The sequence below is a fragment of the Hippopotamus amphibius genome, chromosome 2, assembly GCF_030028045.1.
Source record: "Hippopotamus amphibius kiboko isolate mHipAmp2 chromosome 2, mHipAmp2.hap2, whole genome shotgun sequence".
Taxonomy (NCBI): Eukaryota; Metazoa; Chordata; class Mammalia; order Artiodactyla; family Hippopotamidae; genus Hippopotamus; species Hippopotamus amphibius.
This window is the reverse complement of record NC_080187.1, coordinates 213,778,226-214,066,434: the sequence shown is the minus strand read 5'-3', so window position 1 is coordinate 214,066,434 and position 288,209 is coordinate 213,778,226. Positions and strand designations below refer to the sequence as shown.

Genomic DNA, 288,209 nt, shown 5'->3' with positions numbered 1-288,209 from the left:
GTAGACAGGGGTTTTCCTTCCACCCTGGGGAGGGGTGGGGGCGTGGGAAGGAGCATCTTTCCTCATCTGCCTGCACCAGGAGGAGGTTGGAAAAGGTGCAACCTAGCTGACACGAGAGGGCAACGCGGGGGTCTGTGCAAGAAGGAGGGCAGGTGGGGACTCCTTGGACTTTCAAAAGCCAGACAGAAAAATCTGGGTCCAGCTGCGGATCCCGAATGCCACCCCAACCTGTGTGCACAAGGTATTGCTATCATATCCTGTCTTCCCAGGGATGCTGCAGAGTAGCTGAGCTCAGCCACCAACTCTTCAGTGGTCAAGGCACCCAAGACCCCTCCCCACCAACCCATGGCATCCATGACTTCCTTCTAGAGCAGAGTGCTTCCTGTCAACAAAGTGAGGCATGGACCCGGAAGTTCTAGCTCCCAGCCCCTGAGCTTCTCACACCCCCAGGAGCAAAGCTTGGAGGTGCTGTCCATGGTTCCAGAGAAACTTCCAGTTTTCAGGCTCTTCCCCTATCAGGAGTTCTCCCAGAGCCTCAGCCCAGTCAACCCCTTCTTCCAGAGTCCAGTCCCTAGTCCTGTCAAACCATCCTACCTCACCACCTGCTGCCAGGCCTGGCCCCCCAAGAGAGGGAAGGGACCACCACTGCTTAGCTCATTCAGGGAAAGCCATGAGGGCCGACCCTGGAGCTTTACACTAATGGGTCTGCCCTTAGGAGCTGGGCAATCAGTGCTCATGCCAAAGCTACCTATTAGAAGAAGAAAATCATTTAAAGGTAATGTTGTGTTGCTTCATTGAAGTTGCCTTCATAAATATTTTAAAGGTGTTTATTAGGAAAACAACAGGAGCAGAGAAGAGGCTGCCGAGGCTGGGAGGAGAGATGCCTCGTGAGGTCTCAGCCGCCACTATCACCACCACCAATGAAACAGCGACTCCCTCGGAGGGGCTGGCCCTGTGGGGGCTGCAAAGAGGACAAGCCCACTTTGTTGGGCTGCCCTCCCCCACCATGTGCGGAGGTGGCTGCTCTGATGCCATGTTCCTCTCCTTAGATTGAACCCCAGAAGGCAACATAACAGAGTCCTGTGGGCCCCACACTGAGCTGGGAGAGGAGCCTCTTGGGCCCTCCTCTGAGTGCTGGTCCCAGTTGCTAGGCAATTGGTTGCCTTCTCTGACTCAATGGCACAGGGGTAAGAGCTGGGAGGTCCCTTCCTGGGCAGGCTGAGGTACCCAGGTTTGTGGATGCTGTCTTTCACTCTCTCCTCCCTACTCCATCTACTCACCTCTCCCCATGCACATACCTATCCAGGGCCACATCAGACCGAGAGCAGCAGAGTCAGAGCAGGTGCACAGGGCCAGACAACCATCCCCAGGAGCCCGTCAGCCCAGAGCATCTCAGCCTTGCCTTGCCCCACTCCAGTGGACAGGGAGAGCCCAGTTCAGGGACCCGGGGAAGGGCTAAGAATGGTGTCTCCTGCCCCATCATCCCTCTGCGGGGGTGAGGCAGGGATGGAGACACCACGGCTGCCTCTGACACAGCTCCTCTCCTTAGGAAAGAGCCTCTTTCTCTTCCCCAAGTCAAAGCCAACAAGCCAATTAAACCCTGAGAAAGCAGAATCGATCTGCAGGCCAAGGGATGACATTGATCTGCAGTGCTGGTACCCAGGGGGGCATGGCTGCCTCCCCCTCCCGCCTGGAGCTCCTTCCACTGCCATCTTCAGCTGAGCAATGAGCAATCCTCCCCACCCGCATCTCCATCCTCCCGCACCCCTCCACCCTGCCACACCCTGTGTGACCGCCATCCCCTCTCTGCTGGTCTCAGGTCAAATCTCTCTCATTTGTGTGGGCTGAGCCTGCGGCCATCTGTTCAGACCTATCCATTCACACCACAGAAGGGCAGGTGAGGTGACCCCACGAAGCCTCCGTCCTTTGGGCCATCTCTCCTCTCCGTCAACCAGGGAAAGGGGATACTGCTCTTGACCCCAGTTTGTAGGTGTGACCTTCAAGGACACAGAGTCCTCGGCAGCACTCCAAGGGTTAGCAGGTAGTGTTCCCCACACAGAGCACGGCGGTGGGTGAACACAGAGCTTGGGGAACCTTCTCCGGTAAATAAAAAAAGACAATGACTTGCAATTACCATATCAATTGTTTCTGGGTAAATAGGGGCTTCTAAGAGATTTTTTACATAGATTATTCCTTTAAATAGGTTAAGCACCCTTTGGCAGCCTCATTTACATTATTCATTTGCTGGGAAATCCTTTGTTTCAGGGATGGGGCAGAAGTAAACTTCAGCCTCAGTCTGAATTCCAGAGACTGGATTAATGTGGTTTGCGTACTTTCCCGCCGACAATGTACCAGAGGACAGGGGCTGCTCTGTGCCCTGGGCTGGGAGGAGGAAATCCAGACCTGCTCTGGGGAGAAGGAGATGAACTCCCAGAGAGCAGCATGGGAGCCAGTGCTTTATCATAGCTGTGAAACACCGAGATGCAGTCAGGGATCCAGGGGTTACACAGGAGGGAGTGCGTAGGACTTGCATAGGCAGAGAAGAGAGAGGGCAGGTCCAGTGGGCAAAGAGCTTGAGCAAAGGCATATAAACAAGATTGAATATGCCCCATACAACTCCTGCCGCTCCGTCAGTCATCTTTATCCCCTTCTCCCTCATCACCCATCCTCCAGACAGAGCAAAATGGACTCCTCTCCCGGCACTGCTGAGCCAGATCCACAAAGGCCCCAGGTCTGGAGTCTCTGGCCACCAGCACATTCTCTTGTAGGGCTGACCCAGATCCTTCTGGCTGCAGGCGGACACTCAGAAGGGCAGCCTGGGCAGAGATGCCAAGGAAATCAGCACCCTGGCCATGATTCCCAGGTCACCAAAGCCCTCTGCATGTTCACCCAAGGAGGCTGAGCTTACTCTGCAACCTGGCCAGTTTCAGGTTCTCATAGTGTTTGCTGAAGCTGCCACCAGTGAGCACATGGACTTCAAAGCAATTATGAAAGCTATAGGAACAAGAAGTAAAGCGTTCATTCATTAGTAACAAATTACACTAAATTATCTTAGCAAATAAGGCAAAATGTCAGTTCAGTGACTGGCAGAGAGCCATGTTGGTCCTTGTTCCCAGCGCCCTGAGAGTGGGGCTCACATTCTGCAGGAACTGTTTAGGACAGGATATTGAAACACAAGAGGCAGGAAGGGAATGGGATAGGGTGCAGACTAGGACCCCAGGAGCCTGACAGTCTGTGAATTATGGAACTAGACAGGTAGACTGCAGATAGGTAAGTTTTGAGACTGAGGAAGGACTGGAGGCCAGAGACCTTGCAGGAGGGCGTTGGAAGGCAGTGGCAAAGGAAAGATGCTATACTCTGGTCACTCTGGATACAGCAGTTCTGCGGAACAGTAGTGGCCACAGAATATCCTGGGGCAGAAGCAAGTTTGCAGCAGGGAGAAAAGAAAGCAGGAAGAATGTGAAGGGTGCTTCCTTGAGCCTGGCACACACGCACATACTGCTGGGTTGCAGCGAGCAGGACAGATGGTCCTTCCCTTCATGGTGCTGGAGGGAGGGAGGGAGCCAGAACCTGCCACGTGACTGTGCACATCTGGAGGCCTGGGGGAGACAAGGGAGAGAGACAGAGGGAGGAGGGAAGGCAGTAGGAGGAAAAGGAGGGAGCCCCCTAACTCCTGCTTTCAGGCTGAAGGGGGCTGAGCCATCATCCCTGACACCCCATCTTTTCTCACTTCCCCAGAGTCCGGGTGCCTGGTCTGACCAAGAGTAGGAACTCAGGGTTCCTGCTCTCCTCTGCGCCCCACAGTACAGGGAACATGGCCCCCCCCTCTTCTCCACACTAAAGAAGATCACTTCCCTTAACCTTCCTTGCACCTGTATTTTCTGTGATTCCTTCAGTGAGAAAACAAACACCCTGTGGTCTGATTCGGTCATCATTGAGAACAGCTGGTTTGTCTCATGTGCCTGGTCTCAAAAACCGCTGCTCAGGGCTGTCTCTCTGAATCCTATTTTGCATTAATTTGTAAGCTAGGCTGGAGCCCCTGGGGCATACACATCAAATATTTAGCAATGATCTCAACCAGCTGCTTCAGAACTTCTAGGGATGGCGGCCAGGCACTACTATTATTAAAACTTTCTTAAGTGATTCTAAGGTGCAGCCAGGGTTAAGAACCACTGGATGTGCAAATCAAAACTACAATGGGGTATCACCTCACACCGGTTAGAATGGGCATCATGAGAACCCTCTTGCACTGTTGGTGGGAATGGAAATTGATACAGCCACTATGGAGAACAGTATGGACGTTCCTTAAAAAACTAAAAATAGAACTACCATATGACCCAGCAATCCCGCTCCTGGGCATATACCCAGAGGAAACCGTAATTCAAAAAGACACGTGCACACCAGTGTTCATTGTAGCACTATTTACAATAGCCAGGACGTGGAAGCAACCTAAATGTCCATCAACAGATGAATGGATAAAGAAGATGTGGTACATATATACAGTGGAATATCAGCCATAAAAAGGAGTGAAATTGGGACATTTTTAGAGACATAGATGGACCTAGAGACTGTCCTACAGAGTGAAGTAAGTCAGAAAGAGAAGAACAAATATCGTATATTAATGCATATATGCGGACTATAGAAAAATGGTACAGATCAGCCAGTTTGCAAGACAGAAACAGAGACACAGAAGTAGAGAACAAACATCCAGACACCAAGGTGGGGGAAGAATGGCGGGGGTTGGGGTGGGATGAATTGGGAGATTGGGATTGCTATATATACATTACTAACAAGAAAAAATATATTAAATTGTACACTTTAAGTATATGCAGTGTATTGTGTGTCAACTATATTTCAATAAAAGTTCTTAAAAAAAAAGAAGCACTGGACAGAGGTGACCTGGGGCTGTATCACTAGGAGCATAGTGCTCAAGGATCAAGGAGGTGAGAGGCTGATCTATTATGAGCGAAAACACTGATCCATGGCAGGGCCTTCATCTGAAACGGACGACAATGAAATATGTCCAGAGGAGGGTGACCGGGGTGAAGGAATCATATCCGTGGAGGGAGGTCGAGGGGAGGGGGCTATTTTGCTGCTCAGGTGCTGGGGAAAGGCTGGGACAAAGGTCACAGACCCTCTGTCTCTAAGGGCTGGGATGTGCACGTTCCACGAGACCCAGTGTGCCCTGTGCTCTCACAAGCACCACCTCATTAGTGGGGAAAGAGTGTCACCGTAATTACCTGAAGCTGGTGCAGTCAAATAGCAGGTCACGAAGACCGTCAGACACAAGTGTAGGAAATTTAACTGGCCCCGAGGCACCTGCAGCCACTGAGATGCGGATGAACGTGGCCCCATTCACTGTGGTCAGGTGTGGTGGGCGCAGGAGGCAGGGCTCCGCCCAGGACCCCGCACACCCTCAGACAGCTGCTCCCACCCCACCCAGCAAGAGGCAGACACAGTCACCTCCAAGGCTGGGGTCCCAGAACCACGAAGACCGCTTGCTCTTGGGGACCTGAGGCGGGGCCACCACAGGGTAAACGCTGAAGGGGAAGGCGGTGCAGGGCTCGTGGGGGAGAAAGAGCGGCTCACTGACCCCGTCCGCTGCTGAGTCGGACCGGACGGCTGAGTCCCCAGGAGCCCGGCGGGGGCGGCACTTCCCAGCACCTCTGCTGCCCTGTCTAGCATCCATTTTGCTAGCGGCCCTAAGTGTTCTTTGCTTGCACGTTCTTGCTGCCACAAGGACTGGCTACAAAGGCAGCCCGAACAATCAGCGACGCTACCAACTTTTAAAATCCACAGGGCCCCACGATCCCACTTCTGAGGCTCCATACTGTAGAAACTGGAGCACAAGGCTGCATTATTTGTATCTAAACGATAGAAACTGGCAAAATATAACCTAGAACAGCAGTGCTGTGAGATACTATGTAGCCATTTTAAAAGAATGAGAGAAGTCTCTGCAAGAAGCTAGACAGAAAATAGTGTATACAGTAGGACTCCACTTACATGACGTTCAGGGGACAAGCAAAACCAATCCACGGTGAAGGCAACCAGGGCAGTATCTCTGGGTGGGGCCATTGACTGGGCAGGGGCACGAGGGAACTTTCTGGATTCTGAAAGTGTTCTACATATATATACTTTTAAAAGTCGTGACAACTTTTTTTTTTTAAGATTTATTTTATTTTATTATTTATTTTTGGCTGCGTTAGGGCTTCATTGCTGTGCACGGGCTTTCGCTAGCCGTGTTGAGCAGGAGCTACTCTTCCTTGCGGTGCGCTGGTTTCTCATCGTGGTTTCTCATCGCAGTGGCTTCTCTTGTTGCAGAGCACGTGCTCTAGGTGCGTAGGCTCAGTGCTTGGAGCTCACAGGCTCTAGAGTGCAGGCTCAGTAGTTGTGGCCCGTGAGTTTAGTTGCTCTGCAGCATGTGTGATCTTCCTGGCCCAGGGATCAAGCCCGTGTCCCCTGCATTGGCAGGCCGAGTCTTAACCACTGCACCCCCAGGGAAGCCCTGGAAGTGTTCTATATCTTGGCCTGGGTGATGTTTACATGGGTAAACACTTCCGTAAAAATTCACAGAGCCGTACTTTGAGGACTAGCATCTTTTAGCCACTAGATGTATGATACACATCAATATAAAAAGAGAACTGACTTGAGAAAATGGTAAAGACAACAGAAAAACGGTTGCAGAACAGTAGGTATGATTTCATTTTTACAAATGTGTAAGCCTGGGGTAAAGTCTGGAAGGAAGCAAACTGTGAGCAGTGCTTCCCTCTGGGTGAGGGGGCTGGAGGTGAAGACAACCTCTTTATGCATTTCCATACTGTTGGCGTTTGTGGTGTTTAAATCCGCTGCCCCCTATACCTTCCACGTTCCGGCCGCTCACCTCCCGGCAGCTCTGCTCCTACTCCTCTGTGAGTGCCCTGCGCTCGGAGGCCTGGGTTTTGGGCTACTCGGGGCAAACTTTGGTTTCATGTCTGTTTAAGACGGGCTTTGCATCAAGATCTCTGACCATTGCCCAGCTCAGTATGTGCCAGGGTCTCTGCCCGGTGGCCCACATGAACCAGCATCCTACTTGGCAACCGCCTCCCAGGGTGAGCAAGGTCCGGTGCCTCTCCCCTGAACAGACCTTGCGGAGGGCACTGTCCATGCCTATGAGCAGAAGCAGAGCGCTCTAAAGAGGAAGCGAGCAGGTAGCGGAAGGCAGGGTGACTCAGGCCCCCCAGCCATTCTGTTTATACCCCTCCCCACCAGCACACCTGGTGTCCTCCTCCTCCTGAGTAGTCAGAGCCACTAACTGGTCTTCACAGCCTTGATTACAAATGATCCTGGAGGTGAATTCCGGTCACACCTCAAGCCAGGAAAATGAACCCTTGCTCTGTCCCCTCTTTAATATGGATGTGACACCTGCAGGCTACAGCTTGTCACACTGTGAGAATTATTTCTCCATTAAGATGCAGGCGTTGGAGCTTTGCCCAAGAAGGGCAGCTAAAAATACTGCTCTCTGGGACACCAGTCACCGGGGGACTTGGTGGCCACCTTCCTCACCCTTGAGCCCCCAGGGAAGTCCCACACCTACCGGGTCCCTCCCTTGAGCATTTGATACAGTGTCGGTCGTGTCTGAGCTGTATCCCAGCCCTGTCAGAAAGGAAAAGCACTGGTTACTGTGCCTGTTTTACTGACGGGCAAACTGAGGTTCAGACAGCTTGCTCTGGGTCACTGTGCTCCATCTACAAAATCGCCGAGGGAGCAGGAGTGCAGGGAGGGAAAGATAAGCCGTCACGTGTGTCCAGCACTCTGCAGCGTCTTCTTCCTTCTTCTTCCTACCCTCACCACGATCCTGTGAAACGAGAACTACTACTGTCCCCACCTTACGGGTGGGATTGATGCCTGGTGATGTGAGAACACACTGAAGGGCACAGGAGGAGATAAGGGACAAAGGCAGGGCCTTGGCACAAGGCTTTGGATTCTAAAACCCACCCAGAGCACCAACGGTGGGACTTGTAGCAAGGTGACCTGTCTCACTCCTAGGGCCATCGACTTTACAAAAAGCACCCCAGTTTGTAAAGAATGCCACATACTTTTCAGAAGAGGGCTCATCACCCCTTCTTAATAGATAAGGAAATGAAGGTTTAGAGGGATGAAGGACTTGGTCACAAGTTAGTGGCAGAGCCAGGAACAAAAGTCAAGTGTCCTGATCCCCAGCCCAGGCTCCTCCAGCTGCCCCAGGGCCTGTGGAGCATTGGGACTGACCGGCTGCCCAGTTCCGAGACCCTGGCACCCAGGGGCAGGTGAGCACTGTGCGCTGTGCAGGCTTCTACATCCCTGAACCCGGTTCTCTGGAAACTGTTTACCTGCCACATTCACCCCTTCTTCTCAGTCTTTGGAGCTGGAAGGTAGTGAAAACCTCAGGCTCATTTTTCATATAAGAAAACTAAGGCCCAGGGAAGCTAAATACCCAGCTCAGGGTCACAGGGCAGAAGGAGGTCCTGGACCTGGTGCTCATTCCACTGGGTCTGCCAAGAACAGCATGCAGAGCTCCTCTTCTGTGTTAGCTTCTTACTGGGTCTCAGCTTCTCCATCCATGAAATGGGAGCATTAGGCCTTAAGCAGGCGTGGGGTCTGAGTCTAATGAGATAAAGCTATTAGGTGATGCTTCTAGGAGTGGGTGGAGCCCCTCATAAGTGACCAAAGGGCCTGGCTTTCTGGACAGCCAGCATGAATTTACCAAGGGGGAAACTCAGGCTAGAGAGGGGGCCATGGAGACCCAGTGACTTAAGGACAGTGAGAGTAAGAAGACCCAGGCATCTTTACTCTGGCCTCAAACGTCCAGGAGGGAATCCTTCCTGCTGAGTCCTGCTACCCTCCCTGCTGCCACACATTTTGCAGACAAAAAGCTTTTTACAAAGGCATTTATTTTTCCCCAAATACACCCCCCGTTAACAAAATCCCTCAGAGTTCCACATTTAAATTAGAAATCCCCACATCTTTCACTCCTGGTGAAGGGAGGGATGTCACCAGGAGGACATCAGATCATCAGAAGTTTACTCCACCGGAGGCTGGGGACTGGCCAGAGACCAGCCAGGAAGTATCTGCCCAGCCAGAATAGCACCATGGTGGGGGTGGGGGCCGTCCCTGCCCCCAGGTTCCAGCGAGCGAGGAGAGGCCCCAGGCTTCCCCTATTCTGCGGCTCTCAGCTCCCCAGGGTCCGTCGGGCCTGGGCTGGCTGCCTGCCCCCCTGCTCATGCCTGGAAAGACACTTTGGAAACCATCAGATTCTCCAGTTGTGGCGAGAGGCTCTGTCCCACTCTCCAGGTTTCTGCCCCCACCCTCTGTTTTGGGTAAGGCTTAGGGATGGGATGGGAGTGAGGTATCCAGGGAAATGTGGTACAGAAGAGGGGTACAGTAGAGAGCAGGGCAGGAACCCCCTCACGAACCACTCTTTCCTCATGGGTTTCCCAGCTGAAGGGCAAGCTCCCTGGGGGGGCTTGTCTTCTCACGCAGGGTCCCCAGCACCTAACACAGTGCTGACACCCCACAGATGCTCAGTGAATGTTAACTGAATGGATAAATGAAAGGCAGGAAGAGCAAAGGGACAGAAGCTGACCCCAAGGGGACCCCCCGCAGCCCCCCAGAGACCCAGCGTGACCAGCAGGTGCTTCCCGTGGGGAGGGCGGGCAGAGGGCGGAGCTCACAGGGCACAGCCCAGGGCGCCGCGGAAGAGACAGGGCCGGGGAGGTCCTCACGTGTTCCAGCACGTGCACCTGCGTATCTGCATGCCTGGGGGAGGGGCCCCGTCTTCACTCAGTCGGGGAGGGAAAAGGCCAACACTGGGGCCAGAGCAGGAGGGGATGCCGCTAGCCTCGAGGAAATGCTAGGGCTGCAGTGGCCCTGTCTGAGAAGACAGAATTACAGGCAGGCGGGAGAAGAGGCTGAGAAGTGATAACTGGTGGATCTGGGCCATCAGAGAAACCAGGCAAGGGGTGACTGTGTATCACATCTTTGGTGAAAAAAGGCAGCCAGATGATGGTCCGGGTAGCATATCCATTGGAGAAATAAGGTGGCGGGGAGGTCTGTGTATTGTGTCCATAAGACATAAGGCAGCAGGATGATTTATGTATCGTGTCACTGGAGAAATAAGGCAGCAGGATGACCTGGGAATCGTGTCATCGGAGAAGTAGGCTGCGGGGTGGTCTATGTATCGTGCCCTTTGCAGAATGAGTAGACCGGCCAGAGTGGAAGCCATCTGTTAGGGGCAGGGAAGCCCCCAGCCCAGGGCTCATACTGAGGCCCCAGTGCAGCCAGAAGTGGGAGCCCCAGGGCAGGGGCAGCAGCTCCCTTGTCCTTGCGGTCAGGCTATTTCTGGTCCATCATCTGCATTTCATGATGGGAAGGAACAAAAGGGGGGAAGCATTAAATGCAGGAGAACTAGTCTCGGGAGCGTGCCAGAGCCCCCGGGATGGGTCACATACTCGGGGGGAGAGTACCTGTGAGCGGGTCCAGCAGTCTGACGAGCCCCCTGCACCAAGTACCGCCCTCGAGGCTCAGACACACACACAGCAGCTGGGCATCAGACAGACCCCGAGGGTGCCTGGGAGACAGCGCCCAGTCCTCATCGGCCTCTCTCTCAATCCCCATGGGTTCACCCACCCTGCACACTTCCCTCCCCTCTGTCTGACACACTCTTCCCTTCCCAACCCTGCCCCTCACCCTGCCTGTCCCCTGATCCGTCTTCTCCATCCCATAGGTTCACACTCCTGGCCTCGCTCCACTGCCTGACTTGAATGGAGAGTTTAGAAGAAGGACCGGGGCATGTGTGACCCTGCCCCTTTCTCTCCCATCCTTTGGGCTCTGTCTGTCCCTAGGAAAGTAGCTCTCCCTTCTGGGGACTGTCTCTGTGCTTGTTCAGCCTGGCCAGAGACGAGGGGGCCAGGCTGCCACACTGCGGAGCAGATCAGGAGGCCCACTGCTCTGCACACCCAGGCCACACTCTCTAGCAAAACGTCAGCAACCAAGCTGATGTCTTGATCTCCGTCTGCTCAAGCCTTCTATGCCTCATTTGGTTCAGAACAATGGGGAGGCGGATTACTTATCTCCATCCCTCCAGACCCCAACGTAGGCCTCCACTCCTGCCACAGAAGGTCCTACCGCATTTTGAAGGAATTGCTTTACAGAGCACGTCTGCATTTGGCATCTTGGCATCTCGTAAGGGAGGTGTGACAGGATTTTGCTCTAGTCCACAGATGAGGAAACCCCCTGGAAGGTCATGGGCAGAGACTAAAAGCGAGATCTCCTGTCCCAACCTAGGGGGCTCTTTCTTCTGCTCGATGCTACCTTTCTGAAGACTTCTTACTGCCTTTCATGAAAGTCTGAGTCTATCCCCAGCTTTTACCATGAATTCTGCACACGTTCCTGAGGGCCCTGTTGCCCCCCACCTCTGGAAGTTTCCTGAGCACAGTTTCTATGTCCTTCCTTCCTTTCGCCCCAAAGAAAAGCTAAATGCAGGGATGAGCCTCCAGGAATTCGGCGAAAGTTAATTTCCTAACAGGGACAACAAGGCAGCCTGAAAAACATGTGAGGCTCCATAACCTTTGGGCAAAAATTAAGATCCCAAAACCTTTGATTTTTCTAGGTGGAAGCCATTCATATTTAGTGAGAAGTCTGCATGAAGGAATAGTTTGTTCAAAATGCACACACACACACATTTATACACAAACACACATATGTAGGTATGGCCCTTGGTACTTTCAATAAGGAAGAAGCTCAAACTAAACGAACCTCCAACCAACCACTTCCTAATGTCACTGTGGATGTTACAACAATCTGAGCAATAAGGACTGCTAACACTAACACTGACTATGTACCAGGAACGTGGCTGCCCAGCTGAAAACCACATTTCCCAGCCTCACTTGAGTTAGGAGTCATGTGACTAGGTTCTGACAAATGCATATGCACAGAAGTGACAGGAGCTATTTCTAGGCAAGCCCTAGAAGAAAACGTCCCCTCCCTCTCCTCTTTCCCCCTGACTCTGGAGGGGGTGTGGGAGCTGCAGCAGCCACCCTGGACCTGGGGATGGAAGCTTTGAGTAGAAGAAGGCAGAAACCAGGTCAATGTAAGCTGGTTCCGGGGCACCAGTGGCCTTAAGACAACCTCAACTCCTGTCCTGGTTAAGCCTCTATCATATTTGCATCCTGTTAGAGCAGTGGGGACCTTGGTTTCTCCACCTGGTAACCCTAACCCTAATCTTTGTGCCATTTCAACAGGGAGGAGTTGAGGCTGCTCTTCTGGGGAGGGAGTCCCAGGGCAGCAGTGAAGGTTTATAATCATCCCCCCCACCACCAACCCTCCCCAGCCTCCTACGCACAGGTGCACACACACGGATGCACAATCTCAAACACCACGTGTCTTTACCTTCTTTGCTTTCAGAGTGTTTCAGAGGCCGCAGAGCTGTAAAAAAGGAAGGAGCACACAGTGAGGGGGGAACCATGGAAAGTAGTGCGGTAGGGGTCAGGCAGAGGCATGGGAGCTAATAAAGAAGAAATAAAGGCTAGAAGAACCAGGAGGAGGAAGCAGGAGGGAGAAGTTGAGAGGGCGAGGACAACATCACAGCACCAGAAAAGGGGCCTTGGCTGCTGTCCCAAGTCCAAAGCCCAGTGGCTTGTCACTCCTCCCCCAGGCCTCAGTTTGCTGCATCTCTATAATGGGAACAACTCCCCGGCCCTCCTGTGAGCTACAGATGTAAGAGTACACTGAGCCCGTTCTACACATCGGGTGAAGTGAGGTGCTAAAGGAGGCCGCAGGTGTCCCCAGGTGGGCCGGAGATCGTGCAGAACTGAGACCGACAACATTTCTAAGCCACCCTCTTGTCCCCACACCCTCCCTCCAACTACACTGCCTCCAAGCATGAAAAATGAGGCCTGATCCCAGGGCTGTCTCTACACCCGCCACACCCGGACACCAAAGGCAGAGAATTAATTGACATAATTTACAGCAGTCCCCAGGGGTCAATCTCCTGCCCTTCCTTCTGTGGGGGTTGGGGGGAACCCGTGTCAACTGGCACCATCCCAAACAGCTCACTGGGAATCTGCCTTCCCCGGCCCAGGAGTCTGGGGAAGGCAAGGCAGCAAGGCCTCCGGTGGCTGTGGGGCACCAGTACCTTGGCACCCATCCCCCACCGGGCTCCAGGTTCGTGTCCCCACAGTGCCATGCCCTTTGCAAAGTCACCCAAGAGAGCTTCAAAACGGTCCTCTGGTGCCATCAGAGTAGGGCAGGATGACATTTTAGAGAGGGGAAACTGAAGCCCAGAGGAACAAAGCACTTTGACCAAAGTTACACAGCCTCTAACCAGAGTGGGACTGTGTCAGGCTGATAACACAGTCCAAATAACAGGACTGCAAAGTATGGAGCCCTTACAGGCACCAGGTATGATACTAGGACCTTTATATACATGATCTCAATTTAAGCCACACAACCTATGAAGGGAGCAGTTAGGAGGAAACTGAGGCTCAGAGAGGCAAAGTGACTTGCTCAAGGCCACTCAGCTTCTATGAGCTGGAGCTGGAACCAAACCCAGGCTGCCCTGTCTCCCGAGCCCTCACTCCTCCCCCTAGGAAGCCACCAGACTCCACGGTGCAGGTCCCTCAGGGTGGAGTGGCCCTGGTAGATGGGTCAAGGGAGGCAGGAGAAATGAAGTGGCACCTGGGAGAACTGCCTCCAGGTCTAACGCTGAGCAAAGACCAGATTCACTTAGGTTGGGAGGCCTCAGTCCACAGGACACACTTCATTCAAATCTTCAAGTACACGTGGCCCCTCCAGACCCTGGAGTCCTCTCCCCTGTCCCTGTGTCCGTCCCTCAGCCAACAGTGCGAGCTCTTAGCTCAGACTTACCCGTCTTGGATCCTTCTCCATCCCCATCCTGGTCCTCAGCTCCTGGAAGAGTGAATCAAAACTTCCTCAGCCCCACTTTTATCACTGAACTTCTGCTCCTGGGAGCACAGGAGGCAAGTAAATGGGGCTGAGCAGACCTGGCCTGTGGACCAAATGCTGGACACAGGGTCGGGGCCTGAGACCAGCACAGAGCAGAGCAGAGCCCTGTGGCAGGATGAAAGGGACCCCAGACTGGAGCCCACCACTCACCTGGCCAAGGACCATCTACTTGCCCCTCCACCCATCCACCAACCCCATCACCCCACCCACCCACTCACTCACCAACCCAGTCAACCACCACCTCCAACGTGCACACCCACCCACCTATCATTCCTCATCCTTCCGCCAGCCCGCCCAGCCATCCGCCGCACAGGCAGCCACCTATCTGTCAACTGACCCGTCTCTTTTCTGTTCACATACGCTCTCCTTCCTGACACCCAGTCATCTCCCACCTCTCACCATCTACTTTCATGTCCACCTAAGTACCACCCACCAGGGTCAACTCACCCACTCACCAATGTCCACTCACTCACCCACCATTCACCAGAGTCAACTTACCTACCAAGGTCAAACCACCTACCTACGGATGTCAACTCACCACCTACCAATCAGCAAAGTCAACTCATCCTGAGCCCCCAAGCCCAGCAAACAGCAGCTGCTTCTGACTCCGCCCACACTGAGGCAGACACACCCTCTCACGGTGACACACAAACCCACGAAGCATTCACTTGTGCTGCTCACACTCACAGGCACACTCGTGTGACTTGGGCTTTCACAGTCACGTTTGTTTGCACAGACACATTCATCCCCTTGTCACGCATCCACCACTCACTCCCAGTCACACTCATATCCACACTCACCCTGCCATGTCTGCACACACTCACGGGCAGGCTCACACGTGTTTACAACACAAGACATGCTCAGCCTCAAGATCACACACACACAATCTAGCTGCATTTGCACACCCACACTCATTCTGTCCCTGGATTTGACACTCGTGTTGATGTCACGGACACACTAACGTACCCAAGGGCACACGCACGCACGCACACACCCCCCCTCACTCACGTGCACTCTCCTCTTCACAGCTCTGTTTGATCTTTCTCCAGCACACGAAGGCCAAGGCCACCAGCAGCGCGACGAGACAGACGGAGAGCCCCACGGTCACCCACAGAGCCTCAGGGGGGAATGTCATGGCCTGCCCTGGGAGGGGAGGTGGAGAGAATGGGGAGAGACTGTCAGGCCTGGTCCCCAGTGGCCCTGAGGACAGCCGTCCTGGCTCCAAGGTGTGAACAGGGGGCTCCTACCCTCACTGGGCCCCGACACCGTGAAGAGAGCTTACTTAAGTTCCCACGCCTCTTCTCCACACATCCATACCCCCTCCAAACCCTGACAGCATGGCTGCGGCGTACATGCCTCCACCTGCGAGGGCGTAAGAGCCTGTGATTGATGATGCTCAAGAACCTTCCATGGCTCCCTACGGACATGAGGAGAGTGCTTCAAACTTCCTCTCTGTAATTCCACTGCTCCAGCCACACTGGCGTCCTAACCATTCTCGGCAGAGACAACTGGCTCCTTCCAGCCCCCGCACCGTTGCTGTCAGCTCCCTCTACCTAAAAAGTGCCCCCTAACTCTCCACCTAGCTTACAGTGCCTCCTCGGGGGGCCCTCCCTGACTACCCCAGCCCCACCTGGTGACATCCCCCATCTTCTAGATCAGGAATTGGCGAACTATAGCCCGTGGGCCAAATCTGGCCTGTGGCCTGTTTTTGTACAACCCTTGAGCTAATATTAGTTTTACAAAGGGTTACCAACAAAAGGAAAAGCAGCAGTAGCAGCAACAGAGACGGTAGGTGGCCCACAAAACTTAAAATATACATTATCCAGCACTTGACAGAGAGTGTTTGTAGGTTCCCGCGTAAAGATGAGGGCGGGCACTGAGGGCGCCAGAGTGGAGGTTCTGGGTTTACCCAAGAGGAGGAGACTTGCCAGGGGAACATTTTGGTGAAATACAGAGGGCCCTTCTGTTAGCTGTCTCAGGGCAGAGGGAAGGAGGTGAGCCGCCCGGGACTGGGTCAGGGCCAGCAGCTGTTCGGAGCACACCCCGCCCCACCACGCGGGGTCCTGGGCAGAGGCCTCAAGGAAAACAAATCTAACAAAAGCCAGGAGGAAGGCAGCTCCTGCAGAGGTGCCGTCAGAGCAGAGCGCAGTGCCGTGAACCCTTGGGCAGTGGAGGCCTTGGCACAGATGCGGGGATTTGCAGCCAGTGTCATTCACTGGGCATGGCCAGCAATGCTCCCACTCTGGATATTGGCAGCAAAGGGACTATCACCCTGGTGAGCAGGAGAGGACGGCAGCTGACACCAGGGGCCAGGAGGGCCAGTCCGTGACGCAGATAGAAGGGACCCCTGGGAATCCCAGGGTGGGGCTCCTGCAGGAAAGCAGAGCCACAGAAATACCCAAGAGGAGGGGCTCTTGTTATGTCCACCCCTAGGCTGGTGGTGTTGCCAGGAGCACAGGTCAGGCTTGCCCTCATCCCACCAGTCAAGGACAGAGCGGGGCTTAGACCTGCATCTTCAGGCTCTACGTCCAGTGTTTGCTCCATAAAGCCCCCTCTGCACGTGCAACTAACCTCCAGCAGGTGCGGGACAGACCAGGCTGGAGGACTGAAAGTCTGAATCCCAGAGTGTTTTACAAGGCACGAAGCTGCCCGAAGCGAAATACAGGCCAAGGGCTCCAAAGTAGGCCAGACCTGCTCTCACAAAAACACGAGGCTGGGTGGCGGGGAGGAGAGAAAATTAGGCTGAGAGGCTAAAAGTTGGATTCTGGTTCTGGTTCATCTGCTCACTACAGGCTATGGGAGTCAAGGTCCACAGACCCCCACGAATGAGTTTAGAGGGGCCACAAACCCTCAAAACTTAAATGCAAATGACTACATTTATCATGGATCCCATTTTCAAAGAGGTGTCTCATCACCAAACGCGTCAGAGCCATTGCGCTGCTCTGTGGCCTTGGGAACGTCCTCTCTTCTCTCTGGGCACAGTTTCCTCATCTGTGAAATGAAAGCACTTTACATGTCAGCTACTAAAATTTTAAATAAAGATTTTTCTCTTAGGTGGGGGAAATGTCCCCAGTGCGCAGGAAAGGTAGACAGCAGCTGACATGAGGGGCCAGTCCGTGAAGCACATGGAAGAAACCCCTGAGGATCTCAGGGTGAGGCTCCTGCAGGAAAGCACAGAGCAGAGCCACAGAAATACCCAGGCGGAGGGGCTCTTGCTACGTCCACCCCTAGGCTGGTGTTGGTGCTTGCCCTCAACCCGCCAGTCAAGGACAGAGTGGCGCTCGACCTGCATCTTGAGGTATGTGAGTATAATCACATTTACACTCACAAGCCCTTTCTACACAGCGTGGCAAATATCCAGTTCAGCTCAGTGTGCAAATTATCATGACCTTCACCGGTCCTTCAAGGTCCCCTCACCTCCCACCTGTCCCTAGAGACTGCTCCTGCCCTAGCCCATTCTGGCCACTTCCCCTTTCTCCGAAAGCTTCACATTCTCTGTCAATCCTGCTCTGATATTTCTGATTCTCTCCCATGGATACATCAGACCATATGCTGTTCTCTAAAAGATCAAGGAGACCCCTTGGGACATCTAACAGCCCAGGGCAGTGACTCCTCCACAGAAAGTACAGACCTGGGGCTCTCCAGAAGGAGAGTGGGGTCAGTCTTGGGGAGGGCATGGGCCGAGGGAACACAGCCTTGCCAGAAGGAAAACCCTAAAAGAGAGGGAGGAATGAGCCTGAATCCCTAGAAGGCACGTGCGATGGGCACTGCCTCCGAGCTCGCAGAAGTGAAGGCCACGTAAGATCCACGTAAATGGGGGGGAACAGGAAGACAGGAATAAGTCTGTGAATCCTGAGGCTTGTGCAGAAACTGGCCACCAGGGGGTTCGGGACTTATGCGGGCTCTGGGTTGGGTGGAAGTCATGGAAGAGAAAATATGAGCACCAGGGCTTCCCTGGTGGCGCAGCAGTTGGGAGTCCGCCTGCCAGTGCAGGGGACACGGGTTCAAGCCCTGGTCGGGGAAGACTCCACATGCCGCGGAGCAAATAAGCCCATGCGCCACTACTGAGCCTGTGCTCTGGAGCCTGCAAGCCACAACTGCTGAGCTCACGTGCCACAACTGAAGTCTGTGTGCCTAGAGCCCGTGCTCTGCAGCAAGAGGAGCCACCGCAATGAGAAGCCTGCATACCGCAACAAAGAATAGCCCCTGTTCTCCGCAACTAGAGAAAGCCCATGTGCAGCAAAGAAGACCCAATGCAGCCAATAAATAAATAAGTAAATAAATTTATAAAAAAGAAAATAGGAGAACCAGATGGACAGAATCTGCCGTCCTGACTCCAGGGAATGCAGGGAGGTCCCTGAGAAAGCTTAGTTGGCCCATGGGGAGGGACCGAGGAGCCAGAATGAGGTCCAAACAGGGATGAAGACTGCCGCCCCTGGCCTGAGGGTAAGCCTGAGCCCTCTTCACACCTCCAGGCACAAGGGGTGCCCACTGAGGTGGGCACTAAAAGAAGGGAAGTGTGTCTGGGCTAGGACCCCAAAACCAGAGATTGAGGGAATTGCCAAAGGGGCTGCGTTGATCCAATGTTTAACCACATGGGGGCAGCAGAGAGAGCCCGGCGGTTCCAAAGGCTGCCTGGGTCCTGCTCAACTCCATCAGGAGGGCTGACATTGATGGGGTGAGGGGTCTGACCACCTGCAGAGGCCCAGCTGTCTCGCAGGGCCTCACAGTCAGATGGTGCCCAACATCAGATGGTGACGTAACAACACCTTCCCTGCACTTGGAGAGGTTCCCGAAAGAAAGCACTCCAGATCCATGCCTTTTGGCTGTTCCAGAACTCCCGCCCACACCTCCAGATTCCAGGCAGATACTCAGTTGCCTATATAAGAAGCACACCTAAGGCACTCTTAGAAGGGCAAACACTACAAATGGTTCTTATCAGCTCGATAAAGCAAGTTCCTTAAAGACTTCTTGGAGGAGGGTTTGAAACACCTGAAATGTATGAAAAAAAAATTTTTTTTTAAGTCTTCTGACCACCCAAGCCTACCTAAATTCCAGCTCAGGGTCTAGATAAAAGGCAGTGGTCCCCTCTCTCCTCCCCCAGCTGTTCGTCTGCCCTACCTGTGATGGTGACGGAGCCATGAGCGTCCTGCTGCAGCACTGGGTTGCGTACCAGGCAGCTGTAGGTGCCATTAGCGCCCAGAACCACCCTCAGGACACTGCGCACGTCGAACAAGCCCTGCTCGTTCGCCATCTGCGACGTGGTCACGTTGCCGCTCAAGGGCGCTCCCTGCCCATCCTGCCACAGCACTTCGGCCTCGGGGTAGCCCCGGTAGCTGGAGCACGTGATGGTCACCGTGTCCCCCGGCCGCAGGTCCTTGTTGGGCTCCAGGGTCATGCTGGGCTTTGAGTAGGGGGCTGGAGGGGAGCAGAGGGTAGAAGGCAGACGTCAAGGTGAGACAAGGGCAAGGGGAAACAGGGGGGGAAAGGGCGCCTGGGGCTGTGAGGACACGGGTCAGCGCTGGGGCAGAGAGTAAAGGCGCTGCGGGAAGCACGAGGGGTGTGCCACGGGGAGCGCGCCGCCTCTCGCGGCTCTCACCTGCCACCTGCAGGTTGACCGCGGCGCTGCCGAAGTCCCGGATGCTCACGAAGCAGGTGAAGCTGCCCTCATCAGCCACGCGCACGCGCTGCAGCCTCAGCGACGCGTTGCCCTGAGCCAGCAGGTCTGGGAAGAGCGCGGTGCGGTTGGCATAGGCGCTGCCCTGGTCGCGGCCCTCGGCGAAGCTGTGCACCAGCTGTTTGGTGTTTGTCAGCTGCCAGATGAGGTTGAGCTGCGCCAGGCTGAAGCCGGGCTCCGTCGAGAAGGAGCAGCGCAGGGTGGCGTCGGTGCCCACGAGGGCCACCACAGGGTCTTCGGGAACCTGGACTTCCACAGCACCTGAGAGCGAGGGTGGAGCGGCAGGAAGTGAGAAGGGGCAGGGACACTCTGTGCTACCACCCCACAGCCTCCCATAGCTCATTCGCCATCAACCCCCAGGTCGCATTCCATCTTCCCATTTTCTCCCCAGACCTAAAAACAGATGGCGTCTCAGCACTTCCAGATGTGGAGTCTCCCTAATCTTCTGACAAGAATCACAGCAGTTTGGCCTTGGTCTGACAAGGTCCGTTCCCCGGGGACCCGGCCTGAAGCAGCCTCCAGCCCTAGCAAAACTCCCCTTTCCGCCAGGACCAATTTCCCTCTCTTATCCTCCCGCTCTCTTCTGAGATCTGAGCGCTTCGCTATTCTTTCCAGAGGTCTGCAGAGCCCTGGAGTCAGGAGACCCAGAGAGCTGGGAAGAGCTGTGATCACCTGCTCCTACGACGCACCCTGTTTATCTTCTCCGTTATTATGATTAGGCATCTCACTGTTCTGGGAGACTGAAGGTAAGGAACTAGATTCAGATACCGGGACCCCTGCAGATAGGACCAATCCCTCCCCTCCCCTCCCCCACCCCCGCCCCCGTCCGCCCCAGGGGGACATTTAAGAAAACAAACAAAAACCTGTGGGGCTTCTGTGCGGTGTGATGGTGACGGAGCCGTGCGCGTCCTGCTGCAGCACAGGGTTGCGTACCAGGCAGCTGTAGGTGCCATTAGCGCCCAGAACCACCCTCAGGACACTGCGCACGTCGAACAAGCCCTGCTCGTTCGCCATCTGCGACGTGGTCACGTTGCCGCTCAAGGGCGCTCCCTGCCCATCCTGCCACAGCACTTCGGCCTTGGGGTAGCCCCGGTAGCTGGAGCACGTGATGGTCACCGTGTCCCCCGGCCGCAGGTCCTTGTTGGGCTCCAGGGTCATGCTGGGCTTTGAGTAGGGGGCTGGAGGGGAGCAGAGGGTAGAGGGCAGACGTCAAGGTGAGACAAGGGCAAGGGGAAACACGGGGGGAAAGGGCGCCTGGGGCTGTGAGGACATGGGTCAGCGCTGGGGCAGAGGGTAAAGGGGCTGCGGGAAGCACGAGGGGTGTGCCACGGGGAGCGCGCCGCCTCTCGCGGCTCTCACCTGCCACCTGCAGGCGGACCGCGGCGCTGCCGCTGCCGAAGTCCCGGATGCTCACGAAGCAGGTGAAGCTGCCCTCATCAGCCACGCGCACGCGCTGCAGCCTCAGCGACGCGTTGCCCTGAGCCAGCAGGTCTGGGAAGAGCGCGGTGCGGTTGGTATAGGGGCTGCCCTGGTCGCGGCCCTCGGCGAAGCTGTGCACCAGCTGTTTGGTGTCTGTCAGCTGCCAGATGAGGTTGAGCTGCGCCAGGCTGAAGCCGGGCTCGGGCGAGAAGGAGCAGCGCAGGGTGGCGTCGGTGCCCACGAGTGCCACTACAGGGTCTTCAGGGACCCGGACTTCGATTGCAGCGCCTGGGGGTGGTGTTGGTGGGGTGGGATGGTGAGGAGGGGCCGTGACACTCAGGGCCTCCTTAGTCCCTCTCCCCTTACGGGTTAACTTCAGGGCCCTGTCCACCACCACCTCCCCCCCCCCCCTGCCTTTTTTTAAGGCCTGAGAGTTTATTACGTGTGGTTCTAGTTCAATCAACACGAATACAGTAAGCACCTACTATGCCAAGGGCAAGAGTTAGGAATGCCACGGAGAACAGCAAGAGCCTCACACCCCTACAGAGCTTAGATTTTAGTGGGAGAGAGGGACAAACTAGCACACAAATTCTTATTAGCATGTGATTAGGGGTATGAAGGAAGAAAGCAAGCCAATGGATAAAAAGTAAGGAGGTAGCTTTTCAAAAATCTGGCAGGTACTTTACACCTGTCTGTGCTGGTTGCATTTCCCAAGTATATAATATATTATCTTTATAAATTGTAAAAAGGAATTCTAAAAAAAAGTATGCACCAACATGTTATCAGTAGTTTTCTCTGGATGAGAGTCACAAGTGCTTTTCTTTTTTCTTTTCCCAAACATGATTAGTTTTTATGCAAGAAAGAAAGAATACCCGTGCATTTAAATATAGTGGTGAGCCATGTTCTCCACAAAGAGATATTAAGCTGAGATTGAAAGGGAATGAAAAAAAAAAAGAGTCTGACATAGCCAGAGAAAAGCCCCCCGGGGCAGGTTCCCCTGCTCCCAACCCTGCCCTCTATCCTGTGGGTTTACCCTGCAGCCTCCTACCCAGTCACCTCTGCCTCCAGTCCAGCTCTTCTTTTAGAGCCCTGGAAAGTTAGGGGTTCCTGATAGCTTTTCTTTTGGTGTGATGTGCCCCCTAGCCTGGCACTGCCATTCTTGGGTAATGGTTAGATTAAGTGTGTGTTTTGAGCATCAGCAAAGCAGGCACACTCCAAAAGTGTGAAGATCAAATAGTCTTGAAACAAAGCTAACTGAATACAACACCCATTAAAGGTTTCTCACACTTAGAAAAATAGCATTTTATAGTTAGTATTTTCATCGTAAATTACACACAGGGAGGTGATATCATCATCTTTGCAGTGTGTAGTGATCTTTAAAGGGCTTACACTGGCATTGGATCTCTTGTCACCATGCCAGGTGCCACGGTCCAGCTCTCCAACTGGAGACCAACCGGGTGCCCCTTGTATGGGGGCTCTTGGTGGGTGAAATCTGAGGAATCACCCAAAGCCCTTTCTTTAGTAGCTCTGGGTAAAGCAGTGCTTCCTCTTTGTGGCCACCAGATGGTACCAGACACTCAGCTTTGTCTCCCCCCTTGGAGGAAGAAGACATTCTCCCTCAGAGCAGAAACTGATTAGGATTTGAAATATGATGATGTTGTTATTAAAGTAGCTGCCATTATTAAATGCTAACTCTGTACCAAGAACTGTGTGGGAAGATTTACATCCTTTATTCAACATGGTTATTGAACACCTGCTATGTGGCTGGCATCAATCCTGGCCCTGGGGATACATCCTGCTCTTTGATCAGAGCAGGCAATAAGCAAGTAAACATATAATATGTCAGGTGGAGATAAATGTTGGGAAGAAGCATCAAGTAAGGTCAGGGAAAGGGAGAGAAGATGTGCTATTTTATACATGGTAGGCAGGAAAGCCTGGGCAAGGTGACATTTGAGCAAAGATTTGAATGAAATAAGGGATCAGTCATGCAGACATGCAGGAGCAGACAGTTTCAAGCAGAGGAACAGTACATGCAAAGGCCCTGGGGAGGAAGGACACATACAGTGTGTTCGAGAAACAGCATTATAACATTTAGTGATCACATTACCGTTTGATGGAAGAGAAAATAGAGGCTAATGACAAGCAAGTTGCCTGTTGGATCCCAGAGGTAAGAATGAGGGAGACGGGGCACAGGGGAAATTGGGAGGAGGTTAGCCAAATCCTCCCCAGCCCTGCTAGACAGAGAGACTTGGTGGGAGTGGATGCCTCCTCCCCCACCTCCAGGCCCCACTCTGCTCCCCTCACCTGCGAGGCAGAACCACAGCACTCCCAGGGCGGTGGCCCCACTCACACCCGTGCTGCCCGGTCCACGCAGCATCTTCCCGTAAGGCAGCGGACAGCTGGGCTCTCCGTGGTGGAAGGCTGCCCCTGCCTGAAAGGAAGAGGAAGTGAGGACCTTGTCTCAAAAGGTCTTCCCCAGGCCCTCTCACCTCATCTCCCCTGGACCAGCTTGGAGGAAGGCTGCACGTGCCCGCTGGGAGGTCCTCCCTCTCACACCCCACAACGCTCCCTTCTGAGGGATAGTTTGAGAGATGCTGGCAGGAGGGAATTGAGTCACAGGGGAGTCTAGATCAGGGGAGGCAGGGCAGGGGGCAACTGGGACCCATCCCTTCTAAGATGTATGCAACAAAAGGAAGGAGAGGCAAGGCTGGCCTGCTCAAGGCGAGGATGTACACAGATCAGTTTGGCTCACGACAACAGCTGGTAGGGGAGAATAAGGCTTAGCGATTGGCTAAGAGGTAGGAAGTTTATCCTGATGTCAGCTGGGAGCCACTGAAGGTTCTGGAATAGAGGAAAGGATATGGTCAGAGCTGTGGTTCATAAAGATTACTCTGACAGCATCTGCAGGATAAATAAGAGCTGGACAGAAGAGACAAAGCAGGCGTGGGGGAAAGCGACAGCACGGGAGGACAGGGGAGGGAGGGAGCCGTTGGAGTGTCCACGGTTTTGAGCCCAGTGACCAGGTGAGGCACTCACGGAGCCAGAGAACATGGAAGGGTTCAGTGTAGGGCATGTGCAGTGAGCAGTGTTTGTGCAGGAACTTCCAGGGGAGACTTCTAGAAGGCAGCCTGGTGTATGAGTATGGGGCCCAAGGGAAAGGACACTGGCTAGTTTAACATGTGTATATTGAGTGCCCAAGAGCGATGAGAAATGGGAGAGGCCTGCACTGGGGCTGACCCCCCAGGCTGGAGTCACAACTGCGTGAGGTATTTCTGCGACTACACATCAGACCTGAGCCAGGAAGGCCCAGACCTGCCTGGGTCCAGCCCTGCTCCCAGTCCCGCTCCCAGTCCCAGCTGCCCCTACCCTGCCCCACCCCCACCCCCACCAAGCTGTCCGCCTTCGCCCTGTGTCCCACAGCTGCTGCCTGATTATTCATGCCACATCCTGACCAAGCCACGTCAACAGGGTCGATTTATGCTATCCAACACAATTTGACAAAAATATAAAAGGTTTCTCATTCTCTGAACCACCCAGGGAGCCAGGCTGTCTGACTTGGTCCCATTTTGCAAGAGGAAAAACATTAAAGCCCAGAGAAGTGAGGGGACTTCCTTAATGTGATGTAATTTGCCAGGGGACACAGATGAGAGGGGTTTGAGCTCCCCACCTCCTGCCACACCTCTCTGCCGTTCCAAGGAGCAAATGGCATCAATAGCTATTAGCATCAATTCCAGTCACAGGCACCCAGGCTCAACCCTCCCAATCCCAGCCAAGCACCCCCGCCCCCAACACAAACCCAGCAGCTGAGCTGAGGGAGTCCCTTAGCCAAGCCGGGTGTATCCTGCCCAGCACACCCCCACCCCCAGCTGTCCGCAGCAGGGAAGCCCTGAGCAGCTACTTCCTTCCCAGACACTTCCGGTCCAAACCTGGCAGCCTCAAAGCCTTGCCGCCTGCTGAGTCAGCAGCCTGTGCGCTTCATTCATAAAGGCACCCTTGATGGGCACCACATCCTGCCTACAAGGGCCACCACAGCCCAGAGAAAATGCTGGCAGGCAGTGGCCTGCTATGCCTGCCCGCTGAAGGAATCACAGGCACTAAGGATTAAGAAGCTCCCAGATTCCAAGTCTCCCTTCCTTTCTTTCCCCCCCAGATAGAACCAAGGCCTGTCCTTCCCGGCATCCCTCACCCTTCCCACGGCTACTCATGCTCTGCATCTCCCACCCTGACCTGTGTGGCCAGCACTCCTATGGTCCTCCTGTGACCCTCCACTCTATCCCCGACAACCCCACACTTTACACGTCTCCTCTTAGGACATGAGGCAGGAATCTGCTCACATCCTTCCCCCTACAAGGGCTTCTCACAGTTGCCCATTTACCACTGGAGTAAATCCATGCTCCTCCACCTGGCACTCAGGACCTTTCTTATGTCTGTCTCCTCCATCCATCAAGCTAATTCCTGCCACTGGATTTTACTTGCCAGGGTTGCTTGGGACTGCCTGCCACCTCCATGAATGTGGGGAGCCAGGGAGCACCTCTCTTCCAATCAGATCTATCAGGTTCCCCAAGGGCTGAGCTGTCCCTCCCTCCAGAGGGAGGATGAGAGGTTCCCAGGGGTGGGCATTGGATTTGCTCCCTTCAACTCCTTTCCTAGACTCTGGACTCAAGGAAGTTCCCGCTCTCATGCTTTTCCTGGGGAGAAGCCTTGACAGCCCAGAATCGAGGACACCAAGAGACTCCCGCCCCAAAAGCTGGGCTCCCAGAGCTGAGGGCGAGAGGGAGAAACACATCTCAGAGACAAGATACTGCCAGGGAATGGGAGCATGGCCTGTGACCATTGAGATAGATGGGCTGCCCAGTACACAGAGCCTCGTGGAGACACACAGTCCTCACGCTGCATTCATACTGCCCTGCCCACCTTTTCTACAAAGGGGAATTCTCATCCCCAGGCAGGACCTGCCCTGGAGTCAGCATGTGCCGCCCCTCCCAGTGAGTCACCAGCTGCTCCTTCCTCCTCCTCCTCCTCCTCCTCCTCTTTCCTCCTCATCTACCCCAGTCCCAGCCAAATGTGGGAACTCCAAGGAACCCTGCCAGGAAAGACAACAGGGTGCCTTGTCTTTCTCAGAGGAGCAAGAATGAGAGGACACCCTTGACCTAAGGGTACAGTAACTGCATCCAACCCCAGCAGAGGTAGAGCCACAGGGAAGCTCCCAAGAGATGACCCAAGATGTACCCCCATAAAGCCAAAACCAAAAAATCAAGAGCTGAGGCCAGGCTCTATACCAAGATGCCCCTACCATAACCACCAGTAGCACCCCACATTCTCTTAATCCCCTGCCCCTTCCCAATCCCTGCAGGGGCTGCTTGGACAACACTTCCCACAAAGAGGGCAAGAAGGATCAAGCCACATAACCAGTGTCAATCTTTGTTAACCAGCATAGGATAGAAGCACAGCTTCTGAAAACAGCAATTAAGCCCCTGGATCCAGCTATGCCCGAAGCAAGCTGCACCCCTAGACTGCCCAGATACTTGAGCCGATCATTTTTTTTCCTCAAGGTAGTCTGAGCTACGTTTCTATTACCTGCAACTGAAGGAGTCCTTGAACAAACACTCATTCATGTATTTAGTAATTCACTTAACTATTCACTGAGTGCCTGTTAGGCAGGCATGGGGGACAGAGAGAGAACTAAGCTGTATCTGTCCTCAAGGAGCCCGGGCTCCAATAGGGAAGTGCACAGAAATCGCCACAGTGAGGGCTATTTGGAGGGACCTCAGGGATGTGATAACTCTAAAGGTGAGTCCTGACAAATGATGAGCAGCTCCCCAGGTAGACAGGCTGGAGAAGGTGGTCTCTCCCCAGCCCCAAGAGACCTGTCCTCCTGGCACTGCTCGTCTGCCTCCCAGCCAGATCTCTTTGAAAGTTAAAAAGTGAGCCCAAAATTTGGGTTCTAGTCCCGTTTCTGACACTTTGCTGTGCAATCTTAATAGATGACTTCCCCGCTCTGAGCTCAATGTTCCCATCTATAAAAGAAGTGCTTTACTGGATGCTAATGGAACTTCATTAGTACATTAAGGCTTCATGTACTATATCCTTAAGGTCTAGCCAGTTAACTGCCATGCAGGTCACATTGAAATGTACAAAATGACTGTGGCAGAAACCACTAGTGTTCCCCTTACATCTATTCTCCTCCTCTTCTGTAGACTATTTCATTAGGCACAGGGCCACTTGGCTAAAGACTACAGATCCCAGCCTGTCTTGCAGCAGGGTATGGCCATGTGATCATTTTCTGGCTAGTAGGATATGGGAGGAACTGTTGTGTACAACTTCTGGGTCAAGCCTTGAAAGAGAAGGAGCATACCCTCTCTCTTCTCCTCCCCTTTCCACTGGCTGAAACGCAGATGTGGTGAACCATCTAGGACCATGCTGCCAAAGGCAACACCCTGGAGACTACAGAACAGCCAGACAGAAGGGCCCTGAGAGGCTGTAATATCAGCCCTGCACATACCCGGCCTGTCACGTGGATGAGAATAAGCATCTCTTCTAACGTCACTGTTATTTTGGGTCTTTCTTACAGCAACTGAAGTGACTAATTTAGGGACCCATCCCTCCCTTCCTTTCCCGCCTTCTCTTCCCCCTCCTCCCACCCCATGAAAATTGCTACTGCTCACAGCAGCAAAAGGAAACCACATCTAAAATAGGTGTTTCAAAATATGAACTGAACACTATCTCATCAGAGTCGCTTAATGATACCTGGGCCCAGCTTAGGAGATATTTCAAGGGTAGATGTGACTGGTCTTGGGGATTGTTTGTATGGGAGGGAGGGGCTGAAAGAGCCGAAGATGTACTGAAGGCTTCAACCAATAGGCACGTGTGGGCACACACAGAAGACGGGGAGACCTGGAAGTGAGAGGGAAGAACAATTCCACTTGGGCTTGGAATGGATCACCCATGAAAAAATGTCTGACGGATTCCTGGACACACAGAGCTGGAGCTTGGAACAGGACGGGGAAGCTATTCATGGAAGCCAAAGTTGGCATCACTGAGGGAGATCATGGAATGAGAAGAGGCCCCCCCCCCCCAACAAATTCTGAAGAAGCGGCAGAAGTTAACGTTCAGGTCGCAGAACAGGGAAACTTTCTCCGGCCATTCCCACAACCTCTGTTTTCTCCCTCTTGTGTGGGCATCACTACCTCCCAAAGAAAGCCGCTGGCTTCCGAGCAGCTCTCATTGGTGGAAAGCTCTACCTTTTACTGAAGCCAAAATCTGTCCGCCCGTACCATTCCTCGTTCAACCCCTTGGACCACGCAGAACAAGTCTGCCCCCTCCCTTATAACAGCCCTGCAAGTATTGGCTCTTCCTCTCCCGGGTTGAGGTCATATTGGGCAGCCATGCCACATTTTTCACCATAACACTCCAAAATAATAGACTGTCAGATCTGTGGCCAATGACCAGCAGGCATTTGCTCACAAAGCTGCAGATCCACAGCTCTGTCATCCTCTGCTGAAAGGTTCAGGGAGGGGGTGGAACGTTATAGGATGTTTCATCTGTTACGATCACATGTCATCCAGTTGAGCTGAGTCCCTCGTGCCAACTGCCATGATATTTTTTTAATTATGGCAAAATACACATAATATGAAGTTTACCATTTTAACCTTTTTTTTTTTTTTTTTTTTTTTTTTGCCAAACCCCGCGGCTCGTGGGATCTTAGTTCCCTGACCGGGGATGGAATCTGGGCCCTCGCCAATGAAAGCGACTAGTCCTAACCACTGGACTGCCAGGGAATTCCCATTTTAATCATTTTTAAGTGTACGATTTGGTGGCATTAAGTGCAAGCACAGTTTTATGTAACCATGCCACGATCTTTTGAAGTGCTGTTGTGACAGTAGCTGGTGCACAGAAGGTGCTCGATAATTTTTTGGTGGATGAAGAAAAGAACGAATGGATGTTATTTTAAAAAGGTTCCCCTCCTCTCTCTAATTTGTTTCTTGTGTCAACAAGGTCCTCAGGGAGTGGACAGGAACAGGAAAGCCCTACAGCAGTAGGGTCTGCCCCAAGATCAACATCCATGCACTATTCGGGGCTTCAGGGTTACAAGTCTTCCTGCGTGTGCGGCCACTCAGCCGGCTGCCCATCTATCTCATCCCCAAAGTGTCACTGCTTCTGGTAAGGGACCAATCGAGTGGAGATGAACCAGAAAAAAGGCTCATTTGAAGAAGGTGGACTCTCCCTCAAGTGCTCAATGGACAATTAGTTCCAGGTTTTGTCAGGGATAAAGGTCACCAAGCTGTTCTTCCCATAATCTACCTTATTCCCCATGGAACTGGTTACGTGCCCATCTTAGTTCTTCTAGCATTCATTTATCCATTCATAGAACAAACATGATGCAGGTTTATAGCAGGTATTACGGGAATGGAGGGTCAAGCAGTTCATGGAGGAGTGGGGATGCTTAGGGGGACCTCACAGAGGAGGAGACATTTCAGCTGGGTGGCACAGGGGGCAGCACCAGCAAAGTCACGGGGAAGCAAGCACCCACAGCATACTCTGGGAAGACGGGGGACTCCGAGGAGAGGCAGTCACGAGGTGAGGCAAGCAAGGTGGTCAGGGCTTGGTTACGGACCCTGGATTGATTCTGTACGCAGCGGGAAATTGTGGAATGCTGCGACCCACATCTTCCCCTCCCCCCAACCCCACTGTCTACCCAGTTGTCTTGAAATATCCCTGATAGCTTCTCAGAGATCTTATCTCCAAATTCACTCAGCACCAGGACAGGCAATCCCAGAGGCCAGAAGAGAAATCCATTTAAAGCAGATTATCACCTCCCCTCCTGGCCTGAACTTCGGTTCCTTCTTAACAGCTTCTGTCCCTTCTTTCCTTGATACAGAAGCAAAATTGATGCTGGGCAGACCTTCTCTGCCTTCACTAGTCAGTCTTGCTACTCAGTTATTTTGCTCCACATCCTTTATTCTAGAGTGCCCCTCTCTTGTTCTAGGCTGGCTCCGTCTGATAACAGGACTCCACTTCCCTGCAGAGAACTCAGTCCATTTGGTGCTGGTGGGGCTGATCCCCAGCCTTAGGCCTCAGCGTGTGACCAGACCCAGCTCGGCTCTTCGGAGAACCCCTGCCCCGCCCCGCCCCCACTCGGTGATTTGCTGGGGAACTGAGCCTGTGAGCCAAGCCACACCCAATTGGAGACTTCCCAGGGCTTTGTGGCTGGTGCTCTCAGAAAACATTTTCTTGCTGAGGTTGCTAAGAAAGATGCAGTCTGGGGCTATTCGCAATGAATCTATCAGCTAGCAACCATCTAAAGAATTAATCCAAACAAATACAGAGGCAGAAGTGAAAGTGGGAGGGATACAGAACCCTGTAAACAACATTGAAGTCCCTATGCCTGAAGCAAACTGCACCCCTAGACTGCACAGATACATGAGTAATCTTTTCTTTTTTTCCCTTAAGCCAGTTTGAGCTAGGTTTCTGTTGTCTACAACTGAAGGAGTCCTTGAATATACATTCATTTGTGTATTCAGTTATTCACTTAACTATTCAATGAGTGCCTGGTAGGCAGGCAATGGGGACAGAGAGAGGACTAAGCTGTGTCTGTCCTCAAGGAGCCTGCGTTCCCATAGGGAAGTGCACAGAAATCACCGTATTTCAATACAGTGTAATATTTAAGACATAGTGAGGACCACTTGATATGATAAAGACATGATAATCCTAAAGGTGAACCCTGAGAAGTGACCTGAAGCTCCCCAGGTGGTCGGGCTGGGAAAGGCCATTCCAGGCAGTGGGAGAAACCCAGGCAAAGGCAGCGAGGTAGGAAGCAGGATGGGAGGCTGGAGCAATATAAGCACTTCCGTACAGGCTGCCATGGGGTACAAGATGGTGGTCCCAGGAGGAGCAGAAGCTAAGCGGCAAGCCAGGGCCAGAGCAGGAGGTCATGTTTGGATTTTGCGAGTAGGTGATGAGAAAAGAGGGTTTTAAGTAGAGGAGTAACCTTGTTGCCATAGGTAGGCCCAACCTTTGATTAACTGATCCATTAGGGACTTCCCTGGTGGTCCAGTGATAAAGCATCTGTCCTGCAATGCAGGGGAGGCAGGTACCACCCCGGGTCAGGGAACTAAGATCCCACATGCCACAGGGTAAATAAGCCTGTGCCGCAACTACGGAGCCCTCATGCCTCAGCTAGAGAGCCCACGTGCTGCAAACTACAGAGCCCATGTGCTCTGGAGCTCACGTGCCACAACTAGAGAAGAAAAAACCTGCATACCACAACTAGAGAGAAGCCCACGTGTCACAACGAAAGATCCCATATGCTGCAAATAAAGACCTGACGCAGCAAAATAAATATATTTTTTTAAAACTATCATTTAAAAAAAATTTATCCACATGTGATGTTAACCTTGCTGAGGAAGTCTGAATTTTAAAGGATGACATTTTAAAAGGGCAAAGGTTTACTCAAAATAAGAGCTGATGGCAGAATTTCAGGCATCAAAGAATTTTTTCTAGATTGTGTCCTCCTGGAGATGCTCAAAATACCCTGCTCCGCCTGTGTGTGGACCTAATGCTGGTTCTGGCTGTAGAATCGAGTCAGGCAGGGGTCAGCAAATTTCTTCCATGAAGGTCCAGATAGTAAATGTTTTAGGCTTTGCAGGCCCTCCTATATCTGTCACAACTGCTCGACTCTGCCCTTACAGCAGGAAAGCAGCCAGAGATAGTGTATAAATGAATGAGCAGAGCTGTGTCCCAATAGTACTTTATTTATGGACACTCAGAACTGAATTGCATATAATTTTCATGAATCACATGATTTTTTTTCAAGCATTAGAAATGTAAAAATCATTCTTAGCTTCTGGTCTATACAAAAACAAGCAGCAAAAGCTTTGGCCCAGGAGCCATAGCTGGTAGGGACTGGTTTACAGAAATACTAGCTCCATTCTCAAAGACACCCAGGCAGCAGCAAAAATGGAAAACAATAGGGAACTGGTACATTAATTATGGTGCATCTATATGATGGAATAGCAAACAGCCTTTCAAAAGAACATGTACTAACATGGAAATAAGCCCACGACATAGGTCATGTGAATAAAGTATATTGTGAGTTATATGACCTAATTTCTGTATTAATAAATGGTCCCATGGTCCCAGATCTAGTCACCTACCTCTCTCTCCATCTCCTATATATCAGTGCAGGCCCTTCCTTCTCTGGTACTGAATCCCCTGGGACTTGTTCCTAGGCTCTCTCCTTAATTCTCTCTACTATTTTTTCCTAGATGATTTCATCCATTCCCATGGCTTTAAATATCATTTATATGCTGGCAACTCCCAGATTTACTTCTCCAAGTCCACACCACTCATCTGAGCTCCAAACTTAAACCCAACTGTCTCCTAAACATCTCTGTTCCAATGACTCACTGGCATCTCCCTCTTACCATGTACCTCTTCAAATTCTTGATTTCTCCCCCAAACCTGTTCCTCCCCAGCCCTTCCCACGTGATAAACGCACCATCTCCACCCACTCTGATCAAGCCAGAACCCGGATTTCTCACACCCTCACAATCCATCACCAAGAACAGCCATCCCTGACCCCAAAATGTATCTCAGGGGTCTGCAAACTACAGCCCCAGCACCAAATCCAGCTCACCTCCTGCTTTTGTTCAATTCAGCAGTTAAGACAAGGTTTACCTTTTTAAATGGTTAGAAAATCAAAAGAAGAATATTTCATGACACATGGAAATCTCATGAAATTCAAATTTCAGTGTCTGTAAATAAAGTTTCATTGGCACACAGCCGCACCTCATTCATTTACACGTTGTCTGTGGCTGCTATTCCACTACGACAGTAGAACTGAGTAGTTGCAATAGTTACAAAGCCTAAACTATTTAATTTCTGGCCCTTTACAGAAAATGTGTGCCAACCCGATATATCTTTAGTCTCTCTATTCCCCTCCCCCTCTGTTTCTCTCTCCGGTCTGCCAAGTTGCCCTCATCTCTTGCCTGCATGACTACAAAAGCCTCCTCACCCGTCTCCCTACTTTCTCTCGTCCCCCAAACCAGTTCTATACCCCTACCTAGACTCTACACAGCAACCAGAAAAACTGCTATAAAAACAAAAGTGCATCATGTCATCACTTTCAATATCTAATCAGCTCCTCCATGGCTTACAGGGCTCTGCCTGATCCACCCCTGCCCACCTCTCCAGCCTCACCTCCTCCCATTCACCTCTCATCAGGGTCTCAAACAATGAGACCCTGTTCCCTACCTCACAGGGTTTTTGCAAACACCGTTTCTTCTTCCTGGATGACATCCTAAGGGTCCCCTTGGCAGAAAAGCTGGGTTGGAGGTCTGCCACTCTAAGGATGCCCCTGTTATGCATTGCAGTTTGTTTACCTTGTGTCATACTGGGACCTCCCTGAGCAGGAACCACGTCTGCTGTATTTACTATTGGATCCTTGATTCTAGCAAAGGCTTGGCACATAATGAGTGTTCATGGCACTGTTCAATGAATGAATGAATGAATGCCTGTGTGTTTAGATAGATGGAGAGATGGATGGATGAATGTTTGTATATAGAAAAAGGGTCTGAAAATGTGATAGTGAACCCAGCTCTGGGGCATGGGGATGAAGGTAAGGGTCTAGTTCCACCTTCTAGTCGATACACTTCTGTGACTTTGACAACAAGCATGTAATACTTTCGTATTAACAAATGGAAAAGGAAAAAAGCAACATCAAAGATTTATGTGGATTTTAGACCAGGTTCTATCACTCACTTGCTAGGCTCCCTAGAATAAGCCCCATTGGCTCTCGGGATCTTCATCTCCTTAATCCTCAAAGGAAGGTCCTGGCCCCCTTCCTGTGCTATGACCACGATCACATGCTGGGCTGGTGTAGTCACGAGAAGCTTCATGGAAGGAGGGAGCCCTGGCGTTTTAGAAAATTATTCTGGAGTCGGAGATACAGGTTCAAATCCAGACTCTGCCATCTCCAAGCCACGTGACCTTGGGGAAATATCCTCTATGAGCCTAAGCTTGCTCATCTGTGAAACAGGAATTTAAACTCTACCCTCATAGGATGATTATAGGACTCAACTGAGCAAAATTCTCTAAACTGACCTAGTTAGTATAGGTGCTATAAATGGGTGGGAGCCTGGGGAAAGAGTCAAGGGGGTCTCCAGAGTTCCCTGGGAATCGTGCTGGCCTTCCTTTTTCCTGATAATGAGTCAGTTTGGGCCCTTTGTGTTTAAGGCTGTCCACTGGGCCCTGCTCCCCAGCCCCGTGATCCCACCGAAGAGAAGAAATCAATTCTTCCTCTCAAAGTGATTTCTGTGTGAGTCAGAACAGCAGTGTGTCATCGGCGCCAGCCCAGCAGAGTGGGGCCAAGGTTTTCTGGCATCCACAGCCTGCTTCCCTTATGGCTTTAGGAAAAACAAGGAAGAGAGAGAGCAGGACAGACCTCCTGGCCTCCCCAAGCCAGACCATCCCCACCGAGGGTCTGAGAACATGGTGACTTTTGCCGCAGCAGCTGGCCTGCCTCTCACACCCTCTTCTGGCTAAGGGGCCATCATAAAAATGGATTTGCATCTTCCAGGGTTCAACAGCCACTTGACAAGGCAGCAAGACAGCATCTCAGAACTGGAAGTGTGTGCAGAGGCTATACACGCACATGGGCACACATGGTAGGTACACACACACACACACACACCCCCCCCATCAGAAACACAGAACCCTGAAAAAAGTGAAAGCTACACTTAGCTTAGAAGAGGTCTGGCCAGAAGAAAGGATTTGAAGGGGGAGGGGGGAGTGCAGAGAAGAAGGGAGGGCATGAGAGATCATAAGACCAAATCAGAGGGTGGATCCCAGGTCAAGCCCTGGCAGGCCCGCAGCACACACATCTGCATTCACTCAGCTTCTGCTGAGTCCCATTAAGTGCCCACCTAATATGTCTGGAAATCTCCCTTACAGAAGCCTTTCCAGACTTCACTCAAGGAAGGGCCCACTTACTCCAGATGTGTTCTACCTAAATCCCTCCCTGCCTTCACATTCTTTAAGTTTCTTCCCTGAAAGAGGTTCGCCCTGGCAGAACAATGCTGCAATGTTCGCCCTCTCCAACCTAAGCACCAGCCCCTCTGGATCTCCAGGGATTCCTCCTCAGGAGTCTAGCAGCCTCCACCAGTCCTCAGAGCTTGAAGGCCTCTTGAAGTTCACTTGTCCAGTGCCCACTTCCATGCCCATCGTACACATGGGAACGAGAGCCGAGAAGTGAGTGTAGGCTGCCGAGGGGCCCATGCTCCGTCATCAGTCACCATGAGAGATGACCAAGGGCCAGCTCACAAGTGCCCCTGGACCTCAATTCCTCACCTGTTAAACAGCATCATCGGGCTGGCTTGCCTGCCTCAGGGTACAGTTTGGGCTCAGCTACAGCAGGCAGCCTAGGTTCAGATTCTGACTCAGAAGCCTTGCTACACACACGATCAAGTTTAAATGACTTAACCTCTTTGAGATCTGAGTCCACATTCCTCAAAAGTGAATAACAATCCCTACCCCACAGAACTGCTGTAAGAATAAAATAAGACGACATACATAGAGGACTTGAAGCCCCTAGCACCCACACAGTGGTAATCATTACTACTACTGTTATTATTACTGCCGTGGGCATGGGGGAAAGGCCCCCTGGGATCCTCTACACTGAGCCTCCTCTGTCAGGGTACATATCTAGGTCCCTGAGAACATTACTCTTCCTCTGACCCCCTTTACACCTAGGACCCCACCAGCACCCCGGCTCCAAAGCAGCAAATCACAATTTGGCTCCATCTCTGTGTCTGGCTCATCCCTGGTGGTCCTCTGCCCGTTCCTCCTCCAGGACACAGCCCCCAAGTAGTGGGCTCAAGCCCCTACTGCCCCTGCTGCCACCACACCTCCCAGTACAGGGCCTCCCCCATAAGCACACAGTCCAGTGTCTCCCCCATGGGCGGGCCAGTTCCTGGGTGCCTACGTTGACTTTAAGGTGACCTGAGAGCCCTGCATCCCAGAGGTAGTATCTCTCCCTGCTCCAAGGCTCCCAACAAAAAGTGTTTCTCAGTCCCTACTCCCAGCAGATTTCCTCCAATATACCCTCCCTAAGCCTGGGGAAGGCCAAAGGCATTAGGGGTGTGGACGAGGCATCCATTCCTTGGACCACAAAGGGAATGAGGGAGAATGGGGGCAGCTGGCTGGGAGCACTGGTTAGAACTGGAGCGTGTGAGAGGGACTCCTGGAAGGCACAGGTGTGCTGAGGACCAGGCCTCTCGAAGAGTAAGAACTCTTAGCAATGGTCCCAAATGGGCTGCAAGGACAACTAGTCTGGGATACTCAGGTTAGGCCTGCTCTCTCCCCAGCTCCCCAGATGAATCCTCTCTGCCTTGCTATGGGGACACTTGGCACATCTTACCAGGCTCCAGATGAGAGGTAAAGCCTGTTCCTGCTTCCAGAGTGGCAAAAAGAGTCAGCTCTGGAGGCAGACAGCATCGCAGGCCCAGCATTTGCTAGCTGCATGTCTTTGGGCATGTGACTTCCCTTTTCTGGGCCTCAGTTTACCTATCTATACAATGGAGCTAATGATATGCTATCTCACAGGACTGCTATGATGATTAAATGAGATAATATCTATTAAGCATCCAGCACAGCCCCACCCCCAAAACCTGAAAACCCAACGCCCTTATCTGGAACCTCATACTGCAGGGGTGGCAGAACTGCAGGTGGCAGGCGAGGATTACATAAAGCACACGTGGCCCTCTCCCAGATGTTTGATCCCTTCTGAGCCAATGAAATCAAAGGAAATTTCTCAAAGACCACATGGGCTCGCTCCCACCCTCTTTGCCCTCCCCCAGGCCCTGACTATGCCTTCCCTCTTTTGCTGGTGGACCTCCCTGTCATTCTTGCCCTGAGGATGTGGGAAAAGGACAGCAATGGAAGTGGCCACCCACTCAGAGGATAAGCTCATGGGCAGTGACATCATCCTGCCTGCCCTTCTTCCTCCTCCCCTGACCCCATGACTCAGGGCCACAGGCTCAGGCCCTATGTGGTTTTTAATCTCAGAGGCTGCTTGGATTTGGGACATTTTTCTCACATAGCACAAACCCTGTATGTCCGACAAAGAAGCGGCCTGCAACAGGCCAGACACTTGTTCTACAACACTTTCTAGGAGTCTCTTTGGGTGCTATGGAATCCCACCTTACGGCTCTATGATCACACTCAGTCTCTGACCCTAAACAGTGTTGCTTAGTTCAGCATCAAACCCAAATCCTACTCTAAAGAATGAAGATTGATGACTCCAGAGAAGGTTACAGTTTAAGGGTAGAGGAATTCCCACCAGAACTTTCAGAAGTCAACCTCAGTAGAATAAGGAGAGAAGCTCCACAGAAGGCACAACACCTTTTTTTATTTTTTTTTGGATGTGGACCATTTTTAAAGTCTTTATTGAATTTGTTATAATATTTTTAGTTTTTTGGCCGTGAGGCTTGTGGGGTCTTAGCTCTCTGACCAGGGATCGAACCCACACCTCCTGCATTGGAAGGCGAAGTCTTAACCACTGGACTACCAGGGACGTCCCGGGACAACCCTTCTATAACTGTCCTTTCTACAAACATTCAAGCACCTGACCCAGCTATCAGGCATCTGAGTATATCTCAGACATTCAGCCAACCTGCTTCTATCGCGTGCCCGGGCAGAGGTGCAGAGGGCCAAGGACAGGAAGGAAAAGCGGTCCTCAAATCCCAGAACCCCTTCTTACTCTTGGGCTTGCTTTAATGTAGGCTTCCTGTCTCTAACAAGCTGGATTGTCTGCTTTCTTGGAACACAGGAGTCTGGAATGAATTGGAAAGCTCACTGAAAGCAGGCAGGAGAAACCACTGGTGATGTCAATGAAGAGAGAGAAGAACTCCAAAATCAGTCAGGGGACCAATTCAAGCATCACTGAAGCCACTTAGTGCAAAGCTCACTCCCTCAAGAGTCCTCTTGCTATACAAGTCCTTGGTGCAAAAGCTGATGTTCACAGTGCTGATCTGAAGTCATGAAGGAAAATTTCACTGACATCAGAAATGTCCTAATGTCAGACTCCGATGTGTGTAATACAGGGGAGAAAGGGTTCCATGCTTAACAGTTAACATCAGTGTTAACACTTAATCTCAGGGACTCCAGCTATCAGGGAATATACTCACCCAAAATATTCCCATTTCCAAAAGAGCTGGAAATATGAGCCACCACTCATACCCACAGCCTCAGAGCCCTGCCACCCACATCAGTCCAACCCACTGGGCATGTTTAGAGTTAAATTTCAAGTTTAGACTTCAATTTCCCTCAGCCTCCAAAAGCACCCACCTATGTGCAGGCTCCCAAACTACAAGGAAGGCTGCACAGCATCAGATTTCCTAGGGACTTCTGGGAACAAGAGGGAGTCAGAGAGGAGGCTGAACTAAATAAAGAACTCTCTTAAAAACAGAACAGTTTCGTTACTTTCTAATACAGAAGCTAGCTACTAAAAAGACAAGCATGTAAGAAAAGGACCTAGGGCCTTCATTTAATGATGAACTCAGACTCATTTACAATTATGCACATCCAATTTTGAAGGTAAATAGTTTTTCTCAATTAAGGCAAACAAACCCTCCCCATTCCCCAATGGTTTTTGCTTTCCTGTTTGCTTCATGTTTTTCTCAATGATAGATCCCATATCTGAGTCATCCATCACACATTTCTCATTATGGCAGGTTTGGCTTAGAAATAAATCCCTTTTCCTGGCAGTTCACTGCCTTAGGCCCCCAAACCTGCCAATTCGCTAGCAAAGCAGCAATAGAGGACTTGGGACACTGGGATTCAATCCCCTCCCCTCTAGTGTGCCCCCACCCTGGATCCCGACCTTCCCTCCACCACACTCTCCACCCCCTCTCCATCCTGCCCCACCCGCCACCTCCCTAAGATCTCCCAAGCCCAAATTGCCCTGCCTGTCCCCGCTCCCTCCTGCTCTGCCTCCCCACCCCCAACACCTATTCAGCCCTTCACCCAGGCCAGCTGTCCCTGCCCGTCCTTCGCGGAATCTGTCCCCCTCATGCCCACCGCTGCCCGCGGAAGCCCTCCAGCCGCCCACTCCTTCATCCTTCTGGGCCAAGCAGAATGATCCCCCTCCCCTAGCCAACCCCTCCCCCTCCTCTCCCTGGCAGCTCCCCCTCCTCAGAGCCGGTGGTGAGATCCGGGTGTTCTCCTCTGCAGGGACCCCGGGAGACGCCCCTTCCCTCCTAGCTCCAGCTAGCGGCTTCAAGAAGCTTTCCAGAGTCATCAACACAATGACAGATCTGCCTCTATTCCCCCTGCACGCCCAGGGCCTCCGCGACCACAACCACGCGCCCAGCCTCCTCCGGCGGCTTCCCGGGTGAGGGCAGGTCCCACAGTGCCCCAGGCCCCGCGGGCAGGGGGAGGGGAGGCAAGGTAGGGGGCGGGGGTGGGCGCCGGCGGCCCCAGGGCCCGGGTCCACCGTGCTCCCGGCGCGGAGGCGGGCTGGGGTGGGGGCGCCCTGCGAGCGAGGGGGCTCACCGCCCGCTCTAGCAGCCCCGCAGCAGGCACGCTGCCCGGCGGCCCGGGGCCGGGCTCGGCCGCAGACAAAGGCCGCCCCGAGCCACGCCGGGCCCGCCACGCAAGCACTCACCGCGCCGCGCCGCCTTCCCGGGACTCGGGGACGCGGCGGAGCGCTGCCGAGTCGCCGCCGCCGCCGCCGCCGCCGCCGCGAGGCCGGGCCCGAATGGGGGCCGGGGGCGGCCCCGGGAGTCCGAGGGGCGGGGCGGGCTGGAGGAAGCCGCGGGCCCGGAAAGGCGGCCGGGATGCGCCCCAGAGGCCGGATTGGCCCCGCGGCGGCGGTTTGGGGCAGAGGCCTGAGGCCGCCCGCTGGGCAGGGCACCCGGCCGGGACCGCCCCTGACCCGGGTCCAGACCCACGCGGGCGCCGGGGTAAAGGGGCGCTGGTCTGATCTCTGCCCACCCCCCACCCCCACCCCCGTCCCACCCTCCCAAGAACCGAAGTTTATTTTCTGCTAGAGGGACAGGTGAGTGGTCATTGACCACCCCGGCTCCCCCTCCAGGCCGCTGGCAGCAGAACCGGAGCTCGGATCCGGCTTTCTAACCCCTAGTCCGGGGTTCTCTTTCGGCACCAGGCTGGTACCGTGGCCTGGAAAGGGTTAATTCGACTGTGCTGCATTAAGGGCTGCAGGGAGCTCTCTATAAATACAGTGTGTCGTGGGCGCCTGAGCCAACCGCAGAGTAATTTCCACTGAGCTGGTTTTCCTCTTTTCCTTCCACCCACGGCCACCCGGCCAGCCCTGCCCCAGCCCCATGCCCAGGCTAGTGGCCATCCCAGGCTCCCAAAGGGGGAGCAGCTCTGACACACATCCTGACCTGGGGTTCTGTCTTTATAGGAACCAGCTCCAGCCTGGGAAGAGGGGGAGTCCAGGCTTGGACCTCCAGCCTGCGGAGAGATGGGGTTCAGGTCTTTGCCTTGGCACATCCAGCCCCTGCACCTGTTCTCTGACCTGTTCTCCATCAGTTACAGACAGTAAACGGCTAAAGTGTAGCTGGCTTCTGTGGGCCAGGGTTGAGGATAGGAGCTTTCCATGTTGGGCCTTGTTAGAGCCTCACAACAGCTGGACCAGGTAGATAATATTATCCCCATTTTACAGGTGAGAAAACTGAGGGTCGTAGAGATAAAGGGACTCCAACCTTGTATTACAACCAGGCCCACCACCAAGTGGCAGCAGCAATATGGGAGAGGGCTTAGGAAATGCATATGAATACACGTGCATCTCTGTGTGTCAGCCACTGTTTTAAGCTCTTTACCATTTTCTCTTAGTTCATCTTCAAAACAACTCAGTGAGGTAAATGCTATTCTAATCCTCATTTTCACACATAAGGAACTTAAGACACAAGGAGATAAGTAACTTACTTAAGGATATCCGACCATTAAGTGGAGGAACCAAGATTTGCCCCTTGAATTTAAGTGCTGAATTCAAACTTAATTGTGTGGGGGGGGGGGGGCGGGGGGGGCAGTGATGCATGGGTGTGTGTATTTATGAACACCTGTGAGGAGGTCTCTGCGTCTAAGTGCACATGTTTCTGAATGTAAGTTTGATAGCTGCTGTGTGTGTGTGACTGCTTCTAGGGATGGGGCAGAGACTGAGGGGATCAAGGCCAAGCCATCTGGTCCAGAGTCCTTAAAGGTCATCAGCCTCCCCTCCAATCCACACTGCTCCTTCCTGCCCTGTCCAGCCCTGTCCAGCCTGGGCTTGGCCTCACAGTTCTCAGGATGAGTAGCCCCTACTAGGCCCAGAAACCTGTGGGAGAAGCATCCCAGGGAGAGAAGTCCCTGAGCTGAGAGATCCAGGACTGCAGCAGGACTTAGAACTAATCTGGAGGAATTTACTTTCCTTCCCTCCACCAGGAGTCAGTCCTGTGCTTTGTGCCCCACAGTGGTGACACAGGTCCTGTCCTAGAGGACTTATAGTCTGGCAGGGAAGGCATGACTCAGCCATAATGGACAGTGAAGGAAGAGTGCAGGGCAGTTTATAGTTGGTATAGGGTGGGGGAAAACTTTTATCATAATTGCTTGAGAGAACAGGTCAGGAGGGTAGAAAACAAGTACTAGCTGTCACTCCTGGAAGCAGTGGCTTGAGAGGGTGCTGATCCCCCTAGAAAGGGCAAACTTCATGGGCAGGGGATAGGCAGAGTGTCCGTAGGACAGGCTCAGCTACGTTTCAGACACTTGGCCCTGGACACAAACAGCTAGACCATCCCAGCACACAGGAATCTCCTCAGGTCAGGGAATTGTTTGTTCTAAGCCTAGTTGAAAATACATCCTTCCTCAGACTCCCTTGCAGCTACAGGGGGTCACATGATCTAATGTGGCCAATGAGATGGAAGTGAAACTCACTGGGGCTTCAGGGAAAGCCCTTTATTAAAGGAGTTGATTGACACTATGGATAAGAACATGGCGGTTCCTCAAAAAACTGAAAATAGAATTACCATAGGATCCAACAATTCTACTCCTGGGTATATCCAAAAGAATTGAAATTAGGGTCTCAGAGATATTTGTACACCCATGTTCATAGCAGCATTCTTCACAGTAGCCAAAAGGTGGAAACAAAGCAAGTGTCCATCGATAGATGAATGGATAAATAAAATGTAGTAATGTGTATAATAAAATATTATTCTGCCTTAAAAAGGAAGGAAATTCTGACACATGATACAACATGGACGAACCTTGAGGACATTTATGCTAAGTGAAAAAAAGCCACAGAAAGATGAGTATTGAATGATTCTGCTTATATGAGGTACTAGTGTAATCAAATTAATAGAGACTTAAGGTACAATAGAATGGTGGTTGCCAGGAACTGGGAGAGGGAGAATAGGGAGTTATTGTTTAGTGGGTATAGAGTTTCAGTTTTGCAAGGTAAAAAGAGACTGGAGATTGACTGCACAACAATGTGAATGTACTTACTACTGAACTATACACTTAAAAGTGGCTAAGTTAAATATTATGTTACGTGTATTTTTCCACAATTAAAAAAGTGGAAAAGAGCAGGCTTAGCTGGCATGAGCCTTTGCCTTTTACTTTTCGCTCTCCTTTCTCTTTGTGCCTGAAGTGCAGACACAGAACCAGATAGTAAAGCAGCCATCTTGCAACCATGAGGACAAAAGCTAAGTAAGAGTGGCAGAGGGGAAAGTCAGAAGGAGCCTGGATCCTGAAGGTGTTGCGGAGCTGCCACCTGGCCCCCAGCTTGCTTCCAGCCATGGGTCTGGCCCTCGAGTTGCCGTTGCTCACTCAGGCTTGATGAGGGAGGAATGGTGACCCTTCATAGTCTTTTCCTCCCTGGGCTACCTGTAAGGAACATCAGACCCCCATTCTGGAAAGGGAGGCGATATTCTGACCCTCTTATTACTTTCTCCTGAATAGAAATTCTGAGTTCATGGTGAAATTCAAAGACAATTTCCTTTTTATGTTGAAAATACTGATTTTTTTTTCCCTAAAGAGAAAGTCTGTTTTATTTATTTATTTATTTTCTTTATGTTTTGGCTGTGTCAGGTCTTAGTTGAGGCATGTGGGATCTTTTTTGTTGCTGTTGTGGCGTGGGCTCTTTGTTGCCACGTGCCGGCTTCTCTCTAGTTGTGGTGCACAGGCTCCAGGGCACGTGGGCTCTGTAGTTTGTAGCATGCAGGCTCTCTAGTTGTGACGTGTGAGCTCAGTAGTTGTGGTGTGCGGGCTCAGTTGCCCTGCGGCATGTGGGATCTTAGTACCCCCGCCAGGCATTGAACCTGCATCCCCTGCATTGGAAGGTGGATTCTTTACCGCTGGACTACCAGGGAACTCCCAAAGACAATTTCCTTTTGCCTCCTTTGATGTATAAAAGTGCAAGTGTCTCCCTCGTCTGTTTGAATACTCTTCGATCCAGCAACTGGATTCTTTAACCTAGCTTTAAAGTGGGGGCTATACAGATGTTTTGGGCTCTTTAGAGCAGCTAAGCAGTCCATCTTTCAGAAAGCAGCTCAGAGACATTGACATGCCTCACCTAAAAATGATACTCAAAATCTTTCATTTCCGTAAGAAAGAAAAATCAATTCTTGGCAGCACTGGTGGTTTAAGGCCCCCCTTCGGCATTTTTTTTCGGGAGTCCCTGTGACACCAGTATCTTGGCATTGGCCTCTTTCCACTCAGGTTGGTCGCTGCACATCACCTGCTGAGTTGTCTGCATTTTCAGGCCTCAAGTCCTTGATACCTTGGCAAAGGCCACACCCCCCAACCCACCCCACCCACTCATTTAGGGCTCCCAGGGCTGCCATCTGGAGCCAGCCAGCCAGCCCAGACTGTCTAAGCCAGCTCCATTTCTCTGAATGAGCTGATCCAGTGTAGGGTTGAATATGGTGCACAGTGACCACTGCACGTTCCTGCTGGAAAGTTTCTAATTTCTGGCACTTGAGTGTTGGAGTAGACTTCAGGTGTCTAGGTCCAAATACTTCCATCTGGAAGCTTCTGGCCAGCAAAATAACAGGAGCAGCCTGAAAAAAGGAAGGAGCTGATCCTCCCAGGAGAACTATCCAGAACACTTCACCCTCACCCCCAACACACACACACACACACACACACACACACACTACACAATAACAAAACATCCCCAACCAGGCTTGTATAACAACTGCCTCTATCCGACCCACCATCCCTTCTTCATTGTTTGTCCAAGGTAGAGCCATTCAGCCCCCTCCCTCTTGCCTTCTCCACAGCCCAGGCTTACAACGCTCCCAGTCCTAGGAATCCATCCCAGAGTCTGTGACCTGTTGCTGGAGGGTCAGGGTCTTCCTCCCAATAGGAGGGTTGGGCCAGAATTAAAGAACAAAACAAGAGCATAAAAACGGCACTGTAATGCCGGGAGAAATCTGTCATCACATTGGGAGTTGTTTTTTTCTAATGATTTCTAATCATGTGAAAGTAGTTGAGGGATTAACTTGCACAACCCTGAGATCAAGCACCTCCTTAGGTTTGGCCTATGGCAGACTCAGAGAAGAGAGCACACAACAGGACAATGAAGAGTTCCAGCTAGAAGAACAAGGCACAGAGAACAAGGGGTCCAGCATCCGAAGTTGGCAATGGAGATCCTTGTAAGGAAGACGGTGGATAAGCCTCTTGAAATCCAGCAATCCCAATCTCAATCCAGGTGCTAAATCTTTTTTTTTTTTTTTTTAATTGGCTGCATTGGGTCTTCATTGCTGCACACAGGCTTTCTCTAGTTGTGGCCAGCGGGGGCAACTCTTTGTTGTGGTACGCAGGCTTCTCATTGTGGTGGCTTCTTTTGTTGCGGAGCATGGGCTCTAGGTGCACAGGCTTCGGTAGGTGTGGCATGCGGGCTCAATAGTTGTGAATCGCAGGCTCTAGAGCGCAGGCTCAGTAGTTGTGGTGCACGGGCTTAGTTGCTCTGTGGCACGTGGGATCTTCCCAGACCAGGGATGGAACCTGTGTCCCCTGCATTGGCAGGCAGATGCTTAACCACTGTGCCGCCAGGGAAGTCCCCGGGTGTTAAACCTTAAATACTAACCTTGCTGTTTTCAGTCACAGGTTCTCATTATGGTTATTTGGTTGAGACAGTGTGCCTGGGCATCTTCAGGACATCTTACCATAGGCCCAGTCCTGGTAGGGACACAAGGGAAAGCTTCACTGCCCCAGTGCTCAGTCCTCCCTGGTGGGTCATTCTTAACCTGCCAGTTGTTCGTGTCAATCTCTGATTTTCCCAGCAGGACCACCAATTGCCAATCCTGGCCCCTTTTCCCCCCGTCTTCCCTCAGCCTGCTATCCCTCTCTTTGGGAGAAATACAGTGTGTGATGGAAGTGACCTCTCTTGGACCATGTCTTGGCCACTGCTAGGTCTCCACTTGGGTCCCTGCTCCTGGGGAAAGCAACCCAAGACAAGCTGTGTGAGATGCAGCATCTCCAGTCAGTGACCAAGTCTCAGTCTTCTCACAGGACCCCTCCCTCCCTGTTCTTCCCAGTGACTGGAAACCAGACTTTCCTTACACTGGCCCACTTCACCCAAGGTTCCCGCATCAGATGTGGGGTATTATTCCTCATTGGTTTAACTGCTTTTTCCATGTTTGTGGCTGGCAGTTGCTAATGAATACAATCTTGCATTTGTTTTCTTAAAACACGAGTTTCAACACAATAACATATTTGGCACCTCTTCTCCTTTCCTCATTCCCTGTGATGAGATCATCACAAACATGACTTTTAAAGAAATCTCTACAACCAGACTACTTTCCAAGGAAACCTGACCCCTCCACAGACAAATGATGATGGGCCTCGGGTTTCTAATAGGGAACTTTAGCAGCAGCAATGACAGTCCACTCAGAGAGGTGTGTGACCACCTCTGAGGTATGACCCTAGCCACCAATTCTTCCCCTCACCCTAGAAATTCCCCCATCAGCTCTTTACCATTCTGTTGGGGTCAGCATTGCTGTCAAAATGTGGTTCCTCTCCATCACTCCACACCCTCCGCCCTCTGTAAATATTCCCACAGCTTCGTTCCCTCCCGTCAGAGAAAGGGAGTCTATCAGAAGTGGTTCTTTCAAACTGGACAAATCGGTCACTTCCTTCCTCAAGTCCCCCTCCAGGTGCAGGTGCCCACTTCAACCCTGATCTGATCTGATGTGTGCGGCCCACAGTGTTCTCTGCCTGTCTCATGCCTTATCTCCATAGGCATTTGAGTGCTCCCTCAGGGCAGGAACCCAGGCTCATTCTCCTCCAGGTTCCTCATCCATGTTCCCCCTGTACCCACACCCCTGCCTCCACATGTTGTAACTGAAAGAAAACTTGAACTCTGGAGCAAATACTTTAATCCTGGCTGGCAGGACTGGGGTGTAGACAGTACAGTAGGCTGAAAAGCAGGACACCACCCAGCCCTGCCAAGGACTGGCCATGTGGCAGGGGGAACTGGGTCAGCTCTTCAGGGTCACTGCCGCCTCTTTCTCCAAAAGAATCTCCGCCCCCACCCCCACCCCCAGTCTCCCCAGCAGCCGGCCATTTCTCACTGAGAGCACCAGGAGGACTTCCCCCTCAGCCCTGTACCAGGCAGGACTAATGAAGCCAGCTAGCGCCGTGAACTAGTGGTCTGCAAAGCCAGGGAGGAACTAAGTTTGCCTCCAAATTCCCTGCTTTTTTTCCCCAAGCTCTTCCCTCCCATTGGTTGACATAAGCACTTGCTACCCTGAGCCCCCTCCTGGTGATAAGTGGAAGTGCAGCTGAAGAGGGCTTCCATCCCCACCTCACCCTAGTCCACAAGGATGCTCCTCAATGCTTGGAGCCGGAGGAGGAAGTGGAGGAGAGAAGAAGGGAAAGCAGTGTGGACTGGGGCTGTGGAGGTCAGGGAGGCGTTCCCAGAGAAAGTGGGCTTATAGGTGACCTTGAGGGAGGGGAAGAATTTGACAAGTGAACAGCATTAGGGTTCTGCCCAGCTCTGGCACTTCTCTAAAACAACGCACAGGTTGGGAAGACCTTGATCTGATTACCTTGGCTGTGTGCCTCATGGGTCTGAGAGGAGGAAAGGGGTCAGATGATGCAGGCAGAAGGAGAAAAACCCTTGAGAAGAGCAGAGCTGGGAAGGGAGACAGAGCACCTGGGCCCACATACCCTGCCTGTCACATACCCCGACCCTGCCAATGCTCTGGGTGAAAGGTGGGTGTTGAGGCTGGCCCTTCTCTTGTGCACTCTCTCCTTCTCAAGGACATCATCTCTCCAGTCATTCTGCCTCTTTCCTGATCTTCAATCTGTTCACTCTCTCCCCTGATGCATTCCCTCTCTTTCTTGTAACACTTCCAGCTTCTAGCACACTCCCCTCTCTTGCTTTTCTTCTCACCTGACTGGTTGCTCCTTCTAGTCTCCTATGCTGGGTCCTTCTTTTCTCCCCAATCCCTCAATGCTGGGGAACCCCAGGAATTGGTACTCAACTCTTTTCTTCTGGGTCTAAACCCACACCCTTGGTCATCTCATCCCTTTAAATACTATCTGTGTGCCAAGAACTCTCCAATACAAATCTCCAGCTTGGATTGTGCTTTGAATTCTGTATTTTCAACTGCCTACTTGACATCTCCACTTGTCTCCAATCAGATTTCCATCCCCTTCACCACCACTGACAATGAAACAAAAGAAAACAAAACAAACTCAAACCATTTCTCCTGCAGCCTTCCCTATCTCAGGTGATGACAGCTCTTCCACTAGCTCAGGCTAAAACTCTTGCAGCCACCCTTGATTTTTCTCTTTCTTGCACACCCCATATCACCAATCCTACTGGATCTGCCTTCAAACCAGATGAACTCTCTCCATCTCCACTGCTACCACCCTTGTCCAAGCTACCTCCATCACTTGCTTGTATTGCAATAGCCTCCTAATTGGTCTCTTTGCCTCTATCTTTCTCTCTGTAGCTTATTTTCTATACAGCAGCTAGAGCAATCCTTTTAAGCACAGGCAAATTAAATCACTCCTCTGCTCAGAATTCTCCAGGGTAAAAGCTGAGTCTTTATGTTGGCCTACAAAGTCCTACATGACCTAGCTCCCTGCTATCCTTCTGATCTCATCTCCTACCATGCTCCCTGTTGCTTCCTTTACTCCATGCTCCCTTCCATGCTGTTCCTTGAACACACCAGGTATGTTTGCCTCAGGACCTTTGCACTTACTAGTCCCCCTGACTGGGACATTCTTCCCCCAGATGTCCATATAACTCATTCCCTTACTTTCTCCAGCTCTGTTCAAATGTTACCTTACCAGGGAGGCCTTCCCTGACCACCCTATGTAAAATGATACCCACCAACCCCCCATCCCCAGTCATTCTTTAATTCATTTACTCTGCTTGATTTTCTCCACTTAGCATTTATTTACCTTCTGACAATGTTATACATTACTTTTTTACACATTTATTTTCTATCTCCCCCCATAGACTATAGTTTGCATGAGAGTCAGGATTGTCTTTTGTTCATTGCTGTATTCCTACACCCAGAACATTGCCTGGCACATAGTAGGTGTTCAATTAAAATTTGTTGAGTGACTGGGTGGATAAATGGGAGGACCAGTAGTTAAAGAACACATGGATGAGAAAATGTTACAGTGCTTTTTTCAAGACATGAGAGACCTGAGTATATTTATGTGCCTGTGGGAAGGTACCAAGAATAAAGAAGATGAGTTCCATGAGGGAGAAAGGGTATGATATGTAGCACATAGCAATCTCTGAGAAGGTGGAAAGGGACAAGATTCAGAGCCTAGGGAGACCCACTCCTTCCTTGGGCTGGAGGGAAGGAGCTGATGATGGGGTAATAAGGATGAGAGATGGGAAATCAATGGAGGCCCCACCAAAGGCATTATTGTTTTTCCTGTGAAGTAAAAGACAGGATCGTCTGCTAAGAGCAAGGGAAGTGAGAGGATGGAGCCTGAGAAGAACCAAAGATTTGGGTTAGCAGCAATGAGAATGGGAGAGATCAATCCTCTGGGACACACAGCATGGTTTTTAAATAGTGATGAAAGACCACAGTTTGGAACAGCAATAATCGCACGTCCTCTTCCCCCCATCTGTTTTGGGGATTGCAGACAAGATCACAACAGGGCAGATAGCTACTCTGTGGAGGCAGGAATCCAGGTCTCCAGGTTCAGAGTCTGTGCCCTATCTCCTGACGCATCTCTTTTCAGCTGCTACCTCACCATGACTCCAGCTCCTTCCCAAGGTCGGGCTGCCTCATAACTGTAATTTAACCCAAGTGTGGCAGGACAGGTTCCTGGGAAGCAGACTCTAAGATGGAGATTAGCATGGAGGAAGTTTATTAGGGATGCTTTTGGGCTCAACACCTGAGAAAGAAAAGAACTGGGCAAAAAGAGACGTTGGGCCACAATACAGTCTCAAGAATGGCCTCAGCCAACCCCATGGGGCACTCTGAAGCTGGGATGACCTCTTTAGCATTGTCCTGTGTTGGAGCCAGGGCTGGCCTTTTGCACCCAAGCACTGTTCAACCATTGGATGTGGGTCTCCTGGGGAGGGGGAATGGCCCGATCCAGGTTACTTTCTTTGGCAGAAGTAATTCCCTAGAAGACTTACAGCTGAGAGCCATCTTCCTGTAGTACTGCTAGAAGCTGGGGAACAAGTTCTTCAGTCATGAAGGGGAAATCCCAGCAGCACACCACAGCATCCACCGAAGTAGTACTAGTAGTACATGTTTAATTAGCCCTTGCCCTATGCCTGACCCAGGGTCTCCCTCAAACTCAGTGGGGTCTTAGAAGCTCCAGGAACTTACCTGAGGCACCTGGGTACAGGTATCAGACTCCTGCCTGGGAGTAAGAGAACTTGGGTTTTAATTCTGAGCCAGCTATTGACTCACTATGTGACATCAGGCAAGTCCCTGACCTCTCTTAGCCTCAGTTTCCCCATATGTATATGAGGGTTGAGCAGAGGTCCTTGGTCAATAGTCTATGGCCTTATGATGCCTAAAATCATGGATGGCAAGGAGTGAAGGCTGCCTGTGCCTCATTCTTGGATCTCAAAGGCCACACCACCACCTCAGCCCTCTCACTTCTCAAGCTGTCAGACTCAGGTCTTTATGGGCAGGGACCACAAGCTGACAGTGAGCATCCTGGTACTCTTCTCAACTCCCCCAAGCCTTCTCAGAGTGGATTTTAGCTCTTCCCAGAAGTATTCATGGTTTCTGCCCCTATAAAGAGACACCACTGAGTATTTGATAGGTGAGATACTTGGAGGTCATTCAGGTTACCACGCTGTTTTCTGGCATCATAGGCCGCACAGAGACACCCCTATCTCCTAGGGAGTTACGATCTCACATTAGTCATTAGCATCTCCTGGGGGTGACAGGGCCTTTGAAAGACCAGAGGGCAAGATGAAAGTAATCTGGAAGTCTGCTTTTGCTTTGGGAATAAGAAATCCCTAAGTTATCCCCCACTCCATACACCCTACCCCCTGCCACCAGATTTACATTTCTCAGGACAGTCCTCTGTCACCTAGCTCAGCTGCTCATTTTTGGAATTGATTTTGTAGATGGTTTGTGTTTTTCTTCTAAGAGGAAACTGTCTTCATTTCTCAGCTCCTCATTTTGCTCTCTGACTACTCATGACCAGAGTGAGGTCAGGGAGAATGTGGTGACCCCACCCACATTTCTGAACTAATGTGGAGAGTAAAGAAGGAAACAGGCCAAACAATAGCTGGGCCCGATCCTTGGAGTCATAGCACATGAGAGGAGGAAGGCCCTCAAACACCATCTAGTCCATCTGCTCCCATGTTACAGATGGGAGAGCTAGAGAGAGGGAAGATGAGACCCCAGCTTCTTACCAAGTAGGAGATCCTTCAAAAGAAGAGGAGGAAGGCTTTCAGAACATGGTCTTGCATTTGAAATGACAACAAATATACCATCCATTTTTTAAATAACCAAAACATAACAGAAGTAGAAAATAAGATGAAGAACCATTGGCAGGCCAGAAATATTGGGAAATTTCTAGATAATGGGAAGCAGATGGAGATTTCAGATTCCTATCTTGATGCCGAATGAAGTAGACTGAAGAGTCCCTCCCCCAAACTCAACCCTGAAGACAATGCGTTAGTGAGAGAGGAGTGATGCATCCCAGAACCTAACTCTGGAGAAACAGAAGCCAGACAGGTCCCAGTCTGGGTGTATCCTGCAGATAAGAGGTGGAGAAAGTCAGATATCGTGGATGGATGGGAATCTGGGGGATGGCTTCCTAGTTGTGGATTTTCTCTCCTCCACAATTCTCCAGACATATGGTAGCCTACCCTTCCACTTCTGTGGGCAGAAAACGTCAGCATAGCACTAGCTGGAAATGGCAAGGTAACCTCAAGGCAGTTTCGGAGCCAGCTAGGGTGAGAAATAGATTCAACAAAGGTAGGCAGGCAACCACGGAGCAGTCTCCTTCTTCTTCCACACCTTCATTGGGATAAATGACTACACAGAGTGAGGCAGCTCTTAGAAAAGAGGAGTGACTAGGGCAAAGCTCAGAGATGATCTCTGGAAGGCAGGGTTCTCTGGCTTATCTGTGGTCATTGACAAACAGAGAACAGATGCTCAGAGGCTCTACACCCTGAGGCAATCCCCTCATAACTTCACCAGGAGGAGCCAAAGCCGGAACCGGTATTTAATTTCACTCCTCCTCCCAAAGTACACATTATTGGCCAAGGGAGCTGACACTTCCAAGGGGACACGAGCTCAGAGCCAAAAACAACCAACAAATGAACGACTATAGCAGAAGTGAAATGAATAGACTGGGCAGAAGAAGAATTTACATTAAGGACAATACATATCTCCCTTCAAGACATAAGGGAAGACATTGTAAATATAAAGCAAGAAGAGCAATTATAAAAAAAACAAAACTGGAAGTGTTAGGAATGACAAATATAGTCGTTGAAACAAGTAACTCAGTGCATGGGGGTAAATAGCAGAGTGTATGCAGCCGAAGAACAGATGAGGGAGTTGGAAGATTAAGCAGAGGACAAAAACCAATGTAAAAAACACCAGGAAAGATATAGAGATGGAAAAGATAAAGAAAAGTTAGGAGGTATGGACAACAAAATTGGAGTGGATGACATGCATTTAAATGGAGTCTCAGAAAAAGAAAAAGAAACAGAAGATAAAGTATTTTAGGATACAATATCCAGGGGCTTCCCTGGTGGCCCAGTGGTTAAGAATCCGCCTGGCAATGTAGAGGACACGGGTTCAAGCCCTGGGCCAGGAAGATCCCACATGCCATGGAGCAGCCAAGCCCGTGTGCCACAACTACTGAGCCCACACACCGCAACTACTGAAGCCCAAGCGCCTAGAGCCTGTGCTCCGCAACAAAAGAAGCCACCGCACTGAGAAGCTTGTGCACTGCAACGGAGTAGCCCCCACTTGCCACAACTAGAGAAAGCCTGTGTGCAGCATAAAAGACCCAACACAGCCAAAAATAAATAAATAAATAAATAATAAAATAAATCTTAAAAATAAGACATGATATCCAATTATTTTCCATAATTAAAGATATGGGGCCTTTGATTGAGGAGAATCCTTGAAGCATAGCCAGTCTTCTTTCACAGAGCATTTGCCGAGTGCTTGAGTGGCACAGGAGGCTAGGGGAGGTATGTGTAGTAGGGAGGGTGCAGAATAGCACAGTGAAATTTCCCACAGACTCGCAGTGCTTAGAAGACAAAGTCCTGCTAGAGGGAGGAGGGTTTGTGTCAAACACATATCTGGTCTCTCTCTCATTATACTTGCCAAATTTTGAAGATGTATTGGTTGGGAGGCTAAAGAGCTAAGCTCAAACCTCTGAAAGGCATAAATGAATTTCCCACAGTGTCTTATGGCTAAGGAAGTAAAGACTTGACTAGCTTTCAATCAAACCAGAGGGAGACTGAGTCAAAAAGAACTACAACCCAACCTCAATCTAGTTCATTTTCTAATCACATTGTTGTGATTGGCCCTGTATCTTATCTACCTAATATAGAAAGGATAAAACCTATCTAGCGAAAATTCTTCACTCTCAGTTTATGTACATACAATCTCCAGTGTACAATAAAGAATTATAAGCCATATGTAAAGGCAGGAAAATGTGATCATATATTCTCAGGAGAAAAAAATAGGAGAAGACCAACAGTTGACCCATATTTTCTAGTTAGCAGACAAGGTATTTTATTATCTTATTTTATTATTATTTTTTTTCCTTGAGAACATCCTTTATTCAGCACTAGTGATGCAATATGTACAGCACAAGGGTCTCCTGATTTTCACTCCATCACTGAAATGTTCTCATGCATCCCCCTAGTGTGGTGGTGCTGTCTGAGCTATAGGCCACAGTAGCCACATGTCACCATCTTTGTTTCTTTGTCCAGGTTTATGTACACTTTGGGGTGGCCTTGGACCCCCACCCCTGTTACATGATATCATTTGACTCCCAACTTCGCTCATAGGCTACTCTGCTATCAGATTGAGGGTGAAGTTTTCATTCACCTCTTTCTGATGAACTACAAATTGAACTTTCCTGTAGTCTTTACGGTCATAGGCCTGCCCCGTGTGCATGACATTCTCACCAGTTGGCAAGGACCGCACCCCAAAGCACCTGGCGCCCCTGGGTAGGCTCCATTCCACCAGGCCACCCTGGCCCAGCAGCTGGAGAAAGGTCACCACTGCCACCATCTTGCCAGACAAGGTTTTTAGTTTGTTTGTTTCTTTGTTGTTTTTTACATCTAAAAAAAGTTTATTTTATTAAAGTATAGTGGATTTACAATGTTGTGTTAATTTCTGCTATCCAGCAAAGTGGTTGAGTTATACATATGTGTAGTCTTTTTCATATTCTTTTCCATTATGGTTCATCACAGGATATTGAATATAGTTCCCTGTGCTGTATAGTAGGACCTTGTTGTTTATGCATTCTTTTGTTAAATAAATTTATTTATTTATTGGCTGTGTTGGGTCTTCATTTCTGTGCACGGGCTTTCTCTAGTTGCGGCGAGTGGGGGCTACTCTTTGTTGCGGTGCACGGGCGGTGTGCAGGCTTCTCATTACAGTGGCTTCTCTTGTTGCAGAGCACAGGCTCTAGGCACGTGGGCTTCAGTAGTTGTGGCACGTGGGCTCAGGAGTTGTGGCACACAGGCTTAGCTGCTCTGCGGCATGTGGGATCTTCCTGGACCAGGGATTGAACCCGTAACCCCTGCATTGGCAGACGTATTCTTAACCACTGCACCACCAGGGAAGTCCCTATCCATTCTATATATAACAGTTGCATCTGCTAATCTCAAACTCCCAATCCATCCCTCCCCCAATCCCTCTCTCCCTTGGCAACCACAAGGTTCTGTATGTCTGTGAGTCTGTTTTGTAGATCAGTTCATTTGTGTCACATTTTAGACTCCACATATAAGTGATATCACATGGTATTTGTCTTTCTCTTTCTGCCTTACTTCACTTAGTATGATAATCTCTAGTTGCATCCATGTTGCTGCAAATGGCATTATCACACTTTTTTAATGGCTGAGTAGTATTCTATATATATATATATATATATATATATATATATATACACCCCATCTTCTTTATCCATTCATCTGTTGTCTTGACTATTGTGAATAGTGCTGCTATGAACATAGGGGTGCATATATCTTTTTGAATTATAGTTTTGTCTGCATACATGCCCAGGAGTGGGGTTGTTGGATCATATGGCAACTCTATTTTTAGTTTTTGAGGAACCACCATACTGTTTTCCATAGTGGCTGTACCAATTTACATTCCCACCAATAGTGTAGGCGGGTTTCCTTTTCTCCACACCCTCTCCACATTTGTTATTTGTAAACTTTTTAATGATGACCATTCTGACCAGTGTGAGGTGGTACCTCACTGTAGTTTTGATCTGCATTTCTCTAATAACTAGCGATGTTGAGCATCTTTTCATGTGCCTGTTGGAGAAATGTCTGTTTAGGTCTTCTGCCCATTTTTCAGTTGGGTTGTTGGTTTTGTTGTTGTTGTTGTTACTGAGTTGTATGAGGTGTTTGTATATTTTGGAAATTAAGCCCTTGTGGGTCCCATCATTTGCAAATATCTTCTCCCAGTTCATAGGTTTTCTGGTTTTGTTTATGGTTTTCTTTGCTGTACAAAAGCTTGTAAGTTTGATTAGGTCCCATTTGTTTATTTTTGCTTCTATTTCTATTGCCTCTGTCAAGGCATTTTAAATACCTATTACAAGTATGTTAAAGAGGAAAATGGAAAATATGACAAAATTGTTAAAAAGAATAATTGAGCAGAGAACTGTAATCTATAAAAAGATCAAATGGATTTTCTGGAACTGCAAAGTACAATATCTGAAGTTACAAATTTGCTGGATGGATTTAAAAGCAATGTACAGAACTGGTAAACCCAAAGGTCAATATAAATTATCCAAATTGAAGCCCACAGAGAAAAAAGAATGGAAAGAAGAGAGCACAAAAGACATGTGAGACACAATTAAAGGTTTATGTGCAATTGGAGTCCAAGCAGAGAGTAGAGAGAGAATGATATAGAAGCAAAGTTGGAAGAGAGAAAGATCAAGAACTTTCCAAAACTGATCAAAGATATCAATGTACAAATTCAAGATGCTTGGTAAAAGCATACATACAAATAGGATAGATACAAAAAGAATGCCTAAACACTTAATAGTCAAATAGCTGAAAACCAAAGCTACATAGCAAAAAGCTGCCAGAGAATAAAGACACATATGTACTTTAAAAGCAGCAACAGGACAATTTGATAATTTTGCATCAAAATGTTGGGAGCTGTGGAAATGAATGACATTTTTAAGGTGTTGAAAGAAAAAAAAACTGCAAACGTAATTCTATCTCCAGCAAAAATACTTTTCAAGATATAAAAGCAAAATAATGACATTTTTTTCAGTCCAAAAAAACCAAAACACAAACCCCAAACCAAAACTGCAGCCAAGATAATGTGCTATTGGAGAAAGGATAGTCAAATAAATCCAGTGGAATGAAATAGAGTCCAGATATAGACCCACATATACAGAGTCAAATGATTTTTTGATTAAAATGTCAAAACAATTCAATGGGGAAAGAAAATATACTCAATAAATGGTGCTGGAAAAATCAAATATCCATATGAGAAATAAAGGACCTCAATCCCTACCTCACACTATACACAAAAACCAGTTTGAGGTGGGTCACAGGCTGAAACATAAGAGCTAAAATAATAAAGCTACTAGAAGTGCTAGGAGAATATTTTTGTGGCCTCTGAATAGGCAAAGATTTCTTAGGGAGGATTCAGAAAGTATAAGCCATAAAAGAAAAGACTGATTAATTGGACTCCATCAAAATTAAAAATTTCTATTCATCAGAAAGCACCATCAGGACTTCCCTGGTGGCTCAGTGGTTAAGAATCCACATGCCAGTGCAGGAGACATGGGTTCGATCCCTGGTCTGGGAAGATCCCACATGCTGTGGAGCAACTAAGCCCGTGCACCACAACTACTGAGCCCACGTGCCACAACTACTGAAGCCCACATGCCTAGAGCCCATGCTCTGCAACAAGAAAAGCCACTGCAATGAGAAGCCAGTGCACTGCAATGAAGAGTAGCACCTGCAGCAACTAGAGAAAGCCCGCATGCAGCAGCAAAGACTCAACGCATCCAAAAATAAATAAACAAATAAATAAACCATTAGAAAAAATAAGCACCATCAAGAAAATAGGCACACCAGATTGAGAGTAATATCCACAACACATCTATGTGATGAAGGCCTTGTATCCACAATATATAAAAACTCGTTATTTTAAACAGGCAAAAACCACAAACATTTCACAAAGGAAGATATACAAATGGTCAATACACAGATGAAAAAAGTGCTCAAAAGCGTTAGTCATCACGGAAATGCTAATTAAAACAGTTAAGCACCACTACCATAAGGACAATAAGAACGATACAGTCCTGATATAATGGGTAAAATGAAATAGATTTACAACAATTTACAATACTAAAGTTGTATAAGATGTGGAGCAACTAGAGCTCTCACATATTGCTGGTGGAAGTATAAAATGAAACAATCACATTGGAAAACTGGTGGTTTCTTAAAAAGCTATATATACAACTACCCTATGACTCAACAGTTCCACTCCTAGAGAAATAAAAACCTATGTCCACAAAAAGGCTTGTGTAAGAATGTTCATAGCAGTTTTTTTTTTAGATCTGTATTGGAGTATAATTGTTTTACACTGTTGTGCCAGTTTCCGCTGTGCAACAAAGTGAATCAGCTGTATTTATACATATATCCCCATATCCCCTCCCTCTTGAGCCTCCCTCCCACACTTTCATAGCAGTTTTTTTTTTGGGGGGGGGTACACCAAGTTCAATCATCTTTTTTTTTTTTAATTTTTTGGGGGGTACACCAAGTTCAATCATCTTTTTTTTTTTTTTTTACTGGATGTATTTATTTATTTATTTATTATTTTTTTGGGGGTACACCAAGTTCAATCATCTGTTTTTTTTTTTGTTTTTTTTTTTACTGGATGTATTTATTTATTTATTTATTTATTTATTTATTTATTTATTATTTTTTGGGGGTACACCAAGTTCAATCATCTGTTTTTATACACATATCCCCGTATTCCCTCCCTTCCTTGACTCCCCCCGCCTCAAGTCCCCCCCACCCTCCCCACCCCAGTCCTCTAAGGCATCTTCCATCCTCGAGTTGGACTCCCTTTGTTATACAACAACTTCCCACTGACTATCTATTTTACAGTTGGTAGTATGTATATGTCTGTGCTACTCTCTCGCTTCGTCTCAGCTTCCCCTTCACCCCCCGCCCCCTCCCAAACCTCGAGTTCTCCAGTCCATTCTCTGTATCTGCATCCTTGTTCTTGTCACTGAGTTCATCAGTACCATTTTTAGATTCCGTATATGTGAGTTAGCATACAATATTTGTCTTTCTCTTTCTGACTTACTTCACTCTGTATGACAGACTCTAGGTCTATCCTCCTCATGACATTTAGCTCCATCTCATCCCTTTTTATAGCTGAGTAATATTCCATTGTATATATATGCCACATCTTCTTTATCCATTCATTTGTTGATGGGCATTTAGGTTGCTTCCATGTCCTGGCTATTGTAAATAGTGTTGCAATAAACATTATGGTACAAGTATCTTTGGGGATTATGGTTTTCTTTGGGTATATGCCCAGTAATGGGATTACTGGATCATATGGTAGTTCTATTTGTAGTTTTTTAAGGAACCTCCAAATTGTTTTCCATAGTGGCTGTACCAACTTACATTCCCACCAACAGTGCAGGAGAGTTCCCTTTTCTCCACACCGTCTCCAATATTTGTTGTTTCCAGATTTTGTGATGATGGCCATTCTGACCGGTGTGAGGTGATACCTCATTGTGGCTTTGACTTGCATTTCTCTGATGATTAGTGATGTTGAGCATCTTTTCATGTGTTTGTTGGCCATCTGTATGTCTTCTTTGGAGAAATGTCTATTTAGGTCTTCTGCCCATTTGTGGATTGGGTTATTTGCTTTTTTGGTATTAAGCTTCATGAGCTGCTTGTATATTTTGGAGGTTAATCCTTTGTCCGTTGTTTCATAGGCAATTATTTTTTCCCACTCTGAGGGCTGCCTTTTAGTCTTGTTTATGGTTTCTTTTGCTGTGCAAAAGCTTTTAAGTTTCATGAGGTCCCATTTGTTTATTCTTGATTTTATTTCCATGATTCTAGGAGGTGGGTCAAAAAGGATCTTGCTTTCATGTATGTCCTAGAGTGTTCTGCCTATGTTTTCCTCTAGGAGTTTTATAGTGTCTGGCCTTACATGTAGGTCTTTAATCCATTTTGAGTTTATTTTTGTGTATGGTGTTAGGAAGTGTTCTAATTTCATTCTTTTACATGTTGCTTTCCAATTGTCCCAGCACCACTTATTGAAGGGGCTGTCTTTTTTCCATTGTATATTCGTGCCTCCTTTGTCAAAGATAAGGTGCCCGTATGTGTTTGGGCTTACATAGCAGTTTTATTCATAATAATCTCAATCTGGAAATAACCCAAATGCCCATCAAAAGGAGAATAAACAAACTGTGGTATAGTCTTACAATGAAATATGACTAAGCAGTAAAAAGGAGCAAACTACCGATACAAGTGACACCATAGATGAATCTCAAAAATATTATCCTGATTGAAAGAAACCAGGCACATAAAAAAACATTCTGTTATAATTCCATTCACGTGAAATTCTAGAATAGGCAAAATTAACATAAGTATGAAAAGTAGAATAGTGGTTGCTTTGGAGAGGGGAGAGGTTGTAAAGGAGCACAAGGGGACATTCTAGGGGAAGCAAATGTGTGTCCAACAAAACTGATTAAATAGTTCATTGAAGAGCTATGATTTTCACTGACTGTAACTTACACTTCAAAAAACATCATGCTTAATGAAGGCATTTAAAATTATGAACAGGGACTTCCCTGGTGGTCCAGTGGTGAAGGATCCGCCTTCCAATGCAGGGGATGCAGGTTTGATCCCTGATCAGGTAACTAAGATCCCACTTGCCACAGGGCAACTAAGCCCACATGCCTCTACTAGAGAGCCCGCATGCCACGAACTACAGAGCCCACGTGCTCTGGAACCCACACACCACAACTATAGTTCTGGATTTGCACGCCACAGCTAGAGAAGGGAAAAAAAAACCCACGCCACAACTAGAGAGAAGCCCATGCACCACAAGGAAAGATCCCATATGCCTCAATGAAGATCCTGTGAGCTGCAACTAAGACCTGATGCAGCCAAAAGTAAATAAATTAAAAATAAAACAAAATAAAATTATGAAGAAGCCAAGGATGAATAATATCCCCACCATTATTCAACCTTAGCATTATAATAATACAAGTTAAAAAGTGAAGAAAGATTTAAGTTTTGGAGAAGACAAAAAAATATAATTATATTCAAATGATAAATGTGATCATGTGCATAGAAAACACAACAGAATATCAGATAATTTTTTAGATTAGTAAGCCCAGTTGCAATATTAACAAAATTTAAAAATCAACATTCCTCTACATCATTTATTAACAGCCAGAAAATGTAATATAAACTCAGATACCATTCACAATAGCAGCAAAAACTATACAATATATAGAAATTAACCTATCAAGAATACACAAGAAAAGCTTTAAATCTCTAATAAAAGACATAAACAAAGACCTGGATATATGGAAAGATATACCATGTTAAAGAATGGGAATTTTTAACATCACAAAGATGTAAATTATCCTTCAAATTAATGGATGCTTTTAGTAGAATTTCTATAAAAAATAATCTAGAAACTTAAAAAATTGATTCTGAAATGTATAGGGAAGAATAGAACATCCCAGATAACTAAAAATACTCTAAAGAAAAGCACAGATTCTCCCTAATAGATATTAATATATTCTACAAAACTATAATACTAAAACTTATGTAGAACTGGAGTTGAAACAATAGGTCAATGGAACAGAAACAGATGTCAATTAATTTGAAATATGATAAAGATGGAATCAGAAGTCAGTGGAAAAATAATGCATTTTATAGTTGATGATATTGAGAATATTGGCTCATTTTAAGGATTACAATAAAAGATCTCTACACCTTTAAAAAAGTGAACTCTAGATATATATAAAATCTAAACATGAAAAGTATAATGTGGAATTAACAGAAGAAAGTATATGATCACATCTTGTGACCTTGGGATGGGGAAGGATTTCTTAAGATCCCCAATGCAGAAAATTTAACCTGGAAAAAATTGATGACTTGATTTACATCAACACAAAGGATTTCTGCACAGTGAAGGAACACCATAGACAAAGTTAACAGATGAGTGGTGGAGAGAAGATAACTTCAACATTTAAAACTGATGAGGGGGCAATATCTTCTAGACCCTATAGGAACTCTAACAAGTAACAAGAAAATGACAGGAACCACAATAAAAATGGACAAAGTATGTGAGATTGGTAGTTCATGAGTTCCATTCCCCAAATATTTCTGATTCTCCCCCTGCGTATGTGGTAGGATTACACTTTCCTGTCTCCATGACGTTAGGTGTGCCATGTAACTTGCTTAATTGGTGAAATTTCAGTGGAAGTGACAGGTGTCACTACTAAGCAGAAGCTTAAAAGTTCTTAAATGGTTCTGCAGAAGCAGAGCTATTGTGCAGTTTACCACATTTTTCCCCTTTGGTGTAGTGACAACCAGCATTAGCGATGGTGACTCCATTAGCCTGGGTTTCTGAGTGGCTCTGATAAGTGGAGACTCCTGCTGACTCGCAGTGACCCAGCAATACTCCTTTGTAGCTTTGAGCTGTTAAGATTTCACGGTTGTTTGTCACCCTAGCATAATTTAGTCTATCCTGACTGATACAGAAGTGAGGTCCTCCAAGAATATTATCTAAAATTTGTGGCAACAACTTAGGAGCTGGTCATCAGGTGGTGAGAAAACTGTGAGCAGATGTTGTGAGGATAGCAATATATGTTATGTAGTGGAAAATATTGGATAAAATTGTCACCTGTAATAACTTGGAAGGTAGATCTTATACCTAATAAACTTTCAATCCTAGGGGAAAAGAAGATGGTACCGAGCATTAGTTTCTATTGACTGCATTTCAGATAAGCTCAGAAAATAACTGGCACATTTCCAAGCAGGAATGGAAGGAAATTGAGAGGGACCAGAAAATTGGGGTCTCGCACAGTTGGAAGTGATAAATGCTTCTCAACCTTAACAAGTGAGAAGAAAAATGAGAAGGACGTGAGAGGCCAGAGGCCAATTAAAATCTCAGCCTTTTGTCAAGGATCAAGTCAAGTTTATGGCCATTTCATCCAGTGATAAAAACTTTTGAATGGATGAAGATGTCTCAAAGCGAGAGTCCAACTAAAGGTGAGGTATTCAGTAATTCTTTTTAATTTGACAAAAGAGATCTCAGGAAACAGTCTAAATGTGTGTCTCTTCCACAAAAGCTGAATACCTTACCTGCAATTAGGTGAAAGGGAAGGGGTGGGGAATGGGATGAAGAAGAAATGTAGCAAATCCAAGAAGTTTTTAGAAAAATAACTGAGGATGAGCTCTGTCATATGGAACTGACTGGAATCAAATAAATAAGACGGCTACTACATTTTTAAAGAGCATTGTATTGCCAAAGAAATTTTAAGTGTAAACTTTAAAAGTCTGTGACCCTTTGAGCCTTAAAATGACTCTAAGGCCCCCAGTCGTCAATGGGCAGGAAATGTGCTGATGCCTACATCGGATAAGGCCAAAGAGGGTGATGGAGAAGAAACAGTCTTCCAGAAGATAGAGCCAGAGGTTGCAAAGAATAAAGGACAAGGCAGCTATTCCCAGGGAAGGACATCAGGGTCAAAGCAAGGAACATATGTACCCCACAGGATAGAAGGGGGGGATGACTATATGGAATATATAGGAAACCAAAATATGTTACCCCAAAATATGCCACTTTGGCATAAGGACTATATTGAGCTGAAGGCAATTGAGAAGAAGTAAATATGAGACAAGCTCCCTGCCCTCTTCCTATTTGACTTAAAGCAGGACATAAATTTTCAAAGGTGTCCCTCCTCCCTTCTCTACTAGAAAGGACAAAAGTTAATCATCAGAGGTAACTTTAGACCCTATCAGTCTGGAAACACCAGGGGAATCTACATAACAAATTTACTAACTAGCCTCTATCTACCATTAGTTCCCTATATGTTTACTTTCCCACAGTTTGCCCTTAGAAGCCTAAAAAGTTATTTCCTTTGTTCTGTCATTTCTGTATGAATTTATTGTTCTTTGTTGAAGAAGCTATATAAGCCAGAATTCTAAATCCCCTCCTTGAGTTACTCTTCCCTGAGTTTCTTCCATGTGTATAAGAAATATTCACGTGAATAACCTTCTGTTTGTTTTTCTCTTGTTAATGTCTCTTGTTACCGGTGCCCCAGCAGAGAACCTAGAAGAGTAGAAGGAAAAAATTTCCCTGCTCTACAATGTTTAGACAACTCCCTAGGTAGGGAGGGGGTATATTTTGTGTAAGAGGGGAAAAACCAACTGAATATTTGTTGACTAGAAGGACAGATGATGGTTGTTCACCCCATATTTTCAGTTCTCCTTCTGGATAGTAGGATTGTATTTTCCCATATTCTTGAAGTTAAATGTGGCCATGTAACTAGCTACGGCAATGAAATGTGAGTGGAAATGACTTGTGTCATTTCTGGGTGGAAGCTTCAGAGCCAATGCATGATTCTTCATGTTCTCTTTTCCTCTGGGATAATGACAGGCAGTGTCCAAGATTATGGCTGCTTCATCATCCTGGGTCCCTGAGTGGCTAAGGACTAGAGCCCCTCTGACAAACCACTACGGACATGTAGAAAGAACAAAAGGTAAACATATCTTTTTTTAAGCCAACAAAATGTTTTGGTTGTCAAAGTAGCATAATCTAGTATATCCTGACTAACAGGCAGTTTGCAGGTGGGGAAATCCAAGTGGTGAACATGTAGATAGGAAAAGATGCTCAAGATATATAAATTAAAATAGCAATGAAATACTACTTCACGTCCCTTGGATGGGCAAAAATTAGAAAGTAGAAAAATAGCATGTGTTGAAATATATGGGGAAATAAGAATCCCTATGAAGTGTTTGTGGGAGTAGAGAGTTGGAGGTAACCTAAGGTATTCAACACCAGAGAATAAATAAATAAATGTAGTGGAGGATTATAATGGACTACCAGATTGCATTCTAAAGCATTAATTGTTTATCTATAGAATATCGTGGATATATATTTAAAACACAATGTTGACTGAAAAAAAGAAACATTTTAGTGCCATCTATGTAAGTTAAAAATACAAACATACGTGAAGTAAAAACACATTCTTCCTATAAAGAAGAATGGGAGTTGAGATGGTGCACGAAGACTAAAATAAATAGTAGTAACAGTAGTACCGATAACGGTGACAATGATGGAAGATTGTAGACTGATGACAACTGATTACTGTGAACTGAGGATTAATTCAATCCAATGTACCAGAGGTCCACAAAAGCAAAGATCAATTAATGAAGATGGCATGCAATTGATGGAGAAAACACAGCAGAGCAAACTGCATGCTAAACAAATATAAGAGATTTGAAACACATGTTAGAGATGCTTTTTCTCAAATAGCTTCAAGGAGTTAACAAGGAGTGGACGTGGATAACTAATTAAAGGTCTGCCCTGGAAAACTGAGCCAGTCATCATCTCCTCTATATATAGAGTAGCTGGCTGCAGTGTTTGGCCCCAGGATAAAGTCATGATTACCACTCTCTAATCAAATTGGAAAATCTGCCTGAGGGGGACTCCCAGTCAGGTCTTGGGATCAGAGAATCAGATTAGGTCAAAGACAATTCTTTAAATTCACAACATAAATGGAGGTAAAGAAGAGAGAAAATTTAAAATGCAGCCCACTTGTGATTAAAATAAAGCACTCACCTTTAAAGTCCTCTTGGTTTTAGCCACTGTATGAGCTTTTCTGAATGTTCCTGACCTAGAGCCTTTCATCAATCCTGCAATGAAGGAGAGAAATCAGTTGTAGAAATGGAGCTTCAATTATTGAGAATGAATATAAGCTATAGAGCAACCTAGTCTTGCATTAAAAAAATATAAATCGACAATTAAGAATCACTAGACATTAGGAAAACCAAAAGCATGGAAGAGAAAAACCAAGATGAACAAATAGGACATTCAACCCTAGAGGAAACAAAGTTAATTCAGGAAACAGAACTTAAAAAAATTTTTTTAAGTGAATTAATGTTCCTGAAGATAACCAAACAAACTGCACCTGTAAAGTAAGAACATCGTGCTATGAAAAGGTAACAATAGGAGAACAAAACAAATATTGATATTTATTAAAAAAGAGAAAAAATATTGTGCCAGTATCTGACAGAGTTTTCCATATAAAACATTATTTTGTCTCTAAGAAAAGGAAACTGGCTTAAGCAATAAGGAAACAGAAAGTCCAGATGTAGGGGTTCCAGAATTAGTTGATTCATTAACTCTGTGACACCATCTGGAGCCCAGGTTCTTTCCATATCTGTGTTCTGCCATCTCTTAGCATCGGCTTCAGCCTCGAGCTGATAGCAAGATGGCTGCCATAATGTTAGGTGTCATATCTACATATGACAGTGTCCAAAAGAAGAAAATGGACTGTGTTTTCTGTGTTTCTTCCCTCTTAGGAACAAGAAAACCTTTACCAGATGCCCTTCGCTAATTTATCTTTGTGTCTCATTACCCAGAATTGAGTCACATTTCTGAACCAATCACTAGCAAAGTGAATGCGATTATCATTGTTGACCTAGACTGATCATCTGGGTGGGATGTGACTTGGGCAATTTACCACTATTCACTACATTCCTTCCTATAGTGTTCACCAAGGGAGAGAGGTCCTACTAAGACCACACAGTGACAGATCCAGAAGCCAATCACTTCATATTACAATAACAGATCAAGAGGATCCAACAAGAATGTACTCCACAAGAAGGGTAGAATAGATTTCAAGCAAAAATGGTAGATAAGAAGCTGGAAGAGCTTAGTGCTATGGCCATATTCGTTTCTCAACAAGAGTGGAAGGTAATTAGAAATTCTAGGAAAGAATCTATATAAGAAACCATGGCCCAGGGCTTCCTAGGTGGCGCAGTGGTTGAGAATCTGCCTGCCAATGCAGGGGACACAGGTTCAATCCCTGTTCCAGGAAGATCCCACATGCCGTGGAGTAACTAAGCCCATGCGCCACAACTACTGAGCCTGCACTTTAGAGCCTGTGAGCCACAACTATTGAGCCCATGTGCTGCAGCTACTGGAGCCCATGCACGTAGAGCCTGTGCTCCACAACAAGGGAAGCCATGGCAGTGAGGAGCCCGCGCACTACAACGAAGAGTAGCCCCCACTCACCGCAACTAAAAAGGAAGCCCGCGCACAGCAAAAGAGACCCAACACAGGCAATAAAATAAATAAATTAAAAAAAAAAAAAAAGAAACCATGGTCCAAATGGGAAGCAAAAGAGAATGTATGTGACTTGGACTCTTTCAAGCATCACAGATTCACATCATTGATCTTGTAAAGAAGGAAATGTGAGTTGAACACATAGCACAGGACTAAGAGAAGGGAAACAAACATTGTGAATCCTAAAGTTGCCCCAGCTTACTGCCTTGAGGAAGTTCTCTGGGTGCAGGTAGGGAGAAATCAACCAGAATTGGTATTGCTAAGTTGAGGAGACAAAGATTTGAATTTGGAGAGGCTGTTGTGGCTAGAATTTGTGGGGCACTATATTCAAAAGGAGGAAGCTGAGAAAACAGAAAGCTCTAGAGATAGCAGAAGGATCCTTGAGACTAGTCTTTGGCTAAATCTGGTCTGCACGTGATTGGGGTGAAAATCCAGGAGATTGGGGAAAGAACCACTGGAAAACAGTAGGCCGAATAGTTTCTGGAGCTCACACACAGCAGGGACTAGTTTTTGTTCCCACCAGCCAGAGTGAAAAGACTGTAATATGAGGGGCATCCTCAGAAGGAGTAACCTTAATAGAGGGTTTAAATAAACCTGGGGAAACAGCTGCTCTGGTGCTATGACAACACAGAAAAACAAGCCTCAAAATGGCCAAACTGATCCACAATAATTTAACTTCATGCCAAAACAAAGCCCAACACTCTTTAAAGAAATACAACTAAATGCAACATAAAACAAGTTTACATGTAGAGCATGCAGTGAAAAGGACTGAGTATGCAAATTAGCAGGAAAATATGACACAAAGCCAGGAGAAAAACTGATCAATAGAAACAAACTCAGAAAAGATGGAGGTGATGGAATTAGGAGGCAAGGACCTTAAAATAGTTATTCCAAGACTTATAAATATGTTCAATACAGAAGGGAAAATATAAAAATGAGGAGACAAATGAAAAATATAAAAAGACCCAAATGGAATGTCTGGAGATGAGAAACATAATGATCTGAAATGAAATCTGTCCACGATTGGATTAAGAGCAGATTGAACACTGGAGAAAAAAAGAGATCAGCAAATATGAAGGCAGAGCAACAAAAACTTTCCAAAATGAAGCACATGGAGAAAAAAAACTGGGAAAAAAATGAACAGAGCCTAATAATCCTGTGAGACACTAACAAGTGATCTAAAATAGGTATAATTTGAGTTGCAAAGGGGATGGGGATAGAAACTTGTTAGAAGAAATAATGGTTTATTTTCCAAATTTGATGAAAGCAATAAACCTACAGATCCAAGAAGCTCAATGAACTCCAAGTACAAGAAATAAGGCCACAAAGAGCAAGGTGCATTATAATTGAATTGCTGAAAAAATTATAAGGAGAAAATTTTAATAGCATCCAGAAACAAAAAGACATGTTTAGAGGAAGAATAGCAAGAATTACAGATTTCTCATCAGAAACTGCACAAACTAGAACATATGCAATGACATCTTTCATGAATTGGAAAAAAATCTGTCCATTTGAAATTCTGTACCTGATAAAAATACCTTACAAAGGAGACAAACAAAAGCCTAGAAAATTCATCACCATTCACTGTTGTTTATTAACTCTATTTTTCAGTAGTTTCTCCATGAAATCTTTAGTTGATCACAGATTTCCTCCAAATAATATCACTTCACATATAAAGTGTAAGAAGCTTAAATCAGTATACTCCTCTTTTCCCACTCATGCCCTTTATAATATTGTTGTCACACATTTCAATTCTACATAAGTAATAACCCCATAATACATTATTATTATTTTTGCTTTAAACAGTCAATTATGTTTTAAAGATAGTTAAAAATGAGAAAAAGTTTTTTATATTTACTCACATATTTACTAGTTCCAGAGGACTTTCTCTATCTGATTTTAAGACCTGGAATAAGTTTATAGTAGTTGAGACATTGCAGTTTGGTAAAAAAACTAGACATACAGATCAGTGGAACAGAATAGAATCCAGAAATAGACAACACATATGTGGACAACTGATGCACAGCAACGGTGCCAAGGTAATTCAGTGGGGATAGGATAGTATTTTCAACAACTGGCATTTGAAAAAATAAAAAGAAATCTTGATCCTTACCTCATACTATATGCAAAAATTAACTCTGAATGGCTCATAGACATAAACGCAAGAGCTAAAACTTAAGACTTCCAGAACAAAACATAGGAGAAAATCTTTATAACTTTGGGTTAGGCAAAAACTTCTTAGGGCACAAAAACATAAACATTAAAAAAAATAAATTGAGAAATGGATTTGATAAAAATTAAAACTCTTGTTCTCCAAAAGGTACCATTATGAAAATGAAAAGAAGGGCACAGAATGGAAGAAAATACTTATAAAACATATCTGATAAAGATTTATATTTAGAATATATAGAGAACACTTACCACTCAATAAAAAGACAACTCAATTAAAAATGGACAAAAGATGTTAATAGACATTTCACCAAAGAAGATATATGGGTGGTCAATAGTACATAAAAAGATGCTCGGACTTCCCTGGTGGCCCTGTGGTTAAGAATCTGCCTGCCAACGCAGGGGACTTGGGTTCAAGCCCTGATCTGGGAAGATCCCACATGCCACATGGAACAACTAAGCCCGAGTGCCACAACTACTGAAGCCCTCACACCTAGAGCTCGTGCTCTGCAACAAGAGGAGCCACCACATTGAGAAGCCCAGGACCAAAACGAAGAGTAGCCCCTGCTTGCTGCAACTATAGAAAGCCCACGTTCTGCAACAGACCCAATGCAGCCAATTAATTAATTAATATTAAAAATAAAGAATGAAGTGGTCTGATTAGAGCCATGTGGATCAGAGCATTTCTCAGGAGAAAGGGACAATACCAAGAAGACACTGCTGTTACAACTATAATCAATCATTAACATGGAAACACCAGAAATGAGTTTCCCAATTAATTCCCAATGGTGGAAAGATCAGTGACCTAGAAGCAACTTGGGCATTCTGACACTAGCTACAGTGTTGCAGACTCTATCCTTTTATTATTTTTTTTTATTTTTTAAGATTTATTTATTTATTTTTATTTACTGGCTGTGTTGGGTCTTCGTTGTTGAGTGCAGGCTTTCTGTAGTTGTGGAGAGCAGGGGCTACTCTTCGTTGCTGTGCGCAGGCTTCTCATTGTGGTGGCTTCCCTTGTTGTGGAGCACAGGCTCTAGGCACATGGGCTTCAGTAGTTGTGGAGCATGGGCTCATTAGTTGTGGCTCTCGGGCTCTAGAGCACAGGCTCAGTAGTTGTGGCAGACAGGCTTAGTTGCTCCGAGGCATGTGGGATCTTTCCAGACCAGGGCTGGAACCCGTGTCCCCTGCATTGGCAGGCGCCACCAGGGAAGTCCCTATCCCTTTTAAAATCAGAACCTATTAACTCTCTTTAAAACATCACATAGGCTAATTGGGCTGATTTGGGCATAATTATTTTCCCATGGGCCCTCAGGGATGAAAGCTCACATCAGGCCTTCCTAATGGCTGTGTCAACTGATGGAGGAAATACTTCTTTGCCTTGCCTTGTGGAAGGACTGGTCAAACCAAGACCATCATCACCACCTGAGAGCTTGTTAGAAATGCAATTTTTCAGCACTGCCCCCACCCCAGCCTACTGACTCTGAATCTCTGAAGGTGGGTGTGATGAGTACACGGCTATTTTGAATTGTCATCAAGGCATTTTACCATGTAAAAACTGTGCTCACACCCAGAGTCTGGGCATTTAGATACGGACTTGCGTTTAGAATGCCCCCCACAAGTTCCCGCTTTGCTTTTCCCAGGTACTTTTTAAAATAACCACTCAAGAGTTGAGCCCAAGAAAAGTTAGCGACCTCTGCTCCAACCACCTTATAAGTAATGGGTGCTTCCTACCCTGCTCTCTATCTCCTGCTCCCTCATGACCGGAGATGGAGGACTGCCCTTCCTTCAGCTCGTCGAGCCCTCCACTCCCTGTTTCTCAAGCTTGCAAGTGCTGAATCTTGTAACTTTACTTCCTTTGTGTGAGTATATTGAAACTGTGCCTTCAATCAAAACTACCCAGGATTTTCACTTCTTCAAAGTGGGAGCTCAGATGCTGAGGGAGCCGCCTGCTACCCGGTGTGGGTGGCTTGTGCCTCCTCAATCACAGGTCGTAATCTGCATTTTTTAATGTAATAAGCCAGCTACAGCTTCCCAATACAGTGGGGCCCAGAAATCTGTGTTTTAACAGTCTTTGTCATTCTGCTGCATACTCAAAAAAATTTTTTTAAGATTGCATTTGAGCATCTGTTCTTAATTTTAGCTGCATATTGGAATCACCTGGGAAGTCTTAAAACTATATTGATGCTTGGGTCTCCCCTCCAGAGATTCTGAATTAATTGGTGCAGTGTAGGGATTGGGATTTTTTTAAAGTTCCCAGGTGACCTAATGTGCATCAAAGTTTGGGAAGCTGGGCATTGCAGCACATTAGAGTGCCTTGTGCTGCTACACATGCGGGGCCTCCCTCCAGATCAATTAAGTTGAAATCTCTGAAGATGGGACCTGGAGATTATAATATAATATAATAAATATAGTATAATATAAATATTACACAGCCCAGAGATTTTATATACATATATTATATACATAATTATATATACATATACACACATGTATATATATTTATATATACAAAATAAGGGGGGATACAGACTCCTATGTCTGTCTCAGTTGTGTCCATACTTGAACAGCTATTAAAAGGGGGTTATACATTAGCCCCTAAAAGCCCATCTCTAACACAAGCCTGACTTTGGCTGTTAAGTTGCCCTGTCCTATCTCTGCGCTGGCTGTCGCAGTAGAGATGGTACCCAAAGTGCTTTCTGAAGAATTAATGAGCACCCAAAACTCCTGGCCAGGAGATGAGCCAATCTTATACCAACCTCAGCAGACTTTGCCCAAGGAGATTGCTTCATCCTCAGATAAGATTCATTCTGTGTGAAGAGGGCCATCCTAGGAGACTGTCTTCCTCAAGGCAGCCACCCTCAGCATTTTCCCTTTGGAGTCCAAAGGACTTGGGTTCAAATTCTGTTTGATTTTACTACCTGCCAACTGAGAATTTTGAATGTCATTCTCTTTTCTCCATTGTCAGTTATCTTGTTTATGAAATGGAGTTTTAGTGGCCAAGTGAAATAATGGGATATTGAATGTAGAAATGCTTTGCAAGTTGTGAAAGGCTGTGAAATATGAGGTTGTTACAATGAGCTCATGTTCTAGATGGGGAGACTGGATATGCAACTATGTTAAATCAACTCATCATACAAGGCTTGATAGCAGTTTTTAATGGTACAGAGAAAGGAAGCACTGAGGGCTGGTCATCTATCCTTGGCAATTGCTAGAATCTTCTCCGAATGGTAGAGTGGAAGGAGCACTGGACTGAGTCAGAAGTATCAAACTCTGGGTCCAGCTGTGTGACTCATCTATTCACTCATGAGCTATTTGCTAAATACCCACTGCATGCCAAATACTGTGTTAGGCACTAGAGATTCAGTGGTGAACAGGTTGATCATGGTTTCCTCCACCTGGAGGTCTAGAAAAGGAGCCAGACATGAGACAAATCATCACACAAATAAATGTAAAATCCCAATTGTGATATCAAAAAGAGGTACATAGAGCAGTGAGTGTATGTAATAGGAAGGCTTAATTGAGTATGGAGCCCAGAAAAGATTTCCTTGGCAATGGGACAGTTTTGTTTTGCATATTTTTAATTGAGGTATAGTTTCAATGAATTTTGACAAATGTACACCCAGTGTAACCATCATCCAGATCAAGACGTAGAAAGTTTCCATCACTAGAATATTCCCATGTGACCCTTTCCAGTCAATCTCCCAGGAAAATACTGAAACTGATTTGATTTCTATCAATATATATTAGTTTTGCCTATTGTAGAATTTTTATAAGTAGAATCATACAGTATATACTTTATTTTTTGGTCTCACTTCTTTCACTCAGCATTATGCTTCTGAATTCATCCATATTATTGCATGTATCAGTAGTTCATTCTTTTTTATTGCTGAGTATCCATTGTATGAATATACCATAGTTTGTTTATCCACTCACCTGTTGATGAATATTTGGGTTGTTCCCTGTTTGGGGTATTATGAATAAAGCGGCTATGAACATTCCTGTATAAATTATTTTGTGGAAACATGTCTTCATTTCTCTTGGGCACTGGGGATACGAGAGTAGAATTCCTGGGCATAGAATTATGAGAAGCTGCCAAATAGTTCTGCAAAGTAGTTCTGCCATTTTTATAGGCATATCAGCAATGTATGGGAGTTCCAGTTGCTTTAATCCCGCCAACATTTTTAAAAATTATTAAATTGAATGTGTTTGTGAAGTGGTATCTCATTGTGGGATTTTTTTAAATTGAAGTATAATTGATTCACAACATTGTGCCAATCTCTGCTGTACAGCAAAGTGACTCAGTTTTACACACATATATATTCTTTTTTTTAACATTCTTTTCCATTGTGGTTTATCCCAGAAGGTTGGATATAGTTCCCTGTGCTCTACAGTAGGACCTTGTTGTGCTCATTGTGGTTTTAGTTTTCATATTAAGGAGGGATGATTTGAAGCTGACATCTGAAGGATGAGAAATAGTCCAGGTAAAGAGGATGGGGGTTGAGCATTCTAGGCAAAGAGAACAGAATGTGCCAAGGCTCCAAGGTGAAAAGGAGCAGAGAAAGCACAAAATATTGAAAGGGAGTGTGGTGTAGGGTGAGGCTGGTGAGGGGAGTGGTGGGAAGCACCAAACCATTCACCTTCAAGGGATCACGTGGGTCTGGGCCATGCACGTACCAGTAGTGACCACAGGGAACTTAAAAAAATGCCCAGACCAAAAAACCCAGTAATGTCCTGGACTGCATAAAACCCTAGGAATTTCATACTACTCTGGGAAATAGGGAGAGAGGCTCATTATGACCAAAATTGAATTTCTTGTCATCTTGGCAGAAAGGTGCTCAGATTGGATTCAGTTTGATTTAGAGAAGTGAAAGAAATGAGCATTTCTTGCATGTGACCATCGCAGTTGCAAATTCATGCTTACCTCATTTGAAAGACTAGGATTGCTGGGTGGTGTTGAGTAGGCATTTTAGGTTTGAGACCATGAATTTTAAATGATGCCATTCAGCCCGTCTGTGTGATTTTTTTCCTCGGGCAACATTCAGCTGCTCGGGTGCAGGGCATGAAACCTCATCTGAGTGTAGTGCTTAGCCAGGTTGTGGTTTTTCCAGGAAAGTATGTTGGAGATTGAGGTGGGCAAGGAAACAATTATAATGATGAATCTTGGGCTCTAAACTGCACCAGAAGGGAAATGAGTGGACCATGAGAATCTGTGGGATTAATGGATTAGAGGTCTCTATGGGGCTGAAAAATTATAGTAAATGGGGGCCTAGCTCATGGAACTGAAAGGACAGAAGTGTAAATGGAGAGTGAGGTGTTATATTTTCATATTCCAAAGATGGAGCCTTTTATGGGTGATTGAAGTGTTGAGGGTATAACCTTGGAAAGGGTGGTTCAGTTGAGAAGGTTTCTGGAGATGAGAGACCAGGGTATTGACTAGATCATCAACATGGATGCCAAACCTATAGAGTTCAAGGATGGTGCTAAGAGGTGGAAGGAGCAAGGAAAAAAATTACTTTGGTGGCTCAGAAGATGACAGTGGTCAAGACGGGCAGGGCTGTATATCTGAATGGAAAGAACTTTGGAGGAGCACACTATTTTTGCAGAAGAAGGAGCGAGAAAACCATAAAGTTGTTCAAAATCAGCTTTACTAACACTAGTATCATTTTCACTGGCATCCTTCCAAAGACAATGAACCACACCAAAACCAACCAACCAACCATCCATCCAGGAAAGCCTTTCAATTGGGAATGCTTTATTACACGTCTTGCCACCAGGAGGCACTATCAACACCAGAAAGCCAGACCTCCAAGCAGTCCCTGGAGGCCAGGAAAATATGTCTCAGCCTGAGCGCTGAGGACCCCTACGGGCTCTTCTGAACTATTACAAGGAGCTCAGCCGTCCTCCCGCATGCTGCACTTACCTGTAGAGAGATTCTTAAGCGTATGTAGACCTTAAAAAAGAGAAAAAAAATTAAATTTCTAGGTTCCTTTAAAGAAGTTACTGAGTTATTGGAGCTTTTGGTTTTCCCCTAAAAGGGGTCTGAAAGTACAGCTGCTATCACACAGGATTTGATGACATTTTCTTCTAGGTAAAAAGATTCCTCGCAACCGCAGGTTTTCAGAGTTGATGGTAATATTGTACTTAAAAACTTTCTTTCTGAATCACTTTTTGTAAGAAGTGTGGCATAGTGGGAAGAGTACAGGGCTGGAATTAAAATTATATCAGCAGCAGCAGCAGCATTTATTATCAACTTTGAGTGTTTACACGAACCAGAAACCAATCTAAACATTATATGTAAATTTACTCATTTATTGCTCTTATAATCTTATGAGTTAATTATGTACTCTCATTAGCAACATTTGGCAGATAAATAGGATCCAGAGAGGCCACTTGTCCAAGCCACAGCTAGAAGATGGTGGTGGTAGCAGTGGGATGGACTTGAATTTCATCTTTTCCCTAACCAGTATAGTCCAAGTTACGCAGGAGAAAACACCCCTAAATCTCAGTAGCTTAAATCAACAGACACTACCTGTTGTACATGGGTTGGCAGGAGACCTGGGTTTATCACGCTAATTTAGGGACCCAGGTTGACAAAAGCTTCATTTTGACACAAGCCAGTGATCACGAGATCACTGATCACCATGCAGGGAAAAGAGTATGCTACAGTGTCTGCAACTGAAATGAAATGCTTCTGCTTGAAAATGATGCATGTCACTTTTCACTGGCCTGGCAGAAGCAAGTCACATGCCACTCCCTACTCCAAGAAGCCAAGGAAAAGCACTTCTGCCGTGAGCCTAGAAGGAGGCAAACCAAGTTTTTTTTGGTATTAATGATTACCAAAACCATTCAGACCCTGGGTAATTTATGCCTTTCTCAGCCTCAGTTTCCCTGCCCACTAAATGAGCACAATCATTTTGTAAGGATTCCTTGTTGTAAGGATCCCTAATCAAATGGGGATTTTGAGGATGAGGCAGGATGGTTGCATTCAACCAAAGCTTCCAACAGCTGAAAATCTCGATCCCACCACAGGCAGCCCTGTAGCCTTCCATCCAGAGCTGTGTGATGAATGGCCTGTGTCCAAAGATACATGCCAACCTTTTTGTCACTCACACACCCGAGATCTTGAAGGATATAGTTTTATTCAATCAACAACATGCCATAGTTGTAGCTTGCTAGAAAGCTCAGTCTGGAACCACCAGCTGTCTGGTTCATGTTGAAAGCTTGAGACCACTTTGGCTTGAGAGTGTGAGGGTCATGGTGAATGCTCCTTCTGCCAGGTTCTTCAAGTTTTCTCTTCTAATTGAGTCAGGTCACCAGGACTATTGACTTGGCTCCTCTCCATTTCACTCCACAGACACTCCCCAGGATGTCTGCTCTGAGTCACGCATGAGCTAAGACACAGAAACTCCTTTGCCAACCAAGGACTGATGGTGCTCAGGGTAGTACCAAAAATACCCTTAAAAAGGGCATTTCCCAAACTTCCATGCAAACAGTAATGATCACATTGCCAGAGCACTCAGCTGGCTCCTTTCCAATGGGTCGTTTTGCTATGCAGTCATTTGTCCTCTTTCTCACTCTTCTGATAGAGTAGGTTGTGAACTTCGTGAGAGTGGGGACCACCTTTTCACATAGGTTTCATATCGGATGTGAAAACCTGGTACAGAGTAGGTACTCAATAAATGTTTACTGCACAAAAAAATGCTTCTGAAGATTCCTCATATAAGTTAATACCAGATGACTTCCTTGTAGAATTTAGTGCCTAAACTGTCTAACTAGCAATTAGTCTAGTTGAACTCCAGGCCTGAGATTCTAAGTAGCTAAAATAAGGCCAAAATGGGGGGGGGGGGGGGGGGGGGAGGGATGAAGAGCGAGGAAAAGGAGGGCATTTCTCGCAGAGGGAGCAGATGTAGAGGCGGTAAAGCACAAGGTAACACCAGGCACGGGAAGTACATCATTTACCCTAGAAGGTTAATACAGGGGTTAAAGTGCGAGGCTAAAGCCAGATGCCAATAGAGGGTCTAAGGTCGAAGTCCAGAAGGAAGAAATAGCTGGACTTAGGGAACAATGAGAGGAAGGCTTAAAAGAGTCGGTGGTGGGTTAAATTTTGCAGCCAAGAGCTCCAACAAATGAATGGCAGGATGGGCGGAGGAAATATATTCCCAAAGCTTCCTCTTATTTATGGGCGCTCCAGCTTCACAGAGAAATAAGCAGAACGCAGACTTCTCGGTTCCCCAGGGCCAAGACAGCGGGAGGAGCCCCACCCCGGCCCGTCACGTGGCCAAAAGCGCCCCTGGCACGTGATCCACCTCGCGCTAGGCCAATCAGCCTCTGCAGGGGCGGGAACGCGGAGTCCGAGGGGCGGGAGGATCGATTGAGGCCGCCTCTTCTCGCGATTCTTGACGCCATTGCTCTTCAGCCGCCCACGGCCCGGAGCGAAGGTCTCGCGAGGCTTGGGTGCTGCGGCGGTAGGAGGAGGACGGGGAAGGACGGAGCCGAGCCACGGCTGCCTCCCTCGCTCTCTCCCTCGCGCACTCGCCCGCCCCCTCCCTCCCTCCCCTCCCTTCCCCTGCCCCGGCTCCGGCCCCGGCCCATTCGCTGTGCGGTCTTCGGCAGGGAGGATGTCGGGCTCGTCGCTGCCCAGCGCCCTGGCCCTCTCGCTGTTGCTGGTCTCTGGCTCCCTCCTCCCAGGGCCAGGCGCCGCTCAGAACGGTAAGCGGGGCGCCGGGGGCGGGCCGGGCGGGGGCTGAGGGACGCTGGCGGCCGGAGAGGGCCGTTCGGGGCCCGAGGAGGTGGCGGAGCCAGGGAAAGGGGGCCCGTCAGAGTCTAAGGGGCTGCGGGCCCGAGAGGAGCAGATGCCGGGAGTTCGAAGAGGTGCGGGTGTGAGAACTGGAGGCGCCTGTCCGAGAGGTGGGGGCGTCCGATGAGAGCCTGAGGTGCTGCTGACTTAGGGGCTCCGCGTCGTGGGGCCCTCCGTTCCGAGTCGGGGAGGGCACCCTGAGGAAGCCGACGTGTGGAGCTGGAGTAGCGGGGGCGGATGAGGAGGGGGCGCAGTGTTTAAGGGAGGCGGCCCAAGACAGGCGTTTGTGTTTAAGGTGACGGAGAGTGGTGTCAGGCTCCCCAAGAGAACGGGGGTCCGGGGCGCTGGGGTCGTCCAGGGTTCTGGGGCCGTAAGACTGGTGACATCCTTAAAAAATAAGAGAGACGTTGGGGGAAGGGAGTCCTGAAGAATACTGGGGCCGAGTACTAGAGCCCTAAGGAGGGGGTAAAGAATCAGAAAGCCCTGGCTGTGGAGGTGGAGGGAAGGTGGGTGGACAAGACAAGGTAGTGGGTTGACTGCAGTAGGGGATCTGGGAAGAGGAGCAGCGGTGGCTCTAAACGAGATGGGGGAAGAGGGCTGGGTTTGCTAAGGAGGGTGGAGTGCTGGGCATTCTAGGGTAGTGGTTGGGAGCGCAAAAAGAAGTTTCTAAATAAGGAGAGGAAAAATGAGCAGAGGATGGGGAGAAAGTGTTGAAACTGAGGTGGGGGAATTATTTATTAGAGAAATAAGGGTGCCTGGCTATGGAGGTGGGGGTGGGAGAAGACAGAAAATAAGGGAAGGGAGTAAAATGCAGGAAGCCGGGGGTGTAATGTTGGTTTGCAATGGGGAAGATATATTAGGGAAGGGAGGAGCTGAGTTTTGGCAAGTGCTGTATGATATTGGTTGGGCCTTTGGGAAGCAGGGACACACAGCTGAAACTGCAGTGCTGGGATTGAGGGCAGTCACTGGAGAGAGGAAGATGGAGGAAGTGGGGTTTTAAGATAGAAAAGTTTCAAAACAGAAGAAACGTTATTTCTGAGGAACATAAAAGTAGTCCCTGGGAAGTGTGCAGGGTGCAGTGGAAAGGAGAGAACTGGGTTTTGAACTGAAGCTCCTTAGAGAAGATGGAGAAATGGTGGGGCAGCATGGTGATGGGGATCTAGACAAAGATTCTGATTGTTAAAGGTGTGTGTTACAATTTAACTGCTGAATTGATCTTTCGGAGATGAGATTAGAAGTATTGTGAACCGGTTTCTGCTCTTGTGGGACTGTAAGAGGTTTCAGAAATGTTTTTATAGGAAAAAATTTATGAGGGTGAACTCATACATGACTGTACTGGAGAGTGAGCTATAAATTCTTTTTGCTAATGCTTTGGTGTTTCTTTATTCTTATGCTAGAACAGTTTAAAATTACTCTTGTTGAAATAGCTGAAATTGAAATGTCTTTCATTTAAAAAAAAATCAATGATCGAGCCAATGGAGTGTTAAGCATTCTAAGGAGAATCCAGGGTTAAAGTGCTGAAGATTACAGTGAAAAAAATGTATCAGTAAAAATGGAAAAAGCATCAGTTAAATGTGTTTGTTGTGCCAAATTGTACAAATACAATATTATGTCTGCTTCATGGCCTTGAATTATCACTGCAGGGGTCAGGAAGGAAACATTTTTCTGTCTCTAGCATTGAATATGTGAAGCATATTGAGTACTTTCCCTGTTTTCCACCAAAGCATGAGGCCAGCATGGAAGGCAAGGTAGAGTTAGTCTGATTCGTCTTATCAGTTTTTAGTCTGTGTTAACAATGTGACTTAAAGAAGCCTAATACTAATTTCAGCTGTTCAATGTGTGGAAAAAACAAGGGTTCATTTGGCACAAAAGGTGAGAGATTTTTGGTCTTAACATGTTTAATCTCTGTGCTGGCATAGCTTCTTTCGAAAATTTATAATACGGTGAAATTGTAGTTTCTTAGCAGCTAAAGCAAGGTTTTTGGATAGGCCTACAAAGACTCATCTGGCTATTCTCAGTGATATGTGTTCTAAATACAGCATAGTGCGGCCTTTTCCTTGAAATGAGCTTGATTTCAGTCACATGACATGACTGGTGAAATGAAGCTGAGCTTGTAGTTGACCCAAATGAATGTAAATTTAATTCAAGGAAGAAACAGCTATTTTTTGAGTTTGAGTCCATATAGGTAAGGATGCCATTTTATAGCTTTTTATAGCATGTTTGCAAGATTAAAACTTTCAATTGGTAATAGCTCTACAATAGTCTGACTTCTGTCATAGAGTTTGTATTTTCTTATAGTGTTTCAGAAATGGATACTATGCTCTGGATGATCTTGAAAAGTTGGATTATCTATTTAAAATGATGACTTTAAAAAAAACCCTCCCCAAACCAAAGTATTTCTGTATTGAGTATGTGCTAGTTTAGATTGAGTGTAGATGTTTTCTAAAAGATCTCTGTTTCATTATTCCTAAAATGAAGAGTTTGGACTAGATGACTCTCAAGGTCTCTTCTAGCTGTGACCTATTACCGTAGAGATTCAGGGTTTTTCATTCAGATAGAATTTATTTCCCATTCAAATATTTAGACTTGTAGGACCATAGTTTCAAGTAAAATCCTTATTTAAGGTGTCATTTTAAAAGAAGAAACCTGTCCTAAGAAAAACCTTCCTGGTAAAACTTTGAAAGCTTTAGACTGAAATTAAAATTGAATAAGTGTAAACCAGACAGTATTATATGAAGATCAAGAGCACAGATTTTGGATCCTGATAAATCTCGGTTGAGTCCCATCTCTTGGTAGCTGAGTGGCCTTGAGTAAGATGCTTAATACTTCCAAGTCTCAGTTTTATCATCTGTAAAATGGGGCTTATAATAATGCCTGTCCCCTAGGGATGATGTGAGAATTAAATGAGACAGTGGCCATAAAGCACTTAGATTTCTGCCTGGCATATAGTGAGTCTCAGTAGGGAGTAAATTTTTACTATATGTAATGCTTGTTACTATATGTAACATATGTTACTATATGTAACATATGGTACATTACTATATGTAGCATAACAGTACTATGTGTACTAAATGTTTGCTTACTGTAGTGTTAGCTATTACTATTACTATCCTTTAAAAATGCCATTGTTAATTACTTATTTTTCTTCATCTATATATCGATCATTTAATTGTTAATGCGGCTCACTGTCATCTTGAATAAAGTTAAGTAGGCCGTTTGAAGGCTCCAGATCTGTGCTTTTTGCTTATGTAACTTTCTTACAAAAATGACCAGCTGTGCTGCCTCTGCAGTTGTAGATTCTGGTGAGGAAGTTCATATTTCCATTTCATTGTGTGGGAGAGGTCATGGTTTTCTTTTTCTTTCAGTGAACTGAATATCTTTTCATGTAGGCTAGGTATCGCCTTTTCATAAGATCTCATTGTTGTGAATAAGAGAAATAGAATGTAGTGCCTGGCACACAGTGAAGTGTTGGAGATGTTAGCTGATGAATGAATGTGAAGTGTAAAAATGTAATATATTCATACTGAAAATATAAAAATAGATAATTAACACAGTTTAGTGGGAGAAAATGTCTGATGAATTTTATTATTAATGATCTAAATTTTAAGAAACCATTTTGCTGGGGTGATACTAGATAGTTGTGAACATTGTGCTTTGTAACAGTGCCAGTATTTGCATTAGATGATTCATGAATCTTTTTCTTTTCTGTCAAGTGCTGTTTGCTGCAGTGGTTTGGCAATTTTCTCTCCGAGTATGTTTTTAGACGTTTTCTATTGATTGTGCATCTCTCCTTTGAGTGAACTAAAATGAGCAATGGAAGACATGTTATCTGTAGCAGCTGTGGCACAAATGACATGCCAAATATCAAGCAACAAATCTTAACATAATTAGTCCAAATAAGATTTTAAGTGACCAGAAGAAATTATTCGCCTTGAAATTTATTAGCATTTCCTAAGGAGGTCATAAGCCTCCAGAGTCTCAGGCAACTGACAGCAATGTCACTTCTGATGTAATGAAGCACCCAGACATGAGAAGTTGGTCAGGGGACCAGGGTGGAAAGGCCATGCTACAACATCAGAATCTGTTCCTGGGCTCTTAGTCTTTCTTCTTCAACATTCCTGGATCCAAATTAGAAAGAGATGCAGGTAGGTTTTTCTGTTGCCAGACACAACAGAACTTAACCTGGTTAGTATACCAAGGTTTAAAACAACAAAAGGCAATAAAAGCCTTTACATGTAAATATTCCCCACAGTCCAAACATTTGCCAGCAATTAAGATTGAAGTTCATTACAGGTCTGACTTTGTGTGAGTTATACAAATCCTCATGAAAAATTAGACTGTTTTGTCTCATAGGAATCCCTTGATTTTTCTCATTAATACAGTTTTGATGTGAAACATTTTCTTTTGTGGAGTATACCTTTACACATTAACAAAAGACAGAATATCATTGTATTGTCTTTATTTTTATTTTTTTAATATAAATATTTAACTGGGCCTGCAGAGATGACCAGATATGACTAGAAAAGTGCTCTGTCAATTTGTTTTTCATTTATTTAGTTTGAGCTTCTTTTTCAAAGTAAGATGTTTCATATTTAAAATCTGAAATTTTGCTGGCTCTATGTAAAGCTGTTTTTACAAGACAATCTGGGAAGGAGATAAGGTGCTAATACCTATACAAATGAAGCATGTAGAAAAATAATGAATGACTTTTGGATATCACACAGGAGATGGTCAATAAAAGCTTGAATAAAATTATGCAAGGAAATTTTGGAAGAAGTGAATTCTGTGAAAAAATTTCTGAGGCAGTCTATTCAGTTTATTGTTTACAGTGAGCACAGTCTGGACCAGATCAGAAGTAGAGAATGAAGTTCTAAGAGAAAAGACAGAATAAAGGCTGTAGTAATAATACAAGGAGAATAACAGAAAGCAAGAATGAAGAATGAATCTTCTTTTGACAAGCATCTGGAAAAATAGAATCTGTTAGAAAAAATAAATAGACCAGGGTCCTCAAAGGAAAACTGTGCATCAAAATTAAAATATGTAGTGATGCAGAATCACCTTATGTAAACAGTTGGCCTTGCTTTCAGTGTGCCTCTTTAAGCAAAACAGTATCATTTTACATGAATTTTTGTAAATGCCATTGATGATATGGAGCTTAATTTTAAGCACCTTAGATAATGCATTTTTAAATTGTGAGGTTTTTGTGTATTTTTTTCCCCCAGAATTCCTAATTTTAGTCGGTAAGGATTACCATCGTGAAGGCAGGAAAACTGCCTCTCCTGTGGTTATGTATATAGAAGTAAACTTCTCACTGAACTTAAAGTAAAATACTGTACTGATCCTATGTAAAAACATTATTCCAGAGGTATGGATGTTTACATTAAAAACACTGAATACACAAGTAAATTGTATGTTTTCAGGAGTTTATTCGAGAGTTTGTACAATTCCAGTTTACTGTGTTGTCTAAACTTGAAAGTAGGCCTAACTTTTTGTTGTTGTTTGCTTTTGTATATATGCAAAGATAGATGTTTGTTAACCAAACCTAATTAACTTGAGGTTATTTTTTCGTTATCATTGAACTTTTAATTGGTCTCTGGAAAAGGGGTTTACTGAATACTTAAATAATTCCCCTAAGTATCTACATTTATTTGCATACAGTAAGTTAGTGGTAGATTTATTTGATGTTCCTCAGACATCTACTGGTTTTTTTGTTTTGTTTCTTGTTTTTGTTGTGTTTCAGATTAAAAAACCCAGTCTTATCTCTTCATTAAAGCTGTGGTCAGCTTTGATGGAAACATCTTGTGTTGAGTTCCTTGTACTAAAAAGTACTGAATGGTATTCTTTTACAGTTCTGGAAACAATTATGGAATGTTTTAAGACTAACCTTCTTTCCAAATAGTCTTATTTACTGGAACCTTATGGTATGCTTTATGGTTTTTTCCAGATGTATGTCAGTTTGGATATGCTTTGCTTCCTTTTACTTTGTCTTGATTTATATCATTGTTACACTGAAGTATCTCTTCAAAGTGACTAGACAGTGAAATATTGAGGTGGTTAGAAATCACTCTGAAAGTGTCAGGAGTCTATATATTATGTAAGGCTTTATTATTAGAAAACATTAAGCTCCAAATTGCACCAATAGTTTTAATCCTATCTAAATGTATACTCACATTCTAAAAGTGATTAAATATAAAATACAAGACAAAATGTCAAGTCCTTTCTGATAGAATGGTAACTGACAAGGCAAAATGTTCCGTATGTGGTAAGATACATTAGAAAAAAAAAGGTGAGAGTGTGCTTGCATAGCTTGCATATAAATTATGTCATTGATTCTTCCTTTCTTCCTGATGATAGTATTTGTAAACCACTAGACTAGATGATGTCTAAATTCACTTCTAGTTCTAAAAAGTACACAATTCTGTTAACCTTACAGTTTTAGATACTGTTCTAATGGTTAAAAGGCCTAGAGAGAAAATACTTTGTTTTAATAAATTTTAGAAATTTTTTGGCATTAAGAAAAATTGACTTTGAGGCATGCATTGTTTTGAAATCCAACTGCCTGTAAACCTACTTCAGACAACACATGTAGTTCATGTTTCAGTGGTGTCTCTTGTAGAGATCACATATTAGACTTGCTAGGAAAATTGCCAGTGTGAATTAAACAATTAAGAAATGAAAATCCCTGCCAGATAGGTAGATATTTTATGTTCTCTTTGTTGGTTGTAAAGTTGTTGACTATGGAGTCAATGAAGAGGCAGCAAAGCACACTTAACTGATCGTATTTTTATTTTACCCTTTGAGGAGGTTTGCTTTCTATTTATGAATTAATTTCTCCTGTTCCCTCATGCATTTGTGAAAGACCTTTAAACCTGTCCATTATAGTTGAACAGGGGAACCCTAGTGTTACCTGAATTAAATCTGAGGAAGTTTATAGATTGATATTCCTTAGAAACAGAGTGTCAAAGTCTCAGTTTATAAATTTATTCATTATACTGCCTTGTTGGGTAGGTCCATTTCCTGTTTTTTCTTTTTTACATTTTTGTCAGAAATTCAAACATTAAAAAGTAGAATGAATAATAAACTCCCATATATAATCATCATCTAGTGTCAGCAGTTATTAGCCACGTCCTTGCTGCTTATTAATTTAAAAATAACCTGAGAAATTAACATTACAAACTAAAATTTACTAGGTGCTGAAATGTAGTTAGTTAGGGATTAACTTATACTAGTAAAATAGAAATAATTTTGGTTCATATGTAATCATGTTGAAATGACTTTAAAAATATAAAAGGTCTTTAGCAAAAGGCTTTCAAACTTTTGTTTTGACCCAGATAAAGAAATAGATTTTATTTGTGACTAAGTATATGCAGAATTATGTAACATTTTGTGAAATAATACCTTTCCTTACTCTGTAATGTATTTAAAGGAAACCACTGTGACCTTCTAAATTGATTTCATAATTCATTAACAAGCTATGACAGTCATGTTTGAAAAACAGCATTTTCAAGTATGGAGTGGTTTTGTTTTATTTTCATATGCCATGTAGTCTGGAGCAATATGATGATTTTTTTAAACACAATAAGGATTTTCACAAGGCATTTATAGGTGATATCAACGTGTACTGTTACTAGTTATTATTAGTAAAGAAAATATAGCATTGTTTAATTAATATATTATCCATTACTTATATAATATTGATTGCTCCCCCCGCACCATTTGAATTTTGAAAAAAGGGAAAGCTACAATAATTTGAGTATCATAATCAAAGCAAAAGTTTTCCAGTACGTTTAGTTGTCCTTTCTTTTAAATTAGAACGTGTAGTCATTATTCCCTAGCTCTTTCTTTGAGTTATTGGTTGAGTACAAGACTGGGAGCACTACTGTTTATTCCGAGCTGAATGCTTACTCTGATGCTGTTGTCTGAGGCATGTTTCTGATGAGTACAGGCCAAGGGAAGGGAGGGAGAGGGAAAGCAGAACCATCACTAAAGAAGCATTTGCCTTTCATGTTTAAGATCCTAGAGTAGCAAGTTTATTTTCTTATTTTTAGACATTGCTTCTGGAAGGAAAAAAAGGCAAGATGTCCTGTCCTGTGTTGGCAACTACCTGTGAAGTAATTTTCAATCCATAGATTGAATGAATGTGTTTAATTTAGGAATTTTTGATTGAAGGAATGTTTAATTTAGGATTTTTTGATTATACAAGCTTAACAGGTTGGAAACCATTGTGGAGCAACTGGAAAAAAAAATAGCTAAGCAACTCCAGCAATGTAATTATATCGTTAATGCTGAATCTCAGTTCATCAAGGGAGATGAAATAAATGGCCTTAATGAAAACCAGAAAGCTGCTACCTGGAAAAGAGCAAGTATAAAGAGGTTTCAAATAACTTGCAGTGAACTGAACAAGTTATTGAATTACCCTTAGACAGATGAGATAGTGATCACATGTCAAAATTATGGTTTCTATTTTCTTACTAGGATTGAACTCCAAATAATTATGAACACTTTCCAACCACATTTTGGGAAATTTGTGGATAGTCCTACATTGATGGTAGCATAAGACTTAGGAGAAAAGCCTGAAGGAGCTAAATTTAGGAAAAGGGAGCACTAGGGGGATGTGATTATCTATTAATACCTTCAAGGTAGCAGTGTAAATGAAGTAAGGGAATTAGGCAGTCTCCAAAGATGGATGGGCTGTATCAAAGAGCAGTGGCCTAGACCACTGGGAAGAAAAGCATAGGTTTAGTATTAAGAAGGTGATTTAAATGAAACTAGCAGAAGAATAGAGTTATTTGCACTCACTCATAGTCAGAGCCATTATAAGTAGGGCAAAGAGCTGGTTGAGAGGGACCTTATAAAACAAAAGGGAGTATCTCTTTCTGTTATATCTAGTACTTGTTTAGGAGCTCAATAGGAGAAAAAGACCTTTATGGGAATGAGTAGGAAATGAGATAGAAATTTTTTGTTTTGGTTTGGTTTTTTTGGCCGCACCGCTCAGCTTGTGGGATCTTGGTTCCCTGACCAGGGATTGAACCCAGGCCTTCGGCGGTGAAAGCACAGAGTCCTAACCACTGGACTAACGGAGAATTCCCTTTGCAGAAGTTTTTAAGGATCAGAATTAGTTTGTTTCCAGCTCTAAATGTCTGTGATTATGAGTTCAAGAAAAATGGTAGATTAACTTTGCAATCCATTAAAGTGGCCTGTAAATACTTTAAACAGAATTCTGTTCATTATAACCTTCATAAGCAACTTCTTTTTGTTTAGTTATCAAAAATATACACTGAAATTTTTCCAATCTCTGATTAACACACCGAGACATAAGCTTCGTAAGAGTTCATTCACTAGACTGGATGGAACCTAGTGAAAGTTTAACCTTTGGCTCTTAGAAGTTAGGCTTTTCTTTTCTGTGGTAAATTTTAGCTATTAAGAAAGGCTTATCATCAGGAAATGAGCACTTCCAGACAAACTCTTAAGGTTTCATCAGTCAAAATACTGCTGTGATAGAAGCTCCAGCTTGTTTTATGATTGGAGCTGGTGCTCCAATACTTTGCTAGAGATGGGAGCTCACTTTTATTAGCTCAAAGAGTGTAGGGTTTCCAGATAAAATGCAGGATGCTGTTATATTTGAATTTCAGGTAAACAACGAAGAATTTTTATTTGGTACATGTGGCAATCCTAGAAGAATGTCTTTTTTGCTGTTTTGACTTTCCATTTAGAACTTAAACAACAAAGAGTTGTAATTTGGTGAGTTTTTGTGTATGAAAAGAAACCTTTAAAAAGTAGATTTTATATGAGCAAAATCATGTTACATTGTTAATTTTGTAGGAGTAAATGTAGTTTAGGGTAGTATTATTTTATTCTGGTTACATCACATTTCTGTATGTTTTTGTTTTTGTTTTTCCAGTTCTGCTGCCTTATATTTGACAGAGTAAGTTTTTCATTTATTCTCTAAAAATTAAAGTTATTTTCAGGAAGGGTATGAGGAGAGGGCCTCAGGTTGTTTCTTAGCAATTCCCCTTTTCTCTCCTTACCTAAAATATTTTAAAATTTAGGGCACTATTGCCTGAGGGTATATGATAAAGATGTTTCTGGGGCTATTAGTTCAAGGATTGTCCTTTTTCAATTTTTGCTTAGGAGCCTGGAACATACTCACATTCTTGTCTTGGAAGGAGAAAAGGAATGAATGAAGATGTGACTGACCACACCCTTTTCTTTCTAGTGGGTTCAGAATGATTTTAACTTGCTTAGCTATAACCACCTGATTTAGAGAGGCAGGGAAAGTGGATGTGGGATGTAATTTCTTTTTTTTTTTTTTTTTTTTTTTTATTTTTATTTTTTTTATTATTATTTTATTTTATTTTTTTTGGGGGGGTACATCAGGTTCAATCAACTGTTTTTATACACATATAATATTATAGTTAAATTTCAGTAGTAAGAAAGAAATAATGGTTTCCTGAGGTTTATTATAAGGACTTTTGATCAGAGGTGTGTCCCTGTATTGGTCATTCAGTATAAGAAATCTACCTTCTGTCCTTTTGCTGTGGACTGGGATGAGGTGGCTATAAGAATAATAAGAATTGAACAGTGTAGTAGGTGAATAAAACATAATCATAACTGTACTTATACTTTGTATTTAAGAAGTACTAAAAATAACTCATGGTTTTTGTGCAACTAGAAAATTAGTATAGTTTAGATTTGATGCCCTAAACTAAGTTGGAGACAATAGTACTGGATAAGTAAATTAATACAGTCTGTCACCTTTGTAAATGTAAAATGTAAATAAAAACTATGTTAAAAAGGTCGTTTTGTGGGGCAATTTAGTTGAATGGAAAGTGCACTGGACTTGGCAGTAGCCTTGAATTCTATTTCCATTTTAGTTCCTATGGTTTCAATTTTTAAAATTAGTATAATACTTAATCTGTAGGGTTTTTATGAGATTAAATAATAATGTATGGAAAGTGCTTTATAAACTGCTTTACTGTAGAGTGGCATGTATATATAGCTTTGAATTATAGGGCCTGGTACTTAAAAAGTGTTTACTTTTAATAGGTTAGCTACAACTCTGATAGTTCATAGGAAAGTGAAGAGGAAAATAAAGTTCTAGTGAGAAGCGCCAGATTATTTCAGGATTGGTTTTATGACTATATCATATCATAAAATGTGCATTTTAGATGGTCGTTACCAGATTAGCCTTTTCACTGAATTATCCCCCTCTACTAGGGAAGGTCAATATTGAATTTCGTATAATCTTTGGTACCTGCCTCCCAGTACTGTTCTCAAGTTAAACCTAGTTACAGGGACACACTTTTATCCTTCATCCTCCTCTCCCTCCCCCCGGGTACATAACAGAAAGCAATATCAGGTATCTTTCTTGTATTCTCTCTTTAGAAAACCTTTTTGTACCTCGCTTTTACTATCCTGAAGTGAAATTCATAGGTGTTTCAACCTACCTACACATTATTAAGGAAAAAAATATATAATCGCTTGAATGTACTATAAAAGCGAAAATAAGAGAAAGTAACTTGTAAAATGTTTATAAGTAGTTCAGTCTAAATACTCAGGAATGGCTACATAGGAAGACAATGAAGTAGTCTGCTGTTTGTGTCCATGTGCAGAAAATCCAAGAATGTGACAGCTACAAAAGCAGACTGAGTTGTGCTGTTATACTAACTCAAATATCACAGGTGGCATTGCTGTTGATAATGTGATTTTCTGAAAAGGTGAACAACTCTAGGCAAAGTTCCAAGTGAAACAAAAATACAATCTATCTTCGCTTTATGTAGTAACTGCATTCCTGGAAAATTGAATGATGATTAAAACCATGCAAGAATACTTTGTGGTATATTTAAAACAGAGTTAGGTTCTAGGGTCAGACTAAGTTTCCATCTTGAATGTCATTTGACATTTGTGTAGAAAGAGGGACAATTCTTTGTTGTGCAAGAATTTTCCTACTTTGTGGGATGTTAAAGATCCCTGGTCCCAGCCCCCTAAAGGCTAGTAATGCTCTCCCAATCATTGTGTTAACCAAAAATACACCCACAAATTTTCAGAATGCTCCATAAAAGTCAGGGCAGCCCCTGTTGAGAATATCTCCATTTTGTGTCTGCACTTGTAAGTATCCTCTGATTAAGGATTACAGCACGTGGTTCTTGGGACAGCCTCTGGTTAAAGCCATACCTCTTCTAGGAGTGGGAAGGCAATGAGAGCAGCTCTTCACTTGTTTTTATTCTTTTTGTTGTTTTTACCACAGGAGCTAGGCAAGTACCATTTGCTGAAGTAGAGAATATAATACATGCTTTGACTGAAAACATTGGAAGCTGGGCTTTTTAAAAATACTGTGCTGGTCAGATAAAACTGTCAGTGGGCCCCCATTTTGTGTCCTCTTCACCAGAGAATTATGCTATAGATTTTGAAGCCTAAGAGATTGGATTGGAGTCTTGATTTTTGCCGAGTCTCTTACTCTGTTTCCTCATCGGTTTATTTGGAATAGTACACACCTCACAGGTTAGAATGACATTGCATGCATAAATCAACTAGCATGATAGCTGACAGAAGATACTTGTTTGATAAGATTTTCTCTCTGCCACTAATATCCTTTCACTTATCTTGGTTTACTGTTTGAAAGCTAGCTATGTTTTATAGTGAAATGGTTATGAAATTTGAAATCTCTAATATGGGGGATACTAGTTGCTTTTTACTTTTAACAGAAGCAAGGAAGTAATTAAAATGAAATTTTTACGTTAACACACAACCTGCCTGCCACTTAAGGTATTTGGAATCTGATCATTTTAAGCTTTTTGAAGCCTGATGCTTATAACACTAAACGTGCCAATTCCAAACTATTTCAGTGGATTAGCCTCCTTAGTCTTTCAGGTTAGCTTTCAATCTTAGCAGAGCAATGATCTTTATTTAGCATGGTGTTTATTTTTGAAGTAATGTTGGGGCAGGTAATTTTGCTAGTACTGCAGTACTTTATTGCATCTTTAAAATTAGATTATGCCATAGAAGTATAAGAAGTATTTTTATAGTTGTTGCTTGAGTTGGAAATTTAACAACATGATTTTTTACTAGGAAACTCTGGTATATGACTTTTTTGAACTGCCCAGTGAATGTTTTGGAAGCTTTACATTTTTTTGGTTCATGTAAAATGCTTTAGAGGCATATACATTTTGTTGTATATCTTGTTTTCGTACTTTAGCAGCAGAAAAATTTCTTTAACTTTTATTTTTCTTTAGTAATTAACAGAGTGATCTAAATGGTTGAAGCAATACCTGTGCTTTATTTCTTTGTTCCTATCCTCATAATTCTGTTGTTCATCTTTGTTTTCCTCCACAATATGATTTTGAGCCATATGTTGTAGTTATTTGCATATATTATTTTTTATAAGGTCTTTACCACCGCCCCCCCCCCCCCCCCCCCATCTTAACTTTAGTGTCTTCTTACCCATATCTACTTGGTCCTGTCCTTTCTGGTATCTTCAGTTGTTTCTAGATAAACATTTGGCACTTTTAAGTTCTTTGTCCTGTTTTATTTGAATCCTTTTGAGGCAGAGGGGTAGCAAATTCTATTATACTTCTCATACACAAAATTTAGTTTAGTTTAGTTGACTGATGTTTTTGAGCTGGTATATTTTAATATTGTGATTTCTGAGTAGTTTTGCTTTTCCTAGTAGCTGTTTAACGATTTTCTTTTATTTGGTGGAGATTTTTTTAACATGCGTTTTTAATCTTTTAATCCCCACAGATTGTAATGTTCATATTTCTCAGAAACAGCTTAGCTAGACTTTGAGGCCTAGTTACAAAGGAAATTAATTCCTGAAAGAACTGAGAACATCAAGGCAGAAAGAAATCCAGGCAGGCAGCTAGTAATGAATATTGATTGTGAACTGTGAGGTACTTGCTGTGGGCTAGTAAATTTTAGTGCTTCCCTGCAAGGCTACCTCTTACTGTGGAGTGCACATGAAACATTCTGAAATGTCTGCCCATGGAGCAATATAATTTGCTGCTCAGTGGCAGGTGGACATTAAAATTCAATTATGGGGGGCTTCCTAGGTGGCGCAGTGGTTGGGAGTCCGCCTGCCAATGCAGAGGACACGGGTTTGATCCCTGCTCCAGGAAGATCCCACATGCCGTGGAGCAACTAAGCCCATGCGCCCAAAAAAAAAAAAAAAAAAAAATTCAGTTATGGGTAGGGGTGGTGTTAGGAGTAATCAGATTTTACAGCTGTAGGATGAAAGGGCAAATTTTCATGTTCATTAAAGAAAAAAAAAAAACCCTATTAGAGTATACAGAGTAGTAGTTCTTACCACAGGAACAATATTAAGCTATAGTGAAAACTGCTCAGAAATAGCCAGAAATATGAGCTTGCTGGTATTTGTATTTCAGTAACAGGTATGTGTATTTTACCAGCTATTTAAAGTCAGAATGGGAAAGAATTTGAGTGAAATATGTTTTTAAGTAGTGTCTTAGAGTGTCACCTTACCATTCTGCAGCACTATCCATTTGTCCTGGGAAAAAGCTCAAGAATTGTATCAAGTCTTAAACTCTCAAAATACACCATTGGAAAAACTTGACAGGCCCAGTAGTACCAGGTGAGCCTTTGGTAACTAGATACATAAGCTTGTCAGCTGTCTCTGCCTAGAATTTAATGAAGTTTTCATCAGGTTGAATTTTCAAAGAATCAATACAGGAGGCAATATTAGCAGGCAGAGAGGGTGACTTCCTGCCTTGGATAGTGATTAACAACATTTTGACATGGAATTATTTAAAATTTTGAAAAAGGAGGAAAAGTTATTTGATTTTAAAAAATTAGGAAGGGACTTGCTTAATATGATAATTTCAAATAATACTTAGGTGTTTTAAGTAAAATATCAAAGTCCCTTCTTTTTCCTTTCGATTCCCACTCAGGAATAAGCACTGTTAGTAGTTTGTTGTATATCTCTTCAAAGCTTGTTCTTTGTAGACATGTCATTTACAGGCTGTAATGCTTTAGTAGTATTAATTGTTATAATTCATCTTGATATTTATAGCCTTCATTTTTTGCACATAGTAATTGAAGTGATGGATATTTTCATTTACATAAGTGTATGGAGCCTGTAGGATACATCTGTTGTTCTTGTCACTGAAGGGAGTTATGTTGATGGTGACTGAAATCTTGGTGTAGAAATTGGCGCACTGAGAGGACCTTTCTCATTCCAAACAGGGAAAAGCTTCATTAACTGGTAAAAGAATAATATGTCACTATATTTTTATCCTCAGTTGTATTTTTTTTTTTTTGGTGGAAATCTTACATATGTATACATTTACTATTTAGCCATGTAAATAATTCCTGGGACAAATCTGCTAATTTTTAATGGAAGCATTGTGTATGCAATTTTGCTATCCCTTTTTAAGAGAAGCAACAGTAATTTTTGCTGATGTAGGCAGTAGGTAAGTAAAATAACCTGATCCTCCACCTCATTGTGGAATTATGAGATAATGAAGACCTGAAGCAAGATGATAAGACTACAAAGGAGAGGTGATTATGAAAGAAGAGAGCATAGATTTGGAGTGACTGAATATTGGGATTTCCTGAGGAATTGAGGAGGGAGCAGATTTTAGTAGATAGAACATAGTGAACAGGAATCAGAAATTTTGGATTAGGGGTTTGCAACTACATTACAGCTTCTTTGGAACATGATGTATGTAAGTGTTAGATTGGGGCAAGAATTAGACTTAAGAATTTTCGACCTGTAGCAATAGAAAGTTTTTATTTAAAAAATAAGTCGAATCTTAATTTGTTAACTAGATAAATGTAGAGCTATTTAGGGGAGAGGGAATCCCCTAATTGTTCCAAAGAATCCTTACGGCCCAAGGAGCAGGGTTTTAAAATGAATGAAATGCGTGACCCCTTTGTAGACCTACTTCTGAAGTTTTTGCACAAGGATGTTTCTTACCTTTGGTTCACAGAGTCTATTTGGGCAGTCTTGACACCTGCCTGAAAAAGGTCTTGTGGATACTTTGCAAAGCATCAAGATGATTAAAATATTTATACTAATACATGTGCATGGTTGAAATAAGACTGAGACAAAAATGATCCCTTTAAGGCAGAATCTATCAAGTAGCACAAAGATAATCATCCTATGCAAAATGGACTTGGGAAAATAATTTTTATTGCAAAGTTTGTCAGCTTCTTTGTGAGAACTACCTGTCATTTGTCCTGAGTTTTGAAATCCAAAATATGCACTTGATGGGAGAATACAGAGTTGTGCTGTTAAGACCCTGCTTAGAAAAGGATTGAAAGTGCTATTACTTTTCATCCCTTGGTAGGAAGAAAATCTTATGCGTAGCAGCCACCTTGAAGATCTGCCAGTGAGAACTGGAGATCTAATACTAAGTTCCAGTTTACTAGTTAGGAATGCCCCCTTAAAACAGTAAGTCACAGTTAGTGATGTCAAATACATTTTAAACTCACTGGCCCACATAGAATTTCCTTAGAGGTAACTTAGATAATTAGGGATGGCTGTGTAAGTGACAAAAGCCTGAACTGGTAATGTTGATGAGAAAGAAGTATAATAGAACATGCTGTGTGACAGTCATTCTAAGATAAAATGCTTTTGAATTAAATAATGTATGTAGGATATTATTTAGTTCTGATTTTCCATAGTAAACAAAACATTGCTGTTAGTGAGGTAGTATAGTGTAGTGTTTTGAGCTCTGAAATTATAACTGCCAGGGTATACATCCTGCCTCTGCACATCTATAGAATGACAACACAACCTTAAGGGGTAGTGAATTAAATTATATAATATACTCTTCACTATGCCTGATATATGTGAATGAGCAATAAAGCTTAGTTGCTGTTATAATAATTTGGTTTCAGAGACATTCAGTTATGCGTTCAGTAATCTTTTTGGAATTTTCCTTAAAAACCAGAAAATGTCCTACTTCCTGCCCCTTCTCCACAGATATTTTTCTTAAAGGTATCTTTTCAAAGAAAGAGATTTCTAGGCTGTTTGTTTTTGATTCTAGAAGGTTTAGTGGGAATCTGAACTTGCTCTTTTTTAGAATTGATGATGGGCAGCATCCTTATCTAATTTGAAAAAGAATGGGAAAGTTGCATTCCAACTAGGAAGTAAACTCAGGTCAGAAATCTATATTACTCTCGATTTTTATTTCCTTGTCTATTAGGATTAATGGATGCATAGCAAGAAAAACTGACATTGGGGATTTGATTTTTTTTTTAATAATAAAAAGTAACTTCTAGGGAATCTCTGATAAAATCAGATATGCCATAGTCTAGTCTCGTAGAATTTATGATTCTCTTGACACTCAGAAAGATGGTTCTGATATGAAAAACTCCCCAAAGAAAGATGGTTTTGTTTATTTTACTGTTTATTAACATGCTAATAATTACTAGTACCTTTTAAGTTGTTAATAGGTTGAAATTTAATGAAAGGGTTTTAAGCTCAATCCTTGGTTAATGAGAATTGTGTTTCTCACCATTCTTTTAACAAATATTATTGAATGTATGTACAGCAAGGCATTGCAGGGATACAAAATTAGAGACATATCCTGGTTTCTAAATAATTTATAATTTGTTAAAATATACTCTTTCTCACACATTATTGCCTTATGCATCTTCATGGATTTATAGAATATTGTATTTCAATTAATTGACCATTTATAATATATAAATTTACAGAATATTAGAGCTGAAAGGACCTTAGAAATCATCTATTCCAATCTTCTGATTATACACACAAGGGAACTGAGGTTTCAGATTTTAATATATATGTTATATAGATTGTTATATGTAACACGTTATTAAATGGAATGATTTCTATACATTATTATACTTCTTTTAAAGTCACAATTTAAATTGATATGTCTAAAAAAATTGATATGTCTAGCATTTTATTACCATGCAGTTTGGCATTCATTTCTGAAACACTATCAGAGAGTACTTGATAAAACATTCTAGAGAGTTGGTCTTGGCCTATTCTGTAGCAGGGTTTGTAATTTTACTAGACATGATAATACTCTCAGACTACTAAGTAGAGAACTACCGACTACCTTTATCAAATGCTAGGGTTCATTGATCTTTGTGTACTGTCTTTGGAAATCAAGGCAGTAGGGTTTGATTATATACTGCATACTTTACAGTAAGGCAGATTCTGGTTAATGCGGAAATTATCTGAACCAAGGGCGGTAGAGCTACCAAGTAATAGTAGGAGAATGGGGTTGAGGATTTATCAGTTTAGATGGAGAGAAAAAAAAGAAAAACCCCGGGAATTTGGAGGTGCTTTGTAGAACTAGATATATTTAAATTTGAGGCATAGCTCTTTAATAATCAAAGGGGTTCTTAGAAAATTATTGCTCAGCATTCTTGGGAAAAGTTTGTAAGTCACAAACATATTGTGTTTAGAATTGAAAGTTAATTGACCTAGAGTTTTACTCTGGGATAGCTCCACTCTAATTGCTTGATCTGACACAACACAACCTCCAGCTTTCCTGAAGTAGGGTAATCATAGTTCTGTTCGTGTCTATTGCAACAAAATTATTCATAGCATCCCTTTCCTTCTTAAAAGGGCTCTGGTTTTGATGATAAATTATGTGGTTACTTTACCCATAAGTGTAATATCTGCCCTCAAGTACTTAATGCTATGAAGACATGTGAAACTTCCTCCTGCAACTGGGTAAGATTCTTTTCCTTAAGCTGGGAGATTTCTGTTCAGTGGAGTTGTTTAGGAGGGCATTAATAAAAATAGCCTAGTGGAGATCTGGGTGATCTCAAGGTTTAAGATGATTTATAGGCTAGAAAAGAGCCCTATGTTTTCTGTGCTTGCATCAGACACACAACAGAGGTGGATGTTACTTAGCTTGTCTGGGTGAAACTGAATTCTCATTGCCCAAAGGTAGTTTTGCACTATGTATCATTAAAAAATTTATTTGCAATCAGGTACACTCAATCCCAGGGGCAAATAAATTTCAGTACATAATTCTAAGTATTTTCAGTTAGTATATTTAAATTTTTAAATAGACTTTGTTTTTTAAAGTGCTTTTAAGTTCACAGCAAAATTGAGTAGGAAGTAGAATGTTCCCATATATCCCCTGCTCATACCCACACTTAACAGCCTCCTCCACTAATACTATCCCTACTGGAGTGGTACGTTAGTTACAGTTGATGAATCTACATTGACACATCATCACCCAAGGTCCATAGTTTACATTAGAGTTCATTCTTCGTGTTGTACCTTCTGCTGGTTTTGACAAATGTATGAGGGTGAGTCAAAAATTATCTGTACTCTGGCTGTAGAATTTATAGATGTTTTAATATAACCAGAATGCAGATAATTTTTGACTCACCGTTGTATGATGCGGTGTATCCACCATTATTGCTAGAGAATAGTTTCACTGCCACATTCTTTGTGGTCTGCCTATTCATTCCTCATTCTCCCTTAGCCCCTGGAAACCAGTCATCTTTTTGCTGTTCCTATAGTTTTGCTTTTCCCAGAATGATTCCAGTTGGAATCATATAGTATGTAGCCTTTTTAGATTTGCTTTGTGCATTTAAGGTTCTTGCGTGTCTTTTCCTGGCTTGATAGTCCATTTCTTTTTAGCACTGAATAATATCCCATTGTCTGGAAGTATATTTAATTTTAAGAAAGTGTTATTGATAGTCTGTTTCTAGATAGGCTTACTAAATTCCACAAGAAGGATCCTAGTTCTTTTTAACAACAGATTGAATGTATGTTAAATTCCCATTCATGGGGACGGGGGTGAAGTTGCTTATTGCTTTAAGAATTATTTGTCCGGTGACTTCCTTTTTTCTCCCCTCCTGTTTAAATGTAAAAATTTTTTAATGTTACTGCCCCCTTTAGAGATGCAGTTCCTAGAATTAACTATAATTATATAAATTGTTGAGATTTGGGAGGAAGTACAGATCTCCATGAACAGTGTGTAGTACCAAACATTCCTTGGACTCATATAAATAATTTTGCCACCATGACAATTTAAGTAGTGGAAAAGTTGAGATTTCAACACATTGTTAATATGGTCCATAGGTAAAGGAGTCAAATTTGTTTTCATAAGTCATTTTTAAAAAATTGAAAATAAAACTCAATGTAGTTCTATTGAGAATGCTCAAGTTTTTAAATGTAGAGACCATTGGGGCCCAGAGTCGAGAGGAAATTTTCCATTCTGTACCATTGTTGAAGGGGAGAATCTTTTGTTCACTGGCCTTATTTTCCAAAATCATATTTGGTTAGTATTCACAGAAATATTGAAGAGGACCAGAAGACAGGAAAAAGGACATAAACATTGCAAAGTTCCCGAACTTTTATCAGTGTAAAATAGGAGCTGCAGTTCTTGATTTTTTTTTTTTTCTCCCTCTGAAATCACTCGGTCTGTGGCATATTGGCTTTGTTTCATTTCAGTCTCTGCTACAGAGTACAGTGTGAGGGTTGATTTAGCCTTGGGCTTTAGGCTGAGGTTCTGTACATTTTCCTTTGTTAAAAGTTGAGAAAATTTGGTTGGGATTAAGTGTTAACTTTTTTTTGAAGAAAAAGCATTTCCCAAGATAACCTTTGGAACCAAATGGTGCTATTTTTATGAAAGGCTAAGGATTCTTTGTTAAGGCTAACAGCGTTACATGGTCTCCTCAAAGTCAAAAGCTGCTTTGTGAGCTTCTGGCATGTATACTGTGCCTTCTATCTGAGTCATTGACAGCCAGAACATGAGAAGTTGAGAAGACGCTTCTTTTTTAATCCTCCAAAGCAGAAAAATAAATTATTTACCTGCTGTTATTAAGTGTTGACCAGATATAGGAGGGGATTTATTCCTATTTTGGTGTATTTTATCCTAGTAAAAGTGCATTACATTCAGTGGTGAATCATTTGGAAAGAACTGTAATTATGTAGAAAGTTCCATCCTCAATTCCTTTTTCATCCTCGAGTGATCTCATCTCCTCCCATAGCTTCAACTTCCACCTAAGCTGATAATTCCCAAGTGCATATTTCTAGCCTCTGCTTCTCTCCTGAATACCAGATCCATTTTTTAAAAAATTGCATCTGACTATCTCACAGCATAGCCTATATCCCCTATGTGCCTCCAAAGCTAGTTCTCAGCCTGCCTTCCTTTATTCCATCAGTATCACTCTTCACTCCATGGTCAATAATTTCAGTTAATTCTGTCCTGTAAACATGTCTTACATCCATCATCTTCTCACCATTCCTACTCTTAATTAGTTCAGACTCAATTTTCATTTGGATTATTGAATGCATTTCCTAACTCCTTTCTCAATTTGGATCCATCCTTCATTCTGCTACCAATCGGTTCCGTCACATTACTTTTCTATAGAAGGAAGTCCAAGCTGCTTAGCCTGCAGGATGCTTGTTGTTTTCCCTAAATTGTGAGGTCTTGAGGCCATAGACTGTCTTATTTTTATGAATAACATGAACATTTAACAAGTGTTTGGCATATAAAAGCACTCAAAAAATGTTGAATTTTTTTTCAGCTTTATTTAGAACTAATCATTTCTGCCACTTCTCAACATTGTGCTCATAACTGTTTCCTCTTGCCTAGAGCAAGGCCATCTCCCCCGGCTGACAAGGCTACACTCAGATTTTATGCATAAGGTTTCTATGTGTATATCAGCCCTCTCTCCTCCAGCAAAATTAGTTATGTCTTATATATTTCTGTTGTCTTTTACATATCTGTTATAAAGGTGGCCATTGCCAATTGTAATTATTTTTCTGTCTCATGTTTTGCAAGGTTGAGTCCCTTTAGGAGCAAAGTTTATTTTAATTATCCCTGTGCACAGTCCTTAATAAATAGGCCCTCAGTAACTGGTAAATTGAATTGAAAGCATTCTCTCAGCTTACAGATAAGTTGAACAAATGCAAGATAAAAGTCATTATGACGTGATAGTGAGTGACAGCTTTTTAGCAACCATTTTGGCCACATTCCCTCTTTTGGTTATGAATCACAGACTCAGCTGTTAGGAGAGTCTTTATGTGGTTTCAGAAATATCTGTAGGGTTCCTTTGCTCCTATTCTATTTGAAAAAGCTAAAAATTTAGTGTTTCAGACTCTGTAAGACATTAGTTGTTAATGTGTGGTCTGTGAACCAGCAATACCAGCATGACCTGAGAACTTGTTGCAAATGCCCCACCCCAGACCTACTGAATCAGAATCTCCAGGGATGGGGCTCAGCAGTTAGTGTTTTACCAGGTGATTCTCATCTATGATAGTTTAAGAATCAGTGCTCTAGGATTTTGCCATCTAAGGAAAGTGTTGCCTTTAATATATATTAACAAAGTTTCCAATGTGGTTTCCACTGTAAGCTGTTTATGCTTTGAAAATTATCAACTGGGAAGACTGGGACTGACTATATTACCTAACATCCTGGGATGTGATTCAAAGATTGAATTTCCCTATGTGCAATGTATTTGACTTTTGCTTCTAAGGATGGCTGTTTAAAAGAAGGTGGGAGACAGGCTTCCTACATCTTTAAGTTAAAATGTCTTCTAGACTAAATCCAGACTATCCGCTGCAACTTCTTGTGTTCATTGTCATTCTCATGGGCTATTTGAGGATGAAAGAATGAAATAATTGTATTATCCTCTGGAAGAATGAGCTGAATTGTGTCATTTTTAATATTTAAATCCTGACTGTTGGTATGTTGTCAGGGACAAGAAAGTGAGTTTATCAAAAGTTATATTGAATCTATAGACAAGTGAAATTCATAGAAAAAGTAATTAGTGGAGGTTAACTTTTGATTAGTAATTACCCATGGCTTTTGAGTGGTATAGGTAAGGATTACATAATGTATTTCATTTTAATTTTTTAGTTTTCCTTTTTTTTTTGGCTGTAGCCATGCGGCTTGTGGTATCTCAGTTCCCTGACCAGGGATCAAATTGGGGCCCTCAGAAAGCGCTGAGTCTTAGTCACTGGACTGCCAGGGAATTCCCCCAATGGCTTTTGAAAATGCTTTATTTAACTGGAGTATGTTCAGCCTTTCTAGAGTATTGTTTTCATTTTGCCTCTAATAAATCCTAATTGTCAACTGAGGCATACCCTTTTTTTGTTTTTTGTTTTTCAGTAAATTTATTTATTTGTTGTGGTGCACGGGCTCCTCATTGCCATGGCTTCTCTTGTTGCAGAGCATGGGCCCAATAGTTGTGGCACATGGGCTGTAGAGCACAGGCTCAATAGTTATGGCACGCAGGCTTAGTTGCTCCTTGGCATGTGTTCTTCCCGGAACAGGGATTGAACTCGTGTCCCCTGCATTGGCAGGAGGAAGTCCTGAGGCATACTCTTAAAATGCTCTGTAATTGCCCCCTCCCCCCCCCCCCCAAGTTGTTTCTGGCTTCAAAGTTCCATTTGGGTGTGGTTCTAGATTGGCCCATAGCTAGTTTTGACAGTCTTTTGGGATAAGCTTTTGTTAGCATTTGCTTAAATATGTAAGGGTTTTATTGTTTGAAACCAGACCTTTCATTAAGAATGCTCTTTGAGATACTGCTGGTTGTATGCATTGTCTGTTTCCACATCTGTGGTTTTTAATGGCTAACAAAACTAGCAGCCTTTTTCTATACTAGCAGTTTGAGTACTGTTTGCAGAGTTAGAAAGTAGATTTTTCTAAAGCTCTTAAAAAGACTAGCTTGATAGCATTTTGTGGCTACTGCATTTTTTCCCCTTGGACACATCCTTAGTTTTTAAAAACTAAGGTTATGGCCATTTTGATGTCACAGTCAAAATGGAACCTGATCTATATTTAACTTCACTTTCTTTGCTCAAGATTAAATTAAAATGCCTCTTTTCTCCCTGAGGTGAGGAAGAAATGTTGTTAGTCTCAAGGAGTGTCTTTAATAGTGAGGACTATAAAAGCATAGACTGGGGACTATAAAAGCATTGACTAAGTGGCTAGAATTTTATGATAGATAACCTATAAGCAGGGTTTTCAATCTGTTATATCCCACTTGAGGATACTCAGGGACATAGGCAAGTGTTACTGAGCCCCTGCCTAGTGCATGTTAGACATAAATGAAGAAATGCAAGAGGGGTCAGTTCTGAGCTAATTGTTCTCTTTGTTATTAAAAATTTCCAGTCCCTTCTATTTCTTAGATTTTATGTCAAGTTCTATTTTTATAAGACCCTCTTTTTTTTAAACTAGAATTTATTATAATTTTTTAAAATGTAGTGCTGGCACTCTTACCTTATTTTAATGTCACTTTCTGTTTGAAACGTTGAAATTCTTTGGGTCATGGTTTTCAATACTTTTCCTTTTGGAAAATTGAAAAATTCAGAAAGAGTATTATGGACAACTCCCATCCCCTAGGGGTGAGTCTCTGAGCCCTGTCCCCGCAGCTTTCTCAACCCACAGGGTTTTTGAGATACGGCAACAGAATACCCAGGAATGATTTAGGTTATCCTTTAAGTTACAGAGTAGAATGCTTGCATAAAATGGCCATCTTATATTATTACATTTTTAGCTCCACAGGTTACAAAGTAACTTTGCATACATTGTTCATGTGAACCTTACCATGACTTTATGAAGAAGGTAGGAATTATTATCCCCATTTTTCAGATGAGGAGACTGAGTTTGAAGAAGTTGAAGAAACCAACCCAGATGTAAACCGTGGCTCATTTCCTTATAAGGTGAGCTCTCAGTTTAAATAGAGAGACCCTTATCTATCCACACATCCAGTAGCAGTACAGTCAAGACTCAGGGTGTCTAAGCTGGTGTCTGGGACACCCCTGTATTATATGCAAATTTTTGTTTGTATTTTCTGGGACAAGAGAAGCCCATGGCTTTTTATCATACTTATAACTTTTTTTTTTGGTTATTTACTGAGTTTTAGTCCCCTGGATCTAGGTAGATCATGCTTGTTTAGCCTTTCAAAGGGAATTGACAACAGGACTGAATGAAAATCCTTGTTGAAGATCAGTCATATCAGATGCTTATTCCTTATCTATCCTAAAATAACAATTGTAGAGCTTTACAGAACTCTTCCATATATATCACATGACTTCTACAACTACCCTAAGTGGCTTCATTCCCACTTGAAGAAACTGCTCTTAGTTAAGAGAATTTTAACTCAAAAGCTGACACTCTTTCTTAAAAAATAAGCTAATCTGACATAATCCAAAATCCTGTAACTACCATTTTATTTTACATCTTTGTGAATTTACAGTTTGGACTGCCCAGTATCCAGTATCTTCCCATATATCATTGCTAAGGAGCTTAATTTGTTATCAGTAGTCTTATTCTTTTTTTTTTTTTTAAGGAGAATCTTGTACTGCCTCTTTTTATTCTCATTACTCTTGGGCTTTCCATATTGTTCATAGTATCTCAGATTTAATGATTTATACCTCTGTAATATCATTTGCTAATTCCTTGAGTCCACACCGCTATTATCACTCTCCCTATTTTAGTTTGCTCTAAGGATAGGAAGAAATAAAGAATCCCCAACTTTTTCATTGCCTTCTGCAGTTAGTATTTCCATTCTGGTTCTCATTTTAAAGGTTAAAATTAATTGTTTGTTGTTTATTGAAGAAGTTGGATTCTAAGTTGGAACTCATTTAAGACAAAGTTTCTGCTTCCCAGTCTGTTGTAGAACAGTGCTGAAGGCTGCCATATGGCCTGTTTAGCATTATTTCTTTGGAGATATAAAATAGTAGCTAACATTATTGAGTGCTTACTATGTGCCAGGCACTGTTTTAAGCTGTCATGTCAATTTCATGTAATCCTCACAATAACCCTCTGGGGTTACTATTATTAGCCCAGGTCTACAGATTAGGAAGAAGCTCAGAGGTTAGGTCACTTGCCTAAGGTCATACAATTAGTGACAGCACCTCCAAGTAATCCGAATTTAGTTTGCTGCTTTCAACCACTAAACTACATAGTTGCCTTTGAACTAGATTTTCCTATTTCTCAAAGCAGAAACCTGCTAAAATATACCGAAGCAGATTATTTTAGCCATTTGGATGCTATAATTTCAGAATAAAGGATGGGCCCTGGTTTAGAAACTAGTGATGGAGGAGATCTTAATTTCTAAGGCTTTGTCGTGTCTGCCAGATAGAGGTAGCTGTGAAGGGAACAGGTTTGAGTTTGGAAAATGGTTTGTGATTGCTGCCATCTCTCACCTACAGATCAGACATCCATGAGATCAGACCCATATGCCTCCTTCCTACTGTAGAGAATGAGGTTACCCCATTTTCATCCACTCTCAGGGCCTTAGGACTGACTTACCCTTGGTTGGTACACACAGAATGACTGCATTATGAACTTGTGACCTTTGGTGTTGAGGAATAGTGATTAAGTGGTTAAAATAAACAGTAAGGATAGGCTGTATAGTATCCTGTATATACAACCTTATTGCTGTTAAGGGTCACTTAGGTTTGAAATACCGTACCTATAACTGCAGTTAGATACCAGTTTGTCTTGCTTAAAATCTTTCTTCTTTTTGAGGTGCATGATATGAGTGAGTAGCGGAGGGAGAGAGAAATTCTGTTGTGTCCTTGGCTGTCATTTCCTCTTTATTATGAAGCATGAAGGAAAGAACAGCATGAACCATCCACAGGGAGTTAGTAGTAGAGAGGGGCTTGAAGGGAACAGCTGTTTTGTTAAAAAAAAATAAAAGAGGACAAAAGCAGACTAAATTTAAAGGCCTGGCCTGGCAGTAGTCAGCTCAGATAGGGAGACAAGTGAGGCTTATAATCTGTTCAATGATTGCCCTGGAGGTAAATGAAAATTTCAGCTGTAAAAAATCACTGATGGTCCCTCTAGTGTGGGGCTAGGCTAGCTTTTTTGCTTCCTTAGGGCATATGTAGAAGCAATTTTCTTGGGATTGGGCTCAACTTGCTCTTCTGTGTTCCCTTTTTCTTCTCACCCTCTGCTACATATCTACACATCTAATTTTTCCTGCCAGAGAGCTCCTCCTTTTCTCCGGCTGCTAGCCCCAGCTGTCATATTTGCTTCCCATCCCCCATTCCCAGCCATGCAATTTTACTTCATGCTTTTCCTGGTTTTACTGTCTTCATTTTTTATACTATGCCTGCCGCCCTCTTCCACCCTCAGCTTCTAGTTCCTTTCTCCCACAAAGCCAGTGACCAGTCTTTGGCGCCCCTCTCTATCATTGTTGAACTGAATGTACTGTTATTAGTACTTTCTCAAACCTGTTCGAGATCTGAGCCCAGATACGTATTACAGTGGGTGGAGATGATGATAGAGAAGGGGCGCGAGGTTGTTTTTCTGAAATTAGGCTTTTCCCAAAATATTGGATGAGCTTTGACCTGAAGATCAGATGCTTTTGCTGGTCTTCCAACTTTAGGCAATGTGTGCTCTCATGTTGAGGACAGATATTTGTTTGAAAGCCCTTGGTAATGAAAGGCAGGGCAGTGAGTCAGGCTCTGAGCTGCCTGCCTCCCGCTGCTGCTGAGAGCTGGTTCTTCTCTTCTCCTGAATTGGAGCTAATTTTGGATGGATAAATGAGGTAGATGGTTGCTAATAACTTTCCCTTGCTAACTGTGATTCCATAGTACTGTGTAGAGAGGGTTTTTTTTTTTTCTTTTCCCTACTGCTAGGAGGAGAAATACATCTGTTTTCATGATTTTTGATGAGTGTTCAGCTATCAAGGAATCCCCTACTTAGTTTGTTTAGGGGCATTGTGGTTTATTGGAACAAACCATAGACTGAGAGCTGGAGACCTGTGTTTTGATCCCAGCTCCACTTAGGATTAGCTACCTAAGTGATCTTGATCAAATCATGAACCTATCTCTGCACTTGCCCCGTGAACTTTGTGAAATTATGTGAACGAAATGAGATGTGATATGTGTGAAAGCACTTTGTAAGCTGCTAAGTTTTATAAAAATTTCAGGTGCTGCCCTTTATTAATTTGGCCACTGACCACAACACTAGAGAAATGCCTGTAATGTCTTTTAAACTCCTTCCTGTGAAGCCAGGCTTCTCAATAGCAGAGTGGTGGAATCATCACAACTATGGGGAAGTCTTGCTTCTGAATCATCTTTTTTCTCACTCTTCTCTCCCCCTTCCTCAACACACACACACACACACACACACACACACACACACACACACACACACACACACACACACACACACAGAGTTGTTTTAGGACCTCTTTGATCCTGTTCTGTTCTGTTCTGTCTCCATTCTTCACTAGGATTATAATTTTAAGGAGTTAGTGATCATAGTGTGCTGCACATTCCAGTGGAGGGGTCCTGACTTTTCATAGGCAGAAATGATTAGTTAATTAATTGCATTTAAATGGTGACAAAATTATCTGTAACTTGAAAACTGCGTAAAACTTTTCTGGCCTAGTGAAGCACATTGACTGCAGTTGTGGAAAGTTTTGAGAGACCATGCTTTGGCTTTGGACACACCTGGATTCCAGTCCAGCCTCTTTCACTATTAGCTTATAACTGTGGGAAAAGTACTCAACTTTTTTGGGCTTTGGTTTCCACATCTTTAAGGGGGTTATAATGGTACCTGTGTTACGTTGTGAGGATTAAATGAGATAATGTAAAAGTGCTTATTGCATTGTTTAACACATAACACGTACTTAGAAAATGCTACCTGTTGATATACATGTCTAATAATAATAAATAATAATAGTAACAGCCCTCAAAGAGAGCACAGATAGATGTCTGTTGTCAGTGTTTTAAGAGATTTTTACTTTTGTTTTTAGATAAATTTGCCTAAATATATATCTCATAATTTACTAATTCAAAGAACATTTTCGACTTGGTCCCTTTTTCCTGTATGCAAGTAGAATAAACTAAATCAGATCAGCATTCCTTCTTCCTTAGAAGTAAGTCTTGTCCAGGGGTTGCAGTGTCAGTTTGAGCGACTTTCTTGGTTCTGTGTGTATATGGGGAATTGTGTTCAGACTGTTTCTCAGCTGTGTTTGAATTGTGGTGTGTTGGAATTTGTGATTATATTGGAATTGGATGGGTTCTTGGCGGTTCTGGACATACTCTCAGGCATTCCTTTTATATTAGCACGGTCAGATTGATGAAGAGGCTTAAATCTAAGGTTTTGAAGTGCAGTTCAGAAGAAGGAAGGAAAATACAGAACAGCTCCACCAACAGCATATTTCTAGAGCGTAATCAAGCACATAATCACAGCATTCAGGAGGACATAAACTCCCCCACCCAGTTCACAGAGAATGTGAGAATAAGAGCATTTGTGATTTCCACTTAGTTATCAAGAATATGATTAAAACAGAGTAATACTTTTTACTGTTCTCTAGGGATTTACTGATAACCAGTTTTCATTAGTGATGGAACCAGTAGTAAAAGAACAAAACCAGCTTCCTTCGCTCTGTATATTAGTTGGCATTGACTTTGACAGGTGGGCAGGTGGCAGTTTGTGCGACTAAAACAGCACCTTGGGTACCCCTTTATCTGAAAGTGAGCTCAGCTTTTCATGCAGGGGCTTGGTATCTTCTTTCTGGAATTCTGAAACTTCCCCTGCATCTGAGAATGACATCTTTTTGGCTTCTTGGCCTCTCATGGCTAGTTCCTTTCAAGGAACTGATGTTGGATCTCAAAAGGTAGTTTAGAGTGGCATTTTGAAGGCAGAACAGTTAACCTAAGGCTGTTAGTTACTGCTTTCCCGTTCTCCCAGATTCTGAATCTTTTACAAATTGAAAGACTAGTATGAATTTGGAGTTCTTGACCTCTACTTGAGTAAGTGTAGTACCTCCCTTAGGGTTCTGCGGTCCATGGTATAGAGTTTATCTCTAAAGGCAAATAGTTCTATGGATATAAACAGAAAACTTTCCACTTAGTAACCTCTATTTTCAGCTAGCCCCATTATATCCCTGGCTTTTGGTCTGTAGGAAAACTGTTCCATTTAATTCATATCTCTCCTCTGAAATGTTCTCAGCCTGATGTTGGTAGATACTGGCCCCACTCTGCTCACTGCAGAGGATCTGGTTTGGCATCAAAAGAAATTGCCCAGTGACTCAGAGTACCATCTTTTAGTTTCTTGCCTGTACTTTAGATAGTGAATTACCTTAGCCTGAATTGGTGGAAATGCTGTATGAACCCTTGGTGGAGTAAACAGGTGAGAGAGAGTATGCTTGCACTGTGATATGGACCCAACTCCAAGTGCTTCCAATAAGTCTGGGTGTTTTTTTTACCCTCTTTGCCATTGCCACCTTGTCTTATGGAAGTGTAACCTCAAGCAAGTTATGGGCAAGTTGAAGTAGGCATCAATTTAGTTCCTGGGAAATGCCTGGCAGTGTTGTTGAGGCCTAGCCTTCACCATAGAGTTTAGTTTAATTCATCATTGTACAGTTCTCAATTTTTTTGAGCTGGCCTCTCGGAGCCAGGCAACTAAATTATGTGAAGAGAGCCTGGCAAATGCTATGGTTATTATTTTTTTCTTTTATTTTTGTTTTTATGCCATGGTTATTTTTAAGACTGACTTTTCAGAAGATTTTTCTAGTTGTATAAATTTATGGGATTATGGAGGGCATAGTCCCTCCAGACACTAGCAACGCGTTGAGTTACTGTTACAGTTAGTTCCACTCCTGAGCTGACCCCCATGGTAATTCTCACTCTGAAGTACAGACTGTCTTGCTCTCTTGTGCCTGAGAGTCTGCATTCAGGTAGAGAGGCTGCTTCACAGACAACTGGGTTATTTGTCTGCCATGGGCACAGGGAAGAAAAGGATGTGAAAACAGTCTAACCTGAATTCAGGATAGGATCCTGCATGAGAGAGAAATTTGCTAGCCTTTCAGTTGAAATTTGGACCCTGACTCTCAAAAGAAGGTGTCAGTAGGTCAGTTAACACTTCTGGTTGTGACCCATAAAAGACATTGCATTGCTAACAAAGTGTTCACCCATCCAAAAGAGAGATCCTGACTTGGCATATAAACCTATTGCCACTTCCGGTTATCTTTCATCACTTGCCTGAGTTTGAAAAGGTAATGGTTTGTGCTCTAAGGAAAGAGACTTCCCTAAGACCTGAGGCTTTCTCATTCCTACCGGCTGGGCCCATTGCTAAAACGCTTTCCAGTGGGCTTGCTTCTGCCTGGCCAGCACCTGGGCTGCCCCAGCTTGTAATTAGCCTGCCTTTGCTTCATAAGCTTCCCAGGGTGGTTCTTCTTCTAAAAGCTTGTATGAAATGCTATTTACTGTCTCTTTATAGTTTAAAAATGAATCCTTTTTGTTCTTTGCAACTCATTTGCTTTTTTCTTTTCTTTTCTTTAAATTACTATTAACACCTGTTGATTCTTTTTTTTTCTGATTGGCCTGTCACTGCATTCCTGCTCCCCCTCCCTCTAGCTGGGTTTGTCAAGTCGCCCATGTCAGAAACTAAGCTCACTGGGGACGCCTTTGAGCTGTACTGTGACGTGGTCGGGAGCCCCACGCCAGAGATCCAGTGGTGGTACGCAGAAGTCAACCGGGCAGAGTCTTTCAGACAGCTGTGGGACGGTGCTCGGAAGCGCCGTGTCACCGTAAACACCGCCTACGGGTCAAACGGCGTGAGTGTGCTGAGAATAACCCGGCTCACCTTGGAGGACTCTGGGACTTACGAGTGCAGGGCCAGCAACGACCCCAAGAGGAATGACTTGAGGCAAAACCCTTCCATAACATGGATTCGAGCCCAGGCCACCATAAGCGTCCTTCAGAGTGAGTCCAGCACCCTACAGTAGTAGTACTGTAGTCATTAGAGGTGGCCCGCTGACCCTTCCCTTCTGCTTCCTTTCCCTCTTCCCCGGTATGATCACTCACCCCACCCCTTGTCTTCGTTATTTCAAACCCACGACCCTTCTGGTTGTAGCGTATGAAAATATCTGTGGCAACTTTTTTTTTCTTCTTTGCCGTCCTCTTTACCTCCCTTATCCCCTGACCCTTTTCTGTGTCTTTCTCCTCAGGAACAAAGAACTTGGGGAAATCTGTGATTGTCCAGAATCACCTGCATTGGGAAGAGGTGGGGAGGGAGAGCTGGGGAGGCTAACAGCAACAACAGCGAACACTTAAAACTCAGAACCAGGCCGTCAAGCCGGGGTAGTGCTGAGTCGTTTCTTTCCCTCCCCTTTAATTTTGTAGTAGGTCTCCTGCTATCCTTTTGCTGATTTTTTCTCTGGTGCCTTTCTATTTTTATTTCTCTCCCCAGTCTAACTACTTTTTATTTCTTCTGTTCATCTGTTTTGAAGCTCTCTGAGTAGCTGCCTTCACCTCTATGGTTTTAAGTTTGTGTCTGCCCAGCCTCTTCCCTCAGTGTGACTTGGTGTCATCCTGTTCTGTGATGGGAATGTTGCCATGGGTGTGGTGTGGTGACGTGTTTTGATTGTCGGGTGGCATGTTAGCTTGAATATTTCCATAGTTCTAGCTCTTTTTCTTTTCTGAAACAGTGGCATGTGCTTCTCTGATAACAGCCCTCCACTGCAGCAGTATATTCCTCAGTGGTCCTCCCCATCTAGTCTCCTATTCTCTTAAAAGCAGCAATCTGAGATTTCTTCCATGTGTCTTGGTGTTAGGAGCCAGGTGACACTAAGCTGCAAAGTTTTTGTTTTTTTTTTAAAACCCCATCATGCTGCTTCAAAGTCAGAGTTGGATCTGTTGACAGATAGTTTGACTCTGATAACTGTTGGCACCCTAGTCAGTGCCACACTATCATCCCAGAGGCTGGCAACCCCAGAAATGGTTTGGAAGCCATTCACACTGGCCTCTTCTTGTGTCTTAAATAAAAAGAGGAAATTAAATTCCAACCCTGTTTCTCTGAGTGGTGAGGGTGAGCTGAGCAGTTGGCTCAGAATCCTTCCCTTCATCTGTAGTAGCAGCTACAAGTAAGACATCAGACACAGGAGCTTTTGTGGCCACCTGTTTCTGGATACTGTCTTGCTGCTTGTTTGGGGGAAAGGAAAGGGGGGAGAAGCCCCCACAGAGCCAGTGCTGCTGGCCAGGAAGAGTTCTAGCCCACATCTGTCCTGATTATAATTGAGGAAGCATTCTCCATTTAATGGAAAGATCCTCTGGGTTTTTCACCTTGTCTTCAAGGATTCAGTAAGAGCCCCTAGAACCAGTTCTGGCTTAAAGAACTGATTGATTTAGAGAGAGTAAATAAAAATAGTAAAATAATACATTTATTAGGATATTGGTAATAATACAGGAGTTAATTTGACATGGGCCTTGAATCTATATACTTCTATGAAAAATAGCAAGTTAATTGTCTGTTCTTTATAGCAACTCAGAAAATACCTGTGAAGAAGATTTAGAGGAGAGAGAGAAGAGGCTGCTGCAGTTGGCACTGTTGAATCAGAGAACCTGCTTCTGGAAAGGGAAAAAGAAAACCTTGTCTATGTGAAAATGGGGAACATTAACCAAGTGATTTTGCTTTTATTTAACGGTTTTTTTCCTTGCACGCCTCATTCTCCTGCCCCCTTGCTCCTTTCCTTGTAAAAGCAGAATTACCCAAACGGCCACAGAGGTCTGCAGAAGTTTGTAGGCATGGACTGGGCTGGGCTTTTGGTACTTGTACTTGCAGGAGCCTGACTCAGGTAGAGTCATAGTTAAAAGGTCATGCCTTGGGGCTAGAAGAAGATGAGGCTTTGGGGTACCTACCTCTCAATCTTGAGAGTATACAGCAGTCTCCCAGTTTACTTAAAGATAAGCTTCTTAACTTAGGGGTGTCTGCATGTGGTTGAATCCTGACTAGTTCAGACTCTCCACAGACTTCCCTATCAATCAGTTAACCCTAGTTAACTGTTTTAGAAAGCAGGCTTCTTCTTTATTTTTTTTTTTAAACACCCTGAATTCCACTGTAATTGGATTTGTTTTCTGATTTCAGCATCCTCAAGGACATTTGTCTCCAAGGGGAAGTTGAAATTTTCTATCTAAGAATGACCTCCTGGCAGTAATGTAAGACAGGAAGTATGCCCATTTTTAGGTTCTCTCTCTGCCATAGCATGTTCTACATATGAATGATGGTTATAGGGTAATAAGGGTCTCCTAACCAGTGCTGCTAAATAGGAGTAAGTAGCAGGTAAGAATTTTTGAGCTTCTCCTTGGATGGTCATCTCTCTTGGACTGGGCAATGCTCGATCACCAGTGTTCGATCAGAAATAAAAGCCCCACCTTCATCCTGGTGCAGAACAGATGTGGCACCATGGCCAAGGAGCTTGGTCTAGCATCGGTTTCCATTTACAGCAATTATAGAAGGGAGATTACCCCATCCCACAACCCTCCTATGGTACAGAATCATATTTAAATCTATTAAAACTATCAACTTGCTCCCAGCTGCCTCTCTCCTGGATCTTTAACACTTAAGGGGAAAAGTGCTTTCCTTTGCCTTCTGAGAATTCTTGGCAGGAAATTTACCAAGTTGCTTTCATCAACTTCTTAACCTCCCTGAGCTGCAGTTGTCATTTGCATCATCACAGGTAAGAGTAGCATTTACTTTGGCCTCCTTGTAACTTAAACATCTGGAAGCTCTTGGCCTCAGAGTTTACCCTTTCTGAGTGCAGTCTGAGAGGAAGAACCAGAAGGCGAGTCCCAAATGGGACAAAAAATAAAATTGGAAAATAAAAATTTAGTAAAAACCTAAAAGTGTGTTTGGATTTTAATGTTGCCTTTATTTTTTAATTTCTGTGGAGTACTAGTTCTCTCTCTTTCTCTCTTTTGTTTTTGCTTGGTTTTGATTTTCCTGGAGTTGTGATGCTTTCTGCTGATGGTGTTTGTGCGCCTTCCATTGCAGGGTTTGCAGCTGTTCTGCTCGACTTAAGGCCCAGGGATTTGGCTTCTGTCCAGTATGTTTTGGAAACCATGGGATACCACTGCGCTAATGTGTTTACATGCATCTGCTTCTGTCTTAGTGGCTGCTATGCCTCCATTATCTGTACTTAGAGACCCTGTTTGATGTTATCAATAAGGACCAGTGCTGAATGGAAGATAACCACAATCCTTTTGCCAGAGTTGGAAAATAATGAGAACCAATTTACTTGAGCAAACTTGAGGATTTGCTTTATTTATCACAAATTTCTTTGATGATATGAGCTCTACAATCAGAAATGTTACATTGACTAGGAGATGTTTGGGCATTACATTTTTCAAGCGTCTCATGACTTCTTCATCCTCTCCCCCTTCCTGCACAATGAACAAAGCTTAGTTCCAGTGAAGGGAGAGAGTTTTGTCTTCAAGAGTTGAGTCAGCACTATACTGTATAAAAAGGTGTGAGGGAGCTGCTACAGTGTTGTAGACAGGAAGTAGCCAGGTGCAGGGAAATGGAAATTTAGCCAGGGATTTCTGAGAAAGAATTGGGGAAAAAAGTAAGAGAGCAAATACCTCTGATTGTGGATTGGAAAAGATGGCTAGTTTAGACTTTACCTGAAAATGTTTGACCAAAAGTAGAAAAAGAACTAACCATGGGAAATGATTAAAGATAACAACAAAAGACAACAAACACACTTCCTGACTTTTAATATAGTGATAGAATTCAAAGTGCTTTTTAAAAATGAACCTTCCAGGAATGGTATCTATATAGTGTGCCTTAAAAAATTTCTGCTCAGCATGTTATAATATTTGACTTAAATAGGTTATTTTTGTAGATACTAAACAAGTGATCCCAGGTTCTGTAAGCCCAGGTAGAACCAGAAGATGAGGTATATAACTTGCCCTAGGGTGGAAGGTGTATGGGGGTGTTTGGGGTTGGAGGGGAAGGGATAAAGAGTTTGGTCAGATGTGTTTTCTATGCCCAGCTTTGTCGCTAATAATAATTATGGACTTGCACAAGTCATTTTACCTTTCTAGCTCTTAAAGAGTGGGATTCATTGAACTCTAAGGGCCTTGCGGCTATAAAATTCTAAGGGTCCATAATACCAACTTATACCACATTTTAGTTATAATTGTCTTAGAATGGAAAGTGTTTTAAAGTGCAGTTTGGAAAAAAATTTGTCTTTGGAGTAAAATATGGGCTGGAGAGAAGAACTGATAGTTCCTTAGGAATTTTCTCTCAGCAAAATTGGGAAAATGCAGTAGACTTTCAACAGGAAATTTGCTTTTAGGATCTACATTGTTTTTTTTCTGCGTAATTAATGGCCAGGCTGGTTTGCCATAGATTTATCAGATTTAAATGTGGGAAAAGCCATACATGTATTACCTAATTATAACTATTACTGTTTCAAGTTCTAGTCACTCCATAGGAAGTTTATTAGTTATCTAAATGATATTGCCTTTGTCTTCAGAACTGCAAGGTGGAGCCTGATTTTCTAATTGAAGCCGAATTGGTCGGTGGTTCTTATCTCATAAAATGGTGGTATTCAAGAGCGTAAGTGGATTGTTGCCAGTACCAGCATCCATAATACTCCCATTCTTTTCACGTCTAGGCCAGCTGGTCTTCAGGCTGTTGTCTGCGCTAGTGGTCATTTGCTTATAATCATTGTTTTTCCTTTCTTGACTTCCTGCAAAGTGGTAAAGTGAAATTCCTCATGTGGTCCTGTCTGCCCTCCCTCTTCTAGTCTCCCCAACCTACCCCATCCAACTCTCAGGCCAGGGCTGCAGAGAATGGAACTATGGCTCTCTATCATTGTGCACTCTTATTGCAGAGCCAAGGATTGTCACCAGTGAAGAAGTCATTATTCGAGGAAGCCCTGCGCCCTCTGTCACCCTGCAGTGTAACCTCACCTCCAACTCTCACACCCTTACATACAGCTACTGGACAAAGAATGGGGTAGAACTGACTGCCACTCGTAAAAATGCCAGCAACATGGAATACAGGTGAGAGGGGCTAGCAGCAGCTGGGAAGATGGGAGGGAACATGGTTGAGTTTACTTGACACTCATAATCTGTAATTGTGCTATGTAGGAGACACAGATATATATATACAGGCCCCTCCGGAGAGAGTCATCCAGTATGTCTGGGGTGAGGCCCAGGAATCCAGAAAGGATTTCCAAGTGATTTCTAATGAGCAGCCAGGTTTGAGAGCCGTAAAAGATCCCTTCACTATGATAATAGAGCAGCTGAGGGCATTGAGAGTGATTTGCTTAGGGTAACATGCTAGTCAATAAAACAGCCACAATTAGAATGCAGACCTTTTAATTAAACCACAGGACTTAATCCAGTGGTTTGAGGAATCAGATTGAAATCTGATCTAGGACCCTAGATCACCCTAAGTGATATTTCCACTGAGTAGATTTCCTAGTGAATTACCTTTTAGGAGTGTTTATTATGACCATAACCTGATAGGACCAGTGGTTACAGGGCTCATTAGGAATCTGGAAAAGGATGGTAGCCTGGAAGTACCCTTTGATGAAAGGGGGATATTTACTGGCTGAAGTTACCCAGCACCCAAAGATTTGGTACTTTTTTGGAATACCTAGAACACGTGGCTCCTCACCTTTCAGAATAGTTTGTTTCTGGTTGAAAAGGATCAGCTAATCCTATTTGGCAGGATGGTGCAGTACAAAGAAAGAGTGCACTGGAATGAGACCAGGAAAACCTGTGTGCCCAGTAGTAGCAAGGACATTCTGCAGTATTCTGCAGAATTGAGGATCATTTCATGCCCCTTATTTAATTGATTCGCATTAATTTATGGATCCTCCCTTTTTTTGGGTAAGAAAACTAAGACTCAAAAGAGTAATAATGCTTGACTACTTTCAAGGGCACATACTGTATCTAATAAATTGCAGAACCAAGGTTAGGTTCCGGGTGTTCTGACTTTCTAGAATCTAGGTCATTGGGTTTTTTGATTTGGGGGTTGTTTGTTTTTCAGCTGTACTTTACCATTTGGTGGCAAGGTAGTTCATCTGTCTCCCCTGTAGTTTTTTCTGATATAAATTGGAAATACAGCCTCAGTTTGGAAAACGTTAATCAGAGATGTTGGGTGGAATAAAAGGCATCTATTCTTGGTCTGTCCGTTAGCTTTAGAAGTTTGCTTTCTTAAAATACCTCTTTAAAGGTACTAGATATTCAATCATGTTTTCTTGGGTCTTGTACTATGTTACCACCAAAGCTTTGAACTGTAACTTTATTATTATATAAAGTTTGAACCTGACTTTATAGAATGCCTCTTCTTTTTTTTCTCAGCCTCTTTGAAGCTCTCCTGGGGTGTTCTGCATTATCAGAGTTTTTCAGGGAATCTGTAGAGTAACAACTTACATTTTGTAGAGTAACAACTGATGAGTCCCTTGGGCCACCTAATAAGTCAGCCATGGAGCCAGTCTCAGACCCTCCTTTTGCTTAACCTGCAGGGGACATTTTCAGTTTGCTTCAGTTGCTTCCGAATAGCTGGTCAAAGGAAATGTTGTGGGGAGATGTTGAGCCCGTAGGCATGGCCTCAAGTTTGGGAATTGTCTTCTGAAGGAACTTGCTATAGTCAGTCTAAGCCCTAAAGATACTGCTCCTGCTGCTGTTCTTCCTGCTCCTAACTCTAGAACATTGCTAAGAGCAGCTGAGTTGTGTTTGTTTTCCTCTTGGGAGTATATTGATGTAAGAACAGGCATTTGTGTCAAGTTGAGAAGACTGTTAACGGCCCTCTTACAATCTTATGCTGCCGTGGGTATGCTGAGACAGTCCTGTGGGTGGGCTATGTCTCTCCTCATCCTTCCTCTCTTGTTTCTTTTGGGGGATGAACAGTAAGATGGATAAATGCATTTGGGCAGTGTTTGAGGTTAGGAGTTTTTCTCAGACATTAAGTAATGCAGTGAAGATTTGACCATCACAGATATCATATTTTAACCATTCAGCAAAAGAGTAGGAGCTAAGTAATGTTTATTTTCTTATCTGGAAGCTGATGTTTCTCTGTTTTCAGTGATTACACACCAGCCTTTCTGCACATGTTTGGGGGGGGTGTGTCTAGGCCAGTATGTACTGAGCTGATATGAAGCTGACCTTTAGAGCCAAGAAAGCTTGTTTAGGATCATCCTATAGGATTCAGAGGAAGTACTGTTCTCGTCATACACACTTCTTAACAGTCCTTCCTTTCACTCTGCTTACCTTGGTCTGGATTTGTGCATAGCTGTTCAGTCTAAGTTTGTGTTCATTCACGTGTTTATTCATTTTTCTACTATATTCCAGGCCCCAAATAAACAGTGCCTCTCCACATAGAACTTTTCCATATTACAGTGTAGTATGAGAGAGGATGTCAGAAAGAGGGTTGTCACTTAGATTGGGAGTGGGCGGAAGTGACATGTAAAGGCAAGACTGATGGAAAAGGAGTTGGAGAGACTAAGAGTGATGGGACGAGCATTCTATATAAAGGAGCATCTTGTGTCAGGGTTTTGAGGTAGGAACAAGTTCAGCACATTGAAAAACTGAAAAGAGACCTGCAGGGCTAGAAAGTGGCTGAGATGACACTAGGGAGGGGCCAGATCATACAGGGCCCTAGATTTCTAGCTGCATCTGAAAGCCATAAGAGTTGAGCTACATCTCTGTGGCTGATGCTCTGATGGCAGATTTTTTTTTACCCCCACTATTCCTACGTCCTGTTAGTAGACTTATTGAAAGGCACGCTACTAAAATACAAGGTAGGAATAACAGTGCTACTAAAATAGTCTTCAGGGAAGTGCAGAAAAAGATTTGCTTTTGTTCTGCTCTTATTATTTGACTGGAACCACCAGGTAAGCAAGAACTTTTTAGTGATGGCTCCATCCTCTGTATCTAAGTGTACGAGGGTGAGTCAAAAATTATCCACACTCTGGTTATATTAAAACTTCTATAAATTCTCCAGCCACAGTGTGGATAATTTTTGACTCACCCTCATGCTTTGTACAGCCCTCTATTTTGATTACTGGTTTTGTAGTTTATTTCTCCCAATAGACTGGAGCATCTTAAGGTTAGGGACCATCTCTGTATTCCTGACACCCAGTAAGGAGTAAATCATTAATACACAGAGGGAGGGTTTTGCTTTTAGTTAGGAGGAGGTGAGTTGCATGTACGGGCACGATTTGGAGAACAGGGTCCCTGGTTGCTCCTTTGATTCTCCTTTTGTTGTGTATTTTGACTGTTCCCAGCTTCCTCACTTGATTTTTCTTCTCATCTCTGCAGGATCAATAAGCCGAGAGCTGAGGATTCAGGCGAATACCACTGTGTATATCACTTTCTCAATGCTCCTAAAGCAAATGCCACCATTGAAGTAAAAGGTACAACCCAACAGAGGCTGCGGTGTGAGCCTCTCACTCTCCTTCTGAGACACTGTCTTGGTTTGGGCTTCCAGTCTTCAAGCCTTTCTTGTTTTCATTACAGGAGGCAATATAATGTTATGGTTAGGACTGAGAGCTCAGGAGCTCAACTGCCTGGGTTTAAATCCAAACCCCATCATCTGCTAGCTGTGTGACCATAGCGAGTTATTAACTTCTCTGTGCTTCTGTTGCCTGATTTGTAAAACCTACCCACATGGCACATGGGTTGATTAGAGGGATAAAATAAGTTAATATAGTAGGTTGAACCATATGAGATTGCTGTTTTTGTAGTTCAAAAAATGTTTCAATGTTGGCAGCTTCATATGGTTCATCCTTAGGTAAAGCTCTTAGAATAGTGCCTTTCAAATATTGTGTAGGTATTGCCAACTAGCCAGCAGGATTTGGCAAAGTACAGTGTGCAGGGTGAACATAAACGATTTGTGGGTAATTCATTAGAATTTTGTTAGAAACTCTAGGTTCATGGCATCTTAAAGATGAGATGGTAGCTAAAAGTTGTAAGAAAGGCCAATAGAACTGTAAGAGTTAGAGCTAACTAACATTTAACCCAGGTTCCCTGTGTTATTTCAGAAAAGCAACTGAGACCCAGAAAAGAGAGACCATGGCTCTGTCACACATTGAGTTTGTGGCAGAGCTAGCATAGAACCCAGGTCTTGACTCCCATCCCCATGTTTTTCCATTTTATAAAGTGACCGTGGAGAGGCAGGGCTACTATTTGAGGTCAGACTGAAGAGATGAGGGTCTTTTTCAGTCCTTTTAACTTTGGTTAGGAAGGACATAAACTTGTTCTCTAAATCTATAGGGTGATCGCTAGAAGCTAGAAGGATAAATTTAGGAAATGGGAACGGCCTATATAACAGGTATTCAGATTCTCCTTAAAATATTTGGAAGACTAAAAATTTAGACTCAAGAAAAGCTTAGACACAGTCAAAGTTTCTATTATATGGTGTTACTAAATGAAAGCAGTGTCTTGGTGACACTTGCCCTAACTTGTGTCCTTGTTGATGTAAGGACGGCCATGTCTCCTCTAGCAGCCAGATTGAATTCTTAATGCCCAAAGGGGTTGAGTCACCGTGGCATGGTTATAGTCCACACAGGCCAGAAAACCTAGGATTTGATTAACTCCATGGCTTTTCTTGGAGAGATCTGGATTTATCTCTGTTTTTGAAGACTGCCATGTTTGTTCAGCGTGAGGATGAAGGTGTGAGAAAGCTTTTCCTCTAAGCTAGACAAGGGCCCTTCCTCACCTGGGTGAGCTGAGCTACGTGGGGAGACAGTTCACTCCTTCACATGTGATCTGAGGCCCTGCAGCACTCCAGGCTGAGCCTTTGGCACAGAGTTCAAATGCAGAGGGAACGGGACGGGTGTGGGAGGGAAAGTGGTGTGTCTACTTAATAGAACTCTCCAAGCCTAAAGGATAATTACATACAATTCCAAGTCCTAACTCTAATTGTATTGACTAGTCATTAATGATTTCTAAGCAGCCCTTTCAGGAGTGGAAAGACAGGTTATTTTCCTGTTGGTTTGGCTGCTTGAGAAGGTGGAGTTCAGATACCCCCAAAGGGAATATGGAGGCTGCAGGCAGGAGTGTCTTCCGAGGAAGTTACAGCATACATAGTATCTCATCATAGTGAAGGCACCTGCTGTGCTCTGTTGCATTTGTACTGTACAATAGCCCTGTGAGGTGGATTGGGCAGGTGGTATTAATATCCTGATTTTAAAGAAGTAGACCTTAAGAGAATTCTTTTATATAATCCTAAAACATTTTCTATGACTAGCTTGGACAGATGTGTTAGTCTGTCAAAAAAAATTCATATGGAATTCTAGTCTCTCTCTTCTTTCCCTGACACCTGGATAGAAAACAGCTGAACACAATGTCTTTCAGGTTAGAGATAGTTTAGTCTGGTAAGGACTTAACATTTGGCTTTATTTACTTATTTATTTATTGGCTGCGTTGGGTCTTCATTGCTGCATGCGGCCTTTTCTCTAGTTGCAGGGCAGAGGCGGGGCGGGGGGGCTACTCTTCATGGCGGTGCGCTGGTTTCTCACTGCGGTGGCTTCTCTTGTTGCAGAGCATGGGCTCTAGGCGTCTGGGCTTCAATAGTTGCAGCACATGGGTTCTAGAGCGCAGGCCCAGTAGTTGTGGCGCACGGGCTTAGTTGCTCCACGGTATGTGGGATCTTCCTGGACCAGGGATCGAACCCGTGTCCCCTGCATTGGCAGGCGGATTCTATCTATCTATCTGTCTGTCTATCTATCTATCTATCTATCTATCTATCTATCTATTTATATTTATTGTCTGCATTGGGTTTTCTTGTGTAAGTTTAAAAAGGTTTGCCATAGGCCCAGGATCACATTCTAAGCTAGCTCCTGATTGTGGTTAGGGTAGAAAATTGCCTTAAATTTAGAGTGGTATATGTGTATGTGTTATTCCCAAAGCATTTTTATATAAACTCCTGTTTCCTCACTTACTCTAGGGTGGGGTAAGAGACAGTTATCTTTTTATAGCAATAATGATTTTAAAAACTCTGCTGAGTAAAGAGAGGCAAGAGGTGGTTGTACTTAAGAACAGAGAAATTCAGAGGGTTCAGGGAACGTAAGTGACCTCTGGCAAAAGGAGTCTCTGAGAATCTTCATTTGTGGGTTTAACTAAATCGGTGTTTCAGGGCAATGTAATTCAGACCATACGTATATATTTCTTTAGCACTTATCCTACACTCAACCTTTTTCTTCCCCATCTGGCTTTCCCTGCGGTTGAGAACTTCCCTGGGGTGTTGTTTGGGCTCAGCACTTTGGGGAGTGAAGGACTTAGACTAGTCAGGGATTGGGCATTATATGTCGGATGACCAAATCTTGAGTTTCTTGTTATGTACAAAAGAAAAGAAGGCTGAAGGAATTAGAGGGAAGGACACATATCTGGGAACAGACTTGAGGTGGCAGTGCTTTTCCACCCTAGCCTGTTAGATCCCTGTCAAGAAAGGAATTTTGAGGATGGTCATATATACATGTAGTAGGGAAGGCCTTGCACCTGAAGTAGGGTTTGTTTGTTTTTTCTCTTTTCTTAAATGACAAGAATGAGGCACATTGTAAACAGGAAGATACTATTACTGTTGAGGATTACATTTCTTAGGTATTTGGCAGGTGACCTGAGCAGATGCTGGGGAGGAAGATGGAGCAGGGCTGGCCAGGGGGAGAGGAAACAGCAAGCACTAGGCCTTGTGGGACTTCTGACCCATATCCAGCCTTTCTAGGGATCTGGTTAGACAACTCTGGGGAGGCTTCTCTTTCCTTTTTGAGCTTTTTGACTTCTCAGAGGTTGTGTCTTCCAGAGACTCCACACCTTACCATACAGCATTTATGAAAGAATAGGTGTTGTTTTCCATCCCTGTATTTATTCAGCTTTTCTAGCCCTTACTCTCTCCCTCTTATTTCCTTTTCTAAAATTAAAAAATACGCTCATAAAAACAAGTTGAAATCTTCTGTGTAATTTGCAAAACTGTAAAGAGAAGATATCTCTTATGACTCCCGAACGCTGTCCTCACCCTTCAACAATTTTGATTAATCCAGTAAACAAGGAGTTTGAGTTTTATTGCTGTTTTCAGAAAAGGATTTGGGTGGTCATGAAATCCTCTGTAAGAGGCATGCCATTGCCTCCTGTAAAAGGTACATCCCAGCCCGGGAAGGTTTGGGTCTGGTGTCCCGTTGGGCCCATCATTGTCTCTCTCTGCTCATAGGGCATTTCAAATGAGTTTCAGGCTTTTGGTGGCTTTGAGAGCCAAGACTGACCTTGTTTTTATTCTCCCTACTTATTAGCTTTCTTTGTTTGAATATTATGACTAAATGTTAAGATTTCTAGAAGTGATCTTGCCCTTCATCCATGTTTCCTGCTCTGTTGCATGGCCTTATAACTGATATATCAAAATTCAGACTGGCCGAGGTGGACTGTATGGTGTTGGTGACAGATATCATTATTAAGAGTAATAATACACCTCTCATGTTTGTAAAGCACTTTAGCATGCAGAGTGTTTTTGTGCTCATTTATTCGTTTGATGGGCAGCTAGTTTGACAGGTGAAGATTCTTAGAATTTGTGACAGAGTTTAAGTTCAAGCTGATGTCAAAGCTGGTTCTGTCTCAGAATTGCCCCAACTTGAAAAGTCTCTGAAAGCATGACAATAACATCTTGATGCTGCTTGAACATTTCGAACATTAACTGTAGCCCAAATCACCATACCTGTTCCTTCTTTTCCTCTCTTCAGGGTGCTACCCTGACCTACCTTACTTTACTGCATGCTTACTATGTGCCAGGCACATCACTTATCCCTTTCCTCTCCTGCAGTCTTCACAACTCTCTGAGGTAAATGCCATTATTATCTCTACTTTCCAGGAGAGAAAATTGAGGCTCAAAGGAATTGAATGGCTTGTTCAGTGTGACAGAGTCAACCAGAGGAGCCAGAGTTCTCACCCAAGCACCGTCGTGCCAGAGCCCATGTTCCTAAGCACTAAGCTACACCACTGTGTTCAGTATATAACAATGTAAAGGTCTTGGACTGAGAGTAAGAAGAAATGGGTTCTAATCCTGGCCCTGCCATTAAAAACTTCCTATGACCCTGGATAGTCACTTTCCTTCGTAGGGCCTTAGATTCCCCAAGTGTATGATGAAGCAGGATGAGACAGATGATCTCAAAGATTCTGTAAGGCTCTAAAGGTCTTTGGTTCCCTTTATGGACACAGATGAGAGGTTGGGTTAGTGAAGGAAACAATTTCTAAGCTTCCTTTCCTAGTAGTAATGACTTGTCACCTCAGTGCCCCCTACACCTCCATGCATTCATCTCCCTGTTTTATGAGACACTCCCCTGTAGTCCCCTGATCTCAAACACAGATGGCAAGAAGGGTGTTAGAGCAGTGGTTCTCAAACTTGATTTAAGGTATATGAAATGTGGCCTAGGCATCAGGCTTATTAAAAGTACTCCAGATGATTATAGTGTACAGCCAAGATTAGAATCATTGTCTCAGTGGAGACTTCAGTGCTTCCTACTCAGTGGTTTCACCTGCAGGAAAGGGAAAAAAAAAGCCTGTCCCCAGAAGGCAGCACAAGTCCCACACTGCTCTAGTCTTTACAACCACTGATGAATCTCCTCTGTGTAATTATTGAGCCAAAAAGCCAACATCTTCTTGCTTCCATCTTGGCCAGTTTCAGATTGCTTCTTGGCCTGGCCGTTGGCTAAAAGTAAATCTTAACTCTCCCTCTGCCTTCAGCCAAGCCTCTATTTTTGCCTGTAGAAAGTATGAGGTATTTCTGGGATTTGATAGGTTGCATGAAGGAAGCAGAGAGACCATCTCTACATTATCATTGTGTTGTATAATGAGACACTGTACAGTATCTTTAAGGATGGAGTTTCTTTGAAAATGAGTTGCAAGATTACGAATTTGGTTTGAAAAGTGATCACTAAATAAGCAGTCCAGGTAAGAGGCCCCATACCTTGATCCCTGTCTCAGCTTTGTTGTGTTAACTGTAACATCAGCTTCAGCTGAACATGCCTCCATTGCCTAAGCTGACACTTTCTACAGCCACCAGCCTGGCAGAAAAGCTGGATGCTTTGTTCTAAGTGCCTGCAGATTAGGCAGCAGAGGGTACTAAGGAACATGCCTTTGTCCTCGGCCAAAGGCCCAGATAATGAGACTGGGTTAGGTGTTGGTGGGTAAGTAAGACTCCTTTGGAACCCCAGTGTTGCCATTCATTAGGATACTGGAAGGGTCCATTCATTAACTCATGGGATTAGAGTGTGTAGCTAACAAGGCCAGATCATGAGTTAATTCCCAAGAGGCTCTGTGATATCTCTCTCTCTCTCTCTCTCTCTCTCTCTCTCTCTCTCTCTCTTTTTTAAGGATCTCTTTGTCACTTCTTTGCTACCCAGTCTGTGCCTCCCTGAGAAAGTAGAGGGAAGTAAGCAGTATTTGCTCTGACTCCTCAGACCTACCTGGTTAAGTTGGTCCTTATTAAATGGCAAGCCCATATAAGGCGAGGCACTATAATCAATATAAATAGGCCATTAGTCAGTGTAATTTGTCAGTAACTGACCTGAGTAAACCTTATTAGAGCCACAGACGAAACAGGGAGAAAACACATGATAATCAGCATCTCTTTGATTTCTTAGAACTGATAATGCCTGTCTTAGTAGCCTAGCCTTTCCTTTCCCTAATAATGCAATTTAAATGTTTTGACCCTGGGCTCCAGTTGTGTGCTAGATTGATATAGAGAAGTAAATTAACCTTCTTAAGACCTCTGTGAAGTCTGGGTATTTTATTCCCATTTTACAAAAGTAAATACTGAAACTCAAAGTGACCCACCTTAGGTTACTCAGTGAGTAATAGAGTCTCAATAGAGCCAAATTTCTCTGAGTTAAGTCCAAAACTCTTTACATTATAGTGTATGAAATAAACTCTGACAAATAAATCAGCCCCACATCAGGTCTAGATTATTCTAGTGCATCTACAAGCAAAGATAACACTTGGGCAGTTTGCTGTGAATTTACCAGTAATGCATGTTGTATATTTTTATTGTTTATGGACTCTGTTCTAGCTTGGTTTATTTCCCCTTTCTGTATGGTAAAGTATAAAAAACATGGTCTCTGGAGTCAGCTCTGAATTTGCATTCTGGCTTTACCATTTACTAGCAGTATAATTTTAGATGTTAAATAACTTTACCAAACTTGAGTTTTCTAATCTATGAGAATGGGGTAATGTCTGGCTCATTAAGTGGTTACATTTGTTAGCTGTTGCTGCATAATAAATTACCCCCAAATTTAGTGGCTTAAAACAACAGATACCTATTCCTAATACTTTCTGTGGGTCAGGAATTCAGGAGAGATTAGTGGGATTTTTCTGGCTCAGGGTCTCTCAAGCTGTTGGTTGTGGCTGGAGGATCTGTTTCCTAGATGGCTGCCTCAGTGGCTATGGCAGAAGGCCTTTAATTCCTTACTTTGTGGGCCTCTCCATAAGCTGTTTTTTTGAGTGTCTTCCTAGCATGGCAGCTAACTTCCCCCAGAGTGTGTGATCCAAGAAAGAGAAAGAGAGAGAGAGAGAGAGAGAGCATGCATGTGCAAGGAAAGGCACTTCGTATTTTGTGAACTCGTTTCCAAAGTTGCACACCTTTATTTTTATAAGTGAGATATTTTCTATACATGTTATATTTAGAAAAAAATATATAAAATACATATTTTATAAACACACACACATATGAGGGTGAGTCAAAAATTATCGCATGCTGGCTGTAGAATTTATCTTAATTAAATATTAGAAAAGACAAGTACATCATTTTTCCACATAATCTCCTTGCTTTTCAATACACTTTGTCCATCTATCAACAAACTTTCGTATTCCCTCTTTAAAAAATGTATTAGGCTGAGCTGCTAGCCACGAATACACCACTGTCTTCACCACTTCATCAGAAGTGAATCCGGCTCCTTTTTGTTAGGTCGCACTTAACACTTGTGCAACCTTCCTTGAACTTCTCTATCCGTTCATACACATTTCTTCGTGACAAAACACTTTCTCCATACTGTGCACAAAGTCTTCGATAAATGACGGCACCAGGTACACCTTCAGACCACAAAAAACGAATCGCTGCACGCTGCTCTTCTTTCACGCAAATCACAAGTGGGGCATCCATTTTTGCTTGCACCGCAGTTATAAGTGAACTGATATAACATGTTCACACCTGCACAGCAGTGACTGGGGAGACAGTCGCGCTTGAATGGAAAGTGCTGATAAGACAGTGCGGCCAGAAGAAGTTTTAATATTATTGGAATGCGGATAATTTTTGACTCACCCTTATATTTAAACATATGCTATATTTTATTCTTTAGAATCAAGTCACTAAGTCCAGCCCACACTCAAAGGGAGGGAAATTAGGCTCCACCTCTTGAAGGGGAGACTATAAAAGAATTTGTGGACTATTTAAGAGGTGGGCTCTTGAGCCCTAAGGGGCTCCCTCTCTTACCACTGCTGACATGTGCTCTGAGAGCCTAGTTACCTTTCTTGCTGTGGGTCTGCTGTCTTGCTCACCTGATGGGGCAGGAACAGGCTTTCTGATTGAGGGGCTACCATAAAGGACAGAGAGAAGTGAAAAAACTTTTCATTGACCCAAAGGCTAAAGTGATCTTTGTTGTAAACATTCCTTATAAGGGTAGAGTGATGTGACTTGGGTTAATTTTCTGTCTGCCTAGTACACTAGTGATACTTCCACCAGTCCAAGCATGAAAATCAGGGCATTATTCTTTTGAGTACATTAGGTAGAGGAGATATTATTCCTAAGCTTTACTCAGTATTCTTTGCTGAGTTGAGGAGAAAGCAGTAGTAGACCTAACCATTGAAAACTCTTAAAGGCTTCACTATGTAAACATGGCCAATAAAGGGGGGGGGGGGAGTGCCGCACTAAGTTCCTATGTAGTTTCTGCATATAGTAGCCTTTAAGGCGCCTTCCCATCTATAAATAGACGCCTCTATAGAATCTGGAAGTATGAGGGTGAGTCAGTTATCCGCACTCCGGTTATATTAAAACTTTTGTTGGCCGCACTGTCTTATCAGCACTTTCCGTTCAAGCGCGACTGTCTCCCCAGTCATTGCTGTGCAGGTGTGAACGTGTTACATCAGTTCATTTGTAACTGTGGTGTGAGCAAAAATGAATGCCCCTCTTGTGATTTGCATGAAAGAAGAGCAGCGTGCAGTGATTCGTTTTTTGTGGTCTGAGGGTGTACCTGGTGTCGTTTTTTATTGAAGACTGTGTGTGCAGCAAGGAGAAAGTGTTTTGTCATGAAGAAGTGTGTATGAATGGATAGGGAGGTTCAAGGAAGGTTGCAAAAGTATTAGCCATCGAGAAGGAGCCAGATGTGAAGACAGCGGTGTATTCGTGGCTCGCAGCTCAGCCTAAAACATTTTTTTTTCCTGGTTATTTTTTATTTATTTATTTATTTTTGGGGGGGGGGGTACACCAGGTTCAATCATCTGTTTTTATACACATATCCCCGTATTCCCTCCTAAAACATTTTTTGAGGGAATACGAAAGCTTGTTGATAGATGGACAAAGTGTGTTGAAAAGCAAGGAGATTATGTGGAAAAGTGATATATTTGTCTTTTCTAAAATTTAATTAAGGTAAATTCTACAGCCAATGTGCAGATAATTTTTGATTCACCCTTGTAAATGAAAGAAAGGAGGACTTGATGTACTCTTCTTGAGCACCAAGGCTGCAGTGAAGGCCATCCCCACCCATCTCCCCAGGTCTTGGCCTTCAAGAATAGTAGCTTTTTAGAGACTGTGGAGCTATAAACCAACTCAGCTTTTAGCCTTCCAGGTGGTTCTTATGTGTAATCTTAGGGATGAGTCTCCAAGGCAAAGGATGGTGTTGCTGAATTCACAGTACTATTGGAATTAGTCAAATAACTGGGTCAGAGTAAATAGAGTGAGTATTCTCTGTGGGGCAAAGGAGAATGAAAGTGGAAAAATACATCACGTATAAGCTGATTTCTGAAAGTTACATCTCTCTCATTTCCCTGAGCTCCAAACTTAATATTCAGCTGCCTACTTGACTGCTTCACTTGGATGTTAAATAAGTCTTAAACTTAACATGTCCTAAACTTTGAACTCCTGATTTTTTTTTACTACCATTATTGCTCCATCCCTAAACAAAACAAAATAAAAACAAGCAGACAACAACAACAACAACAAAAACATGCTGATTCTTCTACAGTCTTCCTCATCTCAGTAACTGGCAACTCCATTCTTGCAGTTACTTAGGCCAGAAACCTTGGGATCATCTTTGACTCCTTTTTCTCACTTTCCACATTCAGTCCATTAACAAATATAGTAACTTAACCTATAAAATATATCCAGAATCTCTTCACTTGTACTGCCCTCGTCCAAACCACCCTCTCCCCATTGCCTGGATTACTCTCAGAACCTTCTGATTGGTCTTGCTTCCACCATCATCTCTCTACAATTGCTGTCCACATAGTAGCCAGAGGGAGCCTGTTAAAGCATACAGATAATTTTATACCTGCACTTCGTATTCACCAGTGCCTTCCCAGCTGACTTAGAATAAACGCGAAAGTAATTTCATTATCCTGCAAAGTCTGATCCAATCTCGGCTCCATCCTCTGATTTCATCTTCTACCATCCTCCCCGTGTTTCAGCCAAGCTCCTCCATGCCGTTCCTTATACATAACAAGCACGTTTCTGCCTCAAAGCTTTTGCTTTTCCCTCCACTTGGAGTGTTCTTCCCTTAGATATATGTGGCCTACTCCCTTATTTTCTTTATGACTGTGCTAAAATTCACCTCATCAGAGGCCTTCCCCTACCACTTTGATGTATTTGGCATGTAATGAGTGCTCAGTAGATGTTTGTTCAATGAATGAAACACAACTAGAGGCAAAATGCGGTAGCTTTTCTACTTGTGTCTCCCTACTCTCCCATGATGATATTTTAGTATGACTGTGGAGCTTGTTCCTTGGAGTGCTTAAGATGGTCCTTAATATTTACTGGCTGAAGAAAGCTCTGAGGAAGGGTGACCAGGTTGAACAGTAGGCCTGAGAAGTGACTGACTTGGCTGTGGGAGAAATTTGGCGTGATGAGCCAGCCTGACTCATTCTCCTCTGTAGTGAAAAACAAAAAGGCATTTCCTTTATAAATTTATTTATTTATTTTATTGGCTATGTTGGGTCTTTTTTGCTGGGCGCAGGCTTTCTTTTAGTTGCAGTGAGTGGGGGCTACTCTTCATTGTGGTGTGCGGGTTCCTCATTGCCGTGGCTTCTCTTGTTGTGGAGCACGGGCTCTAGGCACATGGGCTTCAGTAGTTGCAGCACATGGGCTCAATAGTGGTGGCTCACAGGCTCTAAAGCACAGGCTCAATAGTTGTGGCGCACGAGCTTAGTTGCTCCACGGCATGTGGGATCTTCCTGGAGCAGGGATCGAACCTGTGTCCCCTGCACTGGCAGGCGGATTCTTAACCACTGCCCCACCTAGAAAGCCCGAGACATTTCCTTTAATATCCTATCTAGAAGACACCTCATAGTGAGTAGTACTGAGCAGGCCTTAGTTTGGTAGGTTGTAGAGATGGCTTGGAGCCTTGGTCATTCTTTTCCTATCCAGGTGCCTCAGGAGGTGGTCTAGGAAGCACACTATGAGAGTAACAGGACATTGGATTATTTTTAAGCCAAGAAAAGCCAAGCCAGTCAGAAGGGAAGCATGGGGTCATGATATAATACAATTGTACAGCCTTTTACAATCTCAAAATGAATATTTTGACATCTTATCTATCTATGCAAGACACTGGATATAGGCAGGGGCTAGAAATAACTCCATTTGATAATGGGTATAGAATTCAAGGACAGAATAAGTAACCAGCAAAACTGGAATTTGGACCAGGCCTACTGATTCTCTTTCACATCTTGGCCAACAAAGTGATGTTTGGCCTACTTTGAATTTTATTGCTTTCAATTAGTATAAATGGTGTGGTAAGGTAGAAAATATAGTTAAGATCAAAGAAGGCCAAATTCAAAGAATTAGCCCCCATCTCAGGCTTATTGTATCCTTGAAACTTATCTAATATTTAAACCACAGGTGCTGTTTATTTCTTCCTAAATGATCCCTAAAAGCAGAAAAGACCAACAGCTTCCAGCATGTCTACAAATTCCCCCAAGATTGGGTTCATTGAGATAACCAAATCAGCTGTATAAATCAGATTCTTAAGCCATTAATAAAATCTCTTGGGACACTGGTTGAATTTACTGTTCACTTCTTTCTTCCCTTGTGAAGACCAATTTGCTGGATTCCCTCTTTTCTGGGAGAGCCTTGGCTGTTGATATTCATTAGGTAGCTTCTCTAAGCATTCATTGTTTTTATATACCTTGTAATAGGACTTGATTTTAGATGTTTGATCTCAGGGATCTCTCATTTCCTTAAGGGAATATATAGCATTTGAGATAATACATAATTATTGCTAATGCAGGTGTTTTAAGAAAAAAACATGACTGGCAGAGAATAGCTTCTGTTTGCATTTTCTTTAAAGGATGGCTTAATTTATGCAGTTGCACCTGTGCTGTCTTCCAGTAGGGTGGAGAACCACCTATATTAATAGAACTTCACATATAGTAATCCTGGTGTCTGCTTTGGTGAGCAGGAGGTTAGGGCATGGGATTGGTTCCATTGCTCTGTTCTGACCTGAAATGCATGTTATCAAAGCTGAATATGAGGGCGGGTCTAAAGACTGACTAAGAAGCAGGGCTCTGAGCCAGTAGCTGGGGCCTTTGTATCCTGTTCCACATAGGCTCCCATGGTATATTCAACACTCTTTCTCACAGCTGCTCCTGATATCACTGGCCATAAACGGAGCGAGAACAAGAATGAAGGGCAGGATGCCATGATGTACTGCAAGTCAGTTGGCTACCCCCACCCGGAGTGGATCTGGCGCAAGAAGGAGAATGGTATGCCTGTGGTGAGTAGGAGGCAGCCCTGGTTCTCTATATGTGGGTCTCTGGTTGCTGGACTTTCTCCTGGGGAGGTCTAGACATCTGGATTAGTTTCTCAACCTGCCATATTGGCTGCAGTGGCTTGGGTCACCCTTTCTAGAGTCATGGTTGGTTATTACATCGTGAATCTGGAGGTCATTGACAGTCTCTGACCTGCATGGAATCCCTACACACGATTTGTTAAAGCTGCCTGTCTGGTAAAGGGTTTGGCTGTTTGCCTTCAAAATAAGACACCAAGAAGAGCTAACCCCAATCTTAAATTTTTACTATTATTCTAGTCCATTTATCCTAAAGAATATATTGTTCTTGAAGTGGTCTTAATGTATTTTTCTTGTTTTGGGGGGAAGGCAAGGCAGTGAGAACAATTAATAGTATATTCCTGGAACACATGAGATACTGATTAGGAATTGAGACAATCTAAGGAGGCCCATGGGCAGCCTTAGACATTGGAAATCTGACAGTATCTGCTCCAGAAAAGGTCAAAGAAAACACCTTTTCCAGTCTGTGGGATGATTCTTGATGGTATTGGGAGAATCAGAACTTTAGACTCCCACATTCTACTGCTTGACCAATCTCCCATTCTGTCATACATTCCTCCCCAGGCTTTGTATGCCTAGCACCCTGCTTTTCAGGTATCCTCTTTGATTGTCAGTCTTCAGAATCAGAAGGAACCCTAGAGATCAACTAATCCAGCTTCTTTGGAAAGGTTATATGCATATTAACCAAGCTAAATTAGTGGCAAAACCACTGAAGTTTCTTGCATATGATATTTTAAAAATACCCTTTGAAAGCTTGTGAGCCAAAGATCACACTCACTAATCACCTTAGGTCATAAGTGAAAAACATGGTATTAGTGAGTGAGTAGAGCAGGAGTTAGAGAAATTGGCAGCTTTTTAAGTCCTAGGGTTGAAGCTTCACAGAATAACTCTGATTTTGAAGGCTGTGAGTTTCCCATTTCAGCCATAACCACACTCACATGTAGACACGATTTATGCTATATAGCCAGACATCATTCTGGGGATTATCTTCACCTTTCGTGTCTACTATTTCTGATTATCCTTTAGTTGCTGCATGTGAACTGACGTGAGTCAGATTTTTCCCCTGCTAATGTCCCATGAGATCAGTGCTGCATACCTGTCCCAGCTCCACCCAAACCCGTGGTCACACTCTGACCTCTGCCTCCCGCAAGTGCCTGGAGCATTCCTGTCTTACTTGATCAGCTCTCCTCCTCCACAGCCTAGTTCAAATGTTAGCTCTTCTCCAACTTTCCCTGACTCTTTCCAGCAGTGTCCACTCCGTGCATTGTGGCTGTATACATCATACCCTCTGTTGGGGCTTCTTGTAATCATCTCTTTGGAGGTCTGGTTCCCTCTTGAGGCCAGTCTCCATGTTCATTTTTATGTCATGCTTTTCCCTTTCTATCTCACCTTCCCCTTAGGTAGGATATAAAACATGTAGCATACTAATGTAAATATGCATTGATTGATTGAATAAACTTTCCTTTAACCCTGTAGTTCTGAAAGGAAGTGGAAGTTATGAATTTCCCCCACCTCTGACTAGGAGCAAGTTCTTAGCATTGTTTCCAGAGGAAGTTTAGGGAGACTTCCTAGAATTCACCAAGTGTGAAGTAGACCTGCTGACTCTGAAGTCATCAAATAGGCCTGAAGTTACCAGATACATGCCTGACCATGGAGCTTACACCCCTTTTCCATCCTATTCCTAGTTACGGTTTCTTACCTGGTGTTTGGAGCAGCATCTTCGAGATTGAGTCGGTCTTTTCTGGGTCTACAGAGTAGGACTTCCTTTCACTTCATAGAAGTTGGAGCAGTCCAGAGGACCAGCAGCAGGGGAGACTTTTACCCTGGCTCTGCTAGAAGCTTGCGGTTTGATTGTTGTTGAGAGTGAAGGGAAGTCAGTGATCAAGTACTCAAAGTTCCTTGAACAAAGGTGGTACTAGACACTGCTCCCGTCCAGTGTCTTGCTAAGGATAGAGAATAGTGTCACCCTTTGTTGGGTACTAATTCACTAATTCACTCTGATCTTTGTGTGTTCTCACTTTTTCTGCTTCTGAGCAGGAGATTGTCAATACCTCTGGTCGCTTCATCATCATCAACAGGGAAAATTACACTGAGCTGAGCATCACGAACCTGCAGATCACAGAAGACCCTGGCGAGTATGAATGTAATGCTACCAACTCCATTGGCACTGCCGCCGTTGTCACCATCCTCAGGGTACGGAGCCACCTGGCCCCACTCTGGCCTTTCTTGGGAATTCTGGCAGAAATCATCATCCTTGTGGTGATCATTGTTGTGTATGAAAAGAGGAAGAGGCCAGATGAAGTTCCTGATGGTAAGAGCATCCCTACAAAATAGCTATAATGTTGGGGCTGGTTCCTTGGGGTGGTTTCCAAGCACCCAAAGAGGACTATAAGGATGTTGGGATTCAGTCCCAAAAGGAGAGAAAGAAAAATTTTTATACTGGTTCCTCACCCCCAACCCCTAAGATTAGCCACTTTGAGCTATAATTATTAGCTCTGTCCCTCCCTGTGGGTGTTCTCCAACCCCAGTCCCATCTGCCCTTCAGGCCCCTTGTGGGGAATGGGCAGTTGTCAGTCTCTTTGTTCAGCTCTGTCCTCCTTCAATACAGATCATCAGGCAGATTGAGCTTGAGGAGAATCCAAGTCAAGCCTAGAAGCCACCCCAAGATCGCAGGCCACCTGGCCTTTCAGGCAGATTTAAGGTATCTAATTGGTTGTCACATGGTTGCCTGGTGTAGCCCCTGTAGGTAACTGCCCCAGTCCAGTCAAACTGTTCTTGGGAAAAGCCATTGGAACAAGCCACCCTTTGGTTCCCTTGGTTGGTCCCTTTAGAAGGTTTTCAAGGTTCGCGGTGAAGCAGGCCCCTGCCATTTGGCTTTTTTGTCTATCTCACAGACAAGAATGATGGAGAGCATCTGATGCATCACCACCCCCAATTTAAGACAGATAGTTAAGCAGTAACACCTGGAGTCCCTGCCCAAGGTGCCATCCTCAAGCTGGCCCTGGGTTAGAGAAGGGAGTGGATAATAGCAGCAGAACCACAGCCAGTTATTAGGCATTGGAGAGAGTAAGAATCTTAGATTGTTAGACATGTATAGAGTCAGAAAAGGCCCCAGAAGTTATGTTTTTTGTTATGGATGTTCCATTTCTAACCCTGTGATTATAATCGGGGGAGCTACTGATGGAGACTTGCACCAGTAGTGCATCAGATTCCTAACTAGCTCCCCGGCCCCATCCTCCCGCCCTCTAACTTCATCATCAGCAAAAACAAATTTATTGGCCAGCCAACCATTACCAGCACTTGCCTGTCACTGATTGGACTGGAAGGGTGTGCACCTAAGCTCAGTGGAGGCCAGCCTTGGGTGATGGGGAGGATGCCAACTCCAGTCTGACTGTTCTGGGCTTGTGCTTGTGCACTGTGGTACTGTACCCCACCCCAGAGAGCTGTGTCCCCATGGCTGGCCAGCAGGACACAGTGCCAGCCATGTGTGTCAGTGGAGAATGCTAAGGGAGGTCTGGTGCTCCCTCAGAAAGAGTGCAGCCTTGAAGGCGTGCCAGTGGCTTCAGATTCTCCAGAAGGACATGTTTGAGAGAACAGCCACCTCTCCTTCTTTTCTTTTCTTCTTAGCAGCTCCTAAATCTCTTTGCCTGCAACTAGGTAGAGGGAGTATTGTAGTAAGGCTGGTGAAAAGGTTTTTTATTGAAACTAGTGATGTATGTGGGGAGACCTGGTAGACTTCCATCCAGATGTACATTCAGCAGTGAACTAGATGGAGGAATGGGATGAACGTCAGCTGGAAGCAGGTGGGCCTTTGTAAATACATGGGCTCGTTCCCTAAAACATAAGAGTATCCTGGGATTTTTACTTCCTTTCTCCTGGGTCCACAGAACAGTATTCTATGAAGTGAAACTGCTTTCTTAGGATTTTCATATGTACATAATGCTTTTTTTTTTTTTTTGTAATTTTTTCTTTCTTGTTACAAATTAGAACTTCCAAGGCAGAGTACCTATGTCTAGATCTGAGAGTAAAGGGGGATAGTTTCCTGTCAGTGTGTTTTCAGCGTTGGCTTATTAGGAACAGCTATGTCTCACTCCTAAAGAGGGCTTTTCTATCCCCTCTGAATGCTTTTGCTTTGCTAAATATCACCTTTCTCAGCTTCCCTTTGGAAAGGTTGAGATGCAAAGTCAGTAAGAAAACCTGATTTTTTACTTTAAGACAAAGCTGGCTGCCCCTCTCTTGGCAGAGTGACACATTGGCTCAGCCTGTCCCTGTCAGAGGTTCCCGTTGTCTTTGCAGGAAGCTGTTTCACTTACCAGGTTGCTGTCCCAGTGTATGTGGAAGGCTTTCAGGTTAGATACGAAGATTGGTTAGTATTGCTTCTATCTGACAAGTGCAGGCACCTACCTGCCCAGGAAAGCAACTATATTTTTTTAAAGAGCTCCATGGCTATTGAACACAAATGGGGATGAGTTTGTTATAGGGGATATCTGTGGCCAGCAAATCTGAACAGTGTCCTGGAGGGAAAATACCTCTTTTAAGTTAAATTATTATAGACAATGAATGAATCCTATGTAAAAGAGATGACTGCAGGGTAAGTGCGAAGTAAAACCTTCTTGCTCTAGTGTCTTAGAAGAATACTGTAATGCAAGCGGTTTTTACTTTTTTGTTGTTGTTGAATCGGGGCGAAAAATCTGGGCTGCTGGAATTCCTGCAATGTTTGCCTTCTCTCCATTCCCCTTCTGACAGCCAGTACAGTCCAGGCTCCATTCTCTATTACATCTCCGCCCCTGCTCGAGCATTTTCATCCCATAGTTTTCTCCTTTGTCTTTCTATTTCTTTTTCTCAGACTCCTCCCTGTTCCTGCCCTCCCCTTTTTTCTTCTCTCCTGGAAGTAATTTTTTTAAAAAGTTGATTGTTCCTCTGTGAGTTTTCCTTATGCTGTGTCTTTTTCTTTAGCCAGTTCTCCTCAACTCCTGTGCAATTCACAAGAGCAAACTCACCTCATATGCTTTCCTCCCATACGACCTTCCTCAAATTTACATATAGATATATGCATACACTTCTGCTTGGAATAAAGAGGTACATTATACCTGATACAGATTTGGAGTTTTAGAGGTGATGAATTTTTACCTATCAGACAACCATTCGTAGCTCTGTGTTGACTTACTTATATACCATTGTGAAAAGTGATGTTTTAAAAAAATAGGCCTGACATGCTTTTTCTCTGCCAAATGAGTACACTATTAATAGGATATAGCAATGACTTATTTCTATCTCACTGAACCTTTTTATATGAAAAAAGTTCATATAAAACTCATAGTATTCATATTTAGGCAGTCTGTGAGGTTTTGGTAACTCAGCGCTGTACTAGAAAAGCACTAGGGGAACAATACAAGAGTATTAAAAACACACACGTTTAAACTGACATAGTTTAGCCTGAGTTATGTTTCACTAGAAAAGCAAATATTGCTTTAGATTTCTCACATAGAAAATAACTATGGTTAAGGTTTAGCTGCTTCCAGGAAAAAAAAGTCCCATGACTTTGTCTACTGGAGTATACTCAGGACATTTTGTAAGTGAAACTTACATCTGAATCCCTTTAGGCCCCTGTTATGGTGGCTTTGAGGATCCATGCCCTAATCAGGGTTCTCTTGTAGGTAGATTATCTGCATATCACCTTTTACCTTCAGTGTTTTTAGTAACAGGTGAATCGTGGAGCCAAGTAAGGGCTTTGTTTTTTGTTTATTTACCTCCTGACTACATTCTCTGAAAATGTTAAATGATAATTCTCTAAAGAGACTAGATACAACTAGTATCCCCCAGCCTTACATGCGCCTTACAGCTGGATACATGTTTGGAGCATGCCTTCTATGTTGGTTCCCTGCTGACTGAACCCAGAGAGTGATTAGTGTGTACTTTCAAACTGCTCCCCAATCCCCTGGGGAGATGGGGAGTGAACCTGCTTAGCTGCTGGGGCCTTCAGTTCTGTTGCACATTTTACTGACCTTGAATGAGAACAATAGGAGCTGATTTGAGAAAAGTGCTGGCATCAAAAAGAGTTTTCCATTTTCACGTTAGGGAGATAATTTTATAAGCAAGTATAAGCACTCTTTAAGTTACTGGTAGAAAAGATATTTGAGGTTTTGTGGGAACCATTTTTAGTGGCTATGATGTATCCAAACTTTTTGACACTTTAGAATTAAGAGCTAGTCTAATGTTCCAAAATCAATTAGATGGTCAAAACATTGGTGGCATATAAAGCTTTACAAGAGGCCAGGAATGTTGGAAAAGAAATGTGACTTATTAAAAATAATATGCGAAACACACGTTATTGTCTCTTAACCCGGGGTCATCTGGGTCAGTAACAAGCTACCTTATGAAGAAAATACAATAGCACTGAGCAAGGAAGGACATTGGAAGTAATTGTTAATCTCTCTTGGGTTTAATGCTACTCTGCTGAGATCAAGCAAAATTTAAGTGGGTTTAGAAACCATAAAACCTCATCCCAAGTGAGTTGAAGGCAATGAAAAAGGAGCTTAGACCAGGCAGCCAACTCATTTTGACATTAAAGCCATCTTTTTGGAGGTGCTATTGTATCAGGTAATATGTTATTTACTAAGCATTGCAGAGCACCCTTCCAGATTCTAAGGCGATGTAGGGGAGTGAGGGCTCTAGTGCATTCAGTTGGGAAGACAACATTCCGCTGAATCAGAGTGTGCAACAGCTCCACCAGGAACTTACTCATAAGATGGATTCCAGAAGCATCGTTTCCATTCTCCCCCAGCCCTCTTCCTCTCATCTAGTCAGTGGCTGTAATACCCAGCTGGAGAGAACAGTCATTGTTTAAGCGGCTGTCTTTTGGCCTGAGGGTTTTGGGGGTATGTTGATATTTGTCGGTTACTATGACTTCTTTTTTTTCCCCCCTCAATTGCATCAAACCCTTAAAACATGGTGGTAAGTGAGCGATATGCATGCTTTTGGAGTTTGTTTAATCTCCGCTTCAGTCTATACGATGCACAGTTCATAATGTTAACACTTTTCTTCAAGTTTACTTCATTCACTTTCACAACTAATTTGGATTTCAGTTTGCTGTTTAATCCTCATTTACTTTGATTTTCATACCTTTTTTCTGTAGTTCTGTTCTTTCCCTCTCTCCTGATATCCCTGTTAGAAGTCAAGTTGTTTTTTTTGTTTGACCTGAGAAGGGAGAGTGGTGTTGCATATAGTGATTCAGTGCAGGAAAGTGGGAGACTTTAGGCTCTTTTCTTTGTTCCTTGTAAATGTGAAAGTGGATTTGGGGAGAGAGATGAAGGGGCTCGTGAAATGTAGACACTAGGGTGAACAGCAGCTGCTCTCACTTGCAGGCATGGCAGCTACACAAGAGCCACTGTTGCTAAAACCCCTACATGCAGCCCTTTGCACGTTATTGGCTTGCTGGGCTGGAAAATGACGTTATTAGTCAGACACCAGGGCATACATATATCCCCATTACTGAAGAAAAGCTCGTGGTGTGAAGTGCTTGGGTTGGTGCTGACAGCGTCACGCTTTGAAAAGATTAGCTTGGCTATTGCGAGTCCCTTGCCCCTGCTTTTTTTTTTCTCTTAAAAGTGGGAGTAGATTGGTGATATTCTTGAATCAGCTATCTTGCTTTAGAATTTTGTATTTTCGGGTGCACAGCCAGAGCACTAAAAAGATTATAAGTTTGCTCCTGTGTCTTTTCCTGTAAGTCCCTGAAGTGCTTAGTTCCTAGCATGTAGCTGAGCTGGCTTGGCCGGGATGCTGAGAGCACTAGGGTGTTGTGGTGAGGGAGGATCTAGGCTGGGCTCGTGTGTCTCAGTACCTGATAACGTCTTTGTATATCTCCACTGTATATACACAGCACACAGATGTCTTGGGTGTCTAAGTCTTAGTTTGTTTACTGTACTGTTCGATAGTGTGCTGTTGTTAGTAGTAGAGTTCTGTGGACACTGGTGTGTCGCTAGCCTATTGTTTTGGCTGATAAGTCATTGGTTTGTGGATAGTTTTGTTTGTTTTGTTTTGTTTTGTTTGAAATCTTTTTTTGCTCCAGTCACTGTGTGTGCTGGCAGTGGCTTTGCCTCTCCGTTGCCTTGAAGGAACAGGTGGAGCAATGTCTCCCTCTGACAGACATTACTCCTGATGTGTGCTCCTGCAGATGCCTACACCGAGACTGTAATCTCCATAACTGCTTCATGTGCACCAAGCCCCCTTGTGGAATCCTGCTGAGAGTTTTTCTAGAAGCCTTCAGTTCTGAATCATTTAGTCTACCTGACTTTTGTAAAATAAAAAGAAACTAAGAGCACTTGCTTGTTCCCCCACCTTTGTGGGCCTTTTAAAAAAAAAATCTGTGTGCACACACACACAGACACACAGACATACACACGCACACACACACATCCCTGATTAAAGGGGACCAAGTTGCCCTTAGTTGAAACAGGAAAGAAAAACTTATAAGAAAATAACAATTTAAGAAGGCACCTAAACTCAGATAATGTAAGCTTTTTGATTAAAGAAGAAAAAGAAAAAAGATAACTCATGGCTTATCTGGGTTTGGGTTCTGGTTTTGGCCAAGGCATAAGAGTGAGCCTGTTTTTCAATCTGAAGTCTTTTCAAGAGGGATGTCAGCACTATTCAGCTTTCCCTGGTCTGTCACAGAAAATCCTCTGGTCTGCATACACTTGCTGCTGGCATAGCCCAGCCTGGCTGACCCAGTATTAGGTTGAACTATTGTGGCTTCCTCTGTCCCATTCTCCAGACTAAAGACTCTCCTAAAGATGACAAAACAGCAAGAACAGTGTCCTTTGGGGAAGTGAGGATGTGTGGCTAAATGTATAGAACATACACATCCATCTACATTGCAGGATTGAGCCAAAACTATGCATGCATTCACCACCAGAAAACAAACAGCAGGATTTTACAACTGAAATGTTGGTTTGTCTTCTCATCTATTTAAGAGTGAACCACTGGAACTTGGGGACAAGATGAGTATAATGATATTGCAGCCTGTCTGTCCGCTACAGTTGCAGTTTTTCATGACAAGCATTCAAAGTGTTAACTAAAACCATTGAAACAACATACCTGCCATTAAAAACCTGAATCTAGAAATAATAACTCCATGAGTGTTTTGCACCTCCAGACGGAATGGCCTTGAATAATTGCTATGAATAGCCATGTTTGCCACTTGCCGTTTTGCTTTTCTGTTAATCCTTATGCAGAGTCTCACAGTTTTCTCCTTTCTTCTCCTATCTCTCAACGGATTATTAAAAACTGAACACCTGCATAGATGATGAACCAGCTGGGCCAATGTAAGTACTTTATTGAACATTGATTCAGTAGTTTCTGGTTGGGTTATTTAGTATTTGCAGTTTAATCAAAGGGCATAGCTAAGATTGTAGGGCAAGACAGTGAGTGGAAATGAATGCTGCAGTGTAGACTTCTTAGCTGGACATGGAGCGGATGACCATTTGATTCCCAGGACAGGCTGTACAGTTTTGTTTTTAGTATCATAGAAAAAATGTTTAAAAATTTGCACACCTATATGTTTAAATTGATAATGTGGGGGAAATCACCAGTATATCTTGAGGTTTTGTTAATTTCCAGCTAGACTGTAGCATGGATAAACTGCGTGGCTCCATTAAACTGCGTGTATCCAGGAGAGAGAAAACTGCAAATTTTGAATCAGTCCAAGGAGCAGAATCTCCTAGAGTTGGGGACTAAGGAGTCAGAGGCGGGCAAACAGTGCCCAGATTAGTTAAGTGCCAGAGGGCATAGCACCGCCTGTATGTATTTTATCATTTGAAAAGAGACAGTGGTGTTGAGAAAAAACTGTCTCACCTTTATAGTAATTATAGTTTATAAATCAAAGGGAAAGTTACCTGTATATTATCTGCCTTGGGAGTCAAAAGGATCTGTTAACTTAAGGTATGCAGGCACTTTACACACGTAATATTGTGCAGTAAAATTTCTTACTATACCAGGGATGGCAGTAAGTGAAAGAGTCCCTGTATTTCCATGTGTTATACTTTCAAAAGTTGCTACTAAACTAGAGTTTAACTCTTGTAATGCAATTTTTCCTCCAAAGGAAAACCAACTCTACCAACAATCACAAAGATAAAAACTTGCGCCAGAGAAACACAAATTAAGTACTACTTATAATGTAAGTATGGCTTTCTTTAGAAGTTCTAAAAATTATATTCAAGTGAATGTGCCTCTTTTGACCTTATTACACATTTTTCAATAGTTGGTGTTATGTTGCAAGATCTTTTAGTTGATTTCAGAGCAGCGGATACTGATGGAACAAGTTGTCTGTCCAGGATGGCAGCTGGAAAGGAACATTTTCAGCTGAGTTTTCACTTATTTACATAAATGCTTTTCAGAATATGATGTTTCAGAACATCACTTTACCACTTTACTTACATCTTTAAAAAGAGGTAAAAATTAAATTGTCACCTTCTTAGGTGGATTATTCTCAGAGGCCACTTGGTCCCCCTTTTGCTTCTGAGGGCAAGGCAAGAATGGTGACCAGGCACAGCTGGGCCGGAGTGCCTTCCTTCCGGTTAGGCACATGGAGATCAGAATTTCACACCACATCCCTGAGCATGCTGTTTGAACCAGAGCTTTGTTTTATGTGGCACTTGGTGTAGTCTTAATAGTGTATGTTCCCTTTTAATTTCTAAATACTCTTTCTTCACAGATCTTTAGGTTCCTGAAACTGGTGGCAACATGACCTGCTAACTTTTCTGCTTGGATCTCTTTGGTTCTTTCCCCTTTCAAGCGAGCAGCACCATGATGACTGTCTAAAGCATGCCTTATTTAGCCTCTCCTGTAAGGGTGACCCAGCCAGGTACATTTTAAACAATGCTTCAGTGTAGAAGGTGTAAACTATTTTGGGCTTGATGTGCTGTGAATGTTGCTTTTTTTCCCCCCCTTTGTTAAAATTATTTAAATAGAAGTGAAAAGGTCCTCTGAGGATCAGATCATGCATGCGCCATTTTTTACTTAATGCAGCTGTTAAATTGGCAACGCTCTAAAATGCACTGCTGCCATCTAGTGATACATTTTTGTAAAGTACAGCAAAACCTACAGATATATACAGTATATAAATATATATATATATATTTATATTTTTTGGGGTGGGAGAAATCCAAAATAAAATAAATGCTTGTTTCATTTTTAAGCTGCTGATACTCATTCCTTATTGTATGTTGTCAGATGAGGAAACTGTTCAGTTCTGGTACATAAAGATGAGTAATATAAACCGAAATCTATAATTTTAAGGGCTTAACCTATGACTTTGGAGCAGTCCACTGAATGGATATAATGAATTGCAGTATATATGTATGATTGCTTTTTAAGTGATTATTTTTTCTTTCGTTAAATCATGTAAATTCTTAAATCCTTTTGCACTGATGTGTTGAATCTAATTGTACATTCAATTAAGGCAAACTTTTATAATTTACCTTTTGTTTTCAATGACCTTGAAATGTTATAGCATGGTATTCTATGCAACTAGTTATACTTTGAGGTTGACACTGTATTTTTTCATTGATTGAGTGTAGATTTTCATACCCTGCAGGGTTCTCACGCGGTGCGTAATGGTAGATGCATGTACTTGTGTTTTGTGTAATTGTTGAAGTGCAATGATGTATAAAAAAGTGGATTCACCTGTTTTTAAAAATAAAACTGATAAAAGGTGTTGGAATAATATTCTTTATTCTAGTATTTTTTCTCATCTTAGGAGGCAGCATTTTTTTCCATTGCTCCGAAGGTCCTCAGTTCCTTAGGTACACAGGATGTTAACTGCTCAGCCCTGTCAGCTTTCTTAGTTCCTTTTCCACGTCTTCCACAAATGCTGGGAAATTCTGATCCATGAGGCACAAGCGTAGAAAGGGGCCTAACTCCTCTGCATTCCATGCAGATTGTTTATAGACAAGGGGCAGCTCCTCTGATGCCAGGAGAGACTGTGGAAATTCCAGAAGAGTAGTTGATTAGAGATTAAAGGAGAAAGCAACAGCCTGAATAATAGAACACAGGAAAACTTTGCCTAAGGTAAGGTTTGAGAAACAGACACCAAAAATTAGTGTTAATTAGCTTTGCAGAGTTTCTTTACATAATGTTTCCAGATATACATACAAAGTGAGATAAACTTATATCCTTTAAGTATTTCAAGTACATTAATGAAATGATTTACAAAGTTAAGATCCTGCTTTAATGAAGAGTAACGGTGCTGATAAGTTTGTGGATTGATAAGCCTGTCGACGAATGAACTCCACTTAGTTCATCCTATCCACTGCATAGATCGAAGAATGGGTGTGAGCAGTTCATCATATGGAAACTGGGTTCTCAATGTAATAGAGAGGCCACAAACTGACCATCCCAAGGACACAGCTTGCTGTGTCTTCTTTTTGGTCCTATCCATGAGGCTTGACAAGCAGAGGCATGTATCCATCACAAGACAGAACATTTCCATCACTCCCAGAAATTCCCTCATGCTGCCTACTCTTGTTGTCAAAGGCACAACCATGATCTGTTCTCCATACCTTATAGTTTTGCCTTTTTCCAGAATAAATGAAGTCATATAATATTGTGCGTTTTTCATATGCTTATTTGCCATTTGTATGTCTTCTTTGGTAACCTGTAGTATTTTAAAGCCAGCTGACTAAGTTGCCAATATTTAAATGTTAGGAGAGTTCAAATAAAAGTCTGACTGTGCTTGGCAATTTGGAAGAAAAGGCGATCCTGGATCCCCAGTCCCACGTGATGAAGATGGCTGCAACTCTCTGTGGTCCACCTATGGCTGGGCCTTTGACTCAGCCTTCCTTTTCACTTCTCATGTATACAATTGACATTTCTCTAGGAACTATCTATAATAGAAACGGACTTTTCTAAATTCAAACCAGCTTCTCAGACTGCATCTAAATGTAGAAAGAAGAAAATGAAACTAAAATGGAGTCCTGTTCTCCATTGAGAGCCACTGTTTACATGTTAGTGTATCTCCTTCCCAACTTATTTTGTTTTTATGTCTGTACTACAAAAATCAAATCACGCATGCTATTTTGTAGCCTTTTAAAAAACAATGTACTATGAATATCTTTCCACAGCAGTAGATAAAAGAAAGGCATCACTTTTATTGACTACATTTTTATCCCACCTATGGTTATAACGCTTTTTTAACCACTCAGTATCCTCCTGGTGAATAATTATGTTTCCAATTTTGTTACTATAAAATACACTGAAAAACATCCTTGTATATATATTTGTGTAGATGAAATGGTATTATAGGTAATAAGATATATTGCTAAATTGCTTTCAGAGTTTTAGCAACTTATATTCAAAGAACGACTTGCCTAGAAAGTTAGAGCAAACAAGTAACATATCTGAGCTCCCAGCCTGGTACTTTTTCTTCTTAATACATGGTTCTTCTACCTGATGTAAATAAACCGGGTGAGGTACACCTTTTATAGCAACTGATACTTCCTGAAAAAGGACATCACACCCTGCCTTGCTCATCTTTTTTTGTGGCTCAGCCACTCTGATTCTGTTAACCTATAACCCCAATGCAAACTGGGCAGTATGAAGTCTGCCCTGCTGCTGGAAAATGAGGCTTCTAAATTTTTTCTGTCATAGTTGCTGAGTTAGTAAAAGAAACTGACATGAATTCTTAGTCTTCTTACCTCTCAAGTTTTTAAATCTGTGATTGTGCATTTATTTTGAGTGAGTGGTAAGGCAGATGGAAAAAAAAAATCTGTATCTTCTTATACCACTGTTAGCACAGTTTAAAAGACAAATTAAAAAGGAAAATCATCCTTGAATATTGGTGAACTCCATGTAGAATTTTGTGGAAAGCATAAACTGTTGATTGAGAGCCTACTGTGGAGCACAGCAGGGAATGCAGTGGATGAGGAGGAGACCCGCCTCAGGAGCTCCCAGCAGAGCAGGCCTCAGGAGCCCTGAGCCTGAATGAATAGTTCTGCAGGAGTCTTTGGTAACAGCAAACCGCAAGGGGAAGAGGGCATGTCCGAAAGCAGTTCTGTGGTAACGAATTGAATCCTCCCGGGTCTCCACACATCCCTAGCTGAGATCCTCACACTGAAAATCTGCCCCTGTGGAAACCATCGTTGATCTGACTCCAAATTCATATTGTATTTGTCTTAGAAGAGTTTCCAACTTTCATTTCCAAAATTAAATTGCAATTCTTACCTTTATTCCTCTTTCTGGGAGGTGGTGAGTAAATTCTTTCTCTTACACATGTAAAGGCTAACATTATGGACCACTCTTCGTCTTCTGTTTCCTCAGGAGGACAGTTCTTCAGTATGTGCCATCGTGTCTGATCTCACAACAAGGGTAGGTGGAAATGGCCTGTCTCTGTCTTTACCATCTTCTATAGGAACACTTTAAGTTACTGTTCTAGAACAATGGACTGAACAGAGGGATACAAATTCCTCAGGGTCACTGTTTTTCCTGACATGAAAACTGAACATGGAAATAGGCCCTACCTGAGCTAACCAGGCCACTGCGGTCCTTCCTCCTGGAGTTCTTGTGCCAGCCGGTACCCACCGTTGCTGCTCTGGGTTCTGGTGTGACTGCAGTGAAACAACGTGCAATTAGGAGACTGGCTGAACATAATCATAAACACCACAGGCCATTAAAGAAGTGGAAACATGCATTCATGTTCAAAGAAAGAAAATAATCAGTAAAGGTGGTAAAATCATTGTTGATGTAGTCTGTCCTGGTTTAAGCTTGACTGTTACTTGATTTACCACAGTAGAGGTACAGACAGAGTTTAAATCTGAGGCGCCTGCCCTGTGCCTGATGTTCCTTATGTCTCATAGGCTGGGAGTACTTTTTCCTGTCTGACACCGTGGCGTACTTCTGTCTTCAGAGGCCCAGCCCAGGACCGTGTGCTGGTGTTGGAGGGCAATGGACAGTTGTCCAGCTTCTGATAATCATGATTTGTCACCTTCTAAAAATTATTACTCGAGTAAATATATGTTCATTGCAGAAAATCAAAATGGGGGAAAACCCTATATATGCAAGATAACCATATGTTTTTAATAAAACTTTAAAAAAATCTCATTTTAGACATTCTGGGGGAATGAGTTCTTCTGTTAGTAAAATTCCTAGATAACTTCTTTCAACAGTGTTTGTGCCTACTATGTACTAGACACTGGGGTGATGAAGGGAGCCACAAGGTAGAGGTCCGGCCCTCAAGAACCCATAGCCCAGTAAGAACCTAGCAAGTAAAACAACAATTAGAATGCAACCCAGGAAGTGCTGGAATAGAGGTAAGTATAAAACTTTAGGCTTATAATGGAGGGGAGTACAGGAGGGGTGTGTGCTAATAAGCATGAAGAACAGGATTGCTCTGGAGTCCGAACTACTTCAAAGGAGCCTGTTATGGGAGGGGTTGTTTTCTAGGCAAATAGAATGAACAAGGTTTAGAAGGAGGCCTGGAAGCATAAGAGACGCTGAGGGCTGCTTCTACCTAAAAGCACAAACTTTTCCAAGAGCTCCGCCACCCCTCCATCCTGGCTAGCCACATGTCTGCAGGCCTGGTTATGTTTTGGATACCTGTGGCACTTATAGTGCTAATCTCCAGACAGTTGTGAGCTGGTGGTGTCACACAGAATCCAAGGCCCTTCCTGGAAGGTGTCTATCAGCAGCACGTTCTGAACACCACAAGTAAATGTCCTATGTGGAAACTGACTGTTTTTGCTAGTTGGTATTAGCAGAAATGCTTATCTGGAAGCATCAAAAATGAGCTGGCGGGACAGAGAGGAAGGAAAGAACAAAGAGAAAAGGAAACTAGTCAAGAATACTAAAATAAAAATGAGCAAAAAGGTAAGGGAGTCGAATCCTTAGACAAGCCCTATTTCTCTGTTTAGTTTCCTCATCTGGAAAAGTCAGAGGCTCCACTACCTAGTGTTTCTTCCAGCTCTGACATTTGATGCTTTCCTACGAGACACATCAGTTCAGCTCACACTGTGTTCTTCAAACAGCTGGGAAAGACATCAACCAAAATTCATATGCCACACACACTGAACTACAGCCAAGTACAATGGAAGCAGCTGAGGCTAGTGTGGTGGCTTTAAAGATTGGACAGACCCAAATGCACAGAGATGGAAGGTTCTGTGCACACAGGAATGAGCCACTGGCTGCTTTCTTCTGGACTTCTTACACTAGCAGAGGAAAGAGTTCACCTAGGAACTGCCCCCCTCCCTGGGTAGGCTGGGTTGCCTTAGAAGCCCTAAGGTTGAGAAACACCTGGTTAGGCCACAATTGGCAAAATTACAAGGCTGAGGAAAAGTAAAAACAAAATATGAGCCAGGAAGTGACTCGAGAACTTGAAATAGACATGGAATTATCTCTGTTTGCAAAGAAGAGAACAATTATTTTAGACAAAAGAAAATATACAGGTATTGGGAAAAAGATAACACCTGAATAGAGAAGAGCAGCATGATGACTAAAACCTGGCCAGAGCTCGCACCTCTTGAGCTGGATTCTGAAAAAGGCAGCATGATACCAAATTTGCACAGCAGCAGCTAAGGGCAAGCCTTAGGAGTTTTTGTCATTAGGAAGATTAGAATGTTCTAGGTAGTGCTTCACAATATCTTCATGCTGGTGGAATTAAGCCAGTAGCTTTATCTTGTCTCCTACTCTGCAGCCTCAGACGCTCCATCTTACGGCCCTACCAACTCATGAGTTCTGACCCTTGGTAATAACTGACCAGGATGCTCATTTGTTCATTCGCAAGGGATGGCAGATATGAAAGGGTAACATCACTGGCGGTAACAGTAGTACTGAGTCATGTTCTTCAGATATTTGCCAAGTGTTGTCCTAGGTGCTTTACAGACAGAACAGTCTCACCATGTTACAGATGAGGTTAAGTGACTTGCAGGAGATCACGTAGCTACAATAGGGTCTGGATTCAAACCCAGATCTGTTTTGATTCCAAAGCCTGTGGTCTCTGCACAACATTGTACCATCTCATCTACTCAGAACACCAAACTACAGATCAGAGGAAGACTTGAATACAGAATCAAGAAAAGACATGAAAGTTTTCTAGTCACTTTGGGGATATTTCTACCTAGATATTTGGGATGAGCTGTTAAATAGAGAGTCAGAGCCTTCATCTGCCTCTGTAGCTCACAACCCGCAGCCTACTATATGGTACTGTCTCAGTTTTTCTTTTCAAATTTAGATAACTGTGTTTAGGTTTTAGCCTGATGTGTCATCATTACCTTTATGAGGCATTCCAGGCCTAGTTCCCAAGGTCTGGGAGCCTGTTTGGTTCTTGTTGTACCCCATACACTGGGTACTATAATCTGAATCTAATAGCTGGTCAGTGAAACCTACAAAGAAAGGAAATTTATTTAAGGGGTAAAGGAGCATAAGCAACAAAATACCTTATAATAAGCCATTCCATCCCATCTGTAGAGAGGGGATTCTTAGAGAATACAGCAGGAGCTGATGAAGCAAAATGTTTTAAACTAGATCCAGGGTTTGTAAGAAAGCCAGCTTTAGTGTTGTCAACTATAAATTGGAACTTGCCATCTGCCTGTACAAGAATTAAGTCACTGTGCTGCTGTAGCTACTGACCTTCCACATCCCCTGAAGGGAATTCAGGATGGAGACCAGGAATGAGGCACTCTGTGCTTTTGAGGATGGGTGGAACAAGTCTTCAGATAGTTTAGCTGTTTTCAGGAGCTGATTTTATGAGCCCAACCCTTGCATCTCCTCATATCTAGAAAAGCACTAAATCCCTACATGGTGACATCTGCTCCTCGTGACTAGCAAAAAACCTCCTACAAAAAAATGTGTGTGATTACATGTACTCCTCCTTTACCAAGAATACATATATACTAATCTTCCCCCCTGCCTCTCTGGAACAGTTTCTCAGAGCTATCTGGGATGCTGTCTCCCGGGCTGCAGTCCTCATTTTGCTCCAAATAGACTCAGCTAGCAACTCTCACGTTGTGCATTTTTTTAAGTCGACAATGTTTAAGACATGTTCACAAAAAAAGTCATACAGAAACAAAAGGGAAGAATTCTAAAACATTAAAATCTGATTTGGCAAACTAAACATAGTCAAGAGGAAATCACACAGTACTAGTTTAAAGAAAAACACTTTATATAAGTAACTGTAAAATCTATGTTCGCCACAGATAAACTAGGAAAAGAAAGTTGGTGATATAACAGCAAAAATGAATTGTCTTCGCCCAATGAGTTTAAAGGGAACTTAAAGGATGAAGTGATGGAAAGCCAGATTTGGAAAATCATTACTCAAAATAGAAATTAAAAAACCCGGCTTGAAACTGGATTTCAACTCAAGAGCAGAGGTAGCTATGCTAGCAGCATGTGGGACTAGGCCAAAGAAATGCTAGAATATGTATGTACCTCCAAGGGAAATTTTATAACAATGATTCTCAAACTTTTTTTTTATCACAAGGCTCTTTACACAGTTACAAATTATTGAGGCTTTCAAACAGCTTTTGAGTTACATATATCTGATATTTGTTAGAAATTAAGACAAAAATTTTAAATACTCATTTAAAAATTATAAACCCACTATATGTTAATATTAACATTTTAATTAAAAATAACATTTTCTAGCATAAAAATATAATGATTTTTGCAAATTTCTAATATCTAGCTGGACTCTCCTATCCACTTCTGCACTCAATCTGCCAACACATGTTGCTCTGGCTGAAGTACATGAAGAAAATCTGGCTTCACACAGATACATAGATGGAAAAAGTTGTTTTTCAAAAATAGGTTTTTCAAGTAATTGTGGATATTCTTTGAGATGACATCAAAACTCCACAAATGATAGTTTCTTAAAGGTTAGTTTCAAGATAGAATCTGAAATCAAAGCAATGAACTTTTTATACTGTATACTTTTTAACAAAATCCTTTGGTCTAAGGAATCTCTGTACTGTTTTCCATAGCAGTTGTACCTATTTGCATTTCCACCAAGAGTGCACTAAGGGTTCCCTTTTCTTGGTTTTTTTAAAAATAATATTATTTAAAAAAATTTTTTTTTTAAATTTTTTGGCTGCCTTGGGTCTTAGTTGCTGCACACAGGCTCTCTAATTGCAGCGAGTAGGGGCTACTCTTCGTTGCAGTGTGCAGCCTTCTCAGTGCAGTGGCTTCTCTTGCTGTGGAGCACGGGCTCTAGGCATATGGGCTCAACAGTTGTGGCTCACGGGCTGTAGAGCACAGGCTCAGTAGTTGTGGCGCACGGGCTAAGTTGCTACACGGCATGTGGGATGTTCTTGGACCAGGGATTGAACCCATGTCCCCTGCATTGGCAGGCGGGTTCTTAACCACTGGGTCACCAGGGAAGCCCCACACATCTTGTCTTTTTGATAATAACTGTTCTGACAGGTGTGAGGATATCTCATTGCGGTTTTGATTTGCACTTCCCTGATGGTGAGTAACGCTAAGCATCTTTTCAGTGTCTGCTGGCCACCTGTATGTCTTTGGAAACATGTCTATTCAGGTCCTGTGCCCATTTTTTTTTTTTAAGAACTTTTACTGAAATACAGTTAACAGACAATAAACTGCATATATTTAGAGTGTACAAGTTGGTATCCCAATCTCCCAATTCATGCCCCCCAACCCTCCCCGTCTTCCCCACTTGGTGTCCAAATGTTTGTTCTCTACATCTCCTCTGCCCATTTTTAAATTTTTCTTTTCCATGTTGATTTGTATGAGTTCTTGTGTATTTTGAATATTAACTTCTTATCAGATACATCGTTTGCAAATGTTTTCTCCCATTTAGCAGGCAGCCTTTTTTGAGAAAAAAAAAAAATTATTTGGATGCATTGGGTCTTAGTTGCAGCACGTGGGATTTTTGTTGAGGCATGCAGGATCTTTCCTTGCAGTGCACAGGCTTCTTTCTAGTTGTGGCATGCAGGTTTTTCTCCAGTCGCGGCATGTGGGCTCCAGAGCGCATGGGCTCTGTAGTTCACAGCACTCAGCTTTCTCAGTGTGGTGTGGGGGCTTAGTTGCTCCCTGGCACATAGGATCTTAATTTTCCAACCAGGGATCAAACCCTTGTCCCCTGCATTGGAAGGCGGATTCTTTTCTTTACCACTGGACCACCAGGGAAGTCCCAGTCTTTTTGTTTTGTTAATAGTTTCCCATGCTGTGCAAAAGCTTTTTACTTTGATGTCCCATTTGTTCAGTTTTGCTTGTGTTTCCCTTCCTTGAGGCTATAGACAAAAATATTGCCAAGACTGGTGTCAAAGAGTGTACTGCCTGTTTTCTTCTAGGAGTTGTACGGTTTCAGGTCTTATATTTAAGTCTTCAATCCATTTTGATTTTATTTTTGTATATGGTACGAGAAGGTAGTCCAGTTTTCCCAACACCATTTATTGAAGAGAAATTAAAAACAGAACTAGCATATGATACAGCAATTCCACTTCAGAACTAGCTTATGATACAGCAATTCCACTTTTGTTTCCAAACAAAACAAAAACACTAATTCAAAAAGATATATGCACCCCTTGTTCACTGCAGCATTACTCACAGTAGCCAGGATATGGAAGCAAACTAACCCTAAGTGTCTACTGATAGATGAATGGATAAAGAGGATGTAGCATGCACATACGTGCGCGCGCGCACACACACACACGAATATTAGCCAAAAGAGGAAATTTTGTCACTTGTGACAATATGGATGGACTTAGAGGGTATTTTCTTACATGAAGTAAGGCAGAGAAAGACAAATACTGTATGATTTCACTTCTATGTGGAATCTAAAAAAAAAAGACAAACAAAACAGAAACAGACTTACAGATACAGTGAACAAAGAGTTACCGGGGAGAAGGGGGTAGGGGGATGAGTGAAACAGGAAATAGGTGACGGGTACATACATACATACATAGAATCCACTGGTCTGTTTTGCACTTTGGCCCTTTTTCATCCATGCATGATTTTGCAGCATCATGTATTCGTCACTTAAAAAATACTGGTTCACTGGACTATACAGATCTTCCAACTGTTGAAACATTTTGTCATGTAATTATTTTAAAAATCACGTTCATTAATAGTACCATCAGGGAAGTCTTCTGGGTTAGGAAGCTGTGAAGCTCAAATGGCAGATACCAGTTTTCCAAGATTCTAATTTTCACTCAAAAAACTTATTTTGTCACTGTTGATAAATACTGTCAGTTGTTTTCTTGAAATTACAGGCTCACTTCATTCATTTGAGAAAATGCCCACCAAACACCCGAATCTGAATAACCATAGTCTGTCTGTTGTTCAAGTAATAATGTTTTTCCACGAAGAGGCTGGTTCAGCACCCAATGCAGTCATACAGATGCTTTCCCAAGAGAACGCCATCGTGCTTCCAAATGCAGATGGTTTTGTTACTTCTTACTGCAGTGACCAGTGAAGGACAAGACTGCTGGTACAGCTGGATGCCACTGCCTTGATCTGTGCTAAGGTGACAGCAGCTTTGCTCGCAACGCTTTTGTCCCATTAACACAAATATCAATACAGCAAAAGGGCAAATAATGTCTTAATATTATTACAAAAATAATATGGCCTTTGTGGACCCCTGAAAAAGTCTCAGGGAAGCACTCGGATCACAGTTTGAGAATCACTGTTCTATAGTGACAACCATAATACACCTGGAGCTCCCAGCTCATCTAATGCTAGTATTCTAGGCAGCTACAGTGAGAACCAACCTTGAAGCAAGAAAAATAAATCAGTGTCTTCTTTGGAAAAATGTCTATTCAGTTCCTCTGCTCACTTTTAATCGATTGTTTTTTTGGATACTGAGTTGTATGAGTTCTTGTAATTTTGGATATTAACCCTTTGAATGTATCAGTTGCAAATACCTTCTCCCATTCAATAGGTTGCCTTTTTGGTCTGTTGATGATTTCCTTCATTGTGCAAAGCTTTTTAGTTGGATGCAGTCCCATTTGTTTATTTTTGCTTTTGTTGCCCTTGCCTGGGGCACATGAAAAGATGCTCAACATCACTCATCATCAGGGAAATGAAAATCAAACCACAAGATATTATCTCACAACTGTCAGAATGGCTGTCATCAAAAAGACAAAAAATAAGTGCTGGCGAGGATGTGGAGAAAAGGGAACCCTTATGCATTCTTGGTGGGTATGTAAATTGGCAGCTACTATGGAAAACAGTATGGTGGTTTTTCAAAAAATTAAAAATAGAACTACTGTATGATCTAGTAATTCCACTTCTGGGTATTTATCCGAAGAAAACAAAAACACTAATTCAAAAAGATATATATATGCACCCCTATGTTCACTGCCACATTATTTACAGTAGCCAAGATACAGAAGCAACGTAAGTGTCCATCAATAAATGACTGGATAAAGATGAGGTCTGTGTGTGTATATGTATACACATACACAATGGAATATATACAAAAATGAGGTGTATATATACACACACAATAAAATATGTGGAATCTAAAAAAACGAACAAATATAAAACAGACTCATAAATACAGAGAATGAACGTGGTTGCAGAGTGGGGGGGGTGGGGAGGCAAACTAGGTCAAAGGGATTAAGAGGCATAAACTTCCATGTAAAAATGAGGCACGGGGATACAGTTAATGTACAGCATAGGGAATATGGTCAATACTGTGGTAGTAACTGTATGGTGACGGATGGCAACTAGACTTACTGTGATCATTTTTGTAATGTATAAAAATATGAAACCACTACACTGTATACCTGAAACTAATCATATACATCAATTATACACCAGTAAAAACAAGTAAGTCACTCAACATTAGATATCTTTAACCTGCAAACTTGGTGGACTCAGCAAAGTCCACAGTGATGTTGGCCCCCACAGCATATCATTTTGTCAGGTGTCTCGTACAGCCACACACACGCCTACTTACGCCATGCTGTGGTGGGATGCCCTGCACACAGCCCTTCCCTTGGCTTTCACCTGCCCACAGTGGGCCAGGACTCGGCCTGAGCTCCTGGCTGATTCCGTCGGGCACCTGGACGGTGATGTACTGGGCCAGCTTCTGCACGCAGCTGCAGCAGTGTTCCAGCGCCTGCTCCTTTGAGCTTCCACTAAACTGTACCCTGAACATACGACTCTTATCCTGTGTGACAAATCAAAGTTATCCTCAGTGACCCTTGTCATATCACTTTACTTTTATTTACTATGGGGTCTTCCCTTTATTTGAAAGGGAAGAGGTATGAAATAAGGGAGCAGTTACCCTAGATAGTTGACGTGGGTATACAAAAGCTAGTAAGTTTTCTTCGCCCTTTTGGGAGCTGTTCCTCATACTAAATTCATTTCCTTCAAGGCACTGACAGCAGCAAAAATGGAAAAGCCTGTATCATAAAGACCAGGAAGGTCATTATATTGACTGCAGTGAAAGATCGATATTTTGTCTTACTTTGGAACAAAGATTTCATACCCAACTCCTTAGGTGGAAAATCAGTGAAGCTAATAGTCCTGGCTCAACAAAATTTTCCAAACCTGAATATATAAAAGAGCTAACTAGGTAGATACCACATTAAACAAGCGAGTGAATCTGAAAAACAAAACTGGGGATCGGGGACAGGCAAATGCTGAGAGCTAATGCATCTCATATTAACAACCTGTTGTGCCCTTTATCCTTCAAGAGGCCAGAGTTACTGTACAAATCAAAAGACAAATCAATCACACTGCCTTTAATTTGCTGTATGAGTTACATCCCCTGGAAAATCAGCAAATGTGGAAGAGATGCAATTAAAATTTTAGAATGTGGCAACTACATCAAATTTATTTAATTGTATGTTTAAAAATAGAACTAAGTTGTAACAATAACAATAAACCCATTATTTCAATAGAAGCAGTTTCCTCTTTTTCTAGTCTGATATCCTGCCTAGTTTTAGAGGACTCAGCTTACAAAAAAGCCACCCCAAATGGGTGGTATTTATTGTGTACCTTCGTTCAATTTCTTCTGTAAAGAAATTCAGATGCTAACATAGTAACAGCATTTTTCATTTGTTAAATACACAAATCACACTGCTAACTAGAAAATGTTTCTAACCATAGTTAACAAAATCCTGAAAGTTCTTATAAGCAAAAATCCTTGGTTTTCCTGTTCACAATTTACACTATTTAAATTTTTAGATAAAGCCATCAAGCAAGCCACATGTTTAGGATGTAGAAAACTTGGCATGGCCAGATAGTGGTAAGGTATCACGTCTAGAAGAATAGACACTGCTACCCCTTTACTGCCTCTGTTGGGTTCTCTTTGTTTTTTAATTCATTTAGTTTTTTCCCAAGTATAAAAGTAATCCATTATCACTGCCCCCTCCAACAATGAAAAAATATGAATATTTTTCTTATGTATATTAGTCATTTGTATTTTTTCTTTTGCCTATTCATTGCTTGTTCATTTCCTTAGCTATTTTTCTCTTGGATTAATAATCCCCAAATTATCAAGAGTCTCTGAAAGCTAACTTTCCAGGAGGAAGGGGAAAGAACTGATAAGAGAACTCTACTTTCAGTTTTTGGTAATTCTATGCTCTTCTGTGAAACTGAGCTTTCTTGTTTACAATTAACTAGCTGTTTCCAACTCACCCTAGTTTAGACTGTACACAGGGACATCTATATGAAGTACCTTTATATTAGCTCTTTCCATGATGATTCTGTAATTATCTAACCTTCTGAGAAGTAATCACATAAAAAACTGCGTCATAGCTAGATGAAAGCTATATGTAGAAACAGACGATTATTAAGTATATAAGGCAAAAATCTCAGACCACTTGTCTAGAGGTATCTCTGTATATGTGAGTGTACATAAGAATGAGTTTGGACAGTTAGGATTTCTTCGGAATGTAGTTCCAAGAAATGACAGGGAAGGCTGTATGTCTGATAGCCTAACTGATGTTTTGGTCCATGTTTGCCTCTGTAAAATTCTCAGACAGAATTTGAGCTTATCATCTGAAACCAGAAATACCACTTCAACACATGTGGACCCAAGATAAAGCCAAGGTACATCAGGAAAAATGTGAAAATGAGTTACATCTTCATCCCGCATCCTTAGTATCATGGGGTACTACAATACAAAAAACCTTCCACCTGGTTAACAAAAAAGACTCCTAGGTTGAAAATCTTGATGAGATTTATTTTTATGCTGTAATTAAAAGTCAGAAAGAGCTCCTCATTGTGAAATGAAAGTTTTTCAAGTATATATTAACAGCCATAAACTGTCCCAAATATACAGTCTCCAGCATTTATTATCTAAGGAGATCAGCTCAAAATTATATAATTATATATATTTTAATATTTTTTATTTTAAAAATATTTATATTTTTATATATTATATATATAATATGTTTGTTTGTTTTTGCCACACCGTGCAGCTTGTGGGGTCTTAGCTCCTTGACCGGGGTTACACCTGGACCCACGGCAGTGGAAGTATGGAGTTCTAACCATTGGACTGCCAGGGAATTCCCCAAATTACTATATTTTAAGTATATTTTAAGTGGTGGCTTATATGTTGTTCCCACCCTACTTCAGAACACTTAATTTTGAGTTCTTACAACTAACAGAAAACTCCTCAAGGAAACAAAAGTTAAGGATAAGTGCTTGTCTCTTTATACTTATCTTCACATACAAGAAAATCAGGCTTCACCTTCTGGGAGGCACTGGGCCCATTAAACGCTGACTCACAAGTGTGAATGGCATCTCCATGCAGAGATCTTAAGCGGCAGGCTCTGTAGCTAACGTTACAGGAAGTCACAGGGCCCAGTTAGTACCATGTAGGAAGACAGCCCAAGGAGACGTGAAAATCCTTACAAACATGGCTGTGTTTTCCTGCTGGTTTTAGATTCATCACCCAGACCTGGAAGCAGTCTCCCATCATCACTAGGACCCCAAGAGAAGTTTCCCCACCACTAGTAGTGAATTCCTCTATGTAGAAACTGGGGGTGGAGAGGGGCACAGAAAAAGAACTTAATCAGAGAAGGGACTTCAACATTTCATTTGATCCTCTGCTTTGAAACCACGGCTGAGGCCAGACAAAACCATGAAAAAATTCTTCAGTGAGTTACTGGAGGTGAGGACAGCGGTTGAGGATTATGCCTTTGAACCAAAGTCTCCTCCGGTAGGGAATTACATGTCGACTGTTAGCCAATCAGCCGAGACCATTCTGATTACAATTACTGAAAAAAAGGAAGCCCTCCTTACAATTAGGCTGATCTTATACAAGCTACTTATTTTGGCCAGAGAGAAAAGAAATATGATTTTTACTGCCCCCTGAATTTAAGTTATATTAAATTTCTGCTAAAGGAATGAAAGTTTTATTTCAAAATACTTCTGTTAATTTAAACGAGAATGTTTGTTACGTAATACTTGGTTAACTAAAAGTTATCCAAGGCAAGAAACACTACAGTTGTGTACCCTTTGCCAAGTAAGGCAGAAAGAAGAATCTGTGGGCTCAGTATCAATATATCAAGTCAACAGATCAAAGGACTTTAAAAAATGAAACAAATCATGATCTTGATAGGTGTTAAAATTCAGTATGTAATCCTGATAAAAGTATAAGTAAATAAACTATAGCTGAAAGACTATCTCCCTAACATGGTCAAGAATATCCAATCAACAGCCAAAAATATTCTTAATGTGTAAACACTAGTTCCCACTCAAGTCAGTAAGATGTCAAGGATGGCTACATAATCACCTAATTACAGTGTTTTGGAAGGTTTAGATAATTCAGTAAGGTGAGAAAAGTAGTAAGTATAAATTATGGGAAGTAAACTATCATTGTCTGCAGATTATAAAATTACTTCCCTAGAAATTAAAAATTAATTATCAGAGCTAACAAAAATTTAGTAAGGAAGCTCAACTTAATTCAGAAAAAATCTAGTAATAAGCTGCTAGAAATATCTCTGGGATAAAGAATACCATCTACAATAACAATAGGCAAAAGGATCCTAAACTTAAATATTTAAAAATCTATATATAAAGTATATGTTATATACACAAATATCACATTTAAAATTATATAACTACACATACAGATAATTTATAAATTTGACACTGTGCTATCCAGAGTGCTTTGTATCTTGCTTTCCTCGTGTAACATTATATCTGGAATATGATACCAAGTCATTTCTTAGTCTCTGAAAACATGATTTTCCACGACTACCTAGTATTTTTATTGTTTGGATGCACCATGAATCAATTAACTAATTCCTGATTTTTCACTACCGTAAAAATGTCTTGATTTTCATAAGGATTTATTTACAGGGTTCTTAAGACAGAAGTATTAGAAGTGTGAATGTTTATTTTGTAAATGTGCCCTCCAGATAGGTTGTCCCTGTTTCTATAGCACTGATATGTAAAAATGCTCATTTATCCAAATCCTCTCCAACAGGGTGGTATAATTTAAAAACCAGTTTCCAATTTGATAAGCAGAAATGAGCATCTTCCTTTAATTTGCATTTCTTTGGTAACTAATGGGAATGAATATTTTTTGTGTGTGTTTGTTAGCCTTCTGTATTTCTTCTGTGAGTCACCTGTCTACTGCTTTTGCCTGATTTTCTTCTTCAAAATCTTTAGACACTCTGTATGGAGAGTGTCTAATGCATGTATAGATTACATGTTATATAGAAAAAACATGGATTTTCTGTCACATGCACCTGAACACCATCCGAACTGATACAATATATATGTCTAGTAAAAACGTCAAAATGTTAAGTGATTTTTTTCAAATTATTTTTTTTCTCTTTATAGTTAGTTAAAAATTTAATAATAACATAATCAGGAAAAAATTAAAACTCAAATATCAGACACATGGCATGGTGTAACTTTTTTTTTTAAGCTCTTTTATTGAAATATAATTGCTTTACACTGTTGTGCCAGTTTTTGCTGTACAACAAAGTGAATCAGCTGTATTTATACATATATCCCCATATCCCCTCCCTCCCATGACTCCTTCCCACCCTCGCTATCCCAGCCCTCTAAGTCATCACCCATCATCAAGTTGATCTCCCTGTGTTATGCAGCACCTTCCCACTAGCTATCTGTTTTACATTTGGTAGTGTATAGATGTCAATGCTACTTTCTCACTTTGCCCCAGCTTCCCCTTCGCCCCTCACCCCATGTCCTCAAGTCCGTTCTCTACATCTGCATCTTTATTCTTGCCCTGTCACTGGGTTCATCAGTACCATTTTTTTAGATTCCATATATGAGTTAGCATACAGTATTTGTTCTTCTCTTTCTGGCTTACTTCACTCTGTATGGCAGTCTCTAGGTCTATCCACCTCCTTACATATAGCTCCATTTCATTCCTTTTTATGGCTGAGTAACATTCCATTGTATATATGTGCCACATCTTCTTTATCCATTCATCTGTTGATGGGCATTTAGGTTGCTTCCAGGTCCTTGCTACTGTAAATAGTGCTGCAATGAACAGTATGGTCCATGTTTCTTTTTGGATTATGGTTTTCTCAGGATATATGCCCAATAGTGAGATTGCTGGGTCATATGGTAGTTCTATTTTTAGTTTTTTAAGGAACCTCCATACTGTCTTCCATAGTGGCTGTACCAATGTACATTCCCACCAACAGTGTAGAAGGGTTCCCTTTTCTCTGCACCCTCTTCAGCATTTACTGTTTCTAGATTTTTTGATGATGGCCATTTGGACCAGTGTGAGGCGATACCTCATTGTGGCTTTGACTTGCATTTCTCTAATGATTAGTGATGTTGCGCATCTTTTCATGTGTTTGTTAGCCATCTGCATGTCTTCTTTGGAGAAATGTCTATTTAGGTCTTCCGCCCATTTGTGGATTGGGTTGCTTTTTTGATATTGCACTTCATGAGCTGCTTGCATGTTTTGGAGATTAATCCTTTGTCCGTTGCTTCATTGGCAAATATTTTCTCCCATTCTGAGGGTTGTCTTCTTGTCTTGTTTATTGTTTCTTTTGCTGTGCAAAAGCTTTTAAGTTTCATTAGGTGCCATTTGTTTGTTTTTTATTTTATTTCCATTATTCTAGGAGATGGGTCAAAAAGGATCTTGCTTTATGTCAGACAGTGTTCTGCCTATGTTTTCCTCTAAGAGTTTTATAGTGTCTGGCCTTACATTTAGCTCTTTAATCCATTTTAAGTTTACTTTTGTGTATGGTGTTAGGAAGTGTTCTAATTTCATTCTTTCACATGTAGCTATCCAATTTTCCCAGCTCCACTTACTGAAGAGGCTGTCTTTTTTCTATTGTATATTCTTGCCTCCTTTGTCAAAGATAAGGTGCCCATATGTGCATGAGTTTATCTCTGGGCTATCCTGTTCCATTGATCTATATTTCTGTTTTTGTGCCAGTACCATACTGTCTTGATCACTGTAGCCTTGTAGTATAGTTTGAAGTCAGGGAACCTGATTCCTCCAGCCACGTCTTTCCTTCTCAAGATTGCTTTGGCTATTTGGGGTCTTTTGCGTTTCCATACAAACTGTAAAATTTCTTGTTCTAGTTCTGTGAAAAATGCCATTGGTAATTTGATAGGGATTGCACTGAAACTGTAAATTGCTTTGGGTAGTAGTACAGTCATTTTCACAATGCTGATTCTTCCAATCCAAGAACATGGAATGTCCTTGTATCTGTTTGTAGTATCTTTGACTTCTTTCATCAGTGTCATAGTTTTCTGCATACAGGTCTTTTGCCTCCTTAGGCAGGTTTATTCCTAGGTATTTTATTCTTCTTGTTGCAATGGTAAATGGGATTGTCTCCTTAATTTCTCTTTCTGCTCTTTTGTTGTTAGTATATAGGAATGCAAGAGATTTCTGTGCATTAATTTTGTATCCTGCTACTACTTTACTGAATTCATCAATTAGTGCTAGCAGTTTTCTGGTAGCATCTTTAGGGTTTTCTAAGTAAAATATCATGTCATCTGCAAAGAGTGACAATTTTACTTCTTTTCCAATTTGGATTCCTTTTATTTCCTTTTCTTCTCTGATTGCTGTGGCTAACACTTCCAAAGCTATGTTGAATAACAGTGGTGAGAGTGGGCACCCTCATCTTGTTCCTGTTCTCAAAGGGAATGCTTTCAGTTTTTCACCATTTAGAATGATGTTGGCTGTTGGTTTGTCATATATGGCTTTTATTATGTTGGGGTAATTTCCTTCTATGGCATGCTGTAACTTTTTAAAAGACACATTCATCCAGCATGACACAGTCCTGGGCTGGGAGTCAGAAGACCAATGGGTGGCCCAGTTTTCTGATAGCTAGTTGGCTATTGGCTTATGTTGAATTAAGTTTCCTCATATGTAAAATGAAAACAGGGGCTCCTGGATGTTTTGAGTACGTGCTCCAGATCCCTTAGGCAGTCTGGTGAAGCCAGAGGACCCCTTCTCAGAACAATGTTTTTAATCACATAAAATATATAACAGTACAAAGGAAACCAATTATACTGAAATAATTTATTACAATATTAAAACACTGATTTGTAAACTAATAACATATATGCTTCCTTACTAATGTACTCAATAAAAAGCTCTAGCGGCAGGACTAACAACCACCATGATACTGGGGTAGTGATGAGTGTAAATGACCTCTATGACATCAGAAACAACTGAAGTGTGATGTGAAGGTATCTGACTTCTACTGGTACAAATGTGGTCTAATGCCAACATTCATACTTGAAGGAAATCAGAAATTTCAGTTTAAGGTCAGTGAAAATCCATGCAGTTCATGGACCCTCTGAATTCTCTGAAGATCCTTTGAAGGGTCTGATAAAGACCCTCCTATTAGAGGCTCTTGAAGATCTCTTTCAACTCTGTCTATGAGCCCATTAAAAATTAGGATCTTTTACCTAAATTTCAATATTATTAGTCAGTGAATGTTAACAGATTGGTTTTTATCATTATTTCTGAAAGAAAATAATCCAGGTGATTAGTCTTGTTGCTTCGATGAGGATCATTCTTTACGTTTAATACAGCTAGAAAGCAAATAAAAGGGAATTTTATTATGTAGTATTAAAGAGAAAAAATGAAGACATTTTCAGCGAAGCATTCGAAAGCACACCTTTTAAACACCTAAATAGCAAGACAAACAATGATGTAACTCCACCTCCTCCCAGCTTGTGCTGGGGGATGGAGAATGGTTGCACAGCTTTGTCAGACAGTTATTGACAGATCAATCACAGCCCTGGCTCTTCAGCAACACCCTCTCACTAACTACGCTTCTGCTTCTCAACAGTCCTTGTTTCATGTTTTGCTCATAATGCAAACCTTTCTTAAACAAACGTGTTCTTCCCAGTACCATTTCACCTGCAAAGAGAAGCTCCTGCACCCACTCCCATGCACACTTAGCAGATGATGAGAAGGGTACCATCAGTTGTTTAAAAACAGTTGGCCACACAGCATCTTGCCTTTATCGTTGTTCCAAACAACAGACAATCCATGCGTCTTACAATCTTCAACCAGTTCTTGCTAGCAATGAGTGAAAACCCTTCCTGAAACAAAATAATTAAGCAAAATTAGCAACAGAAGCAAAAAGGGACATGAAGAATAGCTGTGGCGCAGCTGCTTCCTATCCTAAAGTTGTCTATTTATTTATTCTGTTACTTAAGCACAATAGAAATGACTCAATATCACCAACTGCCAAGGACGGCCCTTCCAATGAGTCCCAGTATCCTAGTGCTCTTCCTGCACCATGATCTACATTAACAATCTCAGCTTTTATTCCTTTTCTTAACCTTTTCATATTGAAAATCAATAAACTATTGAAGAGAGTAAATCCCCAGTCATATTTGCTATAAAATACATTTCTACGTCTCTAGGATTTGCCAAAATACGAGTTTATAATCCCTGGAAGCCAAGGGTTTCCATTATACTAATTTATTAAGTTATCTGCCATATCCCCAACTACATAGTGAGATTTCTCTTAGTGAGAATGTTATTTTCAGATTCCTATGAATGGAAAAATTGTAGCAATTTGGTTTTGGATGGTGAATGCTTAGTTTTCATTTCAATCTGAAAAAACAAAAAAGGCAAAGAGGGCAGTAGAGGGCACACAAGTCTCAAAAGAGGGACAACTGCTAGATCCTAAAGGTGTAAAGATAAACTTTTTATGTTATTTATTAATAGAGTGGACTGTCTAATGATTATGGCCTCTCATAAGCTCAGTTACATTGTTAATAGATTCCTCAGTTACACAGCCCATTAAGTTTAGCATTTAGTAGAACTCATCCAGGGAACTGATAAGTGGACAGTATGCAAAACCATGAAACTGCATCTGCCTTGTAATGTTCGTCCATCACAGCCAAGGGAGGCTGCAGGAGGGGTGTGAGAAGTCTACAGCTCTTTAAAAAAGAAAAATTTTTTGAACCATCACAAAATCTTTCTTGCTAGATCTGAACATGATGAAAGTTACAACTTCCAAAGAAATTTGCACTCCAGGAAAACTGTGGGTTAATTCCTTTACATTTTCATTAAAAAAAGGAGAAAAAAAAAAGTCCATTCTAAAATGTTGATTCTAAGAGTTTTATCATCAATAGTTTTCATTTAATGAAAAAATAAGTTAGGCAAACTGTGATTTCTTAAAACTCTCTCAGAATTAGCAAAAAGAAAAAAAAAGTTCATTATTATATCCCTGACATGTAGACACTGGTTTAAAATGGCAGTATGTGGGGAAACTGGTGCACATACACACATTGCTAACAGGAGTGTAAACTGGTGTAACTCTTATGGAGGGCAATATGGTGATATCAAAATTATGAATGCTTTTACTCTTTAAGCCAGCAACCTCAATACTGGAGATTCACTTCACAGATGAACCTGCAAACATATGAAGTGATACATGCACAAGGTTAAGCATTTCTGTATTTTTTTTTTTTGCATTTTTTTAAAATTTCATTTATTTATTTATTATTTTTTGGGGGGTAGCATTTCTGTATTTTTAATCATAAAAGATTGGAAACAATTCAAGTATACATCAACAGTGGACTGGTTAAATAAAGTATGATACTCTATGCAATGGAATACTATACAGCTGTGGAAAAAAGGATGCTTTATATCAGTACTGTCCAGTAGAAGTATAATTTGAACTATATATGTAATTCTAAATTGTCTATTAGCCACATTTTAAAAGCAAAAAGAAATTGGTAAAATTTTAATATTTAATATATCAAAAACATTATTATTTCAGCATGCAAACATTGTAAAACGTTATTAAGATAGTTAATATTCTTTTTTTTATACTAAGTCTTTGAAATCCAATGCGTGATTCATACTTACACCACATCTCAATTTAGATGCTGTATTTTAAATGGTTCAACTGAAATGCAATCCTACCAAAACAACAGAGTTCAATTAAATAGAAAAAGATTTTACAGTGCTTCCACTTATAAACCTAAATTTAAATTAAATAAAATTTAAAATTTTGTTTTTTAGTTGCACCAGCCACATTTCAAATGCTCAGTAGCCACATATGGCCTGTAGCTCCCTTCCCAGACAATGCAGGTCTATATGTATTGATCTGTGAGATATACTGTTCAGCAGAGAAGTAAACTGCAGAACAATGTCCATGATGTGTATAAGGAAGGGAAGGAACATACAATGTATATTCTTATTATTTGCTTGTATTTACATTTTAAAAATTGGAAGGATTAGTACATGAGACTAATAAAAATAGTTATCTGTAGAAAGTGGGAATGAACAGTGCAGATGGGGCAGGGGCTGAAGTAAAACTTACTATATATCTTTTTATATTGTTTTGATTTTTGAACCACATTAAGCCTCATATGCATGCATGTGGGAATATCTGGGCAAACAAGGATTCCCATTCCAATATGGCATAAACTCAAGGAAGAGGTGAAAGCAGGACCTAATAAATGATAAGTCTGTGGGAACTCTGTACTATCTTTACAACTTTTCTGTAAATCCAAAGCTATTATAGAATAAAAAGTTTATTAGAAAAGAAATAAGCAGTTCTTGGCCCTGACGTGACCTCCACTTTGGGTCCTATGAGACACTGTCACCTGGCTAGTTCATAGATCCCTCTGTGTCAACTTGCCCAGACTGGGACAGTTTTTCTCCAAACACATTGCCATTCCCACATGTTGCCACCTCTGTGAATGGCACCATGAACACTAGCCAGTCACCCCAAGTGATCAACCTGGTATCCTGCAGGACTCCTTTCCTCACTCCTCCCTCAACACCAATCAATCCCCAGGTCTTAGAGGTCCAGTCCCCAAACAGCTTTTTCATCTCATCATCCTCCCCACTTACACTGTCACTGCTGCATCTGGCTGCTCCTCACACCTGGATTTCGTTGTATCGCTTGTTCCTGAGATGGCCTTCATTTTTCACCGATCTTTTAAAACCCCGCTTCATCTCAATCATTGCCCACAAGGCAAAGCTGGCTGACTTCTCAGAATTCTATGCTCTCTCAGGATCTTAATATACTTATCACGCTATATTGTAACTAGTTACATTTCTTTGTCCCTGATAAGAATGAGGAGGAATCCCTAGGCAGGATGAGGGAGGTTCTAGAACGTCTTATTACCCCTTGAGTCCTCACGAACTATCACAATGTTTAGTGAATGCTACTAGACCAGCTCCAGCAGCCCCTCAGTTCAGGGCTCTGCAGTGGCTATGCTGGGAATGGTATGACCTTCCCTCCTGACACCACCTCTGAAGGGAGCCGTTTTATGGCTCTTCCTCTTCGATGTGGCCAAACCATCTTTCTTTAGAACTTTACACATCTCCTCCCTATGCCTCTTCCCCCTGACTTTTAAGCTAACTTACCTCTAACCACTGCTCATTTCACTCTAATCTCAACTGGGACACACTATTACATGTTCCCATAGCACTGTACTTTTTTCTTTCACAGTATTTATCACTGTGTGTGTGTGTGTGTGTGTGTGTGTGTGTGTGTGTGTAGTGATTATCTGCTTACTGTTTATTTTTTCACTAGACTATAACCCCATACAGGCAGGGCTATGCTTGTTTTGCTTATTATTATACATATAACACCTATTATAGTCCTCGACACTTGAAGATGCTTCAGTAAGTTTTGAGTGAATGAAAGAACGAAACTTTATGAAGATTAACAAAATATTTCATGCCAATATCATTTCTTGGGAGCAATGAGATCCACAAATTTATTACCCGTACAATGATGCAGAACATATTACTTTTTTTTCTTTTACTTATTATAATTTTTTTTTTTTGGCCCATGCCATGCAGCTTGTGGGATCTTAGTTCCCTGACCAGTGATCGAACCCATGCCCTCAGCAGTGAAAGCACAGAGTCCTGACCACTGGACCACCAGGGAATCCCCTACTTATAGTAACCTTATTCAAGATTCAGGAAGAGCTTTTTCATCCTAATGTTCTGGGATATAGTAAAGCAGTCTGTGTACCTAACCACGTGTCATTCACATATTCCTACATTTTAATAATTGATCTCCTTATCTTCGAAAATCCACCTCTTAGAATCTCCTTTAAGGCTTATCCTTCTGGTGAATTCAGTTCAGTTCAACCGATGGCTCTTCTGTGCTGCCTTTTCTAACTTTCTCGGTTAAGTGACCTGCTCTGTGCTCCCACAGCACACTGTACCTGCTGCTGCTGAAACACTCACCATCACTGAGCTCCTACTATGGCAGCCACTGTGCTAGAGGTTAATAAAAAAAAGACACAGAATCTTCCCAAGTGGAAGGCAGAATGCATCACATTCACCCAGGGAGCTTCTCACCCTGGTGCCTGGGATACTGTTCCCCAACGTGGCCAAAAATCACTGCCTAAGAAGCCACTGTTAACTGATGAGTCTCATATGCCTTGGAAGTGCTAGGATAGAAAAATAGTTTGGAATTGATAGTATAGGGTGGGAAGGAAGAGAAAGTGGAGCACTCTAGGAAATAGAAAAAAGACAAAGAATAGAAGCCAATATCAAGAACTTTTGTGTATGACAGAGGAGTATGGAAACTTAGAGGAGTGAGACTTTCTAGTAGAGAATGGTCAACAGTGTCAGGTGATGCCTAGGGATGGAGTAAAAATAAGGGCTGGAAAGTCTGCCCTGAATTCAGCAGCTGGGAGGCACTGTGCACTGTAACATCTGCGTATACATCTGTCATTCTATCCCTCCCTTTTTAGTTCCCACTTTATTGCAAACTCCATGAGAGCAAGAACTATGTTCCATTCATCTTTGTTATCTTGCATGTCTACTGAATAAAAAAAGAATGCCAATCTCTGACAGCCTCCATTTCCTCCAGACATACTTTGACCCATCCCCTCACGCTGCCCAGCTCTGCACAGTCTCCCTGAGGTGCAGTGGCCAGAACGCCACATGACTCCAAGGTGGGGCACCACACAGCACTTTTATATAAAGAAAGCCTCAGGCTTTGACTTTCAAATATTATAAATTATGAACTTCGTTTCCAGATTTTAGTTATCCATGTTCTCCTTGGCCCCTGTTGTTTTACAAATAAGAGTTACCATAAAGATAAAACAAAAGGAAGCCACCAAAATAAGAGAGAAAAGGACCTAAAGAAATGACTGCAGAGGTCAGATGTAGACAACTGACAATCTCATGTCCACAGCTGGTGGAAAAAACTACCTGTGTCCTCACCCTAACCAAGCCTGTTTCCCTCGCTGTTGATTCTATCATTGAGCCAGTTTCTTTAGTGCTTCAGACACCTCTCAGGTCTGACTTCATCTACGAGTTCGAGCAAGCAAGCCAAAAGGGCATCACAGAGTCCCGGTATTTAGCTAGGTGAATTAGCTTTAAAACCTTGCCAGATATGATCATAAGTGCCTTGAAGAAAACACAGCATTTTACTTTTAGGGAAATACCAATGAAAAAATGCTTACATCTGCTACAAATACCCTGATTGAAAGGAAAACAGCATAGGAGAATATGGTTACAAAAATAACTGGATGACTAACCATTTGACAATCCACAATCCGAGTCCCCAAGCCCAGGGTATCAAAAAGGGTTCTCCATGAACGTGAGGCTTTTAGGTGCCAGATGATTTATTTGAAAAGTAGATCCTGGCTTAAGCTTCAGGGTTGTGTTTCTAACTCACTTTCCCTGGAGTTCAGGGTTTGTGAGGTTCAAATTACACTGAAAACAGGAAAGAAAATATCCATGATAAAGTAGCTGCTGCAGAATATGAAGGTAACAATGTGCAGAAAGAAGTGAGCAAAAGAATTGGATTTTTTAAACTTAAAATGTCAACAACCATAACCAATTGTTATTTATTAAGGAAATAAAGGAAAAAAAGATAGATAATAAAAATAATTTATAGTTGGTTTGAGGATTAGATTTTGACCTTAGACTTGAATATGGATCTTTCTGCTACATTCAGAAACACACAATATTGTGCTTGGAGAAGAAATAACTGTCTTACTTGGAAGGAACTACACCACACTTTGCATGAAGATAAACAACATCCTGTCTCAGCTGAAACTAACATGCCCATTTCAATAACTTGCTTCATTTTAGAGTTATATTTTTCCTAATTTGTAAGAGATATATAAACAATTGGCGTCATGCTGAAATACAGGCTGTTTGGAAGGCATAAGATAAATAAAAAATTTTTTAAAAAGTCAACAAAATAAAGATTACTATGTTTTAGAATGTTTAACATTTCAGAAACCACAATATGCTGTGAGAAGTCACAATGTGTTCCAAAAATATTTATTAAGGATTTAATAGGTACCAGGTTATGTGCCAGATTCTATGATTCAAAGTCAAATAACACATGGCCCCCACCCTCAGGGACTGATAGTCTCAGGATATCAGACAAATAACCACTAAGCTGTAACAATCAATGTGGCAAGGTCCATGTTTCTGCAGAGGCACAGAGAAGAGGCGTTAGATTATAAAGCCCAGAGGAAATGACCCGTGAACTGATTTTTAAGAAACTTTTATTTTGAAATAACATTTATTTTTAACTCTGCAATGTAGATTTTCAGACATATATGACAGTAGAGAAAACAGTAAAAACAGTATGATGAACTACGATGCAACTATCTTCCAGTCACAGTCTTCATAATATGGCCAATCTTATTTCAGAATTCTTTAATGTCATCAAATATCTGTGCCATTGTTCGCATTTCTGATTTTATTTTATGTTGCTTCATTTTTTGGAATAGGGATTCAAATAAGACCCATATATTGTGACAAGTAATAGGTCTCGTAAGTCTTTTTCAAACTACTGGTTCTTCCTTTTATCTCTTTTTTCCCCTTACATTTTGTTTTGGTTTAAGAAACTGGGTCATCAGTCCTATAGATGAGGGATTGGCAGGGGTTTCTGCTGTTGTCTACTGTAAAGGGCCAGTGAGTAAATGTTTTAGGCTTTGCAGTCTCTGTTACAACTGCTCAGCTCTGCCCCGGTAGCATGCAAGCAGCCACAGGTGAATGAACATGACTGTGTTCCAACAAAACTTTATTTGTGGCCACTGGAATTTGAATTTAATATAATTTTCACATCTTGCACAATATTACTCTTTTGGTCTTTTTTCCAACCATTTAAAAATGTAAAAACTATTTTTAACTCACAAGCCACAAAAAAAAAACCCAAAAAAACAAACAAAAAAAACAGCCAACGGGTCAGATCTGTCCCATGGGCCATACTTCGCCCACCCCTACTCTAGAGTTCGCCTCGCTAAATTTTGTTACTGTATTCTTATTGTTTTTTAATAGGTACCTCTGTCTCTTGTGATTCCTATAGATTGGTAATCAGATCAAGAAGCTTGATCAGTTCAAGTTTGACTCCCCCCCCCCGCCCCCAATTTTGTACCTACTTCCTACGTGGTGGTGTGTGATTCCACAGGAACGCCTTTTTGTCTTTTTTTGGTGAAGTTAGCAGCCACTGATCATCACTGCCTAGACCCATTAACTTCATCAGTGGCTGAAAAAGGATGTGTTAGTTTTTTCATTCATTCTTCATTTATGAGCTGATATACATCTATAAAGAGAAACACTGCTTCGTTACTCTAGGTAAAATAGGAAAGGCAGGATAAATGCTTGCTTCTTTTCTTTCATTTGCCAGCTTTCAAAATAATAAGGTGGCTCCCTAGTACCCTCCAACAATGACAATGAGGAGTGTTTCTTAGAAGTATCATTTGAAACTCACAAATTTAAATATATTTGCTGTTTCAATCCGCTGCAGTTACTGATCCTCAAATTGTCTCTCTTTGGCTAGTGAAAACCTTTTCAAGTTGACTCCTGCGTTCTGACATGCGTTTAGTAATCTTAAGGTATCAGAAGCTCGGCTGCCTCCGTTTCTTCCTGCGTAGATGATGAGACCACATAGGTCTTCAGCCGTCAGTGATTTAGCCTCACCCACTCGTATTCCAAGGGTCACAGCATGCATAGTCTTCTAGTTTCGTTGTAGATGTTATCCATGGATCTTTGGCTTTGCATCCCTATTTCATCAATTTTTATGGGGAGATTTGAGGAGATTCAAAAGCCATGATGCCATTTCTGGCCAAGAAGGAATTAAGAGGGTCAAAAATTCTACTCTGTCATAAACAACTAGAAACTTGGACAAATTACTGGAAACAACTGTTGCCAGACAGTGGAAAGCAGGTAGTGCAGGACTGTGATACTTGATAAAAGGGTAACAAACGAAGTGAGCCCTAAACAAAGGGCAGGATATACATGTTCACAGACTGGATTACAATATGTTAAAATTTAATTCTCTCCAAATTGACATACAGATCTAAAGAAATCCCAATTAAAATCTTGTAGAAATTTGTAGATCCGTTTCTAAAATTTACATGGAGGGACTTCCCTGGCGATCCAGTGGTAAAGAATCCATCCTGCAATGCAAGGCATGCAGGTTTGATCCCTGGTTGGGAAACTAAGATCCCATATGCTGCAGAGCAACTAGGCCTGCATGCCATAACTACTGATTCCACGCACCACAATTGGAGGGCCTGCGTGACGCAAACTACAGAGCCCACATGCTCTGGAGCCCGGCACCACAGCTACAGCGCTCATGCGCCCTGAAGCCCATGCACCACAACTAGAGAAGAGAAAGCCTGCGTGCCACAACTAGAGAGAAGCCCACCTCCCACAACACGAAGATCCCGTGTGCCACAACTAAGACCCAACACAGCCAAAAAAATAATAATAAAAAATAAATAAAATTCATATGGAAATGCAAAGGACCTAGAATAGCCAAACTAAGCTTGAAAATGGCAGAATTGGAAGACCTTTACCACCAGTTTCAAGAGCATTATAAAATTAGGGTAATCAAGATAGTATGGTTTTGGCATAAGAACAGGCATACAGATTCATGTCACAGAATAGACTCCAAAAACAGATCCTCACATACATGCGCAATTGACTTCAATAAAAGTGCCACAATAATTCAATGAAGAAAGTACAGTATTTTCTTTTTTTAATTAATTTATTTATTTTTTGGGGGGTACACCAAGTTCAATCATCTGTTTTTATACACATATATAATTCAATGAAGAAAGTACAGTATTTTCAATAAATGGTGCTGGGACAACTGAATTACTCATGTGGGGAAAAAATAACCTTGACCCTTACCTCACATCATATACAAAAATTAACTGAAAATAAATTATAGGCCTAAATATACTAGCTAAAACTATAAAACTTATAAAATAAAACAGAGAATCTTGGCAACCTTGGGGTAGGAAAAGATTTCTTACATAGCACACAAAAAGTATGAACCATAAAGAAACATTTCATAAACAGAACTTCCGAAAATTTTAAATCTTTAGCTTTTCCAAAGACAAATGTTAAGAAGATGAAAAAGTAAGCCACAGCTTGGCAGAAAATATTCACAATACATATATCAGACAAAGGTCTTAAATTCAGAATATATACATATTTCAAAAACCTCTGACAGACAACTCAATAGGCAAAAGAGATAATTCACAAAGGAGGTTATGTTAATGGCTAAACACATTAACAGATACTCAACATTCATTACCAGAGAAACGTAAATTAAAATCACAATGAGATACCATTAAAAACCCAACAGGCTGGCTAAAATTAAAAAGACTAACAATACCAAGTGCTGCCTAGGATATGAAGCAACTGGAAGACTCATGCATTGCTGGTCAGTTTATAACTGTACAACTACTTTGGAAAACACTTTGGCAGTTTCTTATAAAGTTAAAACATACCTACCATACTATCCAGCAATTTCACTCTTAGGAATACAAAAAGTTGTATACTACAACAAAAAACAAAAAACCACTTGTACACCAATATTCATAATAGCTTTAATCATAAAAGCCTCAAACTAGAAACAACTCAAATGCCCAGGAACATAAAATTGGGTAATTTGTGGAATATGAATAAGCTGGAATACAACTCTTCAATAAGAGAGAATGAGCTACAATAACATGAGTGAATCTCAAAAACATACTAAGTGAAAAAAGCCAGACATGTAAGAGTTCATAGGATTTTGATTATGTGAAACTCTAGGAAATGCAAATTTAATCTATACTAACAGAAAGCAGATCTGTAGCTGTCTAGGGTTAGATGTAGAGAATATTTACAGAAAAGATTCCTCCTTTTAAGGGTAATAAAAGTGCTCTACATATTGATTGTGGAGGCAGAAGTTACCTGGATGGCTTTTATTATATATAAAGGGAGGGGAGACTGTGCTGCGAACACCTTCCCAGAATCCTAGGCTGACTTTTTAAAAAGCATTTATGTATGTATGTATGCATGTATTCACTTTTTTATTTTTTGCCTCCATAGGGTCTTAGTTGTGGCATGCAGGATTTCATTGGAGCATGCGAGATCCTCCACTGTGGCACACAGGCTCCTTGTTGTGGCGCTCGGGCTTCTCTCTAGTTGTGGCCTGCGTGCTCAGTAGTTGTGATGTGTAGGCTTAGTTGCCTCGTAGCATGTGGGATCTTAGTTCCCCCACCAGGGATCGAACCTGTGTCCCCTGCACTGGAAGGTGGATTCTTAACCACTGGACCACCAGAGAAGTCCTCTAGGCTGACTTTTGAAGGACAAGTCTAAGTTAGTGGATTAAAAAGCAAGTGGTACAAATGAGCAAAGAGAGGCAAGAAATAACACAGGTAGCCAGCAATCCCACTACTGGGCATATACCCTAAGAAAATCATAATCCACAAAGATACATGTACCACAATGTTCACTGCAGCACTATTTACAATAGCCAGGACATGGAAGCAACCTAAATACCCATCAACAGATGAATGGATAAAGAAGATGTGGTATATATATACAGTGGAATATTACTCAGCCATAAAAAAGGAATGAAACTGAGTTATTTGTAGTGAGGTAGATGGGCCTAGAGTCTGTCATACAGAGTGAAGTAATCCAGAAAGAGAAAAACAAACACTGTATGCTAACGCATATATATGGAATCTTAAAAAATGGTACTGATGAACCCAGTGACAGGACAAGAATAAAGATGCAGATGTAGAGAATGGACTTGAGGACACAGGGTGGGGGGTGGGGTGAAGGGGAAGCTGGGACGAAGTGAAAGAGTAGCACTGACACACGTACATTATCAAATGTAAACTAGACAGCTGGTGGCAAGCTGCTGCTTAACACAGGGAGATCGACTCTGTGACTGGTGATGACTAAGAGGGGTGGGATAGTGAGGGTGGGAAGGAGTTGCGGGAGGGAGAGGATATGGGGATGTATGTATAAATACAGCTGATTCACTTCGTTGTATAGCAAAAACTGGCACAACAGTGTAAAGCAATTATACTGCAATAAAGAGCTTAAAAAAAAAAGAAATAACAGGATTCAGGAAGTACAAATTGTTCCATATATGGCTGAAGGAATGTATGCAGAGATAACACCATGCAAGGATAGGAGGCTGGAGAGACAGGTAGAGTCACTGAAAGGGGCCTTTTCCGTCAGGTCGAAAAGTTTGTATCTATCAAAATGTTCACATAATTCTTCTAGTTTCTGTCCACGTGGTGAAGTACATTGATTTTTTTTTTTAATATTAAGCTATCCTTGCACACTTGAAATAAACCTACTTTGTTGTAACATATTATCCTTTTTATGTTTTCAATTTGGTAATATTATGTTAAAGATTTTTACACTCATAAGAAGGTCAATAAAAGGGACTGTTCTATAATACTCCTTTTTTTGGTAAATTATTCTATTAATTTCTTTCTCATAAGAAAAGTTAGGAACTTCTCTCTTTTTCTATTGTCTGGAAGAGTTTGTGCATGATTAGTATTGATTCTTCCTTAAATGTCTCAAAGAATTCACCAGACGAGTTATAGGGCTTGAGGTTTTATTTGTGGGAAGGTCTTAAATAATGGAATTAGTTTTCTTAATAAACACTGTATTACTTAGATTTTCTATTCCTTTTTCTGTTTTGGCAAGTTATATCTTTTCAAGAAATTTGTGCATTTCATCCAAACAACCAAACTGCATGATATAAAGATGTTAAAATTATCCTCTTTTATTTCCTTAATGTTTACAGGCTCTGCAGTGATAGCCCCCTTTTCATTCCTAGTATTACATCTTCTCTATTTTTTTTTTAAATCAGTCCTTGCTAGGCTCATCAATTTTGTTAATCCTTTCAAAGCACTGATTTTTGGCTTTGTTAATTTTTTTCTATACTTGCTTTCTAATTCATTGATTTCTTCTCTGTTTCTTCCCTTCTGTTTTCCTAAGCTTGATTTGCTATTCTTTTTCCATCTTTTTAAGATCTAAGTTTAAATCACTGATTTTCAGTCTTTCATCTTTTTTTAGTATGCTTTTATAATGACTACAAAATTTCCTCTAAGCACTGCTTAGGCCAAAAAATATTCGATTTTGGCACATACTATATGCACTTGAAAAAATGTGTATGCAATCATTTTGGGTACAGTGTTCTATGTATGTTGATTAGGTCAAGACTGTTCTTTGTTTTACCTTCTATGTGCTTACTGATTTTTGCTCTACTATTTGCTATTAAGAGAGGTGTGTTAAAATTTCCCACTGTGACTGTGGATTTGTCTATTTCTTCCTAAGTATTTTTCTTACATGTTAAAAAATTTTTAAAGTTTATCCCAGTCACTTAACCTCTGCTAAGAAGGTTTTCTTTATACGTTGGCCCATCCCCAAAAGAAATACTGATTCTCTCTGTTCCCATATCTTGTGCACACCACTGTCACAGCACATACCACTCTGTCCTGGGTAGCTGCCTAGTCTATGAGGCCCTTGAGAGCAAAGGCCATATTGCACACCTCTATCTCTTAGCTCAAGAATGACATTCAAATGTTTGAAGGGGGTCAAAAAGTACAAATTTCTAGTTATAAAACAAGTCATGAAGATGTAATAGATGCCATGGTAACTATAGTTAATAATATTCTATAGCACAGAGAATGAAAGTTGCTAAGATAGTAGATCTTGAAAGTTCTCATCACAAAAAATTTTTATAACTATGTAAGATGACAGATGTTAACCAGATTATTGTGGTGATCATTTCTCAATGTAGACAAATACTGAATCAGTCCGTTGCATACATGAAACTAATTTAATGTTAATGCTACTGATACCTCAATAAAAATAAAATTTTAAAAAGAGTGATATTCAGTAGGCACTTATTGTTGAATGAGTGAAAAAATGTCCAATGGCATTAAAAAAAAGCCGTGGGTTGATTTCTTATAAACAAATATGATGATGAATCACAAACTCCCAGAAACTAGATTAAAAGTACTCTTTTAAAAGGCAGTTACAGATAACACACAAGTCAACTATTTAAGGCCAGGAAAATGAAGGTAAATGGATCATACAAATCTATCAGTGCCACTGCAAAGTAAAACTGCCATTTAGTTCAGAGGCATACCCAGCACAAACTGGAACGGGGTGGTAGTGGTGACGGTGCTAGGTGTCGCTTCTGATAAATTTAACCCCTAATATCACCTTGCCTTTGGCTGTGTGCACCAATCCTTATTACAAAACATAATACATTAGTCCATAAGGAAACATGTTTATATAATTTGCTGAATTAGTCGATGTGTCTTAAAAAATTTTAACTGTGGTAAAAAACACATAAAACTTACCATCATAATCATTTTTAAGTGTACAATCCAGTGGTTAAGTGCTAAGTACATTCACATTGTTGTACAACATATTTCCAGAACCTTTTTTTAAATTTTATTTTATTTATTTATTATTTTTTGGGGGGGTACACCAAGTTCAATCATCTGTTTTTATACACATATCTCCATATTCCCTCCCTTCCTTGACTCCCCCCCGCCCTCGAGTCCCCCCCACCCTCCCCGCCCCAGTCCTCTAAGGCATCTTCCATCCCCGAGTTGGACTCCCTTCGTTATACAACAACTTCCCACTGACTATCTATTTTACAGTTGGTAGTATATGTATGTCTGTGCTACTCTCTCGCTTCATCTCAGCTTCCCCTTCACCCCCTGCCCCCTCCCAAACCTCGAGTTCTCCAGTCCATTCTCTGTATCTGCGTCCTTGTTCTTGTCACTGAGTTCATCAGTACCATTTTTAGATTCCGTATATGTGAGTTAGCATACAATGTCTTTCTCTTTCTGACTTACTTCACTCTGTATGACAGACTGTAGTTCTATCCACCTCATTACATATAGCTCCATCTCATCCCTTTTTATAGCTGAGTAATATTCCACTGTATATATATGCCACATCTTCTGTATCCATTCATTTGTTGATGGGCATTTAGGTTGCTTCCATGTCCTGGCTATTGTAAATAGTGCTGCAATAAATATTATGGTGCAAGTTTCTTTTGGGATTATGGTTTTCTTTGGGTATATGCCCAGTAGTGGGATGACTGGATCATATGGTAGTTCTATTTGTAGTTTTTGAAGGAACCTCCAAATTGTTTTCCATAGTGGCTGTACCAACTTACAGTCCCACCAACAGTGCAGGAGAGTTCCCTTTTCTCCACACCCTCTCCAACATTTGTGGTTTCCAGATTTTGTGATGATGGCCATTCTGATCGGTGTGAGGTGATACCTCATGGTGGCTTTGACTTGCATTTCTCTGATGATTAGTGATGTTGAGCATCTTTTCATGTGTTTGTTGGCCATATGTATGTCTTCTTTGGAGAAATGTCTATTTAGGTCTTCTGCCCATTTGTGGATTGGGTTATTTGCTTTTTTGGTATTAAGCTTCATGAGCTGCTTGTATATTTTGGAGGTTAATCCTTTGTCCGTTGTTTCATAGGCAATTATTTTTTCCCATTCTGAGGGCTGCCTTTTAGTCTTGTTTATGGTTTCTTTTGCTGTGCAAAAGCTTTTAAGTTTCATGAGGTCCCATTTGTTTATTCTTGATTTTATTTCCATTATTCGAGGAAGTGGGTCAAAAAGGATCTTGCTTTGATGGATGTCATAGAGTGTTCTGCCTATGTTTTCTTCTAGGAGTTTTATAGTGTCTGGCCTTACATGTAGGTCTTTAAGCCATTTTGAGTTTATTTTTTGTGTATGGTGTTAGGAAGTGTTCTAATTTCATTCTTTTACATGTTGCTGTCCAATTTTCCCAGCACCACTTATTGAAGAGGCTTTTTTCCATTGTATATTCGTGCCTCCTTTGTCAAAGATAAGGTGCCCATATGTGTTTTCCAGAACCTTTTTATCTTGCAAAACTGAAATTCCACACCCATTAAACAACAGGTCCTCATTTGCCCCTCCCTCACCCCCTGGCAACCACCATTCTACTTTCTGTCTCTATAAATCTGACTACCCTAGGTACCTCATATAAATGGAATCATACAGTATTTGTTTTTTGGGGACTGGCTTGTTTCACAGCATAATGTCTGAGGTTCATTCATGCTGTAGCATATGTCAGACTCTCCTTCATTTTTAAGGATGAATATTATTCTCCTGCCTGGCTACTCCACATTTTGTTCAGCCATCCATCTGTTGATGGACACATGGGCTGCTTCCACCTTTTGCCCACTGTGAATAATGCCGCTATGAACGTGGGTGCACAATTATCTTCGAGACCCTGCTTTCAATTCTTTCAGATCTATACCCAGAAGTGGAATTGCTGGATCATGTGGTAGTTGTTGTCTGAATTTTTTGAGGAATCACCATATTGTTTTCTATAGCAGTTACACCATTTTGCAACCCCACTAACAGTGCACAAGGGTTCCAATTTCTCCAAATCCTCATAAACATTTACTATTTGTTGTTGTTTTATAGTAGTCATCCTAACTGATGTGAGGTGGTATCTCCTTGTGGTTTTGATTTGCACTTCTCTAATGACTGGTGGTGCTGAGCATCTTTTCAAGTACTTGTTGAAGATTAGTTATTATTCAGCTTCCCAAACCAGCAGCAGTGCATGCAGCAAGAATAATTACCTTTCTCGAGCCATAAGAATCAGACCCAAGGGCTGTTACTATAAGTTACAGTAACAGAGAGATCCAGTCATCCTTTAGGCCAAAAGATTGCCTACAAAGTACACTGCAGACGCAGGTATTCAAATATATTGAGCCAAAAGCTTATTTTACAGTTGAAATAGATGTCTATTGTTTTTATCTGCCCAGCACACATTCTTCCTTCTTCTGGGAACACATCTTGATTTTCATTTGGGAAATCACCCCTCCCTTATTCACAGCCCATGGGATTCAGACAAGACTGGCCCAGATCCGTGGGTGAGCAGGTGACTCAGGCCTCGCCTGTCAGCATATCTAATTGCTTCTGACCAAGGTGATTAGTTTATAGATAAGCATGTGATATAAATTAGAAAAATCCAAGTAAATGCTGAGATTGTTGATAAACTAGGAAGGAGGAACACTCTTTCCATTAAGATTGTAAGGTTAAAAAAAGCCTGAAGTTGCCAGGGACCACCAGGAGAGATCCTTCCTTAGAGGAAAGCAAAGCTGGGAGATAAAGACAGCAATGCAGAGACATACAGCTAATGATACTGTATCAACCCCTGGATTCAATGGTCCCAAGGGCCACTCCTATCCTTGGACATTACAGTTCCACGAGGCAATATATCATTTTGTTTAAAGGAAACTGAGTTGGGTTTCTGTTACTTGCAACCCAAAGAATTTAACTAATACATGGATTAAAGCAAACATAATTCACTTTTTAAGAGTTCAATAATCTATCCAGATTTCTCTGTCCAATTGCCACAACATTTTCAAAACTCCACATCTTCTCATTTAACAAAACACTAATTAACTAATTTTAAAAATCTTACTCTTACCTGATGTCTTAGCATAGCTGATCCCTTTTTCCTTTTAAAAACACGATTGCCTTGGCTTCTATGACCCCACACTCTCCTAGCTTTCTTCCTACCCCTTCCTTCTCTGCCACCTCCTTTGCTATCTTATTCTCCTCAAGCTACTCTTTCCATTGTTCATTTTTTTTATCCCCTCCCCAGGCTACCCTCACCACATCCACAGTCTCAATTACTATTTAAATGCCTAAGATTCCCAAATCATAGCTCTAGTGCTGACCTCTCTCTGACCTCCAAAGAACTGGGAGGCTAACTGTTAAACAGCAAAGAGGACGTGTGGAACTGACATCTCTGCTTGAGTGTCTCAAAGACACCTCAAATTCCAACTGTCCAGAACCAGAGCCGTGGTCATCACACACACCCAGCTGCCAGGGTGGCTCTTCTCTGGAGTCCCCTAACCACAATGAATGATGCTACCTTCAGTTGAGCTGCATTAGCCAGAGACCTGGAAGTTTCCCTTCACACTCCTCTCTCCTACTCCCATTTCCAATCTGTCACTAGTTACTGATTTTAGCTTTAAATATCTCTTCAATCAATCCATTTCTTTCCATCCTAGTACAAGCCACCATTTTCTTAATTTACTAACTAGCCTCCTGAAGTATCTTCTTGCCCACCCACCTCTTCTCTACACTACTGTGAGATCGTTTTTATCTAAAGAACACAACTGGCCCTGTCACTCCCCTGCTTAGAATCCTTTCATAGTGTCCTATTTCTCTCAGAATAAAAACCAAATCTTTTATACGATCTGAAAAGTAAAAAGTGGGAAGGGTGAAGTACATAAAAACCTGCATATCTAGTTTATAAATAGAGGACTTTTGAAGATCATAAACTGCTAAGAAATCTTAAGGACTATTAAGGACCTGAAACCTCTTAAGACAAAGGTCTAAGGACACAGAAGAAGCCTCTGTTCGGGTGAAGTTCTCTCAACTCCCTCCCCCAATATGGATGTTGGGAGCAATGGAATCCACAGGTGTGGTCTCAGAAAAATACTGCAATTTGGGGGCCCATAAACATCCTTTACAACATCTCTTTGAGTAAGCCTTGGCCCAGAATGCTGTCTCATTTCCATTGCATGGGGTACTTCATTCATCAATATGTTCTTCAAAGTTTTGCTGGTCTACCTTAATTTACTCTTCCTCAGGACTCAGCCTGGAAGCTCAGGTAGGAAGCAATCCTACCTCCCTAGGAAACCTTTCCATATCCCTACTTTTAACATAAAAATACATATACACACATATATATACATATAGAGTATCTATGTGTAATGGAAAAATCAAAAGGTTAAAAAATATTTCACACTAAAGAGTAGATCCCCCTCAAAATGCAGGTGGCCAACGGACACATGAAAAGAGGTTCAACATTGCTAACCATCAGGGAAACGCAAATCAAAACCACTATGAGATATCACCTCACACCTGTCAGAATAGCTATCATTAAAAAGAACACAAATAACAAATATTGGCAACATTTGGAGAAAAGGGAACCATCGTACACTTGGTGGGAATGTAAACTGGTGCAGCCACTGTAGAAAACAGTATGGAGGTTTCTCAAAACACTAAAAATAGAGCTACCATATGACCCAGCAATTCTACTCCTGGGTGTATATCTGAAAAAAACCCAAAAACACTAATTGGAAAAGATACACGCACCCCAATGTTCAGCATTATTTACAGTTGCCAAGATATGGAAGCAATCTAAGTGTCCATCAAAAGATGAATGGATAAAGAGAATGTGGGGTGTGTGTGTACACATACACACACACACACACACACACACACACACACACACACACACACACAATGGACTACTACTCAGCCATAAAAAAAAGGATGAAATTTTGCCTTTTGCAGCAACAAGGATGGACTTGGAGGGTATTATGCCAAGTGAAATAAACTCAGTCAGAGAAAGACAAGTACTGTATGATATCACTTACATGTAGAATCTAAAAAATACAACAAACTGATGAATATAATCGAAAACAAGGAGACTCACAGATATAGAGAACAAACTAATGGTTACCAGTGGGGGGTGGGGAGGGATGACTATACAGGGGGTGGGGAGTGGGAAGTACAAACTATTAGGTATAAAATAAGCTACAAGGATATACTGTACAACAGAGAATACAGCCAATATTTTATTACTATAAATGGAGTATAACCTTTAAAAATTGTGAATCACTGTATTGTACACCTGTAACTTATATAATATTGTACAGGAACTATACTTCAATTAAAAAAAATAAATCTAATGAGATTAAAAATTCAGCTCCTCAGTTAAACTAACCACATTCCAAAAGCTTAATAGGCATAGGCACATGTGGCTACTGGACCATATTGGACAGTAAGGATTTCCATCATCACAGATATTTCTAATGGGCTGTGCTTATCCATGGTAATACTCACTTAAAATCAATTTTTTTAAACGGTAAATTAAAAAAAAAAAAAAAAAGAGTAAGTCCTCTTCTGTCTTTCAGCCACCCAGTTCCCCTCCCTGAGCAACCATTGAAACCAAGTTCTTATAAAGCCTCTAGATAAACAAGAAGATATGCACACATGATATATTTTATCTAAATTATACACATACATAGTTTCCATTTCTGTGGATAATCTTTTTATATCCTTTGCCCTTTTGAAAAATTGAGTTATAATTTATTAATTGCAGCATTCTTTATATAATCCAAGAAATGAACACTTTGACTTGAATTTTCTTTTTTTGTTTTTCATTTTTTTTTTAAACTTTATGGTATTTTCTCTATGCAGAAAATTTTGATTTTTTTAATGTAGCAAACTTCATCAATTTTTTTTATAGATTCTGGGTTTCTGGGTTTTTATATCCGATTTAGAAAGGCCTTCCTTACTCTAAAATTTTTCTAGTTTGGTTATGGATTTTATCGGACGTACCAAAGTTCTCCACTTTTACACAGTCAGTATCTCTTGATCTTTTCCTTGTTAATTTAGAAAATCCTAAGTTCCAAACTTATGAAGTTAGTACACAAATTTATATAAGTACCTTCTCTCAGACCTGTACTGCTTCTTTCTGTAATCAATTAATTAATTAATTAATTTTTATTTTATTGGCTGTGTTGGGTCTTTTTTGCTGTGTGAGGGCTTTCTTTAGTTGTGGTGAGTGGTGGCTTCTCTTTGTTGTGGTGTGCAGGCTCCTCACTGTGGTGGTCTCTCTTGTGGAGCACGGGCTCTAGGCATGTGGGCTTCAGTAGTTGCAGCACACGGGCTCAATAGCTGTGGTGCACGGGCTTAGCTGCTCCGTGGCACGTGGGATCTTCCTGGAGCAGGGATTGAACCCGTGCCCCCTGCATTGGCAGGCAGATTCTTAACAACTGCGCCACCTACAAAGCCCCAGACCTGTACTGCTTTTGATCTCCTAAGGGGCACCTAAGTTTGATGCGTGATCATTAGTTTCTCAGGCATATAAGACAGGATTTATAAAATCCCTTCATTCACTTACATTTATCCCCCCAAAGATTCACAGTTGTAACAACGATTCTACAAATGACTGAAATTTAGTTTTGATAAAGAAATAAGTATGGCTGAATTAAACTATAATTGTTGTCAAACCAAGTATGTCCACATTGTTCACAGTGGACATCAATTTCTGATCCAGCTCCTGAAGTACTAAATACAGCACTTCCGTTGCATTCATTCCTAGTGGCACTTCAGCCATGTTATATGAGCACCACAGGCATCTTTTTAAACTTTTAAGTTTTAGATTTCACAAGTAGTAGTAATTATAACAGTGCAGTGAACCAGCTGAGCTAGGTATAATGCTACCTCTTGCTATTTCAGTGCAGCTTAGACAATACTAAGTGACATTAAAAGCAGAATCAAGACAACGTGGCAAAGCTTTTTTAAAAAAGAGAAGGGTCACAATTCAGAATCTTACTTCTTAGTTCTCTACCTTCCATTATTAGAAAATGTGTATGACAAAACACCAAATACAAAAAGAAAAGCTTTTAGCTTCTACGAAATAACAAAGCTTTCCTTAATTTTAATTTATGGGGCCTGCTATAAGTTTTCTGCATAAAATGACTAAATCAATATGAACACATTTATTTATAAAAAGAAAAAGCAGTGGGATGTTAATTCTTTGTCAGTTTGGAAAGGATGTTCTCTGCCCAAAACACATTTCTCAGGCATGCCCCCTTCAAATGCTCCATCAGTAGGAATAAAAATAAAAAGAAAGCCTTTTCAAATTAAGAGTACAACGTTAAAGAGCTACAATAAGTGAACTATAATCGGAATTTTCTATGAACTATAGCCAGGTTAAGAAAAAGAACCAGAGCTGAACACTGAATAAGAAAAGGCTCTATTTAGGGCAAAGGGCACTGGTTAAAAAAAAATAATAAAAGAATCCCAACTAGCCTCTACCAAAGATATGCTCGGAAAATTTACACAGCAATAGGAAAAAAAAATTATTTTCGTAAGCATCTTGGCAGATTTAGCAAATTTGAGACAAATAGGTTGAGTACACATGGTAGGACTTGAACAATAATAACACACACATATTTAACTGGTAAACTGAGATTGACCAAATGCCAAATCAAATTACAGAGAAATTTAAAACTTTGATATATGAAGACTACCACGGACCATGAATGTAGGATCATTCACAAATATTTACATGGTTCCTACTACATTGTAGGAACAGTGCAAGGTAAATGGGATTAAAAGATAAACACGCAGTGAGAATTCACACACTAGTGAGGAAGACAACACGCAACAGAGAAGGGGGAGAAGTCATTCTAGAAAGTGAGGGTGGCAAATACAAATGTACAGAGGAGTAGAGGAATATGACATGAACAAGGAATATAATGTAATTTAGTTTGACCACAGAAAAGGATGAAATATTGTTGCAGAAATCTAGACAACCCAAGGTCCAGTGTTTCTTAATCCAAATTAAAATAGAATAAAATAAAAAGTTTATATTCTCTAACAAAATCCATTAAGACAAAACATAAAATTTTTTATGCAGCATATATGTCTAGCTAATGCTTTAATAAATAACAACAACAACAACAAAACAATGTAAACAGCTTATTACAGGGCAACCCAACATGGAAAATCAGCAGTTAGTCTGCTCCTCTCACTGCCCTCCTCCAAAAGTGTATTTCTTTCTTTCTTTCTTTCTTTTTTTATTTGCCTCATTTATTTAGTATGGCCTTGGAAGGAACCATGCCACTTTACTGGAGTTTTTTAGATGATAATAACACCAACTTATTGTTTATGAATACTACATCACTTACTGAGAACTGTTATATACATCAGCTTCATAGGAGCCATTAGTAATAGCTAAGCTATTCTTTAGCCTCCATATTATCTGCTATTATAAATCTTAAAAATTTGTAAATGGCTTCATTTTTTTCTTTTTCTTTTTGACTCTAGGATACTATTTCAAACATCTATGATTTTACTCTTTCCTGTGTGGTAGATTGCAAAGAAATGGCTTTCACAGTACTTTATACCTCTTCCAAAAAGAGGCAGAATCTGCTTCCTCACTCCTTGAATCTAGGGGGGCCTTAAGATTTGTTTTAACCTACAAAAACTAGCAATAGCGAGACTGTGCCATTTCTAAACTTGCACCTTAGCTTTGCTGCTTCCTTTCTTGTTGCTCTTGGAAAAAATGCCACTATGTGAATAAGTTCAGGTTAACCAACCAGATGATGAAAGACATGTGACCCAATCACTCTTGTTGCCCAGGTGATGGCCAGCCATCCACCATGCATGTGAGTGAGGCCTGGGAATCACCAGCTACCAAAAGATGTGTTAATATGAAGTAACCCAGTAAAGTTTGGGCAAGTTTGGCCAGAATAGAAGAACCGCCCAGTAGAACTGTGAGCTACATAAGTGATTAGGTGGTTGTTTTAAACAACTATGTTTTGGGATGTTGTTGTTGTAGTTTTGTAATTTTTATTGGAGTACAGTTGCTTTACAATGTTGTGTTAGTTTCTGCTGTACAGCAAAGTGAATCAGCTATACGCATACATATATCCCCTCTTTTCTGGATTTCCTTCCCATTTAGGTCACCACAGAGCACAGAGTAGAGTTCCCTGTACTATACAGTTGGTTCTCATTAGTTACAAAAGTATATTTCTGAGGAAGAATTTTAAATGACCAATTTCCAAACTGAGAGGAAAAGCAAAGCTAAAGAGCATAAATCTTAAGTTATCTAAAGAAACTCAAGGGAAGGGGAAACAACTGCTAGTTGTGAGCGGGAAGATAAGGTTAGGATTCTTCCCGACAAACAGAACCATAGCCCAGGAAGGGGACCAACATCAGCAGGCAGCCCAGGGACAAACTGTAAGAAAAGATTAGTGTTAGGAGAATTGGTCAGCCATATGGAAAAAAACACTGGGTTCCTACATCATACTATATACAAAGCTAAATTCCAGATGGATTAGAGACAGAATGTGAAAAACAAATGAATATGAAAATATTTCTGGGATTCTCTGGTAGTGCAGTGGTTAAGAATCCACCTGCCAATACAGGGAACACAGGTTCAAGCCCTAGTCCAAGAAGAACCCACATGCCAAGGAGCAACTAAACTCGTGCACCACAACTACTGAGCATGCACTCTAAAGCCTGAGAGCCACAACTACTGAAGCCCACACACTCTAGGGCCTGCATGCCACAACTACTGAGCCTGAGTGCTGCAACTACTGAAGTCTGTGCACCTAGAGCCTATACTCCACAACAAGAAAGGCCACCATACTAAGAAGCCCATGCGCTGCAACGAAGAGTAGCCCTTGCTCGCCACAACTGGAGAACATCCATGTGCAGCAACGAAGACCCAATGCAGCCAAAAATAAAATAATTAAAAATTAACTAATTAAAAAAAATATTTCTATGGAAGCATTTCTGAAACAAGATATAATGGCACAAAATACAAATATATACACTGATAAATCCATCTACATACAAACTAGAAACTTACGTACAGCTAAAGCCACCATAAACTAATTAGAATACGCCAACCATACCCTGGGAAAAGAGACCTGCAACCTACATACTAGTCCATGACAAAGGACTAGTATCGAGAATACATAAAGCTCTAACACTGTTAAAACACGAGCTAATGGGAACATGGACATGGGAGAAAAAAAGCAATTCACAGATAAGGAAACCTGAGTCACCAACATGGAAAAATGCTAAAGCTCATTATAATCAGGAAAATAAAAATTTTAAATATGAAATCCCACCCCACATCCATCAGATTAGCAACATTAAAAAACTTTTATTATAGGGCATTTCAAACACATATGACAGTAGAGAGAACAGTAAAATGAACACCCATGCACTCATCCCCCAATCCAAAAACATTCATTCATAGCCAATCCTACTTCATGCCAAATAATTCTGAAGTGAATCCCAGATATCATAGCACTTTTTTTCTGTAAATATTTCTGTTACATCCTTAAACGATGGGGGAAATTTTTAAGTCATATTTATTGAGGTATAATTCACATACAGTAAAATCTACATTTTTTTTTAATGTACAGGTTGACAAACAACCATAGCAGAATGTCAGCAGGATGACACAGTAGGCCCTCTCCTGAGCTGGCTTCTTTTACTTGCAAAATGCACTTAAAGATTCATCCACGTTGCTGTGTGTATCAGCAGTAATACATTTGTATTCCTGAGAATACTGCCTGGATGTATCACAGTTTTGTTTATACATTCACTGATTGAAAGACTTTGGGTTCTTTCCAGTTTGGGGTGATAAATAAAGCTGCTGTAAGCATTCGTGAATCAATTCTCATGTGAAAATAAGTCTTCATTTCACCTGAGTAAATACCTAAGGGCCTTTACTGCTAGGTTATACAGTAAGCATATATTTAACTTTACAAGAAACTGCCAAACTCTTTGCCTAAGTGCCTGCATGATTTTGCATTTCCAACAGCAAAGTGTGAGAACTCCATCTACTCTGCACTCTTGCCAACAGTTTGTACTGCCAGTTTTGGTTTGTTTAATCTTGGCCATTCTAATAGACATATAGTGGTATCTCACTGGAGTTTAAATTTGCATCCTCTATTCAATGTAATTGATTTCAGTAAGAATTGATGCCAACACAGAAAAACATTAAAAATTGGTTAAAGCTGGGTGCAAGGTGTTTTATTTTTTCCCCATGTTTTTCTATTTGAAATATTTTCATAATAAGGTATCTTTAAATAACCCTTAAATCTTCTTTTATAATTCCTTATAAATGGCAAATACATAATTATGTAACTTCACTACCAATACATTCCTTGAAGAGATCATCCTTTTTCAAATAACAGCCTGCGAATGGCTTTTTTGGGGAGGTAACGGTGATCTAAAGAACGGGCCACTCTGTTCATCAGTACCATTTTTCTAGATTCCATATACATGCATTAGCATATGGTATTTGTTTTTTCTCTTTCTGACTTACTTCACTGTGTGTGACAGTCTCTAGGTCCATCCACCTCACTACAAATAAGTCAATTTCATTCCTTTTTATGGCTGAGTAAATATTCCACTATATATATGTACCACATCTTCTTTATCCAGTCATGTGTCAACAGACATTTAGGTTGTTTCCATGTCCTGGCTACTGTATATAGTGCTCACTGCACCTTTGCATCTGCTCTCTATCTAATGAAACATTTATTCTGAAAAATAAAATATGAAATCAGCTTGCTTAAAAGTGAATCAGCAGAAAGGAAGAAAGATGGCGGCAAAGTATAAGGACATGGAATGCATCCCTCTCCACAGATGCATCAGGAATACACCAAAAGACGCAATAATTCCCACAGAGAACCAGCTGAACATCAGCAAATGACCTTGGACACCAGAAAGGACTGCAAAGATCCCGACATAACTGGGTAGGACAGAGGGGAAAAAAAAAAAGGAGAAAGAGAAGAAAGAAAAGGGACGGGTCCCACACCCTAGGGTAGGGGGATCTGAAACAGAGGGGAGATTGCAGAATTCAGGGAAACGTCCCTTATCTGATGGTGAAACCCCTTCTCCAACGGGGAATTTTCCTGGGTCAGAAGGGAGGCATTTGGGACTGTTCAAAGAGGGTGAAGCAGCTGAGCTGTGGCAGACAGAAAAGAGTGAGAAACACACGGAGGGTCCGCACCACAGCTCAGCGTGTCCAGACTGAGACATCAATTCACAGTAGAACAGGGGGTCTGGGAGCTGGAACGTGGGAACCAGAGAACTGGTCCAGGGTGAGAAACGTTGTTGGCAGTGGGGAGATGGACTGAGAGGACAGGAGGGAAGAAATCCGGGGCTGAGAGTGCCTACAGCAGAAAGCTGCATGGCTAGAGTGGCAGCTCAATACTGCTGACTCACAACCGGGGGGGGGGGGGGGGGGGGGGGGGAGGAGCCGCAGGTGTAGCCTCTCTCTCGGTACCTGGGACAGACAAAAGAAGGACCCCTGTGGGCCTAGCTAATGCACTCAGGGATAACAAAGGCCCCCAGGTGGGGCTGGCCTAGAGGGCCTGCAGCCGAGAGCCAACAGCCCACAGAGTGGCCCAGCTGTGGAGACATTCTGTTTATGCCTGAGCCGCCAGCGTCCCTCTGCAACAGGCACCACCACGGCCGCCCAAGCCGCCGTGACCCAGGCAGGGTGCCACTGCTCATTCACTCCCAGGGGAAAAAGCCACTACTGTACCCTCTCTCTCCCCACAGACCCTTACAGACGAACAATAAAGGATGCTCTGCTGGTCGCAGAATAATACAAAAAGCCCAAGGCAGGTAGAAGGACACTTACAGCCGAGACCCCAAGGAAACAGAAATATTAGTATTAATTCTATCGATCTGGTCCATTCTGGGGTCAGTTCTAGTTTTTTTTTTTATTAATTACGATCTTAGTCCTAAGGGATCTACACATTTTATAACATGTTTTTATTCTATTTTTATTTTTAGCCTTTTTATATATTTCTATTTCTAGCTAAGTTTTCTGTAGTGCTGACTGTATCCCTCCTACCTTCTTTTCATCTCTCTCCTACCTTCTTTTCATCTCTATCTTTTATACACTTCCATTTCTTTCATTTTCTTTTCATATTTCCAGTCACATTTCGCTCTTCTGTTGCCCTGTCTTCTATCCTTTTTTAGTTTATTTTATCTTAATTTACTTATAAGCAATATTATCAGTCTGCTCTGTTTCCTTGCTTTATTCTCCAGATGACACACTGCTTTGGTATTTATTATTAGGTTTTGTCTTTATCTTAGTTCTAAGTATAATTGTCTGATTTCATTCTGAGAATCTTCAGTCTGTCTGGTGGTACTCTGGCTCTTTATTATATTTGACCCTAGCTTTCAAAATCTCCCTGGATTTGTGTTTGTGTGTGGTGTTCTTTTGTTGTTGTTTTGTTTTGTTTTTGTTTTTTGTTTTTGTTTTGTTCTGTTTTGGTTTTGAACTCCTGTTGGTTTTCTCTTTGACTGTCTGATAACATACTGGGGTTCTTCTGTCAGGTCTTTCTACTGCCTATGTTCTACTGGATTCAGTATCTATGTGTCTTATACATGTATGTGTTTCCTTGACTTAGTATTTGTTTAACTCAACACTCTGCCATTAGCCTGGGGCTTAGTCTTCTTTAAACCCCTTTATTGCCGGGACAAGCAACCTCTGAAGTTTGGACTACTATGAGAAAATAAAGAAACACCATGCAGGCAAAGGAGCAGGAAAAAAAAAACCCACAAGCCAAATAAATGAAGAGGAAATAGGAAAATTGCCTGAAAAAGAATTCAGAGTAGTGACAGTAAAGATGATCCAAAATCTTGATAACAAAATACAGAAAATACAAGAAACAGTTAATAAGGACTCAGAAGAACTAAAGAGCAAACAAACAGTAATGGACAACAAAATAACTGAAATTAAAAATACTCTAGATGGTATAAACAGCAGAATAACTGAGGAAGAAGAACGAGTAAGTGAGTTGCAAGATAGAATGGCGGAAATAACTGCCACAGAGCAGCAAAGAGAAAAAAGAATAAAAAGAATGGAAGACAGTCTCAGAGAGCTTGGTGACAACATTAAGCATACCAACATTCGAATCATAGGCATCCCAGAAGAAGAAGAAGAAAAAAAAAGGGTCTGAGAAAATATCTGAAGAGGTTATAGTGGAAAACTTCCCCAACATGGGAAAGGAAATAATTAATCAAGTCCAAGAAGCACAGAGAGTCCCATACACAGTAAACTCAAGGAAAAATACACCGAGGCACATATTAATCAAACTAATGAAAATTAAATACAAAGAAAAATATTTAAAGCAGCAAAAGAAAAGCAACAACTAACACATAAGGGAAAATCCATAAGGATAACAGCTGATCTTTCTGCAGAAACTCTGCAGGCCAGAAGGGAATGGCAGGATACACTGAAAGTCCTGAAAGAGAAAAACCTACAGCCAAGAACACTATACCCAGCAAGAATCTCATTCAGATTTGATGGAGAAATCAAAAGCTTTACAGACAAGCAAAAGTTAAGAGAATTCAGCACCACCAAACCAGCCTTACAACAACTGCTAACGGAACGTTTCTAAGTAGAAAACACAAGAGAAGGTAAAGACCTACAAAAACAAACCCAAAACAATTAAGAAAATGGTAACAGGAACACACATGTCAATAATCACCTTAAATGTAAATGGATTAAATGCTCCAACCAAAAGACACAGACTGGTTGAATGGATACAAAAAGAAGACCCTTCTATATGCTGCCTACAAGAAACCCACTTCATACCAAGGGATACATATGGACTGAAAGTGAGGCGATGGAAAAAGATATTCCATGCAAATGGAAGTCAAAAGAAAGCCAGAGTAGCAATACTCATATCAGACAAATTAGACTTTAAAGTAAAGACTATTACAAGAGACAAGGAAGGACACTACATAGTGATCAAGGGATGAATCCAAGAAGAACATACAACAATTGTAAATATCTATGCACCCAACATAGGAGCACCTCAATACATAAGGCAAATGTGAACAGCCATAAAAGGGGAAATCGACAGTAACACAATAATAGTAGGAGACTTGAATGCCCCACTTACATCAATGGACAGATCCAAACAGAAAATAAAGAAGGACACACAAGCTTTCAATGACACATTAGACCATCTCAACTTAATTGATATTTATAGGACATTCCATCCAAAAACTACAGAATACACTTTCTTCTCAAGTGCACATGGAACATTCTCCAGGACAGATCACATCTTGGGTCACAAATCAAGCCTTCATAAATTCAAGAAAATTGAAATCGTATCAGGCATCTTCTCTGACCACAATGCCGTGAGACTAGATATCAATTACAGGAAAAAAACTAAAAAAATACAAAAACATGGAGGCTAAACAATATGCTATTAAACAACCAAGAAATCACTAAAGAAATCAAAGAGAAAATCAAAAAATATCTAGATACAAATGACAATGAAAACACAACAACCCAAAACCTATGGGATGCAGCAAAAGCAGTTCTAAGAGGGAAGTTTATAACAATACAATCCTACCTTAAGAAACAAGAAAAATCTTGAATAAACAACCTAACCTTACACCTAAAACAATTAGAGAAGGAAGAACAAAGAAACCCCAAAGTGAGCAGAATGAAAGAAATCATAAAGATCAGAGCAGAAATAAAGGAAAAAGGAAGGAAACAATAGCAAAGATCCATGAAACTAAAAGTTGGTTCTTTGAGAAGACAAACAAAATTGATAAACCATTAGCCAGACTCATCAGGAAAAAAAGGGAGAAGATGCAAATCAACAGAATTGGAAATGAAAAAGAAGTAACAACTGACACCACAGAAATACAAAAGATCATAAGAGACCACTACAAGCAACTATATGCCAATCAATTGGATAACCTGGAAGAAATGGATAAATTCTTAAAAAATACAATCTTCCAAGACTGAACCAGGAAGAAACAGAAACTATGAACAGACCAATCACAAGTACGGAAATTGAGACTGTAATTAAAAAGCTCCCAACAAACAAAAGCCCAGGACCAGATGGATTCACAGGCGACTTCTAGCAAACATTTAGAGAAGAGCTGACACCTATCCTTCTCAAACTCTTCCAAAATATCGCAGAAGGAGGAACACTCCCAAACTCATTCTATGAGGCCACCATCACCCTGATACCAAAACCAGACAAAGATGTCACAAAAAAAGAAAATTACAGGCCAGTATCACTGATGAATATAGATGCAAAAATCCTCAACAAAATACTAGCTAACAGAATCCAACAGCACATTAAAAAAATCATACACCATGATCAAGTGGGGTTTATCCCTGGGATGCAAGGATTCTTCAATATACGCAAATCAATCAATGTGACACATCACATCAACAAATTGAAGGATAAGAACTATATGATCATCTCAATAGATGCAGAAGAAGCTTTTGACAAAATTCAACACCCATTTATGATAAAAGCTCTTCAGAAAATGGGCATAGAAGGAAATTACCTCAACATAATAAAAGCCATATATGAGAAACCAAAAGCCAACATCATTCTAAATGGTGAAAAACTGAAAGCATTCCCTCTAAGAGCAAGAACAAGACAAGGGTGTCCACTCTCACCATTATTATTCAGCATAGCTTTGGAAGTTTTAGCCATGCAATCAGAGAAGAAAATGAAATAAAAGGAATCCAAATTGGAAAAGAAGAAGTAAAAGTGTCACTCTTTGCAGATGACATGATACTATACATAGAAAACCCTGAAGACTCTACCAGAAAACTGTTAGCACTAATCGATGAATTTAGCAAAGTAGCAGGATACAAAATTAATGTGCAGAAATCCCTTGCATTCCTATCTATACACTAACAACAAAAAAACAGAAAGGGAAATTAAGGAAACTCTCCCATTTACCACTGCAACAAAAAGAATAAAATACCTAGGAATAAACCTGCCTAAGGAGGCAAAAGATCTGTATGCAGAAAACTACAAGACACTGATGAAAGAAATCAAAGACGATACAAACAGATGGAAGGACATACCACATTCTTGGATTGGAAGAATCAACATTGTGAAAATGACTGTATTACCCAAAACAATTTACAGATTCAACGCAATCCCTATCAAATTACCAATGGCATTTTTCACAGAACTAGAACAAGAAATCTTACGATTTGTATGGAAATGCAAAAGACTCCGAATAGCCAAAGCAATCTTGAGAAGGAAAGATGGAATTGGTGGAATTAGGCTTCCTGACTTCAAATTACAATACAAGGCCACAGTGATCAAGGCAGTACAGTACTGGCACAAAAACAGAAAGGAAGATCAATGGAACAGAATAGACAACTCAAGAGATAAACCCAAGCACATATGGACACCTTATCTTTGACAAAGGAGGCACGAATATACAATGGAAAAAAGACAGCCTCTTCAATAAGCGGTGCTGGGAAAATTGGACAGCAACATGTAAAAGAATGAAATTAGAACACTTCCTAACACCATACACAAAAAATAAACTCCAAATGGATTAAAGACCTACATGTAAGGCCAGACACTATAAAACTCCTAGAGGAAAACATAGGCAGAACACTCTATGACATCCATCAAAGCAAGATCCTTTTTGACCCACCTCCTAGAATCATGGAAATAAAATCAAGAATAAACAAATGGGACCTCATGAAACTTAAAAGCTTTTGCACAGCGAAAGAAACCATAAACAAGACAAGAACACAACCCTCAGAATGGGAGAAAATATTTGCCAACGAAGCAACGGACAAAGGATTAATCTCCAAAATACACAAGCAGCTCATGCAGCTCAATACCAAAAAAGCAAATAACGCAATCCACAAATGGGCAGAAGACCTAAATAGACATTTCTCCAAAGAAGACATGCAGATGGCCAACACACACATGAAAAGATGCTCAACATCACTCATCATTAGAGAAATGCAAGTCAAAGCCACAATGAGGTATCACCTCACTCCACTCAGAATGGCCATCATCACAAAATCTAGAAACAACAAATGTTGGAGAGGGTGTGGAGAAAAGGGAACTCTCCTGCACTGTTGGTGGGAATGTAAGTTGGTACAGCCACTATGGAAAACAGTTTGGAGGTTCCTTAAAAAACTAAAAATAGAACTACCATATGACCCAGTAATACCACTACTGGTCATATACCCAGAGAAAACCATAATCCAAAAGGAAACATGGACCATACTGTTCACTGCAGCACTATTTACAATCGCCAGGATATGGAAGCAACCTAAATGCCCATCAACAAATGAATGGATAAAGAAGATGTGGCACATATATACAATGGAATATTACTCAGCCATAAAAAGGAACGAAATGGAGCTATATGTAATGAGGTGAATAGACCTAGAGTCCGTCATACAGAGTGAAGTAAGCCAGAAAGAGAAAAACAAATATTGTATGCTAACTCATATATACAGAACCTAAAAAAAAAAAAAAAAATTGGTACTGATGAACCCAGTGACAGGACAAGAGTAAGGAAGCAGATGCAGAGAATGGACTGGAGATCTCAAGGTTTGGGGGGGTGGGGGGCGAAGGGGAAGCAGGGACGAAGTGAGAGAGTAGCATAGACATACATACTACCAACTGTAAAACAGATAACTAGTGGGAAGATGCTGTATAACAAAGGGAGATCAAGTCGCTGATGGGTGATGCCTTAGAGGGCTGGGACGGGGAGGGTGGGGGGGAGTCATGGGAGGGAGGGGATATGGGGATATGTGTATAAATACAGCAGATTCACTTTGGTGTACCTCATAAGCTGGTACAAGAGTGTAAAGCAGAGATGAGTGCAGAATATTTAGGCGAAAGCACGAGGAGCGGGGGAGCGCAGGGCAGGAGGAGTATCTCGGCCAAGAAAATTATGCATGCGTTAGAGAAGCTCTGAGAAAATGGCTGTGGAAGCTCTCCACTGCGGTTTGAATCCGTGGGGGATTGATCACCCTGCCCGCTCTGAAGGTATTAAACTGCAAATTGAAGGTGAAGGTGTTGAATCTCAATCCATTAAAAACAAAAATTTCCAGAAGGTGCTTGACCAAAAAGGAACCCCCAAGCGACTGCAGGCAGAAGCCGAGACAGCTAAGTCAGCTACGGTGAAGCTGTCAAAATCAGTGGCTCTGTGGACTCAGCAGGATGTCTGCAAGTGGTTGAAGAAACATTGTCCAAACCAGTATCATATCTACAGTGAGTCGTTCAAACAGCATGACATAACTGGGCGAGCCCTGCTGAGACTTACAGACAAAAAGCTTGAGCGAATGGGGATTGCCCAAGAGAAGCTCCAGCAGCACATCTTACAACAGGTGCTTCAGCTGAAGGTGCGAGAAGAAGTCAGAAACCTACAGTTACTCACACAAGGATCTAAAGTTAAATAGTGGGCTTCCATTTCCAAAGAGGATGAAGTCTTATCCCCACTAGTGGCATTCAGAAGAACCTACCACAAACTTGGAAATCAACTCCAAAATGAAACAAATCAACTCCAAGGATTTCCTCTCAAGGAAACAACATTCCTTTGGATGTAGAAATTATACACACATCAAATCAGTTACCTCAGTTTGTAATCAGACCTACAAATTAGATACACTCATCAGAAAGCTCATTCTACCGTGTTTCTAGAGGAAATAAATGAATAGATAATTTTAAAAAAAAGAGTGTAAAGCAATTATATTTCAATAAAGAGCTTAAAAAATAAAATAAAATATCCTGCAAAAAAAAAAAAAAAGTGAATCAGGACTTCGTAGGCAGCGCAGTGGTTAAGAATCTGCCTGCCAATGCAGGGGACACAGGTTTGAGCCCTGCCCCAGGAAGATACCACATGCAGCGGAGCAACTAAGCCCATGTGCCACAACTACTGAGCCTGTGCTCTAGAGCCCATGAGCCACAGCTATTGAACCCATGTGCCACAACTACTTAAGCCCACGAACCTAGAGCCCGTGCTCCGCAACAAGAGAAGCCACCACAATGAGGAGCCCATGCACCACAATGAAGAGCAGCCCCCGCTCTCTGCAACTAGAGAAAGCCCATGTGCAGCAATGAAGATACAACACAGCCAATTAAAAAAATAAATCCAATAAATAAATAAATTTATTTAAAAAAAAAGTGAATCAATTCTGTCCTTCCTCAATAATAAGGCTGGCAAAGACCCACAGGATAAACTCTCACCATTTATTTTGGACTTTCCTATAGATTTTTACTTTCACTACCCTTTCTCCAATGGAAGAAAAGTGACAAGGAATACTTGTGTAAAATGTATCTTGCCTTAAATTCTACTATATACTTCCACACTACATGTAATAAAAACTTCTTAAAAAACTTCAATTAACATTTACTCAACTACACTGAATATTACACTCTTGAAGATGTGCTGCAATAAGATATACTCTTAGCAAAAGTAGTGTTTGGGGCTTTTTTTTTTTTTTTCACTTCAAATATCATACCTCATTTTAATGGAGTCTCTTATCTAGGTACTGAAAATGGTTCCATGGACATACCTTAAATTCCCACATAATCCATATTGGTTAGTAAATCATCATCTTCCCAAACTACCACTCCTATTAAATGGGTAGTAAGTCCAATGACTCCATCCTTCAACCCATTAGACTGGGCGACACCTAATACAAAGTGGGCCCATCCACAGGCTGGTCTGCATTGTAGGGACATTCTAGGCACTGGGGATGAACAGGAAGGGAAGGATTCAAATGCTACTTACTCAGAGGAAGGGGTAGGAGGAATCTGGAGCAACTCCCAGTTTTCCAATTTGAGTAATCAAAAGAAATGGTGGTACCAGAAAGAAAAGAAACAATTGGAAAGCAGGATTTAAAAAAAAAAAAAATCGATGTGAAACTTACATACAGCAAAGCACAAAAATTTAGTTTGATACATTTTACACACACACACATCATCATCATCATCATCATCCAGATCAAGACAGAACACATCCAGGATCTAGATAGCCTCCCTCAAATGTGATCTCTCTTAATCAATAACGTCCCCACCTTACCTGCTGCCAAAGGTAAATACTATTCTGACTTTTGTCACCATAGAAGAGTTTTGCCTCTTCTTGAATTTAAGTACTCTTTTGTACCTGGCTTCTTTGGTGGGAAAGTGTATTTTTATGTATGTATTTCTGGGAAGCAGGGGAGGATAGGGTGATGGCAAGTGGGGATGAGGAAGATATGAGGTTGGTTATTTTTCATATGTATTAAATGCCTAATATGTATCAGTATCTACATCAGGCACAGAGAACACCAGGTAAAGAGGGCTTGGTACCTATCCTAAGAGACTTAAGATCTAGAGAGGGAGACAGGTAAATGAGTAATTACATCAACATACAGGCATTCTAAGAGCAGGACAGTCATGGTGCCAAGGAGAACACAGGACAGGAGTGGCTCACTTTGCCTAGGGAGGTCACGGAAGACTCCAATAAAGACTGAACTGGAGGGATTTCCTAGGTGGTGCAGTGGGTAAAAATCAACCTGCCAATGCAGGGGATACAGGTTCGATCCGTGCTCCAGAAAGACCCCACATGCCACGGAGCAACTAAACCTGTACGCCACAACTATTGAGCCTGCACTCTAGAGCCTGTGAGCCACAACTATTGAGCCCGTGTGCCGCAACTACTGAAGCCCACACACCTAGAGTCTGTGCTCCGCAACAAGAGAAGCCACCGTGAGCCCGCACACCATGATGAAGAGTAGCCCCCGCTTGCCACAACTAGAGAAAGCCCGTGAGCAGCAACAAAGACCCAATGCAGCCAATAAATAAATAAATAAACTTAAAAAAAAAATGAGTTGGAAAAAGAAAAGTTGAAAGATTTGCTAACTGTTGATAATCTGCAGTTGGGTGATGGAAGCACAGGGGTTTATTATATTATCCTCTCTACTTTTATATGTGTTTGACAGCATCTATAATGAAAAATTTAAGCTGTGTCTTGAAGCATGAATAGGAGCTAATCAATAAGACAATGAGACAAAAGCATGCCGGGCAGAGAAATTTTAAGAGCAAAAATGAGAAAGAAAACTACAGTTTTCATGAAATCACAAGTCATTTGAGGAAGTGTAAGAGTTAAAGACAGAAAAGCCAGGCAGGGGCCAGATCATTAAAGTCCTTACGTTCTACCTAAGAAAGTTTGGCTTTATCCTAAGACAACTGGTAGCCACATCCTAAGACAACTAGTAGCCACAGAAGCAACCATAAGCAAGAGAATGATCTGATCTGACTTGTGTTTTAGAATGATCACTCAGATACCAGTACAGACACTAAATAAGAGAAGAAAAGTGATCAGTGGGAGGTTACTTAAGTAACCCTGGCAGAAGCTAAGGAGGGCCTAAAATCTATACTTATTTCAAAATAAAATTTTAATTAAGCTGAGATGAAGCGAGAGAGTAACACAGACATATAATATACTACTAACTGTAAAATAGATAGCCAGTGGGAAGTTGTTGTATAACAAAGGGAGTTCAACTCGAGGATGGAAGATGCCTTAGAGGACTGGGACAGGGAGGGTGGGGGGGACACGACGGAGGGTGGGGGGCAGTCAAGAGAGGGAGGGAATACGGGGATATGTGTATAAAAACAGATGATTGAACTTGGTGTACCCCCCCCCCCAAATAATAAATAAACAAAATTTAAAAAAAAAAAAGGAAAAAAAGAAAAAAGAGCAATAATGAGGGCCTAAACTGAGGTAATGGTAATTCAGATGAAGAGAACATGAATGTTAAAGATATTTTTTTTTAAATGTAATTTATTAAAAATTAGCCTGTGGTTCTTTGTCAATCAAGCTGAATGATTTAGCACAAAGGGCTGCATTCAAAGCAATAGTCAAACTGAATTCTGGTGAATATTTAATTTTTCTATTTAAAAATTCTCCACATGGCCTCATGGCAATTAAAAATATTTTTCCACAGTACTTCCCCCTCATAAGGGGTTTCAGTTCCACTAAATAAAAGGAATCAGAGTAAAATGACTTAAAAGTGCTAACACCCTGGCAGGTGTTCCATGAGAGAGCCCAACGCCCTCATTGTCAACAGCGGCGGTTTCGGTATCTGGTAGACCAGATTAGAACAGCAGTGACAACAGGGAGAGTTCAGCTTAGTGCCACCGTGCAAACAAGTCAACAGCCAAAAACCAACAAAAAAGATGAAATTCCAAGCTAAAACCAAAAGCTAAGCTAAACCACAAAGGTTGGAGTTCATAGCACTTGTTGATTTTGAGGTCTCTCTTGATTTCATAAAACATCTATCCCCCAAATAACTGGCACAAATCAGCAACCTTTGACAGCTTCAATACTTCTTTTTAGATCTTATAAACATATACATACAACAATGTGGCAAGTCTAGTATTTACTGCACAAAAACAGAAGATGCCAACTGAAATAGCCTACATCCATTAATATAATCATTTACTGTGATCTCTTCTTTATTTCATTCTGGTTTCATGCCTTTATTTGGCCATATTTGTTAACATGAAATAGAAAAAAAAACACTCCGTGGTGTGAAATCTTCTGTTTCCTCAGTTACAAATGTTGAATAAAGTAGAAGCTCATTTATTCTTCCTTGACTATTTGCAGTTCAAATACTGTTATTTCTACTCCCTGTTCCCAGCACTAGTAACTGCTGAAGTCAGGAAATCTCATTAGAATTTGCCACCTCACCGTGTTCAGGCAAGTCGACCTACTTATCTGCTTAGTCTACTATTTTTTGCCTGATTGTTGTGACAGGAAGAAATAAAACCTTCATCCCCAAAGACAAAAAAATAAAATTTTAAATCACAAATTTAGCGTTCAATAGCTCCTCCAAATACCTACAGCAAACAGGATGTAGGAATAAATGATCCTGGGCACTGGACCTATATATTGATTCAGAAACTAAATAAGAGAAAGTCACATCAAGGACTTCTGCACACCGTATTGTCATCAGTACCTAAAAAGACTCAAAAAGCATACTGGAAAAAAAAAAAAAGCCAAGAGCAATAACATTCACAACACCTTATGGTTCTGTGTGCTTCACATATCCATTAATAAAGTACACCAGAGATAACATTTCCAAACCAAACAACAGTCTGAGGTACAGGGAAAAAACAAGTTAATGTTGTTTTTATAAGCCACATTTAATTTGGTAATATATTTTGTTATATGAAACAAGGGAGTTTTCAAAACTAATAGTCAAAGAAATACATTTACTATTGCATAATATTCTAGGGAATTCAGAAGGTATTTATTGTACTTGTACAGCAGAATGTGAAAATACACGCTGCTCTGTATTTCTATGATTTATTTTTGGCTTTCTTCTGGCCTCCTCCATTCCTGGTCCTCCCTACAGATATAAGTGAAGAGTCTAAAAGAATTAATTCTCAAGTTTGCCCCTGAAAACAGCCTTTGATCTCTAAATACCCATAGTAGACATTTGACAACAAAATAATTGACATTGTTACCATTTGTATCACATTTTATAGTTTGGAAATCTATTTTATATACAGCAGAGCAGATATTATTTCTACTTTACAACTGAGGGCACTGAGGGTAAGAATAGTTGGATATTTTGCCCAAAGTTGAATGTCATGGTACACAAGGAAATTTAAAAACCCTGCTATTCTAACCCATAAAATGGTGCTAGTGGCAAAACAAATAATAATAGTAATGGGTGGCAATCTATAGAATAAAGTTAATATCCATGAGTCCATACTGATATAATCAAACGAATAAATAAATAAGGGAAAACCCCTTTTTAAATACAGGAATTCCAATTAATAAATGTAGAAAGAACCATAGAAATAGAAAATTACCATTCGACAAACACCAGAGGAATAATTGTTGCAGGCAAGAACCATCAATGGATGCTAAAATGAGTGGGCAAAAGTATGATGAGAAATAGGAAACCTGCATACCTCAGAATATCTCCCCACAAGATATTTATTAATTACAAAGCGAAAAACAATAATGTTACAATTATGTTACAATGGAGAAAGCTGGTAGATACCACCTTAACCAAGTAAGCAAGGCTATCATCACCAGTAATGAGACACATTAACATCATGTACTTCCTAGGATGATGAACTGAGAAAGGTCAAATATCTCCGTCTTTCAGAGACAGTCTACAAAGTAACTGGCCAGTAGAAGTCATAAATGACAAAGACTGAAGAACTGTCCCAGACTGGAGGAGCTCAAGCAGACATGACCACTAAATGCAATGTGGGGTCCTGGGTTAGATCCTGGGCCAACAAAAGGACAGTGGGACAACTGGCAAAATCAGAATGAGGCATGTCGATTAACAGTACTGTGTCAAGGTCAACTTCCTGCTTTTGATCACTGTGCTATGTTAAATGTTAACATTCGGGGAAGCTCAGTGAAGCATATATGGGAATTTCTTGTACTGTTTTTGCAACTTTTTTTAAAGTCAAATTATTTCCAAATAAAAAGATTTTTTTTTTAAAGATTATGGTGCTGGTGCTTATAATATAAACCTCAACATTTGGAACTGCATTTTGTTTCAAATATATAAATTTTGTCTCCTCAATAAGCTCCACCAAAGTATTAAACATTCACAAGTATTAAATTACCTTGAAGATTTAAAAAGAAGAGTTTAAGTAGTAACAGTCAAAGTAAGATCTGCTCATTTCCACTTTGTTAATATTAGTGATCTAAAAAATGACAACTGGTCTCCAATAATAATAAAAGATTTGCTATTTTAAAGGAATCCAAGTAGAGCTGACTCAATTGAAACTAGTGTAGACTTAAAACACTGTGGGAAAAAATCTTATACCAAAGATGTGTTTTCAGAAAGACTAAATTCTGTAACCTCTTAACAAGAGAAGGGAATCTAGAAGCCTGGCTGAGAACTATGACTAAACTCATGCCATGTAATCTGGTGAGAGGGTAATAGGGATGTAAATTAAACCAAGAATTATTTTGTTGCATTCAAAAATGATAAGAAGGAAACTTTTTTTTTGAAGACCTCTTTTTGTACTGTAAATGAAATTTTAAGACTGTAGTATTTACAATGTTTTGTTTGAAGTTATGACATTGATGGTAAAACATATCACAGATAACTGGTGAGCTACATACTGATGAAAACTTTCAACATTACACAATAAGAATCAACCAGAATTTAGCCCCCAAGAGGCACTTTTTCTCCCAAACTACAAATCTTGTAAACTAAGTGGGAGCTCTAAAAATAAAGACACCATCTACAAAATCTAGCAAATATGTCTGACTCTGAGATGTTAGGAAATGAAAAAAGGAGGGGGGAAAAGGCACTTGGGCTTTAAGTACCAAAATTACCCTCTTTGTGAGTAGCTAATATTCTTTCAAAACCATTATTCCCAAATCATGACTCACTTTAGAAAAAAAGATGAGAAGAAGAAGAAATGAAATGGTCAATATTAGAGGCTTCATATGCTTAAGACTGTCATATTAAATATAAAACAGAAGCTCTTTTTAAAATTATTGTCAATAATTAATCCTTGAAGAAAGGATAAGAAATACATAGAAAGGCCACAACTACGTGCAATTAAAAAAATATAGTTTTAAAAGCAAAGCAGGCTAGATAAGGCCTTAAATTCCCTATCAGAGCCATATCAGTGAAGCTAGAGATATACACTCACTTCCCACAAAACACTCAGTGTAACAAAGTAGCTCAGGCTTAGGTCAAAGATCACCCAATTAGAGTGCCTCATTTGTCTGATACACTATAATATGTGAATTACTTTCATCTACATAAATGTTCTTGATTTGTATTTGGATATTCTAGCCCACTGACAGCAGATCACCCAACGTCTAAGACATTACCTCATCTGAGATATCATGAACAACCAAATCTCACAGAAAAGTGCAAAACATTAACTGTTTGTTATACAATGGGGAGAAAAGGTACATTTTGGTAGAATACTAAAAGTGGTTTAGTGGGGAAAAAAATTAGAAAAATAATCCAGAAGATTTTATACTTCCAGGGATGAGAACCACTTGAATACAGGCATGTAACCCACACCTTCATCCCATCACAATTAAAATGCCAAAGCAAGTCTAGCATAGGAGAGAACTACATCAAAACTAGAAGTTAGGAATGGATGCCATTCACATGACAACCGTTGAAGAATTTCTGCAAGGCATGTTAAATAGATCTGGATGGAAGAAAGATGTCAAGAGTCCACCAGTGACTTATCTTCCTGAGAAAGAAGTGCTGTGACTCACAGAGAAAGCAGAGGAGATACTGGCAAAAACACCTTAATAAGAAGGATAAGAGCTAGGGAAAAGGTGGGCCATAGGGAAAAATAAGAAACCCTCCATCTGGAATCCGTTTTACCACTATCAATCAAGAGCACTGGAAACAACTGCCCCAGGATATGTATTGTAGTATACCAAACGGTCATCTAGGAAATCCAAGAATTTCTCCCATAAACAGTGGGCAGATATAGCAGGAAACTGGATACGTAACTACAGCATACAACTGGCCTGTGGCTAGCTAGCAAAATACCCATTCCTCATAGGAGAAATTACAGACATCACTCCCCTGCTAAGACAGACTGCTAACCCACTCCTCTCAGGCTTCTGGATAGAAGGACAGAAATGTAGATTTCTATTAGCAAGGTCTATTATACAATATTTGAAAGGAAAATCTATGAGTATCCAAAGACAGTGAGGTTATTATAGATGACTCCACCCACAGGTCTCTAGATGAGACTTCTCCAAGCTTAAAGATAAATAAAATAGAAAAAAGGAGGAGAAAGAGGAGGAGGAGGAGAGGGCAAAGGAAGAAGAGGAGGAGGAAGGGTTAAAAGGAGAAATAAGATGGGGAGGGGGAAGAGGAGGTGGAGAAAAAAAGGCACCATACTGGATCTATGAAATCATTCTGCAACAAAAATGAAAGAGGGAAATATAGAACTCAAGAGTAACAAAAAAGGCATATCATTTTGAAAAAAACCTAGAAACACAAGAAAATTTTAATTAAAACTGTCTGTGTGAAATTTAATAAAATTTTTAAAAACAAGTTTTTTGAAATGAGATCAGAGATCCAATATCAGGTAACAGACTAAGGTTTGGCTAAGAGTAAGACAGAAATAAGTGGGAGTTGGAAGAAACAAGAAAAAAATCATAAGAAGAATAAAAAATATGAAACATAGGGACTTCCCTGATGGCTCAGTGGTTAAGAACCCGCCTGCCAATGCATGGAACACAGGTTCGGTCCCTGGTTGGGGAAGATCCCACATGCCACGGAGCAACTAAGCCCATACATCACAACTACTGAGCCTGCGCCCTAGAGCTTGCAAGTCGCAACTACTGAGGCTACATGCCTAGAGCCCGTGCTCTGCAGCAAGAGAAGCCATTGCGATGAGAAGCCTGTTCACTGCAAGGAAGAGTAGCCCCTGCCAGCCGCAACTAGAGAAAGCCCGTGCTCAGCAATGAAGACCCAATACAGCCAATAAATTAACTAGTTAATTAACTAATTAAAAAAACAACAGGAGAATAAAAACATGTAATAACAGAAGTAAAATATATCAATGATAACCTAACAGAAAAATGGGAGGATTTCAACAGACACTTCACAAAAGAGGATATCCAAATGGCCAATAAACATAAGAAAAAGGATACAATTTCAATAGTAATGAGAAAAATATAAATCAAATCCAAAATGAGATATCACTACACACCTACCCAAACTGCCAGAATAAAAAGAAAATACAGAGTTTTGTCAAGAATGTGGAGCGCTCTCATACATTATTAGTGGTAGTGTAAACTGGGCATAATCGCTTTGGAATACTCTTTGGCAGTATCTACGAAAGCTTAATGTAGGCATACTCTGACCTGTCCCACAGAGTATGTCCATGAATTAGCAGCAACACATCAGTTAGGAGTCTGTTATAAATGCAAAATCTCAGACCACACCCCAAACCTGCTGATTCGCATTCAACATTTTCCTAAGAGTCTAGGTAATTCACATGCACATTAAAGTTTGAGAAGTGCTGATCTATAACTCATCCATTTTGCTTCAAACTCATCCACTCCATTCCTGGTTATATGCCTAACAAAAATACGTACATGCGTTCACCAAAAGGTATATACTAGGGTGTTCACAGCAGTACTACTTCTATTAGCTAAAAATTGTAAATTACCCAAACACCTATCAACAGTACAACAGATAAGCAAATTGCGATATAATCCAAAATGAGAATGGACAATCTATAACTGCACACAGCAATAAGGACGAGTCTCATACATGTAATAATGAGTGAAAGAAGCCAGACAGAGGAGAACCTTGTATTATTCATTTTATACAAAGTCCAAAAACAGGCAAAACTCATCTGTATTATTAGAAGTCAGAATGGGGGTTAGCCTTTGGGAGAGTGGTGGTCTACAGTAGTGACTGGAAGGGAACATGAGAGAAGTTCAGGGGTACTCAAAATGTCCTGTTTCTTAGGTACAAATTTCCAATTATAAAATAAATCATGGGGATGTAATGTACAGCATGATGACTACAGTTAATAATACTGTATTGCATATGTGAAAGTTGCTAAGAGAGTAGATCTTAAAAGTTCTCACCACAAGAAAAAAAATTTTATAACCATGTATAGTGAGGGATGTTAACTAGACTTACTGTGGTGATTATTTCACACACTATATATATAAATATCAAATCGCTATGTTGTATACCTGAAACTGACACAATGTTACAATGTCAACTATACCTCAATCAAATGTTTTGTCTCTTAACCTGGCCAATAAGCATATGAAAGATGTGCTTCATTAGTCATTCAGGAAATAAGAATTAAACCACAATGACATACCATTATCCAGACACTAGAATACCTAAAGTTATAAAAACTGACAATACAAAGTGCTGGCGAGAACAAAGAACAACATGGACTATCAAACAGAGCTAGTGGGAAAGCAAAATCATACAACCACTTTGAAAAAGAGTACAGCATTTGTTATAAAGTTAAATATTCGCTCACCATGCAACCCACCAATTCCATTCCCAGGTTCTACCCAAGGGAAATTAAAACATATGTTCACACAAAGACTTGTATATAAATGTTCACTGCAGCTTTATTCATAATTGCCCCAAACCAGAAATAACCCAAATATCCATCAACAGATAAATGGATAAACAAATGTGATACTTCCCATAAACTGACATTCTAATCAGCAATAAAAGAGAACACTGTACACACAACAATATGGACAAGTCTCAGAAACATTATGCTGTGCAAAAGAAGCCAGACACAAAAGAGCATGTACTATATAATTCCATTTATATCAATTGTTAGCAAAGGCAAAACTAATCTGTAGTGACAGAAAGCAGGGTAAAAAGACAAAGTGGTTGCCTGGGGATGGGGGTGAGTGGGCATGAAGAAGCTTTTGGCAATAAGAGAATGTTTCATATCATGATTGTGATGGTGGTTTATATAGTTGTATACATTTATTAAAACTCCATGAACTCAATGAGTACATTTAATGTGTATAAGTTATACTCTGATAAAATTCATTCCAAAAAAAGCCAATGACAAATCAAGAAAAGAAATTTCAACATACATTTAAGGATGTAATATTCTTACTCTAGACAGATAATGCCAATAATACCAACAACAAAAGCCCAGTAATGTAATAAAAAATGTGAAGGACACTATGGATTTCCAAAATGCTGAAAAACTTATAGACACACCTGAGGACTGACAGCTTTCAACTTTAGAAAAAGATTTAGATGTGAATCCAATGCTTGTGAACATCCCCTTAGTCAGAAGCTAATGGATAAATTTATCTTACTATCTGGAATGATAACATAAATTCCAAGTATAAAAGGGCTATGGCTTAGGAAAAAGTGAGTTTTTCCAGAGCCTGACAAAAACAGTGTCATCAGACAACAGGGTCAGGGAAAGCTCTGCTGAGATTCACTGTATATTGCTGCCATGAGTGGTCACGTCACTTTTAATAAGATTCTATTGCCTCTGCCAATTAACGAAGGAAATTAATCTAACTCCACTGCGTATGAATGTGCTTTCTCCTTCCACCCATCTGAAATACAATCAGTTGGTATCAGAAGTGAGACTGGCACAGACACACCACCACCCTCATTAAAGAGTCTGGAAGGGGTGTTGGGAAGACAAGTGAGGGAACTGCTGCCTGAGGAAGTATGGGTGGAGATGAGAGCTGAGGGCAATTACGTGAGAGAGGAGTTCACAGACTGTTCTCTTTACCTCTGAGAAGTTGAACCCAATGGATAATTCAAAAGAGTAAAGATAAGATACTCGAAGGCATAATTCACTGGCATCTCACTAAGGTGGGGAGGATGATCACAGATTTCCAAAGGGCTGAAAAGCCAGGGAAGATAGAGGAGATATGAAAGAGGACCCCCTCACGTGCCTCTCAGGTGGGTAGTCAGCAACTTCTCAGGCCAGGAATGCATAAGAGCTGAAGTTTATTTAGATGTAGGAATGTATAAAAACAGAACAGCAAAATGCTTTAACTCTTGCTAACCCAACCCTCTCTGTAGGAGAGAGAACAAAGTGTAGAAAGTGATATTAATTGATGTCAGTGGTTTTAAATGTGAGAAGGAGGTAATAGTAAAGTTATGAAGAACTTTGTCTTCCTTGATCCTTCCTGGAAAAGTGACCAAAGACTGGTTCTAATTTACACATATACATTACCAAATGTAAAACAGCTAGTGGGAAGCTGCTGCATAACACAGGGAGATCAACTCCACGATGGGTGATGACTTAGAGGGCTGGGATAGGGAGGGTGGGAGGGAGTCGCAGGAGGGAGGGGATATGGGGATACATGTATAAATACAGCTGATTCACTTTGTTATACAGCAAAAACTGGCACAATAGTGTAAAGCAATTATATTCCAATAAAGAGCAAAAAAAATAATCATACAAATTAACATGCTTAAAAAAAAGAATTTAACTGTGTGAATAACTTGATTTTAAAAGTTTGTGTTAATCTTTCCTCTCAGAAAATTCTAAAATTGAGATTATGATTTGGACAAGTAATTTTTAAACTAGGTTAAAATTAGCGTTTGAGATTCCAGAGCTCACTTAAATAGGAACATAACATTTTCACTGGTAAATATACTATTTCTTTTGGAAGAATTTTTGCGCTGAGTGTGAAAGGTAAAAAAGCTATGAACCTCATTTCCAGGATGACCCATATTTCTCAAGAAAATAGAATTAAAATTGTCTCAAGGCCATTTGACTTCTGCGTTTCAGACATAATTTTACTTAGGTGAATACAGTTGTGCTGGATCAGAACCAAATGATATTAAAAAGGAGTGCATGGAAATAGAGGCTAAAGTCTTAGGAAATAATTTCCCCCACAAAAGAATCTTGGCTTAAGACTCTGGATTCTGCAACTTCTGAGTTGAGAAGGGAGATGCTGATAAAAGGTAGATCTTTATAGATTTATAATCGTAAATAGAATATGTTTTTAAATTTAGAGAAATATTCAAAAAGGAGTTAAGAATTCCACATTAAAAAAGGGGTTTGAGGACTTCCCTGGTGGTCCAGTGGTTAAGACTCTGTGCTTCCAATGCAGGGGGTGTGAGTTCCATCCCTGGTAGGGGAACTAAGATCCCACATGCCACACTGTAGAGCCAAAAAAGAAAAAAACAGAAGTGTGTGTGGGGGTGGGGTTCTGAGAGAAAGGAAACGGGTGGCAGCTCACTGAAGGATAAGTTCACTATGATCAGGAGCTCCCGCACCTGGAGGGGAGGAGCCAAGCAGGACAGAGCAGGCAGCAAAGAAGCAGGTGGCAAGAGCAATCTTATACTTAAGGGTGGGTGCCATGAGGGCACAGCAAGGTACAGAACTCTGTGGAAAAGCCACGCCTCGATGTCCCCAGCCTAAAAAAGGCTCACAGTACTCATCCTACACTTGGTGCAAGCTGAAAGAAAATTATGTGAAACCTAGCAAAAACAAAACAAAACAAAACAAAACAAAAAACTGCATTCACCAGCTGGAATGTGTGTGTGTTTGTGTTGAATGTTTGAAGATGTATTATAGTTTTTTTTAAAAACACACATACACTCAATCCTACACTTAGTTCAACAACAACAAAACCCCCAAAACCAATCAGAAAATAGGCAAAGACCTGAATAGGTATTTCTTCAAAGGAGACAAACTGCCAACTAGCACATGAAAATATGTTCAACATCACTAACCATTACAGAAATGCAATGAGATATGACCTAACACCCATTATGATGGCTACTATTAAAAACACTGAGAAAACAGAGAATAAGAAGACAATAGAAAAAAAATCAATGAAACTAAGAGCTGGTTCTTTGAAAAGATAAAATTGACAAACCTTTAGCTAGACAACACTCAACAAGAAAAAAAGAGGACTCAGAGAAAAGGAGATGAAAGAGGAGACTTAAAAGTGACACCACAGAAATACAAAAGCTCATAAGAACTACATTTGAACAATATAATGAATAATCTAATTATGTGCCAACAAACTGGACAACCTAGAAAAGACAGTTAAATTTCTAAACAACGAACCAAGACTGAGTCATGAAAAAACTGAAAATCTGAACAAATCAGCTACTAGCAAGGAGATCAAATCAGTAATTAAAAACCTCCCAAAAAAACAAAGTTCAGGATCAGATGGCTTCACTGGTGAATTCTCTCAAACATTCAAAGAATTAATATCAATCCTTCTCAAACTCTTTTTTTTCTTTAAGAACTTTTATTGAGATACAATTGACATACAATAAACTGCATATATTTAAAGTGTATAATTTGAATTTTTTTCTTATTAGTAATGTATATATGGCAATCCCAATCTCCCAATTCACCCCCCCCACCCGCCTGCTTTCCCCACTCGGTGTCCATATATTTGTTCTCTACATCTGGGTCTCTATTTCTGCCTTGCAAACCTGTTGATTTGTACCATTTTTCTATAGTCCGTATATATGTGTTAATATGCGATAGTTGTTTTTCTCTTTCTCACGTCACTCTGTATGACAGTCTCTAGGTCCATCCATGTCTCTACAAATGTCCCAGTTTCATTGCTTTTTACAGCTGAGTAATATTCCACTGTATATATGTACCACAACTTTATCCATTCATCTGTGGATGGACATTTAGGTTGCTTCCATGTCCTGGCTATTGTAAATAGTGCTGCAATGAACATCGGAGTGCATGTATCTTTTTGAATGATGGTGTTCTCTGGGTATATGCCCAGCAGTGGGATTGCTGGGTCATATGGTAACTCTATTTTCAGTTTTGCAAGGAACCTCCACTGTTCTCCATAGTGGCTGTATCAATTTACATTCCCACCAACAGTGCAAGAGGGTTCCCTTTTCTCCACACCCTCTCCAGCATTTACTGTTTGTAGATTTTCTGATGACGGCCATTCTAACTGGTGTGAGGTGATACCTCATTGTAGTTTTGATTTGCATTTCTCTGATAATTAGCGATGTTGAGCAGCTTTTCATGGGCCTCTTGGCCATCCATATGTCTTCTTTGGAGAAATGCCTATTTAGGTCTTCTGCCCATTTTTTGATTGGGTTGTTTGTTTTTTTGATATTGAGCTGGATGAACTGTATATATATTTTGGAGATTAATCCTTTGTTGATTCGTCTGCAAATATTTTCTCCCATTCTGAGGGTTGTCTTTTCGTCTTGCTTACAGTTTCCTTTGCTGTGCAGAAGCTTTGAAGTTTCATTAGGTCCCACTTATTTATTGTTTTTATTTCCACTACTTTAGGGGGTGGGTCAAAAAAGATCTTGCTGTGATTTATGTCAAAGAGTGTTCTTCCTATGTTGTCCTCTAGGAGTTTTATAGTGTCTGGCCTTACATTTAGGTCTTTAATCCATTTTGAGCTTATTTTTGTGTATGGCATTAGGGAGTGTTCCAATTTCATTCTTTTACATGTAGCTGTCCAGTTTTCCCAGCACCACTTATTGAGAGGCTGCCTTTTCTTCATTGCATATCCTTACTTCCTGTGTCATAGATTAGTTGATCATAGTTTATCTCTGGGCTTTCTATCCTGTTCCACTGATCTAAATTTCTGTGTTTGTGCCAGTACCACACTGTCTTGATTATTTTAGTTGTGTAGTATAGTCTGAAGTCTGGGAGTCTGATTTCTCCAACTCCATTTTTTCCCCTCAAGATTGCTTTGGCTATCCGGGGTCTTTTGTGTCACCATACAAATTTTAGGATTTTTTGTTCTAGTTCTGTGAAAAATGCCATTGGTAATTTGATAGGGATTGCACTGAATCTGTAAATTGCTTTGGGTAGTATAGTCATTTTTACAATGTTGATTCTTCCAATCCAAGAACATGGTATATCTCTCCATCTGTTTGTGTCATCTTTGATTTCATTCATTAGTGTCTTACAGTTTTCTGAGTACAGGTCTTTTACCTCCTTAGGTTTATTTCTAGGTATTTTATTCTTTTTACTGCAATGGTGAATGGGATTGTTTCCTTAATTTCTCTTTATGATCTTTCGTTGTTAGTGTATAGGAATGCAAGAGATTTCTGTGTGTTAATTTTGTATCCTGCAGCTTTACCAAATTCATTGATTAGCTCAAGCAGTTTTCTGATGGCATCTTTAGGATTTTCTATATGTAGTATCATGTCATCTGTGAACAGCGACAGTTTTACTTCTTCTTTTCCAATTTGGATTCCTTTTATTTCTTTTTCTTCACTGATTGCTGTGGCAAGGACTTCCAAAACTATGTAGAATAGCAGTGAACATCCTTGTCTTGTTCCTGATCTTAGAGAGAATGCTTTTAGTTTTTCACCATTGAGAATGATGTTTGCTGTGGGTTTGTTGTATATGGTCTTTATTATGTTGAGGTAGGTTCCCTCTATGCCCACCTTCTGGAGAGTTTTTATCATAAATGGGTGTTGAATTTTGTCAAAAGCTTTTTCTGCATCTATTGAGATGATCATGTGGTTTTTATCCTTCAATTTATTAATATGGTGCATCACATTGATTGATTTGTGTATATTGAAGAATCCTTGCATTCCAGGGATAAACCCCACTTGATCATGGTGTATGATCCTTTTAATGCGTTGTTGGATTCTGTTGGCTAGTACTTTGTTGAGCATTTTTGCATCTAAATTCATCAGTGATATTGGTCTGTAATTTTCTTTTTTTGTAGTATCTTTGTCTGGTATCAGGGTGATGGTGGCCTCATGGAATGAGTTTGGGAGTGTTCCTTCCTCTGCAATTTTTTGGAAGATTTTGAGATGGATGGGTGTTAGCTCTTCTCTAAATGTTTGATAAAATTCACCTGTGAAGCCATCTGGTCCTGGACTTTTGTTTGTTGGAAGATTTTTAATCATGTTTTAATTTCATTACTTATGATTGGTCTGTTCATATTTTCTATTTCTTCCTAATTCAGTCTTGGAAAGTTATACCTTTCTAAGAATCCATCCATTTCATCCAGGTTGTCCATTTTATTGGCATACAGTTGCTTGTAGTAGTCTCTTATGGTGCTTTTCATTTCTGCAGTGTCCGTTGTAACTTCTCCTGTTTCATTTCTAATTTTATTGAGTCCTCTCCCTCTTTTTCTTGATGAGTCTTGATAGAGGTTTATCAATTTTATTTATCTTCTCAAAGAACCAGCTTTTAGTTTTATTGATTTTTGCTACTGTTTTCTTTGTTTCTATTTCATTTATCTCTGCCCTGATCTTTACAATTTCTCTCCTTCTAACTTTGGGTTTTGTTTGCTCTTCTTCCTCTAGTTTCTTTAGGTGTGAGGTTAGATTGTTTATTTGGGATTTTTCTTGTTTCTTGAGATAGGATTGTATTGGTATAAACTTCCCTCTAAGAACTGCTTTTGCTGCATCCCAAAGGTTTTGCATTGTTGTGTTTTCATTGTCATTTGTCTCTAGGTATTTTTTGATTTCCTCTTTGATTTCTTCAGTGATCTCTTGGTTATTTAATAGCATACTGTTTAGCCTCCATGTGTTTGTGTTTTTTACAGTTTTTTTTTCCTGTAACTGATTTCATATCTCACAGCATTGTGGTTGGGAAAGATGCTTGATACGATTTCAATTTTCTTAAATTTACCAAGACTTCATTTGTGACCCAAAATGTGATCTATCCTGGAGGATGTTCTGTGTGCACTTGAGAAGAAAGTGTAATCTGCTGTTTTTGGATGAAATGCCCTACAGATATCTATTAAACCTAGATGATTTACTGTGTCATTTAAAGCTTGTGTTTCCTTATTAATTTTCTGTCTGGATGATCTGTCCGTTGGTGTAAGGGGGGTGTTAAAGTCCCCCACTATTATTGTGTTACTGTCGATTTCCTCTTTCATAGTTGTTAGCATTTGCCTTATGTATTGAGGTGCTCCTATACTGGGTGCATGTTTATTTATAATTGTTATCTTCTCTTCTTGGATTGATCCCTTGATCATTATGTAGTGTCCTTTCTTGTCTCTTGTAACATTTTCTATTTTAAAGTCTATTTCACCTGATATGAGTATTGCTACTCCAGCTTTCTTTTGATTTCCATTTGCATGGAATATCTTTTTCCATCCCCTCACTTTCAGTCTGTATGTGTCCCTAGGTCTGAAGTGGGTCTCTTGGAGACAGCATATATATGGGTCTCGTTTTTGTATCCATTCAGCCAGTCTGTGTCTTTTGGTTGGTGCGTTTAGGCCATTTACATTCAAGGTAATTATCGAGATGTATGTTCCTATTACCATTTTCTTAATTGTTTTGTTTTTGTTTTTGTAGGTCCTTTTCTTCTCTTATGTTTCCTGCTTAGAGAAGTTCCTTTAGCATTTGTTGTAGGGCTGGTTTGGTGGTGCTGAATTCTCTTAGCTGTTGCTTGTCTGGAAAGCTTTTGATTTCTCCTTCGAATCTGAATGAGATCCTTGCTGGGTAGAGTATTCTTGGTTGTGGGGTCTTCCCTTTCATCACTTTAAATATATCATGCCACTCTCTTCTGGCTTGCAGAGTTACTGTTGAGAAATCAGCTGTTAATCCTATGGGAGTTCCCTTGTATGTTATTTGTCATTTTTCCCTTATTGCTTTTAATAACTTTTCTCTGTCTTTAATTTTTGTCAATTTGACTACTATAAGTCTTGGTGTGTTTCTCCTTGCATTTATCTTGCCTGGGACTCTCTGTGCTTCCTGGACTTGGGTGGCTATTTCCTTTCCCATGTTATGGAAGTTTTAAACTATAACCTCTTACAATGTTTTCTCGGGTCCCTTCTCTCTCTCTTTGCCTTCTGGGACCCCTATAATGTGACTGTTGGTGCGTTTAACATTGTTCCAGAGGTCTCTTAGGCTGTCTTCATTTCTTTTCATTCTTTATTCTTTTCCACATCAGTGATTTTCACCATTCTGTCTTCCAGGTCGCTTATTCGCCCTTCTGCCTCAGTTAATCTGCTATTGATTCCTTCTAGTGTATTTTTCATTTCAGTTATTGTGTTGCTTATCTCTGTTTGTTCTTTAATTCTTCTAGGTCTTTGTTAAACTTTTCTTGCATCTTTTCAATCTTTGCATCCAGTCTTTTTTCACAGTCCTGGATCATCTTCACCATCATTATTCTGAATTCTTTTTCTGGAAGGTTGCCTGTCTCTACTTCATTTAGTTGTTCTTCTGGGGTTTTATCTTGTCTCTTCATCTGGTACAAAGTCCTCTGCTTTTTCATTTTCTCTATCTTTCTGTGGCTGTGGTTTTCAGTTACACAGAATGAAATACTGCTGATACTGCTTGATACTGCTAATACTGCTTGATACTGCTATCTGCCCTCTTGTGGAGGAAACTGTCTAAGAGGCTTGTGCATGCTTCCTGATGGGAGGGACTGATGGTGGGTAGGGCTGGGTGGGCGGAGCTCAGTAACACTTTAATCTTCTGGTCTGCTGATGGGTGGGTCTGTGTTCCCACCCTGTTGGTTGTTTGGCCTGAGGCTACCCAGCACTGGAGCTTACAGGCTCTTTGGCAGGGCTAATGGTGGACTCCAGACTCCGGGAGGGCTCAAGCCAATGAACACTTCCCAGAGCCCCTGCTGCCACAATGAGTCACAGCTATCCCCGACCTGTGCAGGCAACCCTCCAACACCAGTAGGTAGTTCTGGTTCAGACTCCTGTGGGGTCACTGCTCCTTCCCCCTGGGTCCTGGTGCACATACTACTTTTTGTATGCTATCCAAGAGTGGAGTCTCTGTTTCCCCCAGTCCTGTGGAGGTCCTGCAACCAAATCCCACTGGCTTTCAAAGTCTGATTTTCTGGGGATTCCTCCTCCTGTGGCTGGACCCCCAGGTTGGGAAGCCTGACATGGGGCTCAGAACCCTCACTCTTGTGGGTGGACTTCTGTGGTATAACTGTTCTCCAGCTTGTGAGTCGCCCACCCAGTGGTTATAGGATTTGATTTCATTGCAATTGCGCCCCTCCTACCGTCTCATTGCAGCTTCTCCTTTGTCTCTGAATGTGGGGTGTCTTTTTTGGTGAATTCCATGTCTTTCTGTTGATGACTGTTCAGCAGTTAGTTGTAATTCCAGTACTCTTGCGAGAGGGAGTGAGCACACGTCCTTCTACTCTGCCATCTTGTCAATTATATCTCAAACTCTTCCAAAAAATTTTCCTTCTCCAAAAATAGAAGAGGGAATGTTTCCAAACTCATTTTTTGAAGCCGGCATTACCCTGATACCAAAACCAGACAAAGATGCCACCAGAAAAGAAAATCACAGGCCAATATGCCTGATGAATAGAGAAGCAAAAATCCTCAACAAAATATTAGCAAGCTGAATTCAATAACACATTAAAAGGATCATACACCATGATCAAGTGGGATTTATTCCAGGAATGCAAGGATGGTTCAACATCTGCAAATCAATGTGATACACCAGCAGTCCCGAACCTTTTTGGCACCAGGGACCGGTTTCAGGGAAGACAATTTTTCCACAGAGAGGGGCAGAGGAGGGGATGGTTCAGGCAGTAATGCGAGCAATGGGGAGCGGCAGGTGAAGCTTTGCTTGCTCACCCACTGCTCATGTCCTGCTGTGTGGTCCAGTTCCTAACAGGCCACAGACCACTACCGGTCCATGGCCCAGGGGTTGGGGACCCCTGTGATACACCACATTAACAAAATGAAGGATAAAAATCACAAGATCATCTCAACAGATGCAGAGAAAGCATTTTACAAAACTCAACACCCATTTGTGACAAAAACTTTCAACAAAGTAGGTATAGAGGAAATATACTTCAACATAATAAAGGGCATATACGACAAGCCCACAGCCAACATCATATTCAATGGCAAAAAGCTAAAAACTTTTCCTCTAAGATTAGGAACAATATGAAGGCACCCACTCTATAGCCACTTTTATTCAACATAGTACAGTAAGTCCCTGACACATGAATGAATTCCGTTTTGAGACCACGTTCTTAAGTCCAATTTGTACGCAAGCCTGCCAAAATATGTCTAGGTACCCAACTAACACAATTGGCTATATAGTACTGTACTTAATAGGTTTATAATGTTTTTCACACAAATAATACATAAAAAACAAACACAAAAATAAAGAAAACATTTTTAATCTTACAGTACCTTGAAAAGTACAGTAGTACAGTACAACAGCTGGCATATAGGGGCTGGCATCAAGTGAAGAGGCAAGAAGAATTACTGACTGGAGGAGGGAGAGGAGGTGGGCAGTGGTAGAGCTGAAGGATCATCAGCAACAAGAGATGGAGGGTAAGCTACAATTTCAGTCACGCCTGACCTTGATGGAATGCACATCCATATCTTTGAAAGTTCGTAACTTGGGGCTTCCCTATTGGTGCAGTGGTTAAGAATCCACCTGCCAATTCAGGGGACATGGGTTCAATCCCTGGTCTGGGAAGATCCCACATGCCGCGGAGCAACTAAGCCTGTGCAACACAACTACTGAGCCTGCACTCTACAGCCCACAAGCCACAACTACTGAGCCCACATGCTGCAACTACTGAAGCCTGCATGCCTAGAGCCTGTGCTCCAGAACAAGAGAAGCCACTGCAATGAGAAGCCTGTGCACCACAACGAAGAGTAGTCCCCACTCACCACAACTAGAGAAAGTGCACACACAGTAATGGAGACCCAATGTAGCCAAAAAATAAATAAATTTATTAAAAAAAAAGAAAAAGAAAGTTTGTAACTTGAAGGTTTGTATGTAGGGGACTTACTGTATTAGAAGTCCTAGCCAGATCAATTAGGTAATAAAAGGAAAAAGGCATCCATATTGGAAAGGAAGAAGTAAAATTATCTCAGTTTGCAGAAGACATGATATTATATAAACTCTCAAGACTCCACCAAAAAACTGTTAGGACCAATAAATGAATTCAATAAAGTTGGAGGATACAAAAATCAGCATACAAAAATCTGTTGCATTTCTATACACTAATAACAAACTACCAGAAAAAGAAATTTATGAAACAATCCTATTTATAATTGCATCAAAAAGACTAAAATACCTAGGAATAAATTTAACCAAGGAAGTGAAACACACGTACACTGAAAACTGTAAGACGCTACTGAAAAAAAAAAAATGAAGACACAAATAAATGGAAAGATAGTCCATGCTCATGCACTGGAAGACTTAATAGCATTAAAATGTCCATAGTACCCAAAGCAATCTACATATTCAATGCAATCCCTATCAAAATTCCAATGGCATTTTTCACTGAAGCAGAACAAACAATCCCCAAATTTTAATGGAACCACAAAATACCCTGAAAAGCCAAAGCAATCTTGAGAAAGAAGGTCAAAGCTAGAGGTATCATGCACCCTGATTTCAAACTATCTTATAAAGCTATAGTAATTAAACAGTATGGTAGTGGCATTAAAAAAAGATACATAGATCAATGGAACAGAACAGAAAGCTCAGAAATAAACCCATGCATATATGGTCAGTTAATTTACCACAAATGAGCCAAGAATATACAATGGGGAAAGGATAGTCTCTTCAATATATGGTGTTGGGAAAACTGGACAGTCACATGCAAAAGAATGAAACTGGACCATCATCTTTCACCATGAACAAAAATTAACTTAAAATGGATTAAAGACTTGAATATAAGACCTGATATCATAAAACTCCAAGAAGAAAACACAGATAGTAAGCTCCCTGACATAGGTGTTGGTGATGACTTTTTAAATACGATACCAAAAGCAAAAGCAACAAAAGTAAAATAAACAAGTGGGGCTACATCATCAAACTAAAAAGCTTCTTCACAGCAAAGGAGACCATCAACAAATGAAAAGGTAACCTACTAAATGGGAGAAAATGTTTGCAAATCTTATCTCTGACAAGGGTTAATATCCAAACATATAAAGAATTCCTACAACTCAATAACAAAAAACTCTAAACAATCCAATTAAGAAATGAGCAGAGATCTGAATAGAAATTTTTCCCAAGAGGACATACAGGACATTTCATGCAACAGATACATGAAAAGATGCTCAATATTACTAATCATTAGGGAAATACAAATCAAAACCACAATGAGATATCAACTCACATCTGTTAGAATATCGATTATCAAAAAGGCAAGAAATAACAAGTGTTAGCAATGATGTGGAAAAAAAGGGAACCTTTGTGCACTATTGGTGGAAATGTAAATTGACATGGCCACTATGGAAAACACTACAGAGGTTCCTCAGAAAATAAAAAATAGAACTACCACATGGTCCAGCAATTTCACAGGGTACTTATTTGAAAAAAATTAAAATACTATCTTGAAAAGATATATGCACCCCATGTTTACTGCAGCATTATTTACGATAGCTAAGATATGGAAACAATCTAAGTGCCCATCTTTGGATGAATAAAGAAGATGTGGTATACATATACAATGGACTATTATTTAGCCCATAAAAAAAATGAAACCTTGCCATTTACAAATGTAGACAGACCTTGAGGGCACCATCCTAAGTGAAATAAGTCAGACAGAGAAAGATAAATACTGTATGATCTTACTTATACATGGAATCTAAAAACAAAAACAAAAGAACAAGCTTATAGATATAGAGACCAGATTAGCAGTTGCCACAGTTGGGGTGGGGAGTGGGAGAAATGGTGAAAGGGGTCAAAAGACACAAACTTCCAGTTATAAAACAAGTCATGGGGATGTAATGTACACCATGGTGACCATAATTAATAATACAGACAGTTGTCAACTTATGATGGTTCAACTTAACAATTTTTCAACTTTATGATGGTACAAAAGCAATACAAATTCAGTAAAATTGTACTTTGAATTTTGATCTTTCCCCCAGGCTATCAATACGCTGTCTCATGATGCCTGACAGTGGCAGAGAGCGGCAGCTCCCCCAACTACCATTTGATCACAAGATATACGATCAATACACTTAAAACCATTCTGTTTTTCATTTTCAGTGCAGTATTCAATAAATTACATGAGATATTCAACAGTTTATAAAATATGCTTTGTGTCAGATGATTCTGCCCAGCTGTAGGCTAATATAAATGCTCTCAGCACATTTGAGGTAGGCTAGGCTAAGCTATAATGTTCAGTAGGTTAGGTGTATAAAATGAATTTCTGACTTAATATTTTCAATTTATAATGAGTTTATCAGGACATAATCCCATATTAAGGAAAATCTGTATTATATTGCATATTTGAAAGTTGTGAAGAGAACAGATCTTAAAAGTTCTTAATACAAGAAAAACTTTTTTAACTATGTAAGGTGATGGATGTTAACAAGACTATTGTGGTGCTCATCTTGCAATGTATACAAATATTGAACCATTGTACACCTGAAACTAATGATGTTATATGTCAATTACACCTCAATTACAAAAAAAAAAAGAAAAAAAAAAAAGGCAAGGAAATAACAACCATTACTAAGGATGTGGAGATACTGGAATCCTTGTGCACTGTTGATGGGAGTGTAAAATGAGGTACCCACTGTGGAAAAAAGTATGGTGGTTCCTCAAAAAAAATTAAAAATAGAATCACCATATGTTTCAACAGCCTTTCTGGACGTTGGAAAAGAATGGAAATCAGGGTCTCAAAGAGATATTTATACACCCATGTTCATAGCAGCATTATTCACAATAGGCAAAAGGTGGAAACAACCCTGTGTCCATAACAGAAGAATGGATGAATAAAATGTGGTATATACATGCAATGGAATATTATTCAGCCTTAAAAAAGAAGGCAATTCTGACACATGCTATAACTGGATGAATCTTGAAGACACTGTGCTCAGTGAAATAAAGCCAGTCACAAAAAGACAAATAACCAGAGTAGAAGTAACTAGAATAGTCACATTCATAGATACAGAAAGTAGACTGGTTGTTGCCACGGGTTGAGCTGGGAGAGGGGGAATAAGGAGTTGTTGTTTAATGAGTATAGACTTTCAGCTTTTCAAGATGAAATGAATTCTGGAGATGGACAGTGGTGATGGCTGCACGATAACATGAATGTATTTAATACCACTGAACTGCACACTTAAAAATGGTCAAGATGTTAAGTTTTGTGTTATGTGTGTTTTACTACAATTAAAAACAAATTTTAAAAGCCCACACTGGGGGACTTCTCTGGTGATCTAGTGGCTAAGAGTCCATGCTCCCAATGCAGGGGGCCAGGTTCAATCCCTGGCCAGGGAACTAGATCCCACATGCTGCAACTAAGAGTTTGCATGCCACAACTAAAAGATCCCACATGCCACAACTAAGAACCAGTGCAGTCAAAAAAAAAAAAAAAAAAAAAAAAAAAGCCCACAACAGGTAAGAGAGAATCTGTTCAAAATACCAAGACTGGAAAGGGGAAGCCAGTTGAACTTGGACGAAGGTAGACTGAAGGTGGATCCAAGGTCTCCTGGCCCTTTGGCTACACCAACTGTTTGAAAGAAATAACAGAACAGCCTAGTGGTGGTTCTTCATGGAGCTTTCTGGGAGTAGTGTTCTCACTTGGATGCAGGTGATAATTTAACAAGCAAAATGGAAGAAACTTACTGTACACCAAGCTACAGTCTAATCTGAAGCGCTAAGTTCCCACGGACCTCACAGGAGGTGGCAGAGAACTATGAAGTTTAAGGGAAATCAAGTTTAAAAAGCTGCCCCGGCCCAAGCAGAGACAAAAACCTGTTTGGATTTCAACAAAAACATCACAGAGGGATCTGTTACTGGGCCCTAGCAATCAGTTTCTCCGAAAGAAATGACTTTGTACTTTTTTTTTTTTGGTTGTGCAGCTTCTACAAAATTTGACAGTACAAATACAGTACATTTTAACCCATGCCAATAATTAGATTCTCATACTAAAATGGACGTGGCCAAAACTTTCCATGGCTATCCCGTCCTCACCTGTTATGGGAAAAATTCTAAAAATATATCACAACCCAGATTAGTACGAAGGGAGAGGGTGTGTAAATATAATACCAACATAAAATTGCAATTGAAATGTGCTATAATCTAAATACACAGTTTCATCTACTATGTGTTGGTTCTTGTGGAACCCAGAAAATACTGTGAATACATTGCATAAACTGCCAAACTGTTCTTTTAGGGGCAAAATGTTTTTAAAATATGTATTCTTAGTTTTATCACACTTACACATAATTTAAAAATCAAATATTTCTATAACAAACGTTGACTCATAAGACCTAAATATTTTTAAAGTTTATTACATCAAAGGAAGTAAAAAAAAGGAAAAACTATCTCAATAGATACAGAAACAGCATTCAACAAAATTCAATTCCTATTCATGACTGAAAACTCTCAGCGAACTAGAATCGAAGGTAACTTCCTCAGTCTCATAAAGGGTACTGACAAAAGCCCTACAGCTTGTTAACTATACTTACTGGTGAAAAGACTGAATGCTTTTCCCCCAAGATCAGGAACAAGGCAAGGATGTCAAATCTCGCTATTTCTATTCAACATCGTAAAGGATGTCCTAACCAGCGCAACCTGGGGACAAATGAGCAGGGAAGTGGGCAGAGTATGTAGACTGAAAGGAGGAATGTAAAACTGACTATTCACAGACAACAGATCACCTATGTAGAAAAAACTACAAAACATGTCTACAAAAAAGCTGTAGAACTAATAAATGAGTTCAGTAAGATCACAGGATACAAGGTCAACATGAAAAAAAATCAAGTGTATTTCTACACATTAGCAACAAATTATTAGATATTGAGATTTCTAAAATTCTATTTATAATAACAACTATAAAGTATTTGTGGATAAATTTAGCTAAATATGTATAAGACCTATTGTGAAAACTACAAAATACTGCTGAAAGTTCATAAACAAATGGAATAAATAAAAGATATAAGTGGAGAGTTATAATATGTTCATGGGTCAGAAGACTCTATTACGATGTCAATTCTCCCCAAGATGATTTATAGATTCAAAGGAATCTCAATCAAAACCCCAGCAGGTTTTTTTGGAGGAAAGTTGACTCTAAAATTTATAGGGAAATGCAAATGATATTCAGAACAACTTCAGAAAAAAGAACACGGAGGAATTACACTACCGATTTCAAAAATTACAGCAAAGCTAAAGTAATCAAGACAGTATGTTATTAGAGTAAGAACAGACATTTAGGTCAATAGAACAGGAAAGAGAGTCTAGAAATAGACCCACACATACACAGTAAACTGATTTTTAACAAAGGTGCCACGGTAATTCAATGATAAAAAGTTAGTTTTTTCAATAAATGATGCTGGAACAACTGTTATGTATGTGCAAAAAAGTTAACCCAGACCCTTAACCCTCACTATATATTAAAAATTAATTCAGTGGTTCCAGAAGTAGATTCCCTAAGATCGATGATTGTTCCATAATACAGTAATTTTTCCATACCACATTGTTTTAATTGAAGAAAAGGTATTCTATACAAAATAATAATAAACATTAATGTTATTAAATACTACTAAAAATTCATAATGGACCATAGGCCTAAATGTAATAGCTAAAATTATAAAATTTCCAGAAGAAAACATAGAAAAATATCACTGTAATCTTAGAGTAAATGAAAATTTCTTAAGTAGCACACAAAGAGAAAAAACTGGACTTCATTAAAATTTTAGGCTTCGGCTCTTCAAAAGACACTGCTAAGAAATGAAAAGGCAAGCCACAGACTGGGTGAAGTATCAGCATGTGCAAAAACACATTTGTGATAAAAAAGCTGTAATCAGAATAAGAACTCTTAGAAATTCAAATCAAAACTACAATGGGATCTCACCTCACACCAGTCAGAATGGCCATCATCAAAAAATCTACAAACAATAAATGCTGGAGAGGGTGTGGAGAAAAGGAAACTCTCCTATACTGTTGGTGGGAATGTAAATTGGTACAGCCACTAAGGGGAACTGTATGGAGGTTCCTTGGGAAACTAAAAATAGAGCTACTATATGCTCCAGCAATCCGACTCCTGGGCACATATCTAAAGAAAAAACGTGGTTCAAAAGGATACATGCACCCCTGTGTTCACTGCAGCACTGTTTACAATAGCCAAGACATGGAAGCAACCTGGATGTCCATCGACAGATGAAGGGATGAAGAGGATGATATATATACCAATATTACCCGGCCATTAAAAAGAATGAAATAATGCCATCTGTAGCAACATGAACGGACCTGGAGATTGTATCACACTAAGTGAAGTAAGTCAGACAGAGAAAGACAAATATATGATATTGCTTATATGCAGAATCTTAAAAAAAATGATACAGGTGAACTTGTTTACAAAACAGAAACAGAGTCACAGACTTAGGGAACGAAAGTATGGTTACTGGGGGAAAGGGTGGCGATGGGGAGAGAGAGATTGGGAGTTTGGGACTGACAGGTACACACTGCTATATTTAGAACAGATAACCAAAAGGAACCTACTGTATAGCACAGGGAACGCTGCTCAATATTCTGTAATAACCTAAATGGGAAAAGAATTTGAAAAAGAATAGATACATGTATACATATAACTGAATCACTTTGCTGTACACCTGAAACTAACACAACATTGTGAATCAACTATGCTCCAATATAAAATAAAAATTTAACAAAAGAAATACAAAAAAAGAAAAAAAAAGAATAAGTGCTCTTATAAATCAAATATAAAAAGACAACACAGTTAAACGTGGTTATAAGATACAAAAAGACACTTCGATAAGATATACAAATGGCAAATAAACACACAAAAATATGGTCAACATCATTAGCCATCAAGGGACTTCAAATTAAAACCACCATGAGATACCACTACATTGGCGCAAGAATAGTTAAACTTAAAAAGACTGACAATACCAAGTGTTAGTGAGGACATGGAACAACTGGAACCCCATACACTGCTTGTAGGAATGTAACTTTGGAAAACAGCTTTGCAGTTTCTTAAAAAGGTAAACATAGATGTACTACATGACCCAGCAACACTTCCTCTCTTGGGAATTTACCAATGAAAAATGAAACTATGTGTTTGTACAAAAGGCTGTATACACATGTTTATACCAGCATCATTCATAACAGCCAAAAAATGGCAACAACCCAATGTCTATCAAAAATTGAATGGGTAAGCAAATTAGGCTTATCCACATAACAGAATACTACTCAGTAATGAAAAGGAATGAACAATATGGATGAATCTCAAAAGTATTATGCTAAGTGGAAGAAGCTGGACACAAAAGGACTACATGTTGTATGATATTATTTATATGAAATTCTAGAAAAGGCAAAACTATGGTGACCAAAAGCAGATCAGTGGTTTTGCTAGGTGCCAAGGGTAGGCAGAGAGGATTGACTACAAAGGAGCACAAGGAAACTTTTTGGGTCAACTGAAGTGTTCTATATCATGATTGCGTGGTGGCTATACAACTATACACACTTATCAAAACATAACAAACAACACTTAAAATTAGCGAATTTTATTTTATGTAAATTATACCTCAATAAAGGTATCTTTTTAAAAAGTCAAAAGAAGATTTTTAAAAATATTACTCAAGTTATATATGTACATGCAACATTTGCCAAATTGTAGCGCTATATAATATTTCTCAATAGTGATGTCTTGGAATTTGATAAACTTGGTATTGTTACTGCAGTGCAGAAATCATTCCATGTATGATACCAAGTTTGTAACAACATCTACCACTGGTGCAAAAGAATGGAGCAGAGACAAGGAACAGGGTGGGCCCCTATGTCTGAGGAAGCCAAACTGCATTAATGTCACTATTCAGCAAAGACCCATGATACTGACCAGGAGAACTAGCTGTGTGCTAGGCATCTGCCAGTCCACCATCTCCAACATTCTACACTTGAAGTTGAACAAGAAATCTTATCTCTTGGCAACTGATACAAGCCCCAAGAGTGGCAGATAAAGTACAACTGTACAAGTAGTGCTACAATTTTAAAAGTCACAAGGAACACAAAGATGACTTTGGAGGTCATCTCACATTCAAAGATAAGGCTATCTTCCACTAGAGTGGAGAGATGAACCGTCACAATACACAACCGTGGGATGCTGCCATATTATAACAGGCTGTGTAAGGGATTCACCAGAAATTCATACCTTTTCAATATATTTGACCTATTTGTTTATTACTGTTTCTCCCCACTAGAATGATGACAATCCATGATGACAGGGATTTTTGTCTTTGCTGTTCACTGCTATATCCCTAGCACCTAGAACAATGCCAAGCATACAGTAATTGCTCAATAAACATTTGTTAAATGAATAAATTATGCCTACATAGATATTCAGTAAATGTACAAATTTATTATGTCTATGTAGATATTAATCACAGCTAAATGTAATAACCTTATCTTACATTTCCTTTCTTGTACAATTTCTTTGATTGGAAGTTAATAATTGTCATTTCTTTATTCATTTTATTTCTAAATACTAATTCAAATGAAAACCTTCAACCTACAAATAATAAATGCTATAGAGGATGTGGAAGAAAGAGAAGCCTCCTACACTGTTGGTGAGAATGTAAATTGGAGCAGCCACTATGGAAAACAGTATGGAAGTTCCTTAAAAAACTGAAAATAGAGTTACCATATGACCCAGAAATCCCACTCCTGGACATATATCCAGAAAAGATGAAAACTCTAATTTGAAAAGATACACGCACCCCAATGTTCACAGCAGCACTATTTACAATAGCCAAGACATGGAAGCAACCTAAATGTCCACTGACAGATGAATGGATAAAGAAGATGTGGTACATACAATGGAATATTAGGCATAAAAAGAATGAAATTTTGCCATTTGTAGCAACATGAACAGACCTAAAGAATACCAAATTAAGTGAAGTAAGTCGGACAGAGAAAGACAAATATTATATGATATCACTTATATGCGGAATCTAAAATATAATACAAATGAATTTATTCACAAAACAGAAACAGACTAACAGGCATAGAAAACAAACTTGTGGTTACCAAAGATGAAGGGGGAGGGGAGGATAAATTAAGAATATAAGATTAACACATACACACTACCATATTTAAAACAGATAAGCAACAAGGATTTACTTCATAGCACAGGGAACTATATTCAATATCTCATAAAACCTATAATGGAAAATAATTTGAAATAAATATATATACACACACATATATATGTATATATATATAACTGAATAATTTTGCCATACGCCTGAAACTAACACGATACTGCAAATCAACTATACTTCAATTTAAAAAACAAACTTTCGTGCTCGCTTCAGCAGCACATATACTAAAAAACAAACTTTCAAGCAAGGAGATTCTTATTTCTCCTTTATATATTTCTCCATTCCAAAAGTTTCCTACAATATGTGTGTGTTTATGTGTATTCAGAATAAAGAACATATGCATTTTTATAAAACTAGAGCTTTTGGAAAACAAGATTTAAAATGTCAATAAATACATAACTTTCAATAATTACCTTAAATGTCAATGGACTAGGTGCTCCAATCAAGAGACACAGAGTGGCAGGTTGGATAATAAAACAAGAGCCTACAATATGCTGCCTACAATAGACCCACTTTAGGACGAAGGAAACACATAGATTGAAAGTGAGGGGATGGAAAAAGATATTTCATGCAAACGGAAATGACAAGAAAGCAGGGGTAGCAATACTCATATCAGACAAAACAGACTTTAAAACAAAGGTCATTTAAAGACTTAAACATAAGACATGACACCAGAAAACTCCCAGAAGAGAGCATAGACAAAACATTCTCTGACATAAATCATAGCAGTGTTTTCTTAGGTCAGTTTCCTGAGGCAACAGAAATAAAAACAAAAATAAACAAATGGGACCGAATTGAACCCACAAGCTTTTGCACAGTAAAGAAAACCATAAAAAAGCAAAAAGACAACGTACGGAATGGGAGAAAATATTTGCAAATGATTGAACTGACAAGGGCTTAATCTCCAAAACATACAAACAACTAATACAACTTAACAACAACAAACAAACAAATAGAAAAATGGGCAAAGGCCTTAATAGACATTTCCCCAAAGAAGACATACAGGTGGCCAACAGACACATGAAAAGATGCTTAACATCACTAATTATTACAGAAATGCAAATCAAAACTACAATGAGGTACCTCACACTGGTCAGGATGGCTATCACTAAAAAATCTACAAATAAAAAATGCTGGATGGCACTTCCCTGGTGGCCCAGTGTTTAAGAATCCATCTGCCAATGCAGGGGACACAGGTTCAATCCCTGGTGCAGGAAGATCCCACATGCAGAGGCACAACTAAGCCCATGCTCCACAACTACTGAGCCTGCACTCTAGAGCCCATGAGCCACAACTACTGAGCCTGTGTGCTGCAACTACTGAAGCCCACACGCCTAGAGCCCGTGCTCTGCAACAAGAGAAGCCACCACTATGAGAAGCCTGCACACAGCAATGAAGAGTAGCCCACACTTGCTGCAACCAGAGAAAGCCTGCATGCAGCAACGAAGACCCAACACAGCCAAAAAATAAATAGAACAAAATAAAAAATGCTGGAGTGGGTGTGGAGAAAAGGGAACCCTCCTACACTGTTGGTGGGAATGTAAGCTGGTGCAGACACTATGGAAAACAGCATGGAGGCTCCTCAGAAAACTAAAAATAGAGTTACCATATGATCCAGCAATCCCACTCCTGGGCATATACCTGGGCAAAACTCTAATTCAAAAGGATACATGTACCTCTATGTAGCAGCTCTATTCACAATAGCCAAGACAGGGAAATAACCCAAAGGTCCATTGACAGATGAATGGATAAAGAAGATGTAGTGTATACACACACACACACACACACACAATGGAATACTATTCAGCCATAAAAAGAATGAAATTTTGCCATTTGCAGCAACATGGATGAACCTAAAGATTATCATACTAAGCGAAGTAAATCGGTCAAATAGCATATGATCACTTATATGTGGAATCTAAAATACAATACAAATGAACTTATTTACAAAACAGAAACAGACTCATGGTTACCAAAGGGGAAAGGTAAGCAGATAAATTAGGAGTTTGGGATTAGAAGATACAAACCACTATATATAAAATAGATAAACAACAAGGATATACTGTGTAGCACAGGGAATTACATTCAATATCTCATAATAATGGAAAAGAATGTGAAAAAGAATATGTGTGTATATGTATGCATAACTGAATTATTTTGCTGTACACCAGAAACTAACACAACCTTGTAAATCAACTATACTTTAATTAAAAGTAAAATAAAATTGGAGTTTTACAGAAAGCTATATCAATTGATAATAACATGTTTCAAGTTTTCTTTTAGCTAGTTCCTCAAATCTATCCCTCTGCACATGCTCTTTACTCTATCAGGAAAACCCTCTACCCATTTCTCTATAAATCTAACCTGTCTTCAACCTAATCTCCTCAATGAAGAATCCTTTATAATACTGATTAATCTCAATTCTTTGATCCACTTTGACTCCCACACAAAACCCTAAACCCCTTTAGAGCAGGAAATATTCACTGTTTTTTTTTTTTTATTTCGCACTGTTACAGAACATTTGACAAATGCTTAATTTGTTGAACCTGGTGAATTTCAGTGAGACTGAAGAACCTTGAGGATGCAAAATTAATGTAAAGCTACAGAGATAAAGAAATATATCTACATATTAAATTCTTATGCATAAAACCTACCAATAGTGTCTGTCCTTGGGAAATGAAGAAATGACCCGATATAACTATGGTGAGAACAAGATGCCCAGATTCTTCACTGGAGTCAAAAACCTTGAAAAAGAAAGAAAGAGATGTGTATAAGACATTTCTGTAATACTAATAAACTTATATCCGAACTATCTTCTTACACTGATCTTCCCACTCTGATTGTTTCCTTTCCCTCATTTAATCTGTAATCATTCCCCTACAGTTTCAAGTTTCTCCTCATATAGGGGTCAATAGCCAAGCTTCTAAAAAATACAATCAAAATCAACATTTTGAAACAGCAATACTAAATTAAGAATCAAGAGATATGGGGCCTCAGCCAACCACTTTTGAGTTACATTTTAATAAATCGTTAATTATCTCTGAGCCTCAATTTCCTTTCTATAAAATGGGGATAATGCCTTATAGGTTGTTGTCAGACTACAGAGTCAGTTTCTTTAGCCATACAATCCATTTTTTATAACTCCTCAAGACCTGGTGCTTTCCTTTGGATGGGCTTTAATTTGTAATGTCACTTAAAAGTAGACCCTAATACTCTTGATCAAACTGACCATAATACTCTTGGTGTGATCTAATTATCTGCCATTACTTGCATTGTAATGAAGCCTACAATCACATTAATCTTTTGAGGGGTAGTCCCAGTGAAGAGTAAGCTTATATCAACAACAAACTTCATCACCTATGCTGGTAAATCATACTTTAAATTTTCTCATCTGAACCTAAACATAAGTTAAGACCTTGCATTTATCCCCATTATATTTTGTTAGATTTGGTCTACAGTTGTGGTGGAGAGTTGAGGCAAAATGTCAAGGAAGTCATGACTCATAGATACTTAAGAGTGAGATTAGGGTCTTAAGTGACTACACTGTATAGGTGTCTTTAATATCATTAATAAACACTGTAAATGTAAACATCCTTGTATAAACAATAAGATGAAATTACAGACTCACCTTAATTCTCAAAGCTCAAAATAATTAACACATACCTAACTCAAGTGTACTGTTATGAGGTTACAGCATTCTATTGAGAAATAAGGTTCTCATAGTTCCATATGTGGGGTTTGAAGCTTTAATGCTATTTTAAACTCAAGATTTCCTATTGAGATTTCTCCAATTCACTTTACATTCCAAACTTAAAAATCAGATAACATTTTAGATGTCAAGGGGTGTATACTAAGCCCTGCACTATTTCCTTCAGCAGTTGTTATTCAGCCTCTTTCTCAATATTAGGAATTCAGTCATTTGTACAATACTCTTCCCATCATAGTTTAAACAGATTATCTTGTACCTTTCATGACCACTTAACACTGCAAGGATAGCTAGGAATCAAGCATAGTTATTGAAACTGGAGTCTGTTAAACAAATTCTTTAGGAGGCAATATTCCAACATGACAGTTTAACTTTTTTTTTTAGAAATACAACATATCCCAAAAAGTGCCCAATACTTAAAAACAGTTGAGTGAGCAATGAAAAAGCAGACACACAATCACCACTCAGATAAAAAAAGAGAAGTCTTCCAGAAGGTACCCTAGTGCTATCTCCCAACCACTACCTGCTCCCTCCTCCCCCTAGGATAACATCCATCCTGATTTCTAACACCATAGTTTAGTTTTATTTATATGAATGAGATCATACAGAATTCTTTTATGTCTGGCTCCATCAATGATGTTGCATGTACCTGAGCTCATTCGTTATCATTACTGTAGAATACCATTCTATGAGTTTACCACCATTTATTTTTTCATTCTTTTGCTGATGAATATTATTTTCCAGTTTAAATCTACTACAAATAATGCTGTTATGAACATTCTTATATATGCCTCGTTGGGTAAATACACTCATTACGGAGATGTCAATCCCTTCCAAATAATTTTATCATTTTCTCTCCCCTGCCCTCCAAACTTTTACATTTTTTTTTTGGCAGCGCCACACAACATGCAGGATCTTAGCTCCCCGAGCAGTTGGAAGCACAGAGTCTTAATCACTGGACCACCAGGGAAGTCCCCAAACTTTTACATCTAATTGACCACTCAATATCTCTACTTAAAGGTATAATAGTCATCTCAAAATTTACAGCCCCTAACTTGAAGTCCAAACTTTCCCATTCATTCATTCAATATTTACAAAGTGTCAAGCAAGTGGCATCTCTTGCCTGTCACCAGGTGTAGAAGTCCAAACACTTCCGCTCACTGCACTTTGGTACTGGAGTCACCATGGAAAACAACACAGTCGAGCCGTGGAGGGAACAGCACTTGACTCACATAGAGAATAAACAGATCAAGATCAGCATCAGTACTGGGGGTTGGTTCCCCATGGCCAGCAGGTCCCTCTAGGCAGCCATGCAGGGCAGCTGACCTGCACTCACCCCACAGAGCGACAGCACAGTGACTCCTCCTCCTCCCCCCAGGGGACAGATACAGCAATGGGCTGGCCATGTGCTATTCCATGCTTGAGCAGAACAAAGGAGCACAGGCTGTGAGGACTCTATCTCTTGCTAAGTAAGTGTTCTAGGTCCAAGGCCCATTCCTACAGCTGAGAGAGGGGTTGCAAGACTGCATGCACAAGACGGCCTTTTATAGCACAAAGCACCTACCATGGACCAGGCCGTTTGTAGGCTTTTTACTCCCACAGTTTTCCCATCTCAGAATATAATTCTATTCTTCCACTCTGTTAGGCCAAACTCTGGAATCCTTCTTGAATCCTCTACTTTTCAAATACCCATGTGCATCAGCAAATCCTTTAAAATATGCAGAATCTAACCACTTCTCACAGGTCTGGTCTGAGTTAGCATCATCTCTAGTTGGATTATTATAGTAACCTCCTAACTGGCTTTCCAGTTTCTGTTCTTGCTCCCTCTTTCAAACACATTTTATTCTCAATACAGTAGCCAGAGTGATCCTTTTAAAATCTCAGTCAGGTCACATCATTTCCAGCTCAAAGCCCTACAGCAGCTTTCCATCTCATTCAGAGACTCATGCAAGGTGCTTCACAACCTAGCCCTCCATTACCTCCCTGCTCTCATTGCCCCTTTGGCCACTCTGCTCTGGCCGCATGGGCCTCTTTGCTGCTCCTCGAACCCACTAGGCACATTCATGATTATAAAACTCAGTGCTTTGACAACTGTTCTATCTGAAATTGTCTTCTAGCTCTATATGACTCACACCTTGATCTTTCTCAGGTCTTTGCTTAAATGTCACATTTCCAGGTAACACCTTTCCTAACCATCCTACTAAAAACTGCCACCAACTCCCTGCCTCATTACCCAAACCAGATAGTTCCTATTCCCTCCTCCAGCTTTGTTTTTTCCATAGCTCTTACCAATTTTTTTTCTTTATATTTACTTATTTATCCGTCTACACATCTTCTTTAAAAGAAGGTTGATATAGGGGACTAAAAAGAATACTCGATGAATCCAAAAGAAGCAAGAATATAAAGGGAAGAACAGGTGGGACAAAGACAAGACAAACAGCAAGATTGCAGACTTACACTTAATCTTTTCAATGATCACACTAACTGTAAATGGCTTACACATCCCAAGGAAAGGTAATCTGACAATAGGATGAGAAGACAAGGCATGACTATACATAAATACAAAAATATGAACAGGTGAAAAACAAAAGGGTGAGGAAAAATACACCATGCTAATACTAGTCAAAAGAAAGCTGGAATAGCTATATTAGTTTTATGCAAGCCTACCAAAAAGTATAAAGAAGGTCATTTCATAATAATAAGGGGTCAATAAATCAAGAGACATAATTATCCTAAACATTTACATCCCTAATAAGAGCTTAAAAACACATGGAGTAGGTGAGGTTCTGCCTACCCAAGGCCGCTGCTGTGTGGAGACCTCAGGGAAAAGCCACTGTCACCATATCTGATCAGGAGGCAAAACTTTCAACTGAGGACTTGGGGATAAGAAGGAAAGAGAATACATTAAACTCAAAGTCATCAGACAGGATAGCAGTGAGATTCATTCACTTCAAAATGAAAATGATGACACATCTCAAGAAACTCAAAGACTCATACTGTCAAAGACAGGGAGTTCCCATGAATTCACCCAGGTTTCTCTTTGAAAGTCAGAGAATTGCTGATAACCATACTCCAAAAGAACTGGGAATGGAGGAAGATGTGACTGAAGTTTTTGAGAACAAACAGGGGGTCATTCAACAGTGTAAATATTCTTTTTTTTTTCTTCCCCCTTAATCCTTTTCATTTTAAAAAATAGTTCTTGCATAATGTGGTGTTCAAAACAGAATTGAAAACTGGCACCCCATCTCTTTAAAGTATCTGGTAATTTGAATTCTAGTGCCCATTATTCATGGTTCGTTTTCATTGTGCTGAGTTTTGGTTATCAAACCTCAGCCCCCTTCATATTGCCTCTCCTTTTTAAAAACGACATGTGTGCACAGAGAGGCTATCTCTTCCAGGACAGTGTATTTGCAGGCTTCTGATAAGATCGACTAATGCAAGTGTTCATAATGACTTTCCAACTGGCCCTGAAGTTTTAGCATGTGATTACTTCACTCCTGGACTATGACTTTCAGTGGGAGATGGAAGTTTCTGAGAGAACTGAACTGTGGAAAAATGACCTTTCCTTAACTTGAAGCTACTTTTAAAAATCTGAGGGTCTGGATCAAAAGAAGAATAATATCAGGTTGGAGTTAAGATGACAAAGGTGGTGAGAATAATGACTAAGTCCCAAGATGGCTTCACTGAAGAGAAAGCATTTTAAGATGAAAAACAAACCTTGTCAGAAGATCCCAGAAAAGTTCTAGTTTTCATTGGCAGTTAAAGTTACTCCTGCAGAAGTGTATACAACAGAACACTGCTCTTTTTGATTTTATTTGTACTTTTTGGCCTGGGATATAGGTTTTAGATGGACATCGTCTGTATCAGCATCATTGAAATAAACAAAATATTTGTAAAAACTGTAAAAAAAAAAATACATGAAGCAATAATTGATAGAACTGTAAAGAAAAATAGACAAATCCACAATTACAATCAGATTTCAACACCCCTCTCTCAATAATTGATAGAAAAGTACATAGAAAATCAGCAAGCATATCATGGAGGTGAACAACACTATCAACCAACATGACCTGATTGACATTTATACAACTCTCCACTCAATATCAGCAAAATATATATTCTCAAGTGTACACAGAGAATTTACAGAGACAGACCAAATTCTGGGTCACAAAACAAGTCTTAGTAAATTTTAAAGTATTTTCTCTGTGCATAAATTAAATTAGAAGTCAATAACAGATCTCTGAAAAAGTTCCCAAATATTTTGAAACTAAATAATGTACTTCTAAATAACCCATGGGTAAATAAGAAATTAAGAGAGAAATCAGGAAGTACTTTGAACTAAATGCAATTCACCATGTTAACAAACTAAAAAAAGAAAAATCACAGGACCACCTCAATAGATGAAAGAATATACAAAAGGCATTTGACAAAATTCAACATCCATTCCTGCCAAAAAAAAAAAGGAAAATCAGCAAACCAGGAATAGAAGGAACTTCCTCAAGTTGATGAAGGGCATCTTATGAAAAAACTATGGTTAACATCATACTTAGTAGTGAAAGACTGAAAGTTTTCTCTCTAAGGTAAAGAACAAGACTAGAATGTCATCACTTCTATTCAACACTGTACTGGAAGTTCTAAACATTGTAATTAGGCAAGAAAAGGAAATAAGAAGCACCCAGATTGGAAAGGAAGAAGAAAAACTGTCTTAATTCACAGACAACATGATCATTTATACAGAAAATCCAATTTATTTCCCTAGAACTAGTAAATGAATTTTAGAATGATAGCAGGATACAAGACAGATAAATGAAAACTAAATTTATATGAACTAGTAAAGAACAATTGGAATTTGGAATTTTAAAAACATCAAAATTTACAACAGCATGAAAAACATGACACATTTAGAGATAAGTATAACAAAAGAAGTGAAAGATCTGCACACTAAAAACTGACAGAAATTTAATATATAGTAATTATATGGAGAGAGATACTTTGTTCACAGATAGGAAGTTAATATTAAGATGCTGAAGTAGGCAGAATAATAATCCCCACTCAAAGGTTCCTGTTTTTATCCATGGAACCTGTGAATATCTTATCTTACATGGCAAAGAGGATTTGCAGAAGTGATTAAGTTAAGAATCTTGAGACTAGGAGAGTATCCTGGATTATCCAAATGGGCCCAATGGAATCCTAAGGGTCCCTATAAGGAAAAGAAGGAGGCAGAAGAGTCAGAGTCAAAGAAGGAAATGTGACTGCTAGCTTTAAAGATGAAAGGGTGGGATAGCTTCCTCCACAAGAGGGCAGATAGCAGTATCAAGCAGTATCAGCAGTATTTCATCTTGTGGAAATGAAAACCACAGCCACAGAAAGACAGAGAAAATGTAAAAGCAGAGGACTTTGTACAAGATGAAGGGACAGGATAAAACCCCAGAAAAACAACTAAATGAAGAGGAGATAGGCACCTTTACAGAAAAAGAATTCAGAATAATGATAGTGAAGATGATCCAGGACTTTGAAAAAAGACTGGATGCAAAGGTCGAAAAGTTTACCAAAGACCTAGAAGAATTAAAGAACAAACAAACAGAGATATGCAACACAATAAATGAAATGAAAAATACACTAGAAGGAACCAATAGCAGATTAACTGAGGCAGAAGGGCGAATAAGTGACCTGGAAGACAGAATGGTGATAATCACTGATGTGGAAAAGAATACAGAAAAAAGAATGAAAAGAACTGAAGACAGCTTAAGATACCTCTGGGACAATGTTAAACACACCAACATTCACATTATAGGCATCCCAGAAGGTGACGAGAGAGAGAAAGGATCTGAGAAAATATTGGAAGAGATTATAGTTGAAAACTTCCCTAACATGGGAAAGGAAATAGCTACCCAAGTCCAGGAAGCTCAGAGAGTCTCAGGCAAGATAAACCCAAGAAGAAACATGCCAAAACATATAGTAGTCAAACTGACAAAAATTAAAGACAGAGAAATGTTATTAAAAGCAATAAGGGAAAAACGACAAATAACATACAAGGGAACTCCCATAAGGGTAACAGCTGACTTCTCAGCAGAAACTCTGCACGCAAGAAGGGAGTGGCATGATATATTTAAAGTGATGAAAAGGAAGAACCTACAGCCAAGAATACTCTACCCAGCAAGGATCTCATTCAGATTCGAAGGAGAAATCAAAAGCTTTCCAGACAAGCAACAGCTAAGAGAATTCAGCACCACCAAACCAGCCCTACAACAAATGCTAAAGGAACTTCTCTAAGCAGGAAACATAAGAGAAGAAAAGGACCTACAAAAACAAAAACAAAACAATTAAGAAAATGGTAATAGGAACATACACATCAATAATTACCTTGAATGTAAATGGCCTAAATGCACCAACCAAAAGACACAGACTGGCTGAAAGGATACAGAACAAGACCCATATATATGCTGTCTCCAAGAGACCCACTTCAGACCTAGGGACACATACAGACTGAAAGTGAGGGGATGGAAAAAGATATTCCATGCAAATGGAAATCAAAAGAGAGCTGGAGTAGCAATACTCATATCAGATAAAATAGATTTTAAAATTAAAAATGTTACAAGAGACAAGAAAGGACACTACATAAAGATCAAGGGATCAATCCAAGAAGAGGAGATAACAATTATATATGCACCCAATATAGGAACACCTCAATACATAAGGCAAATGCTAACAACTATGAAAGAGGAAATGCAAGGCAGAAATAGAGACACAGATGTGGAGAACAAACATATGGACACCAAGTGGAGAAAGCGGGGAGGGTTGGGGGGGGAATGAGTTGGGAGATTGGGATACCAAATTGTATACTCTAAATATATGCTGTTTATTGTCTGTTAACTGTATCTCAATAAAAGTTCTTAAAAAAAAAAAGATGGAAGGGTGGCACAAGGCAAGGAATTCAGGTGGCCTCTAGAAGCTGGAACAGGCAAGAAACAGATTTTCCCCTAAAGCCTCCAGAAGGAATGCAGCCCTGCTGACACCTTGATTTTACCCTCATAAGACCTACTTTAGACTTCTGACCTCCAGAACTGTAAGCAAAGTGTAAGCAAACTAAGTTTGGGTGTTTTTTTTTTTAAGCCACTAAGTTTGTGGCAATTTGTTACAGCAGTAATAATCAAAATTCTAAACACTTTTGTAGAAATTAACAAGCTGATTCTAGAATTCATGTGGAAACACAAAGGTCCAAAAATAAGAGACCATATACCAAGCATTTAAGTCAGTCAGTTAACATTAACGAAGTATCCACTATGTACTGATTTCTCTTATAAATGTTTGGGAAAGAAAAAAAAAAACATAGAAGGGAATGTCCCTGACCTTGAACTTTGTTGATTCACTTGTTTATTCAACAAATATTTAATGGGCACCTAACAGATGCCAAGCATTTTTTTTAGATGGGATACATCATTGAATAAAACATTAGCTGCCCTCATTGAGCTAATAACGTGCAATGGGATGCAGGGCAAGGGTCTAGACAACAGTAAACAATAAATATAATTAGTGGCATACTAAGGGTGGGATAGTGGGAGGAGTCAACCCTGGTGCAGGCAATAAGGGACTGCACTGTCAAAAATTTATAAACAATAGTCAACCTGACTAAAAAGCAGATGCTTTTTATTAACACCATGTGCTAGCAATTCTAATCAATGTCACTGATGAAATACCCCTCCCTGAAAAAAACTTTTGTTGATCTATGTTCTAAACAATTGCTACAGTTACCGCTGAGTTTAAATAATACATATATACATACACTTCAGATTATCAGATTTTTATTATTCATTCTTTAATAAACTTTTTTTTCTACATACACATTCATTTGGAAAACTCCCAGTTATAAAGCTGGCCTACATACATGCAGACTTAACCACATACATCTGTTTCAAGAGAAGCTCACAAGGTTTTGACATACTTCAAACTTGCTTAACGCAAAGTTTTTGTTTCAAAACTTTTCTTAGGATGAACTTCACTTCAACCCTGTGGTATGACATTCTTCTGCATTTAAACCATAGATTCAAAATAAACAACGATAGCACAGGGATTGTAAAGGCCAAGTAACAGAACTTGAGTTACAACAATGCTGTCATTTTATGGGACCTTCTTTGTGGCATTTATATTTGTGTTTAAAATTTTAAAACAACGGAAGTGCAAGCAACACTATGGAACATTTTTCTTTGGCAAGTGTAAATTTTAGTTCACACTCAAAATATTTTTCTAAATTTGAATAATACCTTTAATATTAAAATATTATTCTTTTAAAACTGTTAAATGTTTCCAAACTAAATAACAATAAGGAGAATAAAACATATCAGCAATTTCATCATTAGTTGCCTAAATTGTATCTTTGGAGATTTTCAGTTTTATTTCTTAAAATCACTTATTAAAGAGAAATCAATTACATAAAATATCAGCCTCTAACCAAAGAAGCAAAGTTCAAACATTTAGCTAAATATAAAAAAACAGTATAACAGTATAAATAGGGTGGTTAGCGGGCATCACTAAGGTGAGGCTTGAGCAAAGACTTGAAGGCATGAGAAGGTTAACCAAGTATCTGGGAATTCCACAGTTAATATTTTTCATATATTTGTTGCAATATTTCATTTAAAAGATCTTTATGGTATGCTCAGTTTGAAAATGTCTAATTTAAGCTTTCCAACAGGATCAAGAAAAATGTAATTTGATTGCATCCCTGCAGTCTTCCCTTCCCAAATCCAATCCAAATACCAATTACCTTTCCTTGAGCAGTTATTAAAATCAGCATCCAAGTGGGTTGAGGTCTCAGGATTCAGATGAAAAGAGCTGTTATGTTTTGCCCCGGAAGAGAATGGAGGCCTGAGCCTAAGCAAGTAGCCCTAGCGCAAAGGCAGCAATGCCCCAATTCTTGGGAGAGAGCGTAGCCGGTAGAAATTGGTCAGACCCCACCCCCACCCCCACCCCAAGAAGACCAGCCTGTGTATTCTGAAATTCCTACTGGTATCCTAGCCTCTAAGGAGTCATAGTGAATCTGGGCAACTTACTTAGCTGAATCCTTTCTACTCCTCTACAGAAGACCTAGAAGACTGAGACTCATGAACCTCCCAACACTTAACACTTAAGGTATGTTGGACTTGAGAAGAGCCATAAGTTAGGTACAGGAAAATAACAACATACCACAGAGGCTAAAGCAATAAAAACAAACAGAAAACCCAGAACAGGTGGCTTCTAGAACAACAACACTGCCAGAGGAGATCAACAATAGCTTGAACCAAAAAATAATAATACTTGTAATTATCATTAAGAGCACTTAAGGAGCCTTGGAGCTAAAAACATGCTTCATAAATATAAAAACTCAATACTTTAACTGAAGAACTGGATGCATACTGTTGAGACCAGGTTAATGATCTGAAAGATCAAGTAGGAGAAATATTCAGAAACACAGAACATAACTACAAAGAAGAAATCATGTGTACAAGATAATGCAGAGCAAAGACTCAGCCCCAGGAGAACAAATGTTAATAACAGGAGCTAAAGTGGAAGGGGAGAAACAGACTTGAGTAAAGGCAATGATTAAACAAATAGCAGAAGAACTATTCCACAACTGCAGAAAGATATGAGACAGAAGATAGAAAGGTTCAAGTTATAGGCTTTGATGGGGAAGCGGGCATCAACAACTAGACACATCCTGATAAAAGTTCTAAATTGAAAGGATAAAGATCTCAAAAGCTTCCAGGCTTAAAAAAAAAAAAAAAGTCACTTTCCAACACCAGAAGATTCTGGAAAACAAACTCATTTTTTTTAGTAAATGAAGGCAAAGAATCAAGCATTCATTCTACCTCACCTATACAAACTGACCTGCAGGTAAACTCTAGTGGAGAGGAGGACATTTTTCTTTACTTTTGTAAAGAATATAAAATATTTTATATTCCAGATAATAAATGGAGGAAAATGATAAAATTAGAATATCAACATTTTTGCAACTCCTAATTAATCAAATGGCTCTAAGCATTGTGCTTCCATAGCTGCAACTCCACAGAGAGATAAACAGGCAATACATGCTTCCGATAGGAAGACCAAACCACCTACTAAGTAGTCTGGCAAAAAAAAAAAAACAAACCCCAAACAAGAAACTCAACCTGAACTTGATCAAGCCTCTAGATTCAGCTGTCAATTCACAAGAAATACAGAGGACAAAGGATCACATTAACTGCACCACAGAAATGCAGTCAGGAAAATCCTACTGTCAAAAACTCTTCAGAACTCGGTTGCAAGGAAGGAAGAGAGGTGGATCAGGGAAACACATGTAAGAAACCTTAAAGATTAAAAGAAATACTAATCAATCACCATGTATGGTTCTGTTTAAAAGAATTATGAAACTTATGAGACTATTAGAAATTTGAGCACTGACTATTTGATAACATTAAGGAACTGGTTTTTTTAGGGTAAAAATGGTATTACGACATTGTGTTTTTTTTTAAGTTCTTATCTTTTAGAGATATGAACTAAAATAGTTGATGAAATGGTATGCTGGCTGAGATTTGCTTCAAAACAACATGATCGACATGGATAAGGTATCAATGAAGCCAGACCAGCCATGAGTTGGTAATTGTTGAAGCTGTTGATACTTACATGTGGGTTTACTATACTATTCTATCTTTATTATAAAGAAACTCAAGCATAATCAAAAAGTTTTACATAAGGCTTTTTCGTTGACTAAGCAGAAGCAAAGGTAAGAAAAGCATTCAGCTCACTATACAGGATGCTATGTGAAATATCCTAACTCTTCTGAGAAATCCCAAATATCATAATGCCTAATATAATCCAAGAATCTGAGGGGGAAAATTACTTATTTCTGGCTCTTGGGAAATATTTTTAATGGTGATAATTTAGCATTTTACTGGAATGTTCACATTAGCACAATACAGAAAACTCAAAAAAAGTTATTTTTAATGACAAAGTCTTCACAGAAAAAGATTATTTTAAGGTGTCAGAACATATATCACATTCATATCTTCTTTTCTTTCTAGTTACTAACCTAAATGGGGCTTAAGATTTAGGTCATCAAAATAGTATTATTGTACTGGCAAAAAAAACAGACACATAGACCAATGGAACAGAATGGAGAATCCAGAAATAAACCCATGTATATACACATCAACTAATATTTGACAAGGGAACCAAGAATACTCTATGGAGAAGACAATCTCTTCAATAAATGGTACTGGGAAAACTGGATATTCACATGCAAAAGAATGAAGCTAGACCTCTATCTTAACATCACTCACAAATTTAACTCAAAATGAATTAAAGACTTCAATGGAAGACCTGATACCATAAAACTTCTAGAAGAAAACAAAGGGAAAAACTCCTTGACATTGATCTCAGCAGTGACTTTTTTTGGGGGGCGGGGGGATATAACACCTAAAGTGCAAGCAACAAAAGCAGAAATAAACAAGTGGGACTACATCAAACCAATAAGCTTCTGCACATCAAAAGAAACAACCAGCAAAATGAAAAGACAAGCTATGGAATGGATAAAAGTACTTGCAAACCACCTATCTTACATGAGGTTAATGTTCAAAAAAATAAGGAACTTATACAAATCAATAGCAAAAAAGCAAGTAATCCAATTCAAAAATGGGCAAAAAACCTGAAAAGACATTTTTCTAAAGAACATGTTCAAATGGCCAACAGGTACATGAAATGGTGCTCAACATTATTAAATCATCAGGGAAATACAAACCTAAATCACAATGAGATATCACCTCACTTGTCAGAATGGCTATTACCAAAAAGACAAGAGGTAACAAGTGTTGGTGAGGATGTAGAGAAAAGGGAACCCTTGTGTACTGCTGGTGGGAATGTAAACTGTTACAGCCACCATGGAAAACAGTTTCGAGTTTCCTAAAGAAAAGTTAAAAGTAGAACTACCATATGGTTCATCAATTCCACTTCTGGGTATACATCCGATGGAAATAAAATCACCATTTCAAAGAGATATCTGTATCTCCATGTTCACTGCAGCATTATTTGCAATAGACACAACATGGAAACAATCTAAGTGTCCATCAACAGATTTGAATGGATAAAGAAAATACACACACACACAATGGAATATTACTGGGCCATTAAAAAACAAAACAAAACAAGAAATCCTGCCATCTGTGATAACATGAATGAACCCTGAGGTCATTATGCTGCGTGGAATAAGTCAGAGAAAGACAAAGGATGGATGATCTCACTTATATGTGCAATTAAAAAAAAAACAAGTTCATAGCAATGGGACACATTGGTGGAAAACAGAGGCAGGGGGTGGGCAAAACGGTGGAGGTGGCCAAAAGGTACAAACTTCCAGTTATATGATAAATAACTTCTGCAGGTGTAATATACAACATCATGACTATAGCTAACAATACTGTATTGTATATCTGAAAGTTGCTCAAAGTAGATTTTAAAAGTTTTACCACAAGGGAAAAAAAATTCTAACTATGTGAGGTGACAGGTGTTAACTAAACTTCTTGTGGCAATCATTTCTCAATATATACATATATCGAATCATTATGTTGTACATCTCAAACTTATACAGTGTTAAATGTCAATTACAGCTCAATAAAACTGGGGAAAGAAAGACTTACATCAACCTGACCTCTGGCTATTGTGGTATTTTGCCATCAACACAGCAGCACACACTGAGATATAGAGCCTGCCTATCACAAGCAGGCTTTTCAGGCACAGCTTATACATTGGTTAAATTATCAGAGAGCCTTCTCCTATTTTATATTCATGCATTTGTGCAAGACTGTATTACAGGACTAACCTAAAATTAGTTAGGAAAAAGGTTAAAAGAAACATATGAAAATATAGAAAAGTATTTCAAATGTACTTACCTTAAAGTAAATTATATCTACATGAAAAGCTAAAGTAGTGTTACTTGTCAGATGTGACAAATTCAATTACGTACTTGAGTTTTTTCCTGCTCTTAAGATCCCTTGGAAAGTGTCACAGCTCTATATGTTGGCCCAAACTGCTGATTTATGCATCATAAAATACGAAAAATATGCAAAATTGTTAAGTAGGCTATTAGCTGCCTCCTCACTTACTCTTGGTAGCTAAAGAACCTCATAAATTATCTCAACTAACTTGTAGGATATATTATGCTAATGAAAGTGGTCCTGCTACATACCCATTACCAAATTGTAAAATTCAGTATTTTGCTTTTGATGTTTCACAGAAATGCAAAGTGTTAACAATAAAAATAATGATAAACACCATTAACACCCAAACCAAAAAAAAGTAATTACATATACCTGGGGAGTTTTTTTCTTTAGAATCTAAAAATATCATCTCATGCCTAAGAGCATGAGATGTGATTCCCCTTCTTTTACCGCATATACCCAAATAAGATTAATGATCATGAAATTATCTAATCCTCTTAAACCAAGCTATTGGAGTTAATGTATTTACTCAAAATACCTCCCAAGCAGCAGAGGAATAAGTTCTTTACGTCCCGATTACCAATCAAGGCCCTTCTGGTTACTGTTCTTTCTATAAAACAAAAGACATTTCTCTAATATGTTTAAAAATTCTTGAAAATCTCCAAAACTAATAAATCCTATAAAAATCACCAAACATGCCAGAAAGCAGTGCCCTCCCCACACACACCCCTACCTGAGGTCTCTGCAACTCAACCTGCCTTGGTCTCTCCATCATCACTATCTCCTATTTATTCACAAACAAGGCTCATTTATGCCCATAACAGTTCCAATATCCAAACTGTATTTCTAAATCTGAGTTCAAGAAACATCCTAATTTATTTCTCGGATGCCATGTTGTCATTTTTTAGGTGAAAAGCACCCTAGATTCCAAATGAGCAGGTTACTTGAGCTTAATGGCTAGATGTTCTGATGGTGATGCCTTAATCATCTCTAAACAGAGCCCTGAATAGTGTCCAGCACCGAGCAGGCAGAGAACAAATCCTAAATATGAATGAATTTTAATTTTCTCAGGCCTTGTTTTAAACTATAACTTCTTAGACTCCGTCAACCACAAAACTGAAAAAAAAAAATCTTCACTATAATTGTCTAGATAAAATCTACCTTAAATCATGTTATGCAAACAAGCCATAGCCTCTATGGAAACTATGTCTGTTACATAATAAAATTAACCTTTTGGTTACTGAAGAATAGAGTTGGAAATACATATTCATAATCTGGTGCTTTGGAACAAGTGATGATTTTGTCATAGGAAAAAAATGTTAGAACATCTGTTAGAAGTTTCTTCCTCAAAAGCCTAAGCAATCTACAATATACACTGTATGTGACATATAATTCATTAAATATAACCACAATTATAAAAATTATTTCTGTATCAGTCAGATGTAGGCTCGAGTATGCTATAGAAATTAACAACCCCCCAAAGCAAAGGTTTTATTTCTCACTCACACTACCTATGCATCTTCCTTCTACCTGTCTTCCCACTCTACCTCACACTGCCTATCATTCTCACTATAGGACCTACCCTGATAGGGCAGCCAATACCTGCAACACTGTAGCAAAGAGAAAGATGAAGATAAATCATACACTGGCTCTAAAGCTCCTGCCTATGACACAGGTCATTTCTGCTCACATTTCACTGGCCAAAACCAGTCGCATGACACACAACTTCAAAGATGCTGGGGATATGCAATCTTTGTATACCTGGTGAACAACACCAATGACTACTACTTTAAAAAAGACATTATTTGGAATCAGATTTAGGATCAAATCCTTTGTTTGCAACTTAGAAGTAATGACCTTGATTCATTCATTCAATAAATATTTGGGGGAGGGGTATCTGCCAATCACCATTCTAGGTACTGACATATAGTAATTATGTACAAAGTAAGTTTTTTTGTTTGTTGCTATTGTTATTAGAAATGCCTTCTGAGTTCTAACCAGGGCCCCCGGGAACAAGCCTTCATTTCTCAGCAGTCTCCAGATTTAGAAGACTTCCACTTGTTCTCCAATAACCATTTTTTCTTATATGGTAATAGAACCCCTGATTTTCAGCTGGACACATGATCTCGTGGAATTCAGACTACATATGCCAGTTGTCCATACAGTTAAGATGACCACAGGTCTAAGTTCTGGCTACAGGAGAAAGTGTCATGTGACAACTTACCAGAAACTTCCTTAAGGGACAGCAGGTGTGAATCCTTTCTTTGTCTACTTCTATATCGCTTCCTCTACCAGGCCATCTAGAATATCAGTTCTATCTTGGACTATGAGACCATGGCCATGCATGGCAGAGGAACAAAACAGAAGGATCCTCATTTCCTGACACTGTGGAGTGTCATACCAGCCCCTATACTGTTATGTGAATAATAAACTTTCATCGTATTTAATCCATTGTTATTTTTCATTTTCTGTTATTCAGGGCCAATCTTAATCCTAATTAATAAAGCAATATAACCTGTTAACTCTTTAAAAAGCAAGCTGCATGAAAGAAAAATAACTCTTGATGACTCCCCTACATCTTCATAAAAGATCATTGTAGGAAGCAGCAGTGTACAGCAGAATGGCTTGAGTAAGACAAGACTTTCAGAATCAGTTCTTCCTCTCCTATGTAAACCTTTGGCAGGCCTCAGCTTCTTGTGTATAAAATAATAATAAGATATAAATAGAGACCTTAAATGTGAGAATTAGTGGGAAGAGGTTTATGAAAATACTTCATAAATTATAACTTATTAAATAGTATCCGTATTACTTTATCAATTGTTCCCTCTCCCCACCTTTCCTTCAGAATTGGCGCATGAAGACAGATTGCAGTACATAAGAATCACCTACAGAGTCACTCTCAGAGATTCTGATTCATTAGATCTAATGCAAGAACCATGAATCTGCATCCTCAACAAGCACCCCAAGGGACTGTCGAAAGTAGTCTGCCCACTACACCCTGAGAAACACCACCCTAGTAATCAGACCCTACCTACTGTAATCCTGTGCTCGAGTGCCCCAATACTTTAAGATTGTGATGAAACACAAGGACAGTTCCATAGCCTCTCCAGTGCCTAATTAAATGCCAAGTACCCAGTAGACAACAATAATTTTTGTTGAATTGATGAACTGAAGTGGAAAATGACAAACTGGGACTGAATTAAATGACCCACTAAGGAATTCCACTTCTAGCCAACATAATGTCACAGGGACCAAATCTGCCTTCCTACCTGAAACAACTAAAAAACTGGACAAATTAGAGGGAACAACAGTTTTCAAGACACTGGATATCAAGTAATAAAGGACATGATTCCTGAGAAATAACAGAAACAAAGGAGGTGAGCCTTACCGTTGCCCTAGATTACTTCTTGGAGAAAGCTTCCAGGCCAAAGTACAAGGAGGAGGAACACAGGCAGAACCTGGTGAGCTGTCCCTGAGAGGAGGGGAGGGAGCTGCAAGTCCAGGGAGGTCAGGTGCAAGTCAGGGAGGCTAGAGTCTGCAAGCCAGAACACTGGAGAGGAGAGTGCTGCGCCAAGACAGACCCCTCCTTGAATCTTCAGTGTACACCCATGTGTGAGCAAATGACCAGAGGTTGGGCAAAGAACCACCTAAAAAGACTTAAGGGAACAATCCTGAATGCTCACACAGGGCAGGGAATAGGGTCTGTTCTTATCAGCCAGAGTGAGAAACATCATAATTTAAGGGCATTGGGTAGGGTATGTATGTTGAAGAGTTTTGCCTCAGGAGTGGGAAAAACATGATCCCTAGATCAAATGTCGCTCTGGTCCCACCTGACAAAGCTTAAAAGCAAGACTTGAAAGGATCAAACTGTTTCCAAATAACTTATCTCAGCAAAAAGCTCAAGAATATTTATAGGAATCCAAAAATATCCTGACCCAAACGGGTAAAATTCACAACATCAGGCATCCAATCAAAAATTACCAGATACGCAAAGAAAAACTACTACTTCATTATTTTCAAAAATAATTTTCTTGGGGTTTTACTGAATCTTAAATTTTCCTTAAAAAAAACTATAATCATTTTTGTCATTTTCACCCTGTGTGTTAATCTCAAAATTCCTCACCTACATATGAAATACTAACACTTCTATGACAAACAGCATGGTGGTTAAAGGAACGAGCTTTAGAGGCATGAAAATCAGGGTCTGAATTCTCTCTTATGTCTGTATTCCTGGGCAAGCCACTGAACCTGAGTTTTAGTTCCCTTATCTATAAAAATGGTACAATATTTGCTTCATAGGGCTGCTGTAAGAAATATGTCAAAGTAAACAATAAATAGTAGCTATCATGTCATAATATCACACTCTCATAAGAAAAGTTCAGAAAAGTTACCATATACTCAGTCAAACATTTACTGAACACTTATCATATCCTAGGTAACATGTAGGTATAAGGAATATAAAGGGAAAAAGGACATTGTTAAGAGGATCCAAAGTATATCTTATGTTGAATCTGCATTTAAAAGTTCATTTCAAGTACAAACTTCATTTTCTATTTCTTAATTTCTAAGTAGGGCAATTATTTTAAGTCCCTTTTTTAAAATTAAAGGGTTTTTTTCCCCTTTGAAAGGAAAAAAATAAGTTGTCAGGTTCAACCAATTAGGGCGTGTCTGAGAAATCCTTGGAGTCTGAAAAACGAGGTAAAACTTAAATTTAAAAGCAACCTGCAATTAACATCACCTTTCAAAATTATTCTCAAATTAGTAGATTAAATCACATTCAGCCATAAAATATATAAAATGGACCAATCTGTTATTCTGATAATCCCTTCAGAAAGGCTGGGCTAACAGATGCAAGGAATTAAAATCAAGTTCAAGATGTATTTCATTTGCTCAGTCCACTTAAATGACAGATGGTTTAAATATTAACCCTATTAATAAAACGTTTGCATATTCATTATGAATCTGATTGCCTTTCACCATAACTCCACAAATTCATTTTATTAATTTTACTATAGGGCTGCCCATTTCATCCAAGGTCTTCTAGACTCTTGCCTTGCAAAGTGTGGTCCTCAAACCAACAGCGTCAGCCTCACCTGTAAGCTTGTTAGAAAGAACTAGAGAATTTCATTGCCCATACCAGACCTACTAAGTCAGAATTTGCATTTTTCAAAAAAATCCCCAAGTGATTTCTATGCACATTGCCGTCTGAGTAGCATAGTTCTAAACTGTTGATTTTTTTTCACTTATTTTTCACAGTATTACAAAAAGTTTACTTGCTTCCAAATTGTGGTTAACTTATCTATAGATAGTAACTTTTCTTAAAAATAATTCAATTCATACAAATAAATCAATATACACATACATTCCAGTCTATACATGTCTCAGACTTGACCTTACCTCTCAACTAGGACTTCTAAGACTTAGAAGTCCTAGAAGACTTGCTGTACTATTTATTTTTTCTATTCAGTCAACATTTTTGCCTTAGCATGTGGCCATTGTGATGAAAGTCTTCTCTGTAATTAAACAACTATATAGAACAGTGCCAGGAAATCAGATTCTAACCACAATTTCAGGAAAAAATGAAAAAACTCAAAATAGATTTAACCAAGGTTGAACTTGAACGTCCCCTAGAGAAAAAAAAGACCAGAATGATTCTTTTCTCCACAATATATTTTTATGCTTTACCTAACACATTTTTTTTTTTACTGCAGATACCGCATATTTTTAAAATAAGACATTCACATGGGACTTAGTGCAGTTCTTTAGATGGCTCATCTTTTATCATTACTATTGCACAATAGTCACAGAACACATGAAATAGAACGAATCTTGTTTTCTCTTTTGTTTTTCCCTCCCAAAACGACAGACCTAGGCTGAAACTGATCACAGCAGGTAGGATAGTTCGGCACACATTCAAAGGAAGGTACAAATGTTCAGTTTTCAAAAGCACTGCTAAAGCCAACCTCATCTCTTGTCACTGTAGCTGTGGCTTTATGCCAAACATTTGAAAACTGTTGAAAAGTGCTGCTCCTTATAAGCAATTATGAAGAGCTTTGCAAAGAAAAGCAAAAAAAATGTAATAACTCCTTAGAATGGTCAAATGTCCCTGGCCTCTGGGTTACAAGATAGGAGTGTAATAGTTACCCAGTTGCATCTGAGGCCATGTACCCAACAAAGATGCCTGAGGAGAAAGGGTTTAAAGGGTGTTAAGAGACAGTATCAAGGAACCTGTCGGGCAGTTTCAAAAATCAATTATGTCCTCAAATGTCCCCAGTTTTTTACAAGATCCAACTATAGGTTGGTCATTCTTCAACTTAACTCTTTATTCACCCCACTTTGCATTTGCAGCCTATACAATTTCTCAAGATACAGTGTTCCACAAGAGTACAACTAAGTATCTAATGCTTTTTTTAATGGTCTTAGGTCTAATAGTCTAGAATTTGGTGAATAATTCATTATGCCTCACCTCCACTCACATTCACAGCCAAGTCTCTCAGAAGAATCGTCCACACACACTGGCCACACTTCCTCACCTACTAGTCACTCTTCAGCCCACCCCTATCTGGCTTCCACCCCCTTCACTGCACTGAAACGTCTCTTGGCAAAGACCTTTAAGGGCCTTCATGTCACTAAATCCAATGGACACCCCTTAGTCATCATTAGTCTTCACTCTTACAGCATCATTCAACAAAGTTAATTGTTCTCTCTCTCTTGAAATAACTTTTTGTAGCTTTGATGTACCTGCTTTCTCCTGGTTGCCTCCCAATTCTCTGTCCCTTGCCAATCTTCTTTAGGGACTCGGTCCCCTCTACCTGTTCTGACCTACCTTGGGGCTTGGTCCTGGAATCTCATATCATCGCATAACAATAAACATCACCTTCCTACTGAGGACACACCTTCATGCTGATAACACATTTATATCTCCAGCCCAGATATTTCTCCTGAGTCTAGCCCAGTACACCTAACTATCCATTCAATATTTCACTTGGATGCTGCATAAACACATTTAAATCCAATACACCTGAAACTGAAGTCTTGGCTCTTTCCTTCACTGTCGCTCCTCGAATGTTTCCCAACCCAGTTGCTGCTGCCAGAAACCCAGAAGTTATTTACTCTCACCACTCATAGCCAATCAATCTCCAAGTCTTGTCATTTTGGCCCCCGAAATATAACTTTAACATGCCCTGTCTCCCCATCTCTACCACCATCCTCCCACCCTTGCGCTCCCATCTCAGTCCTTATCATCTCGTGCCCACCACGCTGCAAAAGCATTAAGTGACGTTCCTGATTCTTCTCATACTCCTCTCCAATTCTATCTCCACACTTAAACCAGAGTGATCTTTCAAAGATGAAAATGCTCTAACTTAAAACCCTCAGTGGCTTCCTATTTGTTTTAGGACATTGTTCATAAGGCTCCTGCCTCTCCACACAGCCTCATCCCATGTTCTCTAAGCACCAGCCTTACTCTTTTTGTCTGTACATTACACATGCTGAGGTTTTCCAGATGCAGAGCCTTTGCACATGTTGCATCCTCTACCTGGAATATCTGTTCTCTTTCTTTTACTTTTCTCCTACCTACTGCTGCCCAAACCACACCAACATACACACACATGCACAATCCAAAACCCCAAGGTCTACATCCAATAGCCAAGCCAGACCAAAAGGAACTGGATGATCAGCAACTCATGGCATTAAAACATATCACCAGGACAAACTGGGGGGAAAAAGGATAATATCAGTTAACCCTAATATAACTTTATACAGGGGCACTGTTCCAGGTGATTTATATATATTAACTAAGTTAATATACTTAGTTAATATATATAACTCACAACAATCCTACCAAGTAGATACTATTATTATCCCTATTTAAACATGTAAATAAGGTACAGAGAGGATAAGTAACTTAACCAAGGTCACAGAAACTCAGTGGCAAAGCTAGGATTCAAATTTAGTCCTTCCTCTGTGTGATGTTTGACTGCCTGAAGACAGACAACTTGGTTAAATACTATTCGACCCTCCCTTCCACATAAGGGATGTGAAACTGGTTTACATGATTATACAGTATCTGCATTAATACTATGTCCTCCACTAGACTAAAAACAAACGAGGCTAGGGATTATTTTTACTTTGTTCACTGATATACATCTCCCAGCACCCTGAATAAAATCTAACACATAACTGATGCTCAGTAAATATCTGTCGAATATATGACTGTTTACTACTCCCTTGCATAATTACTTTGAGAATGTACTGGGTTTCAATCGTTGTACATATTTCCTACGTTAGCTGTTGGCTGACCATCCCTGTCAGACCTCTCCTCCAGTCGGCGAGGCAGTCGCGGACCAGGCCACAGCCTTCCCTCCCTCGCTGCCGGGGCTGAGAGCCTCCCGGCCCTTCCAGACCTCAGGCCTCACCTTCCACGTGGGGGAAGACGCTGTCCCAGCTTCCTGGCCAGGCCCAGGCGGCTCTCCAGTGCCCGAGGGCATGAAGCGGCCATACCGCTGGAGAGGCCATTGTGCCGAGCCTCCTCCCGGGAGCCCGAGGCCTGCGTGCTCTTTTCCCGCCTCCGCCATGTTCAGCCTCCCGGTTGGCGCAGCCGCAGTCGGGGGCGGGGGAGGGGGGTATGCCTGCCAATCGGCGTAACTAACCAATCAGGAAGCGAGGTGACCCAAGGCCCACCCTCCTCCAGAGTGGAAGCGAATGGACAGGCCCCGGAGACTCGTGCGGAGGTGGGGGGCCAGGAGGTGGGGGGCCAGGAGGTGGGGGGCCAGGAGGTGGGGGGCCAGGAGGTGTTAAGCCGGTAGCTCTGGACCTTGGGCGCCTTCTCATCTTGGACAAAGTGGGGCTGGTAACTTCCACCTTGAAATGGGGCTGTGACGCTTATAAATGGTAGTTGGTCTTGCCTCCGCTTCATTCGGACCCTCACCTTCCCTCAGGCAGCCTAGGTCATCGTCTGGCCGCTCTGAGACCTTTGGGAAAACTGGCTGACTCCCTGTGACTTCCACACGCTTGGACTAGGCCGGCTTGTCTGGACAAGTGTAGTTGCCTTCCTCACAGCAGGCTTTCAGATGGCAATGGCCCTGCTCGCCTTAACCCCACCTCAACACAGCCCCAGTTCCACCCACCATTCAGGAAGTGGGGTTATTTCCTCACCATCCTGTGGTCCACTAGACATTTTCTCTCCAGACGGTTGCGTTCTCTTTAAAAGAAGGGAGAGAATGGGTGGGATGTTGCTGACAGGGAAAGGTGTGCCTCAATCAAACAGCAGGTGCAACTCGATGACAGGTTTGATTGATTTATAATCAACAAAGCATGTCTACATCTGTTATTTCGTTTGTCCCCTCAACAACCTTGTGGTGAATTAAAGAAGCAAAACAGAGATTATTACCCCCATTGAATAGATGGAAGCAAAATAATGTCCTGAGAGTAGAAGCAATTTGTACAAGGTTACATGGCCAGAGTAGAACTGTGGACTCTGCAGTCTCTCCATGTGTCCACCACACTTGCAAAGAATTTGGGTATCTATCCAGTCTGTGTCAAATCAGAAGCATTGTGTATGGAAGATGGAAGCTGTGTTAACCAAACACATGAAGTTAAAATGCAAACGATTTTTAAAGCCATACATTACAAAGGGTATTAAATGCACAGACAATGGTTGGAGAAGTGGTAATTAATTCACTCAACAAAACACCATTAAATGTCTACAGTATATAGCTATGTTAGTCACCACAGGGGTTATGGAAATGGGTAAGGCATGCATCTAGCCTTCTGGGACCTCAGGATCTAATCAAGAAGACAAAGAGAGTTACCTGTGATACCTGACAGTTAATGCCAAGTGAAAGGATTCAGATATGGTAAAAGTCTGCAAACAGGAATGGCAGTGGCATTTCAGTCCTAACTTGAAAGGTGAGAAAAAGCAGATGGAAGAAACTGGTATTCCAAATGGAGGGCAAGCTGAGGAGCAAAGTAGCAGAGATGAGGATAGTGATATAACCAGACAGAATGCAAGGGGTTTTAAGGAAGATGAGGCTACAAAGGTGAGTTAGGCAGAAGAGCACTGAACAGCAGCTAAGGAGAGTGAATTTTACTCAGTAGGTGGTGAGGAGCATGGAAAATTGGCATAGGGGAGTGACACTATCATAATTGTGGTCCAGGCAGGCTAATCTTTGAGGGGCGTGTAGAATAAATTGCATTCAAGGCAAGGGATGTTTGTTAGTTATTTTTCCATTAGTCCAATAGAGCTTGAAGGGGTCAGATTTCAGAAATGGCTTCTGAAGGTCCTTAAATGACACAGCAATACTGCATTTAATATAGTAGTAAATGGTTAGAAACTTGGTTTCAATCCCAATTCCACCACTTGCCAGCTGTGTGACCTTGGGATGTCACTTAACCTCTCTGTGAAACAGGGTTAGCAAATACCTACCTTACAGGATCCTAGGGAGGATAAAATAAAATCATATGTGGGAAAATACTTGGTAAATAACAAAGCAGTACACGTGTGGGTACTTTCTATTTGCAGAGTTAGAGAGTAACTTTCCGTGGGCTCCCTATAGGCAGGAGATGGGAACAGGAGCCTGACATTCCGTCTCAGAGGTGCTCACCTTCCAGGTCCAGGGTTGTGGATGCTGTCAGACATCCTTCACAGGAGCAGATGGTGCTCACAGTTGGGACCCTGTCAGTGCCCAAGGACACCCAGAGCCCTGCTGTGCTCCCACCTGCAATCTCCCTTCCTAGACAGTGCACCTGTGCTAGAGCTTCTGGGGTCACCAGCGTCTGCCAAGAACAAATCATGTCTGCAAAGGGAGATATAAAGCCACAGCTCAATGCACAAAGGCTCTTAAAAACCTATGATATTAACAAATGTGACTTGAGCATTGAAGAGGTCCCAGACACTGTGCTAGGTGCTGGGGATACAGCAGATAAAACAGATGCGGCTTCTGCCCTCCTGAAGCTTATGATCTAGTGATTGGGCGGGGACGGGGAACAGAAGACTGAGCAAATTACTCCGTTTTTAATGGCCATTGTGTTTTCGTTTTTAAAAATAAATCTGTAATATTTATTTAGGTATAATTTTATGCAATAAAGAGCATAGCTCTTATATATTCAACTAGGCAAGTTTCGACACCTACATACATTCATGTGACCACCATCTAAAACAAGATACAGAACATTTCCAAACGCCTTAACTTCCCCTAGGAGTGCCTCCTTCCAGTCAGTCTCCAGCTCCTAAGGGCAACTATTGGTCTGATTTTAATCACTGTAGATTAGCTTCCATGTTTCTGGACTTTATATATAAAACAATACAGAAAATACTCTTTTATATCTGCTTCTTTTGTTTAGCTTACTTTTGTCTTTTAGCTTCATGCATGTTGTTGTATGAACCAGCAGTTCATTCCTTTTTAGTGATGAATAGCATTCTATTGTGTGATTATATCACGATTTGTTTCTCACTTGTTGATGGGTATTTGAGTTGTTTTCTGTTTATTTGGCTTTTTAAGCTGTTATGAACACTTTTTGTACCAGTCTTTTTTTTTTTTTTTTTTTTGTAGAGATGTACTGTCATTTATCTTCAGTAAATATTAAGGAGTGAAATTACTGGTTTCTAGAGATAGATATGTTTACCAGAGTTCTCCATGGTGGTTGTACCATTTTGTACTCCTACTGGCAAAATATGAGAGTTCCAGGTGTCCTTGCTGACAATTGCATTGTCCAGTCCTTTCAGTTTTAGCAGCTATAGTGGTATCTCATTGTGGTTTTAATTTGCATTTCCCTAATAACGAATAATGTTGAGCCCCATTTCAAATGGTTTATTGGCCATTTGTGTATTTTATTTCATGAAACGTCTGTTCCAGTCTTTGCCATTACTGATTTGTAGGGGTTTTTTACATATTCTAGATACAAGTTTTTTGTTAGATACATGTATTAAAGATATTCTTCCCATTCTATTACTTGCCTTTTCATTTTCTTAACAATGTTTTCCAAAGAGCAGAATTATTCAATATTTCTGGATATATTGAACTCCAATTTATTACAATTTCAGGGTTTTTTGTTTTAGTGCTTTTTCTGTCCTGCCTAAGAAACCCCTGACTACTCTAAGGTTGTACACATATTCTTCTATGCTTTCTTCTAGAAACTTTATGGTTCTATCTTTTACATCTAGGCAATGATCCTCCTTGCATTAAATTGTTTGTATGAAGTGAAGTAAGAATTAAGGTTCCTTTTTTTTCATATGGATATACAATTAGTTACACAGGAACAGCCCTCAACCAATGACTGATGAAAACTGGCATATAAATACCACTATTTCCTCACTCCTCAAGTGGGACAGCTCTGAGATTTGTGTAATACCCTATTCCCGGGGGTTCACACATGGGATCAGGCTCCAGTTACCCATGATATAACTTGTTTGGTAATGATTCTTTTTAGGCTAACTTCCCTTCCCTGTCTCCCTCTCCTACCAGTATTTCCTGGAATCTCCCCTCAAATAAATTACTTGCACTTAAATTTTTGTCCTAGTGTCTGCTTCTAGGGGAACCCAAACTAAGATGGTGACAAACAAGGCAGACATTTCCCTGCCTTTATATATTTAGCTATAATAAAGTCACATAAGAAGATGCTACAAAAGGCATTAAGAAGAGGGAGAAGTCACTCTCACATCCAAAGCGGACCCTTCAACATCTTGCTGACCGGCAGCAGTAGAACAACAGCATTTGTGATCAGGACTAATGAATGACAGACAGTTGACTATGAGCTACCCCATCCCCCTCTTAGGAAATTATTACCAGCTTTTTAAAAGATTTTTTGATTCCCTGCCCTTTTACTGGGTAACTCTATTTTGCAGGTGGCACAAATGACAGAGAGATGCTGGTCTCATGAGTAGTCAGCATCATTATTGGAGCCAGGCGGCAGGGCTGGTTTTGGAATCCCAGCATGTCTCTTGCAAAGCAGGCCAGGGACTTCATACATCCCCTCTCTCTAGGATGTTGAGTCAGCAAAGGAAATGATGGCTTCAGTCTCCTTGGGTCTCCAAGATGATAGAGAAATGTGCACCCTTACTTTGCCTGCTGTGTCCCTCAGCAACAGCTCTGGGGACCACACAGCGATTGGAAACTGCAGGGCACTGCTGGTGGCTGTGGGGTTTCCCAGAAAAGCCCTGTTTGCATAAGTCAAGCCAGGTGAGGTGTCTCCATGATGTCAGACCTGGGGAGGCTGTGTAAGAAAGGGATGCTGCCATGGAACTCTACGCTCACTGCTAGAAAGCAATTATTTTCAAGTTTCTGCTCTGTTTCTTTCACGGGCAAAAACTAACCACTCCATTTCAGGTAATTGAAGGGATTTCAATGTGACTGGGCACAGACAATTCCAATCCATCCGCAGGCTGCGGATCATTGGCACAACATGAAGAGAGATTAACACAGACTTTTTCCACTTATTAAACACACAGAGAATAATAATAAGCTAGTAAAATGTTTGCCTGCTGGTAGATTTGGGGGCACATTTTACCAAGCTGGATGAGAGTCAGAAATAGGAACTTTAAGCAAACTATAAAGAAAGACCATGAACTCACACCTTAAAGGGATGGCTTATGTTTTACTTATGTTGGAATCCAGGGTTCCTGGCACATGGTAGGTCCTCAATTATTTTTAACAAAAAGATTGCAAATTTTAATATGGAAGAGTGAAATGGATAACAATCATTTTGAGGGTATAAAGGGCTGACATGGGGAAGATAGTTAATAACCCTTTCCTATCTTCATCTCCACACAAGTTGGAACAAGAAGAAACATCTTCAGCCATATCATAAAGAATTGAAGCTAAAGCTGTGGAAGAAATTTTGTATCTCAAAATCTTAATCTCAGAGGAACTTCCCTGGCCGTCCAGTGCTTAAGATGCCGCACTTCCACTTTAGGGGGGCGTGGGTTCGATCCCTGGTCGGGGAACAAAGATTTTACATGCACTATGGCATGGCCAAAAACAAAAACAAAAACAAAACACCTTCATCTCAGAGCCGTATATTCAGGAAATTTACAACCCTGAAGCCTACAAATATGTAGTCAAATGTAGGAGCATAGACAGGAAGACCCCCTTGAAGTCTCTTCCAATTTGATGCACCACTTATTCCATCATTTGTTGCCTGACCCAGGGGAAGTCATTTAACCCACCTCTGTAGAGCGAGGCTGCGATATTTGCAATTTACGCCTCAGAGGACAGATGAGAGCATCATAAAGAAAACGCTTTGTGCTGGAGGGTGACTCAGCAGAAGCATTTTTTGAGCTTAGTCGTTGAGACTATTTTGAATATTTAAGCCTGCAGCCATTGCAACTTCGCCTCCAGCAGATGGTAGGTTAGGACTGGCAGAAACTGGGAGGTCAGAATTTTAGGGGAACGGTCAGGGCTGCATGCACTGTTCTCTCACACTGAAGGCTTCAGCCCTGAGTGCATCACAATATCCAAACGAAAATCCTTTCCTCGGGGGATCATTCTAACAATAAATTGAGAGACCCAGAGGAAGAGTGACTTTTTTTTCTTTGGAGGGGTCATGTGAGTTCAGCTAATTCGTTCATTCATTTATTCAGCAAGCACTTGTTGGGCTTACTCTGTACCAGACACAAGGCAACAGAGAGACAAATCTGAATAGGACACAGCTCTTCTCTTGAAAATACTTATAGTCTGGTAGAGGGACAGACATAAAGACAACTAATTTGCCATGTAGTGTGGAAGATGCTCACTAAAGGTACAGACTAGGTATTTTGTTGATGCAAAGAAGAGTGATACATTCAAACAGGAGCAGTAGAGGTGTGCAGAAGGGTGGAGACTTTTTTTTTTGTCTTGTGGTAAAATTCACATAACATAAAATTCATGATTTTAACCATTTTAAAGCGCACAATTCAGTGGCATTTAGTACATTTATAATGTTGTGAAATCATCACCCCTATCTAGTTCTGGACCATTTTCATGACCCAAAAGGAAACGCCATACCCAGTAGCCGTCATTCCCCCAGTTCCTAGAAGCCATCCATCTGCTTTCTGTCTCTGTGGATTTGCCTGTTCTGGATATTTCATATAAATGGAATCGTACAGTAGACAGCCTTTCACGTTTGGCTTCTTTTACTTAGCACAATGTTTTCAAGATTCATCCATGTAATAGGATATGTTGCCAGTACTTCATTCTTTTTAATAGTTGACTAACACTCCATAATATAGATATACCACATTTGTTTACCATTCATCAATTGATGGACATTTGGGTTGTTTTCACCTGGGTAGGGACTCTTGAATAATGCTTTATTTATCTGAATAAAAATGGCTTTGCTATCCTCGTAAAACAAAGCAATACAGACTTCCAGGCACCATAGTACGTAGTTAAGTTTACTGCTCCACAACTTCTTCCATCTCCAGACACATAACAATGACAGGTCAGATATCAGAAGAGATAACCAAAAAGAGATAACTGTGATCAAAGACAAAGCAAACATCTCTGGGACCAGAAATTCACAACAGTGAGCAAGGATGAAGCCAGGGGCATGCTGGACTCCAGGTCTTGACCCAGACAGTGGTGGCAGGAGACTCATTTCAACCGAGAAATGGGAGCCAAACAGCTCCACACAAGGCATAGAATAGAGTCTGGCTCCCTATGCAAAGCCAGGAGTGGGAGTCAGTGCCCCTCCTTTGAAGGGGGTTTAGCAAGGCTACCACCCTGCTGCTTGGTGTAACTGTTTCCAGGTTGATAGGAACGTAAGGAGGCAGCTGAACAGACACAACGTCACAAGCAGGAACTCAGCCACGTCTCCTACAGTCTCTGAGATGGGATAGCCCCAATGTTGCAGCAGAAGAGGGGTGCTGAAACACCCCTGTAAGACTTGGTTCTGGACTGGGGCCTGGGGGGGGGGTTAGAGGAAGGCAGCAGCACATCCTTCCACTACTAGAAAGTAAAGAGTGGATATATATATATATGTATAACTAATTCACTTTGCTGTACATACAGCAGAAAGTGACACAACATTATAAATCAATTATACTCCAATAAAATTTTTTAATTAAAAAATAAAAAAAGAAAGTAAAGGAAAGATGAAGAAGCAGAGAAATTCCCTCTTAAAATGACCCTGAAAATCAAAAGTCTAAAACACATGAGGGAATATAATTCTAGGAAAGATAACAGAAGTAACAATAGGAATACAAACTCACTTCTGAAAAAATTAATTGTATAAAATAGACTGACAAAAATGTTTTAAAATGATCAATACTGTTACCACCTACAACAATAGGGATGAATATAGTTCATGGATTATATTATATGTCATATATAACAGTACAGATAAAATAATATTGAAAAAAGGAAGCTGGACACAGGAGTACACAACACATGCTTACATTGACATTATGTGAAAAAAAATAGAAAAACTAATCTACGATGTTAGAAGTCAGGACAGCAGTTACCCTTGGAAGAGGGCCCAAAGGAATGCTAGATATGTTTTATTTCTTAACTTGAGTGCTTGTTACACGGATGCCTTCACTTTGTGAATAGTCATTGCGTTACATATATAGTCAATCCTCTTTATTAGCGGATTCCATATTTGCAAATTTGCCTACTCACTAAAATTTATTTGTAACCCCCCCACCCCAATCAATACATGACACCCCTTTGTGGTCCTTCATAGACATACACATTGAGGAGAAAATTCTGAGTCATCAGACACTTGTGGTCCCATCTAAGGTGCAGCAAAGCAACACTCAGCCTTCTTGTTTCAGTTCTCATATCGTAAACTAGGGTCCTTTTTGTAGTCTACCTATTGTCACATTTTTCACATTTTTATGCTTTTTGATGGTGATTTCATTGTTTAAAATGGCTCCTAAGAATTATGTCAAAGTGCTGGCTGGTGTTCCTAAATTCAAGCTGTGATGTGCCTTATGGAGAAAATACGTGTGTTCAATAGTGTCCTTCAGACATGAGTTATAGTGCTGTTGGCTTTGAGTTTTGTGTTAATGAATCAACAATTTATATTAAATAAGGTATCATTAAATAGAAATACACATAAAACAAGGTTATGTTTTGATCAGTTGATGAAATGTGGTGACCAGAGGCTCTCAGGAACCTAACCCTACATTTCCCCTAGGAGCAATGGTTCAATATTCACTAATTCAGTGTTCAGTTTAAACAAAAAATACATTTTCAGTGTAATGACTAAGAAAGTTTATACTTCCAGACACTCACTAAAATAATGATTAGGGGATTTACTTTATGATAGCACAGAAATTTGTTTAAAATGCACAGAAATTGACTGTGAAAAAATACTTTTGTGTAAAAATGTAAAACAGAACTTCTAAAGAAGTGCAACAAGATGGAGGACAAGTGTTCAAAAACTAAATTATGGCAATGTCTGAAAATAGGATTAAAATAAACAACACTAATTTTGCTAGAAAAGTGAGAGTTTAGTGTGCATATGTTCAACAAATTAGAGAAACTACTAAAAAATAGAAGTATAATCTTTATTCTAAATGAGTAAACTATCCAACAAGAGGGTTATGATAAAGAAAAATCTATCAACAAAAAGAAAGAATGAAGAAAAAATGGTAGACAGAAATCATGCATAAGCTGGTACTGAGGATTCAAATATATACATACTCACAAAAATGTATATAGATTATACTCTTATTAAAAGCGAATTTTCAAATCATACTTTCTAAATTTAGATATGTGCTAGAATTAATTACATTATATAAAGTTAGAATTATAAGATTATCAACTAGAACAACAGTAGACTATAAAATGTTCAATGTATCAGATGAAAACACCACACACCCAGGTACACACACAGAAAAGTAATCACAGATTATAAAGTGAAATATCAATATAGCAAGATATTAAAAAAGAAGTATTAAAAACAAAGAAATAAAAAAGACCAAATGTATTGTCATATTAATAAATGTAGCTATCAACTCACCTGGGGAAAAAAGTCTATGATCTCAAAGCAAAGTAGAGGAGACATTTCAACAAGTTTCTGAAGAGAAAAAAAAATTACATAAGAAAGGGTAACTGATAGAGTGGGTCAAAGGAAACTGCAGCCTGGAGAATCCTAGGAGGATGAGACGGCCTAGAAGAAAGCCAATATGCCTGGTAGGGATGGCATACTTCCCCACTAGCCAGAGTAAAATGCGGGGCAGAAAACAGATGGATTAATGGAATGTCCTTGAATGGAACACCTTCTCACAGCTTGAATGTAAAATACCTAGCCACAGGTCTCTCCTCAAGCAGAAGTTTCTTTCATGGAGAGATTAAATAACTCTCATCTATCTGGCATTTGGAAGCCACTCAGAGTAAAAGTGAACTTCCTATCTGATAACATAAAGCAAAGTTCACCAATTCTAAAGCCCAACCCATTTTACAGCTGTCAGCTTCTTAGTGCCTCACTCTTAAATGAAAATCCACAGTATTATCAGATATTTGAGAAAAATCTCCATCATAAAAAAGAGACTACAAGAAAGGATAAATGACCACTGAGAAAAGAGATCACATAGAGAAGAGAAGAAAAATGATAATTAAAATCTTCAGAGCTACATGAACAGTTATTGCATCTGTAAAACAAGAACAGGTTGCTATGAAAAAAAGAAGCAATTAGAGAAAAGAGTGCTTTCAGAAAGTAAAAGATATGTTGAACAAATATAAAAGAAAGTAGAGGAATTGGAAAATACAATTGAGGAACTCTCTCAGAAAGTAGGACAAAAAGGCAAACAGACAGAGCATGTGAAACAAAAGATAAGAACAATCTGGGAGTTCCAGTGAGATCCTACTCAGCCATTCTGCCATGCGTACAACCTGGAAAAGTAAGAGAGTTAACACTCCTTAGACAAGCCTGGACCAATGGAAGCCGGAAGACCATGGATAAATGTGCTTATCTTCTATTCCTGGGGCAAATACTTCTATACTCTGTGGTTCCCAAAGAAATCTCTAGTGGGATGGAGCCCCACTAGAGTTGCTTACAATAGTGACCAGTTAGATATATATTTTTGGTCTGGCTTTTCCTCCTTCCCTCTTTCATTCTTCCCAGTTCCCCCACCTCTATTTCCAGGAATCACTTCCCAACATAAACAACTTGCCCAGAAGACTTTGTCTTGGTCTGTGCTTTTGGGGTGAATCTACACTATGGCACAATGGTTTCCAAATTTATCACAATTACAAAAAAAATCCTGCTTTATTCTTTTATGTGTTTCCATATTACCATGTGTAATTTATTCTCTAGGGTGTAAACCTAAAAATAGAATTGCTCAGTCACATGCATACATTTCCAATTTTATTAGCAATAGCCATGTTACTGTCTCATGTGGTTGTACTAATTTACCTTGTTGTCCATGATGTTGAAAAGTCATATTTTCCTACATCTTCTTCAATATTGATGTTGTCTGACTTTAATTCTTGCAAATAACAGTCATTATTGTTTTGATATCCATTTCCTTGACCACTAGTGAAATTAAGCATCTCTTCATATAGTCACTGCCCATTTTATTTTCTTCTTATATGAATTCCTTTTTCATATCCTTTGCCCATTTTCTATTTTTGTCTTTTTGTTATTGATTTATAGCAGTTCTTCATATATCCTAGATACTCATCCTTTATCTGTTAAATATGTTGTGAATATTTTCTCCCAGTGTTTTACTTGTGTTCTAACTTTGCCTATGATAATTAGTTTTTTATATTTAATGAACTCAAGTCTATTTTTTCCTTTATTGTTTGTACTATTTATGTCTTATTTAAGAAATCCTTCTTTACTTGGAAGCTCATAATGATATTTACTTATTTTCCCTTCTCACAGTTTTACAGTTTGGTTTCACATTTAGGTCTTTAATACATCTGAAATTTATTTTCACGCATGGTGTGAGGAATCAGTGTTTTTGAGCTAATAAGCATTGAGAAGAAACTCTTTTTTTTCCCCTTAAATAATGCTTCTTGCAGAAACATCTTGGCATTTTGCATAATGCACATTTGTCGGACCTAGAAATGGCAAAAAGGAAGCAAAGGAGGGAGGAAGCATGAATAAACTAGGGATAGTAGAGAAATTTCACATATTGTCCAAATGTGAGTGCTGAGACTGTTTAGGCAAAGCAATCACACAAAAACCACACTGAAAATGTTTACAGTGGGTCTCAGTTGTCTACAGTGCAACAATAGTGAAGATTTTTCCATCCCCTCACACCCTCAGTCAGTTGAAATATGTTCAGGGAGATTGTGAAAAATACGAGCGGAAAAAATAAGTAGTTTCACACTGAACTAAACACAATGAAAAAAGGTCTTCAGCAATAAGATCACATTTCAACAACTAAGCTAAAGGGTTTGGGAATTTTCTGCTATTTTGGAATAGCTACACACCCTCCATTCATTCATTCATTCATTCATTCAACACACATGTATTGAGCACCTACTTTGTTCTGGGGACTATCCTGTGTGCACGTGAGCTATAGAAATGAATAAGTCCCTCTTCTTGCCCTTGATCAGCTCCTTTGTAGGCAAAAAAGACAAATGTATAAGGAAATAAATCTCCATCCTATGTGATAATTGTAACAAAAGCAACTACAGGGCACCACACAAACAGCACAGAGCACTTAGGAATAATGTATCCAGGTCCGGTTCGGGAGGAGGTCAAAGACATATTCCTGGTGAAGTTAACACATGAGAGATTATTCAGAGGTGAACAGCAGTGCGCTAGGTCGACAAGGGATGGACATGAGGAGCCTTTGGAAGACGTTCCAATTGGAGGGAGCAGAGAAAGCAGACATGAGAGGTAATTGTGCCTCCAGGTAGTGGGGGAGGGTTTGAAAATGTCACAGAAACAACACTTATTTCTCCCAATTTTCTACTTTTTCCTCTCCAGTTTGGACTTGTCTTAGCTTTGAAGAAAAGATACAATGTCAGCAAAGAGAACACACACGGGCTGAAATTTACCTTCTTTTGCATAAATATCTAGATTTCTTTCATTCACTAATAAAAATTTTAGTTAAGCACCTACTGTGTGCCAGGTGCTAGAAACACAAGAGGAATTCCTGTGAAGAGATGGTCATGTTGTACACCTAAAACTAATAAGAGACTTCCCTGGTGGTTCAGTGGGTAAGACTCCACTCTCCCAATGCAGGGCCTGGAGTTCCATCCCTCTTCGGGGAACAAGATTCTGCATGCATGCATGCTGCAACTAAAGATCCCACATAACACAATGAAGATCCCGTGTGCCACACTAAGACCCAGCGCAGCCTAAATAAATAAATAAATATTTTTAAAAATGAAATAAAACTAATACAATCTTATATATGAATTGTATCTTTAAAAAAAAGATAGGAATATAGATGTCAATAAGATAGATCCTCCAATGAAGAGTTATACCCATGTCCAGCATGGTAAAGACATGGTAAAGACAGCACCCAATTCTATTTGTGAAAATCAGGGAAGAGAGATCAGGGAAGTATGTGGTCCATGAGTTCAAACTTGATAGGTAAATGGAAAGTTTGCCAGGCAGAGAGGTAGGAAGGAGGCCATTCCGGTGGAGGTTGCAGGATGTTATGCAAGAAGCCTGATCATAACCTCCCTTCCAGCTGTACTGCCTCATCCACAGCACCTGACTCAGAGAAGAAAAGCAAAGCCATCCTCTGAAATACAGTGACCACTCATTGGACGATAGGTGGCCCCCTGACAGGTAGACAGTGTCTTACAAAGTAAGTGGGCACAAAGGGCTTCACCCAATTGGGAGGCACTGGAAACTGAATTTAGCCAATCAGATCGAATCCCTTAAGAATTTAGAGAATACAGGGTGGGCTGTCCAGTCAGAGTAGAAGGGTGATGAAACCTGTGTTCAGAGAAAAGAGGGGACCTGGTTAGAGCCCTGGTTCCTGGAGTCCCCTTGAGTCCTGGATAGTTTTTGATGCTAGATCCAGTCCATATGTATCTTTACAATAAAGACCTTTCCTTTCTCAAGTAGCCTCATGACTCCAGGTCTAGCAACCAAGCCCTGCACAACTGCTCACACACGTACAGTGTGCAAAGTGATGGAGTGGGTAGCAAAACAAAACATTTCAGGGAACCTATAGTTTAGGGCAACTCCAGATAAGATATAAGAAACGTCCTAAGAGTTAACATTTACTGTGTGCTTACTATGTGCCAGGACTGTTTCAAGTGCTTCACAAATATAAACTAATCTAATTCTTAAAAGAACTCCATGAAGTGTTATCAGCCCATTTTCTCAGTAAGGAAACCCAGGGACAGAGATGTAAAACAATATGCCCAAGTTTGCACAGATAGTAAGTGGTAAAGAATTTGAATGCAGCCAGTTTGGTTCTAGAGTCCTTGGTGGCTTAGCCACCAAGCCACACCCATTCTGTAGCATTAAGAGATGTTGCTGGAGAGGTAGGTAGGGGACAGATCATGAAAGACCTTGTATGCCTTGCAAAGGAGGCTACATAATTCAACAGAGCAGTCCTGCGTTTATCTGCTTTACATATTGCACTTCTGTTTGAGGATTTCATTTAGATACAGGGTCTGCTTCTAAAACTGCAAAGGCAGTGGCAGTGACTGAGGAATTTTGAGCTAGAGAGTGATGTGGTCTTTTGATTTGCCTTTTAGAAAGATCAAGCTGGCATTGGTCTGGAGAATGAATTGGTGGTATCTGCAACTAGAAGCAGCGCTATTGCAATGGTCCAGATGAGAGATGAACAGGTTTGATGTAGAGCAGGGTAGCAGGAATGGATGTGAGATGTATTTAGGAGAGGGACACAACAGGACAGAAGAGACTGACTGAATGTAGAGGAAGAGAGTAGGGGGCCTGGCAGGCTGGGACTTGACACTCTATACTCAAGGGCACACCTCATACATGTGCATACACTATGCATAGAGGAGCATTATTAACTCCAGGTAGGAAGACACACATTCAGATTCACAAATGCATTTCCACACTTGGTGAGGAAATCTGCAAATCTCCCTTACTCTCTGTCAGGATCCTGTTCTGAAATCAGATGCTGTTCTATCTATTACAAATAGATTCGTCATAGATCTATCTACCTATCTGTGTTGTTCTCAGCCTGGGGCATCCCACTCCTCCACGAGGGGAGGCTTGAAAACACATGGAGGCAATTTTAGTTGTTGCAATGACCTGGACATGCTATTGACCTTAAATGCCCAGGGACCAGAGTTACTAAGCATTGTGCAATAAAAAAAATGTCTTACCCCCGAATACCCACAGCATCACCTCTGAGAAATACTGGAAGAACTTTGTAGCCCAAGAGACCTAAGTTTGAAACTCATCACCTCCTTTTACCAGATGGGGCAACTTATCAGTTTTGAGCCTCAGTTTCTCCACCTGTAAGATGGGAACCTATTACCTGCCTCCCAGGACTCTTATGAGGATTCTACAAGGTAACATAATGCTTCACATACATGGAGTTCTTGGTAAGAAGAGTTTCCTTTCCTTGTTTAGCATCACAGTCCTTTTCTCAGCTTCTTCTTATGGGTCATGAACTGGTGTTCTAATTTCCAAGAAGCAAATGTTGCACCCGCTCCTCTCATGATCCTGGGTGCAAAGCAGGCTGTGCAGTCCACTTCAGGGGTAAGTGATTGACAGCAAAACGTCCCTTGAAATAACTCCTGAACAGCTTGTGGAAGTTAGCTGTCAGAAATTCCAGTTCAGGGAGAGCTGTTTCCAGCACTAGTGGCTGTCAGCCCATTATATTTATAGAGACAGGGGCAGCGTGGATGAATGGATGGTTCAAGCCCAAAATGGGGGTGAAATGGTGAGATGCCTGTGGCTGAGTTTCCATACTTCAGAAATCAGAGAGCTAATCTTCCTACAAGGACATTTGTAAGCCCCTGGGTTGTCTGAAGTTTTTCAACCACTCTCTTCAAGGTGGTAATAACAGATACATATGTTTGATTAACTCAGTGATTAACTAAAGTGTCTAGCACTGAGCTAAACACTTTATTTACATTACCTCCAAGTGTTCATAACCAATTTTCAAGGCAAGTCTTTTTTTTTTAAATTAATTTATTTATTTTTTATTATTTTTTGGGGGGGTACACCAAGTTCAATCATCTGTTTTTATACACATATCCCCATATTCCCTCCCTCCCTCGAAGGCAAGTCTTGTATTACTTATTTTATAGATGTGAACATTGAAGCTTAGCAAGGTGGAGTAGCTTGCCCAAGATGACACAGCTACAAATGATCAAGCTCATTTTGACATTGGCTTGTCTTGACTCTGATGCTCTCTCTCCTCACTAATTGCAACAGAGGACAAGGAACGCTTTTGCTGAGCTTTATTTTTATTCTCTTCAGTCCATTCTTCCCTTGGTGTTTGACAATGACAGTCCTTACCTCCCCTGAAGCTGTGTGTACCCTCTGTCTAGGTACAGTGATGGGCTGGGTGTCAGTGAGGATCCCTGGGCTATGGTATGCCCAGCACTGGTGACTGAAGGTAGACTAGACAAATGTATGTGGTACTCCAAGTTGATGGTGACTGCTAAGTGATAATTGTAGTGCCTGCTAAAGTGATGTAAGTGACTATAATTGTGGCTGAGGTTACTGTTGCTGTGTAAGAGCCGCTGACCTCCTGACTGGTTGGGTGACCACTCAGATTGATTGATAATTGCGCCATAATGCTCATTAAATATTTTGAATATCACCCCTAATTGTATTATTAAGGTTGATGGGACTTCCCTGATGGTCCAGTGGTTCCGTGGGGCAACAATGCCCTGGCGCCATGACTACTGAGCCCACGCTCCACAACTAGAGAGAAGCCCGAACGCAACAACGAGGAGCTGGCACACCGCAGCAGAGGATCCCGCCTGCCGCAACGAAGATCCCACCTGCTGCAACTAAGACCTGATGCAGCCAAAAATAAATACATAAATAAATATTTTTAAAAAGAGTTAAGGCTGATTTCAGAATTCTGGTCTCATTCTATATGTTGCCATGAAAAAGGCTACTGAAAGGAGTCGTTACTTTTTGTTGCATTTAGAACACTATTATTATGAATATCAAAGAGCATTTTTACATTTATGGTTTCTAAATTCCCAAAGAAATACAAGTTCATTGTAAAAATTTAGAATACACTTACATACATTTATCTGTTAGCTATCTAGCCAGCACTCCAGCAATATCCAAGATTTTTTTCAGATATCTACTCCTCCCCATGGTAGCCCGTCTGCTTTGGGTGAGCCCTGCTTGTCCCGAGGTAATTAGGATAATGATTCAGAGATGGAGATGTGATGCAATAAGACCATGGAGACTCAAGTGTCAGTTGTCTGGGCCATATGAGAAAGAAATTTCCTCTTCTTTTGGAAGTGCTACCAGGAGAGGGGTCCTCTCCCTGGGACATCATGGGAAGTAGATGCAAAGCTTGGAACTTCTGTAGCCACTTTGGCACCATGGAGGGAGCTAGCCTTGGGGTTAAGCTAGAGTCTTGGAAGACAGAGCAGAAAGAGGGAAGGAAACCAGTCCCTGAAGGGGAAGAGCATCTCTGAACCTCTGAACCAAATCAGCCCTGATGTTCCCCTCACCTCTGTCCTTTTCAGTTATGTGAGCCCATACATCCCCTTTATTTTTCAAGCCAGTTCGATTTGGGTTTTCCATTTTTTGCAACTAAAAGCAGAGTTGGTTGGTTAACTGTCATTGAAATCCAGAAGGAAAAAAAAATAGCAGCCTCCTATCAAATCAAGACACATTGTGAAGGCCATCCAGCCTGCATGGCGATGTTTAAAAGTGACCCTCATTTCCTTCAGCTAGAGGACAGATTGTGCTCAAAATCAGGCCAAGATCTGATTGTGAAGGAAGATGAATTCACAGCTCTAACAAATCTATGCTTAAATCAGAGTCCTGGTAAGGTGAGATCAGGAACCTGATACACGGGATAGGGATATTTGTGTAGATGCTTTTGAGAACTTCGAATCATCTGGGCCAGCAGGGATGCCCCCCATTTCTAGGTGAGCAGCCTTCTATTGCCACCTCTAGAATGATAACTGGGGTCAGGTTTCAGTATGGCTTTAGTGGGGAAATATTATCCTTTCTATGGAATAAAAGAGATTATTCCCCCCAAAAGCTGCAGAGCTTGGCAAATATGTGGAAAAAACATATATGGGGATGGATCTCAAGATTACTGGACAAGTTTCAAATATAAGGCTGGTATAGAAGATTTAATGATATGGAGACACTTCTATTACTTTGACTTTAGTATCATGGCAAGGATGCCTGGAGCTGGCACTCATAAGTTGCTGGAATGGCTCCTTGAAGCTTGGAACCAATGATGGTCTATAGGAAATAAGGCGGAGATGCCTTAGCAGAGTGTTAAGGAGGAGATCAAAACCCTTTAAAAGATAAGCATCAGAATGGACTTATTATGTAATACCGGAGAGCTCTCCAGTTGACTGAGTTCCCTGAGAAGGCCCAGAAGACTCTTCCTTCATTAAGGCAGTGAGGAATCTGCTAGTGAGGGGGCTCAGTCTCTATAGGTCAGGGTTGATGGTAAGAGATGCTGCTGCAGAACTGGCGTCCCTAGTGTCAATGAGATGATAGAATTTGGAATAGAGAGGTCAGGAGGCAGCACTTAACTTCAGAGACAATGTGGATGTAATTACCATAATGAACATCTAGGCCAGTTGGAAATCAAGGGCCTTGATCCACGGGGATCAGGGCAATGGCTAATAGACAACGATGTTTCTAAGGGCAAAGAAGTGGACAGCCAATGAAGACGTTGCTTAACCACTATGACCAAAATAAAGCAATAGAGAGTGAGCAGCAGCTTGATTGCAACAGAAAAAATATCGTGAATTTCTCACCAGTTTTCCAAACCTCAGCCGGTTTTTAGAGCACTTGATCTCAGGGGCTGGGCCACCCTGAAGAAGAACTCTGCAATGTCATATCATGTGTAACGCAGCAGATATTCTCCCAATCCTTCTTCCAAAGGAAGCTACAGCCATTTCCTAGTGTAACTGCACAATGAGTGCAGGGGAATATCCAGATATATGAAGGCTGTTGGATATAGGATTTTAGTTGACACATCAGTATCAACCATGGGGACCCAAAAATGCCATCATGTTCCCCATGCTTAGGGATGGGGTATGTGGCGTCCAGGTGTTACATGGAGTCCTGGCCCAAGTCCCTTTTTGCAGTCTCTGATTGCATAACTGAGAGAGATACGCTTAGCAGCTGGTTCCCTGGCCTGTGAGGTAAGAGTCATTATGGTAAGAAAGACTTAAACTTCTGCCCCCCAACCAAAATAGTAAATCAGAAGTAATGCTGCATCCTGAGTGGAATAGCAGAGATTAGTGCCACTCTAAAAGACCTAAAATTCAAACGAGTCAGGGCAAATGATGGTAGATTACCATAAACCTCAAGTTATAATCCCAATCCCAGCTGTTATGCCAGATATGGTATCTTTACTGAAAAGATCAACACAGCCTATGCTACTTGGTGTGCATCTACTGAGCTGGTGAATTGTTATTTTTAATCTCCATCAGGAAAGCAAATAACAGCAGTTTGCATTTACCTATGCAGAGAGCAGTACACATTCATGGCCTTGCCCCAGAGCTAGGTTAACTGTCCTACTCACAATGTAGTCCAGAGGGACCTTGATCATCTTGACATTCCACAAAACTTCATGGTGGTCCACTTTATTGATGAAATCACATTCATCAGAGCTGGTAAGTGGGAATGATGAGTATTCTAGAAGCCCTAGCATGACACCTGAGTGCCAGAAGCTGGGAGATAAATTCTACAGACATTTAGAGGTCCTAACACACTGTGAAGTGTTCAGGTGTCCAACAGTCTGGGACATGCTGGAATGTCCCCTTCCAAAGTAAAGGAGAGGGACTTCCTAGGTGGTGCAGTGGTTAAGAATCTGCCAGCCAATGCAGGGGATACGGGTTCGATCCTGCTCCAGGAAGAACCACATGCCGCAGAGCAACTAAGCACATGTGCCACAACTATTGAGCCTGCACTCTACAGCCTGTGAGTCACAACTATTGAGCTCATGTGCCACAACTACTAAAGCCCATGTGCTTAGAGCCTGTGCTCCACAACAAGAGAAGCCACCACAATGAGGAGCCCACACACCACAATGAAGAGTAGCCCACCCCCCCCCGCCCCACCGCTCACCACAACTAGAGAAAGCCCATGTACAGCAACGAAGACCCAATGCAGCCAATAAATAAATAAATAAATAAATAAATAAATAAATAAATAAATAATGTATTTTTTTTTTAAAGTAAAGGAGAGACTATTGCACCTCATATGTGCTAGCATTAAAAAAGGGCCACAATGCTTGGTAGGCCTCTTTGGATCTTACAGGCAAAACATACCATGGTTGGGAATATCATTCAATCTCATTTATCAGATGAACTGGAAGGCTGTGAGTTTTGAGTGGAGCCTAGGTTCAAACAGGGCTCTTCAGCAGATCCAGGCTGTCACAAAAGGCTCTGGGGTCATGTAACCCAGCAGAGTTGATGGGGCCAGAGGTATCTGTGGTAGATAAAGGTGCTGTGTGGAATCTCTGGCAAGTTCTATTGGGAGAGTAGCAGCACAAATTCTTGAGGTTCTGGAGTAAGTATGCAGTCTGCAGCAGAGATACATCCATCATTCAAGCAACAGCTCCTAGGATGCCATTGAACCCCATAGAAACTGAGTGTATGACCGTGGGATATCAGGTGACTATGTAACTGGATCTGACCTTCAAAAGTCAGATCCTGTCACATCCACCAAGTCATAAGCTTGAGAGGCACAGCAGCAATCAATCATAGGGTAGAAATGAGCTCAAACAGAACTAGAGAGTTCAAATAATTTACACCATCAGGTGTTTCAAATCTCCACGCCACCTCCCTCTGCTGCACCAATACCTCTCCCTCAGCTCAGACCTAAGACCTCATGGGGAGTTCTGTATGACCAGCTAATGCAAAAAAAAAAAAAAGCTAAACCAAAATGCCCTGTGTCTCGTTCCTGAATGGAATGCCTTGATTTGTCGCTGTGAGCCAAAAACGGGCTGCTAACCCACTACGGCTCCACTCAAGGCCGTAAACCTCCTAAGAGACAGAACTCTGTGCGGTACACCTGATCGTCAACTTTTCTGGAGGGAAAAGCAGCCTGAGATACGTATATTAATATTCCATTGTATGACTATCCATTGTTTATCCATTCATGAGTTGGTGAACATTTAGTTTGTTTCTACTTTTTGACTATTATGAATACTGCTGTTATGAACATCTGTGCACAAGTTTTAGTTTGAACATGTGTTTTTCAATTCTCTTGGGTGGAATTCCTGGGTAATATAATAATGCTATGTTTAACTTTTGGGGGAACTGCCAAACTTTTCCACAGTGGCTGCATCATTTTACATTCTCACCAGTAATGTACAAGGGTTCCAATTTTTCTGTATCCTTACCAACACTTATTTTGTGTTATTTTGTTTGTTTTTTTAATAGTCATCCTAGTGGGTGTGAAGTGGTATCTCATTGTGGCTTTAATTGGAATTCCCCTGATGGCTAATGAAAGACTCACTTTTCTTTCTTGTAAGCTTGGCCACACATTTAAAAAAAATAATGGTTGATATATTTTATGTCTAAGCATTTGTAGTGGACATACCCAAAATACTTTTCCCACCACAACACAGTGTCTTTCTCTGCAGCCAAGGATTATTAGAGTTAGGGGGGAAAAAGCTGAGTTAAGCATAGAGATGCACAGCTAGAGGGAGTAATATGTTTTAGATTAGCTAGAATTGGTACCAGGACAAGATTGCACATAAAAGTTTTTGACATATGGAATAACTGGCATAGAAATGAGATGGCTATTAGCAAAGCAAGAGTTTGTTGAGGAGATGGCCTCTCCAGTTACAACAGAATGCTCCTTATGGGAGCATATATTTGGAGAGATATGGAAACTGCTCGAACCTAGCTTCTCCTATGTCCAGAACCTTCTCATGCTCTAGATCCTAAAACCATATTTTGAAATATGGGATTTATACTATATCCAAGTGACCATCCAGACTACCCCACTGGGTTGTCAGTATGACAATACAGCTGCAAATCATTCATTCATTCAAGTGCAAGCTATCAAGCATCAACGACCAGCATTGGGAACAGTGGCAGCCATCATTCCAGACACAGGATTTATGGGACTCAACGAAACAAAGCAGGTCCCTGCTCTCCTGAGTTTTATGTTATAGCAACATCGAATACACAGCACTGGATGGCCTCTGAGTGTTCCTGGACCTACTCCTCTTGCACAGAGTTTCTACCCTCACACAAGACAGTCACTTCTTCAAAGCCCCCATGGCATCCTCTCAGAGTGCAATTAGAATGATCCAGATAGAGACTACCAAGTGTGCACTCTCACAAAGAGACAATCTCGATTTAATTAGAGCGAGGACGCCACTAACCCATTATTCAATCAACTGAAAGGCCCTCTAACCTAAAAATTTGGAAATGCAAATGAAGGCAGACACAGTTGGAGAGATTTTTAATATCTAAGTGTCCAAGGGCCAGATGACAGCTCACTCCACATGCACAGTTCATACTCTCCAAGTCTTTTCCCAGTAATTACTGTAAAAACCTTTGAGATACCTTGAACATAATCACAGTTCCAGGAAAACAAATTAGACAGCACATTAATTACATTGGTTGCTGAAAATATGGGGGGCCAGGGGGACCAGAGGCAGAAAGATTGGGGCCTTTGGGATAGCAGGATGATTCCGAATAGTGTATGTCAACTTGTAAAAAATGCAAACCAGGACATCTGGAAGAACCATCATCTGGAACCCACATGGTCACGGGGAAGAACACTGTTGACAGAAAGCCCAACGATCAAAGGGGAATTTGGCAAAGCCACTGAGTGCAGATCTCTGGGCTGGGCCCCATAGAGGAAGCATGACATCCCCTGCAGAGGCCCTGGCCGTGATGAGGGAGAGCCATGGGCCAAAGCTCTTCTGAATGCCACCGGAAAGGGCACAGAGACACACTGCCTGAGCTGATACACTCCAATATGAATGATTTGCTGAGGGCAAACTGATTGTTGTCCCCAAAATTGGCTGGCGTTTCCCCCACATCACTGCCATTGCTCACACTGTGATATCTTCCATTCTTTTTCCACTTACCAATTTCTGTTTATCCTTCAACATTCAGTTCCAATGTGATTTCTTGGGCCAGATAGTCCACATTAATCTCTCCCTTCCCCAGCATTGGTGGCTTACAAAGTCCATATACTGATCATGGACTGCCTTGGGTGAGGAATGGGACCTGTATTCAGCTCCACACATCCCCATCTCACTCCCAGCTCCTTCTTACCCAGCAGCCCTCCTAAGCTGGCCATTCAATTAATGACCACCCAACTCTCATTTAACAAATGACCAATCAGTATTGCTTGAACTTTTTCTTAGAGCCAGCCCCTGTGCTGGACACTGGGAATATAGTGCCTAATGGACATGATTTATATGGTTCTTGCCCTCTCAGAACTTACACTCTATGTCTCTTAGGTCGTTCTCTTCTTGACTGAGAGGTAATAAAACATGCAAATCACGAGAGCTGGTCACACCAGCCAGGACTTTTACCTCCAAAAGGGCCATCCAGGGAATGTGTTGCGGAGCAGGGAAATGAGAGGATCTCAGTCCTAAAGAACACCAGGGTTAAGTCTCCAGTCTTAGTCCGTCAGCATGGGGCTGGGACCCTAGGAGAAGAATTAGGCCTTTTTACAGGCCCTAGTGATGACCGAGGTCACCCAGAAACGGTGTTCTCTCAGCTGTGTTGTAAACCTTTTCTGAACCAAACGATCAATGTTTGGATTGAGACAAATACAAATTGTAAAGAGTCTTTATACTGAATGACTATCAATGAATGGCTTTGGATGAGTCATTTAAAGCTCTCGGATTCAGTTGCCTCATCTGAAAAGACATCTGCTTGATGGGGTGGACTTAAATCAGAAGGTCTCTTAAAGTCCTTTCCGAGTACAATTCTGAAATATAACACCCAGCAAAGTATATAAAACATGAAGAGTTTAATTATTCTCATGTAGTGACCACTAAGACAATCAACACAGGTCAAGAAAGAATATTTCTAGCACCATTAAAGCACCTCTATGTGTCCCTTTCTAGTGACAATCCCCTTTCTCCCCAAGAGGTGTACACTATCCTGATATGTACAGTAATCACATCCTACCTGAGTATGCAAGCCTAGATGAGGTAGTTTTGTTTCACTGATTTTTAAATGTCAAATGGATGGAATCATGCAGTGTTCATTCCTTTATTTCTGGCTTCTTTTGGTCAAAATTGTGTTTGTGAGAGTCATCTAGGTTGTTGAATGTAACTGGGTTCATTTTTGTTGCTGTATAATATTCCATTGTATGAATATACTACAGTTTATCCACTCTACTGTTTATGGACATGTGGGTTGTTTCCAGTTTGATGCTTTTGCCAGCAATGCTGCTGTGAACATTCTTGCCCATGTACATTCTTATTCAGGAACTTCTGAGTCACAGGGTTAACAAATCTTCAATTTCATTAAAAAATGTCAGTTTTCCAAAGTGGTTGTGCCAAATTACACTCCCATCAACAGGGTAAGAGAGTTCCCCTTGCCCTATACCCTAGCCAATGCCTAGTGTTGCCAGACTTTAGAATTTTTTAACCCATCTGGGATGTGTAATAGAATCTCGTGGCTTTAATTTTCATTTCCTTGATTACTAATGAGATTGAGTCCCTTTCCTTAAGTATATTCACCATTTTGACTTCCTTTTTTTTACAACATAGCTGTCAAATACTTTACCATTTTTAAATTATGTTCTCTTTTTCTTATTGATGTGTAGGTGTTCTTTATATAATGTCAGTTATAAGTGTGGAAAATATCTCCCTCCACTTTGTGTCTAGTTATTCACGCTCTTAGTGGTGTTTTTGATAAATGAAAGTTTTTAATGTAGAATAATTTTCTCTTTTATGGTTGGTACATTTTGTGTGTCGTATGAAATTTTTTCCTATCCTAGGGTCACGAATGTATTCTTCCATATTATCTTTTAAAGACTTTATTATTCTATGTTTAACTTTTAGGACTCCTATGCAGAATATTCCAATCCATCCAAAAAAACTTTTTTGAGGATGATTTGGGGATAGGGTCAGACATTTTTCCACATGGATACCCAATTATATGATCACCTCTCATTTCTCTTTTCCCCAGTATTATTTTTCTCATATATTAAGTGTCTATCTATGCACAAGCTGTTCTTGAGTTCTCTCTTCTACTCCATTGCCTCAGTTCTCTATCTTTGCACTAAGATCACACTGTCTTAGTTGCTGTAACTTCATAGAAAATCTTGATATCTGCTAGAATAAGTTACCTTATCTTGTTCTTTTGTAAGAATGTCTTGGATAATCTTTAATTTTTACATTTCCATATAAATTTTAGAATCAGTTTGTCATGTTCCATAAAAGCATCTGTGATTTTAACTGGGATTGCACTGAATCTAGTGATCAATTTGGGGAGAATTTATGTGTTTACAATACTTCTTCCAGTCCATGAATGTGGCATATGTCTCTACTTATTTAGGCCTTCCTTAAATCTCTCAAAAGTGTGTAATTACCTTCATTGAGGTCTTAGTGGACCACCCACAACAGCTACTGACCTCAGAACTATCTCAGTGCTCCTCTCTGGTGCCACCATTCACCCCAGGGCTCTCTGTCCACTCAAGCCTAAGCCAGTTCAAAAGGGACAAAGACTCTTCCTCCACATCTTCCTTCCCAAGCCATTTACCTCTTCACCATTTCTCTTTTAAGCTATCCCAAATGCTGTAAGCAACCTCTACATCAACTCAAAAATGAGCAAAATTTTCTGTTAGCCCTGATGCTCCCTGATGGTGCCACACAAAGTGGCTGGCAAGTGGCCTTGGTATGTTGTGAGTATACATCCCCATGGTAATACTCCAGCATCAGAAAGGTCAATTTCTCAACAGATACTCAGTGGCCTCAAGAATCCTACAAGTCTACATTGCCTGTCCAAGGTCTGGGGGTGCCTGCAAGAGGCGTTGAAGCAAAGGAGGCTGGGGTAGACACTGATGAAAGGTACTTCTTCACCTCTCTCTGTGCAATGCACAAATTCTCTACAGGACAGATTGACATGTTGTATGTGGTCCACAGTCCCGTCCCTTAGTAATCAGGCTCATCATGTGACTTCTTTCGGCCTTAATTTCCTCATTTGTAAAACTGGGATAACACCTGCCCTAGCAAATACTGTAGATTAGCTGATTCAGCATTCATTTCAACCATATTATCTCCAGCCTTACTCCACCACAGAGGCTGGTACGTGAAATGCTTCAATTTTAGTTTCTTTTTCAGATAGAGGTGCCCATGACGTGACACAGCTCTAGCTGGTGAGCCTCAGGTAGAAGACCCCAGGGAGGCCTTCCCTTCCCAGAATAAAAGGCAATGCCTGACAAGGAGGAAGCTGTTGCTTTTTATCCTTTGGTTTTTGCCTCCCTCAATCGCCTTTTTTTTTCTGCCTGGAACATGGATGGGATGGCTGGAGGTACAGCATTCATTCTACTCTATTCAAGGAAGAAAAACACACTAATGGTGGTAAAACAAGCAGATAGAAGAAAACGAGTTCTTCATAATGACCTTGACCAGCCATATAGTCCTGAATTTTCTAACCTGAACACCTATTCATGCGGGAAAAAAATAAGCTCCTTACTTGGTCTGAGTAAGTGGAAGGGCTTTCCAATGGTCATGGCCAAAGGCACTCCTAATACACTTACATCGCAGGCTTGTGATGAGAAATAAAAACAGTGTATGGAAAGTCCCAACCGTCCTTCCGCAGCTATTAATACAGACCCCTGTGTGTGAACCTGTTGCTGTTCTAACAGGCTGGAAACTTCCCAAAGACAAGGCCCAAGAAAATGGTCTGGGCACACAGTGGAGGTCAATACAGACTGAATTGAACTAAACTGAACTGAACTCTCTCCTGGGCAAAATGTTACATACAGACATACCTGTTTTGGGTTTTGCTTTGCTGCAATTTTTACAAACTGAAGGTTTGTGGCAACCCTGTGTCAAGTAAGTCTATTGGGACCATTTTTCCAAAAGCATTTGCTCATTCCATGTCTTCTGTGTCACATTTTGGTAATTCTCACAATATTTCAAACTTTATTATTATTATATTTGTGGTGGTGATCTATGATCAGTGATTTTTTTTTAAGCTCATTATTGGAACATAATTGCTTTACACTCTTGTACCAGTTTTTGAGGTACACCAAAGTGAATCAGCTGTATTTATACATATATCCCCACATCCCCTCCCTCCCACGACTCCCTCCCACGCTCCCTGCCTGGCCCTCTAAGGCATCACCCACCATCGAGTTGATCTCCCTTTGTTATACAGCAACTTCCCTCTAGCTATCCATTCCACAGTTGGTAGTGTTTATATGTCTATGCTACTCTCTCACTTCATCCCAGCTCCCCCTTCGCGCCCACCCCCAACCCCATGTCCTCCAGTTCATTCTCTGCATCTGCATCTTTATTCTTGACCTGTCACTGGGGTTTATCAATACCATTTTTTTAGATTCCATATATATGAGTTAGCATACGGTGTTTGTTTTTCTCTTTCTGGCTTACTTCGCTCTGTATGACAGTCTCGATCGGTGATTTTTTAAAAATATTTATTTATTTGGCTGTGCTGGGTCCTAGTTTCGGCACACAGGGTCTTTAGTTGCGGCATGCAGGATCTTTATTTACAGCATGCAGGATCTTCTAGCTGCTGCATGTGGGATCCTCACCCATGGCATGCGAACTCCCAGCTGCAGCATGTGGGATCCAGTTCCCCTACCAGGGATGGAACCCAGGCGACCTCCAGGGAAATCCCTGTGATCAGTGATCTTTGATGTTACTTTGCAAAAAGATCATGACCTCCTGAAGGCTCAGGAGATGGTTAACATTTTTAGCAATAAGGTATATTTCATTAAGGTATATACATTGTTTTGTTTTAGACACAATTCTATTGCACTCTTAATAGACGACAATATAGTGTCAACATAACTTTTATGTGCACTAGAGAAACAAAAAATTCGTGTGACTCATTTTATTGTAATATTTGCTTTATTGCAGTGGTCTGGAACCAACCTTGCTCTTAAACTTTCTTACCACCCTCAGTATCTCTGAGGTCTGCCTGTACTTAGGGGCTCTAGTGGAGGGTGGATGTATCAAGCAGTTCAGCGCAACAAACAGAAATCACTCTAAGTATTTTGTGCAGAAGGAGATTTAAAACAAGGAATTAGGTATGTTTGGGGAAGAGATTTGTGGTGTGGAAGTCAGGGTTCTGCCACCAGGTTGCTGAATAAATGAACACACCACCGAAGCTATCAGGAATGCACTACTGCTGCCACCTCTACAGACACCACTGGCCTTTAATCCCACAGAGCTGGACACTGGACACTGGAACTCTGAGTCTAGCTCTGCCATAGCCCTTAAACGCTCTCAACCTTGCTTACCAGCAGCAGCAGTAAGATGGCCTCCCCGTCACTTCTTATTTCCAAATATAATTTGAGGACATTTATTTGTGACAGCTACTTGAATCCAGGAGCTTAGCTGCAAAGGAGTCTAAGAAACATAGCTTTTAGCTTTCTCATCAATCTAACTAGAAGGTAGAATGGAAGTTGAGAGGCTAATCTTCCCCAGCAGGGACATGAGATGAGGAGAGGAGAGGAGATGGGTTACAGGAGGGGAGGGAGGGAAAGATGTGGTCCGTACTTTTCCTGCAGTTCTGTTGGAGGGGCCAAGGAAAGGGGACCAACCATGGTATTTTCTAATCACTGATGGTTTTGCAAGAATAAGTTCTGACAGGCAAGCTGACAGCTCCTGGGAAAGGAGTAAAGCTGACCACATGCTCATATGTATCTCATTCTCGTAGTGAGACAGAAACAAATAAGGATGAGCTGGGGGAAGCCATACCAAGGAGAGCAGCCTCTGTGAATAGACACGATCCTGTCACTTTTCTTTTGTCTGGCTCCACTGCACTTTAGAAGGTTTGCAAAGGGAAGCGAGGGGAAGGGAGAGGCTAGAGCTGCCCTTTCACCAGGCTCCCTCATCCTGGGCTTGGTCAGGGAGACACTGTCTGTCTGAGACTTGGCTGGAGAGTCTGTGAGGGCCTCTGCTCACCTAGCATCTCTCCAGCCAGTGCCCAGAGCTGCCATTATGGCTTCTGCATCACTGTGTGATAGGTGCTGTGCTGACTGCTTTGTGCATGGGTTTCATTCAATTGTTAACAAACATTCATTTAACAAATATTGGAAAGGTAAAGTGCCTTTCGTGTCGTAGGCTCTGGTTTGGGTGAACAAAGGAAATAAAAATATCTGCCCTTATGTTAGCTATAAATGAGAGTCATGACCCTCAGATGCAGGAATTTTCACATTTATTTATTTTCACAGGCCAAAATAAATCAGTCTGTGAAGCACCTAAACCCTTTGACATATAAAGAAGTGCTCACCACATCTACCCCAATGCTTTGGGTTTTTTTCCCTCACTATTGGGCCATACTTGGATCCCAAGGGTTATCTGGAGCCTGCTTTTCAGCCCCATCTGGTTAACATGGTTCTTCTTGCATCGTTTTCTGTCCCCCGTCTCCTGCACTGCTGTTCTTTATGGAGTACTGACTCACCCATTATAGCCATCTACCTACTGACCACCACTGCTATGCCATTCCAGTCTACCTCCAACTCAGTTTGCCCTACTGGCTCCAAGGTACATGCTTCCCATAACACAGTGGGGCCTTCCACTTGCAGAAGGACCCCCAGATGTGGGTCTTCTGCCTGTGTGAGTGTTCCTCAGAGAAATTCTCCCATTCTCTGAGTGAAAGGAAAAATGGCCTGTTAGACAGGCAGCTGTGAAGCCTGAGGGCACTGCCTCAGCAGAGCCTGATCTATATACTCGTGAATTCTAACTGCAGTCAGATAAAGAGGAAATGCATCCTGTTCTAATAATGGTGGTCACCATTCTCCTGCATCCTCTCTAGATGAATCTAGCCTATGTACCAGCCCATGCTGAAACTCAGAACCATCAACATATTAAAGGAGAAAATTCATATGACTTTCTTGAGAGATGCAGAGAAAGCAGTTGATTCAACACCCATTCATGATTTAAAAAAAAAAAGAAACAAACAAACAAAAACAAAAACTTCTTAGCACAATAAGACTAGGAAGGAGCATCCTCAACCTGATAATGGACACTAATCAAAAAGCTACAGCAAATGTGTTAGAAGCATTTCTTTTGAAGTTAGGAATAAGGCAAGGATGGCCACCAATATGACTTTTCAATAAGGTACTGTGAGGTCCTAGCCAGTGCAGAAGAAAAAACAAAAAGCTCTTGGAAAGAAAAAAAAAAAAACCTCTAATAAAGCATAAGGCAATTAGTACAGAGCTGTCAAAATGTATTAAAAATAAAGAAGAAAAACCATCATTATTTACAGAGAAATTTGTGTTAGAAAATTATTTGCATAGAAAAATCCAAGACAATCCACAGTAAAACTATTAGAACTAAGAATAGAAGATGAAAATACTCAAATATTAATTTCAATCATATACAGTAGCATCAATACTTATAAAATATAATTTAAAAATACAAGTAAAACAGCAAAACGAAACAAAAACAAGACTAATAATTAACTAAGAATAAACCTAACCAAAACATTGAAGGCATTTAATGGAGAAAATCATAAAACACTGTTGAAAGATTTTTAAACAAACTTAAATAAGTGTGTATATTTATATATTTATATATGTGAAATATAATATTTATACTTGGGTAAACCCAAAGTTGTAAAGATGGCAGTTATCTCCAAATTAATATCTATAATCAATATATTTTCAGGCAAAATCTCAAAATAAGGTTTTTAGTGAAACTAAACAATGTGATCCTAATGTTTACATGGAATAGTAAAGGATAAAATATAGCTAAGAAAAATTCGAAGGAGAGACTCTCCTGACCAGATATCAAGATTTAGTATAAAGCTATGGTAGCTAAAAGAGTGTGTTATTGGAATAAACATTGACAAGTTGAAAATCCAACATAATAGAGAGCCCACCATGTCTGTGTCTATACAGATGTTTCATATATTATATGATAGAGGTAGAATTTTGAATTTAGAAGTAAGTGGCGCTGAAAACATTGGTTACACTTATGTAAAAAATTAGAACTGTAGCTCATACCATACAGAAAAATAAGTTCCAGATGGATTAAAGATCTAATTATGAAAGGCAAAACCTTAGAGCTTTCAGAGGAAAATATAAGAGTCTCTATGTGACCTTGGAGTAGAAAAGGATGTCTTAAATTAGGGGGAAAAAAGCATCAACAATAATAAAAACCAGACAAATTCAACTACATTAAACACAAAAACTTTTGTATAAAAAAAGATAACTATTGAGAAATCAAGTTTTTGACTTGATTTATGTAACACATAAAACTAACAAAGGGTCACTGTATAGAATATACAAAGAACCTCTACAACTCAGTGAGAAACAGACCAACAACGCAAAGGAGAAAAGAAAGCTTCAGTGGCCAATGCAAGCAAAAAGATGCACGGCCTCACAAATAATTAGTAACATGCAAAATTAAAACAATATGGCATACCATTTCATGCTCAACAGATGGGCAAAAATTAAGAAGTCTAATGCAACATGGGCTCATACAACTGCTTTGGAGAGGAGCTGCTAAATATAAGATGTGTACACACTAGAAATCAACAATTATTTTACTACCAGCTATGTAGAATTCCAGCTATATACATTTGCATGAGAAAACATGTAAAAAGTTTTCATTTTATCATAGTTTGTGTAGAGAAATATTGGAATCGACATAAATGTCCATCAACAGAAGAATAAATGAATAAATAAATTGTGCTATAATCAGGATCAACATACATAAATCTTGCAAAAAAAGTGAGTGAAAAAGGGAAATTGCCAAAATATACTTGTGTGACACCGTTTATATAAAGTTTAAAAATAAGCAATCCAATGCTAATTATCATTTACAGACACACACCTATATGGTTTAGGTATTAAAATGTTCATAGGGGGACTCCCCTGGTGGCGCAGTGGTTAAGAATCTGCCTGCCAATGCAGGGGACATGGGTTGGATCCCTGGTCTGGGAAGATCCCACATGCTGCGGAGCAACTAAGCCCATGGGCCATGACTACTGAGCCTGCACTCCAGAGCCCGTGAGCCGCAACTTCTGAGTCTGTGCACTGCAACTACTGAAGCCGGCGCGCCTAAAGCCTGTGCTCCGCAACAAGAGAAACCAGCACAATGAGAAGCCCATGCACCGCAATGAAGAGAAGCCCGTACTTGCCACAGCTGAGAGAAAGCCCGTGCAATACAGCCAAACAAAAACACACAAAAAACAAAAACAAACAAAAACATTCATAGGAATGATGAACACCAAATTCAAACTAGTGGTTACCTCTGAGGAGGAAGGGTGCTGCAGACGATTCATGAAGGCTTCAACTGTATCCAAAATATTGTATTTTAATTTATTATAAAGGTCTGAAGCTAAGATGGCAGAACGCTAAATTTTGCTAAGCTGAGTGGTAGGTACGTGGATGTTTGTTCAACTATTTTATATACTTTTTTTGGTTCCTGAACTATCTCCTAATTTTTAAAATTATATGGAAAAGAGCTACCATGGGTCAACCCATAAATTCTCAGGAATTCTTCTGTCATCTCTCATCCCAGGCACGCTTGTTCTTCTAATCCCCAGTCTTCCCTAAGCTGACCCTAAATAGAACCCTCTTTGTGGAAGGGAGTGTTGGAACCGTTCACATCAAAGTAGCCACACAGTCAGTCAGCTGGTTGCATGAACAGCTGGAATCCTGGAAAGGATTAATTAGTCCTTTACTTCAGGTTTCCATGCGATCATCCCATTTTTATGGAGCTGGTTGTTAGGAAAGGTACTTGCATCTGGGCCCTTTCATGGGTGTCTTTGTTGCCTTCCTTCTCCACCCTCGGGAAGAGGCATGTGGCCCCCTCCCAGGATGCAGGAACATCTCTGCACCCTCTCTCTCTGCTGCAATCTTCCTGTCCTTTTTCATTTCATTTTATTATTTTTAACTTTGTATTAGGAAAGATTTCAAACATATAACAAGTAGAGCGAATGGTAAAATGAACCCTCATATCATCACCATTTCAACAATTATTAATATTAATCCTTTACCAGTCTTATTTTATCTATCTCCCTGATTTTTTTTGCTGCAGTATTATAAAACAAATCCTAGACATCATTTCGTTTCATCCATAAATACTTGTGTTAGCAGATGACTTTTTTAAATTACCATAATACCCTTATCACACCTAACCAAATTAATAATAATACCTCAATCTTCTAACATAATAATGCTGTATTACTTTCAGCTCTGAACAAGTCCCTGTTCTTTAGAGGTTCCCACATATTTCAAACACACAGAACATAAATTTATTAAGGACCACAAGGGCACCTCTACCACTCTGGATACAACACTGAGGTCTGGCACAAGTGGCCCAGAGCCCAAACATCCACTCTTGTAACTAACAGGATTCAGGCCCCAGGGAATGGCTCATCCACCCTTCTTGCCCCAGGGCCGTTAGGTAAAAGGTCTGCATTCAGATACTCAGTAGGCATCTGAACTATGCTGCTCTCAAGGCTGAAGATGTGTCCACTGCCTAGAGCCTGCAGGATTTTAGCAGCAGAAGCACTTAAGTAGAGAAAAGACAAATTAATTAACTTGTCAAATCCTTCCTCTTAGAGAGCATGAATGCAATAGATTTTGCATAATGAATATCCATTCTAGTAGTGCCAAGAGACCATTTTCTTGCTTCTCTTCATATTCTAGTTCATGGTTCTTGAGTCACTCATGAATTAGCACAGTATGTGCAATAGTTGTATACAGTGACTGAGGAACATTTTGCAAAATTAAACAATTCATGTCACTCTTAAATTTGTATATTAGATCTAGATGTGATATCCCTGAAGTAGGATGTTGATTCTTAACTTTGGCAACTAGAGAGACAATTAATGCTAAAATTGTGAATTTTTTTTTTTTTTGGCTATTCGGTGTGACTTGTGGGATCTTAGTTCCCCAATCAAGGATCGAGCCTGGGGCCCCAGCAGTGAGAGTGCAAAGTAGTAACCACTGGACTGCCAGGGAAGTCCCATGAATATTTTTTTGTGTTAAAGTATAGTTGATTTACAATGTTATGTTTAATTTCTGCTGTATAAAATTGTGAATATTTTTAATAAAATACTTAAGATATAATAAAATATTTGAAATAAAATTTCAGCTCTAGCTAAATAATTTGGATTTAAACTCCTGATATATGATTTGTATTTTTTCCTTTTAATTCAATAGATAATTTAGAATATTTCAGACCAAGGGTTGCAAACCTTTTCTGTAAAGATCCAGATACTAAATAGGCTACACATAGCATACAGTCTCTGTCCTATACTCTTTGTTTTTATTTGTTTGTTTGTTTGCTTTTACAACCCTTTAAAAATGTAAAAACCAACCACAATGAGATACTACTTCAGAGCCACTAGCATAGCTAAAATAAGAAAGACAGACAATAATAAGTGTTGGCAAGGATGTGGAGAAATTGGAACCATCACACATTGCTGGTAGGAATGTAAAAGGCACAACCTCTTTGGAAAACAATTTGGCAGTTCCTCAAAAAGTGAAACATGACCTGGCAATTCTACTCCTTGATGTGTACCTAAGAAAATTGAAAACGTATGTTCACACAAAAACTTGTGCATGAATATTCACGACAGCATTATTCGTAATAGCCAGAAAATGGAAACAATCCAAATGTCCATCTGCTGATGAATGGATAAACAAAATGTGGAATGTTGTGGTATGATAAAAAATACACTTGGTCGTCCTCCCCTGTTCCTGGCACAGAGCTCCTAAAACGCTTGGAATGTCCTGAGTGGTAGGAGTGTCCTTTGTTGTTCTTTACAGTCCTTTTAGACCACACCTGATTTTATCCTAATGACATGATTCAAGGGGTTGGTCACCAAAAAGACCAAACACATGATGAGAGGGTGAAAACTTTCAGCCCTGTCCCCTGACCTCGGAGGAGGAGAGGGGAGCTGGAGATTAAACTCTTGAACAAGGAAATTCAGAGAGTTTCTGGGTTGGTGAATACATTGACAGGCTGGGAAGATGGGACCCCCTAAAGAGGTATGGAAGCTCCATGCCTCACTCCCTCTACCCTATACCTTGCCCTATGCATCTTTTCCGTTTGGCTGTTCATTTGTATCCTTTATAATGAGCCAGTTGTTATAAATAAAGCATTTTCCTGAGTTTTTTTTTTAATACGGTAGTAAATTTTAACATAAAATGCATTTATTGTGGAAACAATATTACATTAACATTGATTTTTTAAATGTAAATAAAAACCCAGTAATATCCATATTCAAATATCTTCTTCCATGTTTTGTTAGTTCTAATTTTATGTGTGTTACATGCTTTTTTTCACTTCACATATAAATATTTCTATTTTTACACAGTCAATATTTCATACTTCTACTTCATCATAATATGATATTTCTTTTACCAGGATGTTCAAATATAACATTTGTGGAATATTTAGGCCACAAGGACACTGTTTTCAGCTTTTCAGGATTATAAACAATGTTCAAATACACCCCTTCAGCATTTTTTTCCTCTTTTCATTACTTCCCTAGGATAAATTTCCTGGGTTGAGAAGTAAGAAAAAATTTGAGAACTTCTTAATACACATTGTTATATTGATTTCTAAGAAGATCACAACCAAGTGGCAATACCTTCAGCAGGTAGTGTTTCACCCTAACCTTTCCAGAACTAAGTGTTTTATATATTTTAATATTTTTGCTTATATTGCTTCTATTACTAATGAGAGTGAACATTTTCTCTTATACTTCTTAACTTATATTTACTGCTATTTGAATTATCCCTTCATGATCTCTCACAGTTTTTTATTGTGGTCTCTTGGTGGTAAACACTTAAAAGAAAATATACTGTTCTGGTATGTTATTAAAATATTAACTCTTTTATGACGTATCAGTATATATTCACCGAAATCTGGAATTAAGATGTACAGAGGCAGTATTTTCTTTAAAGGGTAGTTTCTTACAATTGTGCTTATGGAGGCATATACCTTGCTTTAAATTACAGGTTTCTATTTAGGATGTGAACAAGCAATTTCCTATGCTCTGTCTTTTACCGTTTTCAACATTTTGATCTGTGCTTTAGATAAGATGATGGGTGGTGAGTGGGCTTATCAAACTTAAACATTTCATGGAGAGATAGGAGATAGCTAATACCTCCTTCTAAACCATCTGAAACAGTGAACCAATTCTTAAAAAATGTAATGTCATAGAAACAAGTATAAAGTCTAAACCTGGAGTCCATCAACTCAACTGTAAAAGTATAACATAAAAGAACTATACTTAATAACAACACATGTTTAAAAGACCAAGAGGTTTCAGTTGGCAGCAAGCTTAATATGAGTCCATGGTAGACACTTTGCCCAAGACCTTATGTGATCCTACAACTGTATTAATGATAATCACTATTGCTATGCACTCTTCAGACTATTCCTGGAGTGTGTGTATAGTCCTGGGACATTGGCACATGGGAGCCTATTCCCCAGAAGAATGATGTGGAACATAAAGAGACTCAACACTAGGTCATGGGAAAATTGGACAGATGGCTTGGATTATTTTGCTTGGAGAATAGAAGTCTCATGAAGGATATTATCAATGACTTGCAAACATTTTAATACTTGCATGTTCTCTAAGATTCAAACAGGGAAGAAACTAGTCATGGAGCTTTTGTATGATTAGAAAAAATCATCCCCTCTGGGCAAATGAATTAGAGAAAAGTTACCCTGTCTCTGGGCAAATAGAGGGTCACACTTTAGTGCAGAATATAGGGAAGGGAGTATGGCTACATTTCAATCCCAATTTGTCCCTTTGGTCACTAATTTTTGTGCACAGGTTGTTCAACTTCATGCAGTGGTCCTAGCTCTATGGTAGGGTCAGTAAAATATGGTCATGGACCAAGTCCAGACTATGGCCTGTTTTGTAAATAAAATGTTGTTGAAGACAGCCACATTCATCTGTATTGTCTATGTGTACTTTCACACTATAATGGCAGAGCTAAGCAGTGCCAACAGGGCTGTATGGCCTGCAAAGCCTCAAATATTTACTGTTTGGCTCTTCACAGAAAAAGTTTACCAACATCTGCTCTATAATGCTTTAAAAAATTATTGTTATACTTGACATACAATAGATGCCACCAGAAAACTACTAGAGCTAATCAATGAATTTAGTAAAGTCACAGGACACAAAATTAATACACAGAAATCTCTTGCATTCCTATACACTAACAATGAAAGATCAGAAACAGAAATTAAGGAAAAATCCCATTTACCACTGCAACAAAAAGAATAAAATACCTAGGAATAAACCTACCCAAGGAGGCAAAATACCCATACACAGAAAACTATAAGATACTGATGAAAGAAATAAAAAATGACAGAGATGGAGAGATATACACTGTTCTTGGATTGGAAGAATAAATATTGTGAAAATGACTATACTACCCAAAGCAATCTACAGATTCAATGCAATCCCTATCAAATTACCAATGGCATTTTTCACAGAAATAGAACAAAAAATTTTACAATTTGTATGGAAACACAAAAGACCTCAAATAGCAAAAGCAATCTTGAGAAACAAAAATGGAACTGGAGGAATCAGGCTCCTTGATTTTAGACTATACTACAAAGCTACAGTAATCAAGACAGTATGGTACTGGCACAAAAACAGAAATATAGATCAATGGAACAGAATAGAAAGCCCAGAGATAAACCAACACACATGCAGTCAACTAATCTATGACAAAGAAGGCCAGAATATACAATGGAGCAAAGACAGTTTCTTCAATAAGTGGTGCTGGGGAAATTGGACGGCTACATGTAGAAGAACGAAATTAGAACACTCCCTAACACCATACAGAAAAATAAACTCAAAATGTATTAAAGACCTAAATGTAAGGCCAGACACTATAAAACTCTTAGAGGAAAGCAGAGGCAGAACACTTTTGACATAAATCTCCACAAGATCTTTTTTGACCCACCTCCTAGAGTAATGAGAATAAAAACAAAAATAAACAAATGGAACCTAATTAAACTTAAAAGCTTTTGCACAGAAAAGAAAACCATAAACAAGACAAAAAGACAACACTCAGAATGAGAGAAAATATTTGCCAATGAAGCAACTGA

The 288,209-nt window shown here is 41.1% G+C and overlaps 4 protein-coding genes and 2 pseudogenes across 8 annotated transcripts; 3 read left to right on the top strand and 3 right to left on the bottom strand.

The window, feature by feature from the left end:
• Window positions 1-8,883: 8,883 nt before the first annotated feature.
• CD276 (CD276 molecule) lies at window positions 8,884-39,835 on the bottom strand. Of its 2 annotated transcripts, XM_057724597.1 has the most exons (10): window positions 39,738-39,835; window positions 23,381-23,507; window positions 21,017-21,364; window positions 20,521-20,835; window positions 19,580-19,918; window positions 19,102-19,398; window positions 14,989-15,123; window positions 13,882-13,923; window positions 12,406-12,441; window positions 8,884-10,368 (listed from the first exon to the last, which is right to left on the bottom strand). In XM_057724597.1, exons 2-10 carry the CDS (start codon window positions 23,451-23,453, stop codon window positions 10,346-10,348), a joined length of 1,608 nt encoding a protein of 535 aa, XP_057580580.1. In that variant the 5' UTR covers window positions 23,454-23,507; window positions 39,738-39,835; the 3' UTR covers window positions 8,884-10,345. The 2 variants fall into 2 exon arrangements, with proteins under 2 accessions (XP_057580580.1, XP_057580581.1); XM_057724598.1 differs by lacking the exon at window positions 23,381-23,507 and having other exon boundaries at window positions 39,738-39,833.
• Window positions 39,836-53,378: 13,543 nt separating this feature from the next.
• Window positions 53,379-53,787, bottom strand: LOC130844709 (NADH dehydrogenase [ubiquinone] iron-sulfur protein 6, mitochondrial-like; annotated as a pseudogene).
• A 22,915-nt stretch (window positions 53,788-76,702) lies between these two features.
• Window positions 76,703-144,777, top strand: NPTN (neuroplastin). 3 transcript variants are annotated; one of them, XR_009051447.1, is made up of 9 exons: window positions 76,703-76,968; window positions 113,612-113,783; window positions 117,051-117,145; window positions 129,558-129,691; window positions 131,801-132,074; window positions 132,372-132,464; window positions 139,065-139,086; window positions 139,863-139,937; window positions 140,475-140,957. XR_009051447.1 is itself a non-coding variant. In XM_057723257.1 (8 exons), the coding sequence occupies exons 1-7, from the start codon at window positions 76,878-76,880 to the stop codon at window positions 139,921-139,923; spliced, it is 849 nt and encodes a 282-aa protein (XP_057579240.1). In that variant the 5' UTR covers window positions 76,705-76,877; the 3' UTR covers window positions 139,924-139,937; window positions 140,475-140,957. The 3 variants fall into 3 exon arrangements, 1 of the variants encoding a protein (XP_057579240.1); XR_009051446.1 differs by lacking the exons at window positions 132,372-132,464; window positions 140,475-140,957 and adding exons at window positions 144,077-144,124; window positions 144,613-144,777 and having other exon boundaries at window positions 76,704-76,968; XM_057723257.1 differs by lacking the exon at window positions 132,372-132,464 and having other exon boundaries at window positions 76,705-76,968.
• REC114 (REC114 meiotic recombination protein) lies at window positions 141,475-250,513 on the bottom strand. 2 transcript variants are annotated; one of them, XM_057723258.1, is made up of 6 exons: window positions 250,351-250,513; window positions 227,941-228,030; window positions 161,144-161,227; window positions 152,670-152,882; window positions 144,277-144,363; window positions 141,475-141,741 (listed from the first exon to the last, which is right to left on the bottom strand). In XM_057723258.1, exons 1-6 carry the CDS (start codon window positions 250,507-250,509, stop codon window positions 141,577-141,579), a joined length of 798 nt encoding a protein of 265 aa, XP_057579241.1. In that variant the 5' UTR covers window positions 250,510-250,513; the 3' UTR covers window positions 141,475-141,576. The 2 variants fall into 2 exon arrangements, with proteins under 2 accessions (XP_057579241.1, XP_057579242.1); XM_057723259.1 differs by lacking the exon at window positions 161,144-161,227 and having other exon boundaries at window positions 141,577-141,741; window positions 250,351-250,509.
• LOC130845689 (sterile alpha motif domain-containing protein 12) lies at window positions 193,710-195,157 on the top strand. The gene has a single exon (XM_057723260.1). It carries the CDS (start codon window positions 193,776-193,778, stop codon window positions 194,253-194,255), a length of 480 nt encoding a protein of 159 aa, XP_057579243.1. The 5' UTR covers window positions 193,710-193,775; the 3' UTR covers window positions 194,256-195,157.
• Window positions 231,483-232,138, top strand: LOC130846696 (small ubiquitin-related modifier 1-like; annotated as a pseudogene).
• Window positions 250,514-288,209: the final 37,696 nt, after the last annotated feature.

Coding starts and splice junctions, on each gene's coding strand:
- LOC130845689 (XM_057723260.1), top strand. CDS start 193,776: ATGGCTGTGGAAGCTCTCCACTGCGGTTTGAATCCGTGGGGGATTGAT.
- CD276 (XM_057724597.1), bottom strand. CDS start 23,453: ATGCTGCGTGGACCGGGCAGCACGGGTGTGAGTGGGGCCACCGCCCTG. Junction 21,365..23,380: donor GCTGTGGTTCTGCCTCGCAG/GTGAGGGGAGCA, acceptor CACCACCCCCAG/GCGCTGCAATCGAAGTCCGG. Junction 19,919..20,520: donor ACCGCACAGAAGCCCCACAG/GTTTTTGTTTGT, acceptor CCTCGCTCTCAG/GTGCTGTGGAAGTCCAGGTT.
- REC114 (XM_057723258.1), bottom strand. CDS start 250,509: ATGGCGGAGGCGGGAAAAGAGCACGCAGGCCTCGGGCTCCCGGGAGGA. Junction 228,031..250,350: donor CGTCTTCCCCCACGTGGAAG/GTGAGGCCTGAG, acceptor TTCTTTTTCAAG/GTTTTTGACTCCAGTGAAGA. Junction 141,742..144,276: donor CAGTGGCCTGGTTAGCTCAG/GTAGGGCCTATT, acceptor GAATTTCCACAG/TCTCTCCTGGCATCAGAGGA.
- NPTN (XM_057723257.1), top strand. CDS start 76,878: ATGTCGGGCTCGTCGCTGCCCAGCGCCCTGGCCCTCTCGCTGTTGCTG. Junction 132,075..139,064: donor GCCAGATGAAGTTCCTGATG/GTAAGAGCATCC, acceptor ACACCTGCATAG/ATGATGAACCAGCTGGGCCA. Junction 139,087..139,862: donor GATGAACCAGCTGGGCCAAT/GTAAGTACTTTA, acceptor TTTCCTCCAAAG/GAAAACCAACTCTACCAACA.